Source organism: Zosterops lateralis (genome assembly GCF_965231275.1).
Source record: "Zosterops lateralis genome assembly, chromosome: 3".
Lineage (NCBI taxonomy): Eukaryota > Metazoa > Chordata > Aves > Passeriformes > Zosteropidae > Zosterops > Zosterops lateralis.
The window spans coordinates 90,451,743-90,740,100 of NC_139764.1; the positions used below are offsets into that span (position 1 = coordinate 90,451,743).

General features: G+C 37.0%; 3 protein-coding genes across 6 annotated transcripts; 1 reads left to right on the forward strand and 2 right to left on the reverse strand.

The window, feature by feature from the left end:
• Nucleotides 1–4,876: 4,876 nt before the first annotated feature.
• On the reverse strand, nucleotides 4,877–58,929 carry AGPAT5 (1-acylglycerol-3-phosphate O-acyltransferase 5). The gene is made up of 8 exons (XM_083857748.1): nucleotides 58,696–58,929; nucleotides 44,125–44,194; nucleotides 43,796–43,911; nucleotides 38,646–38,735; nucleotides 31,299–31,389; nucleotides 22,706–22,867; nucleotides 8,434–8,557; nucleotides 4,877–6,691 (listed from the first exon to the last, which is right to left on the reverse strand). Exons 1-8 carry the CDS (start codon nucleotides 58,912–58,914, stop codon nucleotides 6,466–6,468), a joined length of 1,098 nt encoding a protein of 365 aa, XP_083713874.1. The 5' UTR covers nucleotides 58,915–58,929; the 3' UTR covers nucleotides 4,877–6,465.
• A 17,893-nt stretch (nucleotides 58,930–76,822) lies between these two features.
• Nucleotides 76,823–209,858, reverse strand: MCPH1 (microcephalin 1). 3 transcript variants are annotated; one of them, XM_083856661.1, is made up of 15 exons: nucleotides 209,804–209,858; nucleotides 207,862–207,953; nucleotides 205,407–205,525; nucleotides 200,743–200,827; nucleotides 200,096–200,216; nucleotides 199,665–199,805; nucleotides 198,597–198,692; nucleotides 195,391–196,395; nucleotides 187,293–187,405; nucleotides 173,924–173,961; nucleotides 170,769–170,931; nucleotides 164,866–164,943; nucleotides 88,089–88,326; nucleotides 78,569–78,588; nucleotides 76,823–77,638 (listed from the first exon to the last, which is right to left on the reverse strand). In XM_083856661.1, exons 1-15 carry the CDS (start codon nucleotides 209,820–209,822, stop codon nucleotides 77,621–77,623), a joined length of 2,346 nt encoding a protein of 781 aa, XP_083712787.1. In that variant the 5' UTR covers nucleotides 209,823–209,858; the 3' UTR covers nucleotides 76,823–77,620. The 3 variants fall into 3 exon arrangements, with proteins under 3 accessions (XP_083712787.1, XP_083712786.1, XP_083712788.1); XM_083856660.1 differs by lacking the exons at nucleotides 76,823–77,638; nucleotides 78,569–78,588 and adding an exon at nucleotides 86,037–86,206; XM_083856662.1 differs by lacking the exons at nucleotides 76,823–77,638; nucleotides 78,569–78,588; nucleotides 205,407–205,525; nucleotides 209,804–209,858 and adding an exon at nucleotides 86,037–86,206 and having other exon boundaries at nucleotides 207,862–207,908.
• Nucleotides 120,506–163,660, forward strand: ANGPT2 (angiopoietin 2). Of its 2 annotated transcripts, XM_083856663.1 has the most exons (9): nucleotides 120,506–121,159; nucleotides 143,113–143,268; nucleotides 145,306–145,427; nucleotides 147,065–147,297; nucleotides 149,515–149,642; nucleotides 155,769–155,870; nucleotides 156,390–156,556; nucleotides 159,599–159,729; nucleotides 161,098–163,660. In XM_083856663.1, the coding sequence occupies exons 1-9, from the start codon at nucleotides 120,875–120,877 to the stop codon at nucleotides 161,256–161,258; spliced, it is 1,485 nt and encodes a 494-aa protein (XP_083712789.1). In that variant the 5' UTR covers nucleotides 120,506–120,874; the 3' UTR covers nucleotides 161,259–163,660. The 2 variants fall into 2 exon arrangements, with proteins under 2 accessions (XP_083712789.1, XP_083712790.1); XM_083856664.1 differs by lacking the exon at nucleotides 143,113–143,268.
• Nucleotides 209,859–288,358: the final 78,500 nt, after the last annotated feature.

Below are 288,358 nucleotides of genomic sequence, written 5' to 3' on the forward strand. Positions count from 1 at the left end.
TAATTGTTAGTTTTAAACTGGCTCTGAAAGCAGCAGCCAGCATTCCAAAGGGATACACAGGATGAGCCAGCGACAGCAGGCACTTGGCACTTCCAGCCCTGTGGAGCAAAAGGGGATGTGTTCTAAGCACTGAGACTTCTTGAATCTCTTGTGATTTTGTCAGGAATACAATTGACAGTATCAGGATACGTACGCACAATCTCTTATTACTGTTTAAACTTAGAAAACAATACTGTATCCTGTGCCAACAGTAGTACTATGGGTTATGAAGAGTTATTTTTCAGCTCTTTGGAATACCTTTCCTCTTCTGGACAGTAAAAACACCATTTCTCCAGCAACTTCTATTTCTCTGTCTTTAAACAGCTGTGTGAACCAGGTTATTCACCTATGACTACAACCAAGTCCTAGCTACAAGTGTGGGATTCTGGGAAGAAGTATTTCTGCATTTTGATTTATCTCCCCTGGCTATAAAAACTGTGTGTTTTTCAAGCCTTTTTAACAGTCCTCATTATGTGACCATACTATTGCAATCCTTTGTGATAAATAGGAATTTATTAAAGCATCCCGATGTCAAAACAACTTATTTTATACCTTGTGTGACAAAAAGTGAAGATTTTGTAGTTTATAGAAGCCAAAAAATACTCATAGATTATACAGATTAGAGGCAAAGTTTTATAGCCTGTTTACCATGCAAGGCTTTAAAAGGCTTGGGTGCAAACTTGCATAAAGGCAATGCCATTTTCTGGACCTATAGTGTTTCTGCCAGAAGTGCAATAGGACACTACAGGGGATGCAAATGCCTGCTAAAAACCGTGACAGCCTTAACCAGTGACTGTAATGCATACACCATGAGAAGTAATTTAACTTAATACCTCCAGTTCAGGTTTCAGCCTCGAGAAATCTGCATATTCTGTTTGTGCTTGATGTTGTACAGCATTTGATACTTTTTGGGATCATTACAGTGTCAACTCTCCCATCTTGGCCAACTTGAAATTAAATTCTGTTTCCCTTGTGGTCCCAATGGGATGAAGTAGTTGCAGAGCTAAATAAGGCCAGGGTCTGGTTATATCCAGAAATTCAAAACTGTTTTGGCAATTTCAGCCTTTGTGAGTGTCCCTGAAGAAGATGGGGAAGGAGGGTCTTGGTTCAGAGCGTGGGACACAACAACGGTAGTGGTGACAAGATCTGCTGGTGCCCATGGTGTGCTGGACTCACTCCTAACATGAAAAGGCACTTCAAAAATATGGCACTTCAAGGTGGAACCCTTCCCCTATTCCTCTCTCTGTAACCTGTGCCTGCAGACTGGTGTGAGCTGTGGCCATCTCTGGTTCCACCTTGCTCCTAGGGCAGTTTAGAAATGCCCCAGGACCAAAGCTGAATTGCAGACATCCACGTACCCAACCAATGCCTTTGGCATCAGATTGTCATGCTGGCACTATAGATCTTCAAATCTTTTCCAACCTAGCCTGGTGAAAAGCAGAAGTAGTGACTTCCTAAGGGCATGGAATGGTGGGAAAGTATCTCTTGTCTTTCTCAGGCCAGGAGTTGTTGAGACTGTATCTCCTACTTCTCCTCCCAGTGACTGGGCTTTGATGCCCTAAAGTAGGCATAACTCTGCAACTCATAGCTCATCCATGCTTCAAAGCACCGATGAAGCCCAGCCTACCCTATGGAGAGAACACCACACCCTGGATGCTTTGCAAACAAGCCAAGTGGGTTTGAGGACCTACCACTCTGAAACCGTCTGTACTGGCAGCCTATGGTGATGTCTCTCAGAGGCTGTGATGGTGGGACTGGGATTTGAGGGGCCTGTTTTCTGCAGAGGTTTTGTGGGGAGCCCAGCAGTTCTGACCAGCAGCTCTGTCACTGCACAGCCAGAAAACTGGCAGCAACTTCTGCCCCTGAACATCTGCATCCTCTGTAGGTTCTCTGGGCCTGTCAGGCAAACAGGTTGAAATGGTTCTGGTTCGAATTAGTCACACAGGGAATACAAACAAAGGCATCAAAATGTCCTTCAAAAACTGAGTTCCCACAGAAGATAAAAGGCTGTGGAATAGTTTGTACAAGCCTAACTAATGGAGCTTTCACATCACAAATATGACCCAGGAACAAGTCACTGTTTTTCAGGGGAGTGTTCTGGCATTTGCCTTTACTCAAAGCCATGCCAAGTGCCAGTCAGTGAAGGTGCAGGCTCTGGCACAGGCATGAGGGAGAGAGATCCATCTTGGATGTCCAATACAGACAATTCACAGAGTAGTTTGGTTGGAAGGGATCCTCAAGACTATCTAGTTCCAAGCCACTTGCTATGGGCAGGGACACGTTTCACTAGAGCAAGTAGCTCAGAGCTCAACATTCCCTCTTTCAACAGCAACACCTTCCAGCCCACCAGCAACAGATCCCTGCCTTTCCTCTGGCATCTGCCCACCAAATGCCAGTCCTGTAAAGAAGAACATATTAGAAGGAGGTGGGTGGCAGTGGTCTGTCAGCAGTTTATCAGGCTGAAAACAAATAGGGAAATTCTTCAGTTCCAGAAGAATGAAGTAAACCCAAGATCTGTATCAGTCTGAAAAGTGTTGAAGGATTCATTAGAAAAACAAGACTGCAGTAAGCTTAGGGTAAGGCTGCAAATCCGGGACTGAAACTGGGCAGGTGTCATTCACCATGCTGACAGGGCAACTGGTCATCACACAGAAAAGAAATTTACCCTGGAATCAGTCAGATGTGGTCATGTCTGACTGGAGCTGATGTTTCTAATTTTTGTTTTGGATTATTGTTGCTTTTCCTTCTCTGGACATACTGTGTTTTACTTGTGTGACTTTTGCCATCATACAAACAAAAGTAACAATTTCTTCTTTTGTCTTATGCTCAGCAAATTGCACAGCACACTTCACTGGGAGCACAGAGTTCCAAACTAATGAGACAGGCAAGAACATGAAAATGAGGACAAGAGAAACCTCATTGTGTTTGCTCCAAGCCCTGCCACCAGAGCCACTCTGCTAAAAAGTGACCTAGAATTGCAGGTTAGGACCAAACTCTGGTTTCCATATTTAGATCAGAAAAGCATTTATAAAGCAGGTGCCAAGACCTTGAACCTGGTAGCTGGTTTTCTACCACAGTTGAATTTTCTGTCATTAAATGCTTTTTATTTGGAGGTGGTGACAGGAAAAGTATCTTTTTTCACTTTTAACATTAAGCTGAAAATCCCAAACCTGCTCATGGTCCTCTGCATCATGCCCAACACAAAATAGCTACCTCTCCCTTGAAGTAAGAATATATGTTCTCTGCATGCTAAAATACCAAAACAATCAGAGGCCAACTTTTAAGTACTAAAAGAAGTTTTATAGGTATGCTACATTTGATTGAAAGGAGAAAAAACCCAAGTATTACAGTGAAATGCTTCAGAAGAGTTAGCAAAGGACTGCATCTGGTGGAGCCTCTTGTGTCCCCCTCAGTCATTTCTTTGCTCCAGTATCATGCAATGTTTTGTCACTTCACTTTTTGTGTTCTCCATCAAGGAAGTTAATGTTTGCTTAGCTGAATTCCTTCCCCAAAAGTAAACACAAGGATATCACTGTAGAACTAGCATTTAGTGGTGGTCTTGCAAGTTTTACACACAGCTTGTGCCTAGAGTGGTACTTGTGGGAGGGAAATAGCTCTTATCAGAGGCACTGATACAGCTGGCAAAGACAGTTTTTGAACATAAAGGTCCTTCTGAGATTTAACAAATCACTACAACTTTGATGGCATTGTCACCAAGATATGCTTCAGATATTTGTTTGCAGTACCTCTACCCTGCCCCTGGGTCTGTCCACACTCTGCCAGTGCTGTCAGAGGCCGATTCCTGGACAGAAGCTGGTCCTACACACTAATGAACATCATTAACAAGCAGCAAATTGTGTAGGTGCTCAAGGGTGAAAAGCTGTTGCAGTTTGACTGACCTGGTGCTGTGCTGCATCGGAACAAGGATAGATCAATTCCAACATATTTCTGGCTGCGTGGGAAAAAAAGACAAAGTTGTTTTCTTTCGGTTGACTGCTTCTCACACAAGTCCTTCCATTGGGGACATAAAACCACACTTGTAGCCTTTGTTTAAACAGTTCCAAATTACAAACATGAAAGTGCAGAAAAAAATTGAACAAGCACACAGGACAGAAAAGTTGAATGAGCATTGGCTCTTCTTATTTTAATGAAGAAATATTTCAAGTTAATATCAGTGCATATTTAGAAATAGCATGTGATACTCCCAATGCCAAATACATCAGCAAATTACAGTTTCAAAACTTTATAAATTAATGGCAAGGAAAAAAAAAGATTAACATAGAGAATAAGGTTCAAAATAAACATCCTGTTTGTTTGCTGCACTGTGTCAATTATATTCCTGGTACTTAAACAGCAAGAGAGATCCAATATTTCTCCAAAATAGCAGTTATTTTCCTACAAATGAATTAAGCAGTTTGCATTTATTTTTGATGTATAATTAAACGTTATTCTTAGCTGTTACAAAGAAATTTAGTCATGTCAGAGTGAAATTTCATTCTATGACTGAAAAAACTCACACTAACATAGGAACGTTGCCTTCTGGTTATACTCACTGGTAACAGTCAGCTGAGAATAGGAAGAACTACTTGTAAGCACATTTGGCTGTTACATAAAATGGCTTTTTTTTTTTTTTTTCACAGCCTCATAACAATACTGTTTTTCAACATTGTTCCCAGTCATTGTTTTTAAAATGGTTCATCAACATATCCTGAATCAATCACCGATATAAATAACTCCAGTGACAAAATCCATTATGGAAGGACACAGAACTGCAAACTGAAAGTTGTACTGAATGATTTTAAGGTGGAACTGGAATTCCTCTGTAACACTCTGTTAAAAAAAAAAAAAAAAAACAACCCACAAAAACAACCCCACACGGTAAAACCTTTAATTAACTGGCAATGGTGGAATCTGAAAAACTGAGATATAATTTCAAGAGATGTTTAACTCACAATGGACTCTAAAACAAGACAAATGGTACTGAAGCTAGAAAGAGATGCACGTTTAAAGCTTGCAAGTGTGATATAAAAATATTCTCTAGTTTTTTAATTTTGATATAGGGAGTCCAGTTCTCTAATGAAAGAAAATGAAATACATCTTCTTTCCTACCTCATTGCTATACATATAGACTGTTCCCTTGAATCAGGAAATGGCTTTCCCCAGCAAATATACCAGCCTTGGGAATTGCAGACTTTCAGAGGGTTTGTTGATTTTGCTTTTTAAAGTGTATTTTCAAGCAGGTGAAATACTGATAGAGTATGGACTTCAGTGACTATTATCTACTGTGCAAATCATGTACATCAAACCCACAACTTCAACCTAAGTGCAGTCTGCATGGCCTAGAATGACTCATAATCTAGTGGGATACTACAGCACAGAGATGATGGCCAGCCTATGAAACACCAGGCTAAATCAGGTTAGTGGGAAAGGCACATGCTCCAGATTTAGCAGGAACATTTGAAGGTTCCTCATTACCACTCCTGAAGCTACAATGATTCTGTGCACTTCCCAAACAACAAGGTTTGCTTCCAGAAAATCGTGAGGTAACAGGAAACTTCTGCTTATGGCACATACACATGGAAGAGTGTGAGCTCAGCTGAGCACTCATGATGCGAGGGGTAATGCAGACAACAAGGGAGGCTACGAGGGCTCTGGCCAGAAACGAAAACTCTACATTTCCTTACACTGAACACATTCCTTTTTTGCACAAATACCAGATGCGCAAAATAAGCTGTTTGTTCTGTACAATTTAATGTTTTGCATATGTAAAATAATCACCTAATACTGCAATATAATCAAAAATCATGCACTAGATAAACAGAGCTTCTTCCCCATGAACAGTAGTTCTCAGGAACATTTTATTCTGCTTCTGGTAACATCTCATGATTTGCCAGCTTACACAGTCCCTTTTAAAGAGCACAGTACTTAGTGAAAACTGAAGAGCTAAATTAAAAAACAAAAAAAAAAGGAGTTTTGATTTTAGTTGTGATACAGCTGGGATAGATGCAACTGAGCTGCTGTAATGCACCAAAGAGTAACAAAAATTCAACATGAATATCAGAAGAATAAATATATACCCTAAATTAATCTCTGTAAATACATTCACAGGTCCACATAAGACACCCTTATGCATAACTCATAGTTCTTCAAATCTTCAGAGAGATAGATGTTAGTTCATGGGGAAAGCAATTTATCATGTAACTTGGTTTATCTGTCATTATTCCAGCAAAAATCAGTAGCAAATTGAAAATCTACATTTATTTTCCCCAGACCAACCACACAGAGGCTTAAGTCACAAAATCTATTATTTCCAATATTCGATCAATAAGGCTTTATTTACACTTTTTTTCTATAAAGTCAGGAAAAAATTTGATGCAATGTGCAAGAAAAGACTGCACATTTCACTGATTGGAGACTAACATCTGCTTATGGTTTAATGCTAACCCACAGGCAGCCAATTAAAGTTCCATATATCCATGTTTTTACATAGAGTTTTCTTCCAGATTCTGTCAGAAGCATACTAGCAGTCAGGCCACCTAAAAAGAGCAATGATGGCAAAGTTTTCTTGAGGCTTAGTTTGGAATGAACACTTTTCCCAGGGAACTTATTTCTTCTTTTAGAATCCTTTGCATCATAAAATTCTATTAGTAACCTATAAGCAGAGAAAAAGAAGATAGTCAAAGTCAGACAGTAGCTTAAGACATTTTAAGCAACCTTACTTTCATCTAGTAACTGCTTCTAACCAAACATTTTTAACAAATGATCTCATAATACATAGCGACTCCTCTGTAACAAGTTCAAACAATGAGTCCACCTTACAAATATGATGGACATCAAAATACTCGACCTGAACCCTTGTAAGCATTAAGGCCATATTTTCCTTGTGGACCAACTGCAAAAGTGAATATAAAAGTTGACAAGAATTGTTTTTATTCAGCATTTAGCAGAAAAGTCCAAAGCACTGGACAATATTGTAGGACAAAACAATACACTGAGCACCAAAGGAGGTCCTCTAAAGAAGAAGTATCTTTATAGAATAAACTAATAAATAACAAAGGCTCACGAGACACTGAATATATTGGAAGCTAAACATGCAAGAGTAAGACGCTACATCACTGGCTTAGTAGTAACTTTTTTCCTCCTAGTTTTAAAAAAATGGGTCTGGAAATTCTAAGGTTTTAACTATCTCTAAATTTGCCTGACAGACTGCTTTACTCCTAGGAAAGATGTTCCAGTGAACAGGAGCTTACGATGACACATGGATGATTCAGCTTTGTTCATCTTTACTAGATAACAAAAGGAACAGACACTGGATAGCCTTTTATTTTATGTATCAGCTCTTTATCTATTTAAATTAAATTCAGACTTTCTATCTTTCAAAAGGAAAGAAAAGAAAAACTTTTTAGTGGTCCTAAGTGTCTTAGACACTTTAGTAACAGTGCCATGTTTACAGATAGTCATGTTCACTTCTATATGAATTCAAAGTTCTCAGGAGAAATGAATACATTTTTTACTTCCATGGAGTGTGAGACTGGCAGAACAATATTAAAGCAGAACAGAACTGAAGAACCAGGGAAATTTCTGTCTCACTCAAAGTATTCCAGGATTTAGAAAGTAAACTAATTCAGCTCCCTTAAGTAGGACTTCAGATCTGGCAAATTAAACCATTATCTCTCAAACAATACTTCAATCCTACATTGAGGCACAAAGTCTTTCTGGAGAACAAGGTCCCCCAGGATCTACTGCATATACTCACTAGGGACTTTATCTGGAGATGCTGGAGGAAGCCAGGCACTTTACTTCTGCCACAATTCAAAAATGAGCTAATGAAACTTCTACTTCACCTTGTTTCCCCAGTGAAGGTAGGAATTTTGGGGTTAACTGTGTTTTTATCCAGTTGCTGTCTGGATGAAAGATTCGTAAACAATTTTGGCAGAAGAGATTAGAACAAGACCTACTCCTCTATCACTCCAACTTAACACTGATTACAAGGGCAGAATCACACTGCTTTTTCTTGCTTGCCTACCACAGGCATCTTGCATTCCTGCCCAGGACTTAACTATGAGAAGATGAATGGAGAGTAATATGAGTCTTGCCTGGAACACAGACTCACACTTCTTCAATCTAAAGAAGGTCAAAACCTGAGGAATCCCAACCTCCTGAGCAAAAGGTTTAACCACAAGGTTATATTATACTGTAGTATATATTATATTATATTATATTATATTATATTATATTATATTATATTATATTAATAGGAGTACCAACATCACCCCTCTTCAGAGAGCCCTACAGCTGGCACTGCTGGTAACACAGAAATCATAGGTATATTTGTTAATATAAAATAAATAAGACAGACTCTTGAAACAGAAAGTTTCACATGTTTCTACTCACTTATCCTTTATTTCAAAGCGTTCATGAAGCCACCTTCTCATATACATCTGCTCTTCAGGAATGTCCTTCAGTTCAATCCGGTCAATGAAAATATGAACTCTTGGGCATTCCTTACAAAGAAACTCTAAGAAGAGAGCAAGACAACATGACTGAGTTAGAAAAACACTGTGTTACGAATACACACAAAAAAATCTGATTGTAAGTGTCTTAGAAACCTAACTTCAGTGCTCAAAAACCTTCCCTCCTTATGGTCAGATCCTGAGCACTTCACTGAACTTAGAAACCATGAAATAATTTACACATTTGAAATAGTGAACCTCTATTATTTACAACATGGAAGAACTGTCCTAAAATGCAGTAACTGTAAAAGCCTGCGCTTGAAAACATTACCCTCTACCTCAGCAGCAGTCTACTCATTCAAAGTGTTGGATACAGTAACTTCGATGTCATAAAGTTATCCATCCTGCAATTTTGTTTAAAGTTAGTAATCGTCTTTGCTTGCCCTTTTTAAAATCTAAATTTTGTTTGCTGCTGGATGACAAAATTGGAATTACAGTGATTTCCCAAAGCATCTCCAGGAGACAGGATGCTTAGTTTAAGCAATAACATATAATTAAAAAGTGTAATAGGGCGGAAGACTCAGAACAAAATGCTGCTTTCCATTTTGTATCCCTTCATTTTTCTTCTGTCTCACAGACCTAGAGAAAACCCTGTTGCAAACTGCCTTCCCCGTGTTCCCCCCACCAGCCCCCATTTCCTCAATTTGTCTCTACACAAACTTACCAAGCAAGCATTAATGACAAACAAAACTCCATTACTCAAATGGCCTTGTGGGATTTCTTACAACTGACAAGTGGTAAAAATATTGGGCATGATTATTGTAATATACTGCATGTTGTAAATGTGAAATCCTGTGCAGTGTGTATTGGTGACCATTTGCATTTATCAGTAGCAAGGGGTACTGCAATAACCACAGTATCCTTGGACAGAGATTTGCATGATGTGAGGACAGAAGTCCTCAGAAATTTGGATAGTTATCCTATTTTGAAAAGGGACCAGAAGTGCCTTCCTACAATACATACAGGCAACAAATGTAACACAGGCTGGGTGGTCCCTTTAGGTTGTTGACATTTTTTGGACAGCAGTGCAGATGCACGGAAGACTTTGACCCGTAACTGTAAGGGGTATCTGGAGGAATGAATGTGCAAATAAATTGTTACAGCATGTACATCTTTATTGTTTTCTGCCAAAGCAGATATCCCCCTATTGGTTTTTCATCTTTGCAGGATTATTGATTTGTAAGGACTCTGTTGTAAAAACAGTCCTTATCACATAATAGAAATTGCCTTAAGGAATTTTAAAAGCCTGTTCATGCAAATATGTGCGTGTGCTTACAGAGGGGGAGGGAAGGAGAAGAGATAAAGAGATCTCTAAGGCCTTGAGGTGCTTGGATGCAGAAATCTGTAAGGTGCTGTGTGTGGTTCTGTCTGGATGTTGTGCACAGAGCCCTTCACCAAAGCGCAGTAAAAGGAGCAACATGGCCACACACCATCAGCTGGAGAGCTGGATGAGGGCTCCATCCAGGCACAAGTCCATCTCCTGTCCATGAAGCAGCAAACATAGCTGTTGCTAAGAGGTTTTTGGTAAAACCTTCTTCTATCTACAGCTATTAGATGGCAGTTAAGTATATAAGATGGCAAGTTAAGGGCTCAGAGTCTGGAATGATGGTACATGTAGACATTTTCTTCAGGTTTATGTGCGATGCTTTTACCAACCACAAAGAAATCAGTGTAATCTAAAAGATTTTTTTTCTCTTGCCTTTAATGTGAAGAAAGGATTTTGCAGGGTTGCTTCTCTAAGGATACTATCCAGGCCACTGCATGAAGGTTACTGACTATATGAGCACCTAAAAGTGTACTATTAATATCTTTAAATGACAGATGTAATATCCAGTCTTAAATGCTTATAATGTTCATAATGTACAAATCCTCTTTTGAGTGGCATTACCTATTAAGTGAACATTCTAACAATATACAATATAGAAAACAAATGCCTGGAAGCCAGATGAACTGGTCTTTTTCTGTACTAGACTCCTATAAAAAGCACCTATGGTATGTGTATTCAGTTAGAGCTGAAGATCCAGCTTTAAGAGATACTTAAAACATTCTGTGCATTGTACAGTGTATGTTTCTTTTTCTTCATAGTACATGGGCTGTTCTGCATAGGAAAAAACAAGTCTTTACTGATGTTACTTATAAGTCAGTTATAAATTATTAAGCAAAACTATAGACCAATTAAAACTCAAGACAAGTATTTCAAAAGAAACATCTCCCCCCACCAAAGCTGAAGTGCAGCAATTCTACAATTCTACTTAGACAACAAAATTCCCTCCTCAAATGTCAGTGTTGCTGCTGGCTTTCCACCTTAAGCTCAAGTTCCAATGTAAGCTGATTCTTACCACTTCCCACTCTGGTCTTCTTCAAACACTCTAAATTGAATCCCCATATGTGAAAGTCCTAAACTTAGTCATTATTTCCCACCTTTGTGAATCCCAGTGCTTTCCCCACCAACCTCACCCTCCCTTTTGAGTTTGACTTAATTCAGCCTCACTCGGGGCTGTGTGATCTGCTACTTTAGGTGCTGTCCTGGGGAAGATCATGATTCCCACACATCAATTCAAAGTCCATTTATACAAAGCCTGGGTATTCAGGACATCTGCAGATGACACTGTAATGCATACAGTCAACCAAGTCAGGTAATCTTACTTGTATTTAATTATCCGATTCATGTCAGTGTTTAATGCAACTAACCCAACTTTTCTTTCCCTAATCCACAGTGTCACAACAATCACATAAGAACACCATTGGATAAGGACAAGATACTGGAGGTTGATTGTGAGAAGAAACAGCTGCATTTTATCACCATAACCTCCAAAGGTTTGTGGTGGTCCCATGACCCTTAATTTCACATTAGCTTAACTCCCCAAAGACTTATGTAATTAAGCTAAGAAACAAAATCTTATTGAAGCAATTTATTATGCACAAATTACATCCAACTTCAGGGACACTAGCCCTTAAGGCCAACATCTGACAGGCTTTTCAGATTCCTAAACTTGCCAGAATTTGTTATAATTAACAGCAGGGACAAGCAAGCTTGAACTTTCCTTCAAGAGACAAAACAGAAATGCGAATCACGCATTACAAGCAAACATTATGTTGGGGACAGCATCAGTCAAGAACCCTGTACAATTTGGGTTAAATGAACACTAACAACTTGTGTGGGAGCCAAATGGACTGACTTTCGTGTGGGAGATAATTTCCTAATAAAACTTTCTATCTAGCTAAATAACAGATACAAGCACAGAATGTTTATAATGCTTCCAGTGACCAACCATAGCAGAAGGAAGGAATTGAAAATAATAAAATGGATTGAGCATTTTTTTGTTCTTGAGCTGTGACACTGTACTCCTCCTTTGGTGGGACAGGATTCCCATTAACACAGGGCTTCAGAGGGGAAATAACTGCAGCACTGCAATTAACAAATGAGGTGCAACAGCCTCCAGGAAAGAAACTGAATCCATGGAGTTTTTAATTGCAAACCAATATTTAGGGCTCCTGCAAAATTCTACCAGTTCTCAAAACCTCACCTTCAAAAGCCAATTAATTCTCTTTGGAATTACCAGCATTACCAGAGAAATGGAGGGAGGAGAGAAGCTCTGAAACTCCAACATATCTGTAACTGAGAAGGGACAAACAATTGTCCTCTGACCACCTTCCCCTTCTGAACCATGTAAATTCATTCCACCACTCCCAATTATTTGCCTTGTCCCTTACCTTAAGAAAGTTGTGACAGCAGTGTTAAACAGATATTCCAGTTTTCAATTACTAATGAAGTCTATTTTTATATGCACTTTAAATATGACAGCAATAAAGTAGCTCAGATTTCAAGCTCCTACACTGGCTCTTCTACTGCAATGTAACTATTGCCAAAGTCCTTCAAAATTAAGAACGGACAAACTGAGACCTGACAGTTGTGTCCACTTAAAGAGGCCCCAAACCTCTCCTGTTTTAACAGATTACAGTAATGTTTGTGATAAATTAATAGTGACATCACAGGAAAATGAAATTGGAATAATGTGTATTTATTCTAAGTAACTAGCATTTCAAATGTGTAAAAATACTTCTCTTCAGTAAGAGAACATTGTGTGTTGTTGTTCGTGTAGTTTTACAGGCAAAACCATGACAGCAGAGACATTCCTCTGAACTGTAGATTCTTTCTTCACTTCTTAAACTTGCATTAGTCTAGACTTCAGTGTTCAACTACCAAAGTAGTTTGTAAACTATCTTCTCTTCAAAGAAAGAAATCCTGTCTCTCCACTTCCATTTACTTTGTACACCAACTTAACAATCAAACAGCAAAACAAACATAAATTTAAGTGCTGTGTTGTTTCTCAACTTCATGCTTTCCATCATCCCAAGCTGAGCTGACAGGAAACTATTTCACGACTTACTCTAACAAAATAAAGCAGCACTAGACAGGAAAGCAAACATCCTGGGCCAGTGGAGGTTGATGGCAGGAGTTGCCCCGGGCAGCAGTGGAGAAGCAGCACCAGTACCTGCAAGTACTGGGGATGTAAGGAAATGTGGAGGGGATGCTGTGCAATCCAGACTGGAGTTCGCAGCCAGGAAACAAGCTTGCGCTTCAGGAATAGAGCTCTTAGGAATACTGCCAATCCCTTGTGCAAGGACTTACATGCACACAGAGATCAGTGCTCCCATGCACGCACAAAGGGCACAGCACAAAGGGCACAGCGTAAATGAGGATACGGCTCAGGAGATGGGGGATGTTTTGAAGTGAGAAATGGGATGCACCTGGATCATTATTAGGCCAGGGTGCTAGCCACCAAAACTAAAACTGTTTCAACTGGCAGTTGGGCAAGACTGAAAGCCAGAAAAAGCAACTTGTTCAGATGGATGTAACATGAGGTGGATGTAGCTAAAATTCATTGAGGACAAAGATTCAGAAGTGCCTCTGTACCAATATGAGGAGCCTAAATAGGAAGACATTACAAGAATTACTGGCACCAAGAAATCACTCCTTCCTGTAACACAGGCATCCTTGTGGACTTGCATGAGTGGGCAATGTTACCAGACTACCAGAAATGAGAGAAGAAGATGTACAAGTGAGGGTAGGGTACTGTGCCGGAAAGATTATATAAAGTGTAATAGCTTTATATAATCAGACAAAAGCACAATAAAGTCCTTGTGGATGGAAAATCCAGACTCTGCTAGAATATATATATAAGATAAATAATTAAATTACTTCCAAGTAAGCTTAATAATAGTGAGCAGGAACTGTGAAGCCAGACTGAGACCTGCAAGTTCAAGACTGACGGCAGGAATATGAGATTCCAGCTACCTTTACTGAAGTGCATTGAGACTTCAGCAGGATGACCAGGGGAAAAAAAATTCTAAATAAACCCAAATCAAGATGACCCAACCAATTGGACAAAAACATCAGAGGGGAAAAAAAAATATTTTCTGGAAGAACTAGTAAGTAAGAAAACCCACAAGAAAATATGCTGTTCCTGGTGTGGTCTTGGTCTGCAACCACAATACAATTAATTCCAGTGTTGCAGAGAAAGAATCCAGTACAGAAATGCAGAATTCTTTGGAGTTGGCCTCTTCTCCGAGGCAACTAGTTACAAGGGAAATGGCCTCAAGTTACATCACAGGAAGTTCAGGCCGGATGGATATTAGGAGAAATTTCTTCACTGAATGAGTGGTCATGCTTTGGAACAGGCTTGCCCAGGGAAGTGGTGAAGTTGTAATCCCTGGAAGTGTTCAAAAAATAAGCAGAAGTGGCACTTTGTGATAAGGTTTAGTGGGTGTGGGTGGTGTTTGGTTAAGGTTGGACTTCATGATCTTAGAAGTCTTTTCCAACTTTAATGATTCTATGAATTCAAGGAAGTACACAATGGGAGGGAAGGCAAAGTGTCAAAACACCCTAAAATATACAGTCCAAAAGAAGGCAATCTAGAGGCTATTTAAAAACTCACCAAATATCAAACTCCAGAAAAACTTGTAATAGAAGCTTGCATAACACGTGTGGCACTGCAAAAGGAAAAATCTGTGTGGATCTGAAAAACATCTGTATGACTTTAATAGGAAAATCAAGGAAGCTACCAGGATACTCGTATCTTCTTCTCATCTTTGAAAAATGGAAAGCTTGTCCAAGTAAGGAAAAGCCACAAAACTGCTCATGCCAAATGTAAACGTAAACTTAAGAGGACTAAAAATGAACTGGAAAAATGGAAAGGGTGCTCTATTTTTAACTTTTTTCACTATATTAAAAGCAGTAAACTTGGTAAACCACTGGTAGGATTGCTGGATGACAAAAGTGTGAGGAGCAGTGTTCATGGTCAAATATAAACCCTTGTAAGAGAAGCTCATATATCTGCTTGCATCATTTCTTCTTGTTGAAAATGTTTGATTCCTACACCCACTGTGTTCTTTGTACCAGATCATTCTAAGGAACTAGATCAATAAGTAAACACACAGAAATTATTAGACTAAATATAAATAAACAAACCAGATGTCAGGAAGTCACCAAGACCAGACAGCATTCACCCAGAAGCCCTCAAATGTGGAATTTAAAAACAAGTATGCGTAACCTATCATCGCAAACAGCCATTGTGCCAGAAAAATGGGGAGTTTCCCTTCTACAAAGGAGGACTTCAGAAACGATGCAGAGAAATACAGAAATACAGACCAGAGTCTTACATCACTGGGTAAGACAACAGGCCTGTAATAAAATCACCGAGCACACAGATAATCACAGTCTGTTGAAAAAGATTTGGTGTGGATTCTGTAAAGGGAAATCCTGTCCCATCAACTTGCTGGATTTCTACAACAGTGTCAAGGACCAGGCGGATAAAGGGGATTCACTGAACATGATATTTTTGAATTTTCATAAAACCTCTGACAGGATTCCATGCTGAAGGCTATTAAAGAAATTAAGCTGCCACAGGATTAGAGGAAATGATGTTTTATAGACCAAAAGCTGCTTAAAGGACAGGAAGCAAATGGAAGGACTTAGGGATGGAAAAGACTTGGAGACTGGGGTGCTCTGAGGATTGATGCCAGGACTGCTTTTACTCTGTCTCATGATTGATGAGTTGAAGAAGGGAGCAAACTGAATGCTCCAGTTTTTCACATCTCTTACTGAAGACCCTGAGCTCTTTTGGGTAGTCAAACATTGGCTGAATTTCAAAAAGCCGTCAAAGCTGAACAAATGGCAAAAATGTGGCAGCCAAGCCTCAGTGTAAACAAACATGGGGGAAAAAAAAAACCAAACCAAAACAAAAAAAAACAATCACTAAACCCCTGATTACATGATGCTTAACTTGGTGGTTACAATCCAGGAGTTGCTGACCCTTCCCTAAAATCACCGTCTCAGCAGCAGCCCCAAATCCCTCAAATACTGGCCAGCTTGAGGAAGAACATCAAGAACAAGGCAAAGAGAGTCACTCTACAGATAAAGGTTATGAATCCACATTTTAAATACCATGTACACTTCTGGTCTCTGCATCTGAAGGAGGATATAGTGGAAGGCCACAGAAAAGACCAACTAAAATATTTAAGGACGATAAGTACCTCCATTACAAACAAGGAGACATTAAAAAGGCCAAATTTTCAGTTTGGAGAAAGGAAGAAGAAGGAAGGATATGAGAGCTTAAAAAAAAAAAAAATATCTATATCTATATCTAAATATAAAAAAGTCCTGAAGATGGCAGATAAGAACTACAGTGCCACAAATCCTGCAAATCCAAGGGTAAATAATCACTTGCCTGTATCTTCCTGAAGATGCTGAGATCTAAAGAATCTTTAAAAATTATTATTATTAGAAAATGGTACCTATAGTTCGCTATACTGACACTAGCAATGGAGAGCAGCATAGTGTCATTGTAAGTTGTTGTGCTGTTCCAAGATGGCCTCCGATGAAGACCCACAGTACTTGCACATTATAGCTCACTGAAACAATCTTTGAGTGGCTTTAATCTGTTAGAATAATAGATGCACTCTGATCTTTGTACTACTTCGTAACAATACATGAATATTGTACATTGGCTGAGTTAGCAGGAGGTTTCCTGCAAAGGTGCAACAGTTTTGATCAATAGGCTGCTAGGAACAGAACCTGGATGAGTTTAGGTCTGTGGATTACATCTAAAGGGTATCCCACCACTGGTAACTGAAAATGAGCAAATTCAGGAGATACCTGTGTCTTTCCTGGAACATTTTTAATGTTTCAGAAGTGAAAAAAAAAAAAAAATTCAAACTATTCAATTAAGAAAAAAAGGCAACAAAAGATACAAGGAATGCACCAGTTCAAAACTATGTTCTCTATAGCAAAAAACCAAGAACTGTTAGGAACTATGCCAGTACTGCTAGTATTGATGTTTTTGCCTTTCAGTCAGTCTGTTTTCATAAACAGAGAACAGCACCACAGAGTAGAAGAAAAGGATTGTGATGTACAAGAATGCCAAAAATAAACACAGACTCTCAAAGCAGCAACATATTTTTGGCCAAACCTGACACTGAGAAGAAGTTGAAGTTGTTTTTGCTATCCTCAGGGTTTAGATACACTTTTGCATAAAGATCAGGAGTTCCTTGAGCCTTTATAAATAAATGGCTGCTTGGGGAGTGGAATGCTTCTTCTCACATATGCATGAGGTCCAGGGTGTAGGGTAATTTTATGAATCTCCAGTGTACTTTCAAGACCCCCTTGTGTGCAGAGGTTTCCTGATGACCATGTGTTTTCAGATCACAAACTCCCAAAGGGAAGCTACAGATGCACTACAGATGCTTACCTTCAGTAAGAGCTGCTTGGGAATTACTAAGATACACAATAATCTGGTTTACAATCAGAGGAACACATGCCTGGGGCTCGCAAGGAGGTGTAGAGGGTCAGCACCCCCACCAAGGGGGTGTGAGCACACAGATACAGTGCCCACAGGTGTCTGTGATTTGCAAAATGTTAGACACATTTAGGGTTGCTTGAATCTTGCATTCTTCCTTAGGCATCCAAGATAGGCTGATGGTGGAGACAAGAAACTGAGCTACAGGAATTCCAAACACAGTTGACATCTTTGTGTCCTTGTTTTCAGATGGATGAAGAAGCAGAGGTGCTACTCATGCTCAGACTAACCTTCATTTTCTCTGATGAACTACATCAAGGCTCTCATACACTCTCATAAACTGATGCTGCTCTTCGGTGACATGCAGTTTTTGGCCAGATGTACAACGTTTAATTCTTGTGGTATGAATATACTTTGCGTTTACCCAGACTGTCCTTATCTGCAGAATATTGATACATATGCCCACATCTGTGTTAAAAGTACACGTAAGTCATCCCCAATTTAACAGACAGGTTTTCATGTTACTCAGACTACTTCTAATAGGGAATTACAGGAGGTCTAAAATGACAGCTCTAGTCCTATGGAGGACAAGTGAAAATACATTCAGTTAAAAGTGAATGATAGTTTATTTTTTGGTACCTGGTGAAATCCTGTCATTAAAAAAGTTTTATTTTAACATTTTGCATGAAATAAAACTAGGGTTTTCCTTGAAAAGAAAAATATCTTATAGAATATCACAGAATCACAGAATTCTTAGGGTTTGAAGGGTCCTCTGGCGATCATCTAGTCCAATACCCACAGAACTGTTGCTAGCTAGTGTTGTCATAAAAATTCCTCCAAACATCTCAATGTAAATTGTACATATTGAAAAACAAAAGGTAATTATTACTTAAACTCTGCTTGAACAGATGCACAATGACAAGTTTTTGATGTGAGGCTTACTGTACATGCTAAAAAGCCATCCTACACATGACAATAAATTTCACCAGTGCTAATGTCCAGCCCGGTCTAATCTACATCCTTTCTTTAGTTACTCTAAAATAAATGACATTTACTCTTCAATATTCTTTCATGCAATAGAAGATGACAGTTAGCAGAGATCTAAAGATATTATTAGTCATTTTCTAACTATAAAACTTACTTTGGACTGTTTTATATTTCTGTTAATGTTTATCAGCTTAATAATATAGCTTTTTAATTCTTTCAACACATCTGTAACCATGTGCTTGTTATCATTCTTTGGACCTTGAGAGATAATGAATGTGAACAAATTCGGGCCATAGTCCAGACAAAGACTGTTTTCTATTGCTCCAGTTTCTTTTCTATAGTCTTGTACTTCCCTGTCTAACTGCATCCTAACAAAAGTGCAAGCTTTTGGAAAAGTGTATTTTCCCTGAGGGAAGTTAGGCCAGTCTGACCTCCTCAAATTATACTGATCAAAGTGATGTACAGATTTTCAGAAATGCACACATACACAGGCTTTCAAAGTGTTTGTTCTGGAACTGATATACAGCAGAGTCAATAACTCTCAAGAATTCCTCTGACTTCTTTAAGACAGAGTCTATATGTACTTGCTATTTTTATTCAGTGTTTATCATTGTCACATGCTGCTATTTCACACACTCTTTCATCTACAATGGCCAGATAAATACCATCTGGTTATGCTAAAGCCTTCAGGCAGAATAATAAAGATGTAGATGTGTACATAATACTCTTTCAGGTGCAAGAATGATAACAGTTCCCACGTCCCACGAGACCTGCCCCTTAACACTAGACAAAACTGGATGTGAATGCTTAGCACATTTATTCAGATGAGGGAAAACTATATTCTCATCCTTTCTTCCCCAACTTATTTCTGCTTTTCACTTGATGACAGTGTAGTAGCAAAACAGTATGAACAAATTCAGCACAAGTTTCTCCTCCTTTTCCCTTCTAAATAGTTCTTCCAGACTTCAGTACCTGAGATGTTCTTCAGCTGTTCTGCAGTGCCCATATGATTATTTGCATCTTATTCTAATGACCACGAATAAATACTGCCTAGCAGCCTGGTCCTTCCCAAGCAGGATCGCGATGTTCTGTCATTAATGCTCTGGACAAGCCATCTTCAGGAATAGAGGGAGGGGAGAAACCTGTGGGCAATTGCTATTCTTTAGAAAGGCTGCCATGTGCCAGATAAATTTCCACTGGAAACATACCAAGATCCAAACTTGTAATAAAGGGAATGAAAAAATGGTAGAAAAAAATTTCCATCCATTGGTTACAAGTGAATGTGATGCAATAGCAGAAAGCAACATCCCTGTGTAAACCTAATCTAATTTTAGTCACTGTTGAAGACTCATCAAATCTGATGTCTTCTAAAACAAACTTACCACAGAAAAGTGCCAAAAAATATTAACATGCATAAGTAGTGACAAAAAGCTCAACACATTTGAAAGTATACACTACAATAATTTGTGTGCTCTAAAATAGCACCATGCTATATCAGGTATGTAAGGCATTCAATGCTCTTATGATGAAATGTCTATTTTCCAGCTGCTAGTATACTATGCTTTAATCCTGTGTTTTAATCCTATTGAGCAAGTCAACAGTATATTTAAGATCGCTGGACTTTAAAAAAATTCTAAAAAAAAAAGAGTTTTGCTAAGAAAGACTATTTAGACTAAAAGTTGCATACTACAAAATTTAATAACAATTCACTTTTTCTTCAGATTTTTTTTCCCATTTGCATTTTGCTAACACAAATGTTTCTCAGACAAAGTGTGCTAGTACTCCTCCCAGTCACTAAAATGTTCTTTTTAACCTGCTTTGTTTACTACTGAAGACAATAGCCAAGAGCTGATGATATCTCAGGTAAGTATGGGTTTTTCCTGAAATGGCACAGGCTCTTATGAGGAATTGAGATTTATAGAACTGAAAGCAAAATGCATTTCAAGAAACACTATATCTGTGTGCAATTCACATTTCATTCACACGGGAAATGTTTCCCATAGTATGGGAAATAAAGTCCTCAAGTAAAGTTGTGTTTATCAGAAGTTTGTTTTTCATGCAATAAATTTCAATCAGTGTTGCTAGATTGAAAAACACATGTCAACCTTATCTTTTAAAAATTACCAGGATTGCACTGCCATTTTATTCCGATGAGAATGAAAAACAAAATTCTCAACCAGCACTGACACAAATATGAAATGTTCATATGAAATAAGATGTCCTTTTCATGTGTGCATAACTCATTTTAGAACTGTGAAAGAGAAATAATGCTGAAAATTCTCAAATGCATAAGTACGCCTAATTCAATTCTTGTTATATTCCTGACAGATCAATTGCTAGACTTCCGCAAAACAAATGGTGAAATGATCTTGATCTATTAGAACAGAAATTGTTTGTCTGTCACTTTGTGTGTGGAGAGCCTAGAATGACAACTATGTTCCACACTGTAATTCAGAAAGTGTTCTTAATCTACATAATTTATATTATATGGAATACATGTGACTGCCACAATAGCATGGAATGCAATGTTGATCTATCATGTATATATCATTTATCTGCTTTGTAAGGGGTAACAGCTGGTTGGCTGCACTTCGTTCTGGATTACTGCCTCATTTTTACCCCAAGGCTTAGCCAGTAATTACCCCAGCCCTAACAGTAAGCCTGGCTGAAAGATATGCCTGGACTGCTGCCATGGAGGCTCCAAAAGGCTGGATGTGGAGCGGCCACCCCAAAGCCTCTGATTCCTGCTTGACACCAACACAAAAAACAGCCAACAGGGAAATTCAGCTTGTTTGTTCCCCTTCCATAATTATATCAAGCTTCACACAAACCATAAGGTTCAATAGGTGAGGAGGTCTTGTAAGGAATTTGAGCATTTGCCATCTTATCATTAAGTAATGACATTTTAATAGTTTAATTAACCATTAGGCAGTGAGAAGTTCAGCATGAGAATGGCTGAAACTGCCTAGTAATTAAGTCATGAAACAAGATATGCTGCAGGGAAGGAGAAAGAATACTATTTGTTTTGAAGGGGTTCTTAGAAAGGTTTGGGTGATGGGACAAGAAGGAGGCTGCCAGTTTCTGAAGGTACTGTAAAAGGGTCAGAAGGCACTTAAAAAAATAAAATAACTTTAAATTTAAAAAACAACTTTTGACATTAAAAATGCTCATTAAGAACAAAATGTACATAAAATAAAACCATCCTAAGATGTTACAGTACAATACAAGTGTTGAGTTAATATATACATTGTTGACAGTTTTGTTTCTCACCTATTCAAAAGAATTTTCAACAGAGTGAAAATGTAAAAATAGACAATTCTAGAACTTCTAATCAACTAGCACCTGGGAAGCAGTGCATGTGACTCAAGGAGTTACACCTGCTAATGAAGTGACATGGAAACCGCTGCACTATAAACTATTTTTAGCAGCAGAACGAACAAGTTCCAATGACACTGGGTGAGCTGAGGAGCAGAGAGTTAGATAAGTTCTCTGCAGGTCCCTCAGTCGACATTGATCCCTTGCCCAAAATTTTGGAGAGCTCTGTGGAACTACTGTAGCTGTTTTTTCCCACTTGGTATTGACAGTGCAAAAGCCTCAAAAGTGCCGCTTTGAGCCAACCAGCAACAGACAGGCACAGACATCTGAGTAATACAGCAACTACAAATGGAAAGAAAGATGATATCTGGCACTCCAGTAACAGAGCAGGCAAATTATTTACTTAAGAATAAATTATCAGTCCACCACCAAGCATAATAAACACCAAATCCTGCAGCTCTCTGTCCCTGAGTTTTCCCCAGCAGAAACTCCAGAACATATTTTCTGGTTAGATTACGAATCTATCTGATTTTCTTAAGGTCCTGTAGGATACTAAAGCAAGTGAAGCCCACTTGCATAAAATGCTGTTGTGTTTGTAAGATTACTGGCTGTGTGCAGCAATTTGAAAAATTGTTAGTAAAATACTACTGCTATGCATTTTCCTTTTAAAATACATGCACTTCAGCAATTAGATGTACATGTGTACATGTATACATATGTAGCACAGCAGAAGAAGAGAGAGAGAATTTAAGATGATGCAAAATACCAGCGCTAGAAGAAACATGAAGGTAAATGGAATCTGCTGCCTATGGCTCCAAGTTCCCTTTGACTGCAAAGGGCACTTGTATTTAGAATTGGAATAGGGAAGCAGGGGGCAGGAGTGTCACAGGTAACTCCTGTAAAGCCCAGTGATTAGAACAATGTCCTACCAGGGAGCTGTAGGATGGCTGAAGTTCTGTGGAGATTATCTTCAGAGCATTTCAAAGCACCTGAAGTTGGTTCTGTGTACAAACAAGCATATGGCTACAGAATGTCTCATAGGCCTCAACTCACCTGTCATAGATGGTGCCAGTTTTCTTTGCCCTTTGTGGTCCACAGTACCTTCATAAGCCACAGTCACATCGTACACTGCATCCAGATAGTTTTTCATTGTGTCAATGGCTACATGAGTTGCCTTCACCCGTGGAGTCAGCACATGCTTTAATATAGCAAGTCCTAGAGGGGAAAAAATCAAAAAGAATTACAGTGTTTGAAAGTAAACTGGACTACACTCACAAAAGGAACATCACGCCAAGGAATGTCAGCATCTCCATTCAAAATCACAAGAGGTTTATTTCCAATCTCAGTTCTCAGTTGAGAGAGGGTGCATGTGTACTCACTGCTTATGCTCTACTGAACACATGTAGAAGATGAAATAGAAATCCTAAAGGACATTAACAATAGGAAGACTGTTCAGTAAGAGGGCCTTTTTTACAATTCCTCGCTACAAGCAGTGATGGTTTTAACATGGCTCATGAGTGATGAAACAGTACTTCTTTTACTGTTTATGTGTGTCCAACTGAGGTTAAAAAAAAGAGCAAATTATCTGAGAAATACTAAACACGCATAGCACCACCTCCTGAAATTCTGTTTCAGAAACAGATTTGACAGATAATCACAGAGAATTTTAAGCTCACCTAATGCTCATCCAGCATTTTACTTCCCAAAGACAAACCAATTTAGTGAGCATACTGAACCCTAACCTACTCACTATCCCAGCAGAAAACTGAGCAGCAATGGGGGAAAATACAGCACTGAGAACCAAAACCAAGGAGGAAATCTTCTGTGCTTCCCTCCAAACAACCTGTTACAATTGACTTGGCTACTGACAAACTCACAGTGACAGAAATCAACTTTTGTCTTTAACATTTCCAGGCCAAGCCACAGAGACTGGTATGTCATGGACACAAGAACATCAGGTTTGACATCACTCCACACATTCTAACAACAGTATTTCATATCCATGTTTACTTCACTTGACCACTTCTACTTAGAGCATACTTAAGAACATAAAAACACACTGGTCTCAGAAGAATAAACCTGGTTCTCTTTCTAGAATTTTAATATACAGTGACTTTCAGAATTAAAATAAGCAAACAAGTAAGCCCAAAACTTTTTCTTGACCTGAACACAGCTCTTCCACATTTGCTTGAAAGGGCTTCTGGGGAGAAAAAAAAAAAAAAAAAAAAAAAAAAAAAAAAAAAAGCATGCTATGTTAAATTTTTCATTATTTTTCTATATGTATCTTTCTCACAGAGAAGTATCAGAATAAAATTGTGGTTTTTCATTTCTAGCCTATTTTTCATTGGCTTACTCTTCAATCCATTTTTAAAGAACCATCCCTTAGTGAATCCACTGGTTCCTGGTGGGTGAACAGGAAATTTTTCTAAACAAAGTATTGTGGTATTGCTTTTGATACCTTTCTGCTTGTAAAATCAATTCAAAAGATTATATGTTATGTCCTGATGTCCCTTGCTGGGTAAAACATACTTTGATCTAAAATTATGAAAATACCGAGTGAACACTGTAAGATAACACTAGCTTCTACACCACTCTAGCATTCTTACGAGTTGAAAATTTCAATATAAATCACTATCTTGATTTCTTAATATTTGCTACAAATCTCCTTGTCTGAATGCAAAGATGAAAGGCTGTTTATCAGCACTCCTTCTGAAGCAATTGTTCCATGCCTTACTGGCAATAGTGATAACTGTCTATGCAAAATGTTATATGGATCATGTAAATATTTTGAAGCATAACATAGTGGTAGTGTTTTCTTAGCTTGTGAACTGTTACATCAAACAGCTAATTATGTTATGTTTCAAAATGTTTACTTTGTAAATGAAGCACTGAATATTCTTGTGCTGTGTCAGCAATGATATTAGTGTGGACATGACACTCAACACAGCTCTTGCTGAGCCAAATTCCCAAATATATTCTAAAAACACTGTCAATTCCTTTCCTGCCCAACTCATCTTCCCCTTCACTAGACTATTACTGTCAGGAAGAAAAAGGGAAAATTGAGTGAGAATAGAATCATCCGGACAAATTATTATGATTTTTTTTTTAATCCATGGCCAGTTCTGGTGATGACAATGGTCAGTGACAATCTGCAAAGTGCAAATGTAGAATAAACCAGTCCTATTTCACATTCTGTCAGTGAACTCTTAAGAGTTTAGGTACAATATGAGTATGTATCTAAATCAATAAAGTCCATAATCCATTATTCAGAAACACTACAGTGCATGATAAACATGCACCAACACCAGTTCAGCACATCCTTTTAAAGAATGTGTTTTATAAAAACATTACCACATATTCTTGCAATTACTTATGATCTTTGCTAAAATCAACATAACGGAATTTAAATCCAAGTAGTTACAGTATAGTTACCTTGGCAAGCTGCCTGCATCCAATTCACAAAACACACTGTGCTTAAACTGTTTTTAATGTTGTGCAATACAGTTAGGACCCTCTGTCAAAGTATTTAAGGTCATGAGATTTTATTTTCAATGCCAAAGAAAATGAACTAGATACTACTAATATTGTAATGTTCTACCTTAAAAAGCTACAGCTTTGCTCTTCTATCTTTTGAATGATAGATATAAAAAGAAAGAAAATCTGAAGAAATATGATGAGCAATGATACTTCAAATATCATCCATTTACTACATTATTGTAAGATGTAGAATTACTTCAGAAAGTCTGCAAGAAAACTGAATGAAATAAAATAAGTATTTTGGCCAGTACAAAGGTCCAAATCATTAACATCTATAGAACTGAATTTTTCATCTAAACACAAAATAACAAAAAGACACTAAACAAAACATCATTTATCTAACTTCATCAGGGTGAAGTAACATATAAGAGCAGCTAAGTACAACTGTGTAGAAGATTTCCATCCTCCTCTCTTCATCCAGACCAAAAACTCAAAGACCTGTTCAGTACAGGCACGCCATCCACATTTTCAGAGTTGGACTTTGTTAGTTGTATTTCTACCCCTGATGTGTACACACAACATTTTAAAAAGAAAATAGTAAAAATTCTCAGCTCTAATTTAAGAATACTCTATGTGTATTACATTAGCATTACCACACTTCATCAACAAAAGTTAATTGCTCACTGAAAGTGGATGCCAGAATTAGTTTGAGGTCTCCACCTCTCTCTTCCCCATGAAACCATGTACTTGAAACTCAACTTTCAAGTACACAAAAACTGAAACCAGGGTGAAAACCAATGAATTGATTTCAAGACGAATTTGATCTTTCCTTTTTCATGTGAATGTGTGTGAATATATCAGAAAGCTCTGCAGTTACGTGCAGTGTCCTGAGTACTCACCCAACTCTTGAGTTCCCACCAGCTTTCTGGAATGCCTCCAGTGATTCAAAGCTTATATATTGAAACCAGAGTCCATAGCTAGACTTAAAAAATAACAAATGATGGGAGAGCTCATTCATTTGTATGCTAGTATTCCACCGACTTACAAAAAAAGGACTCAGCTGCATGCACTAATAAAAAGTGTTTTTCTGTTATCATGGACTAAAGTATACAGGAAATGCAACTAATCTCCTCAAGAGTATGACCAGCTCACAGCAAGACATGGGGGACACCACACATTGGTACACTTTCTTCCATCATGGGTATTTACAGAAATACAGCATAGCTTTTTGTTTTCCTAACTAAATTTCCTAAGGATAACTTTTAATATCACAGACCCTTACTTCACTCTAATGATTGGTCTCAAATGCTACTCAAGGTCCATAACCTACTCTTTTTTAAAAACTATATTCTTTGTCCACATCTCACCGAGCACTGTTAGACCAAGCCTGCTTTCATGAAAGTGTAGAATAAATACCACCAAAAGCTATTTTCTTTAGAGACAATTCAAAATTACTTTTATGGATATTGAATACTTTAAATTGCTTTAGAATACAATCGAAAACTGATGCCAAGATCTAGAAGGGAAACATTTTCAATTAGCTCCATTGAAACACCTTTTTTTTTACATGACCTGTAAAACAATTTTGAGATAAGCATATCCTGCATACACAAACATCTTAGCAGAAAGCATATTTGTCAAGATAAACTTAGCATTAAAAAATATTTACATTAGCAACTTTTCTGTATAAAATCAAAGAAGATAATAAATGCATACCTTAAATGTTTGCTTGATGAAATGACCTTTGTTAGAAATCAAACATTAATACCAAATTCCAAAAACTCCTTTCACCAGGGAAGATTGTTTTGTCTTCATTCAGCAAAAACAAGCCAAGTTAAATTTAAGAAGTTTCTCATCCCTTCAACTTTTACTTTTTAGAGTTAGTAATAGTAGGAGGGCTTTGGATTATTTCTATTTATTTTCAAATTCTTAAAATGCCATTTGTTAACATTTTGATAAAATTCATATTCTAGCAAACAAAAAAAAAATTGTGGTGTTTGGGGTATCCTGCACAGGGCCACAATTCAGCCCCAGTGATCCTGATGGGTCTGTTCCAACACAGCCTATTCTATGATTCTATGAGTGACTACTACAAAATTATAAGAAATCTACACATAGATATTTTGGCTACATACAAATGAAATAAATTTTATACCAGAAGCTGGCACAAAAAATAACCATCATGTATTTTGCAGGGTTTATAGACATTTTTCTCTATAGTCCAATACCACTAAAAAGACCCAGACTTACAAGATTTACAGTCCAAATTAAACAGATCCAATAAAAATTACCACTTCTATTATTATGACAAGCTTAATTAAATCCCTACGAAAATATGAGTGCCACCTACATACTAAGACTGGACTCAGCAACTAGAGCTCACTGACTAGTGGGGAAAAAATCCTGCACTTTTAAGCTGCCTAAACCCATGGAACAAAGCCTGAAAGGTATCACTGAATGACTGCATCAGACTTTGAAGACAGGAACCATGTTTCCACACAATGGAAAACAAAAGCAAACTTGACTAGTGACTATATACTTAAATACTGGAATTTTGGAATGCAAAAGTTCACAAGACAAGGGGCAAACCCATGCCATCATATTCTTAGTTCTTTGAGAGAGCAGAGGAAGAAATTTTGATCATGGAAATGGTGCAAGATGTACCATTAGAAACATGGGAGTCACTAACCATACTGAAACATGGAGGGAGAGCCCATCCTAGTAACAATTGCTGGAGTCATCTCATCCAGGCACCTACTTTGTGCCAGGAGAGGACACCGAGGTGTATCAGGCTCAAATCCAGGTACATGGCACACAGGCCCCTTAGCTTGGAAGCCTCCACCAGAAATGAAAAAACCTAACACACATCTACATCTGATATTATGGCAACACGTGGCTTATGTAATTTGTTGTAGCTGTAAAATTCCAGCAAATATTGTTATTTTGGCCAAAAAATATAAATACTGCAATAATTTTCTTAACTCCACAAAATTTCACTTGTTCTATGATTAACTCGTGCATTAATCCTACTACAAATAACCAAACAGCTTAGTTTTAGAGACATCATTTTTGCTTTCATTTTTAAATGTCAACAAGTTTCTTTCCCAATACAATCAATCAAACATATTTTGAGTTTACCTTCTATCCCAGGTAAGAAGTTGATCTGAGGGGAATCTTCTGGCACTCATAAAAGGTGAGAGTAATCCTTCAGTTTTTGGAGGTACTAGCATTGCCCTTAGATGACAACATTCTCAGTTCATCACCACAAAATCAGCATTCCTGGGAGTAACCAACTTTCTGTTGCTAATTCTCACTGAATACAATTCAGTGGACAGAACTTACAACACATCCACCCTATGCGTTTGACTTGCTTGTTTCATAAAGATGAAAATCATCTGTTCTTGCTAGAAATCAAGATTTTGTCTAGAACCCAAGCCCTATGGCAAAACAAATTGTAGCGTGAATTATTATTGGTATTTTTAAATTTCCTCTCCTTCAAGGGCTACCTCAAGCTTAAATTTTTTGCTGCTTGATATCTTTCCATCCTATTCATAGAAAGTTAAGATTTATTTAAATATGCATATCAGTGAGTGAAGACATAATAGTTGAAATCAGCAATGTCACAGTACTTCTTTGTATATCAATATCAATTTTTTAAAATTTCATTTTAAATTTCTTTTTGTTGAACTGGTCCTAGGACCAACTGTAAAGAGCCAGTAACTATGCAAACTTGGAAAGAACATAAAGATATGAGATGCAGCTCATCAACTGGTCCCACTAAGAGCAGGTAATTAAGTTCAGCCCAAGATTTCTGCCTAAACCAATTAATCTTGTCTAGAAGAGCATGCAGCTCACAAAGAGTAAAAGTAAAATCCCACAAAAATCCCTTTTTTTACTTCCTCTCTGCAAAACTACTAAAACATATACACACACTAATGTCAAAACCAGTATTTCAGATAGCATAATGAACATTGACTTATACCTGTGCTCTGTTATCTTTGGGAGTAACAGCTCTGGTTCTAACATGGGTTTCTAGTTTTGTTCTTCCTAATTAAACCACTTTTCCCAATATTACACTTGTAGCATTTTCTCAACATAAAATTGAGCAAAAATGTAGGGAAAAAATTAATTTCAAGGTAAAAAACAAATTCCCCTACATGTTGGTAAGGCCCATGCTGAAGCGCCGTGCTCTGTAACAAATATTCTAATATGACAAATCTAAATTATTAGACTTCATTATATCCCCAAAAAAGAATGAAGTGCAGTTTTGTTTAAATCCTAAGTAACAGTATGTCCTCCTCATTCTTATGGCTAGCAGAACTACTGTGTATTACTAGCCTTCCTAAAACGGTAGGAAGTAAGAAGTCTCCCAGATTTTCTGGACAAGCATAGCAAGGTGTGTTTTTGCTGGAGCTCAGCAGTGTCCCGCAGCAGCGCTCCCACGCTGCAGCCCCAGCACCCAGCGGCACCGCGGGGACACGGGGTTACCAAGGGCAAGCCACAAAACAGGGCCAGCAACACTGCACAGCAGCAGGGTGGGACCCTGGGGAGCTGTAATCACATCCTGCCAGCAGCCATGTGGAACTCCCCATCGCCAGAGCTCCTGGCGTACCGGGATGTGTCCTGGACTGGTACGTGCTCGAGGCTCAGCCTTTAGAGCAGAATGGCTCTGCTCTCAGTGTTGGCCCCTGTCTCTCAACACACTTGCATGAGGGATGCTCCAGTTCCCATGAGTATTTGTTTCTGTGTGGACATGCAGGGGAACAGGACCCCAGGGGAGCACAGACTGCTTCCCATTTGCCCCACATAAAAAGTGGGGCAGAGGCCAACAACAAAAGAATTTAGCAGTGGGGAGAAGGAGATCAAGAGGATTCTGTCACAGAATTGGAGATGCTTCTTGTTTAATAATTATTTGTCGTGAGAGTTTTTAAAAGGAGTAATTGTTGCAAAATAAAAACAGAGCAGGACTGGAGAAAAAAACAGTTTCAGAACAGGCGCCTTGAAAGCACAAAAGCAATGTTTTGCTGTTTTACAGGCTGCAGAGATATAACTAAAAGGTGAAATTAAACAATAGTAAAACAATGAGAGCCTTTTCCCTGAAAAAGAAGGTGAGGACAAAAAATCCTATTAAACAGCTCCCTCCCTCTGAACTCTCAAAGAACCACCAACCTAAATGAAACATTTGACTTTCATTTCCGACAGGAAACTGAAGCGATGAGCAAATACATTATGACTGCAGCTCTCCTGCTCATACACGCAAACAAATTCCATTCTTCCCAAGGAGAAGAAAAGCATATATCCTTTTGGACAAGAGTTAACAATACTTAATAGCTTGATTATATCAACAGGCTGATCCACAGACTTGTGAATTCATTTCAGTGTGTCACAGAGATGGATTTACCAGACCTATTTGTTATTCTTTTTTTATGTTTAGAGTGAATTATTTCACTTTTGGTCAACAGGAAAAAACAAAATCAGGAAATATATTCACTGAACTGTTGGATTTAAAAGGTTACGTGCATACAATGTGAGAATATACAAAAAAATCTTGGGACTCTTGGATTTTTTGCAGGCCTTTCCAAAGATGAAGTAATTCCATCTGTGGTTAAAGAAACAATCCCACAGTGCCAACAATCAAAACAGCTCTAGAATGAAGGTCAACCAAGGAACAGTGAGACTGGAAGGTGAGAGAGGAACAAAACCAAAATGCCATAGGAGTACTAACACTAGAAGTGAAATGATTGAAGACTTTAAGGCACAACAAGCTCTATACAAAACACTCTTTATATTGACTAACAACTGTAATTGGAGCTGCAATATCAACTCAGATGGACTGGTGCCCTGATTCAGTGTAGGCAACTCTTACAATTTTAAGAAGCAAGAAAATAAGTAATACACATCTTAATACACAAGGTAGAAACTACAGCGAGCCTTCTGGAGGACTGTTATTATTGTACATTGTGAAATGCATGAAATGTCTGTATATGAACTACTATAATCTACTCTGTAAGAGAAACAGTAGTTTATACTATTCTAAACCTTTAAACACCAATCATGCAGGTTTAAAAGTCCACTTAAGGTGAGATGATTTTCACATTATATAAAAATTTTATATAATATATGTTAGCACCATAACAAAAGAATTTTTTAATTTATTTTTTTTACCTACCTTCCTTTTCAGCAAATGATTGACTATCCGCTATGACTTTCGGTATTTCTGGATTGTAACGAGTCCCCTCTGGAAAAATCACTAAATACATCTGTGGAATCAAAAAAGAAACAAAACAGACAAATTATTATAATGAATGTAAACTGACTGCTTTTACACTAGATAGGCCCATATTGTATTTAGCTCACACCATTGACTATTGTAAGAATCAAATAAAATCAGAATACGTCAGCTAAAATTTCTTAGCTTTAAGAAACTTACTGTTCGAGGTTCAAAATAATTTCCTTTGAAAATACACCTTAGAAAATACTCCATGTGATTTAGGAACAGAGATAGCATGTGCCAACAAAAGTCAGCAAGTCAAGAGCAGCTGATAACAAAAAGAGTATCAGTTTTAAGAGATTTTGAAAAGACAGACAAATACATCACAAAGTGACCATTTTTTTTTTTTTAATAGTGATCTTGACTCTAGTCTTTCCTTATACTGAAATATACAGTAATTCATTATTCTTAGAAATACTATTAATTGAAATTATGATAAATCTTAAAATGCCTTTATGTCTCTCACTGAATTGGATATTAAATATATTAGGAATTCAAACTCACAGTTTAGTGTAATTTGAACTTTAAAGTCAGATTCCTTTAAGCATGTGTGTCTGCAAGGTTAGATTTCAAAAGTAAATTCATTTGCTTACCTGTTCATCATCAAATTATCTATGGGTTCTCAAATCGCTACACAGGTAAAGGTTGTCTAAGTATCTGCATATCTGACTGTAAAACTGTGTACCCAAATAGAAGCAGTCAAATTTTACAATTTTCCATTTTCTTTTGAAACAGGACAGAGGGGTTTCAGGGTTTTTTTTTTGTGTGTGTGCATCTTGCATAATCTCCTACACACAAAGCTGATCAAAGCTACAAAACATCACTTTAACAGTGAAAATGTCATACTGGGGGCTCATCTGCAGAAGCAACTATGGCCACAAATGATAACTGCTATGGAGTTGAACATGACACATTCATAGTAAAATGCCTACTGTAAATACTTAATTTATTAACTTCGCAGAAAGCAGTCTCAAGAAACATTTGAAAGAAAATGAGTTAATGGATTTACAAAACAGTCCAAGGAATATTATCAGTGATTAGATAGAGACTCTGATAACTGGGAGTGCATATCACATAAAGATGCAAAATTAAAAAATTAAAAATCAAAAAGAGACACACAGGAATGCAACTTTGTGCTTCTGGCCCACAAAACATCAGAGTGTGCTGGTATTTGCTCTTAATGATTGCAGAACAGCTACAGAAAGGCCTGAATGCCAAAAGACAGACCCCAGCAAACGACCTTTCCAGAATCACCCCACAGTGAGGAAGGTTGAAAGATGCACTAAAATGCAGAGGTAGACAGAAATCTAGGAAAGGTGCCAACCAGAGAAGCCAGCTGGACATCAAGAAAAAGGAGAACTGAGTACATAGCCTCGAACCTGACAGGGGGAAAAAACATAAAATAAACATTAAAAATAGGAAAACCAGTGTCAGTAGAGTAAAGAGAGCTAGGAGAAAGACTGTGCTTGTCACAGTATGTTTGGGGGAATCTTGCTGACTGCAGAGGCAGGTGAAGTCCAAGAATGTTCAAGGACTAACAGATATCCAAGATGCATATAGGTTTGGTGGTGAGGGAACAAAAGAAAATGAGTTTAAGAGTCGAGGTGCATACTTTTTTATATATAACAGTAGCAAAAGTACAGGGACAAGTACAGGAATTCTTAGACCCAGATGTAGTCCACAGTTCCCCCAGTCATCTATACATTTCATCTATGAAGTATAATGTTGAGATACCTAAGTGACTAAGTAAAACTTTTGGTAGCTGGAAAGAACATAATATTCAAATCCAGACGCTTTTTTTTTTTTTTTTTTTTTCTTTTCATAAATGTGCTTAGGTTCAAATCTTGTAATTTGGATGCTTAAAATGGCACTTCAAGATGAGGTACTTCAGTTCCACCCATGCTCCAGTTCCACCTCTCCATCACCATTAAAGACTGCATTGCTCAGCTCCAAAGGACAATACAGTGACTGTAACAGGACTTAGAGCAAAGGAAGTGAAGCACACAGGACAGAAACACCATTCTGGGTACATAGCTCAGCACTTACAAGCCGACAATGTTGTTACTGGTCTTCAAAGCAGATAATCACCTCGAAAAGCTGATTACACAACAGGGAACAGTATCTACTTACTCCAGTCCTATGTATGTAATAAAAACCAGGGACTAAAGTTATATTTTACACATTCTAGTAAACCTCTAAAACAAAAGCAGCCAAACATGTTCTGTTTGTTTGTTTTCTCTGAGTTGAAAGCATAAGACAGAGAAGTGGTCTTTGTTTTAAATTCAGAATGTAATAACCTACTATATAGCTCATTAGGACTGTTTTAACAGTAAGATTCATGAATGTAAATAGATGATCTACTTATACTCACATACAGTCCTGCACAAAACAAAGATATCCTGCCAGCACACTTCAGCCTACCCACCCCACCTGTATGACTGGCTTTCTCCCACCACAGGCACTATTAAATCCTTAAGCACTATTTCCAAAGACTGTAAGAAGTACAAATCTCTAAGATTTTAATAACTAAATAAGCTCCCCTGAACTTGGAATAAGAACTTGTAGAAATATTTTAATTGCCTAGAAACACCAGCTGCAGTTTAGGCCATTTTTTATACAGATTTTTCAATTAGGGTAGTTAGCTACATAAAAGTTACACACTTTATTGCTCCAAATTACAGTGCTCATGTTCAAAATGGCAGAGCCAGTTTTGGATTACCACAGTCCCTGATTCATTGAGACACCAGTTTTAACCCAAGCAATAGGTCCCTATGCTCAGGTATGTGGTACTTTCATTCCTTCTGTGGAATGGGTGGGTGTCAATAAACTTGGTGTCTCTCATCAATTTGAAAGCTTCAAGGAGTGGATCAGGATTCATTTAGTAGAACCCTACTGATTCTTGTTGGAGCCAGAAAATCAAAAAAGATGCAAATCTTTCTCATTTTGCCAATCAGAGGCTACCTGAAGAGTCCCTAGTGCAATGTTAATGCACTTGCCACAACCTACAAATGAAATGAATGGAAGATGGTAATTGCATTCTCCCAAACAGCAATGCTTCATTTTCCCAGCACTATCAAAGTTTTACAGGCAAAAAGAAACAGCAATGGCACCAACAAGGGGCCACGCTTCCAGAGAGAGGATAGAGCAGCTGAAGAAGTCCCTGAGATAGATCAGAGTGCCACAAATTGAGTATGGGTAGAGTAGAGGAACAGAAAAGTGACACATGAATCCCTGGAATACAGAACAACCATAAACATAGAGCAAGAAAAAAGGTGGCCAAGGGCTTTGGAGAACACCCCGGAGTGAGTAGATGCTACTCTGTAGAAGAACATAGTGCATCAAGAAGTGGTAACTACTGACTAAAGGTATCTTGCATTTACTGTGCTCTTCTTATGTGAAGAGAAAAAAAATTAATTTATGAAATTCAAAATTGTCTTAAACAATGCACTTGACTAATTTTATTATTATTATTACTACTATTGTATCCTGACAGCTAGACAGATAAATATCTGCATCCACTTAGACCACTGCCTAGAAAGCATGCTTCTAGTGAACTGGATGAGAAACATTATCACTCAGATCAATAACTGAAAAGGATATGGTATGAGAAAGCTTATCTAGTATAACTGGAACAAAATACAAAAGGTGATGTGGGAACAGCAGGCAAGGACATCTGTGACTTACAATTTTCAGGGATTTGCAAATTAGTAACTATATCACAAAATTATTACATTAAACCTCATAGCAGTTGTATCGATGTATCTGTACCCTCTATGTCTTTATTGTTTGATTGGCATTTCTTCATTCAGTCACAGAATAAATCATTGTCATGTGAATAACAAAACCAAAACACACAGTAATCAGCTAAATATTGGCTGTACAGGGTTAAATCCCACATCTCAGAATGCAGATTTTCTACTCTTGATGCATGATAAAAAAATTAGAAGTGACATTTTCAGTTTTCAGATTGAATAGTTTGCTGTTCAGAAGAGTTAACTTTCTTTATAAGTCAAGTAGATTAAGCACATCAAGTAACAGCTGGATACACATTCATTGGGCTTACATTCATCTATGGCTTATATTGAAACAACATTAACACAAAAGTGTCCTTTAAACACTGTGACAATTTCTGCTCTCACAACAAGACATAAGATTGCAATTTGCTAGCAATCAGTCAAATTTTATGGAATTTTCAACCAAATCACATCATCTCGAGTGAATTTTATCAACAAAAGTCTCAACATTGCACCATTTAAGTGTATAATTCAATGAGAGTTTGAAAAGCAAAGTGACTTCCAGAAATAAGTAAGAAAATATATTCAAGATCCCCACTAAGAAAACACAGGTGCAACAGTGTTTCAGTCTGCTATCAGTTTTGTGCCTGTCTGACAGTGCTGTGCTACATCTGGGAACAAGTGTGGACCAGCTGCGGACTCTGAGGGCAGGAAAAGGGGCTGTTTATAGCAGACAGGTGGGGGAAGTCGTAAGACAAGGTGAGCAAGGAGAATCACACAGTCCACTGTTGTCCATACAAAAGGAGACATACCAGAGCACTAATCAAGTTATACTGTGCATGTAAGAGGCCAAGAGGCAGTCTTACTTTGCCTGTCAGTTTTAACTCCAATTTACTTGTCATAATTTAGGGGGAAAAAAAGAAAAAAAGTCCACAGTGAAGCAGTAAAGAGCTTGCTATGCTAAAGAGAACAAAAGACTGATTCTGTCTTCCTACACATCTTCAATTTCTTAATGAGAAAAGGGATGGCTCCAGACAGACTGAACATTCATCATCTGGATTCTTTTGTTTAACTTGTATGTGGAGAGAAACTGTAAATAACAACGTGACCCTTAACACAGATTGCCGTCCATCTCTTCTTTATTGGTACATTAATCTTTCCTGAGCAGCTGAAAGGCCAGCTCATCTCTTGCACCACATTAAAGAAAGAACTCTACCACGTACACACAGAATGACTAAGCTACACCAGCTGCACTGAGGGAAGTCCATCCTGAGCTGTAGCATGCAGTGCATGAAAATTCCAGAGTCATAGATTAGTTATTTCTGCATGAAGCTGATGAGTTCAGGGCATACTTGATCCAACTGTCTTAATTTTAAAAGCAATATGGTTACTTGTAAATGTCATGCAAAGTTGCAGAACTGCATGAATAATGCAATAAGGACACAGGTTATCATGTTCTTCTCACAGTAGTAACTGCAGGTTAAAGGCCACTTAATAGCATCTACATTTAAATTCTCAGATAAAGTGGGCTATAAGAAGTTTAGTCTGCCCTCAAATGACAGCTCAATGGTCTGTGTCTTTTATCGCTGCAGATGCAAACATTTGCCTCAGTAAATAGGCTTTTGATGACTTTGGTTTGGTACATTTAAGTGTCACTCCCTATATGGTTTGACTGAGAGATTTTTAAACAATTAATTTCTGCAGCAGTTACACTTATTTTTCTTCTAAACTGCAACACCTCATAATATGAGGCAAATGGCAACAACTGCCTGGTATGCATGTCCAGGTTCTGTGCTCATTTCCAACACCACCAAACTCCCACAGAGCTAAGCTACAGCAAAAAACAAGTGGTCCTATATTTATTAGGCATAAGCTTTGATTAGGTAGAGGCTTTCAATCTACACACAACTCAAGAGAGAGAAGAAAGATGATTCCACAAAGAAAGACTTCTGGATTTATTTCACTTACTAACCATATGGAAAGCAGAACCTACATCAGTTGTACCTTTACAGAATAGCTTTATGTTTAAACCTCTCCTCAGATTCCAACTGTGCTAAAATGACACACTGCAGCAAGGCTGAACACCATTTGCAGGTTTCCAAGGACATAATCAGATGAGTTTCTAAGCACGTCTTTCTTCCCACGATTGTATTAAAAGAAAGATACACATTTTTAATAAAAGAGATTAATTTAACACAGGTGTCAAATTAAGACTCTTATCACAATGAAAACTTCATAATAACAACAAACCCCTTCTTTTTATGGGGTGCAGAGGGAAGACAGAAAGCCACATTCAAGCAGAACCTGTCTCTTTAGCCAGCAAGAAATCCATGGTCCCCTGCAAGAAAACACCTTGTTGGCTTATTTCATCCAGACTAACTAAAATGACCTTAACCAACACTCTGCAGGGGGAAGAATTGCTTAGGGGAATGACTACAAGTATGTTTAATACATCCTGCAAGCAGCCTTTGCTTAATTCATTACAAGTTTTACAGCAATTAGAATCTTTACCACTGACATATGGCAAATAATGAGGCAACACAACCTCTTTATATCCCAGGACCCTCTCTGGAAATGAGGATACAGGTTGCCATCACTGAACGTGTCTCCAAAGAGGGACACTTTACCCATTTAAGCCTCTCAGTAAGCACAAGGTCAAAACTCACTATCTCCAAATAAGAAAAAAAAAAATACTATTATGAATGTCAAAACAACACATGAACTCTTTTTACCCAACACTCAGTTTATAAAAGTTTTGACAATATGGGGAATCTAAGTCCTAATAACACAATTTTAAATAAAATAGAAGTTTAACTGTTCTATATCAAGGCTTGCTTAGTTGTTTTTTTTTTAGCTTGGCCAAAAAGGAAGAAAAAAATATAATGCACAGCAAGTGATGGAAGCATAGCATAGTGATTCTAACCACTGAGCCACAAACCATACAGGGAGTCATGAGAAAAGTCACTTGGCAGTAACAGTCATTCTTCAAATAGAAAATTATCAAGAGTTTGTTTTGGGTTTTTTTCCCTCCTCCAGGCACAGCAGACAAAGTTATTCAGTTCTAAGATGTCATTGCCATTAAAAATGATTGATCATTGTGATGACTAATTAACATTTGGTAGGAAAGGTTCTTGACTTTTAGAAGCCCAGCATATCAGTCTCTGACAAGCACCCAGTAGTCAAAATGTTGCCTTTTGAAACAGAGGGTTTCTCTTTTGAAATAGTGGTTTCCCAAGGAAGATACTATAGTTCATGTTCTATGTCTGGATTCCCCTTGTCCTCTACACAGAGGATCACAAAGTTCCTGTCAGTCATAAAGAACAAGTTAAATGTTCCTCAGTTTAATCAGAAGTATCACCGTAATCACAGAAAGTAATTGTAAAAACACAGAAAGAAAACAAATCCATGATTACCATCTTAGTAGTTTGTGGATATCGGGCATGGCTCTTTTCTCCAACAAGCCTTTGCCATTAAAAAAGTCAAAGAAATGAGAAGGAAGGTATAAGCTTACTGGAGTCTCAGCTTTCATCTGGGCCCGGAACTTCTCTCTCATTTCTTTCTCATTGAATTTGGCACTTCTTTTTACATAGACTCCTCCATGCTATGAGAGAGAAAAAATGGGGAAAGCATTAAATATTTAAGTAGTTTAATGCTGAATAGCTGATAGAAGAACAAACAAGAGACAATGACAAGTCACCTTTATGACTCATGCTGCAAATTGCCTACAAGACATTTCCTCCTATCACAAAAACACGTGAAACTAATTTTACATTTGCACATACTTTAGTTCACAAAATTTGTTTAAATAAAAATCAGATATAAAAAACCTCCAATGCATAAGACATTTGAAGTGTTTTGTTTAAAGGTGTTAAATAATTAATAGAAGATGGCCTTAGAAGTGACCCCCGGGTATTTATTCCCGACAACGTTGACATTCAGCTTCCTTTTTTTATGAAGGGAAAATCACAGAACTGAAGTTATTCACATACAAGTACTTACAGGTTAGTGCTTTCAATTCTATGTGCCCGCTCTCAAATAGTAACTAATGCAAATACTGGGAATGCAAGTATCAGACTTCTACATACAAAATTTATGAACAGCACAAAAGTAACTAGTGTAGGTCTTGAAACCCTCCTGCAGTCCACTACAGAACCAAACTTTTAATAAAGAAGTTATATACCAAGATAATAATTGAATAAGTAAACCAAAATCTTCACAAGGCAAAGAATTCTATAGAAGTATTTTTACTGAAAAATATTATTAAAAGTTAAACTATGTCCTGGAAGAGATTAATTTTATAACTTGTTGACAGAATTTATCACAAAACTTCAGTAAAAGTACACACAAAGAGAAATTTGCCCTACCATTTCCCTCTTCCACCATGTTGTTTTATCTCAGAGAAAGAAAATGTAAACAAACATGCACCAACTATGAACTACTGATACAATGAAGTCTGAAAAAAACAAAATTAGCTTCCAAATAACAGAATTTCAGGTTTAAGGTACATTGTTTTCATGGATTTTCTAACTGACTCCGTAACTTGGTACTAGTCTTTTCTGTTCACTGTGACAACTGGCATTAGGATTTGTCAGACAACTTCCATCCATTTATGGTTTTACATGTTCTTAACATAAAGGTGACAGTAAGATTAAAACTACTAAGAGCTGAAATTCATTCAAATATCTGATCTCATTAAAAGATACAGTACATTGTAGAAACAGAGGTGGCGACTGTGTGCAGAGCTGTGTCCATGGCATGGACAGAAAAATTTGAGGGGATAGGAGGAGATGGGTAGAAGAGGTGGTCATGCTAAGTGCTTTCAGCCTTTGCTTTTCATGGTGTGGAGAGATGGCTGCTTAGCTAATGATGTTTAATGTGATTTTTGAGTTGTTCTTCAAAAGCTGTAGTGAAAGGGAACAGAAAGCCAATGATGCATTAACTGCATACTAAATATTCTGTCTTAACTTTATCGTCTGTGGTTCCCTCCCAAGGTGAAGTAGCCAGCTCTAACACTCAGCTCTGCTGCTGTGACTGGCAGGGGACCAAAACTATGAACAGAATTCCCCAGCTCACTGAGCTTGGCTGTGGCATGGTATTGGGACCATCTCACAAGCAGTTTAACAGTTCCAGACAGAAAGCAGCATTAACAGAAAAAAATTTCTTCATCTATGTAGTAAACAGAAAGCCTCATGTTATCTCCACACTCCACATGTAAGACCGTTTTCAAGATCTGGCACTACTAAAGGGAAACAGAAGCCTTAAGCAGACTTAAGTACAGTTATATTCTGACACTCAACACAACCAGCCCTTCCAGGAAGGGCAAACTCAGTTTGGTATGAGAAAAAATTAATCTACTATACAAGACTTCCATTTAATGGGTAAGTCATCATTGTCTGTGAGCCCAGCTAGGTCAAGCTTTGATAAATGAGAGAAACCTGGAATTGAGGTATTCCCTTATCATAAAATTACTAATCAGATGCAGTAAAATGGAAAAATACTGAACCAGCTTTTCCTTGTTTGATTTGTCGGCTTGGACAAATGAAGTTACTATTGGACTGTTTGGTCAGGGACACATGCCATGACACCAAAGATAGATCTGGTGTTGCACGTCAGACATTTTAATTCTCAGAAATAGATCTGCACTTCCCAAGCAAGTGAGCACAGAGTCACGTAACATAAGAACAGACAAAGTATCACAAGATCAGCATTTGCCACATTCACCCCAACTGCACCACTACGGCAGGTCCCTGTAGCTCAGGGGTACAAAGCTAAAGAGAGGCAGGATATGTGGCTAAAACTCAGGAACAACCAAAAGGGTGCACAAGCTGATGCTGGATAACAGAGAAGATAAAGACATACTTCCTCTGTTAAAAAGTCAAGCAAACTGTGGGGTTTAAAAAACACTTTTCAAAATTACATCCCAGCCACATCAGGGGTATAAGATAAATAGGAGCGAATTGGATGGTATAAGTGAATAGAAATGGGATGAATTGGTAGCAAATGATAGGGGCAAAAAAAATTCAGATCCACCCGAAAATAATACAGTTTTATGAAAAGAAATCTGTTCTACCTAATAAATCAGACTTGGAACATAATAGGTTAATTTAAGTGTTTATTTTCTTTCCTTGCTATTAGACAGCTGCCTCAAAGAAGAATGCTAGTTATGTGATTGTATATAGCTTGAATTCCCCAATTTGTATTGCATTTCCTTTTCAGTAAGAGATCAAATATATGAACGCTCTTCAAAACAGATTTCTGGAAGTACTGTTTTTGAGGTTATAATTTTTTTTCCGCTGTACTTTAAAAGCCCCTCTCTCAGTCAACAATGGATTGTGTTTACAAATATACTTCCTTTGTGCCTGAATTTTGCTCTCCTGGACATCCAGACCACGTTTATTTCCAAACAGGATGTTTACCTGAGGAAGGGAATATGAATTCCGTAAGCATGGCGTAACTGTGTGGCTCTGGAAACTTTTAGTGGAGTGTAAGTGACATCACTAATAGAACATCAACAGGAAGGGCAGGAAGTGGTTTATGTTTTTGCACTGTTTGGTGTGATAAAAACAATAAAAATACCTATTAGCTTGCACTGCAGGCCTTCTGCATCCCGTCTCAGTCATTTAAGCATATATGCATCACCGCTGCCTGTCACTTGTGTCACTGATTTAAATACATATATATAAATATATATAATCCCGCCCCACTAAATCTTGCAGAAGTTTTATTTTTTGAGGAGTTCAAATCTGAATAGATTTTATTTAATATATACATGTTTTGATTAAAAGCAGGTGACATTCAGATTAATTTCCACAGGAACCTCTTTTTAACAGTCAATATACTGCTCAGGAAACTGAGCACCGGATATTCCACATAGCAAAAGTAATTTTCCAAAATCTTGAAAAAAAAAAATTCTGGACACTTAGTGGGTGGAATATATATCCTGTTTGTATTTTAATTAAAGCAGACTTAAATCACCACCATTGTAATGACTAAAGGCAAGGACAAAGAGCAAAATATTTCCATGCAGCAGATCAGTCACTTTGGTGGACAAAAAAATGTAGAGAAGCATTAAGGGAAAGCATTAGACAACTGAGAATTCCATTTTCTTCTAATGCATACCCTTAGTGAGGTATGACAGGGTCTGACAGGTTGTAGTTATTTAGGGGACTGGAATAACAGACAATAAAAGAAATTGTGAAACAGTTTTCTCATTCTCTCTGCAGCATACACTGCTCTAAACATACCAATTTTAGCAGAATCGATGGCAACCACCTATGCTCCAGCCTAGATCTATAGCCTACCCACTAAGGTACTCATCCAGAAGACAACAAAGATTTTCAACCATCAAGCTGAAGACACTGGATGTGCTGCAAAGATGAAGGAAAGAGTAAATCCTCCTATTTGGACATACACCTGCAGTTGCCCACTCTTCATACACTTCTTTACAAATTAATATATAGTTTCAATCATACCCAGCATAATGTTGTTGCTTTTTTTTTTTTTTTTTTTTTTCTTCTTTTTTTTTTTTTTTCTTTTTTTTTTTTTTTTTTTTTTTTTTTTTTTTTCTTTTCTTTTCTTTTCTTTTCTTTTCTTTTCTTTGCCTGGGCAAGGGTGGTGAGGGACAGCAAGCAGATTAATACTCAGAGAACACATTAAGATCAAACAGAGAAGATAAAGGAGAGAAGTCTTATTGAATAAGCACTTTGGAACCACTACCCAAAACCCTATCCATTTCTACTCTAATAACTAAGCACCCATCTAAACCCTGAGATAAGTACCATGAAGCTTTTTCTGCTCACCTAGCAAAAGGCCAGAACTTCCAAAACCATCCATCTCTACATTCTATTTTGTTTCATCTAGAAATAGTTCTGCTTTCAGAAAAAGCAAAGAATAGACATGACAAATTCACAGAGGAGAGAAGTAAGAGAAGTAAGCCACCATGCTCTCCACCATTTTACACTGAAGATCATACCCACTCAGTATATTGGCTGTTCAGTGAGCATGGCCCACTGTTTCTCGGTAATTATATAAATTTGAGTCACATCAGGTTTAGCTCTCAGACTAAAAGGAACAAAAGGAATATTATGCAGAATGAGGAGAAATAAAAAGGTGGGAATACTGTTAGACTCAGGTTTTTGCTTAACTGAAGTCCAAAATAACCATCAACATTTTCATGGAGGTGGGATTTGCCTTTCCTCCACAATATAAGATGCAGTTTTTCTCTTTTATATTGTGCTAAAACCAAAACAACTGAAAAACAAAGAAGTTCATCAAACAGTAATGCCAATTTACTCCCAATTTGTAGTGTGATACACAGGAAAACAAGTCTGTTTACACCTTCTGCTAACCTTCTGAGAGCATGACGACAAACTGGAGTTTTGGATTGTAAAAAGAACAAAGTTTTAGAATATTCTGACAGACTCTACAGTTTTAATTCTATCCATAATAAGTATTCATTTAGAAAAGTAAACTGAATCTTTAGTAACTGTCTCTCAACTAAGATACACATCTAACTACAGCAAGTGAAACCAGTTGTTGTCATGTTCAAATAATTGCACGCCAGCTCAGAACTACATCTTCACAGCATGCATGGAAAACAGGGGGAAAGTACATCTTACATATTTGGCTCACAAACAGCAAGGACCGAGTGAAGTGGCTCACCTGTGAAAAGTACCACCCGTACAGTGGAAGCCATTTTAGGCCATCCTTCAAGACATAGCGGACGTGCCCGAGCGCGTTCTGCCTGATTGCCAGCATGTCCGCGATAATCCAATCAACTGCAACGACAAAAGCCCACAGGAACCAGTTAAATTACCTCTTAATTGCCACTGATGAAACAAAAAGTACAGGTTGTATGAATAAATGTCATTAAAGGTTTTTGAACTAGAAGTTCTTGCTTGTTAGGGCAAGCCTGGAAAGAGACACAGTAAACAGACAAGCAGATTTTTTAAATCTATAGAAGTGTTAAGACAGGCAAAAAAAATACAAACCTGTACACTGATGATTTGATAAATATATTACATTTTCTTTATTTTTTGGCAAATCCCCGTAGATAATTACCTAAAAAAAAATTAAAAAATATGCAGTATTACTTTATAATTTATTTTCATTGCATTAGGCAGTGATGATCTAATGCAGTAATTGGCTTTTTACTAGGAAAACTGTCAGCAAGTTAATATCATTAACAGACAAACACCCTATCACTACATCAGTATCCACCACACAGACAACTGACTTATCAACAAATGTGTAAATATTCATTAATGAAGGCTTAAGAAACTTATTCTGTTCTTGTGCCATAGTCCTAGAACTGGATCCATGGAAGGTAACCTTCAGCAACAAGCTCCATACATTAATATAATTGAAGTTAATGTACAAAATGACCACTTAATTTATACATCTAATGAATAAGACATGCTTTAGCCAGAACACTTGCTATCATTCAATCTAAAATGGTAAATTTTCCTGGATTAGATCAAGAACAAAATCTCAACCATTTGCCATGATATTAACCATCAAGAGTGAACAAAAAATGTATGAGGTGAAGGAGTGTCTTTAAATTTGCCTGTGGCTTCCAAACAGCAGATTTTTAATTTTTTTTTTCTCTGTTACATTAAAGACACACTTTAACCTTGTAGTTTCTCACCCCTGAAAGGTACTGGTCCACTAGTGAAACAACCTTCTGAGAGCATGACTACAAAACAAGATGCTGATGCTAGAATCTTGGTCACCTTTTTAAAATGGATTCATTCAATTATTTCCAAATAAAAAATGAGAAATGAATTAATTTTAATTCTGAACCAAAGAACCAGTGCAGTTGTTCAATTACCTTTAATAAACATTTTCATCACTTAATGAACCCTAGTTTTTCTAACCAGTACACTCTAGGTAGGCTTTCACCATTGTTCTGCCAATGGACATACCCCTTGTTTCTAGAAGATGGCTGTATCAGACATACACACTACTTTGAAACTATTCAATTTACTGAAAAAGCAAAGTGCTATATGGAAAGTTTACTCACTTATTACCAGCACTTCCCTAGTCTGAGCAATACTGGAATTCCATCAGGAAGAATTAATATTCATATTTAATTGGTATCATTTACTATGCCAAGTCTCATATTGATCCTTATAGAAGGTCTCTACCAGCATCTCTGAAAACTCTGTCCATCTCTCAGGTAACCTGTGATACTGGATGGCTAATGCCTCATATTAACTCTAGACAAAAACTCCATAAAAACACTGTCTGTTTTACATTCATGCTGTTTCTTCTTTGAAAATACAGCCACACTGTTGATCAAGTTTTGTTTTCAAGACTAAAACCAGATACTGGCAAATGGAGACAGTCATATGTGAACAAGAGACCACTCAGCATAGAATAAAAGAGGATATAACTTATTTTTTTCAAAAAACAAAAAAAGAAAAGGCATGCAGAATAAATTCTAACTGAACAATATTTGTAACAAGTCAGTTGACAAGTATATTCTCAACAGTATATGAGAAACTTGAACAAGATTCTGCTATAGGAATAGTCTTCTCATTGAAGTACCAGGATTTACAACCTTACTGCTGACGCTAGGTACTACACACAGTTTAGAGCAAGGTAGCAGTCTGAGGTTTGACCTTACAGTTCAGGTGCACAAATTCCTCTGAAATAAATCCTCCTACTCTCACTTATAGATTTAAAACTTAATTTTAAAAAAGTAGACTTTCCCAGCACCGTTACACACAATGTCCATAAATACTGTTTTCTTTAATTTCAAGTTAAGACTCCATTATGCGGTTTGGCAAAAAGAATTTTAGAGTAAGAGAGAAGGCCCAATACAACAAATCATTAAACCAGAAGGTCCTGAATGTTATTTGAGCTTTTCTAAAATACAGAAAAAAAATAAGAACAAGAGGAAAACAAAACCTGCCCTTGACCCAAGAGCCGCCCCATACAAGAAACAGAGTTTGAAATATAAAATTTATAACTTCAACTTGTAAATATTTTCACTTTAATGCACCAAGTAGAAATCTCAGTGCAGTCAGACCCACAATTTAAAGCACTCACTTTGGATTATTGCATGGGTAAAACAAATATAAAGGATCATTGCCATTAAAAATGTATGCTGATGTCTGCCAAATGTAACAGTTCATCTGTGTAAATTTTATTTCAGTAAGATTGGATCTAGTTCACTTTTTAACCCCAGAGGAACACCCACTCACTGTTCCTGTAAACAACTTCTATGCACAACATCATGGCTCACCCTAAGGGTTAGATGTGTTTATATGTAATGGACCAAAATCTTCTACTCATGATAAAACACACAGCCAAACTGTTGTACAGAACTAAAAAAAGAAAAAAAAAAATCTTATTTATATTAGTTCTCATTAAACATACAAAACCTGGATGTTTTATTTCAAACCAAAGGTAAGAACAAGAAAATCTGGAAGCTCTATTTTGTTTGCTCAGATGGCTCAGCCTAAGAGGATGCATGAGCTTTATCTGCATCATCATCCACTTCAGCACTGCCTATTTCACTGATCTCAAGATAGGCTTATACAGTTCATCAAAGGCCAGCAAATAGCTATTCACCTTAGACACTCTCAGTTAAAGAACTGAGCTACAAACTTTAAACTGTTACTACAAGTACCTAAGAATGGCAACTTCCAGCCTGAAGTGCCAGGAGACACCTACTCTGTGGGCACCCACGCAGCTCTCCTTCTGAGACCAAAGCATTCTTGCTTTATTTGGCTTCTGAAAATACTCACCATACACAACAGAGGGGTAACAGTTAAGAGCTTTGAATCCTGCAGAAATGTCCTTTTCCCTTTGAGATGGTGCCTGAAGAATTAACCTGCTTGTGGATAAGCAGGAGAAGAGTCTGGTCAGGACAAGGCTCCAATTTCTGGCCATCTGATGTGTTTAGGCAAACCAGAGTACCTAACATATATTGTAGCTCCAGAAGGAAATAATACAGTACTCTTCTTCATGGACTCCAGAAAACCTCTGGCTCCTTACTGTTTTTCTCAGCTAACTTTACAGAATTCCTTGCTGCAGCGGCTGTGACTCCTCATTTTGCTGGGGCAGATGTTTAGGGGCCACAGTGAATTACAGAATCACAGGATATTCTGAGTTAGAAGGGACATACATGGATCCTCAAGTCCACCTCTTAAGTGAATGCCTATATGGGGATCAAACCCATGAGCTTGGTGCTTCTAGCACTGTGCTGTAAGGCAGCACTGGAGTGACTCATCGGGGACAGCAGTGCAGAAACAAGAGTCCACAGCACCTACCTGTATTCAAGCCCCTTTGGAAGCAATCTGAAGACACCAGAGTGGCTTAAAGACTCTCAGGCCTCCTCAAAGGAGCAGAGCTGCTCCCAGCGTGTACAGAGCATAGGCAAGGGTGGTCTTGCCCTGTGCAGCCAGTGCTGGGGAAGCAGCACAGGACATGCAGGACATGCCTTAGAGGCAATTTGAATTTCAGCATTGTGTTTCACATATTTCATGTATGGCTCTCCAGACTTTACAGTATACATATATTCTACCTATCTATCAGCTTAATGAACTGGTAAGTGCCTTGTCAGCCACAATGAAGCAAGTGAGGAACATGTTCATTTGGAATAGAATCTGCCCTTAAAAGAAAAAAAAAAGGCACAATGAAGTCAAGCAAAGAAAACAAGTTAAAAGGAAGAGCAACACAGCAAGCCAAAGTAAGCAGAGATTTGCAGGAAAATATTTAAAATGCAGATTTATAGTCTAACACTGCAAACATTACTTGTGCGCACAACACTGTAAGTGTGCTTTTAGCCATGTTTTGGTTGCTTTACAGCCCAGTTCACAGTAATGCATAATACAGTTAGTGTTAATGTGGGTCTTCCACATCTGTTTATATAGCAGCACTGTCAAACTCAATACAGTGATGTCTCAAATAAAGGAAACTGGCTGCTATCAGATCCCTTCCGTGCAGAGGCTGGTACCCAGCTTCCATGGATGCCATACACCAAGCTGTTCACAGGCCCAGCAGCCACAAGTCACACCGCAGAGCGTCCTGTCCAGGTGAAGCTCTGATGAATTAGCAGGAAGTTGAAAGTAGTTCTGCTGTGAGAACGTACTAATTCAGTGACAGGCTGATGTAGGCATGCAAATGGAAGCTAGTGGGTGATGTGGTGACACCAGTGTCAGCTTCCCCATCAGACTGCTTTTTCCAGTGCAACATATTCAGCTGTGGCTGTGCTAATGTGGTAGGTCACGTAGCAATGCAGAACAATCCTGCACGGCAGCCACACCCAAATAACCCATAATTTGCACAGGTTTTCACTGAAACAAGGCAGACACTCCTAAGTTAGAGTTAAGAATTTTATTTCTTGCTTACAAAATCTTTACACTCCAAAGAAAATTAAATAAAACATTTAATCATGTCCTAGCAATATCAGCTTAGTAAACACTGCCATGGCAAAAATAACTGTAGGTAAAAGTAATCATACCGTCAGAAGATCTGCTTGTAGGTCAACTGGTGATCACATCAAACTCCTAGCAAAGAGATTACCTTAATGTTGTAATTGGATGTGATAATGGGAGCAGTTAGAAGCTGATCTGCAAGCAGATCTGATACTGTGATTTCTGCTTCAGCACCATTAAAGCAACTGGTTATTGCTGGTACAAACTTGGCCATCTCATCTGAGGTCTATCAGTCTACCAGCACACTCGGTCTTCTTGGTTCCTCAGACTTCTTAACCCTCTTGCCTTCTCTGTTCAAAGAAACCAGGTGTGAATTGAAGAATGATGTTCCCACCTTTGCTGTTACTTCAACAAAACTTATGTTCACTGGAGTACTTTGTGAAAGCAGAGTGTTGTGTTCAGGAAAAACATCAGCTTCAAGCACAGGCAATAGCAACTGGAAAGAGGGATAAAAGCAGGATAACCGGGGGAGAACATTCCTTCCCTCTTCTGAAGAAGGAGTCAAGACATCAACACTTAAGGACCACACAGATTTCCTACTCAGCTGTACTATCCTCACAAAATGCACCTTTCTCCACTATTTCTCCACGATTAATAATTGGGACTGTGTGCTCTTTGGGACAAGAGCATCTCTGTTGGCTGAGCACTACTACAACAGGTCTACTAAAATAAATAGTATCCTAGGACCTATTTCTCATCTGCTTGTTACAAACTCTGGATACAATTTTCTGGTGAAAGGGTGGAGCTTGCATGAACAAACCACCTAAACAACTACCACGTAGCAGCTTCTGAAGTCAACATGTACCCTGTGCAAGCTGATCTCTGCAGCACTGCTGCAGGCATCTTCAGTGAAGTTATTTAAATTCTCTAAGACTAAAAACCTGCCTCATGTCACAAGTCCCTTGAGCTTCCAGAGAAAGTACCTCAGACCATAGAATATATTTACCCTGTTTGACTACAAGCAGGCTCAAGACAGGATACAGATAGGGAATCTGTACTTGGAGCTGACAGATTTCTCAGGTTTTCAGATATCTTACTATAGGAATTTTAAATGTTTATTTTTTATTCACAGAAAACAAAAAAGCACTTTTATTCACATTTAACAGATACAGGTTTCGCTTGCCTACAGTGGAAGGAATATGAATAGAACAGAAGAGGAAGGACTTCGATGTTATTAGTTGCATTTTCTCTAGATCTGAAAAAAAGTTTATAAATTCTTTAAAAATACCTTTAGGAGACACAGCTTTAAGGTAACAATCATACTACTGCTACACGTCGTTACCTCTTTAGGGACTATCGGCTCAACACAGAATTGCACAAGTCTGAAGTCTGCTGCTCAGACAGCTCTAGCAAGCTCAGCAGCAAACCAAAAGATCCCATACAAAAAAACCATACAAAGCAATCCATTTTATTGAAGCAGAGTTCAAACATTTTGCAGTTATGTATTTTACTGGGGTTCAGTGAAAAAAAAAAACATTGCTAAGAGATTAAGCTCTGGAGAATATTGGAAAGATTCCTGTATGTAATGTAACTTAGGTTGTTTTTTCAATATATTTTTTACTTGATTCAACCAGAGAGCACAGAACTTATGAAAATACTTACTGGCATTTAGTTTCCTTTTTGTAAGAAAACTATAGTAGCAACCTATTTAGATTAAGTAGGACTAAATCATACCATCAGATGTTAAATATGAAACCTGTACATTCTTACTTTCATACTAGCTTTTAGCCTTATGGTCTAAATTGCCAAACTTTTACAAGTGGTTATACTTTGTTCCATGTACTAGATACATGTATAGAAGTAATTTTGTTCTGATGCTGACTGTAAAGGCTTCACAGTTTCTGAATTGAATTAAAGATAATTGTCCCCTGTACACCTTAGCTCTCTGATGAATCCTTAACAAAATTTAAAAAAAGGCATCTGTATATCTTAAATGTTCCAGTCTTGATAACACGAAAAACTCTCAAGATTTATCACAATTTTAAGTTTCTGATACCTAAAGTCTGAAAAAAAATCTTATTTTCCTAATTTACAGATCTTTCTCCAAATTACGCGCTTTTGATTACAGTGCAGTTCAATGGCACAAACCCACCATTACAATCAGTGACCACCTGGGAAAAATCAAAATGAGAGCACCTAACTTTCATCATAAATCACCAGTAATGAAATTTTTTTAATAATAACTGCACATACCTCAGACATATATGAAAGCTCATTATTTGTATGATGAGATTTTAACAGGAGTGTTTTTCTGAACATTTGGCATCTTGGTATTACATAAAACCTGAACATGTCTTCTAGTACAAGAGTGGAAGTAAGTATTCCACCTGTTTCAATAGGGGAAAGTCTCCTTTATAAGCCTTTTGCATGTCTGGTGACTTCTTTATGCGCATTTTTGTAATTTCCTTAAAAGAAGGGCAAAAGCAACCCACACTTAATGTAGCCATTGTTTACTTTATTACCCTTCTGTACTGGAAAATATGTAATGTCCATTTAAGCTCACTCTGGAAATACCTTTGCCCACCACACATGAGCAGGAGAGTTGTGGCAGTTTGCAGCGCTTCCTCCAGCCAGAACTCTGTAACAGGAACTTTGCTTTTAAATGCCTCGGGCTCCACAGAGAAGCTGCCTGCATCTTTATTTGTAATATTGTTACAAGTGTTTGTATCAAGTACAGACTGAAAGCTGCTCTGAAGCTATCAGTGGGTTGACCTGAATGAGGATGATCATGAAACATCTCTAGTCTCTGCATCTGATTGTGGAATAGGATTTTTGAAAACTTCTCCACACATTGTCAATAAGTATTTGGACTTTAAGCACTCTACGTTTTCACAGTGAGACAAAGGAAACACTGCACAGCATAAGAGCACGTAGGGAGGTATTTGCCACAATTCTGGCTCCAGAATTGAACACAGTAAACTGATTGACCTCAAAAATTGCCACATTAAAACCACTCTCATCTGGTCACCAGCGCAGCATGTGAATGAGCCAGTTCACCTGCAGCTTGCTCAGAACTATGCACTATGTTTGCTTACTCAAAAAGAAACATGCATGCCCTCAGCTTCCCAAATAGCTTTAGGAAATGGAACAAAGTAAGTCTTCAAATCAACCCATAAGTTCGCCAGGTAAAATTATTTCAACTACCACAATACAGTTCAAGGCAATCCAAACTAATATTTTTTTTATATCTAGTCATGAGGTAAAATACAAATCTGACCAAGTTGTGTAGTTTATTTTACATTTAAAAATCAAACTAGCATAAATGCTATTTCCTGCTTCCATAGAGGATCTAGTTGTAACAGAGAAGATGACAAGTAGTATATGACAGAAATGAAATGAACAAAAGAAAATAATTTCCCTGGCTTTTTATACCAAATCCCTTCGTAGGATAAATTCAATCTGACAGAAGATAGATTAAAGAGTATTTTTCCCCTGAGAAGATATGCTTCTTCATAATTGTAATGTCAAAATCCCTGACATCTGAGCCTACTTTATCTAACACAACTAAAACTGAGAAAAAAAGGATACCCCGCCTGCAAGTCTAAGGCAAAAAGTTTGAAATTACTGCACTCAAATGTTTAACTATGAACAGAATCATGTCTTAGCAAGAACAGTGTCTGATGGTAGAGTACCAGGAGAAAAAAACATCTAAATTAACAATCATCCTTACATAAAGTATCCGTACATATTATGTAAGCAGAAGAAAGGGCATGGAAGAGCACTGTAAAACTCCATGGCCCAGCATCTACCAGAACACAGCTAAACACATAAAGAGTAAAGGGTATAAAACTGGTGCAGGTTAAAAAAAAAAGTGATAAATAAAACTTTTGTGATCAAATGTAACAAATTACGCTAAGTCAGGACAAATTCTATTGAAAAATCCATATACCAAAAATCTTAAGATATTAAAATAAAGTATATTTAAATAGAAATTTTTAAAATCAAACTATGAGATTGCCAAACTTACTGGTCAAATGCTTGGAATCAGAATTTTTAAGTGCATTCAAAATTGCCCTTTGACTCCTCAGCTTTTCCTACCTGACACATACTTTCTAATACTTTCCCAAGTACATACAGCTAACTTAAAAATGTCAACTGCAACAGATAAGGCTGATAAAAAATTCAGGTTCAGTTGTGACTTGCCATTTAGGAAACATATGCTAGGCAAATCTCCACACAAAACTGGTAATTTATGAACCCAATCAGCAGTTTTGGTTCAGGTAGCGGATACTTGATTTCTAAAAATGCCAACAAGACCTCAGTTTTTACTTATTTATTTTATTTTTCATATGTCTGGCAGTAAGTGGTGGATGATCAGGATCAGCACCGAATGCAGAATCTCTCCATTCTTTCCAGATTGCCCTAAAGCCAGGCCTGCAGTAGATGGAACTCTAGATGGTATACTGTTGAACAAGTCATGAAGGGCATCACTTTCACCTTCAAATCTACAATCAAAGGCACAGCATAAAAAATAAGATATATGCAAATATCTGGTTTGCAATATCTAAAACAGAAAGAAAACAAATGTATGTAATCTGTTTTTGCTGCTTCATATCACAGTTGAATGTAAGTTTAAAATCAGGCATACATCTCAACTTGAAAGCTACATCCCTCAGGCTTAGTAGGCATCACGTAATTTCTGTTCTAATAACACAAAGAACTTAGTTCTAGACTACAAAAGACATATATGCCTGGAGACAGCTGTACACTGAAATCTCAAATGAAATGAAGCAGGGTAAACTCCTTTAAATGGAGCAAAAAAAATTTCATCACACCAGAAAAATTCCACTGGGCTTCTTTCAAAAGTTTACCACACAAACGTGATACACTTCACTATCTTCTCCTAGTTTCTTTTCAGTCTTTGCATTGCATCAGTCCTCAAATTTCTATCACTCTCCCAAGACCTTTACTTCATTATTTCTACCATCTCAATTAAATTACAATTATTTTAACCTCAACACACCTCACAACAGCTAAGCCTTTTTCAAAAAGCAGCAACATAAGCAGGTACTAACTGGGATTACTGCCACAAGCTACATGAATGAGGAAAGCTCAAGCCCTCAGAAGTCTCTTGAGCTTTGAGGTTTGCCTTGATGGCAGCTCTGCACCCTCCTGCTCAGCTCCCACACCATTCCAGGATCCTCCCACTCCTGAGCTGCCACACAAGGAGGAGAGCTCAGGAAACCTAAGCTCAAGGTGAATGAAAGTGCAGGTTCGTACACCAACGCTCATTCCAAAATGCAATTGCACTTTCCCCAAACACAACTGAAGAAGGGTGAAAAGTTATTCTGGTTACATCATTTGCCTGGGAAATGGGTCCTCATCTAAAGAGAAGCCAAACCCTGTCATTTACATCTAATGACAGGAAGCAGTCAGAAGCCAAACCTTCACCCTGCCATAATGGTTATGTTGCCTCTCTCAATACTGAGAGGGAAGAACCAAGTTCCTAAGAGACCACAAACCACCCCACCAGCAGCAACCAGAAGCACCTCCTTGTATGCTGCAACTTGGCTGTCAAACCTGTGCTGCCTCTTGCCTTCCACCTTGGGCCCTCAAGAATTACCTGTTGGACAGCTCAACAGCTTCAAAAGGAAAAGCAAGAAGTAAGTAAAGATAATCTTGTCTGGGAAGGTTGCTGTCCTGGGAACAGAGATGGGCACAGACACTCATTTTCATTGCAAATTGGCCAACAGTTCCAAGACTAATATCCATCCTGAACTCAGACACCAGGCTCTCCTCACACATTTCCTAAAAAGCCAAGATATGAAAAAATCCCAGGCTCTACTCCACTGGAAAGTATTGTCAAGAGCCCAGGAGCACATTTGCTGCTGAAAAAGTTTTAGTTTGCTGTAAACCCAAGTAGTTTTCAACCCTATTGAGACACAGTAACTCCATCTTCAATATCAATCCAGGAAGCACACTGCACTGCTTAACAAGCATCTCTTGTATTTTATAAAATAATTGCTTAGCTCTACTAAACAACTCTGAGGTATTATCTGATTCTTACAGCCTTTCCAGAGTCCTGTAAAGATAACAAAAACCAGAATTTTGTAATGTCTTTAATAAAAACACCGCTTCCAAAAAAATCTATTCATCAGGAAGTGGGGGTAGGGAACACAACTGACACGAGTACTGAACAAAATCCATGTGCATTAATTCAATTATGGATTTCATTCAATTGTCAAAACCCTTCAGATGAAAATCATCCTTTGGAAGCAGCCTGAGTGATGATTTCTTTATTATTTCTTCACCAGCATTCAGTACATAATATCAAACAGAATTACAACAAAAAAGGTGAAGAACATTTAGTCCTCATATGATCTGAGACATATGCACAAACACCCTGACAGCAACTGGGATAAGATGCTCAGGGTCAGAGAGAGATGAGAGCATTCATCATATTGAATTACTAGTCCTTTCAGCCCTTCAACCATTCTAATCACACACATATTTGCAGCCATCCTGGTTTTCACATCCTCTGGTAAGATTCAACTTTTTATAGTCTGTTAGAAATGCAAGAGACCAGACTTCCCTAATGCAGTAAAGAGAAAAGCAGAACCACAGTTCATAAGCTACTTGATGATTCAGAAACCTGGGGCCAAACCAACTATTAGAACCCACAAATGCAAGTCCTCTAAAGCACATGAATTGCACCTGTTTGTACCAGGGACTGATTTAGCTCATCACTGATAAAATTAACATCCTTTACTCTCCGAGACTCTCTTTACACAGAATTCTTCTGACTTCATACAATGTTCCAGTACCATGTATATTTTCCTCCTAGAAAAGAGTACTGTTGAGTACCTGCATCTTACAGCAGGACAGGTGCGAAGCAACACAGGGCCAAAGCAGGGACGTTCTCTCTGTGCCACTTTCCAATACCACATCTACACATTTTCATTACTCTGCGTATATAATCCTAGAGATTATTGAGGAGCACTGTCACAATGCCACAAATTAATTAATTTCATACATTTATAGCTCCTTAATAGAATCCATGGATGCCTGCTAAACTGTAATTGCACTGACAAATTCACGCAGCATTACAGGATTTCACTTTATAGTCATACTGGCTTTGTCAAGTTTACCTCACAGCACTGGGATGTTGTCGTTGCTTTCTGTACTCTCAACACTGGTTCTTCATTGTTCTATTGCCAACTCTTGCATGACAGTCAGCAAAAGAACTATTTTTGGCAATTCATTAATGAATTCTAATATTATTGGAAAACCTAAACTGATGCCAAGTGAGCTTGATTTCTCTTAGGCTTTGTAAAACAAAATCGTTTCAGTGGAAAAAAACTAAGTCTCATCCAAAATTTAAAAAAAGGAAGTATTTACAAGTAAATACTTTTTTACTTACCAAGTAAAAAACTTCTACAGTTACTTCATGAGCCACTCTCTAGGACCTAAATATCCAGAGCTCACAGCAATTATAGCTCTGCAATTATTTTATCTCTCAAGTCAAATACTTAGGAGAAAGGGAAAGACTAGTATTTCTAGATTTTCTATCATGCAGATCAGGTTACTTAGTTACATTTCAAAACAGAAGAGTTTGCTACAATGATACAAAGCCTTCCTAGCATGAGCTACAGTTTTTGTTTTTAAAGAATTGGCTAAGAACATCCAAGTCAAGAAGAACAAAAAAAGGAAGAAAAATACAATTGTGCATGCAATTGCGAGGGGGAGACAGATTGAGATACTTAATGGATTAACAGCAAATGATAGAGAGAAACATCTATTTCTATTATTGACAGATAAATACATAGAAAACAAATACCACAATACACTAGTATCTGAGTCAAAAAGATGGCCATCCATGTTTATGATTGTAAAGAACTCCACCTTATTAATACCCACTCACATTACCAGCAATTTTGGCAAATTATTTTAAAATCAGACACCTCAGATATCCACAACTGGTTCAGAGTGTTCTTGTATTGAAAAGCCACAAATATCTTAAGTGTAAAACCAAAGAATGCTAAACAGTACATAACATTAAAGATTTCTTAAATACAGTAAGACAGCCACTGTCATAGTAAAAAGTCACTGGAGCATCTGTAGAATCCTAATAGCTTGAGTGAGACTACAAGTTCCAGTATTCTGATGGATGAAGTGGTTGTCTCCTATTTACCCAGTTACAAAAATAAATACCCACACACACTTTAATCAATTGAATAAATTAATAGACTTGAAATAGCCCTGCAAAATCCCTCCCTCCCATGGCTCTTATGGTGACTTAATGCTTGTAGAGTCCTACAGCTGCCTTTATGAAACTAATATTTTGCTGGTTTATTGGAATTAAGTTTAATGATGCTACACTTCTGCATCTAATTACATGCCTTAAGACAGCCCATCGATAGTAGCTCTCATGTTACCATCCCAATCTCACACACTCAGGCACATGGTTAACTTTCCACTGTGAGTTTCAAGTTAAAACACGTGCACCATTCACAAGAGTAGGTCTAAAAGGACATCCTGTTTCTCTCCCTGACACAAATGGGGACTATTTTCCAGCTAAATGACACATGGATTTTAAGGGTTATAGCTCTTATCTCTCTATACGCCTTGTATGTCTTGCATTTTCCCAGCTTTTATTAACTTCCCAGTCACTATTTTATTTATCCTATGACATATGCCTCCTCTTCCACCATTTCATATCATTATTTGTTGCTTACTGTGACAAAGCACCTCTATTTTAACATTATCCTAATCAATCCCCTGTTAGTGGCCTGTCACTGAGCATCACCAGTTTTGTGTTTGTATGAAGTTTATCAATGCAATGAAACAGAGGTCAACAGATGATGGCTGCCTTGTTGTTTCTCTTGATTAGCATTTTCCTTTCTTTAATGTCACAGGCATTTTTCGGTTAAAAGTTCTTTATAAAAATTCTAAGTGTTTGCTACTGTCTGCACACCAGTCATAGGCAGCTTGAGTAGCTTTTCCATTACAATTAATACATTCATTTTTGGCTCTCATTCTCAGAATAGGTTAAGTTAAACTTTTATGCTGCTACTTTAAGCAATTAATGACCAAGATGGGTTACTACACATCAAGGTATCTGCACTAGAGACACTACATAAAACAAAAGGCAGTCAAAACTAAAGGTACCTGTGAACTACTGCTCCTTCTTCCTTTATTTTTTAAAAAAAATATATCAAGCACAGCACAAGTTACCTTATTTGGACAAGACCTAAAGCAAGGTTACATAAATTACAAGCTGAATAAAAAACTGCCCCTAAAAGAAGATCTTGTTTCAGTTTTGTATCTGCTCTATTTTACTCTGATGGCAAACTGTGCAACTCCTGTACCTTTAGTTGACCCAAGAGTCAATCTGAAAGCAAGGCCTACAAACGCACTCAAGAGTGGAAACCAGGGGAGATCCAGCCTGATTCTGAAATAAATGCTTCATTAGAGAGGGGAAAAAGGCCATAGCTGTAAGAGACCTTATTTGTGTGAGCTCTGTCATCTGTCAATGACAATTGGTATTCTTTGCTCTCAAGCACCTAAAGCTGACACTGACTTCAAACAGCCTTCTGTATATTCAAAAATTTTTGAAGGTCATGTTGAGGCACAGGAAGCACCTGTCATTTATTATTTTTTACATGCAAAATTAAAAGTCTCCTTGCCTACTTTCCAAATTACAGACAAATACAAAACCTCTCAAGCACTGTCAGGTATTATCTGTCACCTGAATGCAAATACCCCTCTGATCATACAGGAGAGGCCTCCAATTCCAACTTATTAGCCTGAGAAACTGAGATCCTAAATAATCACAACCCATGGCTGATCCGAAATTTAAGGGCCAAAGAGTGACATGAGGCAGACTGCTCGAAAACTGTAAATCTGTAACGATTGAGAGATTAAGTCATCTATTTATTACAAACTTGTACATATGTTCTGTACAACTGCAGCTGATGACAGCACAGACCACAGGGTTCAGAGCGTGCCCAGGCGGCTCCATTGGGCTGCTGACAGAGCCCGGCCGCTGTCGCATCCCTTCCCTTTCCCCGCCTGCGAAAGGCACCCGGCACCGGCACTGCCGGCCGCATCCCCCGAGGGGCAGCCCGGGCCCCGCCGGTGCCGGGCACAGGCCAGGCCGCCCCGCCCGCCGCTCACCTGCACGCCCGTGTAGTTCTCGAAGAAGAAGAGCACCATGCTCTGGTAGATGGTGTACAGCCGGTCGTCCACCTCGCGGTAGAAGCGGGTGGGCAGCAGGGCGGAGAGCAGGCGCCAGGCGCCCCAGGCCAGCACGTAGGTGGGCGCCGTGCCCATCATGACGGCGGCGGGCAGCACGTAGCGCATGGAGTAGGTGTGCAGCACCAGCGACAGCAGCATCTTCCCGCTGCCTCCGGCCTCACCGGGACACCCACATGGGCGGCGCGCTCACTCCCGGCCCCGCGGCCCCGCCGCCCGCATCGCCCGCCGCGCCGGGCACTCCCTCAGGCGGCAGCAGCGGCCCCGACCGCGGCCGGAGGGACGGGAGAGCGGCGGGATCGGGATCGGGATCGGGCTCACGGCTGCCCCGGCGCCGCCACCATCTTGCCCGCGGAGGCGGAGCCGCGCCGCAGGAAGGCGGCCCCGGGCCCGCGGCGCTTCCGGGGGGCGGGAGGGGCCGCGCCGGCTCCGGGCCCGGCCCGGCCCGGGGTGGGCACCCGCCCTGGCCCCGGCCCCGTCCCCGTCCCCGTCCCCATCCCCGGCCTCATCCCCGGCCCCGGCCCCGGCCCCATCCCCATCCCCGGCCTCATCCCCATCCCCGGCCCCATCCCCATCCCCATCACTCCTCAGCCAGGAGCGGCTGCAGCGGGGCCGGGCTGTTCGGCTCAGTGCAAAACGAGGCACACGCATTTATTACTGATGAGTTTAGTTCGCATTATATCCTAGCGTAGGTTAGAAGGAAATTGGCTCCTTTTTCCCGGCCCTCGCCCGCCCCCCCCCAGCCCCGCACTGTGGGCCCATGAGCCCGAAGCGGAGCACTGAACCCGCAGCTCCCCACGCCAGCCGCAGGCCCGGCGCTGCCCGGGGTTTGGGGGCATTTCCCGTGCCCGGCCCGGCCCGTTCCCGCTCCAGCGGTGTCCCTTCTCTCCTCTGACCCCGGGCCTGCCCACAGTGACCCGGCGGCGGCAGAGGGCAGGGGCACCGTCTGCTTTTCAAGAAAATGCAAGAGGTCTTGCAGAAAACAGTCTAATAACCCTCCCAGAAGAGAATCGTTATTAAGCTCTAGGCTGGAGTGAAGTATTTATTCCTTGTCTTAAAAAAATAAGTTCTATCCTGAAGCTTGTGGAGATCTCATTGTTTTGAAAGAAGTGGGTACCTTCTGTAAGATTTGTTTCCTTTGCCAGGTTTTAACTGGAACAAGCTTTGGGCTTTGCTCTTGTTGACCTCATGCTAGCTGGTTTTTAGTGTGTGTTCAACATGGCATCCTTCAGTTCATTAGTCTTAGGTATAAAAAGATGTGTCTTTACCAGTTTTAGAATGTTGCATTTTTATTCCTTTAAATGTTTTCCCCCCATATTACAAAGACTGCCTGCATTTTATTTGCTGTATTTTACATTACATGTTTTCCTTTTTTGTAACTGTTTGAATTTTATTTTTTTCCTTCCAGTTTATGCTTTTTCAGCATTCTTTATCTTTTACCATCCCATACCACACACATATGCCCATGCTCACACACTTTGTTTCTGCTTTTTGTAATTGAATATTTTGTACAGGTTCTTTTAATGTATTTCCTCTCTTTGTGAAGTATGTTATCCAACATATAGATATCATTTTAGTTACATAAAGTACAGAGTCCATGTACTTGGGGCTTAGTTTACTAGTATATCAGTATGATGTCGTAATGTGGGGTTGTAATATCTGCAACTCAATGAAACTCAGACTTTTCCATTCAAGAAACAAATATACCAAAGTGATGAGATCTGGGATGCTGCCACCAAGTCCTTGCCTTTCTAGATTCATAGATGCTTTTTATTGTAGATCCCTCTGAACTGTGCCACAGGAATTTGAATACTGGTCTTCCACATTATAGATGACAGGGACAAAATAAGACAAATGTTCTGATATTTGCTACAATTTGTCATTTCTAGTCTTATGAAAGCATAGGCCCCAATTACATCCCCTTTAGCCAAATTGCTTCCTGGGTATTTTACTTTCAGCTGAAAGAAGAAAAATCACCCAATTTAGGATGATTAGTACTCCAATTCTAATATTAAGTCTTCAAACCTGGTTTTATTTTCTTCTGTAGACCAACCTTGATATTTAAAAGAATAATCAAACCTGAAATTTTAGGGGAAAAGCATTGGTGAGCCATTTGTAAGGTGCTCAGTCTGTTTTGTGTGAACAGACTTTTGTGTGAACAGACTGTAATTATTTGGTATGAACCTGATTATTCTAGTGTTAGTTCATTTTGCTGGTGGTTGCCACACCTAAAGTGGCCAAGCTCACCAAGGTCTGGAAAAAAATCAGATGTTAATCTGATAATGGAAAATACCTGTAATTGCCTCTAGAAAGAACCACAAACTGTGTTGCTAAGTGCCAACTCTGAACATTAAGGGAGTTTCCCATTCTGCTACTCACAAAATCGTGTTTCACAATTCCATCACCTACTCACTGCATTGTCAATTGACTAAGCAAAGCCAGATAACATAACAAATCAATCTCCCTTGAGCTTTAAAATTTAAAATTCTACAGATGGTCTTATCTTCAACAATATCCTGGAAGATGATTGATTGGTGTCAGTTTGATTATTAAATGTTGAGAAATGAGACACAGATATAAAGGCCAAAGATATAGATCTAAATAAGGATTTAAGTACCTGAATTCCTAGAGTCAAGGACTTTGATTTGGAGCTTAGGCTTGCTCTGAAGTGCATGTCATGTGAAGACCTAAGCAGTGCATCATAGGATCCATGGCCATCAGCAGTTTGTGCAGGAAGTTGATTACAGTTAACAGACTCAATATGCACTTGTGTAGGGTCTGATAGGCTGAAACATTGAGGACAGCGTTGTGGCCTAAGTATGGTCTTACAGGTTTTCTTTCTGTATTTCAGAAGCATGTGGCCACTTGAGACCCACAACCCACAGATCTCTCTTGAAGTTTGGTAACACAGTTTTTAAAATGTGGCTAGAGAACATACCAACAGACTTCAGAGGACTGGATTAGACATGGATTCTGTTTGTTGAGGTTTGCTGATAAAACTCATACCTTCCATCACTGAGGTAGGTGACCTGCAGGGTAAGAGTAATGAACATCTCTCATGTTGAAGGTGCATTTTTGTACTAATTGTTTAATATAACATAAAAAAAGAATTAACCTAGATTACAGTTAGACTAGTTTAGACAAATAGATTTCTTTAGATTACAGGTCCTCTAGATGTGTGCCTTTTTCCCAACAATGGCTATATATCTTCTGTATCTGTCTGCATTTGCTCAAGGAAATGAAGGCATCCTTGAATCCTGCAATCCTCTCTAACCTCAGGTGATAAACGTAGTAGTTCCTCTCCATCCCTGACTCTGTCCTTGCAGGGCTCCTTCTTCCTCTGCCCCACTGGACTTCTTGGCCACCCTCATAGAGAACATAAGGCTGCACAACATCTGACTGATCCATGTGTCTACATGCCTGTGCTCCGCTCGTTCCATTTCTTACCTTCAGAACCTGCCCAGAAAGGATGTCTCTTACCACCAGAAAAGGAGGAATCACATTGAGCCAGTTTGTATTCTGAGCTAGTTCTTGAGGATTTTTTCTGGGTGGCAATGGGCATAGTTGTGTTTGTGGTGTGATTTACACAATGTTCTACATCATGCCCTTGCAGAGATAAGGAAACTCAGGTTAAGCTGTACACTAATTGAGGCTGGTTTCAGTTCTTTGCCTCTCAGGAGATTCCTTCTTATGGATTTGGTTATACTTTTTCCCTCTACAAATCAGTAAGAATGGCAGATGCAGAAGAAGTGAGGATGGGGCAAACTTCTCCCAAGCTCTCGCAGTCTTCTCCAAACCACCCTTTGTGATTCAAGGTCTGGAGCCAGGTCTTATTCACCAACAGATTTATTCTACATATGTCTAACCATTTTTCCCTTTACCTGTATTTGTTTATAGCCCAACAGGAGTCTGTGGCAAGCAGTAGAATCTCCTTTTGTTTTGAACCTGCTTCAATGTAATTTTACTTTATGTATCTTAGAGCTTGTATTGAAAGACACAGAAACCCCCTTTCCACTATGTTTTTAAAGAGATGTTTCCATCATGATTTTTAAAGATCTCCATAGCATCCCCTTTATGTGATCTATTTTCATACTGAATTTTACTTAGTTTTGCCCCATATGAAAGCTGTTGTTGCAAGCCTCTCTCTTGTAAGCATAGGCAGGATAAGTAATGGCATTTGCTAACTTTTAAAGTTTCATTTTGCAAGTCATTCTTCTTTTACAAAAATAAATCTCCAAACTTCATGTGAGGTATTATGTTCACTCATAAGATTTATCCATAAAAATATCTTGCAGAATCTCTGAAACATGTCTACTATAGTATGTCATCATTTAATAAACCAAGCTAGTAAATGAGAAGAAGCACATTTTTTCCAATGGTTCTAAAACATATCTGCTGACACCAGAGATATGGTGATTCTCAAGACTCTGCAGGTTGTGGAGGAAACAGTTTTAAAGAACACTGGCTCTTTTGCATTAAGCTGGATCACTATCATCTTTCATCTCCATCCAAGTTTTCTCTTTCCTCTGTTTCCAGTCTTCACCCATCAAACTCTCAGTCTCCCTTCCAAAATACATCCTTTGGTTCTCAGCTCTGTCTCTACTACATATTTTTTTTCCAATCTCCTTCCCAGGCAAGCCCAGCTAATTCTACTCCCATGACTCTGTGCATCCCATTCACATTTCTCACACAATGTCCATCTCTTTTTTTTTTTTTTTTTTCCTAGTGAATCCTGGTTTGCTCTTAATTTCCCCTGAGAGCTCCTAATCCTGTTATCCACTCTTCTTTATGTCAAATTCTCTTTGCCAGAGCAATTCTAATTTTTACTTCCTGCCTACTTGGTCACAGTCCAGTCTTTCCTCAACAATTCTCAGCCACAGCTTCACCCTGGATCAGCAGTTCTGGCTTGGCCTTTTCCCCCTCATTTGGTCAAGCTCTCAGTCCCTTTGTATGTAACTTGGGTGGCCTCTGCCTCTGTGGCACTTGAGTGCAGGCAGGGACAGCACTGAGAGAATGGCAGAAATAAGGTACTGTGGCCTCCATCTGGTCCTTGGATGGCCTGAAGGTGTCAAAGCATGCTGTCTCTCAGGAAGGACAGCATCTGTACAGCCTGTTCAGTGAGCCAGGATTTGTGCATTTTAGCTGGTAAACTTGGGTTGTGTGTCACGCGGTTACAAACAGATTTATCAGAGGTTTGTGGCTTTGCCAATTTTGAACCAATTTTCACAGTAGGAGGAGAAGTCATGTCCATAGCTCAAATGCTACTCATGACCTTATCAAACAAATCCATGCTCTAAGGCCAAACGTAGTAAAAATTAAAAGGATTATGAGCAGCATAGCAGAATAGCAGATTTTCTATAGCTATATTCCCTAAAAAAAATGCAGTTTAGGAAATTTCAACCCTAAGTTTTAAAATAAGCAGGGGCAAAACAACAAAGACAAGCTCTTTGAAATTTGAAATGAAAATCTACTAATAAAAATGGACTTTGATACCAGATAATGCTACAGTTCTTTCCTGCAATTAGGGCTGTATTCACAGTGGAAACCCAGCGGAAGGACGAGTTAATAATTATATAGAAAAACCTGAGAAACTTGGGATCGTGAAAGGCCTGGGAAGAGAATTAATGTGGTGTGCCTAGACACAGATATAGCTGCTTGTGTTTAGCTTGTATTGAAAGACACAGAAACCCCCTTTCCACTATGTTTTTAAAGAGATGTTTCCACTCATGATTTAAAAAGATCTCCATAACATCCCCTTTACGTGATCTATTTTCATACTGAATTTTACTTAGTTTTGCCCCATATGAAAGCTGTTGTTGCAAGCCTCTCTCTTGCAAACATAGGCAGGATTCCCTAAGTACTCATATATACAGTTCAACTGAGGAAACCAGTTGAACTGTATATATGAGTACTTAGGGAAGAATTAGTTGCCTCCTTCTGTCTAAAGTTTTAGTTCCGTACTACCTACAGCCACCTACGAGGGTTTTAGTAATAGTAAACCAACATTTTTGCATGGACAGTATGGCTTCAGTATAAGAAGACTGTGGCATGGGACTATTTTGCTGTAGGAATTTATACCATTGTTGCAAGGTTGTTGGAGTCTGACTGTATCTTATCTGTGTACCTTGTCCACAGAAACAGGTAGGCTTGCTACTCAAGTTCTGCAGCTTTAGGAACACTGGGAGGCTTCCCATCTGCTGTTGAACAAGTTATTTTCATTTCCCATTTATAAAGTTAAAGTAATACTTATCTCACAAGGTCATTGTAATTGCAAATTAAGTTCAGACTAAAGAGACTCTTGTGATCAAGGGATGACATGAAATCTAAGTTTGCCTCTGGACTGCAGACCTGACATTATATCTCTGTGCCTCAGTCCTCTTGATGTAAAATAAGGATAACATTTCCTCTCCACACCCTTTATTTGTTTAGATTGTCAGTAGAGCTGGTTAGAAAAATTCTGACATGTTTTTAATTGAACATTTGCTGACTCATCAAAATCTAGCGTTTCAATGAGAACCCTACTCAGCTTCCTGACAGCTTGCTGACCTGGTTCCTTGGCAGAGATCTGGGAAGTGCTGGGAGCTGTGGCTCTCAGGGCTTCCAGGCTCATTCTTCCTTGATAGCTGGAGCTCTCAGTGTCCACAGCTGTGGGACAGCCTGCTGCTCAGGGGCTCCCATTGCTCACAGCTCTGGGGCAGTCCACCTCCAGTTCCCTGGAGCTGCACTTTCACACCTTTTTTTTCTAAATAGGGTATTGTTCCCAATAGAAGGGCATTATATTATGAAGTAACATATTTTTTTTGCAAAATAAAGTTATCCTTCTCTATTGAATCAGAGCAGGATTGTTTAGTTTTAATGCTGGTACATTGCACAAGACAAAGAGAAGTACAGCCCTCTGCTTAAAAGGCAATAAACTATATAGAAAGAAGAATGACACAGCAATTAGCTAGTCCTTTTGCTGCCTCCCACAATAATTTTGTCACAGTTTCCAGTCTCAGAACAATGGAGGCAGAGCTCAAACCCCTTGCCTACGGATGAGACACTGGTGTAAGGTCACAGCTAGAAGTAGTTTGCTGATCTTCACTCTACCTACTCCTTCTTCCTGCAAAGAGTAGGTGATGTCCTTACCTGACATTGTAACACCAAGGAAAAAGGGTAATAATGTTTGAATAATATATCCAGCATCAGCAAAAGTAGTCCCTGTTCACCTCCAAAGGAATAATCTGAGACATAAAGCAGTCAGTGGCTTTGCAGAAGATACACACATGCAAAGTCACAATTCTATGTATGTTCATCTGTAATTTGTGGATGAATGGATGTAACACGATAGAGGGTTGCCCACTCCTTGGCTATAAGCTGTTTCTGTCCCTGTATCCTGCAAAGAGCTACTAGGGGAAATAAAATTAAAATATGTAGCTATATTAATGAAACAATCATCTCAATGTCCGAAGACACTGATGGTGAAATTGCCAGGCCTAAAATTCCTGTTGGTGATTTTGGCAATGACTTTTTGTCTAGAGACAGAACCACAGAAATGCAAAATGACATGTCTCAAGAAATTATCAACTTCAGGCCCCTTGAATTAAGAAAAGTTCGGATATCTGGTGTGCATCAGGAATCAAGTTGAGGGAGGTGATTGTCCCACTCTGCACTGGTGTGGCCTCGCCTCTGAGTCCTGTGTACAGTTTTAGGCATCACAATATAAGAAGGGTGTTAAGCTGTTTGAAAGCATCCAAAGAAGGGTAACAAAGATGGGGAAGGCCTTGAAGGGAAGCTGTATGAGGAGCAGCTGAGGACACTTGGTCTGTTCAGCCTGGAGGAGACTGAGAGGAGACCTCACTGCAGTTACAGCTTCTTGTGAGGGGAAGAGGAGGGGCAGACTCTGATCTCTCCTCTGTGGTGACCAGTGACAGGACTTGATGGAATGGCCTGAAGTTGTGCCAGGGGAGGTTTAAGTTGGATATCAGAAAAAGGTTCTTCACCCAGAGGGTAGTTGTGCACTGGAACAGGCTCCCCAGGGAAGTGGTCACAGCACCAGCCTGACAGAGTTCAAAAAGCATTTGGACAATGCTCTGAGGCACATGGTGTATCTCTTGGGGATGGTCCCATGCAGGGACAGGAGTTGGACTTTGAGGAACCTTTAGAACTCAAGATATTCTATGACTCATACCTAGCTGGGCTTCTACATCTTTCACAAAGTTTATTATGATACTCCTACTCCTCTTTTCAGTCTTCTTTATCCAGGAGCAAGTAAACCTAAAATTTCTTCAATCTCTTATTTCTATGCCACAATTTCTAAATCTCTTCTCATATTACTTGTTTTTTTGACTCTCCCTGTTCTCTAAGCTTCTTGTAAAGCTCAAGTTTTAAAAGCTTCCCTAAGCAGAACTGAACAGAATAATTATTTCATGTTTTACAAATGTTTTTGCTTAGAGAGATAAGAACCAAGTAGCCATAAAGGGAGAAAGAAAATGATAAACCAGGTGTGAACACCCCAAAACCACTGGATCAAAGCAATAAACTCAGCACCACTAGTCTTCTACCTGATTAGACTTTTTGAAAGGAATATTACGTAAAAAAAAAGAAAAGAAAGAGCAAGATTGTTGTCTCAAAGGTGGCTGCAGTATCTTAAGGAAGGACAATCTCCCATATACCCTTTGGACTGTAAAAGTGAGTACATAATATGCTGTAGATTCACTCCTTGTGAGATAGATCTAGCTCCTCCCTGCGAACAGAATAACTCTGTTCAGAGTTCTGGAGAAGTTAGAAACAGAGCTGCAAATCAACATCACAGGCTGCAGAAATGATGTTCTTCCTCCAAAGGGGCCTGCAGGGAGATGTCACACTGGTACAACACGGATTGCTAATATAATCCAGAGTAAATGCAAATTATTCAGCTCTACCTTGGGCAATACAAAATGTATTCATTTCACTTTAACCTACTTGAAATGCCTGAATGGAGGAACTTATTGACTTTTTAAATTATTGCTCATCTACCAGGAGTGCTTTCATGGTCTACTGAGAATAGGCAGAATGTGCTGTGTGCATGAAGAAAACAGATAACATTGATTCTTCAGCTTGCAAGGTTTCAATTATATCAATGCATGCTATATTTAGGAAGAGTATTCTAGACAGTCTTTCAGTCTGACTTCACGCGACTTAAAAATCTATTTTTTTATGGAAAAAATTACCATGAGACTAAAATTGCTGTAAAAGAGGATAAAATGAAATTTGCATTTTCTTTAGTAAGATAACTGAAATATTCCAATAAGAGTTATCATCTTCTCTAGAGGACTCAATACAGTGCCAAATGAAAAATTAGTAATTAAGATGGAGAACCTGAAGATCAGCATTAGAACTGTAGGCAAGGTGAGGAACTGGCCAAAGAGAAATGAGAACTAGTGTGAAATCAGAGTTCTTCAAATACTGGTCTTGAGCCTGATACTCTTAAATGGTTTCTTTAAAGACTTTGCAGAAAAAAAGTAGATGTGTGCTATTGTTCTTTCTCAGTGGCACAAAGCTGGGTAGCTGGTGAGGACAGAGGAGGTAGAAACATCTGATAGTAATGGCCCATCAGACTAGTGCCTGGGGTGTGCTGGTTCATGTGTAGACACAGTGAAATTATTATCAAAGCTCCACGCTTACTTATAGAGAAATGAAGTCATCATTCCTGTTCAGTTGCTTGTCTTGCCCATTTTGACATGGCTGACAGTTAAGCTGGAGGCAGAGTTTCCAGAAACACAGTTGAAATAAGAAAATTAGCCTTACTTATGTTTTTATCTTGTTGTCTGCTTTGCCAGTTCCTTTTCTAAGTATTTCATAACCATACTGATTCTTATATTAATATACTAAGTTATAATTATTTTTAATATAGTGGAATGTTTTTTGGCTACACAATAACATTTGTGAAAATTACCCTCAATATTCCTTTCAACAATCCTGTGGTGATGTATTATATGGATTTAACATTGCACTTCACTTCTAGCAGAAGACATTGGCACTCTCGTTTATGGAATGTGTACATATTTTTTTTTCTTTCTTAGCTAACAATCAAGGTCACTCTAACCTTGCTAGGAAAGTAGAGCATTTTCTGTTTATCGTCAGAACAATAATGCAGTTCTTGTGTATAAAATAAATGCCTTAACATTACATCCTTCCCCATGCAGCTCTGTAAAGGCAAAGCACTGAAGGTTAACAGGGTAGATGAAAACTGGAGAAATGGAAGTGGGATTAAATGTAATTGTGCAAAATGCAAGTCAATGCACTAGAAGGTTAATACTAGGTAATTCTGTCAGCAGAAGCTTATCACTTGGGAATGAGATCTTCCTAACAGGTGCAGGGAGGCAACAAAGCCTAAGTAGTTTTAAGATGGAGCTTGATAACTTTATAAAAGGATTATGACATGGTCCTGAGATAGCAGACAGCTGGGATTTGATGACCCAGATAGTTCTTTCCTAGTCTGTGTTTCCTTTTTGCTGGTGCTGCTGGGAAGAGTCAGTTGTCTCTGGTAGGATGGAGAGGTGCATATAAGGAGCTGTCAATCAGGTTTCACTTGTTTTTTTAAAGGTCTGGGAACTACTCAAAACCCCAAGGTAATAAAGTTTTCAGACATATGTGAAAATAAAGGTTTCTGGTGCCATACAATAAGTCTGTCTCATCCTTGTGATCCATGTTAAGGAGTGGCTTTTGATACCTAGGCCAGACCATCTGGGAAACCAAATTAGGGATACCTGGTAAGAGCACCTGGTGTGGTGTCTGGTGTGGAGCAGGAAAGCTGAGTAAGTAGTGGGAGAAGGGTGTTCTGCATCTGTGCGGGGTGGTGGTGTGTACCCGAAAAGGTTTGGATCAAAATGTCTCAGTCACAGGGATAGGATTTGTATGCAGCACATACTTAAGCTCTTAAAAACCTGAAAACTTGATCTCCCAATTACATGGGGCAAATAAAGGAGACAGAAGTAATGAATAATTTTCAGAGTTAGTGAAAAATCCTTAGATTATACAGACAGAGCAGTAGGATTAAGATTTGTTTCCAAAGTGTAACTACCAATTATCCAAATTTATCCTAGGACATTTGCTAGTGGGTTATAAGTAGCCATTTACAGTATCAACAAAAATATACACATAACATTTCCTGTTTTGTAACATGTTTTTGGTAAAAAAAAAAATTAGGAGCAGTATTACATTAATAGATACTTGAAGCCATGCATTTATTTCCATATAAATTAATTTTATTTTAGTCAAGCAATTATTTAAATAACTTCTCTATCCTTTAAAAGTAAGAATCAAAATATTCTACCCCAAAATGAGGAATACCAGTACTCCCATTACTCTCATATTTGAAAGTGAATAATATTATACCTCTGTTTTACAGACAGAACTTTTAGGAGAATATGTTGCCTAACATTCACAAATGTAAGACATTTAAATGAAGAAAGGAATGAATGGAATTCCTTTCACACAATTATAGCACTATAATTAAAGACAGAATATATATTAATCATTTCCTTTAAAACCAAAAAGGAACTTTGAAATCCCACAGGTCATTAAGTTGGCAACTCATTAAAAACAAGACATTTCCCATGCAGCAGCACAAATGTACTCCTTAGTTTCACAGAATCTCATCCTGTAAAATTAAAGTTAGATTCATAAGAAAAAAAAAAGTCAATGAAAGTCATGAATGCAGTTAAATTTCCATCCTTCTGTTGTAATAAGCATATAGGTGTATGAACAGATAATTTCCAAAATGTCTCGTCAGTAAGTGCCAGCAGAGAAGGTAGATAACCTTAATCTGACTTGGCTTTGAAAATATAAAGAAATGAGTATCAGCAAATCACGTAATATCTCATTTGCAGCTGAAGGGATCCATTTCCAATATTACGTTGTGATTTTTAATTTTCTGTCACTGCAAGAGATATTGTAATCTTATTCTGGCCTGAGAAATTTACCAGAAACCCTACCCAGAAACTCTTTTCTCATGGGAATTTATGTAGGGAATCTCCAAAGTCCTCATTATTTCAATACAGTCAGCCTTTGTGGTTACACTACCTACAAGAAAATTACAAAGGTTTTTTAGTGTATTGTTGGCCAAATCCCAGGTGCAGTCAGGAAGACATTTCTGCTTGTTCATATGATTGCAGGAATTTATGTCAGTGATGGCCTTTTCTCGGATATGTTTGGCATTGGTTACAGACAACAATGGTGAATTGAATTACATGGTAACTGAGTTATTCTGGGGGTTTTTCCTTGCAGGCAATTCTACAGAGGCAATAATTTTAAGTAGGATTTAATTAGAAATACTGTGACATGTTTTGATTGTATTCACACTGGGTGAGGAATGTCCCTTTTCCCCCCGTTGGGTTGAAGCTCTGAGTGCCTGGCTCAGCAGGGAAGGGGCTGTGGGAAGTGATGACATTTGCTGTAGTTGGGTTATTATTAGTACTACCCTGCCAGGGACACTGAGTTGGCTGGCAATGATATAGTGGCCAGAGTAAACCCACTGGAAAAGTGAGGTCACAGCAACCCTTCCAGGGGCTTTGTGGAATCAGAAAGATCTTGTTAGCTGCCTTCTCCCCTCAGGGCTTACCTCATCTCCCTGCCCTGTCTACCCCATCTAGCAGGTTCAAAGGACTTTGCATCTCCAGGGCGGCACACATCCCTCCTCCACAATCTGTCATGGAGACTTTGTCACTGCCAGGGTGAGGATAAATGCACTCTGAAGTAATATAAACCTCAAAAAAATTGTATTGATTTTCCCTGCCTAATTTTCAGTGGCAGGCTTGCCATTTAGGAAAATGGATGCTCATTCATATCATTAATTGCACTGTGTAGAGACTCTCATCTTTGTCCCTCACAGTCTAATGCTAGGGTTTCTGATCATGCTTTTCTTATGGGGCAATTTCACAATATAAGCTGGGTAAGTATAAAGTTATATTTCACAATATAAGCAGGCCTGCTTTCCACAGCCCTGTGCTCACACACTGCTTCCCTGAGCTGGGATTTAGATGTGACCACAAGTCAATCAAGCAGATGATTCCACAGAAGATGAACCCGTTGAAACAAGAAACAAAGGCTAATCATTCTCCCAAATCAGCAAGCTAATCTATCTCCATGTGCCCATACTGGATTGGGTCCCCTGCAGAGGGGGTGGTGGGGCCAACCGTTTTTGGCAACAATCAGCCATCACACCGACTTAGTGTGATCTCGCTTCTCTGGCTAATGGTTTCCTTTGAAGAGGCAAAAAGTTCAGGTTCCTTCCCCCTTGCTGAGGATTTTCCAGGGAGGCTGGTGTCCACGTTCCCATTTTACTGAAATTATCATCAAGAGCTCCGTTGCTGCGAGCAGGAGACCATCTGAGTTCTCAGACAGCATTCTTGTAACAAAGATGGCTATGGAAGAAGCAACTGACCTTCATCCCTCAGAGTCTGAAATAGAGGAGAGTGAGATCCAGCAGAAGCAACTACAAATTAAACTCAGTTTTAAAAGTAGCCTATGAAATTGCTGGGATTTCACCTTGACTATATTATATGATGAGATTTTTGACAGTCACCCTGCTGAAATTCATGGAGAGTCTCTTTTTATTGAGAGAGGTTTGTATTCTGCCAGTTTGTGATCACCCAGATAAATTTTCTTTGCTCCATTTTGCCAATTTTAGTTTCCTTTTTGCATTCAAACAAAGATTTCTTTCTCTCTAAACATTGCTTTTACTGCCTTAGGAGCATTGCCAAGCTTGTGCCCTTTTTAATTCTTTGCAGCTAGGCTGGAGCTTTTAATTCATGATATTTAAATAACATTTCAGCTTGATCATTTAACTCTTTCCTATCTCAGTTAACTTTCACATTCGGCTATGTAGTAAATCTTACCTAGAATAGTGTTAAGACTTGAACCTTGAACCAAGCCCTTGTAGCATACTGCTTCTATTTAGAAAACATGCATTTGGCTTTTGGGTTCTGTAAGAACTCACTCTATGCCAAATGGGAGCATTGTTTCAAGTTTAATCCATTAGAGTGAATTGCATTATATCCTACAGAGATAGGGACATGCAGAAGAAAAACACTGCACAGAAGGGAGAGGAATGAAATTGCTAGTTCAGAGGCTGTGGCTCATACTGTGACTATTCAAATGAATGCTTACTAGTAAAGGAGCTCCACTTGAAAAACAAGATTGGAAAGAGAAGAAACTGGGCCAAGGAGCACAAGTGCTCACAGAGTACTTTGTGACAATAAGACAGAAGCTGTAAAAATTCTTTTTTTTTTCTTTTGACTTCACAGAAACTCCTGGGATTATCCTGCATAACTTCAAGTGCACATTGTTTGCTGTTTTCTTAGTGCTCTTTCTAAGGAGGAAGGCATATTGTGTGTCAAAGCTGTGGTTATTTCTTTACCTTTGTTTGGGCTTATGTTCCTACTGTCATAACAGCAGAATCATTTTACTGGTCTGCTGGTACAGGCATCTCAAGTCTCATTCAAAAATACCCTGAAAAAGAGCACATGTTGGCCACTACATCGAGAGATTAGGCTTGTCTTTATATAGAGGTAATCTGTGATGTGTGGAGCATTTCTAAGTAACTATAGAGCACTCAGTGATTGCCTGAGTTGGTTTTTTTTGGTGTATCAGCTGTGATACAAAGGTTTGTTATATTCCCACATTCTGTCTGCAATGGGTTTGAGAAAAAGAAATATCCAGTCCCCTCCACAATCTTTGAAGACTTTGGCAACTACCAAAGTCTTCAAAGATGTTGTGAGAGGTAGCTGTGCAGAGAGTTCTCTTTTCCTGTGCACAGTCAGATCTTCTATGTGATGAGGAATTTTCCATTATCTCAACAGCCTCTTTATCTGGACCAACTAAAACTGAGTCAATGTAAAAAGGAGGTATTTTTGAAGTGAGCCATACTTGGTTCAGTGTATAAGCATTTAAGTGGGTGTAGAGTTTGCATACCATGTAACAAATCTGTGAATAGGCTGTGATAGTAATACTTGTGGAAATGTTGCCTTTTTAAAAGAAATCAGCATTTTGGTATTGCATATATCAGAGACAATTTGCATTCATATTGTATACAAATTTGCTGCTGCATAGATACAAATTAAAAGCTATTTTGATTTAAAGTGTCAAAAGAGAGCAAATATGAATTCCTGCAAGCATCTCATCTTGTTTTGATGTGTGCTAAACCATTTCACTGTGCTCTTAGTATTAGGAATCACACACTTTACACCTTATACTGTGGAGGTTCTCTGAGTTGATGGAGTCCTATGGGGTTAGGACTTTCTCTTCTCATGCTCCTTGTTTACAGAAAGTCATTGCCATCTAATATTAGGAACTCAACATCCCTGCCAGTTCCTGGGCCGAATTTAAAAATGTTTGTTTTGAAACTGGTCTTTCATTACTGCTCATCTAATTTTCTGTAGACATGAAGCCATGCATAAAATCATCTCATCAAACTGCTGTGTACTTTTAAAAGATATAATGGCGTAATGTGATTTTCTGTTTTCATGTTTTTCACATGAACATTTTTCTGGGCCATGTAGAATAAATGGCCTGGGTCTGTCAACTGAGCTGTTCTGCTTCCTGTGCTTCCTAAATTCCCTGTAGCTGCATCTTGCAAATGCCTGTTCATTAGGAGGTACATGATCTGGTGTCTCTGAGTAAATAATTTATCATCTTCTGTAGAGAGGCATTCCAGTCTTTTCTGATAATCAGCTTCAAATACATTTACATCACGGGTAAAATAGATATCGGATGTTTTAGAGCTTTTAAAGTGAAAACAGTGTGGTGGCTTAAGGTGAAATCAAAAAGGCAAGATGGAGGAAATGAAGGACATAATTTAGGTCAGTCTTCCCTCCCACTTCTTGTCATCAGCTTTCCGGTACCGAGCTCGTTTCAGAGCGAGCTTTCTCCGGACCAAAGCGGGAATTCCCGTTCGCTGCTGCCGCCGCCTCCTTGCGCTGAGCCGGGCGGCAGGGGGCGCCACTCTCTGCCCGGCCATCCGACCCCCGGCCCCGCCATCCCCGGCCCCCTCCCGCCGGCCCCGGGCCATGGGCGGTTCGGGTCGGGGCCGGTGGGGCCCGTGTGTGACCGCGAGCCTCGGGCCGTGTCGTGCTCCGGTGTTAGAACAACCCCGCCGAGCGCGCACGTCCCGCACGCCAGCGCGGCCGAGCCGGAGCGGAGCGGGAGCGGAGCGGGATCAGCGCTGCAGCGGGAACAGCCGCCCCCCCTTCCCGCTGGGCTGGGCGGGCACGGGCGGACCGGGCACCGCGGCGGCATCGCGGACATCAACTCCTGGCGAAGGACGCCTGACCCTTTCCTGACGCGAAATTAGCCCGAGCTAATTTCCTGACGCGAAATTAGCTGCCGTAGCTCCGTCTTGCTAAACTCTCCTAATATACACATTTTCTGAGCTGTGATCTTGCATTATTCCCAGGGGTTCTCCAAGAAAGGAAGTGGAGAATGTTCTTTTCAAAAGCATGAAGTGGGAAAATGTTTAGAACTATTTATAGCTGCACTCAGGCTGTGGAAATCCCAGACATTATAAACTATTTATAGTTGTTCTCTGGGTTAAAAGGGTAAAGTCAGAAATCTTATTGAAAAAGTTGCATATGCTTCTTATCCATCAGTTAGATTAAATGAGTCTTCTGAGCGCAGGATGGGGCTGGCTGAGATTGATGAAAACTAGGAGGAATCAAAGATGAGGTGGAAACACCAATTCAGAGAAACACCCATCCCACGTTGTGGAAACAGCAGGGGCTCTGTGGCACCTGCGGGCTGAGCCCAGGGCCAAAGGGTGCTAGGGACATGCAGAGTCACTCCTTAGCTGTGGCTGCTGACAGCAAGTTCGAGCCTTCCACTGTCACAGGCTTCTCCATCCTGGCTGTTCGGGGATCCCGTGCTGGCTGCCAGTGTGTTAGAGCTGCTGTCTCTGCCTGCCTTGGTGCGTCAAATCTCTTTATGCTTTAAATCCTTGGGATCTGTGCATGAGCCTTTTCTTCAGTGAGCTCACTCAGACATTGGGAGGCAGCAGGTATCATCAGGGGCATTATTTTGTATGTTCTGGCCGTGCTGCCTCAGCAGCTCCAGCAGCTGGGATCACCTCCATGCAGATGGCGGTGGGCTGGGCTGCCGGGATGGTTCCTGGGGCTGGATGGGGCTTCCCGTCCTCACAGCACCTGGTGACTGACTACATTTCAAAAATAAATCATCTCTAAAGCTTTTTCTGCTTTTGTCAGAATTGTCTGGACCAAGCCTGAACTTGCTGTAAGTAATTAAAGAATTCCGTAGAAATATCTCTACTGACATTTGAACACAACCAGCAGATGCAATCTGACCAAAAATGTCCTGTATAACATGAGAAAAATGCCGAAGTGCAGCTCATTAGAACAGAAATATCTTATCAACCCTGTTATGTAACTAATTTAAGGGGAAGCTTTTCTTACTGTAACCTGCATCATTTCAGACATGAAATCTCAATGATGTTTGCTTCTTACTGCTGTGCTTCTCTGAAGTGTGTGATGAAGTGTGCAAAACCAGCACTCTTTAAAACTCCCAAAACCAAACATAAAGAATTATTATTATTATTATTATTTAAAAAAACCTCCTATCATCCAACATGTTTTGCTCTGCTTGACTAGAGTATCTTTCCATTAGTATCACTGATAAATGGATTATTTCAAGTCTTGAAAGTAGTATCTTAGTATCTTCAGAAAAAACTCACTTTTCTTTGAAAAGTGGATTTAAGTGTTTCATTTCAAAGAAGAGAAATTATTATTTTTGCTCTAAGCCATGCTTCTCTTTGCCACTGCTGAAATTTGTGCCAGTGTCTTTAAAGCTTGTATCGTTTGATGTTTACCATGATTTTAGGGTCAGCAAAGAGCTGCGGTGTGGTGATTACACTAATCAGGTAGGCAGTAACTTCTTACTTAAAATGGATTTTTGTCTGCTAGTGCTTTTGTTGGTCCTTCCAGCCTTTTGGACAAGCATGTGTGGGTGTCTAGATTGCCCTACCTTCTGCCTGCAGTCTCTGTGAATAGAAACATGGGGTGTTCAAACAAACATGTACAAACTACCTGCTTGTTCTTCTGTTATCTTACTCTGCTTTCCCCAGCTTAGCTTGGTTTCTGTAGTGACCCACAATGGATCATACAAAAAGGTTTCTTGGAGTAAAAATAACCTTGGAAGTAAGGTATCCTTTTTTCTCCTCACATCCCTCTTCAGGTATAAGAGGTTTCATAGATGACACTGCACATGCTGATAAGCACAGAATAACTCCCCTAGATCACACCACAGCCTTCACTGTTGAAAGAAGAAAGCCCTAGAGCCCAGCTTTGTGCACTCATACCTTTACTCTCCTTCATGGTATGAAGGGCCGATGACCAAATCTGAGATAAAGTTGGTTTGACAAAGCCAAACTCCAGTTTAGGAATGAGTTGAGTTTAGGATCTAATTTGTCACAACTAGCATTTTGATAACTCCATAAATAATTTTATTAACCCTGCCATGATTCTCTCAATTGTTCAGCAACATCGAACATCAAAAAAGAAAAAAAAAAAAAAAAAAAAAAGAAAAACAAACAAACAAACAAACAAAAAAAACCCAACCAAAAACCAAACAAAAAAACCCACCCACCAAAAAACCCCAACAAATCAAACCTCCAGACTTATAAGGTTGCAGCTAAACTTCTGTTTTAATAGGCAGACTTACCAGATGGCATCTTTTACTGGCAGTAATGCAGCCATTTACAGCCTTGTTAGCAGCCACATGTATGTTACTCAAGAGTTTTCTATGACAATCCTGGATGTTTCTACAGGATATCTTATTGCACTGTGCCTCCCTTCTTCAGAATCACAAATTCATCAAGAGTTCAGGTCATTTTCTTTCCCTAAAAGACAGAAAAATGTTTTACAGCACAGTATTTTAAAAAACCCAAACCAAAACAGGATGTAAAATAAATAGCATCATTTGTCCATAAACCACCAGATTGTTCTGCAGGAGCAGTGGATAGACAGGGCGTGTGCTGATTCAATTCTAAGGTAGCCCTTTCTCCTTATTAAGGAGACCACAGGCCAACAATGAAGAACCTCTGACCCTCTGTGGTGCAGCAGAAATAAAGTATAAAGGAAATAAAGCTTCTCTCTGAATTTTCTAACTTGCAAAATGTAGCTATCAGTTTTCAGGTATTCAGTTAGCTGAATCATGGCCAATAATGGAACAGAAATCACTTGTGAAGAGGCAGATGCTAATACTTTCCTTGCGCAGGTCATGCAAAAGAGCACAGCTCTGCAAGTTAAAAACAAACATTATTTCTAGGTACCCATATTGATATTCTGCAGACAAAATTTATTAAGTCTGTAAATATAGCTGGATTCAGTGGCTCATTGTACAGATTATCTTGATATCAAACCCACAGCAAAGCAGTGTTTTACGTCACTGACTACCAGTAATAGCAATGCAGAAGCAGAGGTGTTGAGTTTAAATGTCAGCCATGACCTGAAGCTCTCAGCATTTTCCCACACTCAATTTGAAACATCCAGTTTTCCTGAGAGACCCCTGTATTTGTACTTTCCTTGTATAACTTGGGATTGGACATTTGTACACCATTTTTTTCTTTGTGTTGGGAGCTGGAAGTCTAGCTTAAGAATAGCCTTACTAGGGACTAAAGTAGCAATTTTCTTAATGAATTGCTGATTATACGCAGGCCAGCTACTGAGAGAAATGAAAAAAAGCAAGACCACTGATATGAGTAAATTGTATTAGTTACAACACAACAGAGCACTTGTTCCTACTTTGAAAAAAGCAAAGATTTTCTTACCTCAGTAACTGAAGTTAGTTCTGTCAAAAACACAAAAGCAAAAAGTTACCAAGTTGAGATCAAGTATGGCTGTGGTTATTTATGGATAAATTCAAACTCTGAAACTGTTCTTTAATTCATAGGAGAGAATTCTGTTATTATTTTAGATATAAACAGTAGTAGAATACAAGACACAGAGAGGGTTGGAAACTGTACTGGGAGTCCTTGTAAGTGAGCAAGCTCTCCCACACACTGCATGCCACAAATAAATGGCATCTGTGCCAGGAAAGTAGGCAGAACTGACCACTTTTCTACTCACTTCCTATGGCTATATACTCATTTCATAGTCTGGTCCATGAAAAGAGACAGGTTTGTACTGTTGCTACTGGAAGCATAGTCTTTCAGCAGTATAGGGAGAACATCAAAAGAAGGTGGAGTAGTGGTGGGGCCACAAAGTTGGATTGCTAAGATTATTTGGATGCAGACTTCTGCCTCCAGGGTTGGAAAAATGATGGTTAATTAGGATGGGTATTCTTAAGATTCAACCTACACTATTTCAGGTTGTGACTATGACAGTCACAACTGAAGCTATAGCAGACTCAGGTGTCATTAGTTTCCTTGAAATGTTGCAGCCATAGATGCAACACACACCTCTGCTGCCCTGACCAGATGTAGTGGGCCATCATCAGGAGGTTGTCTCTCTGCAGTATTGCAAACCACTGTAGATCATCAAACCTATCACTTCCAGGTAGTTTTGGAAGGTGCATAGTGTCTTGTACTATTGCCTGGCAGCAAAAAGGCCAGGAAACTCTGGGAACTGGTGCCATCAAGATTGAGGGACTCACCATGCCATTCAGCAAGATTGTCCAGCTTCCAACAATTCCTACCTCAGTTGTTTTTAAATCCATATAAATTTTTAACATCCACTAAGTTCCACAGCTTGATTCTATGTGGTGTGAAGAGTAACACTGCCCTCTCAGCCATCACTTTTGAAGGCAGGGGATTCCCCAGTTATTGCATTCATTTCTCATAGAGAGGACACTTTTAAAGTTTGACTTTGCTGCCCCTCTCTGAACCCTCTCAAATGTCCTGTATCTGTCTAGACACAAGAGAGAACAGAACTGAATACCTATGTGCTGGGAAATGCAAAGGAAGATGCTCTAGGTGGCAGGAAGTAAAGAACCTTTCTTGAATTTAATGGGCAGTCACCTTTTGGATTACTTAGGCCTTTAGCTCTCTAACTTAGGTATGAGACAAAGCTTCCCAGGATACAAACCTCTCTTCATTAATGATATAATCTCCTGGAAAACTTCAGTTGGATATTCAGACAATCTTTATTAGGAGTCTTTGTGCTTCTGCTGTCTTTGTGCCTACCTACACTTAACTCAGATGCTCTAAATAGCATAGATAGCAAATTTAGTCATATGAGTTACCCTCATAAAGGTATACAGAGAACTGAAGACCTGGATACAAGGCCCTTGTCAGCCTGGGCAGATCCGAGCTCAGATCTCCCATGAGAGCTGTAGCTTAATAGCTTGTGTGTAGCTTAGTGCTGGTGGTCTAGGTATGCAAAAGATTCCAATTGGGAAGGCAGAAGAGGAGATCTGATTCTGTAACAGAGGGACTGCGATACTGTGCAAGAGTACTGCTTAGAGACTATGGGTTTCTGTCTCTCATACAACACTCTTAAAACACAATATATATATGAAATATCCCTACTAACATCAAGGAAAAAGAGAAGACAAGAAAGCACAGAAGGAGAAGAGGCTGGATAAAATCAAGGCAAAGTGAATCTCAAGTTCTATAATTTCAAATTCTTTTATTTGCAGCCCTTTAGTAGCTTCTATATTGGTCATCAAAATATGTTCAACATCCCTGCACTTAAGGACATTCTTCTCTTCATCAAGTGGGAGACTGAGAGTAGCTGGGAATAAAATAACAGTGTTGATTCCCAGACTAGAGAACTCTGCTTTTAGCGTCAATTTTTTATTCAAGCCTGTGTTGCCTGGGCAATGTCAGGGAAAATATAAATTCTCTTCTGTAGGAGGAAATGCTCTTCCTCTAACTTCTAAAATGCTTATCTTTGTGTACAGCTGAAGTATGATGAAGCATATGTCCAAAAAAGTGTATTCCCAAGTCAGCATTTCAAGTGGGTGTGAATTTCAAGTTATTCAGAAATATTCAGTCATTGGTGGGGGTGAGGAGGAGCACCAGATTTCTTTAAGTGTACATTAAAAGTGGCAAAGGGACCAGCCAGGCTCTTCACAGAGGTCAAGTATCTGCAAGCTTATAGCAGGGTTCCCAAGTGTCTTGATTGTCATATGAATTGACACATTGGGCCGTAATCAGAGCAGGTCCATATTTGTTCATTTATTGAACTGAAACTTTTGCCCTTCCCACAAATGTTAAGATCAAAAATCCTGGGTTTGCTCAGTTTAATATTTAAAAAGTATAATGTGGAATTTTGGGTGTTGTTTTAGTTTTTTCCACAATATGTTGCACTGAACGTTTAACGTCATGACAATTTCCATACTGCATGCATAAAAATCATCTTGGATTTAGGCTTATTTCTAGATCCATGGGACTACTTACTTGACAAAACTTCCCCTGAACAAATTTCAGTTTGAGTGAATGAGCTGGAATGTTTCACTCCAGGGGAGAAAATCTGGAAAATGTTTTTTCTTTACCCCATACTTGCATCCCAGTCAACAACTAAAAATGTAATTTAGAGATGAGATCATCTCCCTAACAGTTCTCAATAATGAAGCTATCTCCTCCTGTGATTTTTAAAGTGTATTTCTTTAATTATTAAACGTTTTGAAAAAGTAAGGTCTTAAAAGAGATCTATGTACTGCAAAAAGAAACCACTTGCAGAAGAGTTTCCAAGTTTCAGCTTCAGCTGCCATGACTGTCACATACACATGTCACATCAATAATATTGTGAAACTGTTTCCCTTTGCACACTCCTTCCTAAAGATCTGGTTCTCTCTCTTAAAAGCCCTGAGTGTATAGCTCCATAAAATCTGTGATGAAGAAGGAAAACACAAACTCCAAGCAAACCTTAAACCTGTCTGGACTGGTAGTACCAATCCTTTCACCAACTCACATGTAGCTGCACCTTTTTTTTTTTTTTTTTTTCCTTTTCTTTTAAATATATCTCTAAGACAATGTGAAGGATATTTATGGGCATTGATAAATCCTCTTGGAAAATAAACACTCCATGGCAATTCTGTCTCTAGTGATAGCTCAGGTGCTTTCCAGACAACAGAAGCTACAAGGCAAACAACACGAGCTGGCACGGAAGAGGTCACAGGAAGGTTCAGCCAGTGTGAGCTGGAGATTCCCAGGGGCGAGGAAGGTGAGGACGTGTTGGCAGGCTGGGAGGGCTGTGTCTCCAGCACTGTGCCACAAATCACTCTGTGAAGGATGTTGGCTCTGGCAGTCAGGGGAACGTGCAGTCCTGCATCACACCTGGCTGCTACTTAACACCTCGGTCCTGCACAGGAGCCTGAGCCACCCCCGGGTGATTAGAGGTTGTTTCACATCTGTATCAACAGAAGGAACACCCTGCTTTGCCAGGTCCCAGCAAAAACTTTCAGCAGACACCTGTGCTGATTACAGTGGTTATTTTTTTACCACTGTCAGTTTTCAACCACCCTGTTATCAGCTGCTGCCTGACGCTGTAGTACAGGTGATACTCTTCCAGACCCTGTAGTTTGGTCCTGTCATGCAAAGAGCTAATTGTGAAATACAGCAATAAAAGGAGATCAGAAATAAGACCCTGATTATTGCAATAGGACCACAGCCATTTGGTTTTATTTTATAAGAGCTGTCTTTAAAGATGACTGCTGGCACAGACACAGGCTTGTTAATACTTTTCAGTTTTCAATGAGCAAATATTTTTTTTTTTGTTGTCTGTTTCTTTGGAGGAAAAAAAAAGTTTAATCCATTTTCTAGACATTGTTCCTGGTATACCTCAACTTTAAGGTTTATAAATGTTAGAAACACTGCTCCACACAGCCACAGTTCTTGCTCAGAAAAACTAATTTAGAGCACCTTTGCTTCACAGTCCCTAAGGTTTCACCAAAAAAAAGTGTGTGTGTGCTGGCAGCTTCCTAGCACTGAATGTGCTGATAGCACTTCAGCACATAATGCAGTTGTGCCTAAATTACATTCTACACAGATCAATTAATATAACACAAGTTTTTTTTTAGTGGAACTATGAACTGATGATCAAGTGATGCAATAGTTTTTATTAGTTATTTTTATTTTAAAAGGAACAATCTCCAAAAGGTTGACTATGGTTGAGTCAGGAAAATATCCAGAAATATAAAACCAGCTCAACAAATCTGTAGTTTGTAAGTCAATACCAGATGCTTCATATACTGGGATCACTGTGAATATTTAGAGACTTCTTACTCAATTGATATACATACCACAAATGCAGTTGCAATCTAAAACTGATTACAAAAACAGAAAGGGAGAAAAGAGACCTAAGATCCACCTACCTGACTGGCAATCTTTCTTTCAAACACTTCCTTAGCCAATCTTACATTATTAGTCACTGAAACAAAGAATTATTTTTAGATTCTAAACTATTTTTTATGGATATACGGCTTGAATAGGACACAAATTTTGCTGCCATTCTGACACAGCTTAAGCTTTCAAGGCCATGCCTGTGTTTGTCCTCAGTATTTGTGTATTTGCCAATGTGAGTCCCCACTAAATTATGCAAAATGTGGTAAAAGCTCTTCTTATCTCTGGAAGAGGAAGGATGGGAGGGATGTTGGTGGTGCACCCAATTGGTACCACCTATAGCGCTGATGAAAGTAAAATGAATTAAAATGTGCTGGGAGTTAAATTACATTTACAAATTAGCTCAGCTAATGTGAATCTCACAGAGGAATAATACTTCTTTTGACTTTTCACTATATTTTAATTTAAACAGGTTCCTAATCAACTTAAGCTATCTTAGAAAGACCTTTAATGGTACTAATGAGATTGGGCTAGAGAGCCTTTGGCAGGGGAGCAGAATCTCTCTGAGGAGACACACCAGCTATGCTGAGTAATTTTCACTCATGAATGGCAAAAGTATTCTTGCAGGATGAAAAAGGTAAGGCAGGATGAAAAAGGTAAGGAAGGTTAAGACAACTTCTGGAAAAAAAAAAAAGGCAATAAAGGAAATCAGTAAAAGTTAAGTAGATCTTCCTAGTAAGGAGAGCCCAGTACCTGTTTGCAGAGGAGAGAGAACATAGCTGTGCTGTGGCAGAATGTTTACTGACCACTGCATGTTGCAAGATCTCAGAACTTGAAACTACCCATGAATCACTGATGCTTCTTGGTGCTGGGTGTACTCTTAGAAAGCAAGTCAGTCAGGGTGGACAGCAGTTCTATTGCCCAGAATGTGAGATCAGAATTTGGAATTCAATTTCCTGCTGGCTATATATGCCTGTCTACTACAAATTCTCTAAGAAGAGCCAATAGATAGGGATTTCTATCAACCATATAATTTAAGGTGGAATTATCTACATTGGCAGATTGTTTTATTGGAAACATTTTAGTTTTTTTAAAAAGGATATTAGACTTTTCACTGTCAAATCTGTTACATGTGTGACTAATAAAGACCAACAAGATGATCCAAGAATTTACAATTTAAATAGCTGAGACTAATCTTAAGAAGATTTATGAGAAAGCTGATTTGGAGTGCTATATTCTATAAATTAATAGTGTCAGATTTTTTATAGGTACACTTAAGAAGTTACTACAAAATAAACCCAGGAGGTTGTTATAGTCAAAGTTAAGCAGTATAATTCAATCAAATGATTCTGTTATTTACTGGCATCCATATGTTCACATGCCACAACCTATATAAGTATTTTTATTTTACTATATAATACTTGGCAACTACCTTCTTAATAAGGGGGCTCATAAAGTCAAGGCTGAAGAATGATAACATGTTACCAGTGCTCTGCACTGAATAGGTAAATAGTTTTGATGATAAACTATATAATTTGTAGACAGACATGATTGCCTAATTTTGTATCAAACATACCAGTTTTTATATCAAACATAGATTTCCTAGATAAGACACTGTTAAAAATTTGTATATCAGAAAACTAAGCAAGGAAAATTCCTCAGTAAATTTGACTTTGTAGTTTATATACCAAATCCAGATATGTAACACTTGAAAATGAGGTCTTAACCTTTGGAGTTACAGGTGCTTAGCATTTCAGAAAATAAAATCAGTTTAATTTTCCATAAAAAATCCTAATGTGGAGCTTTTCCATTTTAAGTATATTTAACATTTTTCAGAGCAACGATACAAATGCAATTTGTACCTGAAACTGCCTGTCACCCACAGATACTGCTGAACTTGTTTTGAAGAAAGAGGCTGTATAATCCTTGTTTACAGAACTTTTGTATTCAAATCTCTTTAAAAGCCCAAGAAGTTAGAACAATGCAACAGAATGGCAATGTAAAAATAACATAAAAATGAACCCTTATACTTCAATTTTTCCAAAATATTAACTCAAAATAATAATTTTCTGTACAGAGTTTTGATTTTCTTATGCTATGGGAACTCTAAGAGGAACACTGAGTTTGGAGGGTGTGAGTTATGAGCTGCCTTTAAATTACTTGATAACATTACTCTCTGTAATGATACCTCATTTTGATGGTACTTTATCTATTTTATACATAAATAGGTGCTATGCAACATACTTTACATACAAACCTCACTTTGTACCTGCTAAAAACAGATCTACGGATTAAAGAAGAATTTAATATGTAAGACATTTTTATACATTTTGCAAGCATACCTAAAGGATTTCATAGTATGTTCCCTTTTCAAAAGATTTTAGCATTTGAATGATGTGCTGTCTTAGTGCATTTAACTGAAAGTCAGTAACTGTGGTTTCAGCCTAGGTGTAAGGTAGACACATTTTGAGATTCAATTAAAGACTTTGAAATTAAACAATACCTTAACAACACATCCGAGCATAATTACTGAGTTTCACTTAGTTTTGAAAACTCAGTTTAGAAGTGCAAGTTTACATCAGCAGGTGTGAGTTGAGCACCATGGGCAATCTTATCCTTTCACTAAAGAAATGTATTTAGCAATGATCATGAAGATGTGGCATCATGGCCCTTCTGGTGTGTGAAGAGGCACTTGGACTTGAGGAGCCAACAGGATTCCTGCATCTGCCCTGGCAGCACAGCTCCTGCTGACTGCACCAGCCCCAGCTCAGGCACACCCACCCATGCTGAGTGCACATCTCTCAACTGCACTGCAACAAGTCTTCACTTGAAGACTAGAAATTCCACTCCCTCCCAGTGAATAGTGACTCCTTCAGCTTTTAATTCCAAAAGTCTTCAACAAATAAACAAAAGGAAGATGACTTCTATTAAGGAAATACTTTATTTCAAACCCTAAAGATTTCACAAGATGAACACTTGCACAAATATTAAAAATATAGAAATTGTTCCTCTGTATTTATAAGTATGTAACTTGCATTTTCTTGGGAATTCCCTTCACAGCTTATTTTTTTGTCGAATCCAAGCTGTGCGCGTTTCCTTACAATCATATGGAAGCTCTTGAGTTAGCTCACGTCTGAAAAATGTAGTTTTCCATAGGACATATTGTATATTGAGTGATTGAATCTAAAATACATAAATAAAAAAACCCCCAGGATTATTTAAAATAAAATGCAAAAGAAACAGATGATAAAGCAACAATGTTCTTCAGAGCAGTTTCTGGTATAAAGCAGTTTGGTGGAGCTGAGAACTCAGAGAGAGAAAAGAAATGCCAACAGTCAAATGATAATAGTGCAAGCACTTACCATTTACTTAAGTTTTAAAAAGGTGGTGCATTATTGACCTATGTGCTTTTTGTTCTGGTCAACCTTGAGTTGCCAATTGGCAGCTTGGGTTAATAGCAGAAAGCAGATAGCCACAAACCAACTGGATTGCAACAGTGAAGTGTGAAAGATAAGGAATGCCTTCAGATCTGATTTATTTGATTAAGACAGCAATTTATAGGTGACACTGTTATGTTCATACTATTATGCACACAGTCGCTGAGAAAGGGGCAGAGCTTCAAAGCTCTGTATCATTCCTTTAAAGCATCATATAGGAATACTTTTTTCAGAGATTTGATGATTCATCAAAATGAATTAAAACCCATTTACTGAAATGTGACCTTGCCTTGAAAGCAGGACATAGTAATTAGAAATCAGACTGCAAAAATGAACCGAGGAATCTATAAAAGGCACAAAAAAAATCAGTCTTTGTTTGTTAGCAGCTGGATATGCAATTCCTTCAGTCCACTGATGAGCTGAAGGTGGCCTGTCCAGCTGCAGGGAGCTCATGAGATCCTTGGCCTGGGATAAGGCAGAACTCCATGAGACCAGTAGATGAGTGGGACACACGAATCACACACTGCTTTAGATCATTACATTTGTCCATCTGGTGCACTACTACTGGAAACTTTTGTGTTTAATTTACTCTTATTTTTAGTCCTGCACAAATCTCTGGTTTCATCATCTGCTTACGTTTTTTTTTTTTTTTTGCACACTTGCTCTCTAAGTCTTCTTGGAAGCTGGAGAAAGGTACAAAAAACAATGCCACCTTCTTACACCTCTCTTGTCAGTCTTCACAACTTTATCTTATACTTTAAGTATGAAATAAAATGTACATTTAGATGAGTATTTTTTCCCTTATGGGTCACTTTTCCTTTCTTCTTTAGTGGTGTTTTCATTCAGGTTTTAAGACGTGATCTGACAGCATTAGAGGTCAAAAGATTAGGACTTGCTTGGCTACTCTCATATAACATCAACTCCTGTAGTACATTTATTGCTAGGGTATGAGCGACACACTTTCTGGAGAAGTTTGAGAGAGCATATGACATGAATGAAATCTTATTTTTTCTAAATAAGGTCCCTTTTTGGAAAATACCCTTGCTGAAAATAGTCTGTCCGAATGTGTTGCAAATGAGTTAGAAAAATGATAGACTAAGAACTCAGAAACATAACAGCAGGTGTTAAAAAGAAAGATTTTCCAAGTGAAATGGAGATTGCAAAAATTGTCTTTCAAATGTACAATACGGCATTCAGGAAAATTTCAGAGGGTGCCAGTCACCATACTTCAGTATTACTATGCCAATTTATACCAATTAAAACTACATTTAAAGTTGAGATGTATGCTGCTTTAGAAAACAATTGTCATATAGGCATTTTCCCATAATTTAATTTGCTCTAAATGAAACCATCATACAAAAGATAAAATTGAAAATATTTGGAATATATTTTTTTGAGGAAAAACTTAAATGGTGAATACCAGAGGTCAGGAACATAAACCAGAACCATCATAAAGCCCTCTTAGCTGTAAGAGAAAGATCTCACCATAGAGACAACTTTCCTGAAAATCTAGCTGTAGCAGTTGGTTCCATTTTCTTTCCTTCATTACCTCAGTTTAGTGGAATACTTTTGATATTTTTAATACATATTTTACAATATTTTATAGAAGTTGAAATTTGGTGTCTTACCTAATACCCATTTTTCTGATAAAGATATTATTTCCTGGTACTTCTTTCCTGGTTTTTTTCCTATACAGATTTTTGCTTGACGTAAGGCTTTACATATTTTCCCTCCTGCCAGCTGTATAAGTTCAATTAGCTTTTTGCATGGTGGCTGACTGGTAGGAGATACAAACATGATAGGCTGGTTTGAAAAGAGATTTTGCTGGTATTTTCCTGTTGATAGATGACGCTGAAGCCGGCAGATCTGTATTTGAGGAAACAAAAAAATTAATTAACCAATGAGTTACATTTTTACTCAAAGTAAGGCTAATCCTTGTTTTTCATAATTCAGAAAAAATATATATATATTAGTATGAAGTTATTTTTTCAGGTGTATCAGAAATTCTTGGTTAAATATACAAAGCATTTGCTATACTTGATCAACACAATTCCCAAACCAGAGTTTGAGATTATTTCATTATAGGTGAGATATTTTACCTATAAGACTTCTTGAAGCACTTGACAATATTCTTTTTCACCATAGTCTTACATTCTTACATTTATAACACTGACCATCACACAGAAATCTTAAAGGATGTTATAAATATAGTCCTGCAGCACAAATACAAACTGTGATAGCCTTTATAACATATAATGCTTGCCAGTTTGTATTGGGGAGTTTACAAACATATCTAACTCAGAGTTTAAACTACTTTAGGACCTCTTTTCCCCTCCTGTGCTCCACAGATACAAACTATATTTTTGCTCAGATGTATGAAGTAACATAAATGTATCAGGACTCAGAGCATAACATTTACTGTAAACCATTTTGTGTCCATAAAACCAAAAGAAATTTCTCTATGAATGCTGTGCAGCTTGTAACATTTAATAATTATAAAAAACCCCTGCTTATATATATCTATATAAGGCAAATTTTCTTCTCAGTATGTAACTGGAAGAACAGTGTTCCAGAAGTTAAAGCCATTTTCTTTAGTTATAATATGCATAAAAGCATACACCATGGTATGCAAAATAAAGTTTTCATACCAAAATGAAAAAAAAAAAAGGGTTGTATTTCTTAGTGTGAGGCAGCTATTTACCTGCCAGAGCAATGCAGGTAACAGCTCTGATTTGGTATCGCTTGTCAAAGATTGGAAAATTTATAATGAGACTGGAGGTAATTGCAAGATGAGAACAAAAAGAAATGTTTCATACTATGTAATGCTTGGAATTTTTATAGAGATGACAACATGAGCATGGAGGAAAGGTCACTTTGCATATATCTGGTTTATATGAAACATCTAAATATGAAACTGTAGTATGTGAGAAGGTGTAACTGGAGCAGTGGAAAAAATTAGCTGTTGAGTGGATTCCTTCCACTCAACACATAAACATGCTGTATGAAACTATAGGCACTTAAGAATCTAATGTGATAATGTATGTGCTTGGCAGATGTGCAGCCAAAGTAAGAATCTCCACCTGATTTGCAGGGGTTTATAAAGCCAAATGGTTCCATGGCATGTTCACAGATAAAAGTCCAAATGAATTGCCTTAGCACTTCTAATCAATGAGTAGAGGAAAATCCTGCAAAGTCTGAAACCCATGGTAACATGAGGCTTCAGGTCAGGGGCTCTGTGTCACTGGCCTCTGCTGTTCTGGGACATGTCAATCCATGTCAATCTGAATTTTGAGATCTCCTCCGTTAATAAATAATTCAGCTTTCTCAGATTGTTAATTCCTTGATTGCTCTCCTGAGAATAAAATTAGGTTGATTTTTTGCTTTCTGAATTCAATAAGTTATAAAGACAGTGACTGCTATGGATGCAGCAGACCAAGAAGACTCAATCACAACCAAAGAAATACCCTGTATTTTCTATTCTTTTGTTAAGTTTAGTTTAGGAATGGCATAGCACACCTAATCCTGTCTCATAGCTGCTAAATAATTCTATTGATCACAGTATCATTGCAGAGTTATATTGCAGACTTTGGAGGACCCAAACTTACTGAATATATCTGATGGCTTTTCCTCCACCTGATGCCTTGCATGTGCAGATCTGGATTTGGACTCAGTGGAGTATTGCCTACCTCCATCTGAGCAGAATGCTGTTCTAGGAGTGCCTTTCTGTTAGGCATCTTGGTGTCAACAAAACCAGAAAATTAATAATTTTACTGTTTTAATACATGGTATCAGATTTGAAATTCTCTAGGGGTACCATTTGTAATGGGTTTTGTGAGGCTTAGAGGCCATATCACTATCTTAAAAGGAGACTAGGTCAGGAACATAAAACCATTTGTAACCTGTGATGTACAGAGCAGTGCGAGTTTGGTATTATTAGGATGCAATCATTAATCTTAATTTAAAATCTGTGCAGTTTTAAAACTATGAAAGTGCTTGTTGTAAGCACTTTCAACAAATTAAAGTATCACTATACTGAAAAATAACAATCTCTTTGTATCAACCTCGTAGCACCCTTGTGACAAATGCAATGCCATCTTAGTTCATTTGACACAGCTCTTTCAAATTGTTTATTGGCACAAATCAGATACAACTGACAGAAAAAAAAGGACAATTCCAAAGAGGTGGGAAGTAGCACTATAGTGCTAGTTCCTCTACAATAGATTAGATTTAACTTTAAAAGTCAAAAGTCACACTGGTTTTGTCAACCTGAAACTCTAACATTTTAAAGATAAAAATTATTAGAATTGATAAGTTTTTATCTTAAGAAGGCAGTAGGACTTGTTTTATATAGAAGACATCAAATATAAATTGTTGCAATCTGCTATTTCACATATTTTAGGGAATACTATTTAAAAGGGCTAATTGTATTTTTGCTTCCTACAAAAATTCCCCTGAAAGGATTTATTTGCTGCCATTGTAATGAAAACTCATTTATATGATACATCTTCCTGTAGAAACAGCTGTTGGATGAAATTAATATAAAAGCAAATGTGTATATAGCTAATCATAAAATCAGGAAACCCAAATTTTAAGGACCTAAGAGCACTCAGCTCATGTCCACAATTAGTATGCTTTATTTATCATTCAGTACATAGTAGGAGCACCCAGAGAAGGGAAATGCTGCTGTGCTATAGAGTAGGTTTTCTTAAACTGCGTTTACAATTCCATATGGGTTTCGTACCAGTGCATTTGAGAGGAGGACAGGGCAGGAACACAGCACATCCCGGTGGCAGCAAAGGAAAGGCTCAACGTGGACTGTTATCTGTGCATTTCCTTTGTCTGGATCACCAGCACCACTTTCCCAATCAGCTGTGCCTGGATTTGCTCAAGCACATCGGATCCACTCACAGAAAGGCAAAAATCACAGCGTTTACATTCAGAGCTCAGAGAGGAATCTGGAAGGTTAACTTTGCTTTCTGGCCCACTGGCCTGAGAGTTACACTGCTGGCCAGCTGCTGAAGGGCAGCCGGCTGACCACACAGGATTTGCTGGGGGGATGAGAGGGCACCATTGAGCCCTTACCTCTGAATTGACTCAGCTGCCTTTGCAACATCAAAGCCTTTGCGGCACTCCAGGGGTGCTCCCAGTCCTTTGAAACCATACCCATTTCACACAAACTTTTACAAATAAATCAGTAATTCCTTAGCAGAGACCAAGCCTGGGAAAATATCAGATCCCAAAAGCAACTATTTCCACAAACTGTGGATCTATAACTCAGTAGTTATGGTTACAATTATGTTAGTGCCTATTATTTTCTAGGCACTAACTTTCATTTTCATTTCCAATTATATTCTTTAGCAGATGAACACTAAACCAAAGTGTTACTGACCCATCTATTTAATCTTTTTGGTAAGACTCTAACCATGAACTTCATCCTTTCACTAGCAGGATGAATGGTAGAAAAGACCTTTTACATGCATACACTTCTCATAAATGTACCATTAATGTAGTTTGTTTGAACTTAAGTTTTAAATAGAAAAAAAATTACTGCTGACAGAAGTAAAACTTAAGGAGAAGGTATAACAAATAAATAAAGCCTTTCTAAAAGCTATAAAATAAAAAATTCACCAACTTGTCCCTCCTGTGACTCATTTTCAATCCCCTCGAGCCAAAAAAGCATGCAGTATAAAAACCTCTAAACTTTGTAGTTTTGTCTAGGACTGTATGAAAATACCTCCTGCTGGGCAAGGTGCCAGAACAAACACAAAACCTCATAACCTCCATAGGAGACAGCTATCAAGTGCCACAAAGGTATTATCTCTGCATAATACCTGAATTCTTGTAATACGTAAGAAAATAAATATTTTGGATGTACTTGGAAATTTTTAAGCACTGAAACTGCTAATTTCCTATATACAGCACTCAATTTTCAATGTCCAACTTCCAGAAAATGGCACATGAAGAAATGTACAGTCTAAATTGCTATTAGAATAATGATACTTCACAAAAATGAAATTAAGAGCATGGTTATGATTTATTACAATTAATAGAAATTGTATTTGTAGCCAAGAATTGATAATGTGAAGTACTAGGTTCAATAATATATATAATGTAGCCATCTTTAATGATTACATTTGTCTGAAAATTTGTGCATGCACAATCAATCTATACATTATTAGTCTTCATTCTTAATTTCAAGTATTCACTAGAGATAAATAAATCTACAAACACCCAATTTGATTTATTTTATAATTAATATTTAAGCATTTAATATAGCAATTATGAAAGCATGGAAAGCTGTAATGTCTTATTTAGTATTACTTGCAAAAATAATTAATATATTCTATTAAATGCAAACAGCAGAATATTAAATTGCAGACACAACTTTTAAGAGAAAAGATTGTGTATTTTATGGTTTATATCTATCCAAAGATTGAGTATTATCCCATTTGAAATTGATGAGAAATTGCTCATTTTCAGTAAAAAGAAAACTGACTGTTGAAGTGTTAAGGATTATACTTTGCAAATATTAAATGACAAAATCCCCACAAAACTGATGAACACCAAACCTCACAGGCTTTATGCTTTGATAATAAACAAATTTTACAATAAAAGACATATAAAATAGCATAATAATTTAATATAGTTAGTGGTGTTGCTGGGGAAATATTAAGCTCTAAGATTTTAATATTCAAATTATTTCAGTATGGATCAATATACTGTCTAAGTAATGTTTATATTTTCAGTTGCTATTATTCTTTATGAAGTCCTTGTGAGGAATGAAATCAAAATTATATCTGTTAGGAATCATTACACTTGCACAGTGATATGCATATTTGGACAGTCTGTAATTTAGTAAAAATTTAGAAGAAAAACATATGTGGAGCCCCATTTATATGTAGAGATCAAGGGCTTACATCTACACAAGTGAACCATCAGCCTGCTTCTGATAAAAAGGAGAGTATTGCAGTGTGCAGAGTTCTGAAAGTACAGTTATCCTGCAGTGAGGAATTTGCAGAATCTGCAGGACCCTACAGGGATCAAGGAGGTTTGTTTTAATGATGCAGTATTGCTGCAAGACAAAGAAGAAATGCTTTCCTTTTCATCTTTCTAAATATCAGGTTTAATAGGATAGAAGAAACAATCGAGTAGCAACTTTATTTTTGTAGGAAAGACATGGGCCATATATTTTCAACTTAAATTAAAAGTTCATCATTTTAGGTGTGGTTTTTCTTTTTTTTTTTTTTTTTTTTTTTTTTAGCACTTGACTGAGTTTTTTTTAACATATTGGGAATACTAAAATTGAAATAGTATTCACTAAAAGTTTTAAAAATTATATTGAAATGCTGCACTTGATAAATAAATTGGTGCTCTCTGGCATGAAAAGAGCATATTAAGAGCTGGAAACAACTTTCTTCAGCAAGCAGTTTCACAAAAAAATTGATCCTCAGCTTTGAAGAACGTTGTCATAGTAAATGGAACACCACACTGATGTAGGACACCAACTGGTTCCAGAGGTACTATCCTATTATCCAGATGTGCCATCCTGTTATCTCAGCAACACCCAGAACCTTATTCCACTCCTCAGCACAACATGCATTTGTTATTGCTAGTGACGTTTTTCATTCTCAGAGCAAAACTCAATTTGCATCATTCATGCAACATAAATTAATTACAAATATTGCATCTTTATCTCTGACTATTTATTGAAACAATGCTTTCTCACTGGTTATTGATAGCCTTTGGCTGAAACAGAAGCTCCCTGTCTGTGAAGACTTCAGACAGCCAGAAGTGAGAACATTTTCAATGCTTGATAAAGCTACATCAGCACCCCAGCACAGGCACATACGTGGAGACTGTGTACAGGCAAACAGGCCATAGGTTTCTGCAGTAGAAACCTGGTGCTCTGAGTCAGGAGCCAGAAGTGGAAGAGGATAGAGTAAAAAATTTGGTCCAGAAAAAAAACAAAACAAACTTCAATGTCTGGTTTTGAAAAATAAAAAAGGAAAGCAAAAGGAGAAATGTCATACAGTTAAGACTGTATTATCTGAAAAGTTATTCAAAACAGTTTCTTCCTCTCCTCTGATACTCCTTCATATAAGAGTTTCCTGGCCAAGGCGAGGGCGAAAGCAAGAACACTCCAATCCAGACAATTTAGCTGATATTGTTTCTTTCTACTGCGTTTTGGCAGACAACTGTGCTTCTCTCAAATCCCACAGACTGATAAGAAAAGTTAATTTCACCAATCTATTCTCTGAAAGACTGAGTCCCAATGGGAATACTGTATGAAAATGTTTGGCAAATAAATCTACTGTTTGGCGGATATTCAAAATTGTACTGGAAGATGTCTGAACCATTTTTTTTCCAGCATAGCAAATTTTTGCAGGAAAAAAAACCCAAATTCACTTATTTTTAGTTTAATTTCCTTGTTTTCCAGAGATAGAACTATTTTTAAAAACTACATAATTGAATGTAATCAACTATAGATTAATAAAAACCAAATCAGGGTAAAGCAATGTCTTTTCCCTTTTGAGAATAGCTATAACTTGCACACCAAGGAGCTGTATTTCCAACATATATACAATTTAAAAACACTCTGATAATATTGTAAGATATGGTCACTTTACTATAACTATTCATTTAGAACTTTGAAATTATTCTGTTATAAATATATTTGCCATTGATTTCAACACAAACTAAGTATTTTTGAAATTCAAAAGTCCTTTAATTACAAATAAGCTAACTAAGAAAGGATTTTTCAGGACCAGAAATTAAAACCTTTTTTCCAAAATACCTCAAAACTCAAAACTTCTCTTTCTTTCGTTTTGTCTTATTTCAAGGGAACTCAAGTGATTACCAAGTAGTGATAGAAATGCAAATTTATATCAAAATTCTGCAAATTTAATTGGGAAGGGTTTTCCTCAACAGATTATCATAAAGTAGCCCTGTTCCATGCCTCAGGCCAAAGTGGTGTGTGAGTGTGGCACATGCACCTCTGAGCCCTGCACCACTGGCACACCATGAGAGTTACATGTACTACATGCGACAAGTCCCCAAGAATCCCAGTAAAATTCAAAGACAGAAATCTTCCACCTTCAAACACAATTTGGTCCATTACTTATCTTCTCTCACAGTTAGAAAGCTTTCCTTAATGATATAACCTGAATTGCCTCTGATGCATTTTCAGCCCATTATTTCTTGTCCTAGTGCCAAGGGACATGGAGAACAATTTCTTCTTTTCCTCTTTGCAACAACCTTTAAATATTTGAAGACAGTTATCATGTCTCCACTCAGTTGTCTCTAGACTAAACAAACACAGTTCTTTCACTCTTTGCACTGGGGTCATATTTTGTAGACCTCTGATGATTTTGTTACTCTCCCCTCGATTTTGCCAATGGATCTCACATCTTTCCTGGAGTGTAGTGCCCAAAATTAGACACAGTATTCCAGCTCAGGCCCTACCACTACTCTCTGCACACTGCAAACAATTAATTTGTCTTATGCTTAGCATTCTTGTTAACATATCCTTGTATGCCAGCTTCTTTTGTCGGAGTATGACAGAGGTTACATATATTGGTTCAGATCCTCTAAAATACTGAATTGTTCTTCAGGCAGAAATACTGCATTGTCACTCTGCAGGTGATTATTTCTCTGCCTTTGAACTTTTCTTTACTGAACTCCATCATACTTATTTCTGACCATTCCTTCTATCTCTCAAGGTTATTTTAATTCCAGTTTGTTGTAGGTTAGCCCTGGTGGCAGCTAAGCACCCCAGAGCTGTTTACTTCCCCACTCTCCGAGAGGTTGGGAGGGAGGAAATTCACAAGGGTGAAAGTGAGAAAACTCATGAGGTGAGATGAAGACAGTTTAGTAATTAAAGAACTGATAGAGTGAATCTCCAGTTCTACTACCTTTAGGTCATGATTAATCAGATTTTACAGCCTGCTAGCTTAGCAAAAGCCTAGATAACAAATATGGTGTATGGGTGGAGTAGTTGTACTTTTTATGCCAATGGTTCCTACATGTGCTGGTGTAGTGGCCTCAGTATTTTTATGACAAAGAGTTCATGTGAGCATATATGGATCTTCTGTGCAAGAGTTCTAAGTGAGCAATGTTGAATCTACCATTTGATGTCTGGCATTATCGGTAGGACTCTCCAACTAGCACAGTTTGTAAATGCATGCAAGTTCATATGTCTTAAAAACACAAAGCAAGCAAAATAAGAACAGAAAGTTTCTTCCCTTAATTCAGCTGACAGTTGAACATAGGCATTTGAGACCACATACAAACCAAAAAATTCTCAGCCTCCAAATAATTTGATTTAGACAACCAGCCATGACTTTAAAAGGTATGTAATATATACATGGACTTGTTTTTCCTCACAGCTGACAAAGATCTATCCTTGACGGATCAATCCTCACAGGACCTTTGGCAAAATGATACTTATGTTTCTACTGCTCTAATTTAATGCAATTTTGAAACCATTCTGTTAGTCCTTCCCACTGAGTGTACTTCTAGTTTTCACTGTGGAGCAGCCATTGGGGCACAGACTGTACTCTGTTTGGATGAAATACACTCATAAGGTGGACTCAGTTCAGGGGAGGGGGCTGGATTGAGCCCAGAGCCTGAAGCCTGTGTGGTGCTCTCAGCACTCACTCACACACTCTGCAGATCCCTTCCCAGTTGCCTGGATTACTGACTCCAAGACGCGGGCACCAGGGAGCATGGAGTCACTTCTGAGAGATGTAATGGGGTAGTGATACAGGTATGGGATGCTTCCTTCAAATGGAATTATTAACTGCACAAAAATAATGACCTCAACTGAATGTATGTTATCTTTTAACAGTTGCAACTTGCCCATATTATCTCATAGTTCATTCTCATACAGCAATAACAAGGAGGAAGATTAGTTGCATTTTGGCATTTATTCCCTCATATTGCAACCACTTACCTATATTTCATATAAGGTATCCTCTAGGCCTACCAAACTCTCCCAACCCACATAAGGCTTATTGCTTGCTGGGTTTTTGTTTTAAGCAGACCAGTGCCTATTGCATGAGACCAGTATGTTATTAATTTCAGCAGAGTAGCTTAAGGAATGAAGTATTAATGTTAATGAAGTAAATAGCAATGTTTAATCATATGGGAGTAAACACATCTACATTTTCACAGACTGAAATAATACATTTCCAGATAACTATATTTCAGTGATGAAAGACCACACTGAAACAGAAATTCCATGAGCTAATAACATTCTGCACTTAATGGAAAAACAACTTGATACTCCCCATGGTTAAATACTACAAATAATGAAGACACAAGGCATGGAAGCCTAGTATTTGCAATAAAGAAAAAAATTCAAAATTATAAGCTCATTTCAACTACCTTAGGCTTTTCAGATATTGAATCATTTTGGACAGTCCAACTTTTTTTTTTTTTTTTTTTTTTTTTTTTTTTTTTTTTTTTTTTTTTTTAATCAACACAGGATATTGTGCAGTGATTTTCAAGAATGATATTTTTTTTGCTGGCTTAGGGAAGTGGGGAATCCTTCCATTTGCCTTTAACAGTAAATGATAAATCCAGTGCTGTCAACAGATTTGCTATACCTGGCAATGTGCAGATGAATAATACTTTGATAAATAAAAGAGTTTTCTATTCCAGTAATAACAAAGTGAGTGATCTTGTTGAAAGGAAAAGCCTGGCAAATGTGAAGGGTTACACAGATGCTCCCAAATGGCTCATTCCCCAAACAGTTGTATTAACCCATAATAAATGCAATCTTAACATCAAAAATAATTGCTAGTTTTATCTTTAAAATATGAAAATGTGAGTCCTTTCACTGTGTCTCAGCAGACTTAATTGTTTTACATGAAGGCAGAATACATTCTTCTTTCTACTCTTCAGTTTTAGCTGAATGCCATTGCAATGTCCAGCAGTGACTCAGTGTGTGCCAAACATGAATATTTTTAAGCGTCATTTAAGTTTTAGAGGCTAAAGTAAGTGATGGGAACACAATCGTCTTGGGAATCTACAAATAACTTTTAAAAAGCTCATAAATCTGGCTTTCATGTTTAGGTTTTCAACAGCTTTATGAAATATGTCAAAGCTTGAACACAGTGAGTTCGTTTTCCTTCAAATTTCTGAGGATTGACTTTTCTCAATCTTTTTTGATATGCTGCAGAAAAACAAATAAAAAGGACTTGGCTTTAAAAAATCAGGCATCAGCAAATTAGTTTTTTTAAAAAATTGCTTTCTTATTTTAGTTTTTTTTGGTATCAACAGAGGAAAAACTAAGTAGGGCAGCCTAAAGTATTCCCTCATCAAAACAACCACAAAATGTTTCTGTTTAGCCCACAATATATTACAATATACCAAATCAAATATTAACAAAACTGTGATGTATAATAAAAAGATTTTTTCCTTAAATTGTTTAAAAAAAAGATGCATGGTAATGACTAAGCACAACAGAAACCTGGAGAGCTGCATTCAGAAGTCCCATGCAAACTCTCTACTTAGAGGGAAGCACATACACTACAATGATAATTGGTAGGGAATGCTTCATTTTTAACATATGAACTAAAGGGTCAGTTGAAATTACATCAAAGTTCAACAGCAAAAATCTTTAAAATTGTCTGAGAATCACAAAAATGACCCCACTCAAAGAGATTACCTGGCATCACACACAGTGTCATTGCTGTGGAATGCTGCCCACTGCAAAACTAGACCCGATTTGGGTTGCTTTCAGAAACTCCCAAAAGAACTGCTATTGTGATTACCTCTGGTCTATAACTTCCCTGAGTAGTACTCTTTGGCAGGAATCTTCTTTATGTGTAATAACATCTCCTCTTCACTTAATCTATGTCACAAATTGGAAGATCCCATAGGAAGACTGATAAACAGAGACATTTAATCCTCCAGCACTAAAAGTAGCAAAGGTGCCAGCACACACAGAGCAAAAAAACGCCCTAGGTGTTCAAATATTTGACCAGGTGCTTTTTATCAATTATGTTCTAAAATTACCATTACTCAAGAAAAGTTTTTTGGAGAGAACCACTTTCTTCATAGGTGCTAAACAAAAGACATGACTAATGATTTCTATTTGAAGATTATTTTCATAATCTATACTTTTTAGCATGACAGTAATATAAGAACTTTGACTATACTGTGATAGAAAGCTAGGACTGTCTTTTTTATTGCTTATTTCTGATTTAACTATTTTAGTGACAAAGATAATGAAACAATATTAATTTCACTTATTTGATATTTGCATTTGGTCGTGCAGGAACTGTCTTAATGAAGATAAAATAAAATTATGACTCTAAAGGTGAAGCTATTGAAGTGCTAATCTGAAGTGGCCATCTAAATTAATTCACAAGGAAGTGTACTTCTGTTCACTGAAAATCTAATGGTGATCTTCTAAAAGCCTTAAAAAAAAAATAAAAAAAAAAAATTCCTGTAAATTCTATATGGAATTTGGGTTTGTTTTAAATTTGAACTTGCCAGCTATGACGCAGTTAAATACAGAGAACTAGGCAGACTTACGGTAGTGGACTTTCAGTGACTTCTCATGCTAGCTGGGTAAAGTTTGTAGGGTCAAACTCCTGACCCTGCTCTCCTTTCTGAGTTCCTTTCCTATATTTCTGCTGTTCTTATCTAAGAATGGTGCAGGATTGAATGTCTACTACTTTCTAGTCTATCTGGATTTCACTTGAAGTGCTTTAGCTTTAGTGAAAGCAGAAAGCGTTTTCAAGAAGCTGTCATTGTATGTGTAAGCAGTTCCAAGCTGAAAACCAAAGGATACTCAGCAAGTACTGTACATAAAATATGAGCAACTGGGATTTGAGCTTAAATGCAGGATAAATACTCTGAAGCACAGAAAGTCATAGTCTTCAAGCAAAACTACTAGTTATTTTTTAGTCACACATCTGGACATCTTAGATAAAATACAAATTCTCTATAACTTCTCTCCTGCAAACTAGTTTTCTAGTAAATGTATATAAATAAATATTTATCATATTTGGCTCTGCCCCAATCCAGAATTCCCACAAAAATCCATGGGAATAAGGTAGGTGTATCAGGAATACAGCTTTAGTCTTATAACAATGAAAACTCTCATGATGTAACAGAAAGTACTGTTTCTTTGCACACATACTATATTAAAGTATTTACAGTATTCAGAGAATGAGGAAAAAGAGTATAATCTAGCTAGTCCTGCATAAGGGAAAAAGTTTAAATATGTCCTGCATACTCACTGGCTCATGTATGTATTTTCATTTTAAAATTCTATTAGGTATAAAATTGAGGAGCTAACATGGTAGTTCTAATGCTACCCATGGAACTTTTCCTCAAAATGACATTACTGATTAAAGTGTAACACATTTGTCCTTCTGCTATGGACTGATACTGGGAGAGCTATAAAGCCATCATTGCTCAGACTGTTAATGGAGACAAGAACTCACTGCAAAACACTGGAATACTCCTGGGGTTAAACAGAGAAGCAATAATGATGTGATTTGGAGGGAATTCAATAAATCCTTCTTACTAAAGTGAAGCCAGTGTCATATGGACTTTGAACGAAGGGGAAAGCAAAGTCTTCTCCTAAGAAGAAACGCACATAAACTCCAAAGTGGTTTTTAATGATTTCACAGCTAAACAAAACTACACGGCATTGTCATGCTTTTCTCTGCTATGCAACAGAGCTCTTATTACAAACAAATATGACAGTTAAAAATTAAATAATCCCATACTAAACTTAAACCAGTAGTTTTATCAACTACAACCTTCTCACAGCTGATTACTTCTCCAGTTTGAAGTAAAGCTGAAATAAGGCATGAGATGACTAGAAAAGGAAAAATCCAAACACTTTAACTAGGCAAGTTTTATATTATTTCATAAATAAAAGGAACGCATCAGATTTTTTATGTTCATTAAAGCTGAATATATTCACTGTGACAAACTTTGGTAGCACCAGCATGATACAGTCACAAAGCATGAACATCAGGGTGACAGCTAAAAAGCTTTGCGCATAATCTAAAACTAAATCTGTATGTAATTTCCTTCCCTTTGTTAATTGAAGATTAAAACTAAATCAAGGGGAAGCCTTCTATGAGGCTACTTCCAACAACAGATGACTCAACTAGCACCTGAGAATTTGTTGTGCTTGTGTGTACTGAGGTTCTGAACTTCCTGTTTCAATAAAATACCAAACAAGTTGTGTTTCCTTTACAAATAAGCTATTACATCAAACCCTGTTCCTATAATTTCAATTTTTGTCCTCATTCCAACATTTTCTTTGGCAAATGTAGAAACATTCTAATTAAAGAGAAGAGAAAAACAAGCATAATTCATCATGGTAAGAATGAATGCTCGAGAGAACATCCTTACTGGTTACTTGTTCATTCAGTTTAATTTGGCTTTTTAAGTGCACTTAATTATGGCATGCAGTTCTCTGAAAACATGGGTAGCAGAGTTTCCACTAATAGTGTATTGTGAAAGCTATTAAAAGTAATAATTCCTCTAATGCTATACAAATGTAATACCACCTGTGTAAAGTAATTAAAAGTATTTTTAGAACACCATAATACTTGAAATACACTATTATTTAATATATCATTTGAACTTCTTTTAAGTGGAAATGTTCCTGTGTTTTCCTCAGCATGATCTATAAGAGCAATAAAACGCTTTCCAAGGTCCTCTTTCCTAAATTTTCACTTTTTTTTGTTAATGTTAGATTCCAGATGAAAGACCTCTGCCTACTTCATTTGGAATTAACCATGAGAAAGACAAATTCCCATGAAAAGGTAAATACCAGACCTGCAAACACAGCATAATATAATTGTCTGCTTAAGTACAATACAGCCTATATGTATTACAACATAAGTGGTTTCTTTCCTAAATTTATTTAACCACAGAACTGGAAGTGCTGATTCACCCAAGCAGAAGCTCTAACTTAAAATGACACTATAATAGGTTATACTTAATCAGACAAATGTAATTTTGGATAAATCTGTGTCAACATTGTATCTTTGTGGGGAGCACTGCTTCTTTGTCTTATAAACCATAGGCTTCCAGCAAATGAAGTTTAAAACCCAGTCAGCTGCTCAGGGTTCTGTTCTAGGCAAACCTAGAATGCAGTAGAAAAAACATCCACTGTAAATGGTTAAAGCCAGTAGAGGATACTGAAAACTTCTGATAAAAGAAATAAACACTACGATGTCTGCAACACCCTCCAAAGGCAGCATGAAAATAGAGATAGTGCAGTTAATCCTGGAAAAACCCTAAGTTTGAGAAATGATCTCATCAAAAAGGAGAATGACTTGGCAGTGTTGGTGAGAAGAAGCCAGCAGCCCTAGAGCAGTGGTGAGATGCTCTTTGGAGAGCACACAACGGGAGATTGGATGGCAGTGTGTGCTCACAGCCCAGAGAGCCAAACATATGCTGGGCTGCATCAGAAGCAGCAGGACAACAAAGAGGATTCTGCCCCTCTGCTCTGCCCTCTTGAGACCCAACCTGGACAGCTGCATTCAGCTCTGGAGTTCTCAGCATAAGAAGGGCATGGAACTCTTGGAGCAAGTCCAGAAAAGGTCACAAAGGTGACCAGAGGGCTGGAGCACCTCTCCTATGAAGACAGGCTGAGAGATTGGGATTTTTCAGCCTGGAAGAAGAGAAGGATCCTGGGAGACCTTAGAACAGCCTTCCAGTACTTTAAGAGGGCTATGAGAGAGCTGGAGAGAGTTTTTAAAGGACAAGCAGAATGACAATGCTTAGGATGAAGGAGGGTAATTTTAGATTAGATATTAGGAAGAAATTCTTTACTGTGAGGGTGGTGAGGCATTGGAACAGGTTGCCTGAAGCTGGAGGTGTCCAAGGCCAGACTGGATGGGACTTTGAGCAGCCTGGTCTAGTGGAAGGTTTCCTTCCACTAGGAGCGGGTTGCAGCCTGATGATCTTTAGGGCCTTTTCCAGTGCAAACAATTTTATGATTCTATGAACCCCCAGAAAAAAACCCAAAACTAACCAAACAAATCCCAAACAAAAAACCAAAACCAACGAACAAACCCAAAGCAAGAAACTCAAGAAAAAAACGTTGTCTACTTTTAATATCAGCTGAACCATTATGTTTCCTTCAGAATCTCCAACATGAGTTAGCAGCAACCAGCCCAATCCACATCACACATGGAATAATAATGATGGGATCACACTATGGTATTGCTTCAAGAGGCATCTTCAGTTTCGTAAGTATGAGCTTAGCCAGACCAAAAATCCAATGGGATGGGACAAACGGATCTTTCAATTATTTATGCCATTCCTATTTCATAGTTTTTCTTCTAAGCCACAATTGACTCAACTGTATAGTTCCACATAAAGCTTTGTACAAAATTTTTTAATTTGTGCCATCTACCTCCTTTTTAATCTACCTCCTTCATGTTAGACTAAATCCAGAACCTCAACAGTAGTCCTCGATAAATCTGTAGAGTTTGGCCTTGCTTTCTGTTGAAACTGCCGCTATTTCAAGGCACTTACAATGTACCTTGATTCAGGCAGGAATCTCTGAGGCTAGGCAAAACTTTGGTAGATCAAAGTTTTGAGACACATGATAGTGAGGACCCCTTTAAACTAATTCTTAAATGTGTATTTCCTTTGATTTTAGAAAGTTAGTATTAAACAGAATTTTTATACTTTTCTCCTGGATTGTTCTAATATGCTCAAAACGTATTAGTTTAAAAGATAGATACTAATTATTAGTTACTGTTAAAACAGCCAACAAAATTCCACCCCATTCAGACTACCCATAAAATTCCTGTCCTTCAGGCAAACCTTCTGCTGTTAGACTTCTCTCTCTATAATAGATTTAAAAGTAGGCATGACATGCAGCAAAGACAAAGATGAGCAGAATCAGGCTGCCTCATCTCCACAGGTAAAAGTCTCTCATGTGAACCACTGCCAGAATTTTCTGTTTGAAATGCATTTGATAAAGCCTCAAGGCCACAAATAAATCTGGTAGAATGAAATATGGGCAAAGCATGACCTTTCAGTCAGACTGGGAAAAAAGAAAAGACAGAAATATTCTTCTGAAAATCAAAAGGTCCCTGATGCAGACACTATCCTTTGTTTTGGATTTAAACAATACATTTAGATGCAAAGCCTGCTTTTATGTTCAATGGAAAATAATGAAAAAATACTACCTCTGTAATAGTAATATACTGACTAGCAAAGTGAGGCTCTTTTTTGATTGCAGCCTCTGGGACGAACTTCAGGCAAATATTAAATAATACTTAAAAAATATATTAATTTAGACCATCTTTCAAATATTTCAATAAACAACTTCAATACACAAGACATAAATCATTGTAAGAAAAACATGACAATGGAACTTCTTGTCTTTGAAAAAGCCTCCAAGGTTTACAACAGAACCTCATCAACACATAATAAATCACAAACAGAAAGTACAAGTACAGAAGCATATATAAAAACATATACTCACAAACACAGTAAGTCAAAATCATTGCAAAGTAAATCAACTGAAGATGGAATTTAGTTTGACAACTATCTTAGGAATACATTTTAAAAATTAATTTTTTGGTGTTTGTGTGGTTGGAGCAAAGGTATGGGAGTTAGGAATTACAGGAGCCTATTAAAAGGCTTATATCAGGGAAACTAAGACTGCAGGACAAAATCTGGCACATATTCATAGAGTATTTTCTTCATATTAGCTGTGAATTACTTCAGCCTCAATTATGGTGGACAGAAATCTGAAGTTAAGAATGTACCTTAGACACACTTATAAACGCACCTGAGAAGATGAGCTATATCAGCTAAAATGTATATTCTAAAGCTCTCAGGAGATGTAACTGAGAAATATATTCAGAAAAATATCAGGTCTATAGGCCATGATCCTACACTGTAGAGACATTGTCATGGACTTCAGTATCATATTCTCTTCCAAGAGCATGAACAGAGATGCAGTACATTGCTTATGACTAAATGAAGAAACAGCAAGGAATTTATTAAAAACAAGGGAATTTTCATTAAATAAATAAGATTCATTTTTGCTGGAACTATTGCATGACACTGTGTTGTTTTGAGGGAGTCAAATTTGTAAGAAATTTTATTGTCTGGATATAGTTTACTACAATTATAAAAAACAAAAGCCAACAAGAGCATCTCAAAGCTCCACTAAAACTGCCAGACCAGAAATTTTCCCTTCTCAACATATCGTCTCCACAAAGTTCCATATATTTTTGCTTCTTCTGCTATTCCATACAAAACCACTGTTCAATAAGTGATAATATAATGATAAGAGCCCATAATTCAACACATTTTTTCTCTTATAAAATAACATTTCCTCTATGCTACATAGAAGTAGTTCTTTACAATTTCACCTTTTAAATAAATGGAATGTATTTTGGACTGAGCATTTTAACTATTACAGATAAACACTGCATATAAGCCTGATTTATTGTTATGCAATAAAATATACATAAACAAATAAAAATATATAAACAGTTTCCTTCTACCATAACAAGTGAGAGGATCAAGTTAGACAAAGCAGGATTTCTGAAGCTTTAGCTGTATAACCCCTGTGGGGCTCCAATGGCTTAACCAACACAAAATCATTATATGCAGGAGCCAGGAGGTTTTCTAGCACATCCTGGTCTCATGAAACTCTCATTCTTCCATTTTTTTCGTATATGGAAGACAGAACTCTAATTGTGCTGTCACTACCATCCATACATGCAGTAGGTTTCACTCATAAAATACTGAACGTGTACAGAGAAACCTCTTTTACTGAAAGATAAAGGTATTTAGCTGGCAGTGACTAAAACGACCATGAATTTTTAGGCATTATGATAATATACATTATTTACCATAGGAAAAGAATATTAAAGCTAAAAGCTGATTATTAGCATCAAGCACTTCTGCAAAGTGTACGTGACCATCTGCCAGTGAGCTTGTAGTGAATCATACAAACACAATCACAGTGCAACATCACCAGAAGAGAAAACACAAAGGCACTTAACTATGTTTTTTTCTACTGTGGAAAAAAGATCAAAGTAAAACTTTGATTATGTTTTTAAATGAGAACACATTTTCCCCAAGTGCTGATTTTCTAGAAGTGCAAGATTACAGTTCAGATGATAATGTAAAAGCATGTGTAATGCACGTGTAATGTGCTACAATTGCAGCAAAGTAGAAATTTACCAAATCTACATGAACAGAACATTATAAACATCTTCCTTGCAATTTATATTGGCTACAAAGACGACTGGGCTCGGGTCTGTTCTTATTACCTGTATACTAGTTTCAGTTTCTTTACTGCAGTCTTTGCTTGCTCTTCTGGCACTTTGTTGTCACAGTATTTAGACACATCCCAGTGGTTTTTTTTTTTTTTTATTTAAGAATCATGTCCTTTCAAGAAACTCAGAAAACAACCACAAAGCAAACAAAAAAAGCTGAAGTTTTGGTTTATGGAATGTAGTCTATGTTTATGTGCAGAGAAAATTCTGGGCTGGAACAAGTTGTCCTGTCAACACTTAAGACATTCCTTTAGCAAAAAAATTTACATTTACTCATTTTTCATTTCCATGTTAGTCCAAACTAGTCAAATGCAGAGAGCAAACTGGGGGCATATATCACAATTACAAGCAAAATAACCAGTGAAAAGTTTTTGTGACCAAAGTGTATCAAGGCAGCAAGATTCTGTTAGTCAGATATATGAGGCCATTTTACTGTAAGCAAGGACCACAGAGTGATATAAAGGAATTACAGAACTGATTTTTATCCTGGAAAATCAGCTATGTAAATAAAACAGAGCACTTTTTAGGAGCTAATTGGGGTATTAAAGTTATTTGTAAATCATTGCAGAACATAATCATGTGCTCATAGATTATAGTCATATGCATAGATTAAGCGCATCAGCCTGAGAAGCCACAGAAGTAGGTGGGTGTTCTTCCCAGGATGGGCTCCTGAACAAAAATCAGATGCACCCATAAAGTTCAACAGGTTTCTAGAACTGTTTCTTCTTGGCTATTTTGTCATGTATGTATATCTAAGTAGACTACATTTTCAAAAACAATTTTTGAATAAAATTGGCCTTTTGACTCAGCAGGTCTTTGTGAACTAACACTTAAAGGACATATTCCACAAAAAATGATGCTATGTCTTCCTCCTTCCAGTTTGAGCCAATTTCCCTGGTATGGAAGCAGGATGTACTTCAAGTTCTCATGTCTTCACTGGTAATAAAGGATAAAATTAGTGCCAGGCTCAACAATCTATCTTTATTAAATAAAAATAGTAATTTACGTACGCATCCTGAATATATAAAATTTCCTTTCTTTCTTGTCTGTTAGCAATGTATTGAATACAAGGATTATTCTGAGTTTCACAGATGTAACAAACAGCAGTGGTGGACTAGAATATTAGAAAAGCAGCATATAACTTGCAGAAAGTAAATTACCTGGTAGTACCTGTTTTAACCTAGGATGTAAAGTGAGATGCCAACTAGATGATTTATGCTCTCTTTTGTAATATAGTTAACACTAAAATTGAAAGCATGATAAATGAAGGTAAATATTCTCAGGGCTCTTTCTGTTAGACTGGGAGTTGAAGTGCTTAAAAATCCTCCACATGCATTAACCTGAATAGTATAGAAGTTCTACCTGCAGCCACAGTAAGTTTTAGCAAGTTAAACCTGCATGTGACAGTGGATTGTATTGTAGACAGGAACCCCATTCCAATTTAATTTGAAGTTTTCTACAGCATCCAAGGTATTGAGAGGACTTGCTTCTTATTAGGTACAATAAACACATACATGCCAATAAAAAGAAGTTGAACAGTGTAAGATTTATAAATAGGTACAAGAAAACAACATCTTGAAAGCAATGCCAAATATGTAGATGTTATCAGTATTTACTTTCACATTCTGGAAATGTGAAAGGAAGGTCTTACAAAGGGACTTTAGAATTTATATTTCTGGGACTGCTAACTGAACTATTCAGAATCCAGGATTGTGGCTTTCAAAATCATGCAAAAAAAAAAAAAAAAAAAAAAAAAAAAAAAAAAAAAAAAGGTTTTTATTTACCTGCTGCCTTCTATTGCCATTTTGCAGAGGAACATTTTCATGCTTCTGTAACCATGAGGAATAGAATTACTTCTCCTAAATTTAAGCTATCGTTTCTTTCCTTATCTAATTAGTTCACAATCTAGGACATAACACACCAAAAGGACAGAGTAACATAATCCCTGGCAACACCCAAAAACAAGGCAAGATTTATCTTTTACCCCAAAATTCTTGAGAAAATTTGTAACAGCTGCAGTTTACATTGCAAATACAACCTAAACTACTCATGCACAAAACATATTAAAGGGCTCTTAGGCTTTTCCAAGCTCATAGATCAGACATACATTCTTACTTAAAGATGCAAAGGGAGACATACTAGGATTTTTGGAAGTCTCTAAACCTGCACTGAAAACCTCTGAAAATCTGTCATTCATTTATGAACATTAAACATTTTAAAGTTTTAACCCCAAAGCATTTTAAAGTACAAAATACATGGCTATTCCAGTTCAGAGCCATTGTTAAAAGTTGACTCGAACAGCAGAGACCAGAGCAGAATATAAAAATTAGAAACAGAATAAGAATTTAGTAATCACTTATTCTTCTGGTTTTATTCTCTTGCCTGTAACTTTTATTTCTGCTGAACTTGGCAGATGTCCCACAGAATGGGGGATGTCCAGTATTACACAGTCAAGTCTTATGTCCCATATGAAAAGCATATGGAGTATGGCTTTTCACATATTTTCATCGAAACCAGGATGATTTTCAGATGCCTAGTAAACTGGAAAAATGACACAATGCATATATGGATAAAACCTTCATGTACAGCAGATGCACTCCCAACTACAGTACATTTGATGTCCATGTGGAGAGCTTTTACACAGTCCCAAACTGTCCTGATTTTCAAGAATTAGTATTTAGGATTCACAACACTATAGAAGAATAATAACTAGAAAAAAAGAAGCAGAAAAAGAAATTACAAGATAAGAAATCCTCTCTCCCTTATTTCTAATTCTGAATGCTTTAATTTCTGTCTGCCTTCTCTTCATTAAAATTACTTCATTCCACCAGCTGTGATATGGTGCAGTATTTACTAAGCCATCTGCCAGTTCATTTTTTTGGAAACAGGTGCCTCCTTCTGACATGGAAGAGCCACAAAAGAGATGGAGGAATTTAAGTTTAATGAACTTAGGAACATGCAGAAATCAATGAAGGAACTAAGTTTCACTTAGCGTAAAGCCTGATTTGGACCAGCCACAAAAGCCAATATTTTAACTAATGGTAACACGTCTTGAAAACGCTTTGAATTGTTTAACTAGTCCACAGACTGTTTGGTGAGAAATCTGTATCTTTAAAAAAAATTCTCACTGTGTAAAGCTAATGCAAATGGCAACTGTGAGGATTCACACGTTCTGGTTTCTTTTAAAAATACACTTGTATTTCAAATAAAGACAGTTCTTGGCTACTGTTCATGTCATTAACAGTTATAAAAGCCTCGGGCCATTCTCTGCAAGCAGGCACAGGGCATCTGCAAATTTCAATAATGCAGAACAGACCCATGTTTTGTTTACTTCAGCAGCTTCTGATCATTTTCCATGACAGATGTATCACAAAAAGGTTCTGACTGATACTAGAAAAGTCTTCTAAATGAGAAGCCCCCAGCTCACCTTTAAAGCATCACTTTTTTTCTTAGTCCTTGAGGCTATGAGTTTATTGAAATAACTCTTTTAAAAGCGTGTGTTATTTTTCTTTATTGGGTGTATTGTAGTCTAAAACTGTGGGCCAGCAGAGTTAGGTCAGAGGTAAGTGAGTGCAGATTTTCTGCCCCCATTGCAGAAGCAGCAAGGTAAAAAACATATGAATACAAAGGAGCCCAGTTCACATCAAATGAATGCTCAAAAATAGAGGTTTTAAAAGTAGAGAAATTAATCTATCAGAAGTTAATGAAGAGCAATCTGATTTTGATGTAAAATTCGTGGCTTTTTCAGTTCATGATGTCCATTTACAAATGAAATGCATTAAAAAAATTATTCACTGCAAATATGTTTAAATAAGGTGTTTTTTATTTTTATTTTTATTTATTTATTTATTTATTTATTTTTTTAAATTCTGAAAACAAAACTAGTAATTAAGCCATTGATAATTAAGAATATTTTGTCTGGTTGAAAACTTCTCAGCCAAGAAGGTTTTTGGGCAATAACAGTCTATGAAGCACAGTCTCACTCTGATGCTTTTAGCAATTGGAATAACTGTATTCTTTTGCACGTCATTGATGGAATTAATAATATAGAATTAAGTTGTCGCAATATTGCAAAGAATTATGAAACCATAACAATTTCCAATATTAAACCCATGGCTGCATTACATTGGAATAACTGTGTTTAACAGTTTGCAAGCATTAATATTAGCTTCTAACTGATAGGTCTAATTTAATGTCTGTGAGAAAATGCAAGAATTGTTGAAACTATATTAATTATATTTTTATCATCTGAAGAGGGATATTTTTTCCTATAACCATGTTTCACATGGAGGTCCAACATAAACTTTTTTTTTTTCTTTCATCAAAGTGATGAGGTTTGATGAGAAAAATTAAAGATGCAAAAGCTTATTAAATCACTTAATTCATACTGCTGCCAGCACAGAATTTTCCTTTACATTTTTCAGTGTTTTGCCATCTGTATTACTCATACAATGGTGATTCCACTGCTTCTCATGAGAGCCTTTTCTACAGTCTCATAGATCTTAGCTTCAGAAGACATATCTTTATACTCTGTAAAAATAAAACAAATTTTAGGCCATGACTCCCTACAGTTTCCCTGCCTGCTCTAGTCCTGCCTGGAATACATTCCATCTGGCTGAAAACCTGGACCATTGCTAGTCCATCCCTCCTCACCATGGGCTGCACTGGGGTTCCAAAACAGTCCCTGCCTAAACATTTCAACTGACATTTACCAAAGGTACAGTGTTCTTAGCCTTGCAAAATGAACCTACAGTGTAAAAGAATTATGTTTCCAGGGTGAACAATCTATTTAGACCTAATTTCTTATTGGCCTGTTTCTTTCAATCAATTCACAATCCAAGTGAATCCATTGCCAAAAGAGAAGAGCAGCAAAACAATGAAGTTTGGATACAATAATTTGAAAATTGTAATAAAATGACATTAACAGCATCACTTAAAGATGAGACAATGAAACACATATGAAATCTTGAATAACTATCACTTACTTCCATAAGTTTCATGACATTCATTTAATCTAAATTCTGGTGCTGTCATCTGAACTTGTTACCCAAGAATGTCCTTTGGATCAACAGAGAGAAATTTCTCTGACTCCACAAGGAAATCTTGGTTGACCTGATATATATACACTTAATCAAAAAAGGACATCTTAACACTCTACACCAGGATACAATCTTCACTAATGCAAAAATAAAATATTCTAAGCTGGCTGAGTTAGGAGACATTGTCATTTCATGATATCATATAGTAAATATTTGAACATACGGATTTTGCTTCCTAAAAATGATACTCAGATGGATGCAGGCAAAGGAAAGCAGAAATTAATAAAAGAACATCAGCTGATCACTAATTTGATGAACTAGAAATAAAGTTATTTATTCAAGAAAAATGCTATTCACTGGACATTGCTATTAAGGCTGAGGCCACAATGCTGAAGCAGTACCAAATCAAGAATGTATCATTTAAAAGCAAAGGTGAAGCTTTCTTAGTTATTTATAATAGAATTTGATCACGGATTTGACTGAAAATATTGACATAAAAATCAAGTAAGAGCATAAAAATACAAGTAAGATGTTCTATAATCAAACTTAACCTCAAGCTAATAATCTAAGATAGAACTATTTGATTTGTTAATAAAAGTCACGTGGGCTGTGGCTAGCCTGAATGCAGGTGCATATTTAAACAATGTAGACATCACCAATATCATCTCCAGATTTCCTGTATATCTATTTCTAGTGAGACAGAATAAAGATTTTTAAAGATTTGAATTTTCTGTGTAGGGAAATTACTCAAGTAATAATTCAGATTTAGATAAAAGTCCACTAAAAGGACTTTCTAATTGGTTTGTGGGAAGAAAATATACCACTTTAATGATGGGATACTTATAAGGGATTTGATCTAGTCTACATATTCTACTGGAGATGGAGGGTTATCTTTCCAGCAAAGGATTTATTTGGAGAGATAAAGAACAGAATGTTACTCAGCCAGTGAGGTACTTACATTAATATTTACAGAGCAATAAGTTGTATGGAGGCAAGGAGTCCAAATTCAAAGAACCCCTAATCTTGTTATCTGTATGCAGCTAATCTTTGTGCTGTCCCATCACAGGTTCTGATGCCTCACTAACCAGGGAGAAAAAACCCCATTTTAATTCCTTCCTTTGCTTGTACAGCAGTAAGACCAACAACAAAAAGAATGCCCAGTTTTTGTGGCAGAATCAGCAAGAGGGTGGGCAATGTTTTTGAGAGCTCTTACCAAACTATGTTTATTAGTACTGAAAAAAAGAAAATATTTATCTTAACGGAGTGCAAAAATAGTTTGCAGTTGCTCTGTCCTCTTCAAATTACACATCCATAATACAGTTCAAAAAATATGAATATATGAAAACATGCTGCAAATATTTTTCTTGCACTCTCCATAAAAAGGTTAGTGCATGTACTGTATTTTTTTCTTGAGGGAAACAGATGTCAGGAACTAGGTACCTTACTGTTGCCGTAAATGTCCTCTCCCTCTCTGAAAGTGTTGTTTATTCCTCTTACACAGTTTTTCACTTCCTTTTCATTCCCTCTTTGACACCAGTTTATCTTTGAATTCAGATCTTAACTTGAACATGCTCTTCGGAAGTGTGACACACTGTTATTATCAAGCAAGTGTGCTATTACCAGATGAGAGAACCTTCCGCTAACCTGACTGACTGCTTATAAGAGGAAGGATTTAAATCACAGTGACTGGGGTGACTGGTAAGGCTATCTTGCTGTCAGCTGCTTAGAGGTTTTAAAAATACATTCCTTTAAACAAACGGCATATGCATTTTTCTTTAGGATGTCAGTAAGGCAGATTTCTCATTTTCCAAAAGCCTTCTGGATTCTTTCAGAGTCTGCTGCCTTTTCACATCAACATAATACAGCATTCACATAATACAACAAAAGTCAAAACCTTCTATAAAGATTTTAGGTTTAAATTGTCCAAAGGCACAAAACTGTAATTTAAAAGACATTTTTCAAAGCATAGAAACAGTATATAAGCATACAGAGTAAGAACATCTGTTAAGTTTTTTAACTTATAATTCAACAGCAAAGAGTAAATACATTAGTGCTATGGGAACAATTTTTTAAAACAGGTTTTAAAGGCTTTACTACACATTAGCACACAAGTAATTTTGTTCAGTTTCAACCAATGATAACCTGCTTAAACAAATGCTTTATTATGCTTTTCCCAGTATGGGAGATAGGGCACAGCACTTAACACTGTCAGATATTCAGCAGTGCAATTGTAAGATCCTTAACATTAGCTGTAATTTTCATATTGGTTTTGAACTCATTCTATTTGAGTTTAAGATGTAATTACACTTGTTACCGGATAAATTTTGCTGTCATCACATAACTCTGAAGAGAATAAGCACAGCCTTTGGGCACTATAGCCAAATTATATAAAAATGTTAAGGAGGAAGAACATGTAGCAACCAATCCTCATAATCTTGGGACTCACTTCCTACTTTGTATGTAGATGACTCATCTTTCAAAGATTGAAATAACATTCATTATTAGAAAATGGTCACAGTGAAAGACACTACCATCTGTCCTACAAACAGGAACTTCATTAATGCACAGTGAGAGTCTTCTTCAATATGTGCCTACATTATTTGTATAGACAAGAGCTTGGTAGACACTTGTGAATTCTACCTCAGATATCACTTGAAAATTTGGACTGAAAAAGGAAATCAATATAAAAGTAATGAAGCAGCAGAAATTAAAGAAGCATTTTGTATTTAACAAGGTTTTGGAATGTGTAAGTGATAATGACAGGAATTAAAAAAAATTCCTTTTATTGTTATTACTCAGGATGTGATACCATAAAGTCCAAATCTAAATTAACATGACCAATTATATTTTAGGTACAGTGGCATCAACAACATATTAAGCACACACATATATACACTTATAAGTATGTATATATTAAATATATAATGTCTTTTAATGTTAGTACAATGTTACATTAAAAAAAGTGGGACACCAAAGTAAGTCTATAATTTGAAAATATGATCACATTAAATATCTGATTATCTGAGAAAAGGTATCCCAAGTTTAACCCAAGAGAGTCCAGGAAAGCCAATCCAGCCAGGGGCTAGAAAGAAAGCAATGAACTTGACATATTGGTAGGAGAGGTGCTGAATTTAGACCTTCCAAATTCAAAGCAGTAAGTATATAATCTACTTGTGTGAAGCTCTGATGGTTGTCTAACCATCCTTATGATAGCAAAGTTGAATGCAATTTACTAATATAATAAGCTTAATAAGAAAGTAACGTTTCAAATATTGTGGAGGAGCCAGAGAGATTATGTTACAAAATTCAGTATGTTGATGATAAGGACTAAGATAGGGATTTTAGACACATTAATGAAAGCATGGCATCAAAAATGGGAGAGAATAAAACATGAAAAAAATAAAGGAAACATAACTTGCAGATTACAGTTTTAAATGCATTGAAGGATGGTGGCAATGCCAATAGTTAAAGAGAAAAAGGTAGCATGGAAGAATTTCCAAGGAAATACACAAAATCTGGTTTTGGCTGCATTATGCTTCTACTATTGCTGTGACATCTAGGAAAAATACTGTGTACTGAAATGATGGATTGGATGCTACAAGGCAAAATGGGAAAAAACCAGACTGAGTCACCAAGACAGAGTGATAACTGAAATTTTCAGTGGATCAGATTATTGACCTCTTGTCCCTTCAGCAGAAATACAATATGAGAACTACTGGGCAAATGCCCTCCCTTGTAAGGAAGGGCACTCAAAGGAGACGTGATGGAACGTTAGAGATGGAACATAAAGATTATTATGAATTCACAAGATGTTACACCAGATGTTCTGAGTGAATAGAAATAAGCTGCAGCTGAGAAAGTGAGTGGAATCCTGGGACTTTGTTAAAGAAGTCATGAGAGACTGATGCAGAAGCTCAGATGGAATAAAACAGACAACAAGCAAATGGTGGGGAAAGTAGGAATGATGGGTAAGGTATTATCATTAAAGTGCTAAAAAGCTGAACTATGGGTCTGGATGAAAAGAAATTGTTTGGCTTGTAGGAAAACATGGTAACTTATCACTCCTCTCTTTGAAAAAGAGTGTGAGATCTAAAAACAGACAAGATTTGCAGCAGCCTAAAAATCCTATAGGGTCCTAGATCCTGTTCCCTGTTTTTTTAAGTTACAAGTTCATGAGTCTTGTCCTTGTTGACATTTGTTCCTGAGAAAAATGCTAAACTACTTACAGAGAAGGAAAACATTTTGAAGACAGCAAGCAGAACTATCATAAACTAATATTAAAGTACCAGGAACTAAAGGTGGGAACTTAACATTGAATGTCAAAATGTGAGGAATGTAAATGCCAAGAATATATAAAATACTTTATTAATTTATTCCATGTTTCAAATGACTTTTCATCTCAGATTTGATTTTGAAGTTACATTACAGCATTTTCATTTATATATGTAGATCAAATAAGAAAGCAGCACCAAAACTTGCTTGTTTACATGGTTTTGCCTTTAGTTTGCACATACTTTATGATGTAGTTTTCCCTTCCTAAAATGAGTAAACTCCTGAAATGAGAACTTATCTACTAAATCAACATCTTGAAAGTTTTAGGTGGCAAAGTTAGCAGATAGACTAAAGCCAAATCAGCATTTTCTTCTATTACTTAAGTTTATATACTTCCTTTTCTATCAGAGATCTCACAAGATCTCTGTATCTGCCTGTCAAACAGAAGCTGTGCAGCTGTAAGTAAAATGATAATTGGAAAGATAACATTAGTAGAATTCAGACATCTGTCTCAAAGCAGCCTAGTCATATGAAAGAGCTGTATGGAAGAAACCCACGATTGGCTGAGTAAGGGAATTGACTGTTTCCCAGGAAAGGAAATTGCCTGCACATCTGGCAAAATGTTCTAAATGTTTAGTTTTGAAAAAATACACATTTCAGCTCTGCTTATAAGGTGAGTTCTGTAGAGTGGGTATCTTCTTTCTAAAAAGGGAAAGATCTAATTTGTACTTTAAATATACCAATCCACTATTTGGTATTTTATGGCATATACTGTATACACTTGGCTCTAAAGCAAGCAGGAACTCACAGGCTAAAAGCTGTATTTTAGTTTACAGGAAAAATGTATCATTAATGTAAATACAACACTCCATATTGACAGCAGAAATGAGAACAAACTTGAAAAAAATACTGAGAGGATATGACTAGTCTGGATTATAATTTTTACTCAGTTTCTGACATTTATGAGACTCCATGCCAAATTATTTAAATTCCTCGCTACATGTCTAACAAAGAAATTGTCATTCTCATAACTGACAGGGGACAGATCTTCTCAGTCATTCAGTTTTCAGAATAAGCCCTCCCTTTCAAGTAGACTTGTTAAAAAGCCTCTAAGTCTCAGTAAAAAGGCTGTATTCAGGCATCTTCCTTCCTCTTCCTCAGATTTCAAGGACAAAAATGGATTTAACTTGCCTTACTTTTCACACCAGTTTTCTAAATTTAGCTGTTACTACTTTCTTTCCCCCTGAACTCTGACTGGCTTTGACTCTCTGGAGATGCAGAGAAGACCACTTCCTCCTCCACAGCTGGGAAAGCTGCTCCCAAAGGGATAGAAAGGGTGAAGGATCACAATCAACTGCTCCAAAAGATGCACCAAATACGGCACTAAGCTGCAGCAAAGGGTTAAAGGAATGTATATTTATTTTCCTGGCAAGGTGAACAATCACTAACTTTCCTGGACAGTGGGAAAGAGCACCTCATTAAAGCAATATGAGTCCATTGGACCCAGATGGGGAAACAGCAAAACCCTCTCTCAGTTATGTGTGTGTGTGGGGGTTGTACTTCACTTACTGCCCCTACAGCCTCGGATTATCAATGAAAGGTTGGGGAAAACATCACCATGGTGCACCTCAGGGTGTTACTCCAAGACCTAGATGAGAAACACAGTGAGTAGAAGCTAACTGGTGGTGCCTACTGTGCTGGTAAGTCTTCCATTAGGAGTTTGTTGTCACTTCTCAAAATAATATCTGTGCTTTCCATACCTTTTCCCCACACTGCAGATAGTCATAGCAATTGGCCATTTATTCATTCATTCATTCACAACAACAAAAAAAACCCCCAAGACAAAAAACCCAAGCCCAGCTTAAAACACAGTAAAAGGTGAACTTGTTTCTCTTTCCAGTATTTCTACAACCACAGTTCTCCCTAGTGGAGGCCCAGGATACAGCAAGGCTTCCTAGGCAGTCTCCAAATTCAGTTTTGCTCCTGGCCTCATTACAGCACCAGGGCCTCCCAGGGTCATGCTTCAGCCTCTCATAAAGGAAAACAGACTCCAGTTCAAATCTTTAGAGACACTCATCTCTCCTCCAAAACCCAGTGAAACTGAGCTGCCAGATTACAGCAGTGATGTGACTTACTAGGGTGGCATACGGATAGCAAGCTTTATAGTCATTCAAAAACTACTGATTTAATCAAGCTGCTTATGAAGATCCTATCTAATGAATTCTCAGCAGATTCTCCCTCAAATCTTGTCTTTTATATGTGTTCAGTCCCTTGAGTAGAGCTCTAACAATTAAAAAGAAAACTTCTAGAAGACCACACTGCTCAGTCTCATATTTTCATATAATATCTAATGAAAGAATAATAAAAAAAAAATCCATGAACATATAATCAGAAAAATAAAGGATATCCTCCAGTTCTTCCTCATTAAGAGACAGATATTTCAGGGCTGGGGCAATCTAATTTTCAGCACTACTCTATTGAGTATACACATGTGGTGGTGAAAGGAAGGATGACTAGTAAGATATGGCCCTTTATTTTTTTTGGGTTAGCTGTGCAAGGAAAACAGGGAACAGACCAATTTAAGGACAAGTTGCAATGGGAAATTCTCATTTAAGTTAACAAATAAATTAAACCCCAAAACCAGAAAATACTGGATTGGAATTTCTGGTTAGATAGAAATATTTCACATAGTCTAGTGCATTAATTTGATGCTATATTCTGTTTTCATTGGGTAATAGTAGGTTGGTCAAGTGTCTTGGAAAGACTGTTATTCACATGGAATTAAACATTCTTTCAAAAACTTCACTGAAAATTAGAAACCATTACACAACAAGTTTGAAACTTTGTTATCAACGCAAGTAGCTGTCACATTTATCTGCTTGGCTATTGCAATACAAAATCAAAGGGATGGAGAATCCATACTTCATATACCAAACCCTCCAAATACATACATTTTGTCACAAATAATCTTAACTGTTCCAAACATATTCCTCTGTTTCCTCTGGTTAGAAGGTTAGAAGTGGCATACGAATACTCCATAGGAAAAAAACTGTTTCACTCATCACAGTCCAAATATAATCAGAATCTTTCTGGAATTTGCCAGAATTAAATTCTAGAGATTTTCCTTTCCAAAGGTAAAGGAAATGTATGTAAAGAAATATCAGCAGCTTCGAACAATCTAAGACATGAATTTTAGCTGCTACAACTATTTTTGACAACCCCTGAACACAAGTTCCATGATATAAAAAAATAAAGCCACACTAATACACTATATGTGATAAAACAAGTTATGTAAGTCTGTCTTAAGAGATCCTGAGACATGCTGGGATTTTCCTTGAATATGAGAAACTTTGGTCAGTAATTCACGTTAGTTTGACTTGCACAAGTTTATTTTAATTAAGAAAAATCTATAGTTTCCAGATCTAGACGTAGCCAAAATCTCAGGCAGTTTGTCTTCAGGAGTCAGTATCCTATCATGCTGGTTTCACAAAGACAATTTCCCCTCACAGAGAGGTAAAATTTTCCAAAATTTCAGTGGATTGGACTCTTTCCAAGGCTTTGGTAAGTTTGCTAGTAATTTTCCGCTTTTTCAAGATAACCGATCATCACAGAGACTCTGGGAGTTGGGAAGTAGTCCTTTTTACTCTTACATATAAATTTCAAATACTTTATTAGAATGTCCCTCCCCTTTTATGGGTATTTCCCACTCCCAAGGGCACAGAATTGGGCTAGGGAGAACTAACAGGGTAATTCCTATTCAGCCATGCCACTTCCTGAGCCATGCTTTACTGCCACTGCCTCTGGATGGATTTTCCTCTTTCAGTCCCAGATGACTTGTGATTTCGAACTCTTTTATTAACATTAGAACTTCCAAAGTTAGCCATATCATACAGAAAAAAAAAAAAAAAAAAAAAAAAAAAAAAAAAAAAAGCGCCTTTAAAATAATAAATAAAAAGCTTGGAAATGCTTAACTCTTGAAAGACATGCTTAAAAATGAGTGTTCATCTCAGAGATTCAGTAAAATACAAATTCTGCGTTCAACAGAAAACCTCTAATTTACTGCTCCTCGTGTTCTCTTTGCAAAGACCTACCCAAGCCTGCTTTTGCATGCATGGGACAGTGTCTTTCTCTGTAATTCCACAATGTATTGAGCAAACTACATCTTGGTTCAGCACATTTTAAAGAAAATTTTAAAGAAAATAAATTAAGAACAAACAAGCCCAGGGACTCGTGTGTGTGTTTGTGTTTAGCGGGGGGTGGTCGAAGCTTAAAAATGATTACCATCGCAAATAATTTACTAGCATAGTTGGAGGCTATCGGAACTGATTGCTCTGTCTAGGAAACTCTTAATTAGAGCCGTGCTGCAGGAATTCGCAGGGGTCCTGCCGCTGCCGGCTCCTCCCTGGGGTTTCCTCTCGCCGCCCCGCTCCCGCCGTGCGCTGCCCCCGGCCCCGGCGAGCCCGGGAGGGAGGGGCGGCTCGGCTCCACGCGTGTGCCGGCTCTCACCGACCCGCTATAAGGGCAGGAGCGAGCGGCTCGGGTGCGCGGCGGGGGCTCGGCGCAGGAAGGGAGCGCGCCAGGCGGGGCGGCCGCAGCTGCTTCCCGCGCCTGACAGCTGCGGGCACGGCACGGCGGGAGCGGCCGCACCTCCCCTCCCCGGCCCGCCCGGGACAGCCCAGCCCAGCCCAGCCCTCGCCCGGCGGCACATGGCAGAGGAGCGCTCGGCTGCGCCGCAGGTTCGCTAGGGCCGGGCTCTGGCCAGCGCATCAGGCTCTCTAGGTCCGCCGAGTTACTGCAGGGATTAAAATGCAGCTGGCCGCCTGCTTCTTTTTGGGCTGCGGCATATTATTAGCTTCAGGATACAACTCCTTCAGTAAGAGCATGGAGACGATAGGCAAGAAGCAGTACCAGGTTCAGCACGGGTCGTGCAGCTACACCTTCCTTCTGCCGGAGGCGGACAACTGCCGCTCCTCCGCTCCCTACGTGTCCAACGCGGTGCAAAGGGATGCACCTCTGGACTATGATGATTCAGTGCAAAGACTGCAGCTACTTGAGAACATCATGGAAAACAACACTCAGTGGCTAATGAAGGTAGGGTAATATCATTCCTATCCCAGAAACTTAACATCCTGCTATCTCTTTCAGTGTGATTTCTTTTTTTCTTGAACAGTGCCTAAATTCACAGAGTGCATTGTCTAAGCTAAATTTCTGAATTACCTTTCAGTCAAAAAGTTGTTTTGAAGTCTGGGAACATACTATTAACTAGAAAGGAACAGTGAACTGTACAGTTCTGCAGAGATTGTGCTTTAAAGTTTGTCGTTACATTTGTGTTGCTAGGACAAATTACATACACAGATGGACTGTGGGCATGTCTGAAGTTTCTGACATGAGAGAAACAGCTAATAATTTATGATTAACTGGCAAGGGCTATTTTAGATCTTTTTAAAGAATATAGAATGTACCTTTATCCAGGGCATGCCTGAAAAATGTTATCTGAAATGTGATTTCAAAACTTGAATGCAGAAATTAACCTGTTAAACCCCACTGATAAAGAACTGTAGTTCCAGCCAAGTCAGGCTTGCAGTGAAATTAGCCTTGTGAAGCGACAGAATTTCAAGAAAATTCTTTAGGAATCTTTAGAAATCCTTTGCATCCTGTAGCATTTTCAGTGGAACATACTAGATTCAAGGGAAAAATAGTCTGGAAAAGGTGTTACAGATACCACAGAACTTCCTTTAATGCAACTCCATTGGAACTAAGAGAAAATGACATGCTTACTGCCAAAGTGGCAACATTTGTACCTGAAAGAGCAAGAGAAAAAAAATTTGCAGCATATATTTTTATCATTACTGGAGAATAAACCTGATCACTGCTTCACTTTTTATGGAAATTAATTTGATTCAAAATCCTGTGCAGTTCAACAGATTTTGACTTAAAAACCCTTTATTTCAATACTACGTGGAAAAATGTGATAGTATAGTCTAATTGCTATTTATTATTATTTACTATTATATCATAGTTAATTTGTGAACATTTATGTTTTGTACCAAGATGCCTGTCTTCTAAGCAATAAATATTTTAAGGACTTGGACTGTATTTCCAAATAAGTATTCCAGTGATGCCATAATGGTTTCTTCATAGCGAAAGAAATCTGTGTTGTGAATGGAGAGAATTCAGTTTTTTACAGAGACTAGCCATTTCATACATAGTTATAAAATAATTTTGCATTAGGGCTCACGACTCTCACCAGTCACAAAGTTACAGAACTCCTGTGATACAACTAGTGAAACCTGGTGGTGAATTTTTGAATGTTAAAATTCACATTCCAAAACAAACAGCACGCGGTTTTCATCAAACTGAAAATGAGCCTTGAAGCTTAAATCCAAAATGCATACACTTGAAGGCTCCAATGTGGAATTCTAAATCTCTTTATAGGTTTAGGATGCTTAATTTAGAGACACAAATAATGTCAATTGAGTAGTTTGGGTTTTTTTTAACAGGCAAACTTACTTTCCTCTACTTACTTATCTTTCTACTTAGTAATTTACAATGCTCAATATTGTATTGCTAAGACCAAAATTAACAGATGTGCACTGTAGGATGAAAACCACACCAAGAAGAATAGTCTAATCTACCCAGCTGCTAAGCTATTTCCTAACATAAATAGTAAATCACACAACACTTCAGTCCTAAATGCCACTTAAGCAGACAAACACAGTATCATAAGTGGCATCAGGTAAACAGAAACCAGTAAGCATCCTTATTTAGTAAAAGCTCTGCTTTTTCCTGTCAGTCCTTGGGAGCTCAGTGCCAAGAGGAATAGGATAAGTATTGCTAACGCATTCTTTGGGGGATCAAAAGATAGATTCTGATTTACAAGACAGTAACGTTTCTTGTATTTGAGCAAAGGCTTCTAAATAAGATGCTTTAGAACAGCCTGTTTTCTTTTTTCCTAGCTCTTCCACAGCTAAACATCCTGTAAAATATCTGTTGTTTGCCTTTTCCACTATTTTAACACCTGCTCTCTATGTCATCTGTTTTGTTCACAAAGAGCCTCCAACAAAAAGTAGCTTTTCCTCAGATTTACTTTGCTAGAGACACCTGGTCTGCAAGTGAAGATAACAATAACCCTTAAGGTTGCTTACAGAGATTACTTGCTGGTTTTTTAAGGTCACTAATACACATTCCTAGGTTCATATTTCAACCTCCCAAAATATAGTGGAAGGTCAGTCAAGGTGGGGTGAAAAAATTGTATGTGCTTTATTTTTTTAGTGTATTGAAAGTGTAATACAAGATTGCTTTAAAAAATAATCTGACAGCTCAGCAATTGCACAAAAACCTTAATCAGATCTTTCTCTTTAAAAGTTATTTTTGTTCATTTAAGAGGCAGAACCTGGTTTGTTTTGAAGTTGTTAAAATATACATTACAAACTTCTAGTGTGAATTAATCTTTAAACATTGTTCCTGAAATATTGTACATCCCCAAACATTTTTACACACCTCCCCCTCTCCTGCCTTTAATCCATCAACTAAAGGAAATGTTCTGTTTCTGAATGAACACTGGGCTGTATGAATGGAACAGCATGGGAAGTGTGTGCTTCATCTGCTTAATGGACAAACACAATGGGAAGAAAATGAGTTAGATATGTCCAGGTTCTTTTCTGATCTGCTCCTGCATAGGAAGCAAATGACTTTTTTCTACAGTTACTACAAATTGCTTCTTCATGAAAACACATTTTTTTCAATCTGAGCTTTAATAATGCATTATGCCACTACTGTATGTGCCATACATAAAAATGGAGAATGTCTTTTGAAAAGCAGATTATGTTTAAGCATTCAGATGACAAGCTAGAACAAACCAGTACTCCACCTAATCCATGGTTTAGCAATAAGCCAGTAAGTGATACTTTGAAGCAAAGGCCAAAACCCTAGATCAGCTGTGCTGCAATATAACTGAAATGAACTTTCCTCTTTGACTTTTCCTATCTTCGGATCAATTTGTATACTGAAGTGTAGAATTATTTTTCTAATGTGTGTGTGAGCAGGGAGAATAAAGCTCTCAATAATAAAATTGTCAATTAACTTGAGACGATAACAGTTTGGTGTGCAGCTGAGATAGGAGACTGGAAAATTTAAATGTATCTATATATGTTGGCTATTATACTTTGGAACTTTTAATATAAAACACCAGGTTTTCAGATATTCCTAAAAGACAGTCAGTCCCTTAGATTCAACAATTTAACCATTTCTATCTGAATAAATGGCACCTTTAACATTTGGATCACAGCACTTGTACTCAAGGAACTGCATTTTCTTTTCAGATATTAGGACATTGAAATAACTGAATGCCAACTTGAATTTGCTTCTTAATATATTGACTGGATCCTATGACTCAGGAGTTATGACCGTCCACAGCAACAGTGTAAAGGAAACAGGTCATATTTTTTTAGTATTTCCTGTTACAAAGAGCTGAAAACAATGCATGATCAAATTGTTGATGGCATCTGGAATATAGGTAATTTATTTGTAGTGTATCAGCAGATCAAAAGACTAGCCAATACAAGTCTGTGTCAAGAGTCAACATTTAAACCCAAGACCAGAGCTTCATCCTGAAACATCCCAGCAGACTAGGAGGGGAATGCACTGCTGATAGAAATGCAGTATCTTTGGATATGCTTAACCAAGATTAATTTTCCTTTGTCTTGATACCCTGAAAGGGTATAATTATTGCTGTACTGAATGTCATTCATCAGTTACAAAAAGATACTTTGACATGCTGCCATCCAAAGCCATCTGCACACAATGGATAAGGACAAATATATTGAACAGTGTTGGATTTTGAAGTACACAAGAGATGATTCTGACTCTGAATCCTACATTCCTTTCTTGAGTAATGCATCTGTTTTTACTTAATGTCTTATTGTGAAAAGTGCTTGTTTCTGTCTATCAATGATTATTTGCTAAGAAAAAAACAACTGGCAAGACTCAAAAGAAAATACTTTCCTACTTTCAGATTAGTATGTTACCAGATAAAGTTTCCATGCCAGTCTGGATGATATAATTATGCAGTTTATTGTTATATTTCCTGTAGATAAATTTCAGTGAAAGGATTTGAAATGATGCTACTGCATATGTTTAAAACCTATGTTGTAGAAACCATTTCTTCATCATTCCACAAATACCAAATTGGTGATACAGGTCTGAAATTGTACAAAATCAACAAAGAAGATAAGATTTTCTTGTACAGATCTACAAGATAAAATTGAAATAGAGAATTCACCACAGAAGTTATCAGTAAAAAATGGCATAAATAGAGGATTGTTTTACAGAACCAGTCTCTTGCTAACATTCAAGATATATTTTCCTATGCTTTGTTTGTTATTAACATGACCATAAACTTGTCATCTTTGACTGGTCCACACAGCAAAATGGGAGATTCTCTCCATCAGTTACTGACAGCAAGTGCTTAATTTTTTTTTTCATTTTCTTTCTTCAAGTGTACCTATAGGAAATGAGCTTGAAGATTCTTGAATTGCCAGTTTCCAGTTCTTTTTATTTGCATACTCACTTAATATATAAAAATTAACAGCATAACCTTTAGAATATTTTTGATACTTTGTGGGAGAGACTGAAGTTGAGGATAATGTTTCTTTTACAGACAATTATTGTTACTGCTCCTTTTTTCTTGTTAATTATGAAAAAAAACCCCAACAATTAGCATCTCACCTCAAATTTACCAAGTAAAAAAATATAATTTGCTTGATTCCTAAGCTATCATGTATGTATTGCTTAGAATGGAAGTTACCCTAGAGCACACAGAAATGGGTTAGACACATTTCTAACCTTCAAAATATGACAACTAGTAGTCACTTTAGTGACTGTTTAATACTATTCTTTACATACTACAGTATTTGCTTTTGAAAATGTACCATATTCTTCAATTTATAATACTAAGCAGCTTAGTTAACCACTATTTCTTTATAACTTTTAACATACTTTAATGCAAGAACCTCCCGCTGCATCTGTCATTTCATGGGCTTCAACATAGCTTTGGCTGAAAGCCGGGATGGGGACAAAGTAAGATAGTCTTCCCCCACTGTTAGTATTGTTTCAGGGCTAGACAGACAAAAATGTTGGCAACTGACTTAGAAGACACAGTCTTATATCTTACATTAGTGTCTGCAAAAGAGAGGGGCCGCTCTTGCATCTTTGCAACTTTGCAAACCTAGAGTTTCATCAGGTGCCTCAGTCTATATTAATTAGCCACCTACAGTAAGTTCAATCAGCCCCTTCAGCCTGAAGGAGACAAATAGAAGAATGGAAAACTTAACAGAAATCCCCGTTGAAGAGGCAGATTTGTCAGCATTCCTGAAGAACTTAGAAAAGCTAGCATGCTGCATGGCTCTCATCCTGACATACTACTTTAGCATTGAAGTTCATCGGCCTGAAAATCCAGAGACAGCAGGTAAAGGTACAACTGTGGATTAGACTGCAAATATTATGTGGATATGTAGATAAATATCATGCTTCCCACTTGTTAAAAACCAGCTTGAGGACAAGAGTGAAATCAGGATGGATGGCTTTTTCATAAGACTTTGGTGTCTTCGTATATGCACATCCTGACAAAAGCACAGAATCACAGACTTGGTTTGGCTTGGAAGGGATCTTCAGAGATCATCAAGTTCCAACCCCTCTATTGTGGGCAGGGCCATCTTCCAGATCAAGTTGCTCAAAGCCCTATCCAGCCAAACCTTGAACACATCCAGGGATGGGGCATCCACAACTTCTCAAGGCAGCCTGTTCCAGTGTGTTACCACTCTTACCATAAAAAAAAAACAACCAAAAAAAACATTAACCAAAACAAGAAAAACCTCAATAAAACAAACTAACCAAAAACACCCAAATCAAAAAACCAAAACAAACAAACAAAAAACTAACAACAAAACCCCCCAAACTTCCTGGAACAGGAGATGCAAATTCTACTTCAGAGAAAAATGGTTCTTGCATCTAGTTAACATGTTAAGATACTAATGGAAGCCTTAAGGATACTTGTACAGACTGCATAAGGGAAAATGGGAGAAGATGGCTCTTGAAAACAAAAAAATCATGTACCTGAAACAAGGATATCATACAGAGAAACAATTTTGGTGCTCCAAGTGCACCCTAGGAAATATCTCACTGTTAATAACAGTGAAAACAGTATGTCAGTGGACTGTAAGAAAAGGAGAGTTTCTATAGCACTGAATAAGAAGTTTCAGAAATAAGCACTGACAATTTTTATCTGCCATTTTATTATTTGAATTTCTCAGACTAGCCAAATATAAACTAGAGGTGGGAAAATAATAGGAACTTCAAATAATTTAAAAAGGCAAAGCATTTGGGGAGAAAAAAGTATAGCACAATAATTTAATACCTGGAAATGCCTTAAAGATATGGCACATTACACAGCATTAAATCAAATAACCTAAAGCACACAATAAGTTAAAAAGTGATTTGCAACTGAAAATACTGTGTTGATTTAATTTCCTTGACCAGACATACTTCTAGGAAATGGGGCAGAGGAAAAGAGAATTTTATTTATTCTCTAGTGAGAATAAGAAAAATACTTTTTGGTGAACCTGATGTCTATTACAAGTAAACCAGGCTCAGAAGAGATGTTAAAGAATTCTTCAAGTTACAAGATCCAGATCTATGTTTTGTATTAAAAACCCCCCACACCTAGCTAGGTCTGCAAACACTCACTGTGTCAGTTCTTAAGCTGCCTAGGAAAAGACATTACTACTCCTTAAAAGCTTTTCTTAAAAAAAAAACAACTTATGGTGTTCCAACTAATTACTGAAAATGCTGTCAGTTTTTATCTGTTTGTGGAACAGGTTAACCCTAAAATAAAGAAATTGTTTACAAAGCTCAGCAAATGTATCCTGCAATTTGTATGTTTAAATGATATCCATCTATTTTCTTTCCAACTTCCAGCACATTATGGCTTAGTCTGAAGAGAGCAGGAAGCTACAGGAACTTTTGTGCTGTCTTTTTACTGCCCTTATGAAGCTTTATCAGTTTAGCTAACGATCTTCCAGAAGTCTATTAAGGTCATAAAAAGGTCTTACTACTAAAAAGAGAAAGCTGATAAAATATGCAACCCTCCCTCTCTTAACTTCCCTCTCTGTTAATAAAAGTATGGATGGGAATCTAATATTCTTCACATAATTCACTATTCACAGAAGTTGTAAGGAAACATTTTCCTGTCTAGATGAGCAAATACTTCAGAATTCTTAGACGACAGCAACTTTTTTTCCAGTTCAGCTGTCTCTGGAGATTTCTTGTTAAAACCAAGCAGCATCTAAGTGTCATAGCTTCACTCCAACTCCCTTTAATTATGTAGGGGAAAAATTATCTTTTTAGTTTTGTACTTGTATTCAGATCTCAAGCAGCATGATAGAGTTTTAAAATAAAAACCACAACTATACAGAGTTCCTTTACCCTCTAGGGAACAACATATCAAATTTGTATCATTGATTTTGCTCAGGTATTAAAATCAGTGTGTTGTGGTAACACAACTGAGAGCTTATTATTTCCAGAAGGGGGAAAAAATGCTTGATTCATTACTTCTCTTTCAATATTAGAAGCTGAAATTCTTCTAATAGGCATTCAAGTGTTAGATTGTGTAATACCTTTTAGTAATATAATTATCAAGAGATTGAAACTAGCTGTGTGCATTTCAAAATCTGTACGAAAGCATTGATGAGGACCAGAGTAGTTCAGTATAAAATCAAAACTATCATATTAGAGCATTTCAGTGTGGAACAGCATAATCACTCACACAACTGCCATAATTTGTGTACTTCAGAAGCAAAGTTTTAGTATCTTTTTTGAATAAACTATTTGTCAAAACCACAGGAAAACACACTGAGCAAACATTTGATCTTTATCACTCCACTTAAAATAACTTTTTGACAGGGAGAAAACCTAAAACCTCTCATCTTTGGAGAAAATAATTCTATCTATTTAAAAATAGTAGGATCTTCTGAAAATCTCTAGTATAAAAAGGACTGAGCAGTGTCTTAAGCCCTGTCCAAACAACAGCTCTGCCAATCTGTTCATTCTCATGCTGCAGGCACTAAGAGTCATTCACCTTCTGCACTCACGGTATCAGCTTCATCGCTATGCTTGCTTTTTGGTTCAGGCCTGCACCTGATGTGCGTGATCCTGGAAGGAAAAAGCCTCTTTGTTCCATTCTGTCAGGGTGTGGGAATGGGGAGACACCCAGCTAAGTGGAAAGGACATTTCCTGGGCAATAGCCATAGCCCCCATAGCAGCTCCCCTACACGTGATGTGACATCCGTGTGCCACAGGGCAGCTGCTCTTCATGTGACCTGATGTACAGACTTACATGGAGGTACCTGAGTAAGCTGAGAGGTTTAATTTTGATCCCTGCCACCTAAAAGTCTTTTTAGTTTTGTCTTTCTTGACAGAACTTGTAGATATCATGTTATAACACTTTATATACTTGCTTTAGGTCTTTTCCCATGAACTACATTATGTTCTATGCAACAATTTTCCTCATTTTCCATTTACAAGGTGTAAATGGAAAATGTACCTGCAAGATACTATTTCAAACCCACAGTTTCAGAATTAAATATAAACCAGCACCTTAAGGAGAATATGCCATTCAGTCAAGAAGCAATTGCCTCATTTTTCCGGGCTATCAGCTGTCAACTGACCATCTCAGCTCAGCAAAGTTTTAACATTCAAACATGAAAAAGCTGCATATCAAGACTAAAATACACATAGTAATGGAAAATACACTTGCCATACTTTAGTTTGCATTAACAGATACCCTGAAATTCCCCAATGAAGATCTAATGAAAAAATTCCATATTTTTGCTTTTCAGAATGATTTTTTACAAACAGCGTAATACCACTATTCAAATGAAACACTAGTTTCCAGTTTCTTAGCACAACTTAAAAAAATTGATAAAGTAGGCAAAAGAAAGCTTAAATGAATAAGTAAAAAATACAAAAATGTTTTGGTTTACTCCTTCTAAGGAACTGACTTAAAAAACCCCTAAGCTTCCTTGCATGAAATCTGAACTTTGACCATATTAACTATTCCTGTGTTTTCACTTATGTTAAACTGTCATTCTGATGCCAGATTTTCTGTCAGATACAATGTCTGCCTATAAAGCAATAGTAAATTAAAAAAACCTATTGTAACTGCTACTGGAGCCTTACTGGGAATGTTTTCTGAAAACTACTCTGACATGATGAAACAAACTTCAAATAACTAGAAAGTAAGCCCCTTGACTAATAACCTAGCCCTTCAAAAGAGTATAAACTGCAACAAATATAAACAATCTGACCCTGTTGAAATCTTAGCACATACAAGCAAGGATACTGACAACTACAGTTTACCAGCTAGGCAAGAAAGTTTAAATATATAGTCAAAAATACCCTATTTTTTTTCCCCTGACATGTAAGTTTATTTGAGTTGAATCTAGAAAAAACTTAGCTATGTTTTGAGTTCAGCTTCTTTGTTATGGTAAACTTTATTATTTTAAAAAGGCTCTGAGGACAGCATACAAAATCCTAGCTCTGCTCCAAACAAGTAGAAAAATTCCCACTGACTTCTTAGTGAAACTAAAAATACTCAGTTTCACTAATTAAGTATTAATAAAACAATATTGAAAAAGTATTTGAAGTTGATAATGGAGTAGACCAGTAAATCAGACATGTGCTTTAAGGCTTAATTCATGTGGACTACCTCTAAGTAACTAAGGATGCTACTGGAATAGAAAAAAAAGTAATAATTTAGTAATAATTTTCATCACAAGGAAATAAGCATTTTCCTTTTCTTGTCCCTCTCTTGTCCATGTGGGAGTAACCTCTCCCAAGAGTCTCATTCAGTCAAATCCTTTACACTCACCATTTTCTTCAGTGAATTTTCTTCCAACTGCACAATGTTTTTTGAACTTCAAGCAAACTAGAGAATTCATTCCCTCAGCTGGCTTAAAGATCAGCCTTCCAGTCCCCTTTTGCAGCTGTCATTAAGAATTCCTATCCCTATTCCTATCCACATCCACTTTTAAAATTCTGCTCACCCAGATTCATTTCCTTTATTTCTTTCCTTCTATTATAGTTATGCAGCTTCCTGGCAGTCCCTTTCCTCTACACTCTTCTCATTCAGAATTCTCACTTCTGGATTCTCCTTATTGCTAAATTTGTTTTTAACCTTCTGTGCATACTTTCCTGAGTATTCACAGAATCACAGAATGCTTTGAGTTGGAAGGGACCTATAAGGTTACGTAGTTTCAACTGGTCTGCTGTAGCCAGGGACACCTTCCACTAGACCAGGTTTCTCAGAGCTCCATGCAGCCTGGGGTTGAACACTTCCAGGTATGGGGTGTCCACAACTTCTCTGGGCAACCTGTGCCACTGCCTCACCACCCTCACTGTTAAAGAATTTCTTCCTAATATCTAACCTAAACCTACCCTCCAGTTTATGGCCATTCCCTCTTGTCCTGTCACTATGTGCCTTTCACTATGTGAAAAAGTCCCTTTCCAGCTTTCTTGTAAGTCCCCTTTAGGTGCTGGAAAGCTGCTCTATGGTCTCCTCTTGTCTAAACTGAAAACCTTCTCTTCTCTAGACTGAAAAATCCCAACTTTCTCAACCTGTCTTCATAGAAGAGGTGCTTCATCCACCAATCATCTTTGTGGCCTTCTTCTGGACCCATTCAAATCCCTTCTAATGCTGTGGGACCCAGAGCTGGATGCAGCAGTATTCCAGCTGGGGTCTTACCAGAGCAGAGTAGAGGGGCAGAATCTCTCCCTTGCCCTGCTGACCACGCTGCTTTGGATGCAGCCCAGGATACCAGTTGCTTTCTGGGCTGGCAACATATATTGCTGGGGAATGTTCACTCTCATCCACCAGCACACCCAGGTCTTTCTTAGTAGGGCTGCTCTAAATCCCTTCACCTCCCAGCCTGTGCTTATGTGCTTATGCTTGGGATTTCTTGGATCCAGTTCAGGACCTTGCACTTGGCCTTACTGAAATTTATGATGTTTGCACAGGCCCACCTCTCAAATCTACAACAGCTTTTTTTTTCTGGCTAGGTGCATATAGTATCGATATAATTCTACTTTCTCCACTGCTAATGTGCTTACTTGTCTTGACAGCAGAGTTCTACATCCAAGAAAGTCTCTGGAAAGCATATTTAAAAATCTTCATCTTCAGTGGCCCTTCTTGTCAGATCTTGACAGAGAACAGTGTCCTCTCATAAAATACCCATCCTATAATGTATAGCTTTGGTTCTCCGATGTTTTTTTCTGAGAGTTTCTCCTCTTCTTAATGCTCAATAGAATCATTTGTTTTGAGAGGATCTGGCTTTTGGTCTTTCTAGAAGGGGACCAACTGGCAGCTGCCTGGTGTCCAGCTTTCAGGAGCACTGACTGGAACTCAGTGAAGAGGTGACTTTCCATCACCACCTGAGTGCTCAGGGGGTACCAGAGACAAAGAGGAAATTTTGGAGGTCATGGATGGAAAGACCTGTCTTCCTGTTTCTGTTCCAAAACCCTAAGCTGTCTGCTTTTAGATGGATAATTCCAGCTATTGAGAAAAAAAAAAAGTCTTTTTAATCAGGATTACATAATTTAATTTTTTTTTTTTTGCATCACACACTACATTTTGCTTCTGCAATATGCTGCCTATATGTTCTGATCTTGCTTCCAAATATTTGTGTTTGTCCACTTTTAACACAGTAGCTTCCTGTTTTATCTTTGAAGTATGGAATTCCTCAGAAGCTTTTGCACTAAAGACTCTTAACTGAGCTAATGGAACAGTACAGAGAAATTAATAAGTAGCATTTGACAAGAACATATAAGGATGCTATTTTTTTTAACCAAGCAGAGGTGAGGACATGAGCTTCTCCTTTTTTTAAGACAGCCTTTACTGCTTTCTCTAGTCATGCTAAGGGTTGTTTGGTTTTTGGGTCCTGCTTCCCCCAATCAGTGTTTTGGAAACCTTCAGGAAGTTCTCTGACAAGTTTGGTCCAGCAAGTGAGGAATTTTCAAGAGGTGATGTAAATGTAGCAGTTCTCCAGATACGCCACCTCCCCAGTCCATCTAGCATTATCAATTGAAACAGTAGTGAGAAAGATGCAGCTCATCTTAAAAAATGAGCTACAGTACTTGAGCACAAATTTCTTTTCCCCCTCCAAAATCAGTGAATGGGTTCTTAGTAATGAAATTCAGTCCCTCAAAACTGAAATCAATATCCGACATGTCCTTCCCCAAAGTCTCGAGCATTCAAAATTTGTCAGGCCTTCAGCAAAAATGACTGGTTGTCACTTGGTAGCATCATTGAGGCTTATTCTACAATTGAGGCTTTATTCTGTCATAAAAGCTCAATAAACTATAATTAGATGCCAGTATGTTGCAAAGCTTAAGAACTACTAAAAATGCTTTCAGTTTCCTTAACCTGTGAATTTTAAAAAGAATTTAATTTTTGTCATGCTGAAAGATGCTTTGTGAATACAGCTTTGAAACTGGAGACACCCAGTTTTATTAGCCTTACAAAAGGGGCTAATTGTGTACCATAGCTTCCTAACTAGTTTGATCCTTGAACTCCAAATCATTCTTCCTTCTGGTTGGAAATGGAATGCAAGATGACTGCTTCCCTAGAAAGCAATGCTGAGAATGAACTGCAAATGTCTAGCTTTTTCACTTCCCCAGTAACATGTTTTGAGAAGCAGAATTTGCTTCATATTTGTCAAAACTTGAACTCTGATTTGCTTTACCACATCATGAGCTATTCTCTAAAATAGGTTGTCCTGTTGAAAGAGGAGTTCATAAAAAAACTTGATATTGTAAGTTGAGATAAAAAAGATAAATGGTTTTAACTGTGACTGATACATTTGCTAAATATTTTGTAAAGTTTATGAGGCTACATAGACAATGTTTTTCATTAAAAATGTCACCAGCATATCTGATAGTAAGTTAATTTCAGCTGCCTATTACTCAATGGAGTGGAAAAAATACACAAATGAGAAAGGATTATTGAGATCTGGGATAGCAAGTGTTTTTTCAGATGTTATCTTTGTAGGGCAGAATCTCATCCTTACACAGATCTGGTGAAGTCCTGATTCCCTGGTGGTAGCATGCAAGTCCAAAATTGGATTGAAAGCATGTAGCCTTGTCTTCAAAAAGTTTGAATATTCAATTTGTGAAATTATAGCCCAATGCCATAACCTAGTATTTTAAATTTAAATATTGATTAGCAGTATTTCCTACACTGTTTATAAGTATGGAGTCCTAATTTTGAGTATTGGTGGCTTGTTGCACATAACAAAAAATATTTATATGTATTTCAGTGAATGGCAGAAGCATCACTGGCTTCTTGTCTTTCTGGCTTCAGTGCTACTGAAATTTGGCAAAATGCCATTCATGACTCACACTATTTATTTATTTATTCTTTATTTTTAGACTAATGGGAACTTTATGAATTCCTTCCCTGATTTTTAAGAGAAATACCACTTAGCTATGATCCACAAAAATGGTGATTCAGAATCTTAAATTATTGCCTTAATGAATAGCCTGAACTCTTAACAAGTATGGGTAATCACCAAATAATTGATTTTAATTTAACAAGATAACTATATATAAATTCAAAGCAGTTTGTCAGGTTGACTATTTAGTTTTCCATTAACAGCGTTTTTTGAAAATAGTATTTTTCATTTGCAATTTAATGTACAGCTTCCCAGAAATGCACCAAATGCACCATAGAAAGTATGTACATCATATATAGTACAAAGAACCCATGTCATCCTCCAGAAGACAAAACACAGGTGTAGGTAGGAAGGCAGTAGTGTAGTATCACATGTACAAAATAAGCTCAGTGTCTGGAATGGTGGGAGCTCAACTCTATGACAGTCTTTGGGGTGTTTCAGCTGTCAAAGTCTCTTCCCCTTTCCTATGTGCTCCTTTGCCTTTTCTACATCATCACTTGAATTGTAACATTCATAGTTAGTTCAAAACATACAGTAGAAGGTACAATCATGCCGTAATAACTTTTAGAATTAGGTACAAAATACTTCCATTCAAGAACACAGATTGAAAGTCATTCTTTATAAAAATTTGTATAGAAAATGAAGACATTCCATACATTTTGTTTAATGTTATATTAATGAAAATTTAGTTTTTGTTTAAGTAGAGTAAAGGAGGGAGGGAATATTTTTCTTCTGCTAGCAAGTGTAAATTATAAAAGTGTAACAGTTTCCTCTAAATGTAATGTAATCAAACAGGAGAATTAGCTGGTAAGATTTCATTTAGTGCACAAGTGTCCCTATCAGAACCATCTGCATATCATTTATTTTAAAGTTGGTGTTTACTATTTTAAGAGTTAGCATTTAAACCTTTTGTATTTTATTACACAATTATAGCTTGAATATTTTCCAGTAAATCACAGCTCACTTCCAAATAGTATTCATTTATGATGTTACTTTCACCTTTTGTTTGCTGACAGGAGAATGAGATAAGAGAGAAATCTTAGCTGGAGGTCTGGACAGGCAGACATGTTTGATGGGGCATGTAAGAATCTAATAGCGTAGAGACATCTCAAGCATTCCCATATACATTCCCAAAAGATTTTTTTCCCTCTCTTGGGAAACAACTCATAGGCCATTGGGACTTCCTGCTCTAGGGAAAAAAAAAAAAAAAAAGAAAAAGAAAAAAGACAATTTTAAATGTCTCTTTTTTCAGACATGATTGCATTTTATTTCTGCAGTGTACTAATTTTTTCCAAAAGTTACAAGTTCCTAAAATTGTTAGCTTGCTTCCAGAAAACATGGAGAAATAAATTATTTTATTAAAAGCTGATTTAAAATAGCTTAAGGTCTGAGTGATGGGGATTGATGCAATGCCATTAAAAATGGGTTCCCTTAGGTCTGTCAAGATAAATGACTCTTGGAAAGGGTAGTGATTCTTCTATTTCCATTCTGACTTTAAGCAGTAGCAACATGGACAGACTGACAATAAGTATGAAAAGCTATTTTAAAGAGAACAAAAGTGTCTGCAAAATTGAAATTTGGACAGAATTTTGTCTTCATAACACCAATGCATTAATGTGATGTGGTAATACAAATACAATCACACGTGGAGTGCCTGTCAATATGGTTACATACATACACATTAAGAAGCATATATATGTTGGTAAAATACTACATACTGCCTACATAAACTGCTGTGCTGAAATTGAGGCAGTGTTTTCTTCTTTTTTAAAGAGGACATTACATTTCACTGTTATCCATGTCCAGCAGGATCCAAGGTGTCTCACCAAGAAAACCCTCCTAATGTACAGACTTCAATTATACTACAAATAAACAATTTAAATATTTAGTATTTTAATTGAAAATTCTGTCTGTTAAAATAGTTTTAAAAAAGACTATGTTTTTGTATTTATATAAAAAAATGTATCTGTGAATGAGAAATTTAAGGATTTTGTGGCATATAAGGATAATCTTTTACAATCAGAAAACTGGACATTGGCACAGCATTTACAAAAAACTCAAATTATCGGATAAATTCTACTTCAGATGACTCATAAAGAAATCAGAAGTGGCCACAATCCAAAGAACACTGCCACTCTGAAAAAAGAGCAGAGCAACTAAGACCAAGCATTACTAGGTTAAAGATACCTCAAGACATGTAGAGTATAAGAAGCAGGAAGGTCTCATTTATACTCTGAAAAAGTATTTCCAAAGGAACTAAAGAGACTCAACAGTTTTCTTATTTTGCCCTTTTACTAAAACTAAGCAAATCTGATTATAGATGCTTAAATACATTTTCCATCTTGCTCACTTTTTTGTGCATATAATGAATATCTTGGTGAATAAAGCATCTTGGATGATGACCACAGGTATTGGAAGACCTGATTAAACTCAAGTTTAATTGCAAAGATAAGTTTTGAATAAAGCACATGACATTTTTCGTAGGGATGTGAGAACCATAACTTAAAGCTTTTGACACCTTAATATATGTGTCATATGCCACCCCTTTGTGGAAGGGGGCACCCAAAATTCCTCAATGCCTTTGGTAAAAGTACAGTGGCAATAGCCGAAAGGGTCCAAAAGAAAAATCCTCACAAAGTTTTATTAACAGATGACACACTTGGCATGGAAATATGTTTGCCCCTATAAAGAGAAATGAGATAGGAGAGGAAAGGGGATCAACAATTCTGGGTCCAGCACTGATCCAGCCAACAAGGTGTCCAAGGTCCTGGTGGTGCCACCCAAGCTTTGTAGGGGTACTGTTTTAGAGATAAATTTCCCTCCCCTGGGATTAGGTTTCTCACTCTTCATGTAAATAAGTGAGTAGGTGCACTCCATTCTTCTGGACCTTTCTGGAAATGGGTTGAGGGTCTTTGAGGGTCTTTTGATGGTCTTGATCCCCTCTCTACTGGACTGACCCTCAATTGACAGTTCATGCCTTATTCTTGACCCCACTTCTGTCCATCTGCTGTCCTTTATGTCACCATGGACCAGAACAGAGAAGTGGGTTCCAGAAAGGTGCTGCCCTACTTTCCAACAGCCCCTCTTTCTAGCCACATCCTGTTCTTACTTGCCCACTGGAATAACCATCAGCATTTGAGGCATAACAACACATTAACTCCTTACTGCCCAGGCTTCTACAATATGCCAAACTCTGTAGCTTCAATGCATATTTAAAAGGTACCTAAGCTGTAAACATATTTTTTGTTGCTAGGTTTTCTACTGGGTCTACTCCACTAAATCCAAAACAAAAGTTAGAGATAAATCACTACATATGTGTCATTAGCCCTGCAGTTTTCTCTGTATCTACGTTAGATGACTAAGCATGTAATATGCATTGTAACACAATCTATTCACACAGGACACAGCACTGTCTAGAAACTCTTGATTAACATTACGTCTTGCTGAAAATAATTGTTAGTTGACAGAATCAGTCTATAAACATTAAGAAAATCACCAAACTTTATTTGGGAAGCCTGCTCCAATAACTGACAAATTCTATAAAATAGAAAAGGACTCCAATACTATTTGTACTATTTATATGGCATAGCATTTGGCAAAGGAGGCATCTATATATTCATGGAGCATAAATGCTGCTGGGAACATGACTGTTTAATTAGTATAGATAAAACATTTGTCAACAAAGAACAAATACAAGACATAACTTAGAATGAAAAAAAAAAGGTAAGTCAAATGTCTGTAAAATACACAAATAAGTTGCTGATTCTTTGAAAAATTCTATAATATGGACAAACTATACAATCAGGAAGGCTTTTCATTTGACTGAGTATTGATAGCCCTTCATAATGGGTTAATACTATCTCTACCAATGGTCAGAAAACATACTTCTGTTAGTGCATACTCCACATGTTGTCTTTTCTTTCTTGCCAATTTAAAGCTTGTTTAAAAAAAAAAAAGCCTTGGCTATAAAAGCAATGTGTTGGAATGTACTCCAATATTATGACCTGTCCTTGTTTTTTTGGCAACCTAGCCAAATTTTTGCCAAATTTTATGATTTTATGTGATTTGAAGTAATAAAGCATGATGCAGCCCCAAAGTGATGGCCTTAGAGAATTTTTTCTCTCTAAAAATGCATCACTATAATCTATAACAAATCTTAACTTTGAAAGTATTTCAATTTTCCCAGCTGTTTTTGCAATTTAAGCATATTTTGAGATGTTTTTTTCCCATCTGTGCTTTCATTTTTATACTTTGTTCAAGAATACATGCCAGTCAAATTCTTACACAAAAGATAAAATGTTTAATAAAAAAATTCCAAGAAGAATCACTGAAATGCTTTCAAATATTCCCTCTCCCTTGCATTATCTTTAAGATAGGATTCATTGATTGGCTTACTCCCTTAAAATCAAAATTTCTGAGAGAAGATGCATAACTAATAGTCAGCTATTAGGTTTTAACATTTATTTTGTTGAAAATAACAATAATGTAATCATAGTTAACACAATTCTTAAAATATTCAAATATTATTTGAATTAAAAAGAGATTAAACCATAGCTAGCGCCGTGGCAAGGGAGAAGAAATCTGGCAAATAATCCCTGTTTCACCTTCCAGATTTGAGCAAAATATTGAAGAAGACAGACATGCTGTTCAAACTACCAAGCCTCCTGACTGATGGATGGGGACTGAGACATTCATTCTTGTGTCCTTCCCTATTTTAAACCTCTTTTTTACCCAAGCTATTCTTCCCCTTTCAGAAACTCTGAGTGTGCTGCTGCTCACAAAGAAAGGAGGCTCCTTGGCAGGAGCTGATGAATAGTTCTCTACAAAGAAATGTGCCACAAAGAACTGCAGTCCTGCAAAATGGCTGCTAATCCTCAGTGTTGTCAATATAGCTCAGTGGCTGTGGGAACTGGAGCTCGTGTTAAAAAAGTTCCTCCACCACTGTCTCAGCGAAACTCGAGGGCCTTGCTTGCCGGGTGTATGCAGTGGGAACATGTTCTGCTGTCACCAAGGTCAGTGGGAGATAGTGGGGCATCTGGATGAAAGTCATTCTTCTATTCCTCTTTGAAGAAAAGTCAAAAGTAAGCACTTGCTACTAAGAAAAAGTTAGGACGTTGTAGTGGTAAAAAGTGCTACTTTCTACAGTTTTGTATTGTGTGATGAAGAGAGAAGGGAAATAAACAGAGAGGGATCAGTGTGCATCTTGGTGCAGGTCAGAAAAAGAGATTTTATGATGTCTACATGCAGAGAATGTAAAAAAGTGGGAGAGGATTAGTGAATATGAAGGAAAAAAACAGAAGGGTTTTATGTAATCATGCTTTTTAGGGAAAAAAAACCACAAGAAGCTCCAAAGCCACTTAATAGGTCATTATAATTTTGATGCTTCATGTTGCTCCAAATTAGAATAAATGAGTCAGATAATGTAACTGGCTTTAAATCTTAAATCCCTTTTGGTTCATTTCATGCTTTCAAGTAAGCACAGATATCATATTCCCTAAATTACGTATTTAATATTATTTAAGTTGAAAAACAGATGTGAAGACAAACTTAAAACTGGAGTCAAGAGAATACTTCAGTGATTTGGAAATCCCCACATAAATGAGAAATTATTTAAAAGAAATCAGATACTTGGAGATATGCTTACACTTACAGATATTCAAATAAGATAAATTATGAAAATACAGATCTGTGTGTCCAAGCACAACTGCTTTCCAAGGTTACAAGTACAGCCACAAGGGGTATAGAAATCTACAAACCAGAACCACCAGATGCCTTAAATTGTAATTGTGAGTTTTGCATAGTGTATTCAGAGAAACCTTACGTCTGTGTGTTTGAACTGGGTAATTTCCTAAGCTTACCATAAAATATTTACCTTACCTTTAAGCCCAGAATTAACTCATTTTCTAGTAGCCTGTTTTGGAATAACTCAGTGATAACAATTTCAAAGAAGTCATGCAGTTCTGTAATCCTATATGCAGAGATGACTTTGCTCAGGTTCTCATTCTACTCTCTCTGGTGAACAAATAACCTTGAAGAATGAGGTTAAATATCCACAATTATTTAATGAAAGAATCAAAGCTCATAAACAATCTTTCTCCGTTGATCTATTTATTACTGTCTTCCTTTATATTTTGGGCCTTTTTTCCTAAATTAAAGATGATGCAATATTTTCAATGCATTAAGTCTGTGAGGTAAAGCCATATCCTTGATCTTGATAAAGGTGTTTCTGTACTTAACTGCGATACTGAGGCAAATAAAATGCATTCTGGAGATCTCACTTCATAGTATTTTAGCAGAGCTGCATTTGAGCAAAGTTTTTTTCAATGTTATCTATAACGATGTGCAGTCTTCCAGATTCAGTTGCTAAAGTTAATTTGGACTCATAAATCATTTAATTCCCTTTTCAGAGAGACACATATAAGTTGTTGCTCTCAGTCTTCATCTCACTTTAGTGAAAAATTACTTATTTTTATCTATATAAAAGTCTTCAGGTTTTTGCAGACATCCTTTGACTATGGTGCACCACATACCAATTTGCATTGCTTTTTAAAATAAATTATCACTACACTCTGACATCTCATAGTCTGTTGATCAAGGACCAAAGATACCTTACTATTACTACTCAATTAAAAAGCACTAATTGTTGTGCAACATGAAAGAAGAAGCTGACCTAAAAGATGTCACCAAAGAATTAAAAAATTCCAACATGTTTGGTCAAATTAGATTTGTCTCTGGGTGGAGAAGCTTTTGAAAATGAGGAATAGCCTGAAGCAAAAGGTAACACTTAAGAATCATCCCTGTGAATAGTGAACAACTCTAATTACCATAATGGCAATTGAAGATACCCATGCTAAATGATCATGGCAAAATGCAGTTGATTGTATGCTTACTTTTAGTATTCAAAAAGATCATTATGCAAAGAGCATGTAAAGGCTGCCTAAAGACTGGTTTTAAATCTTTGTGGTACACTTGAGAAATAAGTATGTTTATGGAGCAGAACAGTAGATGTGGGTCAAAGCTTATGCCAGGTCAGAAATCTCCCTGTTGTGCATTGCAGTTCACCAGCTGCATGGGGAAAGTGGAGTGAACAAATACTGCTTTGACAGTTTGGTCACACAGGGCATCAAGAAATAGTGGTCATTTCAAACCTAAGAATATACTACCAGTTTTAGAGGTTTTGATTTCTTAATATACCCTGTTTTCTTCATTTGCCACCTTTAAAAAACAGGTGTGAAGTAAGAAAACTTAACCCAATCCTTGCTCAAGTAATATTTAAGGGGGAAATCTTAAATATTCAAAGCTGATAGATCTGTCCATTGATCTTTAGCTAGTTAGAAGTTAATGGTTATATATATTAAATCACAAAATACTTTTCCTTCACTGATAGGGAGAGTAGCCATAAATGAAGTTCAAAGTGTCTCCTTATTACAAGCAATCATTCATACATACCAAGATAAGACTATGAAAATATTATTTTTTAAAAAATCAAGATATCAACCTGTTTAACCATTTCACTTAGATAAGGAATTGGTGATGTATTACCATTTGTGCTTAATGACAATAGCTATTTTTCTTTAGCTAGTATTCTCTTTGTAGGTAGAGCATGAAGCTCAAAATTTATTCTGGTTCTCTTGATAGAACAGTGTTGGAGTGAAGTAGAAGTTTGATTCTAGAAATTTCCTCAGCCAATGGAAAAAATGAAGTCTTGTGGCCCAGATTTTTATGAATTCAAACATGAGCAATGACACATTACAGAAATATGAAATACTTGCAATTACTGACAAGAAATAAAGAAGTGTGAAGAAAAATCAGTCTGCTTTTTCATAATCCAGACAGGTAGAAAGAAAGATTTATGCAAAAGGCTACTTAAATTTTCTCCTTGCTACTTATTTTCTCCTCACTTTCCTTGAAAGCAGGGTACTCTGTTATAAAATGACCACTAAAGAAGCCTTATTAGTTTAGACAGAAATTACTTCAGAGTCAAGTATTTTAAACAACTTTTGCATTCCTTAATATGAAGCATTTAAAGTATTTATAGGTTTTTCTACTGTTTTGTGTCTTTATTTGAAATTCTCTCTGATAAAAATGCACACATAACAGTGTTAAATGACATCTGACCTCTTCTCTTGACTTCTAGTCATGTGATGAAAAATGCTTTTAAAATAGTTAAGTGTAAATACAGGAAGATGACTAAACTCCTAAACTTTTATCTTCTAAAAAATTCCCACCACTGCCAAAGCTGGTGAAGCTCCTCTGATGGTTACAATGGTGGGAGCACTAGGGCAGAAAGGCTTCCAAGTGCTCACAAGCACTTTCATCACTGTACCTACTACCTAATTGCTGCAAATCTCTGTTCCTGCCTTCAGAAAATGAGTGGCCACACATTCCTTGACACATTTGGTCTTCCTCTCACAGAGCTAAATACATAACAGACAAGGACAAGGAACAAATTTGTTTAGCAAGGCTGCCAGCAGGCTTACTGTACCACCCCCTTTCCAACATTTAAAGAATGCAACTATCTTCTTTCTTTCCTTTCCCATGTAGCTTGAGAATTACATCCAAGACAGTATGAAGAAAGAAATGGTAGAGATCCAGCAAACTGCAGTGCAGAACCAGACTGCAGTAATGATTGAAATAGGCACAAACTTGCTAAATCAAACAGCTGAACAGACCCGCAAATTAACAGATGTTGAAGCACAAGTAAGTAATGAATTTCAACCTCAAAATGCTTCTGCTTCCCAAATACGACAGCTATACATTTAACACTGTTTAGTGTTACATGCTTCTGTTCAACAATTAAAAGTCAATTGTTGTGACCCACAGTGCTACCCAACTTAAGGAAACATTAGTATTTGGTAATAAATAGTTCCATCTCAAGCCCAGTGTTGACACTTGAGTGATTTTCATTACAGTAGTATTTTAACTAAGTCTAGAAAGACAGTTGGTAAATTAATCTTTAAAGAGAATGTATTTAAAAATACTATACTATATCCAGGCATCAGTTGGGTCCTAGTGTGCTTTATATGGCCCTCTTATTACTAATCTTAGCTAAATGAGTCTCTTTAAACTGTCTTTGTTCCATTTACCAGCTTAATTGCTTTTTTAGACTGAGTCTTTTTTATTTTTTTTTTTAACTTATCAAGAGAACTATGTCTTTTTAATTGATGTTTTCACAGATAACTCTAAGTGGGATAACAGTTAATTTCCAGCACAATGCACTGTATTATGGTTAACAAAGGGATACATAAACAAATCTGAGATTAATCAAGGAAAAAGAAATTAGGAGGCTGCTAGAAGTGTATTCACACAGAATTAAACCTGTCTAACCAGTCTTTGTTAACTTTAAACAAAAACAATTGGGTTTTAATTGAAAAGCATTAAGTACAATAAAACGTTCTGTTAAACAGAATGCAGATATTAGTGGACGGACAAGTCCAGTCCATGTGGAGTGGTATGTATTTGTAGTTTCACGGGCGTGGTAGGAAGATGCAGATCTAATTGCCAAAACAAATAATGGATCTATCATGCAGCACATAATATTTTGTATAATATTAAAAATATGTAAAGTCTAAAATCCTTGTTAGACATTTTACTACCAGTAGAATGCATCCAATGAATTAAATTATATTTTTTAACCTAAATCGTGAGTTTGTGAACTCTTTGATAAACTGATAATTCATGGCACATAGGCATACTGAGTTCAACTTTCATTGTATTATTCAGGAGCCTAATATTCTGCAAATGTTGAGAGAATGTATTTATTAATTCACATTAATGTCTTTATGGAAATTACTCAATTATTTTCTGCTTAGAGGAAGAAAATCATCACTGTAACTTTCCTTCTCTGCTTGAAATTACTGGTGACTGGTTAAGGGCTTAATTAGCAACATAAGGAAATTAACCAAACAATTGCTCTTTCAAGGACACTTACTTTTGGCAATAGCTTTCAATTACTTTTAAGTGTGAAATCATGTCCTGAATGACTGTTTAACATGAAGGACATGAGTAATCAATTCTTCCTGTCAAGGAAAGCCAAATTCTGTTGAATTATAAAAAGCTATTCTAAAACAATGGGAAAATATTTCTAGAAAATTTGCCTCAAAGTAATGCAATACAAACCGTTGAGTATCCTACATGTTTTCTAGTATCTGCATTCCTTCATTTAAAGATGCAAATACATTGTAAACAATGCACAGAGAAAAGGTAATATTAAAATTGAAAGAATGAATCGACTTAAGTGTGGTTCACACAATAAACTCTTCAAAATACAATTTGGGATTGAGTAAAATAGCTAGGAGAGAACTACCAAGTGATTTCAGCACTGTGCCAAGATTTCAGTGAGTGAGAGACTTACTTTTAACACCAGATGAGGAAAACAACTCATTCTTTGAGCCATAACCATAATAGTTCCAGTAATGAAATAAAGAATTATTGTAACAGAGGGGAAGGTATATCAACGAAGCTAAAGTACACAGTAACTCTCATCAGAAACATAGCATACTGCTGAAATATTCCCAGTGATATACGGTAGTGTAATAACAAAATTGGTGCAACTCTTGTGTATTCCTCTTCATTCTGATTCTGAAAACGTCTGTGCCTAAATTAAGTGTTGAAAAATATTTTTTTAATCATAGGTGTATGTAGAGATTGGCATGATTTCACAACATAACAAAATCACAATTTATTTAAAAGAAGTATCTTTTAAGAGAAGTATTTATTTTGTAAATCTTTTTTTAGGTATTAAACCAGACAACCCGACTTGAACTTCAGCTTTTGGAACACTCTCTTTCAACAAACAAGTTAGAAAGACAGATTTCAGATCAGACCAATGAGATAACTAAATTACAAGAAAAAAACAGGTAAGTTTGCACAGCCCCAAAAAAATGCTACTCCATGAAGTGCCCTTCTAATAGTTTTAGAAACAAATGTACTCAAGTAGGAAAATAAGGGTTTGTACACAAGCTCTCCAAACTGATTACAAAATGTTACCTCCACTCATTACAGAAGTCATATATTACTTAAAGCTTAGGAGATTCATGAAGATTTATTCTTGTATTCTGCTTATATTTTGTTCTTCACTAGCTAAAGTTCTCCTTTATATGAGGAACTTAAGGCTAAAACTGAAACAGTACTTCAGTTGTACCCAGTTTATATTCTTCTTTAGACTTAGCCAGATGAATTTGATCTAACCTGATTCAAATTAATTCAGTGTAACCACACCTCCAGTATTTTATTTCCATCCTAATATCCTAATGGTATCATAATGATTAACCAGGCCATTGCTACCATTTTTATCTAATGTAGTGAGAAAAATAAAGCACTAATCATATTCAGTGTTCCTTAAGAGTCAATATTTTGAAATGGACCAATATCCAGCTATTACTCCTGTCCTTTTCAGTACTCGGCTATGGTCCAAAGGCTCATACCTTTTTCAGCTAGTTTCGTTTCTGTATCACCACGGTCTTATTTTACTCTTGGCAATAAATAGTTTACAGAGCAATCTAAAAGCAGCAATAACAGTAAGTTTTGTCCTTCAAAGCAATGTTTTTCAATGAAAACCATATGTGCAAAGTGCTTTTTCTTTGAAAGAATTAGCTTAAGAAACCCAGGAGACATGTTTTGACATTTTTGTTCACTACTCTACTACATTTATATATGTTCCCTAAAGGTTTTATCTACAAACTTAAGAAAAACAAGCATCCTTATCAAATGGAAAGCAAAGGAAATACTGATTTTTAAAAGGTCATGTTTTTTGGTGTTGAACTCAGCAGACTTTAGACTACCCTTGTAACATCCACATAAAACACAAAAGTACTGTTTCTCACCTAACAAAATACAATCTGCACTGAACTAATCTGCTTAAAACATATATAAGGTTTGGAATATTTTTTTCAGTAAAAGCAATGGATTTTAGGTGAACTTCTCTCTTCTGGCTATGCACCTTTTAACATCAGCTTTCTCAGAGTCTATATCAGAACAATTAGCAGTGAGATAATACTCCCAGCCAGTTCCCTAATAATACCAGCTCCAAAACTGGAGAAGGGTAAGCCATCTTCAAGTAACTATTTGCACATTTCCCTGTCTTAATGCCATAACATTTATGTTAAGCATGTATTTTATTATAGGATGTTTGAAATGTTCATAGTTACATAGTTAAATAAGTTTCATCTTTTAATAGGGTAAACCCATGAAAGTCACTTTAGTGACTTTTAATCACTTTATTTTTCAATACTGTTGAATTATCAAACACCCAATTATTACACTTTTAAAGCCTGCAATACACACTGTAGTAGATAATGTTGTTTATTAGTGCACTTTTATAATATATTAAAGCATATGCATCAAACTAAACTTTCATTTAGTTGTCTACTGCTTGCATAGCATCAGAGAATGAAGTTGAGTGTTTATGAAGAAAGAAACTTACACAACATGCTTGATTCTCTTGACATCAGCTCAAAATTGTTTCTGGAGAGCCTAATTGTAATCTTTTATTTAGCTTTTTAGAAAAAAGAGTTCTTGAGATGGAAGACAAGCACATGCTTCAGTTGAAGTCAATAAAAGATGAAAAAGATCAGCTTCAAGTCCTAGTAGCCAGGCAGAACTCTATTATAGAAGAACTAGAAAAACAGTTAGTTACAGCTACAGTAAACAACTCAGTTCTGCAAAAACAGCAACATGATCTGATGGAGACAGTTCACAGCTTGCTTACTATGATATCGACACCAAACTGTAAGTTAAAGCAGATATGCTTATTTCATTTCAGGGCTATTTCCTAATTTATGTACATTGGTACCTATAGTCTTAAAACTAGTTCTGACACACTTCTGCTTCTCAAAAAGTCTGTATTTTTTGCCTTAAATTCTGCATCTGAGTTAATTAACTTACTTTTTAGGGGTGGGAGAAGCAAACACATTTATGTGATTTCTTTTCAACATTTTGTTTATCTTCTCTGGTTTGTTTATCTTCTTAACCAATTCTCCAGTCATTCAACAAAATGCAGAGATGCCAAGTATCATTCCTCTCATATGGCATTCACATGTGTGGCAGTATACTTGACCATATATCTAGATGAGACTGCATATTGTAGGCCTGCAGCTTTTCTTCCTGGCTCACAGAGATTGTTTCTGCCACCTCTCATTGCTTCATGCACATGAAGTTTGTCAAAAAAAGGACAAATTGTAGTGGCTACCAAAGGCAAAGGAATAAGCACAGGCATAGTTTTTAACCCCCCAAACCAGAAAGCACCAGACCAGGGCAGCAGGTACTCCCACAAGTTCTTCACCAAGGTATCCTTGTTCATCCTAAAAATCTCTCAGCCTAGCAAACTTCATAGGCAATAATCTCACCCCTAAATGCCTGACAACCCTGCAACAAATCATAACTACCAAGTGTAGCTTCCAGATTTATGCAGATACATGTGCTCCATAAAAACCCCACACAAACTTTAAACTGAAAGTTATGGCTATACAGGATTTAAACATTCCCTGCTTTGAACTTCATGTCTGATATGGAACTCGGACAGATTAAGAAGCTGTTCTAAAAGACTGTAGAATCTGGTACAGTTGCCTGTAAAGTTCTCAGGCTGAAAATACACAAGGATACAGAACCCCGAAAGAAAGAATTTAAAATTAAATACTGGGAAAAATGTTAAAAGTTATCATTAGAACTTAAAAAACAGTACAGGTGGTCTATGATACATTACTGTAAGGTGGATCACAGAAAAGGAAAAGGGTATTTGGAAGTCCTCACTTTTATTATTGTCCTATATGTTATTATTATAACATAGGTTGTAAGTTTTTCTAAACAAAGTAAATACCAAGTTTTTTTGTCTTAATAACTGACGCTATTCCCTTAAATACCAAGGCTGTACATGTTCCTGCTGATGTTATCTTCTATGCTAGTGCACAAATAAGTAAACAAGTCAAAGTCATGTTGGCTACAGCACCATTAAACCCAGAGTGGAAAAAATAATGAGTGTTTGCCAAAAAGACAAAATTAGCAGGGAAAGCTTCTAAGACAGTATGCAAACAATAGAGTGTGGAAAAGCAATTAAAACACTTAATGTGTTATTTTTCTATTTAAGGCAAAGCACTTAAACAGGTAAATAATGAATAAGCAAGCTAAAAAGAACATAATAAGCAACTGTAATATAAGCACGTATTTATATGGCACCTAAATGTTTGTAGTAACTGACTGTGATTGTTAGATTAAATTAAAAGGGAAAATACACAGAACCAACCCCAAAAGGGTCAAATATGAAATATCAGTCAGTAGGCGAAATGCCAGGAAATTCCAACCTCCATAGTTAATAAAGAACTGAACAAAAAGATGAGCTTTAGATTGTTCTGTTGGATAAGAAGACTTAGACATTTGAAAATGCATTTTTTACACAAATGAATTCCAGAAGATATGTCTTCTTAACTAGTTGGGCTGAGGTACCAAGCTTCAGCATGGTACATACAAAGTTGCTCCTGCTCAGCACAGGGGCAAAAAAAAAAAAGCTTAAAACTTCTTAAGTATAGCTCCACCAGTCTGCTGCATTATAAAAGATTTCATAACTCATTTCACAATATAAGCGTAGTGCCCAAAAATCATTATTAACATAATCATTAGCTACTTAGGTATGTAATGCATATAGGAGTCCAGCCAGGGCAATGAGTGGAAGCAGAAACTGTTCAACTCAATGAGATTCAATATCTTGAGTTTTCTCATTAACCATATCAATAAGTGTTGGCACTTTTCAACCTATCAAACAACCACAGTCTTATCAGAGTAATGTCTCTTAATGAAACAAAGCAACAACACATATAAGTACCTTAATCTGACATTTCTTTCAGGACCAGATATATTTTTTGGAACTGCTTTAAGCCAATTACACCATAAATTGATTCTTAGTAACTTTTATTCATCTCTTAATGCCTTCAATTTCTATTGTATTTTTAACAGCTAAGAACAACTTCATAGCCAAAGAGGAGCAAATCAGCTTCAAAGACTGTGCTGAAGCTTTCAAATCTGGACTGACAACAAGTGGAATCTACACTTTAATGGGTTCAAACACTGCACAAGAGAAGAAGGTAAGGATAACTGTAAAGAGCTACCTGGGCATACTGCATGTTAAAGGTTATTTGAGCTGGCAAATGCGCTATTTTAAAGGCTAGTTAATAATGAAGTTTACTACTTACCAGGTTTTTTTACAAGCATTTCATCACTCCTAGATCTGAGTGTCTCACAGGAAGAAAAAAGTCCTTCAGGTGAAATCTTGGCTCAGTTGAAATTAATAACATTTTGCTGTTTGCTTCATCATGCCAGAATTTCATTATTTTTCCACATAATTAATGTAATTAAACCAATAAAGTACTGTCATTTCTTTATAAAATCTGTAACTCCAACAGAGTTGCTCTGCATGATCAGCAGACTCCTGTCTCCTTAAGTTCTTAGTTCCTTCATGCGCTCAAGGCTCTTCAGGTGGCAAAAGGAGGTGAAGTCGGGACATGGAAGATTGATTACTCATGGATTTATACTAATGAAAGCAGTCTAGTAGTACTGGACTCATGTATTCGTTTCAGTTCTTTGTATCACAGAGTTTTAAGGACATTTGTGTAACAATTACATTACACTGTCTAACAGAGAGGACTTTTCTAGAAAATACTGCTCTGAAAAATACTACTACTGAATCGTATAAAAGGTGAGTTTGCAGGGGTTCCATTAGATCAGTTTAAATTCCTCTATGGATATTTTTTCCCCTATGTGTTGAACTGGAATGAACTTCAATGTCAAGTTAAGTTAAAGCAGTATGCCATACCTCTGTAGAAGAGACCTTGAGCTGAAAATGGCATTCAGTGGATGATACACTGGATGCCTGACAGAAATACTCCATCTACTGAAGTAAATAAAATGATAAAGCTTCAGACAGTATAATTCAGTTGAAACAATCAATAGAATCTGAAAGAGAGTAAAGTCCCAGGTGGATTCTGAGGATAAAGAATCAAAAACCAGGAGCAAGCATTCAGAGGAGTGGGGCTCACATGATGAAGGCATGAGGAGGCTAAGTGACATATGAATATAAAAAAAAATGCTTAATATATTTCTTGGACAAACACTAAATAATTTTATGATGTTTTAATTTTCTAATTTCTACTGTAGCTATTTCCTTTACACACATAAATGAAATATTTTAGAGAATTTCTAAGAGTCAACTTTATTACATCAGAAAAATTAACAGAAAATGTAAAAAAGCACTGGAAAAAGAGGTGCAATGTGGAAAAGCAATTGGTAAAACTCTGACAGAGAAAACATTTTTTTCCCAAGCAAAGGTTTAGAAATGAAGTTCACCAGTAACTAGCCTCTGAAGTGCCAGAACTTCATTTAGCCCAAGCCAGACTCTGATCTTTACACTCACAAAGCTCTTAGCTAAAGGAAATAAGCAATCTGTTTGGGTGAGATCTATAAAATACAGTAGATAAAACCTATAATTTTTGTAGATACAATCTAGAGAAATCATTTGCAGTTTGCTTCTCTTGGGGAAAAAAAAAGAAGCTGGTTTTCCTTTGGAATAATCTAGTCTAAATGCATCCATTTCACAAGAAAATTAGTTACATAAGATGCAATGAAGTGTTTTATTATGGATGAAGCTGAATGGCATTTCAATAGCAAAGATATCTACAATCACAATTTTAAAAGCAAAAGGAGATGAAAGCTTCTGCATCTCTAAAGTAATAGAATGCAGCAGTCTTTGTTAGACAACTCAGAAAGCTTTACATTCCTTGGATCTCTTACTACAACTTGTCTCAAGCTTTTATCTTTCATTTTAATTTTACTGTCAAATGCAGTATACAGAGCATGCATATTTTCTAAAAGCAGACACAAGAGCATGATGTATTACAGAATAAATATTTGTCATAAACTTTAACACTGCATTTTCAAAAGTACAAAAGTAGAAATTTCCTAGACTAAATTATTTAATGCTTTACATTTGAACATGAAGGCTTAAAATCCTTAATGTGAATACCCATTCTGGTAATTTACTAGGTTAAAAAAGTAGTAAAAATGTTATAATTTCACTTAGTATTAGATCAGTCATTTAATAATAATGAAGAATTAAAATCTTATTCTGTCCCTTGCAGATAAAAAAAGACATGGAAGGTTTTACTTACCGTATGACATTGAAAATAAGAGACTAAAAAGTTTTAACCTGATACTGATTTTTTTATACACATATAAATACATAAGAGGAGTTGTCAAAGGAAGTGAAGGTTAGGGACAATCAGCATGTTACACCATTTTCAACTGTTTATGATGTGGATAGTTACTAAGACCAGGAAACAGAGTGACCTTTTTTATTTGCCAAAAGTGCTGCACTGCTGTTTATGTTTTTGTCTTTTCCTCTTGTAACACCTTCTGACCTCCCAAAAGGCTTATAAACAACTTCTGTGTGATCTGTAACTGATCCCATGTTACTAATTTGTCTCCCATCATAACCCAAAACTAAGGAATTGCATATGACAATTGAGAGGAAAACAATTATTTAATTCCATTAATATTTTCAAACTTTCCTGTTCTGCACCAGGACAAAAGCTAAGTCCTTTTAAAAACACTGAGGAAAACAGCAGAAGACTGCTGACACAAGGAAAAACAGCAGAGGCAAAACTAAGAAAAGTCAATAGTTTTATGCTTACAGCAACCTCACAATTAGACTGTAGTTCTTATCTAGTCACATCTCTAGGAGATAGAGATAGCAGAATACACACATCACTGGATATAATGACTCAAAAGTGTTCAGACAACAGCCAAAAGTCATTCAAAGGGTCACTGCAAAGATGTGATGACTGTACTTGCTTTGCTTTAAAACTGCAGTGGCTCTTCATCCTGATAACTCCTGAGCCCTACCATTCACAAAGCAGATCTGAAAACACTTAGACCCCAAATACCCCCTTACAGCACTACAGCTGCTAGAAATGTAAGTACTGAAGCAGTTCACAACATACATCAAATACTCCCTGTTGCAATTTGTTGTAACTTGAGAGGCTAATCTCTTTATTCTTTTTGGCATCTGTTTGAAGACTCCTGCTGCCTGCCTAATCTTGGTATCTATTTTTACTAGTTTTATTAAATCTTTATTTTGAATATAAAACCTAGAATAGGTTGAAAGGTCAGAAAAAATCTGTTCTAGAAATGGGTGTTAAGAGAAAGACTTAGAGGTGATTGACATGAAATTTTTTTGGTGTGGAAAAATTATACTCCCAAATTAATGTAAACATTAAAAAATTGTTACTGGTAAGGAAAATCTGCCTGAGGTTTCTATGGTCATCTCTTCTTCAATTTCTCATTATGTTTTTCAGTTCCCAATGAGTTGCTTTTTCCTTTGGGAACTAATTTGCAGTACCCCAGCATTATCTCAAAGAATCTATAGCGTCTCTTAAAGCTAGTTGTTTTACTACTCACTTAAAAAATGGATACTGCATGTAACAGGAATATTTTATGATAGACATTCACAGTCCTTCACTATTTATATTTTAATCCCATTAGAACAAAATAAAGTGCTATTTAAAGGCATTGATTTTTTCCAAGTATTGATTCCAACTAAATTGAAATTTAGATGATAGGCGTAAAGGAAATTGCACATAACATTCAAAAGCCTCAATTAACATCTACAATAGGAATATCAGACTGAACCCATGACTCAAATAAATTAATACATGGGCTCCCACAATACATAGTTAAAAACTACATATTTCAGAGACAGGTGAAACGGTTCTATTTTCCATCTGGCTGCTTATACTGTTCTTTTAAGTGGAGTGAAGCTTCAGAGTCAACAACTTTATCTACAACCATTGATATTTTATTATTGTTAAATCAGCTTTTTAACTTGTATTGATACTTAAAAAAACTATTTTCATGTGCTTTAGCCCATTACTAGTATCCGTCTTCATAGCCCTCTGTGGAAATTAGTGTTCACATATACATTACACATCATGAGTTAGGCTTCTGAAACAGATTGATCTTCTCTTACAATACCTTATCTTCTCTCTTTCCTTTGAAGGCAATTTTTATTTTACTAAATTAATTTATACACTATTATCAAACTTTTACCAGTCATTAAATACAGATGTTAGTAAAGCCAAACAAAAAACAGACTTTGAGGTGTAAGGAATTGCATACATCAGTATAAATTGAAGTTGCTGCTTTCAATAAATTCCATTCACAAGACATACTTTAAAAAGAAATCCCTTATCCAACTCTTTTTCCTTATTTATTTTATCTTTCCTAAAAATCTCCAACTGAGTGTCTTGTGGTTTTCTGATGCTGAACAGAATCTACTCAAGCTTAAAGTACAGTATCGGCTTTGGATTTCCAATGTGCAACAGCCTGTTGAAACACTAATATATTTGATATTTGCAGCTGTAAGGATTTTTTTTCCTTTCAAAGGTCTGATGCCTCTCAACAGTATATATGACACTGCTTGAACTGTAAATACTCTGATTTATATAACTATATAGATGTGAGTGTATAACATACATATAATACACATACCCTGAAAGAGCCAACTATATTGAAAATTTAGTAAGGAGCACACTTTACATCCCAAAATGACACACATAACAGTACCACAGCACAGAAGGAAATTGGCTTCTCTGAAGTCATACTTTTTCAATGGATTTCCAAGATGCCTAACAGTTCAAAGATCTGAAATCTGCTAACACTAACACTGAAGACAGTCTCCCATAGAAGAGGATGAAAAAGACATTACAGCTTCAGTGTCACCCAGCCATGATTTGGGGCACTTATAGGCATATTGACAAGCAGCTGTTAGGCAAGAAGTAAGACTACTGAGAAAACTGTTAAACAAAGAAGGAAACATCCAAATTCATAATGAAATCCTTGCCTAGTTTATTTTTAAATTATTTATTTAATTACTCTACAGCTGAAATATCCTATCAAAGTGTAATAAGTCAGACCTTGCTATACTACTATAGATGGGAAGACACAACTTCACTTATTGGATGAAAGATCTAGAATACAGATTAGAAGTTAATGTAGTTTAATATTCAAATTAGAATTAAAAAATTTTCAAAGCTGTGAAATGATTTTGAAGAAGGCTCTGAACTTCAGTACCTTGGCAGTAAGTGGCCAAAAAACATAAACTTCCAAATGAGAAAACATTAACTGAGGATTCTCAAAACAGAATACTTGTACAAGAAATTTAATATCTTTTAAAAGACATTATTGGTACCAACATGTAATTTAAAGAGATACTGACTTCAGTTTTTCCTTTCATTGTACTGTCTTTACACCAGCTTAGCTCCACTGACTTCACCCATCTAGTTAAAAGTTCTGTTAGTTTTGGAAAAGCAGAATTAGATGCAAGGATTTGAAATCCTTCCTCAGGAAAAATTGTACTAGATGTTCTCATTTCCACAAAATTTTATTGTTAATTTATTCCTTACTTCTCCCAAACATCACTCCAAAATTCCAAATAATTTTCAAAAGACTTTTTTCCCCATCAGCATCTCCCCATTGGCACCTTCATCTCTGACACCAAAGTGATTTAATCTGGGAGACTGATTGAACAAGTCACCTATAAACTTGAATTTTGCTGGGCCAGGGATGCACTTATTGGGTATTCTAAAACTGGGTTCAGTGAACTGCTTATTACATGTCAGTATTTTCAAACTTTTAGCAATAGTTTGGTAAATTCAAAGGTGATTTATGAATATTTGGAAACATAGTTATTACTTTTTGTTCAAGCATAGAAGATGTTCATTGCAGTCTGTATAATAACATGGCTTTAAGACACAACTTTCAGATAATACACGTAGATTTAACTTTGGGGTCAGACCATTTGCAAAGGCACTGAATGATGACTGTGATAATAAAAATATATTTCAGTTTGTTCATTGCCTGAATTTAACAGTATTATACTCTGACAAGTCATACGAATGGATCTCTCACAAAAAAGATGGAGAAGTGAAAGGTGTCATTTGTTAAGGTATTCTGTTAAGTGTGATATATACTGAGGAATCACATTTATTTGTGGACAACCACAACTGATTTGTATGAAAGCTATGAAAACTTGCATTTTTAGGTTAACATATATTTTGCACACGACTTGCCACTACATAGAATGATGCAAATTACATGATTTCTGGTTTTGTTTTGCTGTGACTGCATGCACTTAGGCTGTTACATGCTTACTCTGGTAGGCCTACTGTGACATGGAAACTTCTGGAGGAGGTTGGACAGTTATTCAGAAACGAGAAGATGGCAGTGTGGACTTCCACCGGACGTGGAAGGAGTACAAGATGGTAAACAATGTTCTCTGAAGCCTTAATATCAGCTGTTATTATTATTTGAAATATAATATGCTAAAGTTACATTAATAGCATCCTTAGAATGTAAGCAACTTTAAAAAGTTGTCCTTGTCCTCAGATGCTCATTTTGAAAATGTCAGAGTAGTGTAAGTTGTTTGCCTAAGCAGACTTGCAAGTGTGATGTTTGTTTTTAAAGAGAAGCCTTACCTTTTTTTTAATCAACTGTTCTATCATATGTCTACATGTTTATATTTGTGTTTCTAGTGGCAACAGTAGGAACTGCTCCAACTCTACTAAGTAATATTGATTCACTCTTTCAGATTCCTGAGCTTTTCCTTGCTGAAAGCAACTTTTGAAACATTTCAGATCAATAATCCCCATGGACACAGTAAAATTCTTAGTTGACAGGCTGAAAAGGATTAAACTTAAAAACTGATAAACTGATCATTTTAAACTCAAAGGAAAAAAATCCCATCCAAACCAAGCTATTTAAATATACAACTTGAATTACAGGGATTTGGTGATCCTGCTGGGGAGTACTGGCTGGGAAATGAGTTCGTTTCTCAACTGACTAATCAGAAGCGTTATGTTCTTAAAATACAACTGAAAGACTGGGAAGGAAATGAGGCATATTCATTGTATGACCACTTCTCTCTAGCAAGTGAAGAACAAAAATACAGGTAAGCATAAAAATCAGATCTAATTAAAAAAAATGTTCTGTTAGTAATCTTTTTAAACTCTGTAGATGCATGGCCTTATTTAATACAAATCATGACTATTGTGCAGTTCACTCAGAAAATAATGTTTTCTCCATTTTTCATCTTTTGCCTACAAAATTTTTTTTTCCAGAGGAGAAAATGTGTATTCTACTAGTGCATCCTGAGTGAGTATAACACACAAAATGCAAAGATGTCAAGATAGTATGGAATAAGATAAGATTCATGTGCCAGTATAGTGGGTGACAGTGCACAATCATTAGGACAATAGGAACCTGTCTGCAGTTGCTATCAAATCCCGATTCCCTGCAATAAATACATTTCTGGAAGGTGGATGACTAAGATGAATTATACTGCAAGGATTTTCCTTGTCAGTGGCTTCTAGGAACTGTTCTGTTGTCATAAAGAGTACACTGAGGTGATGTGACCTTATCCTTCCATGAGCCACTGGTTTAGATTCTCAAAAACTCTCCCATCTGTGAAAATGGAGTAAATGTGCCTTTTAGCCATCACTAACTTGTCAATTTAAACACCAAATTTTAATGGACCTATGATTTATGCTCTAATCCTGTAAAATGTAAAGATTCACAACTTCTTCTTAATTCTTGGTTAAAATAAGAAATAATACAAATTTTAAGTAAGTATTTAATATAAATATTATCAAAGTATTATACACTTTAAATAGTATCATAGTATTACACATTTTGAAATAGTATCAGCCACAGTTGAAATATATGGGCAGTTCACATTTCATTTACCAGGCTCTCTGTAAATGCAATAAATAGTTTAATTTATTATAGAAGTATAACAGATGCTTTCCTACTACATGGTCCATGAAATGTTTCTTTGTAAGATTCTTACAGATTCAGGGAGCTTTGGGTGACTGGACAGAAAAATTGTCTACACGTAGATGAATTTTTCCAAGATCTCTAGCAACTATTTGTTGTAAATAAAGTCAACCTGACACATGAGAGAACTGATGCTCTTATTTCATCTCAGGGCTTATGTGCAAACAAAGCAATTCAAAAATATCAGCATCTGCCCTCCACAAAATGTTAGATCTTAATGCCTTGGTAGTATTTAGTTGTCTCAACTCCAAAGTAAATATTTTTTCATCTGGAAACAGTCAGAATCTACATCAAATTTTTTTTTAAAGTAATGCTTTAAAATACTCAGAAAGACAACTTTTGCAAAATGGGTGATTACCCTTGTCCATTTACAATATTAAAAGATGATTACTGAAAACTAAGATGGTAAAAGCAATTTTATTACAATATGCAACCAAACAAGGAATTCATCATAAAATTGAGTGGCATAAAGAATATATTTAACATGATGAAAAAGAAAAAATCTCAACGAAAGTATTCAGTTAAGAACATCTTCCATGCCCCATCCCTGGCAATGCTCAAGGCCAGGCTGAATGGGGTTTCAAGCAACCTGATCTAGTGGAAGGTGTGCCTGCCCATGGCAATGGGGTTGGTTCTAGATCATCTTTAGGGTTCCTTCCAACTCAAACAATTCTATGATTCTGTGATCCATTACATTAAAAAGACACATTCTGAATGCTGGACTTTGTTTGAAAGAAACTTCCTGATCTCAAAGTTATGAAGTCAAACCAGGTTGCTCAGGGTTTTTCCTTTGGGTCTAGATAAGCTCCAAAGGTGGAGATGGCACAACTTTCTTGTCTTTCCTCATGGTAAAAAGTGTGTCTGATACCCAGTCAGAACATCTCATTTCAATTTACATCCACTGTCTCTCATCTTCTGTTATACTAAACTGTACCTTTTAAAATTTATTATTAATAATAAGTAAATAATAGCATGCTTATATTAGACTTCAGATGATATTTGAAGAGCCAGCCTAGGCTCATATATTATATTTGGAACCTTTAATAACATTTATGTTAGAAATTGGCTTACATAATCTTGAACTCATCTTAAAAAAAACCAGTGATTTTTTAAAAAACAATTAGAAGAAAATCTGTAATGAACTGATCTTTTGAAACCTAAATGAATATAAATAAATTAATTGACTATATTTTAAAATAGGGAATATGAAATGGGTTAAAATAATCTGTTAAACGACCAAAGACAATTTCTATCATAAGCAGAGAATTAAATGCAAGACCAAGATTGATTGGAGCACTAGTTAATTCTCCTCAGAGAGTAAGCTCTCCTCTTTAAACAAATAGAATATCTCTGACAAGCATGAGCTATTTGATGCAGAAATGCAATCACCAAAAAGATGCTGTGGGATCAGAGGGTTCAAGTCCTTTCAATTCAAGTTAACACAGGAATAGCTGTGTAATTATCCTGCCCAGTTCAATGCTCTGTGTCTCTCCCCAATGAGACTGCATTGGCACCCGTGCAAGCAGATCCCAACAGCAGCAGCCTCACTGGAAGCTTACCTTGCCAGGGAATTGAAGCAAACTGAAATACTTGTGATAAGCTAATACTAAAACTTAGGAATGATATGAAAAGGATGAGTAATTAGGACAGTGGGAAGGGATATACTGAGAAACTTCTAAAATACCATTTACTAGCTCATAATTAATACTCCTGGTAAGGCTGTTATCTCATATATGTGGGGCTGTAATGCTAAGTTGCTGTGTTGAACTAACAGCAAAATAGGAATCAAAAAAGTTTTGGTTTAAACTTCTGAATGTAATAAAAATAATTGCATGTACTGCTGCGTTGAAGTACAAAAAGGCACTTTCAGTATTAATAAATATGTGATCTGTATGGAAAATCCTAGAAGTTACTATCTACTTGCTCTCATTTTCTTCTAATGTGACATGAACAAACACATGCTCAGTAGAACATTGTGCTGACTGTTTCTGTTCTTCTGAAAACTTTGTGCTGAAGAAAAGCTTACAGCAGTACATTGGCCAGAAGAGAATTAAACATTTGAACAGGACATTTATTGCAAATTATTCCATCATTATTTTGCAGATAACTACCATCAACTTCCACATAATAATTGTTTTTCCATTTTTCACTTCTACAGGATTTACCTTAAAGGACTTACTGGGACAGCAGGCAAAATAAGTAGTATAAGCCAACCAGGAAATGATTTTAGCACAAAGGATGCAGACAATGACAAATGTATTTGCAAATGTTCACAAATGCTAACAGGAGGTACGAATGTTTTTATGTTTCTCAGTCTTCCTATTTTTATTGGCACTGAAATTGTCTACGAGATAAATAGTGGTAATTTTGACTTAGTAAATTTTGATTATTAAAAAAGTTCAAAACTCATGGATAGAAATACTAATATGGTGACACCAGATGAAGTATTTTACCATTTGACAAAAATTAGTTAAAATAAAATAAGAGAAGTTAAAATTGGAGGGAAAATAAGTCCCTGAAGTTGGGATACAAGAAAGTCTATAATTGTGGAACTAATCAGAGACACAGCAGATTCCTCTTCTGAGGAATGAGGTACACTCAGAGATCAAAACCCAGCTCCCTGCAAAAAAACTCTTTCAGAGATTCAGCTTATCAGTGAAATGGCTCCTGATTCTTTAGGCATAAGCCCTCTCCCTAACTACCCAAGAAGAAAAAACACCAAGAGCTGCTGTATGCTGCAAGTCCCACAGAAGGGTACAAGGATTTAATTCCTTATTTCAATATAGTTATGAAATGGTAAAGATATACCACAGATATATATACATTTTTCTAATCATTGTTCACTAGTTATATTTGAGTTCTAGGTGGTATTTTTATCTTCAGCTACACAAGAAATTCTATATAATTTCTAAATCTAGAATTCCACATTCTGAAATGTAAACAAGTGCTTTGTAAATTTGGCTTCCCTTCCTCTTATCTCTTAAGCAACTGTTCATTTTCCTATAGTATAAGCTGCAAGGAAAAAAGACAGCTTCAGTTTATCCAGAAGGATGCTGGAATACTGCTCTGCAAAAGAGAACACGTACACGCTATTGTCACCATAACAGAAATATAAAAATATTATTTTATTAATAAAAACAATTATTTCTTATGACCGACTACCAAGTCAGGACTATACGGCTACAAAGTACATTTGGGCTATTTTTTTCTCTTTTTCCTCCTTACGAAGTTCCAGGAGGTTTTGAACTGACCTGCCCAGAGAACTGAATAATTCCTCTTGAAAGGATTAAGAAAGGAGTTTAAATCTGTGAAGAACAGGTGTTGACCAAAGAGTAGATAAAACCAAAGGCAACTCAATATCATTAAAGTTCAAGTTGTGTTCTGCCGTCAGACTATCAGAAACGTTTGATGTTGATATTGAACTGATCGAACACTTTCCCTTCTCAATTTTAAAATACAATGTATTGCATAAGATTCAAGAATATGTAGTTGATACATAAATACATTTCTTTCCTGAGTTTGGGGCAAGTATTTTATACTGACACTTCCAAATCCAAAAAACTGGGTTTAGATTTCTTTCTCATTTCCAGACAACAAAGTGACCTTAAATACTATTTTGAGAATTACTTCTGCTGATGTTTGTCTTCTGCCTTGCAGGATGGTGGTTTGACGCATGTGGTCCTTCTAACCTCAATGGAATGTATTATCCATTACGGCAGAACAACAACAAGTTTAACGGGATCAAGTGGTACTACTGGAAGGGCTCGGGATACTCACTCAAAGCTACAACTATGATGATTCGACCAGCAGATTTCTAAATGCTTTGTCATTATGTGAATTATGTATTGTATAGTCTTCAGAGACTTAATTTCAAGCCCAGAAACATGCACTAGTGTTCTGAAGGGGTCAGTTCAGTACAGTTCCTGAATTGCAATTGCCTTGATCAGCTAAAGCTCATATTATTCAACCAGACACAAAGTCTAAAGCATCAACCTGATATAACTGATTTGGCCAAATGACTCAATAAAAAGAACATCCAAGAAACCGTCACACAACTTAAGGACTCTGTTTTACTGATCATTTATGTTATGTATGTGTTAGTAAATAACTGGAACTGTGAAAAAAAACCTAAAATACTTTTAGGAATATGCATTTCACCTCACCTCTGAACTTTAAACATTAATATAAAACACTTAGCTAGATCTAGAACTATTTATCTTTCTGTGTCATGTGTGCCCTTTATGTACATAAAAAAACCCCCTGTTCTGTAATTAGCTCAGTCCTAGTTAGGGAATACATTCTTTTCCCTCATAGTCTCCTAAACAACTTCTTACACTTACTTGAGGATTTTTCCAGTAGCCTGTATGACTATGTTTAGTAGAGGACAAATAGCATTTAAATAGTTTGCATTTATTCTTGGGAAATACCATTTACAAAAATCGTCATTTTTTCAGTCTATTTCAGTCACTGTCTTTAAATTACAGAAAATCCCTATGACTTACAATATAGCATGTATTCCTATACGTTTTTATGAAGATTGCACTTTTTTTCTTCCCCTGTCATTTACCTGTAAAATACCTGACCAGTATTTTATAAACTGAGACAACGGCATTAACACCAGACATCCAGTTGTCTATGACAATCATTTATCACCTGGTGCTGTAATATATCTATATGTTTTGTAAAAATAACCTAACTGAAAAAACATATGCATGTTCTTTGATACAATTAAATTTATGCTTATGACTTAAGACACAAATTACTACATTTTAAGAACAGGAAGAAAAATAATCTGAAAATTATCTAAGGTCACACTATGGGTTTTTTTCAGTAAGGTTAGGACTTCTCCCTAAAAATTCTCTGTAGGTAGGCCCTCAATGTATGCCACAATGTGAATAAATTACTCTACTGGGTGATCTTTGCTTTTTTTTTTCCCCTTCATTTTATTACTGTATGCTTTAAAATTGTGTACTAAACATGTAAATCAGATTCAGAAGATATTTCTTCATATATTACAATAATTTAGTAGAGGTTTTCTCCAAATTAAGTTTAGCTTTTCATTTTCATGCTTATTCTTTGCTTAATATTTTTGTAAGACTTTGATTTCAGCAGATGACTGAATTGGTTACAATGCAAGAACTTAACCCAAAACAAAACCCCAGACATATTTCCGGAAGCTAACTGAACAAAAGGTATTGCAAGGGCAACAAAGGATCTAGAAGGATCTAGAAAAATATTGTATGAGGAGGGGGTGAGGGATCTGGGGTTGTTTAGATGGAGAAGAGAAGGCTTAGGGGGGACCTCATCGCTCCCTACAATCACCTGAGAGGAGGCTGCAGTAAGGCGGGGTCTGGTCTCTCTTCTACTGTGCTGGCAGTGACAGGCCCAGAAGAAATGGCCTTAAGCCAGGGAGACAGGGGAGATTCAGATTAGATAGTAGAAAAAAAATTTCAGTGGTCAGGCATTGGAACTGAATTGGAATTTCAGTGGTCATGGCAAAAATAATTTAATATTGCATAGCTAGTTTTGATTTGTTGAAAAGAAGTTTCTAGAATTTGAGGCTTTCTGATGACAGTTCTGGGAAAGTGATCAAAAATACTGATGTATTCATTGAATGGATCAATTGTTTAATGAGATTTCATTTTGGGGGAAAAAGAATCAATTTATCAACACAACACAACAAAATATAAAATTTTAGAGGGAATATGTCTTTAAATGACGTTTTATCTAAAGAAGATTGCATGGCTTGAACGCCAAACACCAAAATGAAGCAACAGGAGGACATGTCAGAAGGAAGGCGATAATAGGAAACAGAAGGCTGCAAAAACTGCTTTGGACTAGGTACAAAAAACTGAAACATAACAGCAAGGTAAAACCCCTACTTTTAATTCCTTCCTGTAATCAAATAAACAATATGTAAATCTAGAATGTACTTCCATTTTCTCTAAGTACTTTTTAGGAAGCAGGAAAGAAACAAGCAAAAAAAAGCAAATAAAAACAGCATTCATGTGATAATAATCGTATCTTAAAAAATAAGGTATCTGTTACAGTAGGAAATGAGAGTGACTAAATAAGGGAATGATTAGAATGGTAATGGAAATATTGCCTTGGACTCCAGCTCCCTTTGCAAAAACAGCACATTGCAAAAAGAAGTGATTCGTGTTCTTAGCACAACCCTAATCTCCCTCAATTTTACATTCTCACCATCTCTCAGTTTCTCCTGCTTCAGGAATAAAACCTCTAAATGGAATCTCAAAAACAACTCCAAGAAGAATCACTTCTCAAGAATGCTATGTACATTGTTACTGATCGTATACTTTACTAATCACGGTGGTCTGAAAAGAAACAGAAAACTCAAAGCAACACAACATGAAATTCAGTGTAGATTTTTTCACAGAAATACAGAATAATGGGAAAAAAGAACATGCTTCTTATTTATTTTTCACATTAAGTTTTACCATTCTCACTGTACTTGCTATATAAAACAATCTACTTTTTCATTTTATGAAAAAATATGAAATTTTAATGGAGAGTTAATTTCTTTAGGGTTATTTGAGCATAACTGCTACAGTTTCCCTAAACTTTGAAAGCATACAACTTAGAAACATGAAATAAAGCTTCATGTTGAATATGTAAATTTACATAAGTCATAGATTTAGAAAGAATGCTAAACAGAAGTTCTTAACAGTTAATAAAATTACAGTAAAAATAAATCTCATACCCCATTTAACTGTACTTTCTTCAAAGCCTGTATGAAACTTTGAGAAATAAATTGCAGACACTAATTTAGTGGAGAGAAAATTATTGGAATGATTGGCTAGTAACCAGCTTGAATTCTACTTGTTTTAAAACAGAAATAAAATTTCTGTTTAATAAATTACAATACATGAAGCTCCCTGAGGTCTACACAGATACATCATGCCCCCACATACCCACGTTTGCACTAGTTCCCAATTCTGTACTTGAGAATGATTATTAGAGGCAGAAAAAATGCTTCATTTTTTCCTGCTTAGCAGTTCTAGAAGACCATGGTAATTTTCCATTACCCAAAAAAATGGAAAAAAAATGGCCAAAAAAATTGAGCAAAATATTGACCTGCAAATCTTTCCATTTGGCAGTAACATGCCTCTCCAGTTTGTATACAGGTACAGATAGAAATAAAATTAAAGTACATTTCTACCTCAGTAAGATGCTGGTTTATTCAGGTGCTAATTGTGAACCAGTATTTTGTATTTTCCACATGTACCAAAGTTTTTGCACACACTTCAAAAAGTAGTGGATGAAGAAGAAAATAACTCCTTACAGTATCTCCTTTAAAAATATTTTTCTAGTAGGCTTTCTTATTCACAAAACCTATTTAGAGAGCAAATCATTTCCCAGATAAACAAAAGAAGGTTCATAAGCTTAAAGGACCATTAAACTTACAGGAGCTGCAGGGAAGCTGGATGAAAGCTCATATGGTTCCTCTGAGATCCAATGGCCTAATTCCAAAGACCACAGAACCTAAAATAAAATAAGTGGTAAGTAGAATCTTAAAATTTCTAAAATAAACTTTTTGAATGTGTAATTAGAAGTGGCAGTGCTATTATAATAGCGGGTTCGCTATTTCATTTACTCAAACCAAATGATTTGCTAAAGAATCAAATCAGAAAGATACAAATTTTACAACTGAAACAAACCATTGAAATATCAGTCATACTTCTATGTGTAGCTACATTAAATTTTAAAACATTGTGAGGATATTAGAAAAGTAAGCTATTTTTAACCACAATACATAGAGCAAAAATTTGAAAAGGGAAGTCATAATATATGAGTTTTGTTCTCTCAGTTCAGTAATCATTGAATTTCATGAGGTTCCTGTTGGCTCATTTCTCCAGCTTGTCAAAGTCCATCTGAACAGAAACACCCATCTGGTCTATCAAACACTTCTCACAGTTTTCTAACATCTGCAAATTTGCTGAGGGTGCATTCTTCCCCATCATCCAGATCATAAATGAAGATGTCAAACAATACTGGACCCCTACTACTACAAGGATTATGCAACTATTGCATAGAGTCCACATTACATATATAAATCATCCTGCAAAGAAGAATAACTCAATTTCTTTCTCTGTGGTATCCTCCTTTGTCAATGTCATACTCTAGAGTACATAAAAAGACTGCAGAACACTGATTCTCTAGAAAATACATAATTTGTGTTCAACTGAGCTCCAAAACACTGGATGAACATGATCTTTAGAGTCTAGTAATCCTAAAACTGTGGATCACTTGCAGACTTCTGCTCCTATCAGGACCAGTACCAAATGGTTAATAGAAAAAAACTACTTAAAATGGTTGTATTTCCAATTTCTGAAATACAGTATTTTCAATTTTTTTTTTAAATTTTCCCCAAACTACTCCATCCAGCATTTTTTATGGATTGATTTTCCAAACATTCTTCGGAACAATTTATCATACTTGCAGTTGGTTGTCTATAATAATAAAAGTTCCATAGGAGAGTATTCAAATACTATCCCTCAATTGGTAAAAGCATTGTCTTAATGAGAAAATGGAAAAAGATGAAGTTCCTACATTGGCTCTGCCCTTGAGTCATATAAAGGACATTCTACTCCTAATTTGTAGGCAGTCTAAATTCTGAAGCCATTCTGATGGAAGATGAGATTCTTTTCCTTATTGGTTTTATAAGTGGTGAGTCATGAAGATTCTCACAGAGGTAAAACACTGGTACCTTCTTTGCCAAGCTTGTCCACTGTGACTCAATTCAACAACTTTTCCCTTTTACAGGTATTTGAGCTTCATGTCTCTTTTGTAGTTGCCATCTTAAGTAGTTACCATCTTAAGGCTCCCCTTAAGTTCTAAAAAAGCAATGTTACCAACCAGTGAGACATCTTATTGCTCCTAGAGTAAGTGAAGGTAACTGAGCAAGAAGCATACATATATCCCCAAAATGGGATATATGGAATTTATCAGAAAGCAAATCCCTGTTTTAGGATAATTCTACATCTCTCATATTTTCCCTAAATGGCTCTCTCGCCATTTCAAATAGATGAAGTTGTTAGCAAAGCCATGCACTATTAAATAGTTGTCATTATTCATCTTTGAACAAGCTGAATTTCATCAGTGTCTGAAATTATTTCCATGCTTGATTCACAAAAACTAAAATACTCTGCCATACAAATGCATATATTAATAGTTTTAATTTAAATTATAAAATGTTCCTTCTTAAAATAAACTGGCATTATATATACTGAGCATGGCAAAGTTATCCTTTACAATGTTAGAGTTCACTAATGGAAAATTCCAAGCTCAACAAATTGATCATAATCTAGCAATGTAAACCTTATAAAATGGCCTAATTACATGTAAGAAAGTAAGTTTCTGTAAAGGGCTCTTTTGCCCCAAATCTGTTGCTACAAGTAATGAATTAAAAATTCAGTTTCCATAACAAAATTATTTTCTCAGTAAGTTCTGTAGTTTTCAGTCCAAAATATCTTACACCTGATGATTTCCAGGGAAACCAACCATCTGTAATTGAACTTCTACAAAAGCTGCTGGCTTGTGTGATGTGACAAACTGATGTTTGACTTGTGAAGACAGGTGTCCAATTTAGCAGGCTATTGGAAATGAAGAGTGATTTTTTTGCTGACAATAAAAAGCAGCATGCCCTTAGACTTATTGCTAAACTTGATTACAAAACATCCAAAGAATATTATGTTTACTTTTAGAAAAAGAACAATCAAATATTTGAAAATGCAACAGCTGCGCAAAATCAGAAAATAATTTCTAGTCATTATATCATACCAAACATAAAAGTAAGATTTAAGCACATTAATAAATCAATGACCTTTAAAAAAATATTCAAAACCTTATAATGCATTGCAGTGTTCAGCTAAGAAAAGTATTGTAACTTCTTAAAAAAATACAGTTAAGACTGCAACTTAGGATTGTAAGTTACAAATTTTAGAGTGGCACCTGTGTATAGTTTTTACAATTACTTTAACAATTTACAATAAGAATATCAAAGCTTCTTAGCTTTGTACTTATAGTTACATATATTTATTGAACACAAAAGAAACTTGATAATGCAATTTCTCCTTTAATCACAATATAAATCAACTTTAGCTGAACCAAGAAAATTATAACTTTGAATAAAATTCATAGAGACATACTACATTAAAAGAAATTCTTCATAAATAAACTTGAGCTGGAACAGATGTACTGTGCTGTATTACATATACAGCATGTCTTTATAGTACCAAAATTATGTTTGTATCAAAAGTAGCTGGAAAACAACTGAAATAGATTAAAATATAAACCCAAAAGATTAGTTATGATTAAGTAATCCTATTTCATTTTCCAGGCCAATTCTACAGCAATGACCTTTATCAGCCCTTGTAGTATTTACAGAATTTTGTTTAGAAATGAAATTTGTTTGTCTTAACAAAAGATGGATTAATGCTTGTCTATCATGATTCTGGAATTGAGTACAAAGGCATCATATCTACTTTCCTAGATAAAAAGAAAATTGGATAGTGAGTTCATGAACAGGTCCTGCAGTAAATAATTAGGTCACCACTCACTAAAACATAAAGTTTTCTTGAAAACAAAGACAAGAGCTTTCCATTCCAAGTCACTGAAAGTTTGCTTCTGACTTTGGAAAATTTTCAACCAGTTATATTTTCATAGAAACACCAAAAAATGCTTCAGATTCATGTAGTTCAAAAATTTATGATTTGCAATGTTATTCTTAGCTGAAATACTCCAGAATGTGTGTTTCTATTGAGAAGAAAGAGCTATCTAGAAGTTTTCAAAAGTGCAGTTACCAAAGAGTTAGCTCAAAGGGTCTGAAAACATGCTATTTGATTAGTTATTATTTAAGGTCTCTCACTTATCCAGCTAGCACACTAAATGATCATATGGTATTTGTACTAGAATAATTCATCTTGAAAATGTAAATGGAGAGCTATGAAGATTAAAAGTCGGATGGTAAATTTGGTATTTCTACAACATCCATCTTTAAAAGTAACATTTAAAGTTTTTCTTGGAAGAAAAAAAAACCACTTCACCCTAAATTATGTCCACATTACAAGTCAAAAGGCAGAGGTAAATAGCTTCTTGAAATGCTGATGAACATATCCCAAAAGAAAATCATCACTGCTCAAAAGTAATACCATGTTTAAAGGTACTACTGATTTTTGCAGATCAATTGACTATTTTAATTATCCAATTTGAACTATTTCATCAGTGAAAATACTAATGGTATCATTGATTACATTTAAAGGATTTAGTTGCATCAATAAAAGGAGAAGATTATTTTCTTAGATGAAATTTTCCTTACTAATTTCCTACTGAATTCCTCATTCTGGCTAGGTAAAGCTTCTGTTTTCTCTTCTCTAGTTAATCATTTGGGTAAAAAGATGGCAAAACTATGCCATTGACACAACATGAAATAATACATGATATGATTCAATGATTTAACCAGGTGAAGAAGTATTTTTTTAAAAAAGTTCAAAGCACTGTTTTATTTCAGTCAAATAAATAAATAAATAAATATAGGGAATACACATTTATGGGCAAAGTTGGACCCAGTCTCTGTGAAAGAGATAAGCACAGTTCTAAAAATATTTAAAATAGCAATTTTCCAGGTAAGCAGATACTATAAAATCAAACAATTTTTATATTTGGAGATCTAAAGTTCATCCTTAGTTCTTTCTCACTTGTCTCTCCTAGTAACTTTAGGACTTTGTCTAAATAGAAGCTCAATAAAATGAGTGAAAACAGCATCAGGATTTGATCCAATAACATCTACAGGGACAAACTAATCCTTGGAACAATTTCATTCAACTTATTGGTATTATATGAGGGATATAGATGATCCCATGATGAGTCTACAAGGTAGACCATAAGACAGGAGAACATAATTTCCAATCAATACTGGTCTATGAAGAGCATAGGTAGATATTTTCACCATGCATTTGTTCACAGAATTGCAGGGTGTAAAATGGACAATAAAATTCTAGGACAACACTTGTTGGAATACTGATTATCTAATACTGCCTAATCTACATAGACAGGAAACTATTTTGTAATATTTATCGTTATCTCTAGCCATCTTAGTAGTTATTTGAAGCTTTTTCTCAAGGAAAAATGCAGCTTTCATGTTTGAGCACTCAGTTATGAAAAAGTAACTTGTGACAATTAGGTTGTGACTTGTTTAATGCTCCATACAAAGCTAAGTGTGGGCCAGATAATTCAGTGTATTTTATTAATAGATGCAAGGAATCATATTCACAGACTCATTCATCTCCACAGGCTCATTCAACCTACTGGCTGGAATGAGTCTGTGGAGATGTTCTTCTCCAAACCCACTCAAATATGTTCCTCTTAATGCAGCCAAGGATGCTATTAGTTTTCTTTTATCACAAAGGCACATTACTGGATTCTTAAGGTGATCAAAGATGCAAACCCTCTATTCCAAGGGAAATTAATCACCGGAACTTCTGAAAAACCTGAATTTCAGATAACTGCATATGTAACATAGAAGACAAACTTCATACTGGTAAGTACCAGACATCTTGAAAACAAAAAGGCAGCAGTTTATTTTCCACTCAACAATGAAATTTTAAAGTATTTATAAGAAAGAGGAAACCAAGAAATTCAGTTATTCAACAAACCCTTTTCTGTATAAGATGAAGAGCTATTTCCATATAAATTTTAACACCTATGTTTTATAGCTCTGGAAACATGAGGAAAGCTGAGAAACTGTCATCTACAATGTCAAATTGAGTGGTTAATCTCTATTATTACAGTGAGTAGTTGAGACGGTTTAAGCCTGGGCTGACAGATAAGTTCCCCACCCAGTCATTACTATTTCTATTTTACATTTTTTCCCACTTGCAGTGAAATACCTAAGAGTTTCCCTTAATTTTTACCAATGCTGAACACAATACATATTTCAGAACATAACAGAAACATATCATATCAGGGCATAAAAGTTCAATCTGAATATGAGTTGGCTAATGTTGTGCAGAAATTAATCTGTCCAAAAATAATGCATGGGACATGATTAATGAGATAAGGACCTTGGACCTTTCTAAAATAGATAATGAGGTACAATACAGGAATATTTTGGTTAAATTAGGCACTGAAAAACTGTAACTAACTAACAGATCTTCACACAGACAGATTTCATCTAATTGACCTAACTGTAATTAAGCCTGAAAAAATTGGCACCATTGCATGTAACATGGACACAAACATGGTTGGTATTTCAGCTATACAAACTAAATTTAATTTATTGTGTAGTAAAGTTAAAAAGCATTTCTTACCCATTCATAAGAAACAATCCAACACCCACGAGCAATTCCCAGCATAACATTCAAGGTACGACGAGGACTCCCAGTAACTACATGACTTGTTGTTTCACACACTTCATTTGAGAACAAAAAGTCTCCAAGTTTTTTTACAACTTGAATTACTATATTTTGCTTCCTAAAAGGAAGAAAAGGTAAAAAAGCCCATGCTTTTTTACATTGTATGGAGGAAGGCAGAATTATAAAAGCATATACACAAATTAATTTAAATTTACCTCATATTTTTCCCCATTAAACAATTTTTATCCTTTTCTCACTAAGACTCCCACCCAGTTGCTAGCCCTCAATTCATTAGCTTTTTCACAGTCCTACCAGACCCTTGTCCCTTATCACATAATCACATGTATTTGCACATCAAAGCCCTTTAGTTCCCCACATCTATCTTGTCTGTTTAAACAAAAGCTTTTGAGTGCAGAATTATCTGTTATGTTGTTTGTGTGCAATGCCCAACACAACAGAGCCTAATCCTCGGTTTCTTTTGTAGTACCATAAAAAATATTACCAAGAAATGTAAACATTTAGACACAGCACACTTAACAGTTTTTCATTAGGAAGCACCAGATTTTCAGCATCTGAATAATGCTGTGTCTAAATTTAGAGAGAAGTCCTAAAGTTCTATCTGGCATGCTACCCACACATCTGTGCCAATGTTTCAGTTAAAAATTCACTTACCCTTAAATACAATTATAATGAAATATATAAAATTAGATCTAAATTCTAGAATGGCCATCTGTAACTGGAATTCTAATTTGACCTCTCTACATAGCTGCACAGGAGCACATAAATATATATATATAATTATGAAAATAGGAAGACCTTGATATCACTAGATAAAAGCTTTTGCATTATAACAATTTACTGGTTTAATTAATTATTATTTTTACAATTATTTTATATGATCCTTAAAGATCTCTAAATTCTAGTGGTCTCTCTGATTGCCAAACTAACTTAGAAATGTTCATGCAACACAAGACAAAGCAATTAGGCACAACCTTGAACACAGTCACATCTATCACAGTGTTGATCCTTTAAGGCAAAACTTGTGAGTTAATCATAGACACAATGCAAGTGGACTCAAAGCATCTCCAGAAGCCTCTGGGGTTGCTTCATTCTCACTACATTTAACTCCACAGAAGGGAAGTCTGTTAAAACTCCCAAAATATCCCAACTAAAACAAATACTACTTAGCAGAATCCCAACAAAACCGCAAAAAAATTCTTCATAAAAATTGGAGCAATCTATTTTTCAGGAAGTTTAAACCAAAAAATTGAATAGTGAAAACAGTGCAGCAAATTAATCTCACAATTAAAAGGAGATATTGTATGTTGAGATACTTTAAAAAAATCCTATGACTAACTCTCTCTCCAGTATGAATTCTGACCTTGGCTATAGAGCTTTGATTGTTACTAGAATTCTTAGTATTTCCTTTTAATTTTCTGAGCTTTAGCTTGATATAGGCTACAAATGAATATTCTTGCAACACTGCAACCCATAGGGGCTGGCCCTGCCCAGACTGCACGCTCCATGCTTTACCTGAACCTTTTCTAAGTTCTTCCTGTGTCTACAGAAAATTTCTTACAAGAAGAAGAAATATTTGTGTTGTACAGGTCTTGAATCAAAGACGTCTTAGAAACTGCAGAGAAAACTCACCAGTTTATACTTGAGACAGCTGCAAAAACTGGTGGATGAAAATTTACAGCAAAATTTCACTGAATTTTAAATCAGAAAATTAGCTGTGTGGCTGTGAATCAGTGAGCAGCATTTAATATAATCTCAAAACCCAATGCCATGAAACCCCTGAACTCATGCATCTTAAAATGTAAATCCTAATGAACCACTTTTGAGGCTATAGCTACTGGCTTTTGAGCAGTGGACTGTGTTTTGGGGGGACTATTTTCTGTTCTTTAGTTGTTTCAGAAGCAATCTTTTTCCCTTCACCCACATACGAGCTGATGAATGCCTAGAATTGTAGTCAGCCAAAAGCAGTCTTGTTGAAAAGGTTCTGAAGAAAAGCAATCGTTATCCCCAGACAATTTAATTTAATGAAATAGTAATTGGGTAGTGGGAAAAGTCAACATATAAGAATATGAAAGCAATAATATATTTATGACTTCTTTAAACAAAAATAAATTTCCCCAGCTCAGCCAATATTTGTTCTCTTTCAGGCAGACCACAGCCTCTGTTCTCCCCTACTATCCACACTGTAGTGATGATCTTTACCTCCTCCACAGTGATTCTGCACTGCATGACTTGTGAGGCTCATTTTATAGTCCTGGTGTTACTAGCATCCAGTCACACTAAATATAAGAAAAATATTAATTCTGTTTTATGTTTCTGACATATATAAATATACTTGTTAATAACTATTGACAACTTTTTACAAAAAACTTCTGAAAGCATAGCCACAAAGTGCTGTTTCTGAGTATCTATTTCCATGTAACTGTCAACATTTAGTTACATCAAACCTGAAACAGATTTTTGGGTAGTATAAATATCTTGAGTTTTGAAAAAGAATTCAAAAACTGTAAGCAAGTGTAGTATAAAATATGGAATCATGTTTTTGTTGGATGTTCCTTATGCTTTAAGACTTTTAAGAGAATGATAAGAGCATGCCAGAAAATTATTAACTCTCCCCCAAAGTATGCAGTGGCAGCTGCTTCTAATGTTTTGAAACTAAGTTGCTAAAAAGCCTACAACTGGTATTTATTCTGCAACTATTCAGACGAAAGAAAGCATTTTAAACTGATGTTTCAGAGTATAACTTTTAAAATAGAAATAATTAAAATGTATGGTGAAAAGGCTGTATTGGACTGAAGTATTTACTGCATACTACTACTATTCACATTTCCCTCAGAAAAATTCATAACTTGCTTAAGATTTTAGTTTTATTGCTCTGAAACCCTGTTGAACACACCTGTGGAACTACTTCAGTCACTACCACAGCAACAAAAACATACATTTACAGTGCAAATAACAACAATATATCAAGTTTCTAGCTAAAAAAGTGCAGAGCCCAAAGACAAATTTCATTTTCCATAGGCATAAAAAACTTATCAACATTCAAATTTAACTAGTGGGCTGAATAAAGAGTCAAAATGGTTAATACTTACTCAGAAGACATACTTGTCATAACTAGTGTCCTTGTTGGCTAGAGACAGAAAGAAACAAGAAAACATAAAAAATCTGAAAAAAAACCCCAATCTTTCAAAAACCCCTTAAATTAGAAAATGTTATGTTAAAAGGTGCAAACTACTTCATAACTATAATATCATCTGGGGAAGATTAACAAATTAACACATATACTAGAAATACTAAACTTTGAGGACATGGAAGGAAGGAAAACTCTTCAATCATGTTTTATGTCAAAGCATATCATATAACAGAAGACAGGAATGTAAGCTTTTTTAGTAAAAGCAAAATGTAAAGGATTTCCAGTCTGAGATGCCACAGAAATAAGGACAGTATTGGACTACTGAATTTTCATCAGATGGAAAGGAAAAGGCAGTTTGACCACAATGAAGAAAACCTGTAATTTAAAATTCCAGTTTCTTCCAAAAGAAAGGTAGAAACGCTTCAGAAACAAGAAATTTTAATGATTTTGTTTTTATTTTGATAGTGTATTTAGGGGGGGGGGGGGTTGGCATGACATCAGTATTTTATGTCAACATTAAGGAAACATTCTTTCACTCTTCAGTATTTTCTAGTGAATAAAAGTTGTCCAAGTAATATCACACACAAGGTATATTCAAAGAATACAGCAATCCCCAAATCAGCAATTCTGAGGCACCTTAAAAAGCACCCTTCCCTTCTGAAATACTCCCCATAGCTTATGTGAGAAGCAGGAATGTTTGCCCCATACAGACTTTAAATAAGCTTGGGAAGAATTATTATTACAGAGGTCAGAAGAGGAGGAAGTTCATCACCAGTGACCATGAAAGCCTCCAGTATACACAAAGGCAGGAACGAACATGAATTTTAGCAGTATCAGAGAAATACATAACTACATAGAACACAGTGATCAAAAAACATATGTAAGAAGAGGTTTTGATCATCTTAGCTAAGAATTACTTGTAGCTACATAAACATGCACAAATATATACATACAAACATTTTAATTTTGTAGAAAAAGGAGACTGACTGAATTTTATACAATGATTTCAAAAAACTCCTTCTAATTTTCAAAATCAGAAAATGAATTTAAATTATTTCTCCATATAGCTACTGCTCCATATGAAATAATAACTCCTACTTCTGTGCCCTAATATATTACCACAACCACAAGTGGTAAGCTCCCAAAGTCTCTGCTAAAATTCAGTTTCTTTTGAGTAATGTACTGAGGTAAGAGTACACAAATATTTCGAATGGGGAGCACAGGGAAAAAAAAAAAATTCAGGGCAACTCATTTTACCCACTAATGAATCAAAGAACAGAAGAGAGAAATCTGATGCAATTCCATCTGACCTCTGTTATCAGTACAGAATGGTTCTCTGTTGAACAACCAAGTAATCTGTCACATTTAAGAAAAGAGTTGGAATTACCCATGTAGACTATTAGACTAACAGAATGTAGAATAATAATGTGAACCATGACTGTTCATTATATGAATGCTCTTTGCATAAATAGAACACAATTTAGATACCATTGACAAGGTGGATTAAAGACAACACAAGTTGTAGTCATTTCAACATACATATGGTAATTTCATTCTGTGTACATTTAAAAACCACAAAATTTAGATACTATTTAAGATTTCAGAAGTAACACAATGCAGCATATTTAATAATTTTTAAAATCCATGATAAACATGCACTCAGACCACACTATGTAGGCTCTACAATACTTCAAACTGATTATGTATACAATGTGAAAATATAAACCCAAATATCAATAAAACAGAATAAAACTTCAAAAGAAAAAATGACAAAATTTTGCATTGAAATATTTGAAAGAAATTCTATGCAGTATTTTTGAAAATACAAGTTTCCAAATTCTAACTTGTTGCCAGCAATACTTACTGATGATGTCTTACTCTACTGCTAGCCTGACAGCTAAGAAGAATATGCACTTATCTTGATCAAATTTGGTTCTATTCTTAGCCAAAAGAATTTCTACTGCATTACTTCCAACTCTAAACAAGCAGTCACATTTAATTGCTCTTGGAAGTTCCAAGTCAGTTATACACTGGAGTTTTATATGTAAAAAATTTGAGCAAAAATAATGAAAATGCAACAATATACATTAAATATATCTATCATAACATGAATATATTAGTATTAAGTTACATACACTCAAAATGTGAGAAGAAACACTCCAAAAAGACACCTAATAACACACTGAGTTAATCTAGTAAGACACTGAGTAACACACTGTGGTAAAAGGACTGCAAATTACTGCACAGGTTAGGTCAGGTGATTAAAATCAGATGTGAGGTCACATTGTTATGAGTATATGCCTCATACTGTCTTAATACAGATTGTAGGATCTCCATAAACTCATGAGCATTAAAGGATTCTGGGTTGTAACAGCCTGGGAAGGCAAAAAACAGGGCTTAAAAACAAGGTTTTGCTTTGCTCTGTCCAGTCTTTCTGGGTGGAAAAACTCATCTACATCAAATGTGTATGTTTCAGCATGGTCATGACATTCTCCTACACTCCCTGAAGCCAGGCCTCATTGCCATCACCGTCAAGGTCCTTGTCTAAAAGTCTGCAGTTAAATCCACACAGAGCAATTGTACTAGGTTCTTGAGAGTGTTTGTCTAGTATTAGCTCTAAAGTAGATCCTGATGTGTCAGTTCAGAATGTGCAGAAAAATATCCTTCCTCGCAATTTTTTATAAATGTTATGGAAGTATTACTAATCATACCACTATTTTTGCCAAACATGGGTTAAAAAGAAGCAATACTATAAACCAAGGCCAGGGCAGCATGACATCCTACAGCTGCTTCTTCAGCTTCAGAGCAGAAATGTTTGTTAGCAATTTCTTAATACGTTGTCTATAGGTAAGTAAAAATACTGGAAATCTACAGCCTGTCCTGACCATAACCTGCAAGGTCAACTTTTGGATTGCAGCTTTTATATTACAACACATAATGTATAAGATGATGCAGTGAGTATTCTGAAAAAGTGTCTTGTCAGTACACATAGAAGTGGTTCAAAGACTGAAGAATGCAAAAGGGTGCACACAAAATGTAGAAATTGGAAATAAATATATTTTTTCCAAGCTATTATTTCATTTACATTCAGAACTGCATATTTTTGCAAGTTAAAGGTCATTTGCTAAGCAGACAATATTTTGTTTTATCGCTGCAGTAAGACAAGCAGTTCTCTTTAATTACAGTTACCAAGTGGAAAACTTAGCCAAACTATGTTCTAATTTTTAGTTCTACATTTTTCAAGTTAATTGCTTTCTCCCCCAGCCCCTACCATGCAATTTTTCTTCTGTGCTTTTTTTGTCTGTTTTATTTTACATGTTGCTTTTATTGAAAAAAAAAAAAAAAAAAAAGAGCATTTACTTCTCTGACCAGCAAAAAGACATCTGGTGAGCATCATTATGAGTTCTAATGCATGTTTGTAACAGGATTATTATTAATAAAACACTGGAGAAGGTGGTATTAAGTTAACTGGTCCTTTTATTTACCATTAATCTCTGAATCCTGAAGAGCTGCATATCCGTACTCTGAATCAGAGCACACACTTCTTTCTGAATTATTTTTGAGGTCTGGAATACAGACTTCATTATAAATGACAGCTTCAGCTTTCCTTTATATAATTCTTAGAAGCACTAAATACTTTCCTGTCTGCCAACAACAAGATTTTTCTAAATCATCTGTAATATAGAACATTCATTTCAGTAGCTAGAAGGAAACAGTATTTGTGAATCTCCCCAGTACTTAAAAGTGATACTTCTATATGGTTAACTGACCTACACCACAAAAGAGATATCCAACATTAAAATGTATTCTTTCTCTCTTCTAAATTTAAGCTGGTGTTTCTTGGAGCTGAAGGACAAGAAGAAAAAAAGTCCTGTTTTGTACAACCTGCTTTTCAAGAAGGTGAAATCAAACTTTGCTTCAATAAGCATGTCATGAATTCTTTTTTGTAAGCAACAAATGAATGAAAATGAGACCATAAAATGTTTTTCCTTCTCAAGAATAAAGTGCAAAGAATTAATTTGATAGGAGTAGGTTTGGATTTGTCACTGGTTAAATTCCAGCCTATGTATATTAGATCTCATTTGTCTTTGTATCAAAAACCCAGGTCTCAAATATTTTTCAAGAAAATATTTCAACTATAGCACTTTTAAATTGTATATTACTTAGTCCAAGGGCTCCTCTTGTGCCTTAGAGTTGACTGAAGTTCTGAAAGAAATAAGCGTCAGAGTAGTCTCAAACTCAGATACATGTTTTAGTGGAGTGAAAAGATCTTCAACTTCAGGACTCAACAAGATATCCTAGGTGGTTTGGCCAATATACAAGGGATAAAGAACTTTTGGAGGGTGGGAGGCAGGCAGGAAAAAACCAGTGCATGTGTCAGCAAAGAAAGTTTAAGGGTAGTATCTCATATTATCTGTTTTATGATCTTCAAATCCTTTTCTTCTCTGGCTAATCCAGGTCCATCAGATGGTTTTGAAATTTGTTTAGTACCCTTATACTCAATTTTGATCTTTACAACTGCATTTCAGAAGTAATAATCTTCAGTCTTATTAGTGTATGAACCAAAAGACAGAGCTGTATGTAGCATAGGAATATTAAAAAAAATCAGGCAGTTTCACTCTGCTTGTATTTAAGAATGAGGACCCAAAAATTTAGGGCTGTTTTTAGAAACAATTTATAAGTACTACTACATTAATTTATTCAAGTAATTGTGGTTCATAGCTGAAAATAATGAATGAATGATTACTATTCAGTATTTTTAAACAGCAATTATTCAAAGCTGTAATTTACTTTCTGGCTGGCCTTTCTCTTATCAGTCCTTTGATAATGATATTTTTCAAGTTTTCTCTGGCTGCAAAAGTCAGTTTCAACTGTTTATTTCCTCATCAAACATGGTACCTCTGCTTTGGTCCTAGAAAGATGAGAAAAAACAAGCCCATCCTAACCAAATCCAGTATTGCCACGTGGAAAGATGAAAAATAAAGTAGTCTATTAGAAGACAGAAAAATTAGATTATGTGACAGGTGCCTGGGCATCATTTCTCCTTCACTGCCAAATACAAGAAAATAATGGGAAATCCTGTAGCTGAAGACACAAGAACCCCTAGAACTTCTGTTGCAAGATAAAAGAGAATGAATAGCTTTGGACTTCAGGCTAGCAGTGTCAGAGTTCACAACTTTCTGGCATTTTCAGCTTTCCACATGCAACCAATCATAGCTAACCACTATATTTAAGAAAAATAAAAAAATCTAACCATAGGGATGCAAACTGCAGCAAGGGATCGCTCTCCCAGCATTCTGCAGCTTTGAAGGACAGGTTTGCCTGTCTGTGATCATTGGCAAAATGGAAGATGGACTTTTTTTATTATGATAGTCAAGAATAAAGGGGAGAGAAAATGTTCCTTCCCAGTCATTTAACTGCAACGAAAAAAACGTTTCCATCAATCAGCATGACGTTATTATTATCATTTCTACAAGCACAGGCAGTAGTGATTCTCATTCCAATGGAAAGCCCAAGCCTTTCCAACAGATACAAATTAGGAATTGACTTCCTGGTCAGCATCACTCAGGAAAAGCAGCAGTCCAGTTCTTTACTGTATTTTACTAGGAAAGTTTCATGTCTTTACCTTATTATGTGAAATTTGAGGAAATCACAAAACCATAGAATACCCTTGGCTGGAAGGCATCCACAAGGATCATCAAAGTCCAACTCCTGGCCCTGCAGAGGACACCCTAAGAGTCACACTGTGTACTCAAGTGCTCGAACACTTCTCAAACTTCTTGGTGCTGTGACCACTGCCCTGGGGAGCCTGTTCTAATACCTGACCATCTTCTGCGTAAAGAACCTTTTTCTAGATCAGAAAGAAACAGCAGGATTACCAGTGTGATAGAAGTGAACCTCAAGAAGTGGAATGCTAAGGGGAGGAGAAAGCTACTTTATAGTTTAAATTCTAACATGATTAGATTCTAAAATGAAAACTCAGGTGAAGGAATGGTAGTTGTTCACCTCAAAAAAATCACAAGATAGGAAAAAGAGGAACTAGGGCTATCATGGGGTAACACTATGTTACAGAGAAAACTTGTATAGGCAAGCAGAAACCTTTCAAAGACAATACTAATGCACAAATTATTCTGTCATTAGTACCAAATAATGTTGAACGTATACTCACTTCCCAAATGATCTGTGAAAAAGTCACGCACAGTTAACCTTTTTCTGATGAAATTTTAGGCTATATGAACCTCTCCCCCCCAAACCCAGCCTCACCAAGATTAAGAAAAATAATTTGTACCCTTCTACAAATAATTCCAACAAAAAATCAAGTATGATATATAATGAATCTGTTTCATCTTGTTCAAACAAAAATATTGATTATGCTTTCATAATGATCCAGTGAAGTGAACAATGCCTCCAGACAGCTGACTTACGACCAATTAAAAGCACTTTATAAATTGAGTTACCCTATGGCCTTACTTTGAGATAAAAAAAAGAAGCCACAAGGGTAGTGGGAAAGAGTAGAGTAGCTTCAGTGAAATGAGTTGCTTGGTATTTAAGACCTCGTCAGCATTCAAGTTTTGGTCATGATCATTTCCACCCTTCATGGAAGGTTCATTAGAAATTAATGTTTGCCTCAGCTACTTAATTGGAGACATCAGTGGCTCATTAACTCTACTCACAATGGAGCCATTGAGCAGAAGAAATGAGGCACTGAGACATATTTTCATTGTGCAGGCTGTAGGTATGGAACCATTTTAAGAGGGAAAGATTCTGCTTCACCTCAACTGTTACATGGGGTGGGTTTGCACAATTGTTAGCAGTGTGAGGTTAATTTGGATAGTTGAAGTCTTCTGGAGACTGACAACTATGCAACAATGAGGGGGATTTGAGGTGAAGATGCTTGCAGCCCAAAAGACTCAAGCCAGGATTTATGTTAACTCTGTGTTAAGACACAAGATTTTAAACTTCAGTAAATACTTTGCTGACAAGATTTTAACCCACTTGTTGATGATAATCAACAACCCGACTTAAAGCTTTACAGCCTTCTAGACCATATGGTAAACAACTGGACAATATTTACTTCATGCTTTAAAGTACAACAGCAATATTAGGAATTTTTTAAAAACCCACCCCAATTTTTTTTAGTATCTCAAAGGATTATGAATTAATCAGACTTGCAGACAAATCTTTGAAACACAAAGGATTTATGTAACGCATATGTAATGTGCTGCAAGATTTTTTCCTATTTGACTAATTGCATATTTATATTTCTGTTCTGCACAGATTTGTTTGTAAGCTCATAATTCAATTCTACAAAGATCACACCAATAACCTATCAAATGTTTAATTTCAATGAAAAAAAGGATGGAGATATTTGTTAGAATATTTAAAAAATCTTAATGAAGACATGTCAAAGCCGATGGAAAAGGAGTTTAGGAAGTCTTCTGTTCAGATTGATTTTCAGCAATTTTCAAGAGCTGGAAGACTATAATTTAGAAAGGAGACCCATTAACAAAAAGATTTCCAGCCTGTAGAGTCATGCCAGATACCAACAGGTTTGTGTAGGGTGCTCATTTTCCCAAAAGCTAAATTAAAAAAAAAAAAAAAAACCAAAAAAACCAAAAAAACCACAAAAGAGGATCTAAGGAGCAGTTGCTTTTCCTCCTCACAGTTGCTAATTCCAAGAGGGAAAACAGTTTTATTTTTACACTTATTCTCTGCCAAGCCAGCTGCAGTCCAGTGGATTATGTAGTTTTCTGGCATGATGGTTGTGAACACAGTGCACCTCAAAATGGAAAAGAACAGCATACATACATATCTTCAGCAAGGAGGTCTGCTTCAAGCATGGAGTCTATGAAATAACTTCTTGTACAATATTTCTGTACTGTTCCTCTCATGCTCTGAATCAGAAAGCTGCATTTGCTTTTTGTACCTAAGTCTTCCTTCCACCATTACATCCAAGAATGCCACAGATTTTTATTTAAAAGGATGGAGATGACATAAATTTACTTCAAATAACTTGAGATTCTAGGATATTATTCTTGGTGCTTATCCTTATCTACCATTCACCATAGACAGATCTTGAGTAATTTCCTACTTGCCTAAAAGTAGTAGTAAAAAATATGATCTGAATTTACTTGAAGCTGCATAAATAGTCTCTTAATCAAAAATCACCAAACCTACCAATCTTCTGGGGTAAAAAAAAAAAAGGAATAGTGAAGTGGGTTTTTTTTTCCTTAATTCTTTGAAGACAAAAAAAAAAAAATCAAAATTCTTCACCTACTTAAGCCTCTATGTCTTCTTTTAGAAGAAGGTTCTAAGAAATAACCACTATGCTAATTTGTTGAGCAAGCAGAAATTTAGTGACAATTTTATATAAAAAGTTGGGCAAATTTAGTTCCTGGATGTTTACTATCCTGCCTGCTAAGATGACAAGCTACAGTCAACCACCTCAGGTTTCACTGTTACAGCACATTTCTAGTGTTACAAACAGCAACACATACAAGAGTATGAACACCAGCTGCAAGTGTCCCTGGAACAACAGGAAACAGCTTGAGCTGAGAGGAGCATGTGCCTTTTGCCCCAGAAAGGTACCGATTTTAAAAGACACTTTTTAAAAATTAAGAAATAGACCACAGCACTTCAGTAGGTAGTCCCAAATAGCTAATATGAAACGTATCATAAAGAGAATGATGTCTAGGAACTCAAGGTCATAAATCAACCCATTAGGTTTGTGTACAGGAGATAATTCTGTCAGGAATAGTAGCATCCCTAAGGGGTGATAACAAAGCTGTTGACATTAGGATATGGCCCAAAGCATGCAATGTAAGGTACAGCAGCAGATGCCAAGGCTTCTGCCCTGGAAGCCCTCCACTTGATGTGGGAGAAGTATGGGGGACAAATTCACTAGCTTCAGTGAATTCAGAACCAGAATTCACTAGCTTTGGTGAATTCAGAACGAGAATTGCCTTGGAAAGTTTGAATGAAAATAGTCATGGGATTAATCATATGAGAAGTATTTTTTTAAAACTGTCCAAACCATGGGATTCATAGGGATCCTTCACAGTGCTATCTTCTGACCACTCCCATTACATCAAGCATTTTCCCCAAACCATAAAGGTAGGTAGTTCCAGTTTTTTCTTTGTTAACTGTAACAGAGCTTGCATGCTTCCACCTTGTCTAATTCACTGTCATACTCCTTTGTGTCTTGAAGTCAATAACATTTTAAGTATCAGTATTTAAAATATGTACCTATTCAAAGCAAAGAAAAATCAAAACTAGAATGAAAACATAAAACAATGTTTTCCCCTAAACCAATAAAATCTAAAACAAGTCTGTGAATGCATATATAAAATTCAGTCATAAAGTCACTTTCCTGAATGTCTAGCAAGATGCTTAATGTTTTATAGTTACAGATTTCTCAGGATATTAAAATCTGTTTTGCCATGAATAGAGTAATTAAATAAAGGATTGTGATAACAGGATCTAACAATGGCCTGCTTCACACTATTTGTTCCACCGCGTGAGCTTAGATTGCTTGTAAAAATCTTCTCTCAAAAAAGCTCTTAAGTTCACTGTTGATGTCCCTTCACCCAAATCCAAGAGCTACAGAAACACGAGCCAAGATGAATCTGTTTAAAAACAAAACTGAAGGAATTCAGTTAAGTCCATACTGTCTTCTTTGTAAAAATATTTTTCTAATCATCTCTCATGACACTCATCTGGTTTTCTCACATGGTTAAAGAGTTTCTTCTTTTCTCTCAGAAAAAGTATTTTAAAGGTTATTTTTAACTTTACGATTTATTCCAATTGCATTTCTGGTGATGTGAGACTCTTAGATGCTTTAAAAAAATCCATCACCTCATATCCCTCTAAAATTAAGAGAGATTTTTATTTGGAAAAAATGGCAGTTAACTGGTTAATGAGTCTCTGATCTTTTTAAAGTACAAAATATTTAATTTCTGACATATAGCAGGTGCTGTGATAAATGTAAACTTTTTTGTGACAATAAGCAATGAAATGAGCACTCAACAGTTCATCACTACTGTAAGTAACTTGTTTGAGTACACTTTTGGCTTTAAGATGAATTCTACTTATTTCACTTTGCCCTCCCTATGCAAAGCAACAAAGAACTATCTATCCAATTTCATAGAATAATTGAGAAACACATCACAATGCATAAAGGGTTTATTTTACCCCTGCAATCCAATATAGTCAACTTAGATTTCTAAACCAGGGAAGCCACCTGCTGACATTCACAAGCTTTAATTGACAGTGTTTATCCTCACCAATTCTGTCTCAAAACTAAGAGTCAATTTTATAAATTTGTCTGTATACATTGCCTCTGAACACACCAAAAGTCCTGGTTTTGGGGTGGTGGTGATATTGTTTTAAATCCAAAAATCTTTTTTCTGAAGCCATTAAAGATTCCTGAAAATCTTACTTATTTTCCCAAACATGCATGCAGCTGCCATTATGAACTATTCTGTCTTCATGGCTTTTGTTTGTTGACAGTACAATTCTACTATAATTTAATATATTTGATTAGACAACTTCTACATCAGGAGTAGAATAAGCATGTCTATATAAAGAGTATAGATAAAGAAACTATTAGTACTTTAATCTAAAATTGCGATATACACGTATCTGAAGTCATTCTTAGTTTTGACTTCAGCTAAAACAAAATACAAGAAACTCAACCTGCATGAGTTTTTGAAGAAAACAAAAGCATAACACAACAGCACAGCAGAGATATACAGAACCTTTGCTTTGCTTTCTATTAAAGAAACTACATATGAAAAATTGAAAGACGCATAGAAGTAAATAATGTTAACACTTAGACACAGTCATGTTTCCTAAATATGTTTTTCCATGGCTTTTTTAATATTTTCCATCACACATTGAACTCCAAAGGCCTACTCACATGCATCCACTGTACTGAATGATTTAGAATTGTAGTGTTCACTGCAGCATACAATGCAGTGAATGAGCTGTAACTAAAGTACACTAATTACCTGGGAATTACATTCAGCAAGTATCCAAAATATTTTTAAGGAGGCATTACATTTCAAACTCTTTTTCTGTAAAAAAGATAGCTGCAATTTACATAGCTGTCTCCTATTTTGGGAAGCAAAGTAATGAATTTAATAGATCACACAACAGATTCCCAGCAATACGGTCTGTCTGAAAAGTAACAGTCACATTTGTGGAAATGTTTGTACATGAAAGTATCTAGGAAATGGCATTTCTTTTGCAGTTGTATTTTTAGATAGAATTACTTTTAAGATTTTAAATAAATGTTATGAAATTCTTCTTCATAACATGATTTGATAAAATAATATTTCTAAAAATATTTGTGCCATTTCTCTCCCATTTTTTTTCTTTAGGCAAAGGAAACTGACTAATATTTTCTAATTTAACTTTCACATTGCCGAAAGCTAGCAGAAAGTTGCAATGTTTAAGCTGTAGCCACCGGGGAAAAAAGTATTGAATAAAAACGGTATATAATGTTTGGTTGCTTCTATAAAGTTTCAAGAACATATTTTGATTGGTATGAGAGAGGTTTTGCAATGTAATTATTTACATACATTTACACAGTCTGATTTTGTTTAAAACAATATTCTTTTAAAATTTAAAGTTTTAAGTGCAACAGTCTCATTGCCAGACATAGTACCTTTTTGTGATTTTTGGGTTTTTTAACTTTTCAGTTAAATCCCTGTCCTTCCCCAAAATTCTCTCCATATGAATCTGCATAGTCAAGCTGACAATGAAAACCTTTGAAGTAAGTTTTCAAAAGCATTCATGCCATGAATGAAATTATGCACTGCTATTTTAATTTGAGTGAAATGGTATTATCACCAAGCTGAAATGGGTGGATAAAAGAAGCCATCTCTAAACACTGAATAGGAATTTTCTTAAGCACCTACTTAGCTTTGCTACTATTAAACACCTCACAGAGCATGCTTTGCAAGCAGACACCATGTACAACCATTTAAAGATATCTCTGACTGCAAGGTCACATCTAAAAAAGGGGAACAATAAAAAAGAATTTCATATTTCATTGTTTCTCTTCAGTATATAATCGTTATGTTGAGATCTTAAGGGAAAGGAGTCAAAATTAGCACTGATGTATAATGTGCTTGTTGAGTAATTTCACTGGAAAAGGAATCAGTACCAATAAAACTGACAAATCTCCAAGTACCCTTTCTTGCAAATAGCCTTAGAAAGAGCCACTGAGTGTGGTTTGTGGATTTACATATAGCAGCTTTAGTCAGATTTCTGTGCCAGGAAATTAAACTATTCTGGAGAGATACTTTAGCCTAAAGAGTACATTATCTTAAATGCTTCCATAGGACATGCATCTAGAGTGATCTATACATTCTAGTTATATATATTATATATAATATATATTATGTATATAATATATTTAGAGAAATAAAGGGAATAAATATTTTTAAAAAGTAAAAATTAGTAAGATGCAGACAAGTCAAATAATCATTTTAATCCAGAGATCACTGGTCCATAGAGATTAATATCCCATTTTCAGGATGTTTAAAATGTTAAACAACGTAGTAATTGCACCTGCACAAAATCTTTAAATAAAGAAAGTTTCAAAATCTGTAATCAGTCTCTTTGAAACTCTACCAGTATCTACAAGTAAGACACCCAATGTATTTCATATAGTTAACAACAGCCAACGTCCTTTAGTGCTTCAGGACTTCCCATTCTCAAAAGAACTTAGCACTCATTTCAATTGTGACTCACTACTTACTGATTAAAAGAACAAATATTTATTTTCCTAATCAATTTTATATTTACTTAAAAGATTTTACAAAGCAAAAATACTTAAAAAAGATTCAGTACTGACTCAATTCTCTCTCCCTTTTTTACAGCCAAATCGAGCTCAACTACTAAATTAAGAAATTTACTTTCACCAGAACCTAAAAGAAAATCTTGCATAAATCCTTATTCTGCAGAAACATCCACTGGCAATGATCCAGTATAAAACAAATAAAAACCCTGCTGCATTTAGTAACTCCTCCAAAAGGGACAGGCATCTTTTCAGGCAACTTCAGCGGCATTGCAGCTTTCCTCAGTTTGAGCCGGCTTACCAACCTCCTTTATCATGTCAGCTTGGCAAGGACTCAGCCACCACGAGTTACCAGAGAGCAGTTTTATGGTTATACACCAAGACCATTAGCATAATATTTCAAGTGAGATTCAGGAAAGGTTCAAAATTGATACTGCATAGAGAATTTAATTTTTGTACATACAAGGCACTCAATGATCCTCCAAGAGCGAGCTTAACGAAGCAGATCTCCAGTGAAACTGACCTTTTGGAGTCTTCCAGCTTTTCTTAAGCCCCCAGTGTTCTTATTCTTTTGTTCATTAAAATTTTTGCAAGAGCCATCAGTAACAAGACAGCCTGAGATTTCATTTTCACCACCTAGAAACCAAATTTAGAAACTTAAAATTAAAAATGCCATCTTATGAAATGAGACTGCAACCTATTATTTTATCATAGCACAGTGCTATGCATCCTTAAGATACTTCTTAATAATTTGTACCAATTATTTTTTCACTGTATTTCAGTTAGGGAAAAGGAATGACACTCAAGCATCTGACTTCATCTTTGAGTATCTGTTCTTATAAATAAACCAGCTGTAAAACTCCCAATTTCCTGTATTTTGAAAACCACATATTAACTACAATAGAGAATCTACTAAACTGATATTTATTATGAAATGTGCATTTTCTCTGCATAGAGATATTTGGGTATGAAGCTTCACTGGCTAGATTTTTTTTTCTCATTGACACATCAATGATTTCAGTATACACTTTGTTTATGTAAAGTGACATGAAGGTCTGAAACCTGTTTTCAAACAGTTTGCACACAAATCTAGCAAACTGTTAGCAGGCAAGGATTCTGTGCACATAAAGGCATAACAGACCTATTATATATGAAAAGGCACCATCCATAAGAATGCACTCCGTCAAAAATCAGTATTTTTCATTATGTATTTTATGAATTAATACATATTTAATTCTTCAACTCCATCAGGATGACTTTCCTAAGAACTAAATAATAAACTTCTGAATCATTTGAGAAATTAGCTTGCCTGCCTAAAATGAAAAATTTCGATCTTTTAAACAATTAAGCTTTAATTATTCTAAATTGAGAGAATTTTTCACAAATGTCATTCAATAAAGTCTACTTTAGAGCATTTGTTCATTTTTCATTTCAAAGAAGTGGATGAGATCAGTTAAATAAAGTTTAATTAGTGATTAAAGCGGCCTAAATTTAGCTCCTGCTAACTAAGTTTCTTTGATTAGTTTTGGAAAATACTAAAGAGTACTATCCCTATTTAGTATGCATAAATAACTAAGAATCATTTGTTTTTCCTCTGTCAGCTACTTAAACTCAATCCTTGAGGTGACAGTACATCAAATTACAATCCATTAGGATTACTCATTTTAAAATTATCTTTAAACTAGTCAAAATTTATTGCACTAATTTTGGTCCAATAAATGCAAATCTGGTGTTCAGGTAGAATTGTTAATTTAAATTCAATATTTAGGTATATAGTGTCATGTAATAAAGAGAGGACAAATTGCTTATTGCACTGAGGCCCATCATTTTCAATCACTGAGGAAGACTGACGGCAAGTAGTAGAAAACATCTTGCCACACAATAAAGAAAAAAATTACCTCTTTTTCCATAAAAAATCAGAACTTTTAAAGATGTATTTCGAATCTTAAAAAAACCCTGATTACATGACTGCATATAAGGGGATCATGTACTCCAGTGCTCTACCCCCAGCAGTCTCTGTTAATTTCTGTTAGGTTATTTCAGGTTTTTTAGAGTTTTTTGAGGGGTAGCTTGGGTTGGGGGTTAACAGTGAAAGTGCTGTAATATTCATTTTACTACTCTTGGCCTGAATGCTCATATTCCACAGCCACTTGGGCTTAAAGTCTTAAAACTTGTATTCTTGGACTTCTTCCCAGTTAGGGTTCACTCCTAACTGGTGGGTTCTTCATATTTACAGGAAAGCAGGAAGAGAGGATAATGTCCCTTATCTCTGATTATCAGCTCATGGATCTTAGGCACTACATTAATAAGGGCTATTCTTTGCTATTCCGTTCCTGTCTATCAGCACTTCTCAAGCACCTTCCTACTTTTTCATCCTATAGTCTCAAGCTTCACTGTTTTCTGTTTTTTTCCTGATTACTTCTTTTTAAAGCAGTCACTCAGAAAACTCTCAAATAATGAATTTTCACCTTTAGTAGCTTTTCCTAGAGGGCTTCAAAGTTGACAGAACTTTTTGAAGCAATTTCATCCAGTGTTAGTTGTCCCTATATGAAGTTCAAATATGCAGGTAGCTCCTGCCACTGTGGTCCATTAGATCCCCTAAACACTCTTCCAAAACACTGTTCAATGACTGGCACAAAAATCAACAACTGAGCCCTCTGAAGCATTGTCACAAATTAGAGGGACTTTACTTTGCAATTTAAGCTTCTACTCATGCATATTAATTTTAACATCTATGAGAAGAAGTTTTGAACCAGAATATTATCTCCAAAATTCCATTTGATATTTCCATTCAATTGATAAGCAATGATTAGGCAAAATGAGCTAGTTCTGCTTGATCAAATAAACCATGTCTATCTAATAAATTTTTTTTCTATAGTATACTTCTCTACTTTAAAAATATTGTTATGAAGTGTCACTTAAATTAAGCTATGTTGTATCTCCTCTTTTGTATTTATCCATACAAGTATTTACCCCAACTATGAAGGAATTAAGTCCAAATTTGTCATCATTAGTAATCCTTCAGGTACACATGCACAGAATATTTAATACCTTGTGATATTATTATTATTGTAGATACTAATGAAGCATGGGCAAACACCAAGTTTTTATTATACAGAACATAATTTCTCCAAGTCTTCTGAAAATGTATGTGTCCCCTCCAGATCCTCAGAGACACCCTGCTAATGGTTCACAAAAAATTTATGTAGTTTGTTATGTGTTCTAGGACAAGTGTCATCAGGCTTTGGCAAATTTGACTACATCAAAATAATCCTCAACCTCTTCCTCTACTCAAAAATACTTGTTCTCTTTTGTTTTAGTAATTAGTTACAATTCAAATTTTTGGGAAGATAAAGAAAACAAGGAATCAAGGAAGAAAATTTTCTTCTTCATGCTTCATTTGTTTTTTTACAGTGACATAATAAAAGGTCAATAGAGGACATTAGAAAATATTTTTAGTGAGCCTATCTTCTTCCAAAGCTGAAAAAAACCTAAAAGGCACCTCAAATTTAAAGATGTTTTCACGTGTGCTTTTAAAGACATAAACAGTATTTAGCAGCATTAAGCCCCATAGGACGTAGAATCTCAGGTAAAACTCATTAAATTAAACACAATGATTTCTTGCAACAAATAACAGAATGATATTCCAGATTTTCTGAACTACATTGATTACAGTACAATGGGTCTTAGTTTAAGTCTTTTTCCCAATTAAGATATTTGCCTTTCACATTACCATAAATATATAAAATTCACTCAGATAAGCCTTGTTTATTTTTAAGACTGGAAGTAATGCTAAGTCAGAGTTCAAATTTCTAAATGATGTTAGCATGATAAAAGCTTAAGAGAGTATACTCTTGCATTCCTTGTCCATTATCATTTATTGTTGTAGCTGTCAGATGAAGAGTCACATGACCTGAAGTAAGATGAAAATAAGTAGCAGTATTTATTTCAGCAGAAGAACTGGGCAGCCTCCAATGTGCCCTACAAAGGAACCTGAAGCTTGCTACCACATAAGCACTAGGCCTTGAAAATTTGGTTTCAGATCAGCCTGCATATTACACTTCTACTTTAAAATGAAATGTGACAAGTAGTCTATGGAAAGAAAGCTTATTAAATCTTCCTGTCATTAAGTATACTGGATAAAAGTGCCACTAACATAAAATCACAACAAAAGATTGGGCAAGAAAAATGTTTGATATTTAAAACATTTACAGATATAACATTTTATATGGCTATTTGATTACTCCTAACCATATATGATGAATGAAGAGAATTCATTAGTTTTTAATATACTGGATTTACCAGCTTTCAAATAATGTACAATATACAGAAAAAAAGCCCAAATTACTATTTACTTACTAATATGGACAAGAAATGACTTACATTTAATTTAAAAAAGAAAATACTTAACCCATAATTCATACGAATCAATTATTCTATCATAGAGAACCACAGGAGTAAGTGTAGTGCAAGATTTTCATTTTCTTCCACAAAACTTGCATTATTAGGGAAAACATAGCTTCTCTTACATTATTAATTCCTTGACTTTTTAAGTGAGCTCATTCAAGCTGTCAAATTTGAGGTGCTACTTAACTACATAAAAGATGCACAAAGCTGAATACACCGTACTTGAGAAAATGGCCATCACTGATAAAACACAAATTCTATTAAGATCACTAAAAATACAAATTGAGACCTACAGACATTCCTAACAAAAAGTATTAAAAGTATAAACATTGGATAACTTATGTTTGCTGAATCCTATTCTGTAGTGGTGGGTTTTGGGGTTTTACCTGTTTTCTATATGCATCTGTTTGTTTTATACGGTTTCCCAGTGGTTTTTCCCATGTACCCCATGTTTTACCCCATTATGGTTTACCCCAGTTACTGTTATTAATCCATCGTTGTTTATATGACACCCGGGTCCTGTCTGTCACTTCAAGGCCTCACCCTGAAGTCTAGAAAATTCTGGTGAGGAATCCCAGTGATTGGCAGGGTCCTGGTTCTCCTTCCCTCTTTGTTCCTTGACTTGTTCTATGGGTTGTCACTTTGGTTTGGGATCACTCCCTTCTCATTCTGGATTGGTTCCAAGCTGTAACCTCCCTACTCCCCCACCCCCATATTTAAGTTGAAACCCCTTGAGTTCAGCAGTCTTTTGCAGGCTGACTCCTGGGTGACAAGAGATATAATAAAACCCAGTTGAAGTCCCTCACCAGAGTCTCATTCCTTTCTCTCATTGTTCATGCTGCTGCTGAGACAAGAACCCACAGGATTGGAACTGTATTCCAAAATACAGAACTGGACCTGCTTGCGGTGCCGGTGTCAGAGCTAGCCAGGAAGTGCGGGCAAAAGCCCTGAGAGAAGCACTGCACCACCACACTATTCCTTTTTTTTTGTCCTCTAAAATCTATTCTTTTAAACACATTATTCAGCATGAAAATAAAAGTGTGACATGCTAGAGCTGTGATCATAATTTAGTTACTAGAATTTAAAAGTTATAATTAAATTTAAAATTAACTGCAATAACTAAATTTAAAAAAAAGTAAATAAGCCTGATAGAGTTCAAGTAGAATTTGGGCAATGTTCTCAGGCACATGGTGTGATTCTTGGGGCTGTCCTGTGCAAGGCCAGGAGCTGGACTTTGGTGATCTTTGTGGGTCCCTTCCTTCCAGCTCAGAATACTCTGATTTTTCTCCTTTCCTATTTGTTTCCATGACTGTATAACAAAAACCAGACTCTTCTTTGACATTAGGAACTATACAATTTAAGAATCATCTTCTAGTACATTGACAAATGGCAAAAAACCACATACAGTGGGTTCATATATTAATTACATAGAATTATTGAAAGGTTTGGGTTGGAAGGGACCTTAAAGATCATCTAGTTCCAACTCCATTGCAATAGACTTAGATATTTTCCACTAGACCACGTTACTCAGAGCTCCATCCAACCTCCCCTTGAATAATTCCAAGGATTCAGGGGGTCCACAACTTCCCTGGGCTACCTGTTCTAGTGCCTCAGCACAGTCAGAGCAAAGAATATTTTCCTAATATCTAACCTAAGCCTACTCATTTTCATTTTAAGACCATTTCCCTTGTTCCATCACTGCACACTCCCACGAGAAGTCCCTCTCCAGCTTTCTTGTATGCCTCCTATAGATACTGGAAGGCTGCTTTTAGGTCTCCTCAAAGCCTTCTCTTCTCCAGGCTGAGCATTCCAAGTTTCTGTCTTCACAGGAGAGGTGTTCCAGTCCTTTGATCATCCTTGTGGCCTGCTCTGGGCTTGTTCCAACAGGTCAACTTTCTTGTGCTTGGGGCTTCAGAGCTAGAGGTCTCAAACCTAGACTTCTTCTACAGCAGGCAGTCCTTTATTCCCCTAATCCCTGCTTTTACCTGCTGCAACATGTGTGGTGTGGCTGAAGCACTTGTTGGTGAAGCCTGGGGCAAAGAACCACGGTGAGTGTGTCAGCCTTTGCCACATCCTAGGTAACTAGTTCTACCATTCCTCGGAGGACCCATATTTTCCCCAGTCTTTCTTTTGTTGCTGATGCACCTAAAGCTTTTGTTGTTGTTGTTGTTTACCCTTCATATCTTTGGCCAGATCTACTTCTGATAGTGCTTTTGATGCCTTGGGAAGGCTGACCTGGAACAGAGACTGGAGAGAGCTAAGAAAATGAAACAAATATTTACTAAAAGGCCTTCAAGGATACACCTTGAGCAATACAAGAGCCTGACCAGGGCTACACCCAAGGTGAACCCAAAATGGTCACAAATGGACAACTGGTCACAAAGTCTCACACTTTTATAAGTTTTGGTCCATTTGCATATTGGGTCTAATTGTCCAATTACAGCTTCAGATTATGAAGTCCTATCCTTCTTGTTTTCTCTCTTCAGTCCTCTGTTGTTTATGCTTTTGGGCCTGAAAGCTTGTAACATAGTCTTTGGTCTCCATCTGGGAAAGGATTTGTTTTGTCTACCTACTCTGTGAAGAGAGATTACTAACACCTAATATGAGGTTCAGAACTACACACCTAGGCAGCACAGAATCTGAAAAACATGAAAAACACGAAAGCTAAATCTTAGGGCATCACTTTAGCCTTCCTAATCAGATCTGTGGCTGTTCAATTTCTCTGTGTTCCTCCCAGGCTACCTTTCCCTGCTTCTGCTCTTTAAAAACTACCTGTTTGTGTTTAAGATTGTCCAGGAGCTCCATGGTCATCCATACAGGCCCTCCTGCTATTCTTCCATGATCTCTTTTTTGTAGAGATGCATTGTTGTTCAGCCTGGAGGAGACAATCCTTGAATGTCATCCCTTGGGTACCTCTTCCCATGGTATTCTACCAAGCAAATCCCTGGTGAAGCCTGCTCTCCTGAAGTCCAGGGCAGTAAGCTTGCTGTATGCCCTTCTCGCTGCCCCAAGACCTTGAACTCCAACATTTCATGATCACTGCAGCCAAGGCTGTCCTTGAGCTTCACATTCTTCATGAGCACCTCCTTCTTGGTGGGAGCAAGATCCAACATAGCACCTCTACTTTATGGCTCACCTATCACTTGGAGCAGACAGTTGTCATTTATGGGTGTACATTTATACCTGTATAAAATATACCTGCATCCACTGTTTTTTAAACTGTGCAAGAAATTATGCACTCCAGATATTAAAATACAGGTGTAATGAACTCAAAATAGCAGCTCACAGTTCAGCAGCTTATTACTCACATGTATAGGCACAGTCATGGTTCAACATCTCCACTGGATTTCATAAGTCTGATAGCAAGTTTGTTGAGCCTTTTAAGTTAATAGCTAGTTTTATATAATTAACTGATGCACTACTACAGAATTTTCTAGGGAAGATAAATTACTAAATACACAATTATAGTTACAAATATTCAAACACATGTAAAGCTTGACAAAGCTCAAAATATCAAAATCTGAAAAGGATTCCAATGAAGTTAGGAGCATTTTCCAGGGAAGTTCCTGAGATTCAATATTTTAGTATACATTTACATTAAAATACTTTATACTAAACCAACTTGAAAATGCTTAAATACAAAAAATACTCTGAAAATTATTATTAAAATTAAGATCAGTTCCATATTCAAAAGTCATGGTTGAAAAAGATGCTTACATTGCAACCCTTGCAGGTCTTATTTCATCTTCATCACAGCACGAGTTAGAAATTGCTAACTCAAATATTTTTTCCATCAAGATTTTATGATCCTAACTGCAATTTTGATAATAAGTTTCACCTGTGAAATAAAAATAGTTTGAACACGGGAATATATGATGAGACCTTGGTTTCTTAAACAGATTATGAATAGCAACAGAAAGCTAGGAGATTAGAAGAAAAGAAGGCTCAACATTACTTTGTTGTGTATAGTGAGCAGTTTCCTTATCTCTTATGACTTTGTAAGGTATGAGAAAACCAACAGATGTTCTTTTGAATTCTATGCATTAATTTATCTTACTCAGTAAAAATGTCAGTACCACAGTATTTTCTTCTTTTGGTGTATTTCTGAAGTATTTTTCCTTTTGGATTGGCAGTTCATTTTGCAATTTAGTTGCATCAGTATATCTCATGCAGTATGATACCTTTTTATTTTCCAGTCCTATGTAGTAACTTACCAGTAGTATAAGCACAGTCATTTACACTGTTGTAGGATTTTTCATGAGCATACTGCGGCAGCCTCTTGACATCATCAGCATCTAGAGCTTCTCCAGTGTCATCTTTTTCACCACCTGATATATTTAATGGTATGCTTTCCGGATGTTTAGCTGGTTTGATTTTTTTCTTTACTAGAAAATCATTCACTGAAATAGAAGTCTCACTACTTTTCTTAGTAGCATTATGTGGCTCACAGAAACTCACATCATGTAGGTCCACGCTCATAAAAGAGGCTTTGCAACAAACTTCAGGAGGATTCTGTGATTCCTTTGGTACTTGTTTCTGTACTTCATTTTCATTTGAATTAGATGATGAAAAAAAGTCTTCATAAGAAGCCTCTTCAGTGCAGTAAGATTTGCTATATGTAGTAAGTGCTTGCAAGAACCCCATAGAGCCTGATGCACCCAGTTCTGAGGTAGCCAGCTTCAAACTTGGTAATGTTTGTAGTTTCTTCCTCTTCTTGTCTTTCACAACACAATCATTTCTGTCAGCAGGGAAGCTTTTATCCAGTGAACATGTATTTAAGTCTTCACTATTCATAGGTGAATTAGAGAGACTGTCAGTCAAAGCAGAAACAGTATTTAACTGGACTATTTTTTTGGAAGGAGTAATATGACAAAAGCCCTCAAGAAGAGAACTTTCATTTGCAATTGAAGTAGTCTTGCTCTTCTCGTTCTTCTGATTTTCCCTTGGAAATTTTAACTGTTTCTTTCCTAAAGACAATCTGTCATCCAAAGTGTGTTGTGTAATCTGTTTCTTTGTTAAACTTCTGGAATGTCGTTTCGGTGTTAAGCTCTTCTGCTCATTGCCATGTGATGGAGAATTCACTGATGTGCTCATGGATACATGAATATCAGTCCAAGTATCAGAGGCATGTTCTGCTACCTCTGTTCTCTGTCTCTTTAACTTCTCAGTTTCCCAAAGATAATCACAACTTGAGTTCAAGCAGTCTTCCATTCCTTCTTCTGCAAAACAAACAAACAAAAAGAAGGTAATATAAATGTATTGAACAAAACAGAAAGAGTATCAATTTCTTAGTGAAATATATATGGAATTCCTGAACTGAAAAAAACCAAAGATTTAGCCACTTCTCTGGATATTATATAGCAAGTCAACAAAAACTAAACAGAAAATGGATTAGAAACAAAGGATATTCTATGTAGACAAGAACCTACAACAGTTTTAGCTACTGTATCCCCTTACCTGGTCCATAAGCACCCACAAGTCCTATTCTGCTTTCTTGAAATTAGAAGAGCAGCAGAGGAACTCATTATTCCTCTTGCATTTGTAGAGAAAGCAAGATTATATGTTGATAAAGTTAGCTTTAGTAACAGTGGAAACTCAATAATCATTTTTGCTACCACAGCATTAGTGCCACCTTGAAGATTTTGCAGTTAAGAGGGAATTAAATAAACATACTATCATATCACATACATCAATACAACATATTAAAAATAATTAGAATATGGATAAAGATTTTTTTCTTGTAGCTATTCATATTAAATTAATTTTTGTTAGGTGTTACACAGAATCTATTCATAACAATGAATTCCTCTGAACCAAGCTAGTATTTCTGATTAATCAACATACATTTTTTAAAATCCTGTTGTTCTACAATAAGATGATTGCAACAGATGCTTTTGCTTAAATAGATGACGAGTGCAACATCACAGCAATACTCCTTCTGTAAGTTCTCCTGTAGGTTTAAGGGGAAGTCTTGATGCTATTTACTTACTAAATATAGATAATATTTTTAAACATATGGTGTAGCTAACTATTAAGCAAAATAAAACATATAGAGAGAAATTTCACATGATATGATCAGTCTCTCATACTGACAACTGATGAAGTCAGCTTCAGTCCTCAAATTAACCTGGCTTCTTGAACTTTCTAAACCGCTATTAACCAGTCTCATATATCTCTTAGGCACAAACACAGGGCCCACTGTCACAGAGCACTGGAGATTGCAGCTACACTGAACGTTGTCATGGGAATTGGTGGTCTGTTCTTAATGTAAAATTACACTGTGCAGTTGCAAAGCTGAAGAGACATATGCAAGGCAAAGCTCTCAAAGCACATTCTTTAACCTCATTAGCACGTAACTAACCTACCAAAGTAAAACAGTTTGCTGGCACAGCTATGCTACTTCCAGTATTCAACTATCATTTCTCACTAACATTGCATGAAGACATAAAAAGCTGTCACAGGCTGCAAGATACTCATCATGTTCTTAGGTAAGCCAACATGACAGAACTCCTGTAAGATGTCAATGAAATACAACACCTCAAAACAGTATGTGTTGAGGGAGAACGGACAGCAGGCAAACTGCTCTAGTGGCCCTCATTACTAATTCTAAAGCCTCCCTTTTCCTCACCTTTCTACTGAGATTGAGGCCAGCATCTGACTTGAGCTTTTCGCCCCTGTGACTGACATGAGGTCTGAAGCACAAACCCATTGCATACATAATCAATACTATTAAGATGTTCACTGATACAGCTTAACAGAACTCACCATCTTCTCTTACGCCCAGCTAATACATCAAAAGACAGGAGCAAGCTCTAACTTTACAAGAATAATTTTATGAGGTTCTTACCTTGCTAACAAATTATTTTAATCCATCTTAAACCATAAAACATTTAAAAAGCCGATTTATTTTTACTCTTGTTATTTCTTCAAACTTGACTACTTAAGCTGAAAAACACATTAGTCTATCTTTCAAATTCAAGTTTTTCAACTGAAAATCCGGAAGACATTTCACTTCTTTGAGGTCTTACTCTCAAAGAATTCAGATCTCTTTTAAGCTTCCCACGTCACACTTGTTAGTGTGCACTCTGTGTTCTATATTTGATAACTATTAAGAGAAGATGGATACCATGGAGGATGAAGTTATTAATAGGGAATGGTATGAGTAGAGAGGAGGAAGTGAGGCAAGAAATACAGCAATAAGGCAGAGGATTTATCCAGTGGTATTCCTCATACTCCATTTTTCTTGACTTCTTAGTACAACATACATCCTTTAGGAAGGAAAAACTAAGATAATTCAGCTTTAAACATAAAAGAGAAAATAGGTAAAGTTCTCATTTCAGTATATTGTACTCTCCAAAGTAAGATATAAAGCTCATGTATTATTTTTAATTTCTGTAATATATTAAGCTGTGTTAGTTACCAGGTAGCAGCACATCTTCTGAATTAGTTAAGATACAAGTAGAAAGTGGGCAGTCTCCTGGTGAGCTCCTGGGAAGTGTTTGAGTCATTTGTGAACCTAGGAATACAAAAAAGCTATTAGATATTTGTAAGCATTTTTCTAGGTAACTCGGCAGCATATTTTTCTGAAACTGAAGAATAATGTCAAACTATTTAGAAATTATTACTGATATTTCTAAGGCCTGTTGAGCCATTTTACTGAAGAATCTGTGAAATCTTGCAATTGGCAAGATATTGTTTTAATATAGCAGATATGCTTTTAATGTTTGAAGGTTTACCTTAAAACTTGGAGACAAAATAAATACAAGTCTCACTAAAATACACTGAGATTTAATTTTTCATCCGTGTATTACAGTTTCTTTACTTTCACAACTATTTTCAAAATTAGAAATTGACAATCTAGCCGACATGCATGTCTAAAACCTTAAAATGCAACAGATTCCGCCTCAAAAGATGTTCCACATTCAACATTTTTAATAGTTACTGGCAAAGCCTCATGACTTAGACCTTAATATTTTCTCAGTAAGGTAATGGAAACACTAAAAAAAATAATCTGAAAACTACCATCTAAATTTCATTCATCAGAATATACATTTTAAAATTAACTATTTAATTATTCAAATTTATTTCTTTTTTAAGTCCTGCTCTTCAGTACCTGGACAGATATCTCAACAGTTTTGGGCTCCTTTTTAAACTGTTGATGTGGGACATTACAACATTACAGTCTTTGTCATGCACAGCATCCATCCCAAAATTTAACATGAAGTAAGATTTAGAGTCTCACTGTAAAGCTTAATCACAAGTGATTATATCAAGGTGACAGACTTACATGGCTAGAAAGTCTAGCATAAACCTTAGTCCTCTTGAGCAGTCTAGTGATCAAAAAATTATCTTGCAACCACTGTGTTCCAGACATGCAATCAAGATATGAAAAAAATAGGCAAGAGCACGACAAGCGCACAAGAAAGTCAGCAATCAAACCAGCAGCCATTTGTGCATGTTCATAAGTAAGTAAAATTCAATTTCTTACTAGTAGGAGAAAGATTCTCTCTTTTTTCCTTCATATCCTTTATTCGTCTCTCCATTTCGTTGCACTGATCTTTTATCTTATTAGCAGGGCTGTATATAAGTGAACCATTGTCTTCAAATAATAAAACTGGTACATCTGTCTCTACACAAAGAAATTGTATTTATATATTAACATTTAAATGCTGTAACAGCTTCAAATTAAGGGATTTTTTAAAAAAAAACTTCGCAAAAAGCAATAGTTTTCTTAGATAAGATTATTACAGATGCCTTAACACAACAGAACTGCAAAGAACTCTAAAAATTTCATCGATTTCATTTCTAATGGCAAGATGCAAAAGACTCAAAAACCACTCAACCAACAAACACTAAAACCCCATTAAGTGCTTTAAAAAAAAATCAGATATTTGAATCTTAGTAAAAAATAGCTCTTACCAGCATTAACTGCTGTCTTTTGTAGAGCTAATTCTTTAGCCATTTGGTTCAGTCTTCTCTGAAGCTTTCTATTATTTTCTGGAGTTTTTTCAACATAGTCTTTTGGCTGCATACATTTGTGCTACAAGACAGACAAAACTCTTAATTATACGTATAAAGCTGCCAAAATAATGACACCTCCTATTTTGCTTACCACTTTGTCACAGTATTTATTATTGGTATTTATGCTGCTTACCACCTCCTTGAGAGTCACAAGTAATTGCAAAAAGTAGCATTTCGCAAAGTAAACTTTAATATTAAACAAGAAAGAACCTAACAAACCTTTTTTTTTTTGTTTGCAGCAAAGTTAAAGATTTAAAGGTAGTTTTTTTAAATACTAGTATTTGTCGCAACTCTGTTTAAATCCTAATTTTTTTTTAATCACAACTACGAAAACCTGATTAGTAGTATACTTTTCTCAGGTAACAAGAAAGTATACTACAAATCAGGTCACATGATCATAGAAACAGACTCTTTAAACTCTTACTCAGATGGACAGGTAAAGTTTACAGAATATTCTGAATATAGCCCAAATGCTTCACGTCAAAAAGTCAAGTTCAAACTTTAAAGTTTTTTATACTAGGCCCATTTAAAAAAAAACCACATACTTTTTTGGTTGGTAGTAGAAATCCTTCATTAGTGTCTACTGCAGGAAATAGGGTTTCATCAACATGGACTCCAGTTTCTCGACATCTGAAGAGTAAATTAGAGAAGGTTTGGTGAGTTTTTATTCTCTTGGTTTTGTTTAAAGAATGATAATTTTTATTGCAAGAAGTTGTCTGACCCCTGCAATAATGAAACACCAGCCCTTGCTAAGTGTGTAACTTTAAGGTAGGTACTGTAATATTAATCCCTCCCGCCCCTACCCTTCCAGTCTATCTACATGCAAAATATGTGATCCAAATTTTTGTGCCAATAATGCCCTCCAAATTGCTGTTCTGGAAGGGCAAGATTCCCACCTATGTAATTTTCCACACTGTTCCAAGCTGCTGGACGGCGATCACAGCAGCCACTTGCGTGGCTCTGGTGACACCTAGCGGTGGAACCGCTACACTGTGCGGGCCTCTAGTTACGGCCTTAACCTTACTCGGGTCGGAACGGATGAGAAAGACAAACCACTGCAGGTATTGGTCAAACCCACTGAATTTAGAGTTCTCAGGAGCATCAAAGAGACAGATTCACCAGGTGGACCTTCAGTGACTGTTATTAAATTTTGGATAATAACCAGCACAGATGTAGACTACATGAAAAGTTACATTAATTCACAGATGTCATGGACTCAGAGAACCTAAACAGATGAAAATTTTAGCATTAAATCTATAAATCTTTTCCTTTGCAGACAAATCTGAATGTAAATGATTTATATAACTTATTTGTGGGATGAATTATCCTGCTAAGAAAACACAGGTAGAGCTTCATTCACAATTACACATTTGGTGTGGAAGTATTAAATCTTCCTAATTTGGGCAGATTATAGCTATTCCATTTTACATGGGGCTCTTTTTGTTCCTGAGTTTTGATTTTTTTTGGGGATTCACTGAAGTATTTGTGTTGAAGAAAAAGTAAAAAACTTTTTCCCAGTGATCCCAAAGTTGTCACTCATTTTGCGTTACGCTTTAAATTTTTTTACATGATAACAAGTCCATGACTTTTGTTTGCTATTTTTAAAGTTAGACATATCTATCATTCTTAGAAAGAAAAGAATTAAAATTAATAAATAAATAAAGCAATAATTTTAAAATTTAAAATAACTTTATTCTGCAGTTATAAATCTTTCTGATTTTCAATTTTCATCTTAAGGAGTTGTCTTCTCAAATTACTTCCTAAACTGTAGAACTACATACAGTTTAGGGTAAAATAGATGCTCATGCTATAGAGCAGAAGCATCTAACAAAAGTTTGAGGCAAATCACCCAGGAAGAATTCAACAAGGTAATGCACACTAATTACTGCACAAACCCTTAGAAATCTAAGGATTGCAGCACTTTTCGGCTCATAGGGCATATTCCTCTGAGAGGCTCAAGCATTGCCCAGGGAAAGGCAACACTGGGGTGTAAGTCTAACAGGTTGAAAGTGGGGGTTCACTAGCTGTTAAATGTGAGAGTATTTTCCACAAAGCAGAAGAATGAGGAAATGCTGACTAATTGTATATTACTTGCTTCCTTGTCTGGTATTTTCAGAGCTCAAACATCAAAAAGTAGCATCCAGATTAAATATCACATACCGCTGCATCCAGCAGTAACCTCCAATATCAAAATTCCCAAGAGCATGGAAAAACATAAAAACAAAACCAAACATTCCCAGTTTACTGTGATGCAAAGATTTCTGGTCATCAGATGGTTAGATGCAATATTATATTTGAGTTTTGATAAAATGAAGTGTTTAATTAAAAGTGCTTCAGCAATTTTTTAAACCCATGTAAATCTTTGCTCACTATGATTCTGCAACAAGGAGTTCTACGGCCTAACGCTATGTTAATAAAACCCATCATTTACTGTTTTCTCTGAATCTGTCTCCAGGTGTGTTGATGTAACGCTTTCCTATTTTCTACTGGAAAGGAAAATATACATTCATTTCCCATTCAGCCTCTCTACACAAGTCTTTGTGTTCGCAGTACTCTGTCTCCACTCCTTTTCCAGACAGAAGCATTCTTGTCTCTTCAATCACATGTTGTAAGAAAACTATTTTATAACTTCAGTCAAGCTCACTGCCATCTTCTGGCAACATTCCAAATATAACCATGATAAAATGCTGTCATTCCACTATATGGAGTTTTGTGTTCTATTTAATTTGATTTTTGACTACTATTGAGGTAACAATGCTATGAAAATATCTACTGTAAGTACCAAAATGCAATGATCACCTTTCTGATATGCTTAAGAGGACTGCTTTAAACAGTCTTCTTGACACCAGCAGAATTTTATTCCCTTCACTTTAGGTTCTTAACAGAACTTCTTTCATTTTAAGTAGACTGCTTTTTAAATTTAGGCACTGTTATAGAATTTCTTGAGTTTGGTGTTCCAGTATGAACACTTACACTGTAGAGATACTTACAAAAAGGTTCTCTGACATAGTTTGAACAGCAATCCACAAACCAGTTAAGACCAAGCAATAACCAACATACTTGGTTTTGCATTACATTCCCACAGGACTCACCAATGCCTAGTCTACACCAGAAAGCTGACGTACTATTACCTTGCTGAGATAACATCTCACAGCTTCTCTGACAATTCTGAGAATGTTCCACTTGCTTCTGAATGAAGCAGTTGGTTAATCAAGCCATCTTTTTTAGCAACACTAAATTTCAACTCATAGGAACTCTGCATGATTTGGTTACACAGTTACCATGTTCAAACTAAGTTTCCATTCCAACAGGACTACAATTTTACGGTACATATTATTCAGTCTTTCCCATTTTACATTGTATTGTTACAGGGTTCAGTAGACTGTCTTCTGCCTACTAGTGTTTGAGACATGGATAAACTAGAGATGTAATGTAGCCAGGCACTCTGGTTCCCTCATCTTATTACAAAAACCAAAAATTAGTATGTACACTAGCACAGACTCATTTTAATTTTGTACTGTCTGTGCCTCATTTGAATCCCCATGACCAGTAAGGATATTTATTACTATCTCTTATACAGGCTTTAGTGCTCCTGACCTATACCAGGAAGATGCTAGACTTCTCTTTCCTACCAAACAGCCTAAGTTTTCCCTCTAGATGTTTTCTCTTGTCTTTTCTTCCTGTTACGCAGCAAAAGTTAAAGTTTTTTGAGGCTTTTACACCTGGATTTCAAAGCTCCATGCTGTCCCCTACAGTATTGCATGTCCAGTTGTTTCTATGCCTCAGCTTTTTACAGTGTTCATCCACTCAATGCCTTTCAGCAGTGCAGAGGAGACTCTTGTGGTGGTGGAACTGCTATCACAGAAAGAACATTTCTGTATGACATGTCCTAGACTCTCCCCTGTAAGGCACTCTCATTCTTCCATTGCTGATGGTACTCACCCGGACTTTTATGAAATCCTTTTTACTATAGCACATCCAAATCCTCAACAGTTTATAGTTCACATGACTAAGATTTTAAATTCTGTATTTATACACTTAGCCACCTGAAAACCATATTTAATTTTACAACAGTATTGAAATCATCATCATTGTCACACATTCAAATGGCATCAGGTCCCCAAATGATATATTCACATAAATAAAATTTTGCATCACCCTCATTTTTGAGAACTTAAGGTATTTCTTCCTTGGTGTTAAAGCTGGCTGGGTTGTGTGGCTGTAACTTCTATATCTGACATACTTAAAAAAGAAAAAGAAAAATCCTGCTTCTGCAGATCTGCATGAGTTTCTTTTTTGGCTAATGGACTTGCATCACAAGTTTCCAGGCTGTACTGGCCTACATTTAGGTGCCTGTAGCCTCAGATTTGCCCTCCCTCCTTGTGCCCCACTTTTTTTTAAAAAAACAAGCTAAAAATGTTTGCACTTAGACCACTACCTCTCCATGCATATGACAACTGGTGTCCATAAGGTCCTCTTTACCTGATTTATATTCTAATTTTCATCATACATTGATTTTTACATTTTTAAATAAGACTGTTTATCACATGCATATTCATAAACTGTGTTTTTACCCTTCATCTGAAATCTTAGTTAGGCCACACAAGCACTTTGCAAATTCAGAGAAGCAGCTATGGACTAACAAATTCTAAAGAACTGGTTGCAGAGATGAAAATTTTCTTTAATTTTTTTAAAAATAAATTTAACTTTTTCCATATGATGGAAGAGAATCTTCATGCAGTTTTGTTCTGAACTTACCAAATATTTTAAAAACCAAAATATATATGGATCTTTTTCTTTCTTCCTAGGATATATTCTGTTTACAGGATTTAAGTACAGAAACAGTACAATGCCCTTGATGAAATGTGCTTTTATACATAAAAGTGGAAGAATTGTATTCAGTGTAAGTATGGCCTTCATTGTCTGCACATGCCATCTAACAGCACAGAAGTAGAACACTGTTAATAAATATACTATGAAACTACTTCATCACATTAATTTTTTAAGAGTTAACATTTTACCCTTTTGTGCAAGTCACATGCTTTATAATAGGAATAATGTCATGGAAAAGTTACCATTTACTCACAGATTTATCATTATTTCAAGTACATTATTAAAAAGGTTTCTGTATTTAAGTTTTTCAATTAAAAAATACTAGAATATATTATCTCTGAAATAGGCCACACGCATTATAACCATGAGTACTCACTCTTCCACCCAGAGTACAGAAACTATTTTTACACCCATCTCCCGTGCTTTTCTCCACGTAGTCAAACGTCCATCTTTGAAGACTACATGGGTCACGTGCTTATTCAAAGTTTTTGAAACCTGTAGAAATACACAGAGAGCTCATATTTAAGTCTGATAATAGGAAAATGCTAATGAAATCAGCTAGTGTAGCCCATTTTTTTGTGTATAAACCATTAGCGTAAAAATTTATTCTAAACATTATGACAAGGACCCTTTTGATTTTCCCCAACTTCACAAGAAGCCTCAAACAATCAAAACTCCAGTCTCATTAGTCAGCTAATGCAGGCTAAAGGAACAGCTCTTTTTTTTCAGTCTTCTCTAGGTTACCATTTTCAGCACCCTATTTTAGGTGTATCACTGATTTTGCAACATTTTTATTTACATAGTGCAACATAATTTCTTATGCAACAGCCAGGACAGAAAGCAGAGGCCACTATGCAAAGAAATAACAAAATATATTTTAGGCAAAAAACTCAGGTTCAAAGACTACGGCTAACCTGTAGCTGTAAAACCTCACTTTTTAAACTAATTGTCATCAATAAACGTCACTTTTAGTTTTGAGGGAAAGACCTAAGCTACTACAAACAAAAAATTATATGGAAATACTTTAAAAATGAGAAATACAGAAAACTAAAGTCAGCACAGATGATCAAATTTTCAGCTATCAGCCTCCATTGGCAAGTGATGTTTTCAGTTCCAGACACTCCCATTTTTCACAAACAAGGCTTCTTTTGTGGAGACTAAGCACCCTACACAGAACTGCTTGATCAGTTGTGATTGTTGATGTGCTGACATAAATTGAACTCATTTTTTACTGCAGCATCTCCCCAGCCAAATGGAAATAGCACTGTAGCTTTCTGTTTTGCCCTCAGCTGCATCATTATACTCTGCTTACAGCATTCTGGGTCTGTATTTAGCTTTAAGAAAACTATTTAGCTTCTCCAAACATTGCTGGTGGCAAGCTGATTATGACTTCTTAGAAGACAAAATACCCTGTTATTTAAGTATCTAGGTATAAAATGATCCATTAGTCTCTTACTGAATAAATGATTACTCCAGACGCAATTGCTTACTCACTTTTGTCAGTATTTGGCTCACAGCCCATGTCCTAAGGATGCTTAATGTAGCTTTGCCTCCAAATTATGGAGGAGCACCATCTTACACCTCCCTCTCACCTTTCCTACCCCCTCTCCTTACCCTGCACATCTTCTACTGCTCAGCTGAACTTTGAGATGTCTGACTCAACAATCTAGCAAAAAAATAATTTAGAATTTCATTTCCTGACACAGTGAACCATGTCAGCTTGGTACCATGTGCTCAGCCAAAACCAGGGAAGTGTCTGGAATAGGGAAGGGGCATGACCATCCTTATTCAGTCATAGGGATATGTTAAATATGCTCATCTCTATCATCTGTCTGCACCATATTTGGTTATTTTGACGCCTTAGTTTCTGCCATATTATCTGCGAGAAAAAAGTCTTACATCATCAGAATAGAATTACCCAGGTCTGACAGTATAGCATATTTCTTGTTCTTTTCACTCTTTCTTTAATATTACTTTTTCTTTCTACTTTTTAGTTATTTATTGAGAGTTGTGTTTGTTTTAATTAAAAAAAAAACAGTTAACTGTTCTGGACACTCACTCAGCTTACTTCATACAGAAAGACAGGATTTGGGGAGGGAGATCAGCAAGATTTCCTAAATTACGGTAAGAGACATCTACACTTGTCCATTTTAAAGAGCACTGGGAGCCCACACAAGTATTTTTTGGAACTTGATGTGGGCTGTAAAAATCTCTATTAACCAGTGATAATGTGCAAGAAGGGAAGATATCAGTTCAACTTTGGCTTTGGTCTCTGGTTGAAATGTTACAGATGGCAATTAATTTTTGCACCTACAAGTCAACTATATCTGTTTCAGAAAAAAATCATTGAGACATATATTGAAACTCTGAAGATGTATTTCTACTAGCACTTTCAGGAATTGATACAAATTTGTGGGAGAATGAATGAATGCAAGAATGAAATGTCATGGTACTTGGGTTAGAAAACATTGTACTAACAACAGAGCAGCTGCTTACAAGTTGACGAAAACAAAACAATATAAGGTACTTACTTGTAAACCACAGATTTTCAACACTTAGATTTGCTTTGGCCAGTCTGTGGCAAGCCCAATACTTCCCAAGAAGAGCATGCTATCACATTAATATGCAAAGAGGTCCGTAGAAGTAGAAAGGCTTTAAATGCATTTCCCATCTGTCAGTGGCAAGAATTTTACAGCACACTGGTCTATTTTCTCCCTTCCTGCCCTTTAAAAACTCATACTAAAAAGAAATATATGTGACAAGCAGAACAAGCAAGCTAATTTATAATTAAGATCTTTTCTATTCCATTTATTTCAAAATAGTCTCCTTACTTTTGCTCCCATATCAAGAAGCTGCTGTTCGAAGGTTTTTGAGTAATTTTCTGTTCTGTTAGATGACCAAACTTCTACAAAGGCAGAAACACCTGGATCAGAAGAGAGAAAACAACTAATGAAGTACATACCATGGTAAAACTGGTTAAACTGCCTTTCCAATAAAAGGTTTTTTTATACATGTTGCATTCAGTTGAAAATACTACTTTCGGTAAACTGAGTGTCAGATTTCAGCGGCAGATTTTTTTTTTAATCTATGTCCCCTAAATTAATTGTAATGGAAATAACTTACAAGTCTGACACTAGTTAACTTTTCACTTCATCTATTTAAAACAAACTACTAGCTTAACAAACAATACATTATATTTACATGACTGCCCGCCCTTACCATTATTTAATCCCTTTTAATCTTCAGATTAATTAAAAATTTGAAAACCAGTGTTCTGTAAGTTGTGTTTGATATAACACAACTTACAGAACAAAATGACATCACTACAATAGAAATGTTGCTTGCCCAAACTCCCAGAAAATTTTGCAGAAATATTACTTAACAGTTTCCAATTTACTTCAATTTTCACTTTATTTTTATTGAAACACCTCAAATTAAGTAAATATAACAGGGGCTAATAAAATTTCACATCAGTTGTCTTACGCAACTTTATATATTCAGATTTAATTAGCTTGCTTCATTAAGCAGATTAATAAACTCTTCAAGGAATCAAGTCAGCTTTTGCTGAGAATACCTTCAACTAACCAACCAAAGACAGAAGTACTGTCAAGGAGGAACAAATGAAACTCATAACAATCCCTCCATTAATTTTACATAGGACAGGCACCAAACTGACCTACAGTTCCACTGGCCATGCCAGTTTCCCATTTTGAATGGCAAATCCCAAAAATACCAAAAACTGGAGAAATGGCAGTTCATCAAAAACGACTTCACGCAAAGGCCAAACAACTCTAAGAACTCATGAATAAAACTGAATGTTTAATTTTTAAAGGCTCATCCTTAGCAAATATTGCTTAATTATTTTAGCTACTAAGATAATTAAGCATGTCCTTCTGATTAATTATTATGTAGTCTCATCTGTCTTCTTTCTAAATGAAAACCAGAATAATGCTCCAATTATTCATAAGAATAGAAGGACTTTTATAAAGACTAAAATATTTTTACAATTACTTTCATAGCTAAAATTCTCCTAGAAAAACAGATCGGAACATGTCAGTAAAGATCTAACTAGGAACTTAAAGAGATGCTACTTCAAAGCTCCATCCACCTGCAGTAGGATCAAAGGTGTATTTTACAATAATTAGTCAATTTTGGCTAATCAAGTATATTCCAGAAAAAGGCAAGGCTTTTTGCAGTTTTTGTACACGTGATGGAAAGGAAAATGAGGAGGTGCTTGGCGCTTTTTTGAACTAGAAGAGCTCTGAGTGGAGATCGGCTCTTGTAAACGCCAGCCTTAAAAGTTCTCAGAGAAGGCAGTGATCGTAGAGGAAAAGGGCCGTGAGAGGGCAACTTGGCGAGGCAGAAATTTTGAGAAGCATAAGAAAGGCACGACTGATGGAGGTGGGAAGAACAGAGGCGTGGCCGGGCAGTGCCCCCGGGACGGACCCTACGGCGGCACAGAACGGGGGGAGGCGGCCGGGCCTGCCCGCCCTGGCGGCCGACAGCGGGGCCGGGCCCGCGGCCGGGCACACCGCGCTCCCCCGGGCCCAGCAGGCCCCGCCGCCGGGATCGGGCGGGTCCGCGGCCAGTCAGAGCAGCCCGCGGGGGAGTCCCGACCGCACAGCGGCCCGTCACCGCCCTGCCGGAAAGAGCCGCAGCAAGGGCCGCAAGGAGACAGGGGGCAGGGGCAGCGCGGAACCCGCGCCATCGCCATGCCGGCGGCTCCTGTCGGCCGCGCAGGGAGAAGCCGCCGCACGGCGGGCGAGCCGGTACCTTTCAGGACGGGCTCCATTGGCGGCACAGCCCGGGACTCGCAGCGCCCGCCACGGTTCAAACCCGCCCCCGCGCGGGGCCCGCCGCGCCTGCGCACAAGGGGCGGGCGGCGGCCGCGCAGCTCCGGGCGCTGAGGGGCCGGGGCGCCCCGCGGAAATGGGCTGTGCTCGGCCCGGCTCCGGCCTTTTCCGGCACCGGGGGAGGCTTGGCACAGCCGAATGCTGGTGGAGACACTGTGGCAGAATTAGGTTGGAAAGTAGTCCTGAAATCATAGAGTCCAACCTGTGACCCAACACCACTTTGTGAATTAGACCATGTCACCATGTGCCCCACCCAGTCTTCCCATAAACATCTCCAGGGACAGTGATTCCACCACTTTCCTGGGCAGCCCATTCCAATATCTTATAATCCTTCTTGTTAAAGAATTCTTACTAATATCCAGCCTAAACTGTCTTCAACACAGGCGCAGACTGTGTTCTGTTATCCTATCACTAGTTCCTGGGACGAGAGACCAATCCTCAGGCGGCTACAACCTCCTTTCATGTAGCTGTAGAGAGCAATAAAGTCCCTCCCGAGCCTCCTCCAGGCTGAACACCCCCAGCTCCTGCAGCTGCTCCTCACAGGACTTGTGCTCCAGACCCTTCACCAGCCCCACTGCCCTTCCCGGAACTCGATCCCGCCCATCAATCTCCTTTCTGATTTGAGCGACCCAGAACTGGACCCAGCTCTCCGGGTGTGGCCTCAGCAGTGCTGAGCACAGGGGGACAATCCCTGCCCTGCTCCTGCTGGCAGCACTAGTGCTGACACAGACCAGGATGCCATGACGTTTTGACATAACCAAACACTGAGTGAATTTTCTGTGTCACGGTTCGCCATAAGGAGTCCTAAAGAGGCATTCCTGAAGAATTTTAGTTTGTACGAAAATCCAGCATCAGAGAATTGCTGATGTCTCAACTCTCTGGTGGCCCAAACTGCAGTGTCTGAAGTGAGAAAACAAAGAACAAAAAAATGCAGCACAATAAGGGTTAGCAAAGAGCATTGTTTACCAAAGCATGTAAAACTGCTTGAGAGGAACTGTGCCATTAACTATAGTTAGGGAGCCCTAACAGGAGCTGGCTTTGGTGTTCAAAGGCTAGAGTGTAGTAAATGCAATACCAGAGGGAAGTTAGAGAAAAACTCATGGTTTCCTCAGGGAAAAAATGATGAAATATATAATAAAATAAGGGAATTAGTGAGTGTAAGGAGATTTATTGTGAGAAAGAAGGAGCACATCAAGGAAAATGATGCTGCACAGCTTTATTAGGCAACCCACAAACCTCAGGAATTACTATATAGTTGTACAGATTGGTGCTGTTCTGAAATTTTCAATATGTAATGCCAATTTCATCATCTGAAAAATAATAAAACTGATATGAAGAAACAACAGAGATGCAACACAACACTAAGCAATTTCCATATGAGAAATAGCTATTCATACAAGGACTTGACATCTTGGAGAAGAAATGGTGGAAGGGGGATGTACTAGAGGTCCTTAAAATCATGTGTGTGCGCAGAATGTAAACATGGAGCTGTGTGTTCCCAACAACAGCTAGAGAGCACCAAAAGTGACTACCAGATGGGGTCTTCTCAGAAGACGTGTCCACGTTGTGCCTCATGAGGCTGTGGAAGTGTTCAGAGTGCTGGCAAACCATACCGTTTCAGAAGCAAATCCAGAAAATTTGTGAAAGCCAATTTACGACTATCAAAAATGTACAGAATCACCTTTACTTTAAAGCCCTGAACTGTATATTGCTGGACTCTTGAGAAGGTACAGGGAACATTTCAGGTTTGTTTTTTTTCTGTTTGTTGGGGTTTTTTTGTTTTGTTTTTCAGTAATTTTTCACTGGAGAGACAGTGCTGACCTAAAAAGATTTTGGTGTGATCCATTATGCCCATTCTTACTTTCATGGAGAGACTCAGACCTTGACTCCTAGGAGTCTACCAAATAGATGGCTATACTAATGCTTTTTAAGATATGTTAATCTAGTATATAACATTTTGGCACTTATGCAGTTTGTTTCATTTCCAGGGCATTGGTATGGCACTAGATCTGTGGCAAGTGTTGAGCATATGTTATTGGATGTTTCCTCTGCTGAATGTGTGACAGACTTCCTTTCACTTATGCATTCACTATGTGTATAAGGTAACCTGTCAATCTACATATATATGTTTGTTTCTATTTACCTATGCTTTGTACTTCTGTCAGTATGCTACACAATTCTTTGCTAGGCAGTAATAAAATATTTTTACCAAGGTTTTCAACTGTGCCTCAAGGAAAAGGGAGTCTTGTCTGATGCAGGATCTATGATCTGAAGGCAAGTCCAGAAGTGGAGGTAGTGCAGATTTAAATGTACATTGAAAACCCTCAGTAAAAAAACCCCACAGGCTGTGTGGGATTTGAGCCTTTAGCTGTAAGGTAGTAGCAGGCTTTATAGACGCTGAAGGCAAATGTTCTGAAATGTGCAATTATACCTGTATGCTCCGACTCTACACTGGTAGAGACAATGAAAAGTAGTAATTGCAAGAAGATGTAATTCATTATCAGAGCAGACTAGGACTACTCATGAGAATACTGGGTTTGGGATGCCCACCTTTTTTATCACAGAAATGAATACACAGAATACTGAAACTGTCCCACAAATTTAGTTTAGTCTTAAATGGTTGGAGTTTTGACCTCAGAGTTACTTAAAGATTTAATTTAAGAACTTAATAATTTGATTAACGAATTAATTCTCAGATGGTGACTAAACTTCAGAATTCCACTGGAAGTTAATAGTTGTCTCTTCTTGTGCCAGTATTTTCTTGCTGTCAGATACTCCTCGGCATTTATCATCCTCTAGTACTTACAGAATGAAGCACTATATTTTTACAGCTGCTATTTTGCCAGTTTGAATACATCAGGGTGTTTTAGCTTTCATGCCACAATGAACTTCTGAAAATGAAAATGGCGCTTATTTACATTAAGTAAATATAATGTAAATGCTCTCTAAATAGGCTTGTTATTTGGCTTGATGATATGTAATGTCATGGTGTGTATAAAGCTAGGAATATAGCATTAACTGTTATATTGACATGATTTCTCTACTGTCAGTATTTACTAGGACATACAGCTTATAGAATGCTGCACTAAGAAGAAAGAGTTTTACAGGTTAATTATATTGAGAGAGGAAGGAACTGTGAAAGTTACATTTCAGTTGATCTCCTAATCAAAAAGAAGTAATAGTTCCAAAAAAGTAAAATCTCTATAAACACCTAAATGTTTCTCAGCCATCCAAAAAGTCTTGAAAAACTAAAAAAAAAAAATAATTTCCATCAATGCAGTAATTTTCCAGATTTAGGTAAAATACAAAAAAGAGTTGTATTCTCAAGTGTTGCTTTGGTATTTTAAAGACTCCTTCTTTTTAAAGACTCCTTCTCATCCAGCCCTTTATTTATTGCTATAAATTGGATGCGAACTTCGGGATGGTATTTTGTAAGGCTATATCACAGAGATAAGTTCTCAAACAGAGTTCAGATGGTGGGCTATATATTATTCCCTGGGACTTGACATTAGGCATGTGAAAGATTCCAAGAACAAATAAGGAGGTTTGCTATTATTAAGTAAAATCTGATTTTGTATATGGATTATTGGGTAGTGTTTGTTTGTTTGGTTAGTTGGTTGGTTGGCTGAATTTATGACCCTGTTTCCAGTTTGTGCAAACAATAGCTTTAACCTTTTGTATTTATTTTTTTTAATCTTAAAATTCCAAGTGCGCATTATGTCCCAGATGAACAACTGCTTCCTCCAAAGTTGTTAATCCCAGTCTATCAGTTTGTGTATTTAAGACCTGAACACTTGTATAAAAACTGGAGTTATCATCTCTACAATGCTGCTTGACCATTATAGATGCAGACGTGGGAAGAAGTGCTTGGAGCAGGTACAAACTTGCATGCTGCTTTTATGGAGAAGGCTCCAGTAATCAGCTCTGATTCCCCACATCAGCTGTCATTGTCTCCTCTGACAAGGTAGACACCTTGTTTTCTCAGTAAACCTAACAGACCTTGTCTATGCCTGTTTCAGTTTGAATGTTGATCTTAAAAGTCACATAAAAAACTGTGGAGTGTTTTGGCAGCCATGTTCTATGCCATTAATACTGGACTTATGGATATACTTTACATACGCTACCCTGGGATGCTTTCCTCAGGATATACATAACTATTCTGTGATGAACTAATATTTCCAGCTCATGAGCTCCAGGATTGTAACTGTTTGTTTATTAGTTTCCAATTAGTAAAGGATACCCTTTCCCATCTGTCCCCATGGCTGCACCAGCCGTTAACCACGCCCAGCTCGCCCCACAGCGCCCTCTGCAGCCGCGGGGGCATCATCGCACCTGCCCTGCCTGGCTGCGGAGGCACCAGCGCCCCTGGCGGCCGTGACTGCAACTGCACCGGCGGGGGAAGTGCCTGCGGCCTAGAGAGGGCTGTCCCTGGGGCTGGTTCTGTTTGTTGTTGCTGCTGTTAGTCTTGTTTGTTTGTCTTGTTATATATGTATTCTAGTAAAGAACTGTTATTCCTTTGCCCATATTTTTGCCTGAAAGCCCTGTAATTTCAAAATTATAATGATTTGGAGGGAAGGGGGTCACATTTTCCATTCCAGTAAAGTTCCTGCCTACCTTGGCAGACACCTGTCTTTTACATCAGGTCAATATGGTAGAGGAGGCACAACTCAGTAGCCTCAGAGGCATTCTAGTCTCTTTGCTTCTCCACAAGGATAATGTCTCCTGAGATTGCCGACAGTGGGCTTTTCTGTTTTCCTCCTTTGGCTGATGCTTAGAAAGGTGTTTTAACTTTAAGGTTTTAACTATCCACTTATGTTTCATGGAATAGTTCATTCTAAACAGACAAGAAGAATTTCCTATCTCATAATTTTCCGATTTATTTTAGTATGTATTATGTAGACTGTTAATACATATTAGTTAAAAAAACCCAAAACAACAAAAAAACCCAGAAAAAAACCCCGATTTTTAATAGCCATTGAGTGCAATATTGGGAAAAAAATGTTGCATATGCTTGTGAGATGTATGTATATTTGTCATTGTCAGAAAAACATTACTGCTACTCTCAGTCCTTATTTGTGTTTCACAGAACATGGCAAAAATTATGAGGGACATTTATTTCCTGCCCTAAAGAAAGTGGAACATTATGGATTGCATAGTCTTTCAAAATTGTTGAATGCTTTCAGTGAGATGATTTTGTTCATTTTCCAATGTGAAGTTCATGATTAAAAAAATGACATGAAGTAAGTATGAGACCTTTTCCAGGAAATGAAAAAGCGTTTAATGCTTTTTACTTTCAGCTGAGGCAGTGACCAATTTTATTTTCTTTTTCTACCCTGTAATTAAGAAATCACTGTTTTTATATCCACAGCTAATGTGCTGACACAGTACCAGTTTTATTTTTCTGTGATAATAGGATAGAGATCTATCCTTGTTAAGTTTTAGTTTGCCCAGTAAGACAATGATTTTGACACACTGTGAACCCATAGGCCTGTCATGGAAGAAAAAGACAGCAACATGCTGAAAAATAACAGCCCATCATGTAATTGAGAGTATGACTCAACAACTTGCTAATAAGCAGGTGTCTGTGTTGTTCATGATTGAATGGAAGACATGCATTTCCCATCTGAGCAGTTTTCATTGCCTGCAGTTCAGGCTGAGACTGCAGCTATGAAGGGGTTGAAAAGCCAGTTTATCTGACCTCAGTACTAAAATTCTGTTGTGAAGGTTTGTGATTTTCCCAAGCCATGTAGAACTGTGCTACTGAACACAGGCTTCTTGCTTTTCATACATCTTTGTGGAGATGCAGCTTTGGACTATGAAAGACAGCATTAACAATGAATATCCCCAATGCTTTATGATCCTACTCTCACTTGGCAAAGCCACCCAAAAGATAATGTTAAAATACAGAGTCCTCTTTTGTGCGTTCAGGCAGGTGTTTCTTGAACATGTGAGAGCAATTTAAGGTGTCCATCTCCTACTGTGAGCTCCACAGCTTACGTGAGTGTCAGAAAAAGTGATGGCAGGGTAAATTTGGAGTTAAGGCTGTGAACTGAAGCAGGACTCATCCAGAAGCAGTGGACACAACAAAGAGAACCATGGTGTGAACTTATATCTCCCTGACATGAATGACCAAAGCTCATTTGAAAGCATCTGAAGTGCTTTACTTGCTGGCTAGAATGTCAAACTTTTATAAAGGATGATATGGTATACACAGGAAAGGAGCTTTCTGTTACTGTCTCTGGGAATAGGCAGCAAAACAAGGAATATTACTATACTTATAACTGTAGCTTGCCTACATCCTGTCAGCAGAGCTTGCCTCCCAAGTTAAGTAGGATATAGTAGGGGTCAGGCTTAAAGAAGGGTGACTGATGTGAGCAGAAATATGTGATAGATTCTGTATGGTTTAGTGGGCCTCAATATTGTCTGGAAAACAGCTAAGTGAGGGTGGCTGTGTAAATAGGGGTGTACAGACTGATGAGTCTGTACCTGGAGAGGGATGCTGGGGAAGGCTGTTTGCTCTCTTTTCCCAATAAAGTAGAAGTCAGTAGAAGTCATATTCATAACAAAAAGAAAATGTATTTGTTTCAATACAAGAGGAACTTAAACTGTAGAACTAGCAGCTTGGTGTTGTGGCTGGCCAAAGTGGTCAGAGAATTCAGGTGGGTTACTAAGTATTTCACAGTTATACCTAATTCAGGAAATCCTGAAACCATAAATAGATTGAAACTCTAGATTGAAACTCTGAGACAGGTTACTGGGTTAGATAAACTCTGACTGAGAATACATATTTTTATGTTTCTAAAGTTTCAGGTTGTGAGAGCCTTGATGCTGCAAGAAAGGAATCCATTAAGTTTGTGACTCCAACTGAGGAGTCACACTCCTGAGTATAAGAGTGCCATTCAGAGAGACCTGAATGGGCTGATGGGAACCTTGTTAAATTCAACAAATACCCAGAATCCTGGACAATAAGAACTTATGGCAATAATAAAGTGTGGTTTGGGTTCTTTCTGTACGAGGAAGACATGGAGAAACTGCAGTAAGTTCAGTGAAGGGCCATCAGGATTACTGGAACTTTTGTCCTTTGAGGAGAGATTGAGGTAACTAGGCCAAGAAATGGAGCAGGTTTCCCAGAGGGGTTGTGGAATATCTGTTCTTAGAAGTGTTCAAGAACACAGTGCACAAAGACCCAAGCGAATATTGTCTGACTTCAGTGTTGTACCTGACTAGACAAATTCCTAAGATCCCTTTGAACTGGATTTATCCTTTAATTCTAGGAATTTTCAGTTAGATCACCTCCATGATTTAAGTCAATGCATGACTTCTGAGCAGCAGTGCCTGTGCAAAGCAGGGACAGGGTCACATTATCGAAGAAGGAGTGGAAACTCATCTGACCAATTGGACCAGTGTAAGGTGTTGTGGAACTGGTCCATGCCATTTTTCACCTTGTGCTGTAGACCAGGACAGTGTTCTGAATGTGGAACAAAACACTTGGAACAAAACCACCTGCAACCTGATCTTGTAGAGAAGAACAGGCCTTCTGCCTTCCTGGGACCTGAGTTAAAGATATAATGAGAAAACTTCACACTCTGGTATGACTCAGAATATTATTTGTTACAGATTTTTCATGTAGGCAATGGTGAAGTTGCAACAAGGAACCTGAGGGCAATCAGGAGAGACTTCAGGACCTTGGGACAACACGTTAAGGGATCAGGAGCAGAAGCAGTGTTCATTATTCTTCCAGTTGCCGGAAGTGATGAGGAAGAGTGATGAGGAAGAACCAGAAAATCAGTACCTAGCTGTGAGCCTGGTGTCACTGGCAGAATTTTGGGTTTTTTGATCATGGGTTGATCTCCATGACACTGAGCCTGCTGGCAGCAGATGGGATACACCTGTCTCAAAGGGGAAAAGGATCTTTGCATAGCAGTTAGCAGAGCTCACTGAATGAGCTTTAAACTAGATTTAAAATGGGAAGGGGATAAAACCAGGCTCCTTAGAGATAAGCATGGGGGTGGCATGCCAAGTTTTGAAGGATCATGTGCTAGTGAGGTCCATGATGTGCTCATTACATGGAGTACATTTGAAATGTCCTTATAAAAAATGTGCACAGCATGAGGAAGAAAAAAGAAGAACTAGAGGCTTTGGCTCTGTCCCATATCTATGATATCATTGGCATAAGACAAAAAGGATGGGATCAGTCCAATGCTGGGATACTGTAATGAGAAGTTATAGACTTTTCAGGACAGATAGGCAGGGCAGGCAATTCCAAAATGTCAGAAGTCAAGTGGCACAGAAGACTGGCCTGGCTGAGCAGCATCTTTTAGATCTTAGAAAGAGGAGGAAAATGTATGGACATTGGAGACAAGGACAGACAACATGGGAGGAGTACAGAGATGCTGGTCATCACTGTAGGGATAAAATTCTTGTTGCCAAAACTTAATTAGAGTTCGGAAGAACAACAATAAAGCCTTTTAAAAATATGTTAATAGCAAAAGGAGAATTGGAAATAATATTGGTCTGTTGCTGTTGGGGTCAGTCATCCTCTAAGTAGGGACATAGACAAAGCAGACACATTTAATGACATTTTTGCCTGTTTTCAACACTGATGATGGCAAATTGAATATGAGTCAGCAGTGTCCTGGCAGCCAAAAGGGTGAACCATGTCCTGGAGTGTATCAGGAACAGCATTACCAGCCAGTCAAGGGAGGAGATTGTCCTTCTCAACACCTCACTGCTGTAGCCTCCACACTATTGTATGCAGTTTTGCCTGTCACAATATAAGAAGGGCATCAAAGTATTAGAGAGTCTCCAGGCCAAGGTGACCAGCATGCTGAAAGTTCTTGAGGGCAAGGCTTAGAAGAAGCAGTTGAGATCACTTGCCTTGTTCAGCCTGGAGCAGAGAAAGCTGAGAGGTGATCTCATGGCAATCTAAACCTTTCTCCAGGCTGGCAGCAGAGGGGGAAAGGCTTATCGCTGGTGACCAGTGAAATGTCACAAGGAAACAGAATTAAGCTGTGTCAAGGGAAGTCCAAACTGGAATTAGGAAAAGGGTCTTCACTGAGAGGATGGCTGGTTACTGGAACAGGCTCCTGAGGGAAGTGGTCACAGCACTAAGCTTGCAGCGTTCAAGGAGCACTTCATCAATGCTCTTAGTCATGTGGTTAATTTTAGTCCTGTGGGGGGCAGGGAGTTGAACACAATGATCTTTATGGGTCTCTTCCAAATTGATATATTCTAGAATTCTGTGAATAGTTTACTCTTGGGAATGCTGTCTTCCAGAATGTTACAAAGCACTTAGGTTTTAGTGCAGCATTTATTAAAGTTACCAATAGTGTCAACTGAAATTGTCATCATTTAATGACTTTTTGTGTTGTACATTCTAATAAAATGATTGATCCTAAAAATTGATTTGTTTGGATTCTGTTTGTCCATTTCCCTCCTCTTTTTCAAATATGTTTAACAGCATCTAGACTAAGAACTGCAAAAAGGTTTTGCATGCTTCCAGGTCTGCTTAGCTAACCTGTTATCACAGTAAATGGGTGGATGAAGTGCAGCAGAACAAAGTGTACCGTCCATTTATGTTCAAGTAGAGCAAACCCATTTTGATTGTTTCCATTGCTCATCATATGTTTTTTGGTCATGAGGGACTAAACTAATATTTTATGCAATTCTAGTAAAGCTAATGATTATGGGCTAGCTAATATTAAATGGAAAAAAAATCAGGAATGGATTATAAGGAACAAGGTAAATGGCAGATGGGAGACTTGGGAGCACTAAATACTAACCCATTTGCTTTTCAGCAGTTTGAAGTTGGAATCTAATTTCTCTTTCATCAAGCCAGAGATAAAATATATTTGTATCATCAGAATACAATGAAACCTATGAGAAGAGTCAACAACTTTGTCAGACTGTTCAAAACGTAGCAAAAGAAGATATAAGGGTACTCTGCAGTTAAGAGTGAGCTACAGATATATAGATCACTTAGTAGGGATTTGCAATATGAACAGTATTTGTTATGCAGTAACCCAGTGGATGAAGATTTAGGGACACAAAGATTCCGAAACCCAGAGACAGGAAACAAAACTGTTATTTGCCTTTTGTATGGCATCTCAAAGTTTTAGATCAAAGATTGCTTTGTACAAAGTCTGAGGTAATTTTGAAGCGGTTATCTAACTACTTAAATTTCTGCATTCTTTCACCTAATACAATTTTGATACAGTGTAACACAAAGCTACACATCATGTGAACTAAGAGATTACCTTGTTCTTTCTGCCTTGTGTTAATTTGCCACATGCATGTTACATTTCCATATGCCTATTGAAAAGCTTAAAAATCTATTCTTTCATGAAAGCCAGCACCACTGCATAACATTTCTAAAGCTTATTTCTGTTCATCTAGCTGAAGTTTCCACATCAGTTTTTGTTGGCTGGAAATTAAGGCCCGAGACTCATGAAGATATGGCTCGCCATAAAAGCACTGGGCATGAGCACTCAGCTTCAGACCCATGACTAGACTTTTTCTGATAATTTTGGGTGCCTATCTTTCAGGGTGGCAAATACAGAGTGTTTTTGTTGCTAAGGTATGGACCTACAGAGATGTCACAATGGAATTCATCTGTTAATTTGTAGCATAGCAGATTGTTCAATAGCTGCCAAAAACTCTGTTCTTACCTAGAAACAAGTGAATGATTGATTACCCTTTCTTACTGACTCTTGAAAAAATTATTTACAAGAGGCAAAGTATGCACATGAATTGTTACAGTTGAATGGCAAATTCATTGCCTGTTCATGGCCTATGTTAACTTCTTTTATCGTGATAAGTTGCTTGTAGTCTTAGAAAATACCCTCTGCCTTCCTCTGAAACAAGACATGGAGAGAGGTTTGGGTTGAACATCTCAAACTGATTTGGAAAATGAGGCCTAAACCCAAAATTTTCAAAAATGGCGGAACATCAGGGCAAAGAAATAGCTCATGGCATTCTCCTGTAGGACTTGCAGATAGCAGCAAAAAGGTGTCAGGCAATAGGGGAGTAAATATATTACTAGGAAAAAAGTTGCATCACTAGACTTGCTCGAATAAAAAATACTATATAGAGTCTCAAATGGGATTGTAAAAGTATTCATGCTCTAGGAATATACTCAGTGATTTGGAATTCATCTGCTCTGCCTTCTAGTTGGAACAAGGAGTTCTTACTGGCAGCATATTGGGCTGTAAAAGTATTTTAATGTCTCTTAAGGCTGAGGAAGAGACAAAGTGTTCTTACAGAAAGAAACTTCAGTAGCAGCAAAGCTTGGGAGAAACAATGGAATGAGTGAGGTCTGTGTCTTTTGGAGCAAGGTCTATGTCCTTTCTATTTACTTTAAGGGAAGCACTTTGGATGTAGAATATGGATGTCTTATTGGAAGCCTAGAGAAAATATTACTGGAGTGGTGTATGCTTTACAACAGTTTGATGAGTCTACTACAAATGAGACTAATCATAATAGTGTAGTAAATGTCAAGGGCATTTTGAATTTTACAATTACACCAAGGATAACATTTGTCTCCTCTTGTTTTAAATGCAGAGACTTAAGTAGTTGGACACACAACTTTCATACAGTATATCCATGATAAAATATCTTTGAAAGTGAAACAGGATTAAGAAATTATCTCTTTCACACACACAGCAGTAATACTGTTGTAATTTGCTGTCCCCTCTTAGTGGCAGTAAGCTGTTAGATGTTCAGGATGCCTAATCTGTGTACAGGTTAAAAGTAACATTTTTTTCCTCCAAGACCCATTTCTTTGAACAATGTTACTTCATTTTAGTGATCTGATTTAGAAAAAAAGTTGGGGGAAGGGCGGGTGGAGGAAGGGGGGAGCAGAGGCAGAGGGAACTCTTCAGGATGAGAAACTTAAGTGTCCTTCATTATTAAAGACAGCATATCATCAACTACAGCCTCATTTTTGACAGTAGTGTTATGGATGGCCTCTCTGCTCTGCATTATTCAGTGGTGATCCTTGTTTTTTCCAGACTTGACCCTATGTTGTATGAGAAATGAATTCAGGAATTTATTAATATCTGGCCTCAGAGAGAAAAAGGAAAACCATGTCATAGTGCCAGACCTGTCTGTGATCATAACATCAGGATCACTGCACCCCGATTATGAAGCTAGGCTCTGGCACATATTGCTGCAAAAGTTATGTTTGATTGCTGAACACAGGAAATGCACATATTTGGGGGGTAGGGGCTGGGGTGGAACAAGAATGAAGAAAAAACTTCTGCTATTAAACAAACACGTTGTGTGTAAGAAAAGTAGGCTATATCCTTCACATCACAAGAAAGAAGCATACCAGAGGACGATCTTTGCATAAATCAAAGCTCATCAATGCGTCTGGTTACAAAGAAAAAATCAAGACCATGATTAAACTTAAAATGCTGTGGGGAAAGCAGTTCCTTAATTTTTAAAAACAATTCTTACATCACTTTTCAATATCACCCGAGTTTCAGAAGTCACCTAGAAACTAAAAGGAAAATAGCTAGCAATTTTGGCAATAGCTTTATTTTACATCATAGGAACATTGCTCTTGCTCTCCTGATCAGAAAGTAGGTGATCTGACCAACAGAGATAAAGACATTATTTATTAATTTCAAGGGTAGCCAAAGTGATTCATAGATAAAGACCAAAGGATTTAGTTTCTGGATATGAACAGGTACCAACAAAGTAGCATAGGGGAGCACATGTAAACATTTTTACTTTTAAATGTGAGAAACCTGCGATGATATATCTTCAACATGTCAGGAGAGGCATCTGTTTTCTTAGTCTGATCTAATCCTTCCTACTACCCTGAAGCAAAGGAATGCTATCAGAATTAATTAGTTGCCGATTGTTCATCATTTTTTTCCTAGGTGCCTTTATGTCCTGTTAAACTCAGCAGAAACATTTCAACTCAAGTTTCATGTTTCAAAAGGCTGTAATTAATTGTGATAAAATGATACAGCTCTGCTGTTTTGACCAGAGCATGGAGTAAACATAATGGAATTTTACATATTCTTCAAGGAAAGAGCTTTACTTTCTCATTAACTGTATTTGCAACCAAAAGGAAACAGAGTGAGCAAAACAGTTTCAGGGAAATGAGAGTAACAGAGAAGGAACATGGCTGAGGTCCAGGTAAGATTGTCAGGAAGGAAGCAGGCCTTTGGCAATAAATGTTGGCTACTACACTTCTTCACAAACATAAGAAAGAAAAACCTTTAGGGAAAAAAAGTAATGAGAATCATCAGCCATGTAGTTCACTTATTGAATTGGTCAACTGCTTTTACAAACCAAAACCACTGCTCAATGACTATGAATTCTTACAGAATCATAGAATGTTTTGGTTTGGAAGGAACTTACAGATCCTGCAATTCCAAACCCCCTGCTGTGGGCAGGGACGTCTTTCTCTAGACCAGGTTGCTCAGAGCTCCATGCAGCCTGGCCTAAATTCCTATTACACAAGGGAGAGAAAATATGCTTTCCTTAGTACTGGAAATGAAATGTGTGAAATTGCATGTGCTAATATTGCCTGGCACCAACAATGATATCCTTGATGCTTCTTGCCTGCCAGCAATCCCACCTTTCTCCCACCTGAAAACAGGTCAGTCTCTGATCCCTGGTCAGTCTCAGTGTATACTTGAGGTCTAAACTGAATCTGTTCTTAAACAAATATTGAAGCAGTAAGCCATAAGTAAATAAGTAAACATGGCTTTGTACAAACCCCCACACACTCAGAAATCAACCAAAATTTTAGTGTTAGTTCCTAAGAGAGAGGACTAATCCCTGCTGCCAGAATGCTGAATGTACTTTCCTTTGACACATGGTCGTAACACCTGCCTTGCTGCTCTTTTGACCTTGCATTGTCCAGCCTTTTCTCTCTTGAAAAACAAATGGAAAAAAACCAACCCAAAACCCAAACAAACTTAATTTGGGACCAGGAACAACAGCTGCAGAAATACCAGAATCTGCAGATACCTGCCTCTTGGTGCTTGGTCAGCAGCTGACTGCAGCATTCAGAGAGGAAGATGTGTGAGTGAGAAGGTCAGTTCTGCAGTATTCATTCTTCTTACCCAGGCTACTTCTCTGGATCCAAGAGAAGACTGCAGCTTGCAGGAGTCCACATCATGTGAATCAAAAGTGAGACACTTGTGATGAGTGTGCCCATAGCTCAGGTAGAAAAAATGTAGCCTCAGGCATAGCTCTGGAGTCCTGTTCTCTCATAGCTCATCTGGAGTGACAGCTCTCCTCAAAATAAATACAGCCCTGCTGCCAAGGTGTGAAACTGCTGCTCACAGAGTGGACTTGAATGTTTTTCAAATATCTGTGGCATTTTTGAGTGGTTGAAATGTCTGTACTGTAGTCTTTTCTTGTCTGCAAGAAGGTTGATTTTCATTCCTTACCTTGGCCATGGGAAGTGGACTGAACACGCCATTGGAGGTACATGGGACAATTCAAACTTTCCACTGTGAATAGGGACTGGGAGTAGAATAAAATGGGACATTACCATGCTGGATTTTGCTTCTCTCTAGATAGAGCTCTCGTGGGGCTCAGACTATGTCTCCACTTTCCCCAGTCTCACAAATCACCTCTTTTTTTCACATACTGACACAATGTGATCAATGTGGTTGGTGGAAGGCAGGAGCACCTGGGACAGTAACGTAAATCAACTTATTTGTGAGGTATAGACAAAAAGGAGTTGAAAAAGCATTAGGAAGGCCTTTGGCATTTTACAGATATCTGTGAAAGAGATTGCTTGTACAAGCACACCCAATTCTGTGGTTTTAGATTGGATGTTCAAAGGACTTGCCTCATGGATGCAGAAAACATGTAGTGATCTGGAGCACCATGACTGGGCTGATCATTAGGAACCAAGCTAAGTATTGGCTGAGATTATAGATCTTCCAAAGAAGCAGAGAATCATTGCCATTTTTTGGTTTTATTTAGATGGTCTCTGTTCATGCAGAGATTGTTATGATGTATGACTTTGCTGGGAATGTTACAGCTGTTATCTTGGAGATGGTGACTCCAGTGACTTTGTTCTAATATTCTGATACACTTTTCCACTTCCAGTGTGAGTAGCAGACCGACAGAGATATTAAAGTATTTCTTCTGTTTATTTTTCTGGCTCTTTTTAACTAATTCAGAGTTATCATACTTCAATTTAAAGAAGCATAGTAGTTGTTGGTTGGCATAATGGTCCTAATATTGGTCTATAGGATGTGTTTGGTATCTTCACTTTTTAAAATGTGATATTACCAGCTCTTCTATATTTGTGTTTATTTTTACTTGGTTTTTTAATTTTTTTTTTACATTGTATTTATCTGACAGATCAGGATAATTTTCAGGATCCAGATTATGAAAGTTCAATAGAGTTCCAGGATCTGAATAGAATATGAGGTACCATCTACAGTTTTAAAGTATTTTTTTTTTCTGTCTCTGAAATTTCTCTAGCTTACTGGTTCCTGGAGAAACAAAGGCAAAGAAGCACTATCATTGAAGCACTACCAGCACAATGTCATAAAAATACATTTTGATGATTTAAAGTTTAAGTGTTCTTTTACAATATTAGAATGCTTTAGCTTATTTCATATTAAATCTGACTTCATGGAAAGTAATGGAAAGCTGCTTCTAACAGTTCTTTCAATTGAAGAATTGAATTCGTAGCAGCCATATGACCAGCCTACCAACTAATAAAAGTGAATTATATAACGGGGTAAAACAAACTTCTACCCTTAAGGAGTTAAAAGACTGTTTGTCCACCTTGTTAGTCCCTTGTTTTTTTTTCTTGCTGTTCCATAGCATAACTTCCTTGTTAAGTCTATAGACCTGCACACAATTCTTCAAATTTGGTTTACTCATATTCTGTTCTCTCTAAAAATAGGTAATTTCATTCATCCCAGTCCAATGATTGAACTTGTTTAGATTGTAGCTTGGAGATTTTTTTTAACAGACCAAAGCAAAGAAATAGGCATATTTCAGGAAAGGTCTTCTGTGTGTGACTGTCTTTCCAGATTTATTAAATTAATGTCTAGAATATAGTGTAGATCTCCAGGTACCTTTGAATATGCAGCCTTAAGTTTTAAAGCACAAAGATAATTTTCATTTGGGAAACTATAAAAATGATACAATGACCTTCTTAGGTCTCCTGCCAGACTTTTTTACAGGCAGGCTTACACAGGTCTCTCTAGGTATTAAATTTTTGCCAAATATTTCTTTTCTTCTGGTCCTAGTATATATACTGCATGGAAGCATGCTGACAAACTAAAGAATTCATACATAAAATTGCCCATTTAAAATTTTAGTGGATAGTTTGCAGTATTAGTCTGCAGGTGAGCTGATTACAACAAAGATCCCAACTCTGCATTTTCTTGCAGTCTGCATGAAATGTTTCTGCTGTATTCAACAAGGAGAGTGCTGCTGAAATTGAGACTCAAAATCCTGATTGTGTTCCCCAAACACCAAAAAAAATTTACAGTTAAAAAAGAGAAAGTGAAATCCACATGACTGATAGGTTGTGGAGGCCCCTGCCTCTGAAGAGGACATTGAAAGGGTCATGCACCCTGCACTCCCTTGGAGAGCAGACAGTGCATGAGCACCCCCCAGCTATGGATTGGCTACCCCAGTTCTGTTCCCTGGTTGGTCAGTTCTGTATCCTTCCCCTGATTGGTCCAAGTTTCGATCCCCTAATTTGTTTATTAATGTTCTCCCTGATTGGTCCATTTCCTCAGTTTCTAACCCCATTGGTTGTTGGTAAACCCCCCCCCCCCCCCTCGTTTGGTAGGTGCATAAAACCCTGACAGCCGAGCCCTTCAGAGTCTTTGGCTCCTCGGCGGAGATGAAGTAAAGAAGCCTCACGGAGACCATCCCTGGCTCCTGTGTTTCCTTCTGCGCCGCTTAGGATCGCCCCCTCGGGAAGAGCAGCCTCCAACAGCTAGAGCCTTGTCCGGACTGACAGTCTTGGACTTCACAAAAGAGCTGAAATCTGCCGAGGCGCCCTGCGCCACCTGGGCTGAGGCTGCCTTACTCAAGGCAACTCGCTAAGGAAGGTCGCTGCCCTCAGAAGAGCTAGCCGGAGGCAGAGGCGGGTGGTGATAATAAGTGTTTGCTTTAGGAAAGGCTGAAGAGCCGTGGTTGTGTATCCTACATTAGGAAACTGTATCTCATAGATCTGCTGCTTTCCCCTTTCCTAAGGACTTCGACAGAGCCTCATTGTGCTAGCAGGTCTCACTCACATCTCTGAGAAGAGTGCAAAGGAATTCCCGAGATCATTCCTGCTGATACATGATGCTGAGATGTCCTCTGTCTAGCCACAAATCCTACCGGCAAACACACACAATAGAGCCAAGCAAGTCAAATCTGCTAAGTTCTTGGTTATTAGAATGTCTTCTTGCATTCATCTAGCAATTAATACTGAACAAAACAAAGGAAGTTCATACTTAAATATATCTAAACCAATTATGATTATTTAACATCTTATTGTTTATGAAAATAATACTATCAAAACTGGTACATACTTTTAAAGAAAGGGACAGCAGCTTTGATATAGAAACAACTAGATGGTGCTCATCTGCTTTTGAATTTTGTCAGGGCTGCAACACAGGTGATTTAGAGCAGGTAGATATGATCTCTAGGAAAAATAGTAATCAGAATCATCCTCTTCATAATGTTTGTTAAAGATGGCTAGAAACATTTGCTGACCTACAATTAAGGTTGTAATTTAGCAAAGATAGAAAAATTGCTTTGCAAAACATTACAGCCTTTTCTTACAGTAAATCAAGTGCTTAGAAGGGTAGTTATCCAAACACATTTTGTAACATAAGTATAATACATAGAATATATACAATAGCATTTCTTTTAAATACAATACAATAGCATTAATCTTAAAAATAAAATTTAAAAAATTTAAATTTTTTATTCTTAAGGGATTTTAGCAAATTAATTATATTACCTTTTAAAAGCAATCCTAGTTGCAATGACATCCACAAAGAGGGAACAAATCTTAAAACAATGACAATATCTGAATATTTGAAGCCCAAAAGTTAAGTATCTTAAGTGAAATATGACATTCAAAGTGATGCAATTGACTTCACAATTATAACTGCAATTTGAAATTATGTATCTCCTAAAGTACTAGGATATCCTAAGATGAGAGAATAGGTTTGTTCTATTTTCTGATAATTTAGTATGTACTTCTGATTATGTGCTATGTATAGTCCACGTTATGACTTGGGAGGTTGTGCATGCTTTCTCAGATTTTGCTGATACTTGGTGACAAGATTAACAGTCAAGATGAAAACTTGTGGGCCAGGGTATTAAAACAGACTGATGAAAGGCAGTAGAAAGGGACAGAGATTCATGTTATTGTCTTAGTAATAAACAACTGCCCATTTCTTTTTTTACATAGTACAAAGATAATAGTGTCTTTTGAAAGGAAAACTTAAAGAGAAATTTGCAAAGCAGTTTTCAGCTGTTTTTTTCAGAAAGCTAAATATTTTGAACAAGTGAATGAAAGTTACTATGTCAGTGTAGATATCTTAGGGCATGTAAAAAGTCATGGTAATGTGTTTGATGTGTGAGGCATTGCCTCTTCTCCTCTCAGTCATATCTAAGAAAATAATTTAGTTTGTAGAAATTTTATAGCACTGAAAATTGCCTTATCTTCCTCATATTTTAGCACTTATTTACATACCAATAATAAAATTTAAAGGTCCCGAAAATACTTTGAACTATCATACATTTTATCTACTTATATTCTTGTAATATGTGCATTGCCACTTTTATGCTTTGGCATCATTTCATATGCACAGTTCCGTAGAACTTGTTATTTGTCATGCTGAAAGATAAATACATCCCCCATATAAAAAAGGAAAATGACAAAATGCTACTGTATCACTGCATGTGCTTAAGAAGTGTGTTATTTTCCAAGAGAAAATGTTAGTTCTGTATAATTTTACTAAAAGCAGAAGATGGTGAATTTTTCAAGCTGGTACTGAGGCAGTTTCCTGTTTTTACTGATGACCGTGTCGAATAATTATGTTCATAAACCAATCAAACTCAAATTAATATCATCTTTTCTTTAGTGACCCCAGAGTAATGGCTTATAGCAGTATGTGATTAAGAAGTACATTAAATTTTTCTAGCCATACTGGTCATTTGTCACTGCCAAATGTAGAGAATAAGGTGAACTTCAGTCTTGTAGACCCTCTCTTGATACTGGGAGCCAGCATTTTTTTACAAATTAAGAAGCTTAGAGCTTTGAAAATAGCACATAAACAATGGGCATTCCTTCTCTGGACACTTGACTGTATTATCTGCTGATTCCTTCTTTATTAACTAATTTATTGAATTATCAGAAGACTCTTTGATGAGGTAGGCTTTATGCAAAACACCAGGGCACCAGGGCATTATCTAGCTACTCCCCTCAGTCCAGAATTCTGCCACACTTGTAATCTTCTGGTGCAGTCTTTTCCACCTCTTTTTTTTTGCTTAGTCCCAGTCTGCTTCTCCATCAGTGTTCCTGTTCTCCCTGTGTCTGCATTCCTGCAGCCATGGCACAGTACGTCGCTTGCCCCAGTTTCCCCAAGTGGCGGAGCTCCTCCTGGGGTTGATACCACTCCCTCACCACTTGTCCTTTCCAGATCCCTTCCCAGTCTCAATGTCCTAATGCCTTCACAGCTAATTTTACCAACTAACCCCTTTAGTTCTTTCTACTAGTACACTATTTCCTGACTCTTGGTTTTTTTTTCCTTATCTTGCTGTGTTTTCTAACCTGGTTGTGGTTTCCTTGTCTAGTTTCTACTGTTGTGTGATTGTTATTATGTACAGCACTTCTAGTTCCATTTTTGAACTGCTCTCCCTCAGGTGGGCTATTTTTTCTTAGTCCTAATTTGCTCTCTCATGCCCATTTAAGTTCATCTTGTTTCTTTTCCCATTTTGAATGTATGCAGTTCCTCAGTCCTCAGCGAATACAGAGGAGAGTGCTTATGCTGTATGTACAGATGAACAGAATTTGCTCCTGGACTCCTCATGGTCCACAGTCATCAGAAAGTGCTGTACTGCCTGAAGCTGCCTCACCCAGCAAAGGCAACATCTACACCACCCCAAAGCTGTTAAGATCAAAAGTTTGTGCAGAGCATGTGTAAATGGCAACATTCCAGTTTTCCAGCTGGGACAATTTTAGATATATTTGTGTGAAGTTGGATGAGGCACATTTTAGAAATATGTCTTAAGTCAAAGCATTTAAGTACCAGATCTTCACAGAACAAATAGCCCTCAAAATAATTTTTCCTTAAGTTTATAATATAACTTACCCCTAGGAGAAGCTGATTAACTAGACAAAGATGTTCCCAAATAATTTATTCTCTGAATTAAAAAGTTTCAGTAGAGACTGATAATATTTTTCAAGATTATATGCAGCTAAGTGCAGAGTACTAGGAAAATGTCAATCAAAGTGAATAATTAACAGACCCACTATTCTTATCTATAAAAATGCAAGAAATTGCCTGATGTAGATGAGTAATTTAGCATACATGTATATTCCTTTAGTGCTTGATCCCACACACTAATGTTACCTGTCTTCCTTGTGTTTAAAATGTGAAAATGCTAACCACTATCTTGGACAGTCTGACAGCGCCTCAGGGTTCAGTCATAATACTAATATAGGAGAATAATGATAAATCTGTAAATCACTTGGGACATCATAAGAAATACATTGCCTAGTCCTTATTTTGAAGTTCAGGATTAGAAGATGTGTGAGCAACCATTTATTTTCCATTCTACTGTAATCCATTTCAATATAACCTTAGGGATTTTTTTTCTCTCCTCTCTCCTTTAGACCTAATGATAATTAATTTAAAGTTTTGAACCCTAAGGTGTAATAACCATTCAGCAGCCACAGTTCCAATTTTGCACTGACAGAGTTGGGTGTTCTTAGCACTTATGTTTCCCAGGTTTCCCTCAGTTTTCGTAATAGCTAATTGAAAGACTTCTTTTATGGATGGTTCAGAGTTGTACCCTAATTAAACCGTTGTGATTTTTTTCACTGAAGAACTTTATTTTCTCCATTGATTTTAGAAAGAATCCATAGACATTTTTCTCACAAAGCTTTTTAACTCACCTCTTACATGAATAAGTAATCTTCTCTTTGATGCTGAGTGAATTCCATGTCATAATATGGTGATTATCATAATACGGAATATTCAAAATTATTTCAAATAGTAATCAAATACTGGTAAATGAGTTTTTTACAATTTTGATTTAATTAATTGCTGTCTTACTCCAGTGATAAATTCTTGAATGTTTACAGCACTGTAATTGTCTTAAAGCATTCATAATATGCAAAATACCCTTTTCTATACTATAAACTGCATGGAATTCTGTACCATTGCTCACTAAAAATGTATCCCCAAATCTTTATGGGTTTGAAATCTGCATTGTCATACTTCCTAAAGACAAAGGCACAGCTTTTGAAGGATTATTCAATATTGAACCAATTTCTAGCCTTAAATATTAACAATATTTTAATTTCAGTGTACCAATACTAATAAGGGTGGCATTTCAACATTTTTTCCCTTTCTATTTTGAATACAAAGATATTCCTGTCACATGGATGCTAGTTATTATGTTGCTTTACCTTTGTAAAAATCGTTCTGCCTATCAAACTGGAATAGATATGCAAAAGTCCACGCAGAACTGAAGAAAGAAAGTGTCTTTACTAAAATATCTTTTCAGTTTTAACCAGAATTTTTTTACTTAGAAAGAATAAACCCACTACTTGCTACTGATTTTGTCTTTGTAGCTTCTTTGTACTGCATGAAAGGTCTTATGCAGAGTCATAAGTTAATTGTTATTTGTATGTTATTTTGATTTGCCATCTGTTTGTTCAGTCTTATCTCACTTGCATTTATTTATTTATTTATGCTCAAATTAAGTATTATGGGATTGTTTTTAACTTTCTTTTGATCATGCCTTATCCAGGTCTTTTTCTCTTTTGATCATGATGAGAAATATAAAACAATCTATTTGTGAAATCCTTTCAAATAAAGATAAAACAGATACATATCCAAAATACCTTTCTGAGTTTGGAAAGCACTGAGGGAATGCATCACTTCTTTCAAAGTTAACCTTGTACATATTCAAGGAATGTAAATAGGAAAAAACTCAAGAGAGTAAGCAAAAAATTGTCTTCAAACTGTTGCCTAAAGGACCTTCAAGGTGATATAAAGTGTTTTAGACTGGTGGTGTGACGTGCTTAGGATGCTCATACATAAATCTATATTTTTATTATAGTGCTGTGTAAACAAGTTTCATTAGACATTTGGCTAACTTATCTTACATCCAGCAGATTTTTTTTTTTCTGCTTTAAATTCTGACTTAGAAAGAATCTGGTCCTGCAATTTGCATCTGAGCAAATTTTAAATGTTTATTTCTTTCCTTCAGAAGTATCCTAGAATGGGTTCATCCTAGATGTTCCTTGCAGAATGGAATAATTAAATGGTAAATAAAGGTCAGAAAAAATACTCTACTTCTTTTAAAGTAAAAAAAATGTTAATATTTAAATATTAGCATTAGTGCTTTTTCATTTATTCATTAGTTTAGGATTCCAGCTAATGGTCAAAGAGAGAGAAATGGAGGAAGAATAAATTTATATTCTGCTTTTATCTTTGTCTTCTCAACTACAAGCATTCTTTCTGATTCATTATAATGTCATCATGCATCTCTTGAAGTTCAAAATTCAAACTTACATCAAAGAAACCTTCCTTCTCTGCCCAAATACCTTTGCCATATTTTTATGATAGTCCAATTATTTGATCTACTTTTATATAAACTCATAGTATCAAGCAGGACATCAGGGGGTATTTACAATGACTAGCTCCTAGACACAGGAGGCTAATTTCTTTAGACTTTCTCAGTATTTAATAGAAATCCATTTATGAAATATTTCAGAGTAGGAGCCTAGTTTAATTTGTTCTGACATGCCTTCTAGAGAAAATGTTCTCTGTTTAAAGTCTTCTGGCTCCTGTGTAGCCTGTCCTACCTTCTGTCTGTACTTGGTAATTTGAGGTTATGTTTCCAAATCTGTACTTTACAGTGGATAGACTTCCAAAAATTTTGAAAGCCCCAAATTCATTTTGATGAACATCTGCAGGTGTTATGTTTTCTTAATAGACTTCTTACCTTGGTATACATGGTCGTATATGTAGTTAGGGCCCAATTATGACACATGAATTCTTAAAAAAATCATCATACAAATATTAGATGTTCATTATAAATAGTATATGCATTATATCATCCATACTGTCTATATTGCTCATATTGCGTATCTTATGCAAGTGCTAACCACCACTTAGTCTTCATATTTAGACTGTAGCCCAGTCCTCTAATTTTAGGTCACATTTTTGAAGAGCTGGGTGTATAGTGATTAATGATCCTTTCTCTTCTCTCTATTATTACTTTAGTGGAAGTATGAACATTAAATAGTAGAAGTTGCATGAACTTGTAATTATTTTAAAAAGTAAGTATGTGCTTCCTCAAGTTTTCCATTTTTGTTTGAAAATGTGCCTCATTGGACCCTGCAGATTCATGACAAGAAGGTTCATGACAAGCTGAAATTTGGTTTTCTTAGGTATAAGGTTGTGATTCTATTTGTCTTGCTCACTTTTTATCTGAATTTTAAACTCCACAATCTTAGAGACACTGCAGCCAAGGCTGCCCTTTGACCTTCACATCCATGGCTGGTTCTTAGCTTTGTGAGAGTACTAGGTCCAGCAGAGCATGTCTCCAGTTAGTTGATCCCCTTCATTAGGAGCAACTCAACTTTTTGACAACACACCCCAGAAATCTCACAGATTGTTTACACTAAGCTGTATGTTTTCCCAGCAGACAGCAGAGTGGCTGAAGTCCCCATGCTACCAGACCACATCAAAGTGTTGTGTCTGAAGAAGCTTTTCTCTTGGTATTTCAGATCAGGTGATATGTAACAGATACATGTCACAATGTCACTTGTGTTGATCTGTGCTCTTATGTAAAAAACTTGCACAAAAAGCTATTGCAACGCTTAATCATGAGAGCTGTTCCATCACATTTCTCTATCTGATATAATTTCTCTACAGATACACAAGAACTGGTAATTTCCCTTGATGTTTCTCACACTTGCATCCATTGTGTAGAAGCACTTGTTACAGGACCCCATTTGTGATACCCACAGCAGCAGAGTACAAGAATCTCCCCCTTCATGTTTTCTTCTGGACACATTCTTTTCTTCTCCCTGACTTTTACTTCTCTTCATATTATAATAACTCTAGTTATGTCCTTAGTCATGGCCAGAAGGGGAAAATGTTCTTTAGATGAAAGCAGTTAAGAGAGAATTAAAATAGCACATTTGTGCTCCTATGAAGTAAGCAAGCATATGGACCCTGATGGAGCAACAGTTATATATTCCTGTAAAAAATATTTTATACACATATTCTTGTAAAGGGTTTAACAATATGATGCAGGGTATCTAAACATACTTAAAATACTAGAAAATCCACAGGAAGAAATACAATCTCTTCTCAGGAGAGAGATTTGTAAACCATGCTATCACTGTTCATGTTTCTGCAAATATAGTCTTGTATCTATCCTTGGCAAAGTCCAAGGTTTTGACTAAGATGATAAGGGATGTTTTCCTTTTTAAAGTATGAAATTCTGAAAATATGTATAGTTCAGGATTAACCTTCTAAAGTGTGAAAAATACTTGGATAAATTCTTGATATACCAAGGTGCTTTGAATTCAGTGTTTAATTGTGACATATCCCTGGCACAGTATTATTACCTGGCATGCTATGAAACATGTTATTGCACTTGCACTCTGTTCAGGAGAACTAGAGTGTCGCCCTGATTCTTTAGCCTTCTGATGATCTTGTTTACGTACCTTTCATGCATGCACCATAAACAAAGTAGATTGTTTTCATTCCTCTCTGCAATGGACTTCTGAATTTACCACTGGAGTCAGAGAGGTGTTCCCCCTGTCCTCCAATCCTTGATCAAATTCCAAATCCTATTTAAACCCCAAATCATAATAAACTTCTCTTCTTTCCTCACTTCAACCTAACAGTGAGTGTGTGGTTCTTTTGTGTCCCTAACAGTGGCACTAGAGTAACTGCACTTTTAGAATAGACCTCAAAAGAGAATATTCACCAAATTTAAGTATCCATTCAAATCTCACTTCATCTATTGAAACACGTTTTAAATGAATAAAGGTCAGACAGGAGAGTTTTTTTATTCTGTGTACAGAGTTTGTTTTCATTCTATGCATGCTTATAGGTATATTGCTGAGTCGTCTGTGTATCTGGTCTGTTTCCATCTTTTTTAATTACATCAAGAGAGAAAAAAAGCTTACAATGACATAAAATTCTAGACCAGTTCTTACTTACCTCACCCTGGTCCAAATCAGCAAGTCAGAGAAACAATTCAGTCTTCATAATTCTGAAGACAAATTCCTGTTTGTTATGCAACTATTAAAGCCGCAAGGGGAAAAAAAGTGACCTAAGGACCTCAACCTTTCCCTTCCACAAAGTCAGAATACCCTTCTTCAAGCACCTGTGCCAACTGTCCTCGTAGGAATAGCATAGCATGGAAGAGGTGAAGGTAGTCCCTGACAGATTGTTGGCTGCCATGACATTTGGCAGAAGCCAAAATAAATTACTCAATCTCTAATCAGGGGAAATTAGGTTGCCTAGGAAAAGATCAGCAGAGGGTAGAAAGGCAGTTTTATCTTCAACTGAACGAAACACAAATTCAGAATATTCTTCTCCTTTTTCTCAGTTTACATACAAAACTAGAAATAAGTTTTCCAGTGTACCATATTGGAAGACATTGTTTTCCACAAGGGTACTGCACTTGGCTGAGGGTACTGTGGGAGAAAAAGACTTGTGAACATGGCTCAAAGGAATCTCCCGTGTCAATTTCCTCTCTTCGAGTCTATTTTCTTTCTTTCCTGTGTTTTCCCAAGGTGTGTTTTTTTTCTTTATTTATGTATGATGACATTCTTCTGTCCTCTTCCCTACTCTACCTATGCAGCATTTTCATTTTTATGTTTTAATCTTTCACTTCTCAAGCCCTTCACCTCCTCCAAATGTAGGTGAAGACAGAAGAGCACAACCACAGGGGAAAAAGAAAGCAGTTACTTCTTCAATGAACTAGACTGCAGCCTCACTCCCAAACCTGGGTAAATATTTCTGGGTATGAAAGAAGTAATAAGAAAGGCTGGTGAGATTTTCTGGGCTGTTGCATTGTCAAGGCAGAAAACTCATAGGAGAAAAGAGAGGAGTTACCAAGGAAAGACCAGGCATAGCCTGGACCAGTCATGGCAATGTGGTACTGTGAAAGGATCCTTTTGGAACTGAGAATTTTGTAAACCAAGACACTTATTTAGTTCTCTGTTTTCTATTTTTAAATGTTGATGTAAATAAACAAGATTGCATTATCAGCATCTCCTCACACAAACAACCTGCAAATTCCAAAGTCTGGCTTAGATCAAAAAAGAGGTAACAGTAGATATTTATGCAGAGTGAATAATACATGAATCTCTTGCTCTTCAAGTGTAATATTGTGTTCTTTAGAATGTCATTCATTTATCTATATGGCACAAGCAGTGAGAGCAGGTCAATATGTATGAAGATAATCAGGAATTGATTAGCACATGAGAAGCCAAATGAAGAGACACATTTTCCCCAATGACTGAAATTGTTGAATAGACTAGACATAGATGCAATTTCCTTGAATAGTGGTAGCATGCACCAGCTGTTTATGCTTGCTTGGTAGTCTACTGTGATTCTTACATGTTTCTTAGTCACTAATTTTCAGGATACAATCTGTCATACTTGTGGATTTTACCTCTACTTTTGGTTTCTGCCAAAATAGAACTTCATATTTTGCATTAGTAAATTCTACACTGTTTAAATAGAAGCCAAACTTAGCTAGTGAGAGAGACTGTTCTGCATGATTCCTTTTCCTCATAATTATTTATTACTCTGCTTACTATATGGTCATGTAATAATTTTTAACTAGCTCACTTATGAAAATTTTGAATAGAACCAAGCTTTGAACCAGTGACTTTGGGACAGCCAGGAAAAAACTCCCATTCAATGGAAAACTCTTCAGTGAGAAGAGTTCTTGAAGGTATTTCAGTAAGGTAGAATCCAATACTGAGTCTTAACCACATGGCCATTGCATCCAAGTTCTTAGTCTTCCTTGTCTGTCAGTCTTTTAGCATGACCACAGGAATGGTCTATCCCCTTTTCAGAGACTCTCTTGAATTTCCAGGATGAATCTGACTTTGCTTGCTTAATAAGTTAATACATTTTCTAAAGGTATTTCAAGTTCACTTGCATTGGCAAGCTTTGCATGTTAAAAATTTCCAAATAAGAATGATTCCTGGAATTTTCTCACACTAAGTCATCTTTCTTCATCTCTCTGATTCCACTTCATGAAATATAAAACCAAAAGCAAAAGCAAAAGCAAAACAGCAAACCAAACAACAACAACAACAACAAAACACACACAAACAAAGGCTAGCCCATAACCTGGGTGGCTTTGCTAGGTGGTAAACTATATATTATGGACTAGAGAGAATAGTGCACATCCTTTTAGATGATTCCAGGAGTCGGTTTAGGATTCAAAGTATATACTGTCCTTGGTAACTTTTCAGCTATATACCACATGCTTCATTGATAGCATATGATGCTCATTTATTAATTACAGTGTAATTCAGTACATGTAAAATAATTTTTAGGTTTATATATTTAAGGGTATATAATTCTATTCATCAGTTGTATGAAAGAATAAAATCACTTTTGTTTGAAAAGGCCTGTTTCCTATAAAATTGAAATTCTGACATTATTTGTATTCCTGTCTTAAGTTTTTGTGTTTCGCCAAAATTTTTCTTGGTTATGATGACAACCTAGCTATTTGTGTGCTAAAACTTTTATTTCTTTAGAGATGTTTCCTTAGCTGATCACATATCTATTCTGAATTTTTTCTACTTTCTATTGTTTTTAATATGAATGTAAATCATACCAGCTTTGTCAACTAATCATTTTAAGACTCCTAACTATGAGACATGCCAATGCCTCTTTATCAGTCTCAGATGATATGAAGAGTAATGGAAATTCATTCACTCTATCTGAACTTCATCTGAGCATTCAGTACATGACCATTTGGGAAGATACTAGTTAAAATGAAGAACAGCAAAATAGATAAAAAATACAGGAGAACTGGCTAAAGACAATTTGACAACACATTGGTTGAAAGAATAATTGTGATTAAAAAAAGGTTGTCTGTAGATTTCCTCAAGGATGATCTCATATAATAGTTTAATTAAGGATCTTGGCAGAAGTAGTAGGACTGTGGTAATGAAATTTGCATATGACAAAGTTTGGGAAGTATTGTCAATACGAAAAAGAAATTGGATAACCTAGAAGACTGCAGTAATAGAATAGTATTATGTTTAATAATTAAAAGTGCCAGGTAATGCATTTAGGGACTAATAATAAGAATTTCTTTCAGAAGCTAGGGACTGATCAGTTAGAAATGACAGCAAAGGACAATGATCTGGGACAGCCGGAGTATGGCAATAGGACAAGCATGTGGAAAGGAAACTTAGCACAAGGATGTACCTGGTAACTATTTTCAGTAGAGAAAGCAAAGTATTAGTACCACTGTACACTACACTGGTGAGACCTCTCTTTGGAATCCTCTTAAACAGCTCTATCCGTGTTCAAATTTTCCTGAGCTTTGTAAAGTTAGCCTTTCTGAAGCACTGGATATACTGCACTGGATATACTATATCAGTTTATCTATCTTGTGTTTTCCTGTTGCTAAGCAACTTGTTGTTCCCAGTGTAAGGTTTAACTTGCCTGGAACCATCATGAGGTGATACCCTCTTGAATGATGGGCTTTTCTGTCTTTGGGGCCTATGTACACTTCTATATGCAATTTTGCTGCATGGAATTAAGTATATTATTTATATATAGATAGGTTCTTGCCTGTAAAATCTTTATTTTTGCACAATCATGACTGATAACCACATCCCTAGAGGAGTATAGAGGGGTACTGATGGCAACTAAAGGACAGTTAAGGAGAATCATAATCCTTTATTGGATTTGAACTGGAACTTAATGGAAAATATGAGGAAAAAGATGAGATACTTCATGTCTTTTTTCCCCCTGGTATTCAGTAATAAGACCAGTTCTTCTCCAGGTACCAGCTCCCTGGGCTGGAAGACAGGGATGGGGAGCAGAATGAAGTCCCCATATTCCAAGGGAAAATCATCAGCCATGTGCTATATCTGGTACATCTCTTAGACACACACAGGTTTATGGGGATAGATGAGTTCATACATGGGTACTAAGGGAACCAGCAGAAGTGCTCATGAAGCCCTTTTCAATTAGTCTTTGCTAATTGGTCCCAGGTGACTAGAGGTTAGCAAAGTGATGCCCATTTGCAGGAAGGGCTGGATGAAAATTCCATGGAACTCCAGACCTGTCAGCCTGACCTCAGTGCCAGGGAAGGTCATGGAGCAGATCATCTTGAATTCCATCATGCAGCACTTGCAGGACAACCAGGGGATGAGACCAGCCAGTATGGGTTTAGGAAAAGCCTGTGCTGCCTGCCCCTTTCTATAACAAGGTGACCCTTTTAGTGGATGAGGAAAAGGCTGTGGATTTTGTTTACCTGGACTTTAACAACATTTTCCAGGGCATTCTCCTACAGAAACTGTGTGCTTATGGCTTGGAGGGTGCACACTGTTTGCTGGGTAAAAAACTAGCCGTATGGCCAGGCCCAGGGAGTGGTGGTAAATGCAATTACATACTGCTGGTGGCTGCTCACTAGTAAGGTTCCTCAAGGCTCACTTTTAGGGCCAGCCCTGTTTAATATCTTTATTGATGACCTGGATGAGGAGATTGAGTGCATCCTTAGTCAGTTTGCAGATGGCACTAAGTTGAGTGGGAATGTTGATCTACTGGAGTGTAGGAAGTCTCTGCAGAGGGATCTGAAGAGCTTGGATCAATGGGATGAGGCCAATTGTGTGAGGTTCAACAAGGCCAAGTGCCTGGTCCTTTACTTGGGTCACAACATCAACATGCAGAGCTACAGGCTGGGGACAGGGTGGCTGAAACCTTGCCCATTGTAAAAGGACTTGGGCATGCTGGTCAACAGCAGCTGAAGGTAAGCCAGCATGTGCCCAGGTGGTCAAGAGGCCAATGGCATCCTGACATGCATCAGAAACAGTGTGGACTAGTGATCTACTCAGCACTGGTGAGGCCATACCTTGAGTTCTTTATCCAGTTTTGGGCCCTTCACTACAAGAAAGTTATTGAGGTGCTGGAGCAAGGCCAGAGAAGGGCAGTGGAGCTGAAGAAGTCTTTAGAGGGTAAGTGTTGTGAGGGGTGGCTGAGAGAGCTGGGCTTGTTTAGCCTGGAGAAAAGGAGGCTTGGGAGAGACCTTATCACTCTCTGCAACTGCCTGAAAGGAAGCTGTAGCCAGTTGGGGGGTCAGCCTTTTCTCCCCAAATAATAGCTGACAGGACAAGAGGACATGATGTCAAGTTTCCCCAGGAAAGGTTTAGGTGGGATAGTAGGAAAAATTCTTCACAGAAATGGTTGTCAAGCAATGGATCAGGTTGTCCAGGGAAGTGGTGGAGTAACCATCCCTGAAAGTACTTGAAAAATGTGCAGATATGACATTTAGGGACATGATTTAGTGGTGGACTTGACCGTGCTAAAGCAAGAGTTGGAATCAATGATCTTAAAGGTCTTTTACAACCTTATTCACACTATGATTCTATGACTTTATGTCTCTTGTCCTTTGGTTTAAAGGAGAACATAGTGAGGATAACTTTTAGTACTTTAGAAATCAAGAAGCACGTTAGGCCCTCACATTCACTCCATTGAAATCACTAAAAGGCAATATATAGTAAGCAATCTTTTTTGCAAGAGCTTATCAACATCTAAATCTTCAGAAACTGATCAAAGCATAATAGATAATAAAAGGTTGCAAGAGTCTCAGAAGAGTAGTGGTCAGGTATATTGTTTGTAGGCTCTGCCAACCTTGTTCCCAGCTTGAAGCACACTGTCACCTTGGTTTCAGCCCAACAAAATGATTTGTTAGACATGCTGGAGTGGTGAAAAATCATTTTTACAGTTGTTTTCAGAGAGGACAGCTTGGGAAGCCCCTTTCAAACTAAGACATCCTGTTCTAATTATTTGGACTCTGTAGACACTGAAAAGTTTGGCTTAGACAATTCCATTGAGTTTCTCTAGGTTCACAAATTCCCTCCAGGAGGTGTGGAAGTCTTGAGTCCCTACTCATGAGTTCTGTGCTGTGAACTGCCACTCACCAACTTCAGAAGCCTTGCTGTGATACAAATGCATTGTCACAATCTCTGACCCCAGTCCAGTATACATAATGAGGTCTTCTGCAGTTCCAGGCCTGGAAACAGTAGAATCTCCAGTTTTCATAACCATATTGCTAGCCTCTTAAAATCATTAAACTTGTGACTCAAGGTCAAAGTTGAGGTTAGCTAGGAAAAGAATAGATATCAGAGACAGGTGTTCCTCTGTTCCAAAGCCTGCCTATGTTTGTGGTGTGCATTTATGAAACCAGAATGCTTATAAAAATATTTTTATTTCAGTGGATCAGCATTTTTTGACAAAATCCTTGCTTTGTGTTTGGAATTTTTTATATGTTGAAACTTCTGCAGGATTGGGCTTTAGGTTTATAAGGACAGAGGGAACAAACATGGTGTCAGGGTTCCTGATATCATCATGTTTCAAAGGAAGATTGCCATGCAGTTTCGAACCACCATTACATATCCAATAAAGAGTGATGAGACACTGATGAAATGTTGCAACACAACATGGACATTTTGCTTTATGTCATAAAACGCCACAGGTAGCAATCATAACCCTATTCACGTTGTTCTTAAGGGAGGAAAACAAAAGCTTCCTACATGCCTTTACAGCTGAGCTGGCAGGTAGCTTTATCACTTGCTCACAGCTGTATATTGGTTTTTTTAGCCACAGGATTTAATCCATCTCTGTACTGGAATACAGGTTTGTGTGTGTGTGTGATTGTGGATAGAAGGATGGATCAAGTATCATATCTTTAGAAAAACAAAATAAAATACTAGTAGGGCTGTGTGGTTTTACATGTTTTCTGGCATCCATTCAGAAGCTTCACAACTCCAGAGGAAGATTTTAATTTTCTGCTTTCAAAAACAATTGTTCAGATGCAGTATGTCTAATACTTATCACTGAGCTTCTGGCTCTCCACTCCTAGTATGAGCCAAAGAGAAATAGATGTGCCAGATATATGCCTTTGTCTGATCCCCAACACTTTTCATTGTAAATTCATGAAGCATGGGGAAATGAAGGGCAAATGAAAGCAATAGCTAATGCAGTTTTTGTGGAAATGGTCACAACAGATATTTGAAACTTGATAGTGAAATGGTCTTAGAGGAAAAGGAGCAAGGCAAGAGAGACAATGGTAATTCTGAATTATATATCTTTGCAATCTGTAAAACTCCACAGTTATTTTTGTTAGTAGCTACAAAAGATGTAAATCAGGGATGAGAAGTAATACAAAAGAGGAAGCAGTATTTTCACAATTGGTTTAAGAAACTATTCACAAAATTGTTTGATATAGATAGATCAGTTGAGGAATATGCATTTGAAGTGAAACATCAGTTCACTAACTGATGTATTCATAGAGTGCTCAGGTTGGATTCAGCTTGAATTCACAGAGAAGCAAATGAAGAAATCAGAGCTTTGATTCACCCAAAAGGTTAACTTTTCCACTGTTGTCTACACAGTTCTTAGAGGCTTTCTTCCAGCTTCACTGACTGAATAATTTTGTCAAAGTGTGCAGTTGTAAGTGTTCCAGCCATTTTGCCTCTCTTTATCCATGTGTAAAAGGGGGAGCCATTGGAGATGGCTATCTGAGGATGAAGAGGTGTCTGCTGTGCCGGCATCTTCCTCCTCCTCCTGTCTTGGACTATGGCACCTAAGGGAGAACACTGAATACACACTGGAGACATTCTCAACTAAACCTGAAGCGCTCAGCATAGAACTCAGGATGTGCCAGAGCAGATTCATAAGGCAAAATTTTGCTCTTTCTGGGAACCCAGAGAAGTACCCTGCTATGAACACTTCTACCCCAGCTTCACTTGGGTTTCACAGTAGGGAGAAAGGTGCATGAGAGATATTCACACTTTTTTTAGTGGAATGAAGCCAGTAAAGAGTGTGCCACAACCTGTTTGCTGATTCCTTTGGATTCATCCCAGGTGTTGTTGGGAATGTATTAGCAAGTGTCATTACCAGCTCCCAAGGCAGAGTCTTGATCAAAACAACTATATATAAATTTTTAATCTTTTGTACAGCCAAATAATCCCACAGAGTAGGAAGCAAGAAATTGCCTTATTTGAGTACTGTATATCAGAGCTAATCACACTTTAACACTGGTTTTGTTTTTCACTTATTCTCCTATCTTGCTTAAATTGCAAATTAATTTGTCTGACCAGCAAAAGAAAAATAACAAATACCTCTGAAAAAGTTTAAAACAACCCTCACTGACATTTGCAATAGAATGTTATGCAAATAGTTATGCAAGTTCCTTTGCTAGGAAGGGAAAGGGAAATGAACCAAGATAAGGTGACAAGGGAGACAAGCAGCAAGAATGGAAGATTTACCTTTTGCAAACTTGGCTACCTGACTGGTTGAATTGACCAGGAAAATAATTACCAATCTCCTAACTCATAAGGAGAAGGTATTGCAGCAACATGCATTGCAAAAGCTGCTTTTGGAAAGAAGTATTTGAGAAGCAACAACATCTGACTATTGCAACTCCTATGATTTTTAAGCAGCCTTGCATTCTTTTTTTATCATTAATACTCTTCACCACAATTACTTATGTCTTCCCTTAATTAGTGAGTAGGCAAGTGGACAGATTTTGCATAGTTAAATATTGTCCTACTCATAATGCTTTTAGCATCATCATTAAAATAATGTGTAATATCACAAATACAGGTTTTTAATTTTACCTAATCACAAATCAGAGATGAACCTAATAACTGTGCACAGGTTAGTATGCTGAGTGTGGGTATAAAGTGATAAACCTGTCTTACATACATTTATGGTGGATGTTTATATCTATATCTTGAATTTCTGATTCACTGCAGAGGATTATGGTTTCAATGTTTTGCTGTGCCAAATTCCAGAAACTATTTTATTGATGCTAAGTTATTTACTGAAGCTAATGTCAGGTACTCTTGGTGGCCAGACAGAAAATAATCTTTATACAGATGAGGAAAAGAAGGTACTTGGTACTTAAGATAGAGCAGTATTTGCTATCAGGGTATTGCAAGCATGAAGAAAAGCTCAACAAAATGCAAAGTGGAATATCTATTTATTGAGAAGCAATTAAAATAATTTTTGCATGCTTTCTGAGATAGTTAAGCAGAGAATATTGTTTTCCTGGAATCACTCAGGCACAGAACAGGCAAAGTTGCAAGCTCCAAGAAGACCTTTTAGCAGATGTCTTAGCAAACAGAATTCCTGATGACACTTTTGGAGGATGTTTTCAGTCCAACACAATGACTAATTTGCTTCTTGTGTTTACATTCTTCTTCTCCTAAAATTTTCTGCACATTCCAGGCTTTGTTGTACTTAAGAATTTTGATGTCCATAGATAACAATACATTGAAGCCGGTGCCACACCACTATTTTTTCAATAGTTTTGCTATATCATCATAAAGTCAAAGGTCTACCACAGCTAGAATTCTTCTAATATCATCTTCTAAAAATGTACCCTAATGTTTTGAACATATCAGAGATTTTCAGGATTTTTATGACTTTTAATGATGTAAAATGGTTCAGATAGCTTATAGAAACAAATCTATGTGCTTTCTTGATGTTCTGTCCCAATTTTAGGAAGCAAATTTCTTTCATCTTTATCTTGTTATGCAAAAAATATTATGAATTACCTAAGAGAGATGCTTTTATCTAAAGCTTTTGTAAGTGCTTGTACACCTAAAGAGACCTTTCCTATTATAACTTGAATAAAGCAAAAAAAATTGCACTTGACTGCAAAGTGCATGTGTGCTTTGCATTCTGAGTGAGTACAAAGCTCAGTGTACCTGAGTGTTATAAAATCAGGATCAAGCTATGATGAAGTTCAGGTTATAGGAACAGCAATGTTTTCCCTGTTTATTAATTTTTTAAAAATATTCTTGCACAGTTCCAAACATACTGGATTTCTGATCCAAGTGTAAGGTCCCCAGATACTACCATAATAAATAAAAGAAAAAAACAAGTGTTATTTTTCTCATTGATTCTTCCTCTCTTATGCTGTCCTTAAATATTATTTTTGTTTTGTTGTTTGTAAAGAATGCTTGATTTTCTGAATGTTTCATTCAGGAAAAAAACCCCAACCAATCAAGGACTCTATTATTTCATTTCTGTAGAACAATCTATATAACATATATGTAAACTAGGTTTCATGGCATGTAGGGATTATGGCACATCTGCTTCTTGTAAGAGACCACTATATATCTAATGGAAATGAATGTTAAAAAATATATTGCTCTGATAAGCTCCATAATTATTTAATTATAATATATTCTTCAGTGTAACTATAGTATATTCTTCAGTGTAAGTTGAGGCAGGTAAATATTCTAAGTAGTTACACACATAATTTTTTTCACCTCCCCCCCCCCATTTTATGATCAATTTTCTTTTATGTAGGTATGACACTGTTTTCAGGGAAGAATATTTAGCATGAATCTCAGCAAGTGGGCTTATACAGTGAGAGTATGAATTTTTAAACATTGTAAACAAAAATGCCTGTATTAAATGAGCTTTTTATATTCCGAGTAATTTGGTATAAAGGTAGAGTAACAATTGTGGAGGAATTGAACTTCTTATGGGAAAATTGTATGTTAGATACAAAAAAGAATTTCTTTTATAAACTCCTCCACCCCTTTGTTTCTTCTGCTTGTTGTCTTGAACTTTCCTTCCCCTTATATTTTGTAGGTTTACCTGACTTGAGTTGAATGATTACCATAAAAAACTCCAGGATGCTTTTAGTGATTCATCTGTATTACCCAGCTTAGTAGACGGCATTCTCCTGTTTGGGTTGATACCGATCAAAAGCCTCAGTGGTGCATTGTGAAGTACTGCTTGTCTTTTACCAATGCTTCTCATCTTGATGTTCCTCACAAAATTTACTATTTTTTATCCTACATTATCTTTCTACTTGCTCACAGAAGTGCTAGTCATAGCCTGTGTCTCAGGTAGTATATACTTCCTAAGCAGTTCACAGCCTATGCACAGGAGAAGAGAACTGTTTCTTAAAATGGGTGAGCATGATGATAATGGTTAGCATGGCTGTCAGTGGTCTTAGCTATGAATCAAAGTTTCAGTAAGCAACTTGAAGGCAGAGAAAGAAATTCTGCAACACTTAGAAAGTAGTCTATGAGTTTGCATTGCACAAGGTGAAAATGTTAGAAAATTAAGTAAATAGACAGTGAGTCTGACCTTATGGAACAGATGGAGGTGAAAGTCACCCCAGCCTGAATGAGGGCTCCTAGGTCAGGAGTGGGGTGGAGCCTGAAATGGAAGCATATCCTATGCTTGAGTTATTACCAAAACACAGGAATGAAAATTTTAATTGGTTATCAGTGTCACACAGGGAGTTCTCAAGACATAATTGATCTGACTTTTTCTTTTGTTTGCAGACAACACTACAAACTGCTGTAGGGTGAGACAACACACAGTTTCAGCTGTATTCTCAATGGCTTGTATGTCTGGAGGTTTTGCAAACACTACAGAAACCACTTAAAGCAAAGATGTTTCCAGAAACAGACTGCTGGTAGTATTTCTGGGGAAAAGTACCTGTCCTGGGAGTAAATACTTTAAATAAATCTTTATGTTTATTTGAAAACATTTCTATGGGACTTCATTCTGTCATCTGCAGATTAATATATGAAAGCTTGGACCAGATCTATACCAACATTTTGATATAGCTGCTGTTATGTTGGGCATAAAAGTGGACATAAACCACATATTTAATTTTCTGCAAATGGATATATTAAAAAATCCCAGTGCTAGGTACTGTTGAAGATCTGCAGCTTACTGCTGGAGAAATATTTTAATCAGAAAAATGCCATTTTAGTTTACTCTGTGACTGTGACATTACAAACAGAAAGAATGTGTAACAAATTCCAACTTTTAACCATGAAAATTTGAGGGGACCATATTGTGACACATACCCCTGACCAGGTTCAAAGAAAGTCACCAGTATCTGCACTGCACTGTATAGGGCTCATGGATGGTTTCAAGTCTATTTTTCAGGTGTACTGGCAAGCTGTACCTCTGAGTGCTCAGGAGAATGCTAAAGCATTGATCTGACTCTTCTGTCCTGCTCTCTTTGTTTTTCTCTCTTCCCTCCATGTTCATTTTTTGACAAATAAGGCTTTTGTGTTCAATTTAGATTTCTTAACTGTTCTTCAGTAAAGGCTGCTACTGCAGCCAGTGAGACCAAATATCATAATTCCAAGAGATCAACTAGACATGACTGTATCAATAGGTACTTTTTTTTCCCCAGCAATAAGGTTTTCTTTGAGCTTCACACACTGTGAAGCAAATGTGATTTCTGCCCTCAGAAAGGACCATAGGTATATGTATTTTGAACAAGTCTTTTCTGCATGATAATATTTTAAACAAGGTTCTCTGGCAGAGAATGAATTCTGGATTATTTATTATTGGAAGGGCACAGTTTGCCTAATCATGACTTATCCATTGTACATGCCAGTGGTTTGAAACATGATTCTTAATATTTCGCTATGGTCAAAGAGCATTAAGATCAGTTTGTGTACACCTAGAATAGTATCTTCTTCCTTTAGGAATTCATAAACACAATCTCATACACAGGCTGTGACTCTTCAGGCAAAACCTATCCTACAGTTTTCAATTAATTCTGAAGCCTAAAAGCAGTCTCCACTATCACTTAAGACAATTATTGTTATGGAACCAAACTAAAACATATAAATGCTATGCATTCAGAAAGGGCTTTTTGTGGGAATTTGTATGGATGAAGCTTTTCTTACTCAAATGTCCAAAAAAAGGAGTTGTGAACACAATGTGAACCTTGTGAAGCAGAATTTAATTTTTAAGTAGCATAATTTTTCTGTATTTTGAATATAAATTCTACAATTTTGCATACATAAGAGGGAGGCAGAACACCCAGGATAGGTTCTTCCTGGAACCTGTATCTCCATTGGGAGAAAGAACTCTGTATGAATAATACAGCCCCGGAGTAAGCTTCCTTTTAACTGATATAGTAGGATGACTTGCAAAATGAACTACTTGCTGATGCACTGGAATGACAAGGCATATTAATGATTTTATATCAGCAATGCAAAATTCATTGTGTTAATTGATTACTAAAGGTAATGCTATTATTGCCATGATTAAATTATGACTGTGCATCATGTCTGGGTTTTCATAACAATATATTAAAAAGGTACCTGTACTTATGGTCTTACCAGTAGGTTTTCATGTTCATGTATTAGGTGACTTTAGTCAGTAAATTTACTGACTAAAAAGAACATTATTTTTTTTCCCATATGAATAAATGAACTTTTTGTGCCTTCTCTTGCATCTTGAACTTTTACATAGTGAAAAGTATTACAGGACCAGATGAAGACTCAGCAGGGATAAGTCTGGTTGTATCAGTGAGAATGCTTTTTATTAAAAAGGAAACTTTTAAGTCATGGCTCAAGACCATAAGCAGAGCTTTAAATGTCTCTGTTCCCTGATTTGTCTAGTCATTAGGGGTCCAGACCTAGCCTGGCCCACCTTCTGACTCTTTGCTGCTTTTGGCAGATCAGTTTTGAAGGCAGGTGGCATACCTTGCCCCTCACAGTAACTGAAAGCCATATGGTTAATCCCACATCTCCTGGGATGAGCTCTATTTTCCAACCATTATGTGAGATCTCTAAGAGCTAGCCATTATACAAATGGTGTACAACCTACTATCACAGTAGACTAAATTAGTTGTGCTGTTGACTGCGACAGATTTTTCAGGCTTACCACAGCATGGGCAGAGATTTGGTTTCCCACATGCTAAACCTGGTTAGCAGTAGCCCATTAGGGAAGAGAGAGGTTAATATATTTCTGGAAAAGGCACTCTGCACATGTATTAGTGACTTGAATGGAGCATCTGGGAAATCAGGGAAGCAGAGACAGGTATTCAGTAAAGAAAGACTAGTATGCTTTTGGGGACTTTGTATTTGGGTCTTGGAAATGGGTATTAAGCCATTACGTCAGAACTTAAACAAGACTGAATAAGCATTCTTGTGTGCAACATTAAGACTATTTATCTATGCCTGAGAGTTATTTGAGTATATATGAAAGGTAGCTGGGTAATAAGAATAATTTGAGAGCTCTTATAGAAGTACTAGCAGACATTGGATAACAACAGTTTTGCTGAATATAGATGTCACTACTACATACTGAAATTCTAAGGAGCTGTCTTTCACATGATCAAGATTCATGACAGCTGAAATGACAATGCATGTTCCTGCTAGTGGTGAGAGAGAATTCAAACAAAAGGAATATACCATCTTAACTATCAGAGCAATGTCAGGACTACTTGAAAGAAATTTTTGTGAGGAACCGAATCTTTGCACTTTAGATTCAGATAAAGGATTTGGACTCATATCTTTAGGTGAGTACTCTTGTTCAACAGGCTCCAAAGTAGGGTGTGTGTGCGCGTGTCAGGATGCTCAAAGCAATCCATTTGAGTATAGGAAAAAATAAAAACTTCAGAAGTGGGCCCCTGAGAACCTTATGCAGTTCAACAAGTTCAAGTGCAAGATGTTACACCTGAGTTGGGGCAGTCCCATGACCACATGATCACAGACTGGGAGATGAATTAATTGAGAGCAGCTCTGCTGATAAGGCCTTGGGGCTCATGGGTGAAAACCTGGGCATGAGCCAACATGAGCCATGTGTGCTTGTGACCCAGAAATCCAACAGTAAGTACTCTGGGCTGCATCAAAAGCAGTGTGGCTAGCAGGGTAAGAGAGAGGTTTCTGTTCCTCTACCCTGCTCTGGTGAGAACCCACCTGCAGTGCTGCATCCAGATCTGGGGCTCCACTGCAGGAAAGACATGGACCTGTTAGAGCAGGTCAATAGGAGGCCACAAAGATGATCCCAGGGCTGGAGCACCTCTTCTACTAAGACAGGCTGAGAGAGCTGGGCTCGTTCAGGCTGGAGAAGAGAAGACGTCAGGGACACCTCATTGTGGCCTTTGAGTACCTTAAGAGGGCCCATTAAAAAGAAGAAGAGGAGTCTTTATAATAGGCAGATGGTGACAGAACAAAAGGCAATGATTTTAAACTGAAAGATGGCAGGTCTAAGTTAGATTTTAGGAAGAAGTTCTTTATTCAGAGCATGGTGAAGCACTTCTGATGCTGCCCAGGGACTTTGTGGTTGCCCTATCCCTGGAAGTGTACACGGCCAGTTTGGATGGGGCCCTGAGCAACTGATCTAGTGGGTGGTATTCCTGCCCAAGGCAGAAGGGTTGAGGCTAGATCGTCTTTAATGTCCCTTCCAACCCCAATCATTGTATGATTCTATGATTTTTGTACCATTAATAAATAAAATAAATTTTAAAATAGTTGTTTATCTCATATGTTTTATGTATGTTTTAAAATACATGTAATATATTAGTACGGGAGTAAACATATAAATTTTATAAATAAATTAAAAAATACTGGATATGTGTTCAGATGTTTTTAGTTGATGGAGTGAACAATCAAACCAGTCTGGAGACCACCCCTCTAGTGTCTGTGTGACTGTTTTCATGTCTCTCTGGATTAATAAATAGTTGCAGATATAAGAAAAGTATCATGAGAAGGAGGCATTGAAAGATGTCCTGCAATTGTCAGAGCTTCTGTTGCCTGCATTGCTTTCTGTATTTCTAGTATGTTCGTATTAGAGATCAGAAACATTTCCCAGTAAGTGTCATTCATACTAATTCCACGAAAACCTTTCATAGTCTCTCCAAAACAATGGAAGTTTCACTGAAAAATTCTAACAAGCCTGAAGTTCCTTGCTTTATTTTATTTTAAAATATTTATTTACTTAGAAGTCATTACAATGAATTACATTACATAAAAATGCTGGGCACTGTGCTAGTGAATATAAATAGTGAGGGATACATTTATCATTCTTGTGTACATATGAGCTTACTCTTGTACTCTCAAAGCTTTGTCCAAGAATATGACTGGATGACTTCTGAAATTAATGACATAGCTTAAAGGATCATATACATACCTTTAGAGACTTTGTGTTCTCTAGTAGTAATGTCCAACAAGTACAAATTTTATGCATAGAGTGGTTGATGCTGTATTTTACACAATGTTAATAAATTCAGAACATAAAGATATAGCATTAAGTGTCAGCAGCTCTTCTTGTCTATGGCATGACAAATATATCTATCACTTTACAAGAGTGATGCAAATGCGAGAATCTTGTTTGGGACATGCAGTCTCATGTTTAGAAGAAATACTTCATTCTGATTTGTCTTTGATGTTACTTGTAGACCAGGGTTATGAAACAGACTTTTTCCAGTACAAGCATGTTGGCTTTGAATATGAGCATGAAAAATGTCAGCTTTTGAATGATCAGAGACTAATGCAATGGACATTATGTCATTTGAAGAGGAAGTCACTTTATACCAGCAGGAAAACTCCTTCTTTATTTACGGACAATATGGACATAGTGTTCAGGAGTGAATGTTTGAAATTAATTTCCTGACATCCGCCACTTGCTTCCTTCGATTTATACTGTGGAGTGGCCTTAGTACACATGAATTGGATTTTAGATTAAATAAAATCTGGAAGCTGAAGTCCACCTGCAAATGAACATTTGGGCAATGAGACTAGATTAAAGCAAGTAAAATACATAAAAAAGCCATGGATATTTGCTCTCTAACACTGACTGTTTCACTCTACCAACCCTCCATTTGTCTTAAAATCTTGCTTATTTGGACAAAATTTTTGTATCTTCCTTGGAAGGGGATTAGTTTCTAGTGCTGTTGTGCCAGAATAACTGTAATGGTACAGAATCTGTGAAATGGAGCAGCTTTCATTAAGGAAAAAAACCAATCAGCCTTAAATGTGATCTGGAGGCACTGCAGCTGTAAAAAGAAGCTTTTTATCACACATTACAGGTCAAGGAGCGAGCCACATAACGGGCCCTTCAGTAGAATCAGCAGCCAGAGAGGACTGCTATTCTACTTGCTCTTGCTCTAGTGAAGCAATGGTTGAAGACCTTTTCATAAGCTCAGGTCATATTTCTAGTAAATGCAGGTGAAGCCAGTGGACACTTCATGCTTAAATGAACATAGTCTGTTTCTCACTGCTTTGTGGCCTGGTAGTGGCAGTTTTAGCCATTTCTGAAAGTAACCTGATTTCTGATAAGATTGATCCTGCTGAAGTAGTCTAACAAATAAGATATTTATCAGAATGTTTTATAGGGTTCCAGTTAATTATATTTTCCCTGTATCATAGAGAACATTAGCTTTCTGAGTGGGTCATTTTGAAAATGCTCTTTGTGATAACACTAGGACAATATAGATTGCTTTCTGTGACTTCGGTTGCTTTGTGTGCTCCATTTAGAAAGGAAAAACTATATTTTATAGCCTCATATCTGGTTTGTAGCCTTTGGATAGGGGCAGGACCTGCACACAGGACATGCTACTACTAAATAGTATTCTGGGACCTCTTTCTTTAAGCAGACAAGTTTTAGAGTTGCTTATAGATTTAACACTTACTTAAAGCAACATAAGATCTGACAATACCATGCCTTTTCTCTTGCTATCATTAGGACCTTTGGAAGAAGAAATCACTATTAATTATATTACATAAAGTGTGTGCATTACATCTGAGGAGATGGGAGTAACAAAGTCCAATATGGGTTTTATCTTTCAAGTTTTTCTCTTGACTAATGTTTCACTGATCATTAAACTTTGTGTGTCACTTCCAGTGACGGAGAAAAACTATTAAGTGCCTATAAATTCTGATTAGTTTTTGTTTTCCCCTCCCACTGCCCTCCCCTTCCCCCCCCCCCCCCCCAAAAAAAAAAAAAAAAAAAAGGTGGATTTGATTATTGGAAGGAGAAAGAAGACCATTGAAAAGATATATTTTTTGTTCTTTATTATTACCTTTTATTGCTAGCATATTAAAGTGATTTCTTGGTGATGGGTAATGGCTGTCATCTCCAGGGCACATATGATCCCTACTCTGCTTTAATTTAAAGGCACAGAACCTCAGGCTGTGCACCAGTTGTGCACTTCAAAGTATAGGTGACTTTGCATGTAACCAGTGTGTTACTGAAATGTAATAACAAACCACACATGTAACCATATGAATGCACCTTGAATAAGGAAAAAAACCAGTCTGCAGAATCTGCACTCTTACCATTGTTAGATGTCGCAGCGCCAAGTAAGATGTGATGGCATTCATTCTGTCACTGTCTCTCTCACTGGTTTTACAGAGCACCAGAAAAGATTCAGGACCACAAGTGTTTTGGTTTCCAATGCTCTTAATTATTTTTAAATAGTAAAATTTCTATTTATTTTTAAAAATAGTAATAAAATACACCTCCACCAAACACCAGTGATTGATGGAAACTGTTTCTGAACCTGAGTATTTTTGGTCACAATCAGTTTTCTATAAAGAAATACATAAGATAAAACAAATGAAACCATATTTCTTTCAGACTTGCTTTATAAAACTACTTGGGCCAAACTATTGGACTTCCAATAATGGTCAAGGTAGTTTTATGTCACTATTATAGTCAGTGATAGAGGCAGGGGCTCTGTCTTACAAGTCAAAGTATTATTTCTGCCCTCAGGATCCTACCTGGAACAGGTGATCAAGTATATCAGGAGCTAATAGTCTGCTCTAACCAGAGCAGATCTAATTCTCTTTTTCCCTTCAACTAAGGGAGAAGGAGAGAGAACAACTGAAGACAGTGTTTATGTTCTTCTGCACATTCAGTCAAGTGCTTGGGGTTTCAGTGTCTGAGCTGTGCATCTCTGAATAGGTATTAATAGCAAAAATGATACCATGGTAAGCTCCAGAAAATCTGAAAAAATTTGTACTTTAGATCTTTTCTCTCACCCTGTCTTATATCAAAAGAATGCCTATTTTAGCTGCCACTTTTAACTTCAACTTTAAAAATTCTGGAGTGAAATATAAAGTTATCCTTGATACAAAACTCATATTAGCTTCTATTTGAAACTTCCTGCATCTTCTTTTTTCAGGTCTAATTTTTCCCCATAGTATAAATAGAGCTGTTAATAAAGCTTCACACCTCTGTCACTGAAAAGGTGTAGTACTTTTTCATTATAAGCCTACCTTCCATGTTTTATCCTAAGAAACCCTTAGAAAGTGCTCTTGCTGCTTTAAAATTTGCATGCAAGGTTGATGGCCAAGGGTTAGAATTTGACCAATTTTGATAACATTTAAGTCAGTCTTCTAATTCAGTTTTTAATAAAAGGTGATAGTGAAAGGTGACATAATGATGGATGCCTGCACTATGGTGTGTCAGGGCTTCTCAGCTGCCTGTCTTTCTGCCAGCAATTGGACATGCTGTGATCATAAGTGCCAAGCAGCTACAACAAAATGACATTTCTATTTCCTAGTGCTGCCAAAACTGAAGTTTGGATGCTTATAAAACACAGATGATCAGTCTTCCTTAATACCTGATTTATTTCAGAATTAGCTTCTGATATATTTTAAGATATTTGACAATGAAGGAAAATAAAGCCCCATAAACTTATAGAAATGAAAAAACAATTCTACTTTCCTACTGTAGGCTTTAGAAAGAAAACATGGTATTGTTTTACAGCAGAAGGTGCTGATATCTTATGATCCCAGAATAAAAGGCACTCAGTCTGTCCACTGTTATTTAAAACCCCAGGTTTTTTCCCTGTATTAACACTATAAAGAAAAGAGGATGGTGTAGATAATTTTATGTACCTTCAGATGCTGGGAAACCCTAGATGCACTGCATGAAACAGGTCTCCAACCAGGCCACAATATACCGTGTGGCTCCTCCTCATGGGAAGTACATCCCTTTTTGATCATCTGAGATCTTACACATTGTTCTCAAAAGAAAACAATCGTATGAGTTTCTACTGTCAGAAAAAAAGGGTGTTCACACGAGATCATCTTGCTGCACTTTGTAAAGGCAAGGTCACAGAGGTGATGTAAATGCTGTGCTGTGTGGGAGCTGCACGCAGGCTCTGCTGTGACAGTGAGGTCACCCTGCAGCCACGGGCTATGTGCAGCTCAGCAGCCTGAAGGCCAAGCTCTACAGGCATGAGAGCAGAGCACAGACCTGCACCCACTCAGGTTAAATGTTGTTTGGATCAATAATTCTGTGAGTTACAATGCTCCTCAAGGCAAGATCACCTCAGGGATGCACTTGTAACCTCAAACAACAAGGGCTCCAAAAGTCTGGTTGGTCACTCTGTGCTGGTTTTTGTAACTAGGACATAGAATCATAGATTCATAGAATGGTTGGGTTGGAAGGAACCTTACAAATAATCTAGTCCCCAGCACAGTGAATTCCTGTTTGGAAGTGTTATGCTCTCTTGCCTTTTACATGTCTTCCCATGCTGCTGAATCACAGCAGCACACAGAATTGAAAGCTTTTAGGAATTTGTCTATTATGTACTGCTGGAGAACCAGCTTTTCTTCAGCAGCTCAATTACCGCTTTTATTGCTCCAGCAATTTAATATTGCTCCTAGTATGTGAGTGAAGTGATCTTAAAACCTGTATTTGGGATCACATCCTCATTTGGGCAGAATTAGGACTATATGTTGGTCTGCAATGCTAAATAGAGCTGGGAACAGAACACAGGAATATGAAATGCCTGACAGTTGGGGCAAGAGGAGGTAAAAAAACAAACTTACATGGGACTGAAGAGCAAAGGAATGAGAGACTGTTGGTAATGTTATTAATGAACTCCTGGTTAGGAAATAATGATAGGCAAAAAAATTTCTTCAGTGGGTGGAGTAGTTCAAAGATACTAAAGTTAAACTCATTCACTATAAAATGCTTTGGAATTTGTAACTTCTCTCAGGCACCAAGGAAAAAGTGACAAGAGATCTCTATGTTACATATATCATTGTGGGGTTTGATTTCCAGTAACTGACAGTGGGATGCTCCAATACAGAGGAAGATACTTACATTCAGCTATGGCCAATGCCAGTCTTTAAGCTCTAGTTTAATTTGATCGTCTCTGATGCATGATTTTGGGTAATAAATCCCAAAGTATTATTTCTAAAATTTATTCTCTCTTAACAACATTTAAAATTTGAAACTCTTTCCTTATATTTTATTTGTTCATGAATCTCTAAAGATCATGGGGTTACATCTGTATGAACTGTGAGTAGAAAAGATAAAATATGACTTCTAATGAAGTCAATGAAGAATTTTCCAGTGAGAGCACTTCACACTTAAAGTCTGTAAAGTCCTCTTCAGTATAAAAGTGTTTAATACCTGTTCAGTTATCCTGAGACATTTGTCACACTTGGCAATGGTACTTGAATTTCACTCATGTTCTCTAACAATTCATTTATGTGAGGTGAAATGTAACATAGAGGGTTTGATTTATGCTGTTGACAGAGAGCTTACACTTGAAATTATTCCTTGGATTAAGAATGCAGTATCTGTAAGGCTTGAGATGTATGCAGTTATAGTTATTGTCAGGAAAATTATCTTTAAACAACAACAACAATTAAAACATTTTTTAAATTTGAGTGTTAGAGAAGGAAGAAATAAAGATGAAAATCGTAATTTATTTGTAGCTCTCTGCTCTTGCATCACTGAGTCTCAGTGCCATGACAGAAATAGGAAATACTGGGAATTTCAGGCTGGGGAGAATGGAAACCTGCTTTGAAACACATTAAGACTCAAAGGCTTGGAAATGGTGGTGTCTCATCTGGAAATCTGGTCTGATCAAAAACTGATCGAAGAACCTTAGATTAAGACAGGGCAACAGCCTATTTTGTTACGGAGGAAGAAGAACACGTAGATGTATCATATTTCCAGGTATATATACTGCTGCATAGAAAGTATGAAGGGTATGCTCCTTTTCTATTTCTGCTAAGCTCTCAAAATAGCAGCCATATTGACTTATATAATGCACAAATCTTCTGCTGGGCAGGTGGTTTTGCTAAATGTATCCAGAAATGAAGCACAAAAATGGTGCAGCTGCAACTCAGATTTCTTTTAAAATATGAGTAAATAGTGATGGGATTAGTTAAAAATATTTAGTTAGTTCTAACCACTATTCTTTCCATTGAAGCTTACAAATACAAAACATGAATAGGAAGATAATAATATTGCTAACGTGGAGAAGTTTTGCTTTGTACATTAAACTAGGAGGAATGTCATTTGTGCTCAATGAATTCAGCTTCAGTTACTGTTAAACAAGCAGAAAATGTGTAGATTAGTTATAATATCCCAGTTATATCAGTTAATTGATAAACATCTGGAAAAAAGAGGTACTGTTTTTCAGACAAATTGCATAGTTGCTTGATATCATTGTGCTGAATTCCAATGTGACTGAACTAATGGCATAAATATATGGAAAGCATATGAAACAACAGTGTGACAGCTTCAACATGTGGCTCATATTCTGCTTCAGTATGAAGCAAATGGCGCTTTTATAACATTTTTTAAGGCTTGACTGATCAAGGGTAAGGCATTCTCAGGAATATACCAGTGGAGCATCTTGTAAATATGAATATTCAGAGTTCATCCCAAGGAAGCCTGGTTACAGATGCATAGCTTCCCTTTGACTGGAAAGGATTTTCATTGTAGTGTGTACACAGGACAAAGCACAAGCTCTCAATAAAATAAAACAGAGCTTTGTGTTTCAGTACATTGAGAGAAGTTAATTTTGCCAGTCCTCTGTCTCCAGGACCTTTGGGCTGTACCAGCATTCTATCTTCCTTTGGGAACCTGTGCACTACCTGTGTGACAAGAGCCTTGATGCTGAAATAAATCCATGGTGAAGATCACAGGTATGACATGTAAGCACTAAGTGACCTATTCCTGAGAAAGTCACTTGTCTTCAATACCTTTGTTCCAGTACCCCACATGACGATATGTTGTATGATAAAGGTGCTAACACGATGATGCCATGGTCTCTCCTGGGTAAGCCATATTAAATTAAGTCAGTTGGAATCTCATAGGAATAACGTATTTGCCAGGCTTGGAGAGTACATTTCTTCAAATAATTGATGGTGATTTTTTCCCCAATTTATCTCTTAGAAACAGAGATACTGATGTTGATACTCTTGGACTTAATTTTTTTACTGTATATAATTTACTGGTGTATAATTTAAACCCTACTTTTGCCTCAGATCCAGTCAAGGTTAATTTGTATTTGTAAATTTTAATGCAACAAAGAAAGTGTATCTGTCCATCTGTGAAATGGCCATTATGTATTTTCTTCTTAACTCTAGCAACAGAAACACTTAGCTTTCTGGATAGTCTTACTCCAAATGGAATGTCTTTGTGATAATATTGTGCATCACAGCTGTAGGTTACCTAAATAGGCAATCTATCCACTACTATTATTTTGCATTGTTCAATACAGCTATTATGTTTCATAAAAAATAGGAAAACATGGATATTATAAGTAACAAGAAAACCAGCAGGTTGATAATTGCTCTATGCTCACTAATGTGAATTACTAAATGGCTCATCTATAATTGTAATTAACACCCCCTGCTTCAGCTTTGCAATTAACTGATGTTGCTGCAAATTTTTGTTATATATTTAATCGTTATGTTGTTTCTCTGGCCTGCTTCTGTATTAAATTTATCATTAAACTTACAAGCTATACATTGAGCTGCCATGGCATCTACTCATTAGTAACATGAGGCCCTTGTACAAAGGCTGACTGCATCTCCAGGGAGTTCACAGTCAACACACTCCATTCTGCTTTAGTAAATGTACCTGCTGCGTATCCTTTCACATTTGCTGTATCTGTTTTAACTTAATTTGAATTCAGGCTGTGTTTGAGTTTTCTACGCTTATTGTCGCTTCATGAACTTTTCTTCTAGATGCCATGGTTTTGGAAAGTCACAGAGTGGGTAAGAAATTCTGGGGCAAAACCACTTTCCACCAGAAAGGTTTTGAGGGGAGAAATCCCAACAGGCCTGTCTAGGCAGAGCAAGGTGCATCCTGTCACCATGCCAGCCTGGCTGTTTCCCAGCTGCCAGGCTCAGGGGCTGCCCAACTCCATGGCAACCCCCAGAGTGGGTGGGCGGCCGGCGAGTGTCTCTCTCTGCTTCCCGCTCCTTAGCCCGGGGCTCCGGGAGCTCAGCGCTGCCCTGTTCCCACAGCCTGCCGGCTGCCTGCGTCCCCTGCTCCTGGGGAGCTGCCAGGTGCCCAGCCTTGGCAGTCGGGCAGCTCTTCTGCCTCGGCAGGCAGGCAGGTGCCTTGGCTCCAGGGCTACCCAGCTCTCCTGCTCCTGTGCCCTGCAGCCTTTCCTGCCAGATGGACAGACAGAAGGCAGGCTCCATGCGGCGCCGCCTCCCTGGGCAATCTGGGAACCTGGGATCTTGGGGAGAATATCTGGGTTTTAAAAGAATGTGTACATGGGCAAATTAACATGTGGAGAGTGGGAAGGTGAATTTTCAGGCTGTTGCTGGAGGTGTTGGCTCTCTGGTGTGCAGGCAGTGTCTCTGGTGTGCAGGCAGTGTCTCTATAGTGTGCAGGCAGTGTCTCTCTGGTGTGCAGGCAGTGTCTCTGTAGTATGCAGGCAGTGTCTCTCTGGTGTGCAGGCAGTGTCTCTATAGTGTGCAGGCAGTGTCTCTATAGGGTGCAGGCAGTGTCTCTATAGGGTGCAGGCAGTGTCTCTGTAGTGTGAAGGCAGTGTTTCTCTGGTGTGCAGGCAGTGTCTCTATAGTATGCAGGCAGTGTCTCTGTAGGGTGCAGGCAGTGTCTCTATAGTGTGCAGGCAGTGTCTCTATAGGGTGCAGGCAGTGTCTCTATAGTATGCAGGCAGTGTCTCTCTGGTGTGCAGGCAGTGTCTCTATAGTATGCAGGCAGTGTCTCTATAGTATGCAGGCAGTGTTTCTCTGGTGTGCAGGCAGTGTCTCTATAGTGTGCAGGCAGTGTCTCTATAGTATGCAGGCAGTGTTTCTCTGGTGTGCTGTTAGTGTCTCTCTGTTGTGCAGGCAGTGTCTCTCTTAGTGAATTCTCTGATTCCACTCTGGGGATTCCCACAAAGGCAAAGCAGTGCCCAGAGTGCACCACCATAGCCTTGCTCACTATAGCTTTTCTCTCACTTCCAGTGCAGAGAAGCCCTATAGCATTTCTTCTGCTTCACACTGTGGACAAAATTACCCATACTTAAAATTGTGTGTAATCTAGGGGAATTTTTGTCTGCTGTCAGAAAAACCCGAGCTCCATCTTTTGCTCAAAAAAATGGCTCAAAATTCTGTTTCCATAAAGCAAACAAAAGTATGAAAGACTCTTCCTTGGGCTCAATATCATGAAAAATGCCTTCTGGGCATCTTTCCTGTATGGTTTGATTGTTCTGAATGGAGGAAATAAAGGAGCATAGACGGATTTCAAGCCAGTTCTTTTCAGCTCAGAGATAAGAGTTTTTGACACTAGGTGGTACTACAGACAAAGGCCAGTATTTGCAAACTTTGACAGTAAGGAATTGGCAGCTCTAAACCTGGCATCTAATTTGATGGCCTGATTATTGACTTCCACATCTTATATTAATCTGGAGATAAATATATTTTATTGGATCTTATTTTGGAGTGTTGTGCTTTTAGCTCCCTGCAAAATTTGTTATCAATCAGGTAATCTTTCAAAAACTTGTGAAATTATTTGATATAGTTTTATGATAAATCTAATACTGGATATCACTTGCCAATGCAAAAAAGTATGTATAATATTTTGAGCCTTCTGTGTTCAATTCTGAAAATATATTTCTCAAAAGCAACCCTGGGAATATATTGCTATTTCAACTGCCTCCTCAACACTTTTCCCTGCATAATATGTATTATGGCTTTATTTAGAGCATGGGGATCCATGTGTCAAGGGCCTTTCTGAAGATACTTTCCTTACATCTAACATTAACTTCCACTCTCAGGTGAATGAGCCTGTTATTTCCTTGAATTTTTACTTCTGTTTCTGAATTTCTGCCTTTTTTCCCCCCTTTCTATTTCTCTGCATCTACATCTGCCTCAGTCACTGCTAGATCAAGACTCTTTACTCCTTCTTGTAGGTGCTGGTGTTTGTTTAGAAATTCATAGTCTTTCATTTGTTACCCAGGACTCTGGACTCCATTAAATGTGATTTTTGCTAACAGGCAAAAGAGGATTGAAACTTCTTTGGATGGTGAAATACAGTTGATGCCAGAAGCAAGGAACTCTAGCCTAAAAAAAAAAAAAATCTATAACTAGTTTTTAAACTTTATTTTATATCTTTTTTTTTCTGTAGTATCCTGGCTTTTAACAAGCTGGTTTTTCACTGTGTTTATTACTGCAGAAGTTAAAATCAATGTGTGTTAGCTGTCTTTTCACAGGCATTTCAATGAACTGCCTGCTGGTCCTATGTGATTCAAATCACCCTTAAAAATACTTTATGTATAAGACAACGCAAAAGTGGTTACAACAATACAACATGGCTGGGTTTTTTTAAAAATTATATAAGCTGCTCTAAAATTACACTATTACATGTACAGAATCTGTCATCTACAGTGGCTGTGATGGTGAAAAGATTGATTTTTAAATAAATAAAAGTATTTAAAAGTAACTGAAGCACACTTTAGTGCACTGTTGGTAAATAAATACAAACAAGAGAACTGTGTTGTTCAAATAATTTCAAAAAATAGGAAAAACCAGTAAGAATTATGCTTTTCAGATTTAGCTTTGCTTATTTTTATATACATAAACATATACACTCATTTAAGAGTTACCTTATACTGAGTTAATCTGGAAATGAATGCAGTTGGATTATTTTTAATTGTCTTTGTATTATATAAATATTTTCAACTGTACATACAAGAAAAGCCTAAATAGAAGTGGACATGAAATACTAAATACTGCAATGAATTACTAAAAATATTATTTCAGTGCAGAATTATGTGCTGCACCATGAATTGTTTAGACTAGAGAATGGAAATCCTCAATAGTATATGTAAATTAGAAAATATTTAGTCCTGCTTTTAAAAGTGAAAAGGGAAATGGGCCTAGCTGAGGTTATACTTTATACAATTTGACTCAAGGTTTGAATTCTTTCCTGCCCAGTTTCTAAGCACAAAAGGCTGGAAGATGAGATATAGCTTGAGCAGGTGAGGTTTGTATGGCGAATCCCAAGCATATGACTGGTCTTAGGCTGAAATTACTAATGATAAGACTAACCCATTAAGGTTCATTTGACTCATCATCTTCAGAATAAACCTAAGCTCACAAATTCTTAGCAATAAATTGTAACTTTACAACTTTTCCAGGTTGCTATGCACTGTGTGAAGAGAAGCTCATGTGGCAGCGGATGGGAGCGTTGTCCAAAATCAAATGCAATGTCCCTGAAGGGAAGAACAGAGCAGCGACAGCTGCCACAACCCTTCACAGGCAGCACCATGGTCCATGAGCTGACAAGGTAGGGCAGGTGGAACCAGAACTGCACTCCTTGCTCGGGATGTCCAAGCTTTTCTGCTGGTTTTGAGTCCTCTGGGTTTTATTTGCTGAGAGCATAAACTATGTTCATTTTTGCCCAGACACTAGGATCTGGGGAACAGAAATGAACCACACATAACCATGCAGAAAACCCTTGATTGCTGAGGTAATCTCAATTGTACCTTGATTAGGTTTACTGCATAAATGTTAAATGTCTGCTTTTATATGTATTCAAAATTCTCTTTTCCTTTTATTTAAAATGAGATTAAATGTCTCATAAAACACATGTATTAATAAAAAGTAGTATCTGGAGAAAGACTCAAGAGAGATATTAAAACAATTTACCTAACCAGCAGATTATAAATCAAGTCAATATTGCAGGACAGTAGTCTAATTGCATTTTAATTGCATGACAAAATGCCTATCCCAAATTAATAAAAAATTATAGTACTAAATTCTGCTTTTATGTAGAGAAAACACACTGCAAACCCATAACATCAGCTGTCTTTTCTTTGAGCTTCCTGTTCTTGAACAGGTTCTGCACAAGAACGTGGCTGAGGAGGGCTCTGCCAGGGCAAGGCCACTGCTATTGATGCTGCAGTGTGGGGCACACCGGTTAATTAGAGACAATCCAACTAACACACAAATTGTTCCTCTAAGACTTGGCACAGGTATGACATGGATTATTATGATTTCCTAACAAAAGAATTGGTAAAATAGTCTGAGTAATAATGACCTTGCTGTAGGCAGTACTGCTGGAGTCACCAATACCTGGAGGGTGATCATTCCTTTTCCCCTGTTTGAGAGATGTGGGGAAGAACTTACACTACTGAGAGTGTGGAGGAAGCAGGTGGAGGAGGTTGGTCTTAAGCAAATTTCTGAACAAGATTGGTCCACCTGCCAAATAGATAGTTAGAGACTGTATTTTGGAGAGACTTTGAACTTCTCCATATCTTGGCTACTGTGCTGATGTGACCTCTTCTTTTTCTCCACTGATGACTTTGCAAAGTGCTTAAGAAATCATGGAAGATGAGGGACTCAGATCTGTGATCGTCACTGAAGACCTTATCAGGCGCTTCAAATGGCAGAAGAATATTTTTGGTTAATTTTTGTCTTCTGCCAAATGGTAGGCAAATTTCATATGCTTATTCCCTTCTGGGCAATGCGCTGTGTCTGCTGATACCCAGTTCTGGTATTACCTAGGAAGAAATGCTGTAGGGATGCATTTTTTCAAAGTAATGCTGAAATTTTAAAAGTAGCATACTATTTACATGTGAAATAACTGGAATGCATCTGTATTGCTTTTATAAGGAGCACAAACACACCTGGATTGATAAATAAAATTTCCATTGTTATCTTCCAATGTTAATTTTATTTCCTTTACTCCATTCTATTTTCCTTGAACACTGCAAAATTGAGATATCTCTGCTACAAATGGCACACATTAAAAATTAATTGTCTGGGCTTATTACTAAAGGCCTTTTCCCCTCTTAATGTATTGTTTCCTTGGCAGTTATAAATATGTTGCAGAAGACAGCAGACATGCAAATCCATCAGTATATCCTTCAGTTACTCTGAACATTTACACTGGAGTCAGGCATCACGGCACTGCACTTTGCAAAGTGAAAACTCTTGAGTTTCAAATGCATTTGGGGAGCTGACTACATTGATTTCAAGTACTGAAATATTTTAGAGACACTGAGTTTTAGGAAACTAACTTTCATTGACTTTTCAATGAGGATCTTCAGAGTTAAATCTTGCAAAATGCTGAGTATTCCTAAAATTCAGTGAGTAGCCACAGCTTTCCCTAAAAAACAATTGGGTTCAAGGCTGTCCAACACTTTAGAAAACTGCTCAGCACTTTTCCAGGTCAAGCTTTTAAAAATGTTTCTGTCAGGTTGCTATAATCAGTTTGAAAATTCATGACCACTTTTGGAAATGCTTGCAGGTCCTGAGTATGCAGCTTCAGTATGAGATATTAAAAGTGGTTCACTAACAGGAAGATTTTATAATAGAAAACCAGATGTGATTACTTTATTATGAGGCTTTCCTAACAGCTCAGAGAAAGCTCTGTTGTTCTCTAACCATTTATTAATATTTAAAAAGTGATCATTCTTTTAAAGTCTCCTTTAAAGAACTAATGTCTTCTACATAAATAGTGCTTTGACTGCTACAGGGTATTGACTTCACATACCATAATACAGCATTATGTCACATTTTGGTGTGATAAAGATCATTATGAAATCTTTTGCATCTACATGTAAAAACCCCAGTTATGGCTTCTTCTGGAGCTGTTACCACTGGCCAGCTCTGCTCTTCATAGAACCATAAAACTGTGTTATTTGTGGGTCCAAACCTCAGACTGAAACGTGACAGCGGCTGGAAGAAGGAGGGCTCACACTTGAGAAGGAAAGAGCTTTATTCTGGGCTCCTGCCCACCTGTCCAGACAGCTCCTGGGCTCCTGGCTTCCCCTTTTTCCTGGGGGTGTCCCCCAGGAGGGGAGAACTCAGGGCCAATAGCAGGGGCAGGGGTTGTGACCTATAACAGGAGGGCCATCTATGGGAAAAGAGGGGAGTGGGAGAACCTGATGCCTGGCTGAGCCACTTGGCCTTCATCAGAAAGCTCAGGCCTTAGGGTGTGGCAGTGGGTGTATTATCAGGGGAGGATTACAATGAACTGAGAGTGGGGGGTGTAGGGATAAACTATTACAGAAATTTAATAACAAAACATACAGAACTTTAGGGAGTCCAAAATGCACCGCAACACCCAGTGACTCAAATTAAAAATTTGTTTAATCCTACAGGGAATATTTTCTCTTTTGGCAGGCAAATGATCTCATTTGAAAACAGAAAGAACTCAGTCGGTGGGTTCTGAAGGGCCTGACTTTTAGCCTGCTCTCTGAAGTGGACGCAAGAGTTGTGTGAATATAAGCATATAAATGCTTCCTTGTCAGTCTTGAGTGTTGCACCAGGCAGCTCCTAAGACTGAATGAAATGCCAAAGATGATGTCCACGAAAAGTAATTTGGGAAACTGTTAATTCAAATGCAAGCTGCATTGACAATTTCTTTAGAATTTTGCAATTTCATGATTGTGCATCCTCCACAAGGTTTTCAGAACCGCACCTTGCATTTCTCTTTATTTTAGACAATTCAGCTTCTCTCAAAACATGCCAGCAGCATCAGACTGCATTAAACAATCATAGCAGAGAAGTTTAAAGTTTGCTTAAGCAATGAAAAATTTTAAAAGTAAAATTAAGATGGTTTTATTACCAAATATTAAAAAATATATTTTTAAGTCATAGTCTGTCCTGGTTGAGGGCAAATTTGGGAGGAAACCTCTGAATGGGGCTCCTCAGGAGGGCAAACCCAAATGGCCCCTCCCCCCCCAGCTGGTCTGGGAAAAGAACTTCCTTGGAGAAAAGTGGAAAAAACTATTTATTTAACAAACAAACTGCCCACAAGCATAAGAAATGAATACTATGAAACAATAAAACCTCTCACTGCTCTGGAGAGAGATGGCAGAACTGAGAGAAGTCCTTGCCGTGAGTTGGCTCAGCTCTCTCAGCTCTATCAGTCCCACTCCCTTCGGTGCTGGAAAATGCCGAGGTCCAGCCCCAGGTGGGCCACAGGTGCAGCTCCTGGTGCTCCTCTGGGTTTTTCAGTCCAGAGCAGGTTTAAACAGTCCCAAGAAAAAAAAGGAGAAAAACAGTCTAGGAAGCTTTTTTTGCCCCAGCTAGCTAGACTAACTTAAAGGAAAAAAAAACTCTGGCCGCTGTCCGTGCGTTCGATGAACACACAGTCCAAGGACAAAGAAGAAGTGCAGAGGAGTGAATTGTTTTTCAAAACAAACTGCGCGCTTCTTCTTTCTCTGCTTGCTTTCAGAACCAGTCTTAAAGGTACAGAACACACAGAACAGATGATTGGGGATACATGCATCATAGTCACCCTAGGACATGGTCTAAAGACATTTTTTAAACATTGAAAATTCAGCCCATTGTAGATTTCCAAATTGCTCTATCATTCTTGTCAGCTCACCTTTATTGATTAAGAAGACATTTCAAGGTGGCTTTATCCCAAAATATTGCCTTCATGTGGATTTACACAGAGGAAACCAGTGTAACTAGAATGGAAACTGCTTTTTTGATGCAAATACACCATTAAACCAAACTCTGAAGCATTTTGTTGAGTTTTCAAAAATCTTAAGGAATACAAAATGTATTCCCAGCTTCTGTTTCCAGTTTCAGCCTAGAGCTTTGGTTTACTGTTGGCTTTCATAGACAAAAATGATAATCAATGTAATTAATTTCAGTTCTTCTTTCTGGTTTCCAGTGACTACAATGTTTAAATTGCAAATCCTAGCAATTTTTAATGTTTTTGATTATACCTTGAAAAACTGCAATGTACTTTAATTCCTTCTGGATTAGTTCATGATTGATTTTTGTATGGTAATCAGTCTGAATTCTTGGAATAAGAATTAAAGAAATTTTAACAGGCAGACTTAGCTTTTGGCCATGAATAACTGGAGTAAGTTCAGGTAATTTCTGGAACTCTAGAGATTATTCTAAATATTATAGTTAAGGCAAGTTTGTTTCAGTAATGAACAGTAATTGCATGGTAATGGAATAGTAATATATATAGAGAGGTCAAATATATTTCAGACGATCTTACAAATATCACTTTAAAATGGTATTACTCTGTGAGGTACTACCTTAGTATCAGGTGCCTTTTAATAACAGTCTAGTTCAGCTTTTCTATCCCTACTGGGAATCAAACAAGTCCTTTTCTTGTGAATTAGTGTTAATAAGTCTTCAATAGGCTTAGCTATGGGATAATGAATGACTTGTTCTTGCCAGAAGAGTTCAAGTGGGCTTCTTGCAACATGCTGAGCTATTATTCCCTTGTAGGGTCATGCATCTTGTCAGCCACTTCACAGCAGTGGCTGCAAGACACATTTGTGCATTGTATAATCAGAATAACCAAAACTTTTAGAACTTGCTTGTAAGGATTTCAGTCTTCTGCAGGGGAATAACTGAAAGACACATCACAATGTACTTACAGTGATAAACATACGTGTAAATTGGCTTCTAAGTTATCCAAGTTCACCTTCCTTTTCTGCAAAATGCAGTGATTTATGACATAATCATGCAAGTAACTTTCTTGTATTTATAGTCACTTTATGAGTGTTTACACATATGGAGTACGTACATCACTGTGCTAATTCCTACCCAACAGGTGGAACAGGTGAGAAAACCCTTCTGCTATTGCAATAACATTAATTTTATTCTGGTGTGATTTTCATGGACCAGGAAGGAGCTGTAAGAGGAGACAGTAAAACAGGTCACATTTAGTCCTTTTATGTTAGGGTGTCCTTGGGTGGAGAGTATGCATGGTCATCTAGTTCCTCCTTCTCTCCTTCCATTCAGTTGTTTACTGCATTTGATACTTGTAGGAAGCACTGGTATCATGTTAATATCAAGGCCTCTCTGTGAGATGTTATATGCACAAAATAAAACATGGTCGCTGTCTGTAGACTGCGTTAACAAGTACGCCTTCAATGGGAGTTTTTGGAAGGGTGGTAGTGGTATACCCTGGAGACTGATTCACTTGACACCACTTGTATTTCTTTCCACAATGTATTCCTTCTCTATTCATTGAACCCTTCCTTCAAGAAAATCTCTTATTGACACCTGACATATACCCCCTTAGAGAGTTTGTACAAGTTCTGTCCTATCCCTCTACTTTGCTGGGCTGCTATTCCCTTTTCTAAGACTGTTTTTGTCTTTTGGGCTTTTCCTTCTCTGATGTTACTCCTAATTGCTACTTTTCTTCTGACTCTTCTCATCCTCTCCATCTCTCTTTGGCCAACAACCGTTTCTACACAGCCCTTGTATTTCTTTTCTGTTAGCTATCCCTTAGATTTTAGCTGTTTGTGGTCTCATTCTTTGGACCTAGCTGGGATTTCTTTTAGGGAATGAGATAATTTCATACAAGCCTGTGCTTTAATTCTTTACAGATACTATTTTAACGACATGTGAAGCAAGAGTGTTTTTATAAAGATCAGGTACAAACATGCACAGAAGTAGCTTTAAGTTTTAGATCTCTTTTATTATCCATTTCTGGCAATATTTTACTTTTCTACATTTTAGGAAAAGCTTTTCTGTCCCCATCTTCTCTCCTTTCTTATGCTGAATTTCTTTGAGACCCAAGAAAAAGAAAGGAAGAAGACTGCATATTTGACAGTGTAAATCTGTTTATGACCCACCTAAGCCAAAGTTTATCACATATCAATAATATGTTATCCCCAAAGACTTTCTTGGGGACTCACTGATTCTCTCTATTTGTTCTCTTACACATCTTTTGAGCTGAACAGAAGGCTACACTTGGTGCGGTGAATTCTTCTTGATCAGTTGTTGGCAAGCAGTAGGTTCCATGCACACAGGCTGCACTTACACCTGTTTAGGACAATGGGCTGCATTTACACCCATTTAGGTCTATGACTGAAAATATTTAAATAGCTGTTCAGATTGCTCACTGTCTTAGGTACGGTGAGAAATACAAAAACGGTGTCCATTTACTGAACTGCTCTGTAACAAAGCTCACAGAATGAGTCTGCCAGCTGACGAGCAATTTAACTGGGAGTCTGCTGCCAGCTACATCAAATACATGCTTTTCTTTTAAACTGCTGAGATCAATAATTGTACATCTGATGGCAGAATGAAATCAGTGTCCTGAGCTGAGCCTGTACTGTTCATTTTATCTCACTGAACCTCATCTCTGACTCATCAGCAGAGCTTGACTTCCCTTGTTGGATTTCTAGTTTGGCAATTTTTTAGCATATGTATTGTAATCAGTAGCCACAAAAGGTTAGGGTGACCTATCAAACACAATTTATTTAAACAAAGGTTTGAATGAAAGTCTTAGATGGAAAAACTGTCTTGTGTTAAAATGGTTGTCTACACAAATTTTTCAGTGTAAACCATTTACAAACCAGCATGTGATCACTAACTGCTCACCTCTCAGGGCAGAATATCTGAAATAACCCCTTTTGAGAGGTACACTTGAGACTATCAGTTGCCTCATGTATCACAGTCTTACATTTCCTTTACACCTGGAGATACTGTGCAATTGTTGATGTATTTTATTTTGGTAATATCATTGTGATTATGCTTCTGTAAAACATAACACATGGTGAAACAGAATAAATGCATCCTTCATTCCTGTTATGAATCTTCCCTCTCTCTCTCTTCAAGTGCTATCAGTCTAAACCAGACATCTCTTAGCTCTCTCTCTGCTCTTTTCCTCTGTGTTCATCATGCAGTGCTATAGTAACTAATGGACAGGCCATTTAGATTAGATAGTAGAAAGGAAGTCACTTGAATCGTATGGTATCATAATACCCACTTATATGCTCAGTAGATATAAAAGTGATTGAAAGCACAGAGGCACAGGCAATTACTGGGTATCCTTTATACTCAGTGAAAAGAAAGGCTGCTTCTAGTATGTCATTTGACCTAGATATAGACACATGAAATAATTAATAAGCAATATCTTCTGAAGTGTTTACTTGTTTACTTCTTCCTGTTGCCTATAAAAAGACCTTAATAAAACAGTCCAGACCTAAATAATACTTAGCTAATGCTAATATTGATACTAATAAATATGTTTCAAAATGGAATTCTGTTGCCTGACTTAGGTGTTGAATGTCTTCTCGAGTTCAAGAAATCCCCGTTCCCATCTTTCTTGCAAAGAAAGATACACATTCCTAAATAGGCTCTGTGTCATTCCTTCTAATTTCATGTAGGTGGCTTAGATATCCAGGAACATCTCAAATAGATGTATACACCAATGTATAGACACCTGGATTACTTTTCAGACAAAAATGAATTTGGGATGAATTATACCCACAATATCAAAATTATCTTTGGAGGTTAAACTGGTTGCTTCAGAAAGATTTTTTAGATCAGTGGAATTTGTCTCTGAGATTTAACTAATGGGCCACCATTATTACATAGTGAATGAAGCTGTTTAGAGGCTGATTTTTTTCACACTGAAAAATATCAATGTCTAATACCATTGAAGTTTAACTACAGTAATAGAGGCTAGAATTAAGGCAGAATCAGATCCCAGAGAATATTCCCAAATTCAGTGATAAAATGCAAATTCTTTCAATGATAAAATGCAAATTTCTTTCTTTGAGGTTACAGAAGTTTATGACTTACTATTTGTGAGTACAGAGCAATGGCCCATAAAATTGTATACATTTAAAAAACCCCCCAAACTCAATACTCTTACTACTGTTCTCTTAAAACCCCCTAATTGATCAAGTGTGTTTAAAGAGGTACTTTGATTTCACTGCTGTCATTCCATATCATTATTTACATTAAATAATCAAGTTTTAATACAAGAAAATAATGTTTTGTTTTATTAAGTATAGACTGCTAAATTAAATATAGACAAGTGTGTTACAGATTGTCTATGTATAAAATCCAGAGCTGTTATGAAAGATGTTGTTCTACCAAAATGAAGTTACTGCAGATTTTAGTGTAATGACTAATTAATTAATTAATTAAATGTAAGATTTGTGGTTTACATCTTTTTTTTAAAGACTTCAGATGGCTAACTAGCCTGAGCTCAAGATTTTACTTTTAAAGTAAGTAGCACTTAAATACAGGAATATAAACCGGATATAGATTTTTCTTCACATATTTCTGAACTGTCCTTTTAGAAAAATGAAAAAAAAAAATTACCTAAAAGAAGTAAGTAGAAAAGAAAAGAAATACACCTAATCAGGACAATTTTTACAAAATTTTGGTAGTTCTGATAGAAGTAGCTATAATGAAATAGTTTCATGAAGACCATCTCTCTCTATCTGAAAAAGAACAGAAATCGATTACTCACAGTTTGTAAGTAGTTGTAACAAGGCTTAGTTTTTTTACTTTGTGTGTGCATGCATTAAAAACATGTTTATACATTTTTTTAGTTTTGTTTAGGCAATATCACCTTCAGTGTTAGGCAGAAGGAGAAATAAAGATATCAGAGAGAGCTCTTATATTCAGTTATCCATAGGTGTTACATATTTGCCCCTATTTCATTTAGAAGATTTGTACTATGCATTGTTCCTTGAAAATCAGAGTTCTATCCTGATTAATATTAGTGAATACTTAAAAGTAATCAATAATTAATGATAATTGATTTTAATATATGTGCATATTTGAAAGACTCACATGCACACAGAATCATTTAGGTTGGAAGGGACTGTGGAAATTCATTTAGTCCCATCAGGTCTTGAAAGCAGGGATAGCACATCTCTTCTGGTTCATTCCCCTGACAGCTTAGCTGTCCTCAAAGGTTCTCCTTCCTCACCAGCTGGTGGAAGTCCCACCCCCATCAGAGGGATAAGTCCTGGCCCGCAGGAACTCAGGCACTGCCTGCCTCTTACCAGGTATGTGTGTACCATTTGAATCAAGGCAAGCATTTATTTACATTGTCCTGGAGTACTTCAGTAAAATTCATTTATTTTTGAATGTTTTGGGGACTGGTTATGCTGGCCTAACAGAGTTGAGAAATTCAAAGGAATGAATTTTATAAGCCTTAACAATGTAAAAACCTTTCTCTTCAGTTTTCAAATAGAATTCAAGAAGCAAGTGTCCCTTCCCACTCTGGTATATGGTCTTTGTTTCTCATACCTGGTTGTGCTTATTCCAGACCCTCCTCATGGATTGTGTCTTTCCATTCCACATTTTCTGCATGCATTTTACCAGATTGTAGCTGTGTAAGCTAATAAACTCTGTTTTAAATTTGATTTTTGGTAATATAATGAGACATGGTTCAGAACTTACAGGAGATGTGATTACAGGAGAACTTAAAGGAGATGTAATTTCTTAGCAACAGATTCTGGAAATTTAAATTATTTTTCTGACCTGCTTCTTCAATATGTTCTTTTTATCATGCATAATTCTGTTTGCCTTAAGATACATCACATTGCTTTTGAAGAACAAATTTAGAGTGGGTTTCCTCTGAACAAATGTAGATACCTATAGTACTTTGTGAATTAGTCACCTGAAGTTCCCTTTATAGTCATTGAAGAGAAATAGACATCCCCAGGGTGTGATGTGTATTAGCCTACACTATACAGAGGAAACAGATCAACTGAATGACTCCCTGGACATGTCTGTTGCTCTACATCAGTTATATGGGAAGGACAGAGGGAGAAGCTCAGATGTAAATGTCCATACTGTAGCTTTTGAACTTATGAAAAATAAATTCTACCCAAAGATCAGCTGCAAAGTTTATTGTTTGTGTTTTCACACAAAAGACATTTTTAATACAATTTAAATTTTTAAAATTTTTTATTTATGCCTCTATATAAAATAAACTGAATTTTTCACATATTAATAAATCCTTCTCTAACTCTGAAGTGAAGGTTAGTGTTTTGAGTCAGATTGAACACTCACAGAATGTGCATTACTCATGCTTCATATGATATCAACATATGCATGTATTAGTCCTGTTTTTCCAAGCAATGATTTAGGACAGAATCGTATAAATATTTTGAGACAAGATTTTCCATTCCCTTTTCTGAATAAGTAATATGAATGATAACAATAATAAAAATATAATAATATTAATTTTTATTAATTATAATGAGATATGAATATTTGTGTTTTCAAATAAACATTGACTAGGCTAAAACCTGTTCTATTTTATTCTGTAGAAAAAGATCTGATTCTAGAATCCGTTCTCACTTTTACGTGCTGAAAAGAACAGAATAAATTTTGGTTAGATGACCTTCAAGTTCTTCTGACAAGATGTATGTATATACTTTTGACAGCTTATAAAATCCTACACTTCCATTTGCTAACAGTAACCGTATCTGTAGGAACATGGAAGTAATTTATTTCAAGAGACAACTGACTCCATTTGAGTTCTGATGCTTGTTGCTCTGGATGTTAAAGTGCAGACATTTTTTGACCCAGGCAAAATCACTTTCATTATGTTTCTTTTTCTGAACTGGAGAACACATTCCCTCTAAATTCTATATTATTTTGTGAGCCCTGCAATGTATGATTTATGAAAGCAGGCGTCTCACTCTTTGGGATCAGTAATTTGTGAAATCATCGGCTTTGTTTTATAGATATTTATATAATTTATACTTATGTAATATGTATTTATATAATTTATATTTGTTTCTAGGAGTTTTTTAAGAGAAGACACTAATTTGCTTGGTGATTTTATTTCATTTCACTCCAGGCTCAAAATTTTCTGTATATGACTGTTTTTTATGAAGGACTAATGTTAATTTTTATGTGGCAATTTATAGGAAAACAAAGAAAATAAACTGGCTGATGACTTGCTTAGTGCTGGATTAACTCAGGGAGTGTTATTATGCATTTGCAATTTTTTTGTTCTTCTTGTAAGATATGGATCCTACTAAGTTTTCTATGCATTGCGTGTTCTGTCTTAATTTTTCATTCTTCGTACCTGTAATTCTTTAGGCACTGACTGCTCATCTGAGCATGTGTAGCACAGTGTGCACTGTGCTGAGCAGATCAGCGCCTACCTCAGGACTAAGTGTGATTAGGATCCAGAGTCAGGTTGAACAGATTGCAGAACAGGCTCAATGGGCCTGGGTTGATAGGCATTTTTAAAGCCTTTGTACCATGCACTCTCAGTGCATGGGTAGCAGTGATTTTACGGTTAGTGTGCCATCCTGCTAACCTGAAAATTAATTTTCTATTGCTTTAAAGATAGCACTAACTCCATGTCCTACATCCTGGCAGAACCTTTTCTTATTGAATTTTCATCATCAGATGCTTATGACAGGATTTTTTTCTAGTTGTTATTGGGAAAGACAAATTATGAACAAACAAAAACAAACTCAACCACCACCAACAGAATACTCCAAACCCAAAAAGCCCAAACTAAAACCCAGAAAAAAAATGTGCTAAGTGAAAGGAAAAAACCTCCATCTTCTAGTTCATTCCCTAGGGAACAGAGTCTCTCTCTCCCTTGTACCATTCCCTACAGTGATACGGTACACAGTTGTTTTACTTTTTCTTCCCTTTGATTGGACTCCCTTCAGAGATTGGAGAAGCATGTACATGCAAAAAAGAATTTTGAAAGACAGTAGGACAGCCAGATAAGGAAGACACTGAATTTAGGGTTCCCTGCCCCAGAGGAGCACGCCAGCCTTAGGGCAGTTATATTATGTGAAATGTGGAGCCACCAATACTCCTCTGATAAATGCATCCTGCTCAGTGTGGGCTGCATGGGCAGAGTGTCATTCTGTAGCTCTGGGTTCTGTTCTCAGCACAGATGTGTGTGATATTTAACTGGCCTTACTACAAGTCCTTTGTTGCATCTGAATATAATATCGTTCAAGGACTTCATAGCTCTCCATCTCCTAGTCAAGAGGAGGCACTTATCCTTCAGTTGCTGATGAGATGATTTTTTGTCTTGGTAGCAGGTATTTGCTAGTATTTTATTACCAAGTGCTTTGCAAGCATTTTAAAATTTATTTGCAAAATAAAGCAAAATGCAGAATTTGGAAAAGTGCTTGTCAAACCATCTCTCCTGCATTATGCACAAGTGAAAATTTTGCAGTCAACAAATGTACTGAATTCCTCCTACTGCTTTTGTCCAAGTGCTTCATTCTCCATTCACACATGGTGCCTGCAAGAGTGAAAAATGTGCTCAATTTCCCATGTTACAGGTTCACAGAATCATTTAATATTTTGGGTTGGAAGGTACCTTAAAGATCATCTCATTCCAGCTCTCCTACCACTGGCAAGGACACCTTCCACTGGATCAAGGTGCCCAGGGCTCCATCCAACCTGGCCTTCAACTCTTCCAGGGATGGGGCATTCACAGCTTCTCTAGGAAACCTGTGCCAGTGCCTTGCCACCATCACAGCAAAGAATTTTTTCCTAGTATCTAATTATTCCTATTATCTAATCTACCCTCTTTCAGTTTAAAGCCATTTCTCCTTGTCCTAGCACTACATGCCCTTGTAAAAAGTCCCTTTCCAGCTCTTCATTTTATCTGTCTGTTTAATCTTTATTCTTTTCTAATGCTGCCTGTAAGTATAAACAGGTGGTAAAATACAGATTCACTCTATTGACTTTGGGCTATTTTCTTGTGACCATTAGGAATTTGTTTGTGTCAACATAGCTGGTATACCAATGGGTACTGAGCAGTAACAAGCTTTACCTGCTGCCACCTTAGGCTAGCTTTTGTAATGTTACATGCTGTCTGTCTTCCTTGTTTTGTATTCCATTCTGTATCTGTTAATTCAAGAGATCATTTCCATGGCAGTAAAAAAAGAAAACCACTGTTTTTCTCATTTTTTGGTAATTGCTGAGACATTGTTTATACTTTTCTACAGGTCTTCTCTTCTTTCTCATTATATTTACTTATCTGTCGTGGCATGTGCATCTCTATTTTAAACCAGACTTTCTATTCAGTGCCATAATTAATATTCTGTGCTGCTGAACTATATTTTTCTGCCACTTTGGCAACTGTTTGTACCTTATCAAGGCTATGTTAAAATCTTTGAGATCATCATTAGATTGTTGACCAAATTCTTCCCTCCTCTTCCTTTGTATCTAGCTTGTTGTGGAATGGCTCCGTCCCAGGGCTCTGCAGAACAACAATTATATTTTTTTCTCTTTATATGCTGTCTCCTACTTCAATTTTTCACAATCACGATATAATGTTCTTTTGCTTTGCTGATGGGTCCCAGCTCCCTCTCTCTGTTTCCTGATCCTTCAGCTGCAGCCTATGTTTTGTCGCAGTGTTTGGCAGAAATTCAGAACTGAACACCTTATTTTTAAAGTGAATTTGAACAAGATGGAAGTAAAACTAATTATCTCATGGCAAAAGATTGCAACAGCCCCTTCTGCAACCATGTAATTTAATATTCCAGTGTTCTCTCTGCACTTAAGATTTCAATATTGTTTTCAGATCAATGTTTTTAAAATAAAGACCAAGTAATGTATATATTCTGACAAGAGATGGGTTTATCACTTAAAGAAATCTGCTGGAGAGAAGCCATTTATATTCTGTTGCCAAAGTGATGATGTTTTAGTCATTGACAATGTTAATCCTGTATTACTCAAAGAATGTGCTTGTGCTGATGCTAGGAGTATACTTAGTCCAAATGCTTCTGCACAATTTATTAAGTTATTCCAAATTGCTAAGCCAAACTGTTTTTACTAGATTATTCAATGTTTTCTTTTTAAATTTAATTTTAATTATGAAACTTATTGTTGACTTATTTCTTAAGCTAAATGGAGACCTTTTTAGTGACCTTGCCAGTGCAGTTTTTCTCTCAAGGAGAGCAGGATATCACATTTTTCCTTATGCAATTTGTCAGTCCTCAATGTTTTTCTTGATGATTTTGGCTGCAAGTTTATTATTACTTGTGTGAACTAGTATTTGACCCTCTGATATTAAAATTACAGTTGAAACCTTGCATAATTTATTGTATTACCAGGAAATACTTGTGATATAGCAAACTCAAAAATGCAAAGGAAAGAGTCAGTTAGGAAAATATTGATTGTCTACTAGTTATTGCAGTAACATTTTTCCTTAAAAAAGTTCAAACTTCTGCTGAAGCCCTGCTTTTCTTGACTCTGTATTTTCTATCATCTTGTTGCAATAACAGTTCTCATGCTCCAAACACTTCTGTGTGGGTTTGATTTAATTCTGATGAATAATTGCTTTGATCACAGTTGGGCTATTCAAATTGATGGGGCCTAAATGCATACAGGGCTTTATACTGTGTTTGCTTCAGAAGGAACCTGGGACATTTGCAAAGGTTGTGTTTCTCTCACCTCCCTCCTATTCCATCTTCTCTCCTCCTTTCATGTATCTTTAGCTTAGATTCTTAACTTTCCCCCCTATTCCCTCATGGTCAAATAAACCTTTTGTTTGAGAGATGAATCCTTTATCTCTTTATTAGTCAGATTTTGAAATTTATCTGGGGACCTAGTTTCTGCCCTACCAGATTAAACAGTTTATGTTGCTTAAACAAGAAAACCTGTGCTGAAGTTATTAGTCCTTGAAAACTTATTAAGTAACATTTTTTTTATTATTTTGCTGAAGAGGGAATAGAAAGCACTGATGAGCTAAGTGAGTTTGTTGACAAAGTAAGAGAAGCTGACTAAATAATAATTCAGTAGCGCTTGAAGAGAAAAAAGTGCAGAAAGGGAGAGGAAGCAGCCTGACAGATCCCCATATATAGAATCTGCTTTTTGCCTGCCATTGTAATTGTTTCCATTCATGTTCTTTGCCTGCCTTTATTTCCCATGTTTAAATGAATTTAAATTGTGAAGAGTATAATGACTGTATTGTCATTGCTTCTTATCAGCAAATAGACCCCTGAAGGTATTTAAATGCGCTGTGTCCAGTGTCCACGACCGATAAAGTGCCTGGGTAAAATGACTGTTTCAGATTTAGAATTAAGGAAAATAAAAATTCTTTTTTTCACATTAATGAGCAAAAAATAAAGATTATTTGCTTTTCTATTTTGGATATTTTTCATGATAGTGTCTATGGTTAGGGAATCAATCAAGTAAAAGACTGAAGGGCATCAGCAATCAGAGACTATTATGCCTTCCTGAAAGGAATCTGCACACCAGAGGATGTCTGTCTCCAAGTAGGCTTCTGTCTCCAAGTGAGTGCACAGGGAGTACTAAGCCATGGGTGGCAGCCCCCTGAAGTCCTACCCAAACACGTCAGTGTCTCCCTAAAGCACTGGTGCCTCCCTAAAGCTCTCACTGGTGTCCTTTTTAGCATTCAAGAAAATAACAAATTGTTTTCTCTGTTTCAGTTCTCAGCTGCAGTACCTTGTTGATTGATATCTGACATTAGTCTTTTAAAGAGATTTGTGGGGCAGTGGGGGTGTTATTTGTTTGGTTTTTGTTTTTAATTGATCGTAGTATCACCTTATGTATTATTTATAGTGATTACTGAAACCAGAGCCCTGAACAGAAAAGCCTCTTTACTCAGTCCTAGGGAAGATCTTTGAACCTTGATTCCGTGCGGATGGTGTTGTCTTCTGAAGCCCTGACCCTCCAGCCTGACATTGGGAGAAATACTTGCCCATCTACATTTTCTATGCCTCAGAACTAGACAGGTATCTTGGGGCTCTGGGAGAATTCCAGATATCATGCAGACAACGAGAAAACCCAGGTAAACTTCTAGGAGTAGGGAATAGGGAAAGAGGAAAATGGAAACACAGCATATTGCTGCAGACCAACTCATGCAGAGCACTTATTAGTGCATGAATCAGTAATTGTCAGTGAATAGATGAGTAAGTCATACCTATACGACTTTAGCAAAGGCCAGTCTCCTTGATTTGCTTATCAGTGCCCATGCAAAATCTTCACAGGCCTGCCTGGCAGAAACAGAATATCCTGAGGCATCCTTGTCTATACCTATTGAAAAACAGTATGATTCCTCTGGGCATTAGGATAAAAGAGGAACATGAGAAGTTGAATTGTGCAACACTTCTCATGCCTGCTTAATGAAATTTGTAACATGAGCAACCCATACCAGAGGTAGGCTAATGCCAAATACTAACCAAGTACGCTGGCAGAAGCAGTTTATGCACCTCTATATATGTTGTCTTTGGCCTTCAGAAAATAGCAAGAGAACATAATGTTTGGAAAAAAAAGGGCTACTCAGTGTCCCAAACATTAAAGTCATTAGGTACATTGAAAAGGCCATTGGTTGCAAAAGTACTGGTGTCTTGTTTAAAGTTAATATAATGCACATTTTAATGTATACACTATATATTTTTATATGCACTGTAAGATTGGGATCAGGTACTCAATCTACCTTGAACACATATTCTATTTGGATTCTATTCAGTATTACTAAAATGAGTTACCCCTGGAAGAACTTGCTGTGTGCTCTAGTCAATGTCCTCACACTTACCTTCACTATGTGCAAGAGTCTGAAATCAGTTAAAGAAATAGGAGCTAAGTTTAAATTATAACCTGTAAGTCAACGGGGGCAGCATTAGTCTGACCTAATGGAAGTTATTCCCTTTGTGAGAAAGTTGCAGACAATTCATTTTCTATATGTATTTCACTGCAGGCAACTTGATTTTAAGAAATGTCTTCCATATATTTTGTCAACCACAAAAGGATATTGTTGCTTAGGTAAAACATGATATATATTTTTCCATTTCATACTTTAGTCTTTTGAAAAGAAAATTAAACAAATGTGCTTATCCGGTTTTTATGGTTTTAGGCTACCTTTAGTAAGCTACCATTTACCAAAGCATACCTCAAGGTACTGTCAAAAACAGTACTAAAATTTTGCTCTAAGTGAAATACATTGCATATTGATAAATTTTGCTGTAGTGCTGTGATTGCTGAGAATTTACTGTGGTGGCATACATAAATGGGTTTGTTCTTGGAAGATACTGAGATGCCATTAATGCCTCTTTCTACACAGTATGGGGTGACCTTGCTCATTTTTTTTTCCTATAGAAACAACTGCTTGTTCTGTATGTGTGTCTCGTTTCCTTGGGAGAACTCATTCAGGACAAAAGTGAAAAGCAAAGTTAATGCAGGTTAGTGCAATATACAGTGTAGAAAGCTGCTGAAATACTGCATGACAAACTCGGCTAAACCTTTTAGGTATGCTTTGCTCAGTCATGTATATCCCTTTGAGTTTTAAATTACCTTATTCATATGCTTTCAGATAGTTTTGCTTTTGCAAAGTCCTTCTCATTCTCAGTGCTGAGACTCTGCTCTCATCAGGGTGAGTTTCCTACTATTTATTTGTTTGTGGAATCAGCATCTCTAATTTTGAGAGAGATCAAAATACTCCAGTCTCCTCTACAATCCCAAAGGTTTTTTGGATATATATTTTCTGTACCTAGTGTTTTCTTAAGCTTACATCTTAATTAAGATGTGTTTAATTAATGTACACATTTTGACACATCATGACCTATCTTCTACTTTCTTGTTGGTTGCCTTCACAGAACTTTGATTTCTGCTCTCTGGCCAGAACAGCTTCCTTCCTGAGCACTACTTTGGGTTTAGAGCTTTTTTTGTCTTTCTGTTCTTCTTTTATAAAGGGTTGTGCTTACCTCCTGAGACTGCTATGCAGCACTTCAGAAAGTCACTGTAGAGTATTAGGCCTTTTAATTTCCTTTGTTTTGACTGTACCATGTTCTGATTCTGGTTTTCTGTCCCCAAGCACTTAGAGACTCCTTCTGATTTGAAGTGCATCTATGCTAACTGTGCATGCCTTTATTCCTAGAATTTGCATGCTTGTTTGATCTTGTTGCCACTGGAACATCAGTGCAGCAACTGGAATTGTTTGCAAGTTTTCTTTAACTTTCTGCACTTTCTAGTCAACTTGCTCCTACTCACACAAGTAAACTGAAGGATATGCAGAAGTGTGTGGATTGTTTTTTTTTTTAGTCTGAAGGACTAAAACTTTCAAAATTAATTCTCTTTGTCTCCTGAATATTCCCTATCGTGATGCTGATTACTTGCTGCTGAAGCCACTTGTTTTTACTATTTCATGCTAGCTTGCCTCTGATTCCTTTGACATTACCTGTTTACAAAGATCCTGTGGCTCCTAATTACAGGATTTTGATGTTCCTATCCCTGTAGTTTAATTGTGGCCCAAACTTCTTAAAACTACTGTCTAATGAGAGAAAATTTATGAAAGCTAACTCAATAAATAATTTCCATTGTATCAAAGTTTGAGGGCAGTAATTTTGTTTGGTGATCTGCTTCATGAAGGGAGAAGTTTAAACACAGAAAAACATTTAAAAAACACTTTTCCTTTATAAGCTTTGGAGAGTAAAACAAAAAACAGCAGGAAGGATAAAACCCAACAATGCAAAGCCAGTAAAAATATGTGTCCTTTCATATTGCAGTGCAATTTGGTTTTACTGGTCATCAATCTTAGTGATCACTTAAGTTAGAAAAAACAAAATGCATTGCAAAAACCATCGTCTACATGTACTGATGGCTTGACCTTAATTTAAATATGGTTTTAATTTGTAAAGGAGAGTTTAAAAGTGATACTTCTTCTTTAGAGTCTGTACCAAATAAGGTCAGGATTCTGCACCTTTCACAATGTTAATTTAACCATGGAAAAGGTAATTATGGTCAGTTGCATCCTCACTGGAGCTAAAATGCATAGTAGGAAGGTTTTTTTTCCTATAGATTTTGCCTCTTTTTATCACTGTCGGAAGCTCAAAATTTAATCTTGTGTAATAAAGTGTCCAACTTCTTTCTAAAATGACTGCTTTATTATATTACTGTTACTCTGATCTTACTGCTCTTAAGTGTTAGGAAAAGAAATTACCTGGCTGGTCCCTGGAATAGCTTAATAATTCAGATATTTTTTTCATAGTGCCTTTGAAATGTTTACCAGCAGGATGCTTATTGAGAATCTTTATTTTCCCTTCTTGGCAGTTTTCTAACTACCCTCTTACAAAAGTAAATCAACATATGCATATAGTAAACATTCTGGCAAGCTAATATAGTCACAACTAGGCAATATAGAGTATTCATAAATTATTGCAGATCAGCCACATATTCTTCACACTGTATCTCAGCTGCTTCTTAAAGCTGACATGTAATATTCCCTCCTCTTCCCCACAGCAACTATTTACGTAAAGCAATTAGTAATTTGAACTTTAATATTTTTAAGATACATGTCTCCATTAGGATGTGTATTACATTGCCAGACATGATATATTGAGAGGAATTAACTCATTTTTATGAAAGAAAATTATCGATTGAAAGAATCAATCCTGACTTTGAATCAAATCCAGACAAAACATTCTCAAGGTTCAGAAAAGTTTATACTTGGCTATTTAATCTGCTTCAGTACTTTGAGGATGGAAAGCAAAAGAAAAAAAGTACATACAGATAAAGAATTTCTGCAAAGGTATGCTTTTCATAATACTTCCTTAGTAATCCAATTTGGAAAGCTTAAGAAATGATGGAAAAACAGTCTAAATGCTGATCATAAAATGGAGAATCAATCCAATGACTTTTGGATATCTATCCTTCATCAGTACCAGTGACAAAGGTTCGAGTACTGAATTAATCTATGCCAGCTTTAAAGAGAAATCAGATACTTGTTTGTTTTGTTCAAATAAGACTTTGATGTATCTGGTGATTCTATATACTCTTAAAAAGTATTTAGGATTTTTTTTGGAAATTCTCAACCTTCATGAAATGACTAGCTTAACTCTTTCTATACCAAGTGATCTTTATGTTGAGTAATTTATATTCCTACACTGCTATGTATAAATAACATGTTATTCTGAGCCCAAAGATGTGTTAGTCACAATTTTAAACAATACATAATTACACAGTGGAAAATAGTTAATACTAGTCTGGTTATTTTTTACCTAGTCTTTATCAGAGTTAATTTTGTGTGGAAGGGATAGAAGTTAATTTTCCTGTTATTTGGCATTGTTAAGCATTTAGAATTAGCAAGGATGTCTCCAAGGTGAATGACAAATTTGATCCATGATTTTAGGTACCATGATGATGGATGTAAGATAATAATGTATATTATCTAGCTCTTCTATTAAATAAAGGACGTCAACAATGGATCCTTGAAATCTGGATTGAAATTTGAAAGATACATTAAAATCTCTCAGTTGATGGGCTTCAATTACTTGCAACTGATATATAGTTTGAAAGACGAGTTGGCAGCACTAGCAACACAGTGCATCAGTCTCTTCACTTATGAGATCTTTATTTCTCTCACATCATATAGAGAGTTATTTCAAGCTGAGTAACCATTAAAATGTTCTTCCTGAAAAACAGAGAAGCTAACTAAAAGCCACAATTTTTAAATTATAATTTGGGGAAGATATTTTCATGTTTCTTTTAAGTAATCAATGAAATCATAAATTTTCTTTTTTGGAGTCAGATGTTATTTTAAAGTAGTTGTGTTTCCATTACTTATAAAAATGACACTGTAGCTGTTGAACTTTGTGCATATTCATCACTGTTGCAATGACCTATCAAAAGCTGAATGTAGAATGATCTGTGAGCAGAGAGAAACTGGAGATCAGAGGAACATATATGATGTGTAACATAATGATAGAGTAGGAAAAAAAAGATGAGCAAGCAGGCTTAAAAATGTCACTATTCTGTAGTGACAGCCATTTCTCTCTTTGGTCTGAAAACAGAAGGTTTTGGTCAAATCCTGTCAACAGTGACTCCTCTTGAGGTGGATCAAAATGTCTAAAGCTTCATCTTGCTCCTTTATGTTAATATTTATAATGTGCAGCAGAGAGCAGAAAATCCCCAGAAGAAGTAAGGAAGACAAGGCAAATCTCAGCTGCTGACTCTCTGCAGCTGCTTCAGGCTGACATTTCCTAATAAAAGTTGTCTAGTTTGACGGGAATACAAAACGCAAATAGCATGACTGTCAGAAGAAAATAATAATTGTAAAATCAGCTTGGTTTTACTAATCTGTCTGTAATTGTTCTTCATAGCAGGAGTAATGAATTTTTAACCTGGAAATAACTTAAGTATAGTAATTCACAGCATCATTACAGGATATTTATAGACAGGATGCAGTTTTATGTCTACAAGTTCCATACTTATGAATTTTAATTCTGTGCTGGATATCATTCATTCTTTCATTATCCAGCTGTGAGAGCAGTGCAGAGCATATAGGGTAAGTATAACGCTTCTACAGTGTTACTTACACAAAATGAAAATTTTGTGGTAAATAAGAAATTAGTGACATTCTGAAGGCTTGCAGAAGAAACAAAATGATCAATTTCTTCATACAAGTGAAGAGCATCTGTGGAATGAGATGGAGGGGAAGCGTAAGTGTTCCACTTAAAATAGGAGCTGGTTTCACATCACTAACTGACAAATCTGAAATGGTGATTCACTGGCTACAGAACTGGCATTCTAAACCTACTATTAACCTTCTGTAGAGAGCAATTGAGAAAAAAAATAATGACAGTCAGAGACAATTCAAGTGCTAGCAGCAGTACCATCTTCAGAACAAATCAGAAAACTGTACATCAGCTCAAGTCACTGCTCACCAGACCATAAAGGCATTGCCTCTTGCTCCTCTTAATTATGGTGCTGCAGCATTTATTCATGGGCATAAACTGTGATTTGTATCTGTTTGGGAATATGACACCTCACTAGTTGATTATAGTGGTAAAATTGCTATTTTTCTACACAGGGAAAACGTGACATGTCAGACTGAAAACCTATTCTTGATGAAATGCTAGTAAGGCTCTTGTCATTCAGATTTTAAAATATATGTTAGGTCTGTTTCTGCCCAAGAGTCAATGCATTTAAGAGCAGACTGTGGTTCCCCGATAAAATTTTTATTTTATAAAATAATTCCATGCAATGAAATACAGACAGTAGCAACTGAAATACAGAGCTCATATAATCTTAAAGAAGAACTTTTCAGAAAACATGGGAGATCTTACAAAAATCATCATTATCCATTTATGACTTCAGTTGCACCTCTGAGATCCTTCTGCTCCAGTATTCCTGCTGGTTACTTCAGAGAAACAAAGCCTCTGATATAATTAGAGAGCAACTATTGCCTTTCAAAAGTTTAATAAACCTTTATGGATTTTTAGGAGATACCAAACTGATTGACAGGGTCATGTTACTCATCTTGCTGAATGATTTAGAAGTCCAGGAATTTCACCCAGAGGAAAACTGCAGGGTTTTATGAAGTAGTACCGAGCTATATCAAGTTCCATATCACCAATAAAAACTTCACATTAGTCAAAGTCAAACAGATTTTTTGTCCAGGAAACCTCATACAAGATATTTTTTTTGAAATGCCCTCCAGGAATGAGAGTTACCTTCAGATTAAAACATCTGCATTTATTTGTCTGCAATGCAGGTGTCTGCATACAGGCATGGTAATGGTATGAGTTCCCTTGGGAATCACTGAAGACCTCATCAGCATGGGCAGGGATAGGCAGCCAGGCTCGTTTCACCATCCCAGCTGGGACCAGAGCAGCCAGGGACACCAAACAGCACCAGCCCCAGATACTGGACACTTCCCTGGGAATGAGGCTGGGCAGAGGCTGGGCCCAGCTTAGCCTGGCCCATAGCCCATGGCTGGGCAGGGCTGGGCTGAGAAGCTGGAGACCAGCCCCACAGTGGCATCCTGGGGACAGGGGCTGATGGCACCGAGGGATGGGTGTGGCGTTCTGTGCTGTGGGCAGGATGAAGGGAAGATCTCTGCAAAGCTGGGCTGACATACCTAGGATCCTGGACTGTTTCAAACTTATGAGCATTTAAACTACATTTTGGTTTTTGCAGCTCAGCCCAAAGCACTCACAAAGACAGAGGCACAATTACTAACTCAATAATCACTCACACTACTAAAAGGAGAACGGACATGTGAGCTACCTGCATAGATTCAAGACAACCTTCTTTTAGTAGAAAATTATTAGGTGCTTTCACCACTTTCTTTTCTGCTTTCCCATCTCTCTTAACTTTCCCTGCTGACAGAAAGCATCAGCAAAAAATGGCAGAGCAGAGCTTTCCTGAGGATGAGGAATCCTGTCACGGGGATAGGGGAGTTGGTGCTTGTGGCAGGGGCTGGGGCTGTCTCTGGGATCTGCAAGCTTCCTCAGTGACAAGCACCCCCAGTGGGACCAGCCATGCAGAAAGAGGTTTTGAAATGGAGAAGAGAGAGAGGATTTCCTCCCTATCACAGGTCACCAAAACCCCAGGGTCCCTCCAGAATATTTAATATTATTATAATGCTTGGTGGTGTTATGGTAATCACCAGTTTAAGAAATATTTCTGATAAATAAAATTTTCTTTTTTCCTTTTATTTGTTTCACTGTTTTCTTCACTAAAGAGGCAAGAATGACTCTTCATTCTGCTTCCGTCTAAGCAAAACATTAGGACAAAGATAATTATTGATCAAGCCCTAAGACTTGCCAACAGAATAGCTTGTTCCAGAGTTGTGAACAAGAGCCAAGAAAACATTGAACTTTTTTTTGGGACTGAGAATACATTTTATATTTGGCCTGGCTGAAGTTATTTTTCCTGTACTTTGAGGTTCAAATTAAAGAAATGGAAATTGGAGACTGAACCCTGAAAATATACTTATCGACTTCACTTTTTAGTAAAACAGGAGATGGGATTAACTATTTTTCTGTCTCTTTTCCTTAGGGAATCTCATAAGCCTTTTCTCTCTCTCTCTCTCTCTCTCTCTCTCTCTTTTCTTTTTTTCTTTTCCTTTTTTTCCACCTCACAAAAGAGAGTGCAGTTTTCCCAGAATTTTAGCCATCAGAGTCAGTAAATTGAACATAACTATGTTACGCTGAAGTGGGATGCTGAAATTATGAATAGAGAAATAATTCCAGTACAATATGATGTGATTCAATACAGATTTACATTCTGCATGAGGAGATAACTGGATGACTATTCTCTAGACTGAATACTGCTCTTCCCAGCCTTCTCTTCAACACCTCACCCTTGGAGGCCCTTTAGCAGTCTCATCAAATCATAGAATCATAGAATGATTTGGGTTAGAAGGGACATTTATAGGTTAGCTAGTCCAACATCCCCAGCAATGAGCAGGGACATCTTCAACTAGATCACATTGCTTGAAGCTCCATCCAGGCCTGACCTTGAATATTTCCAGGGATGGGACATCCCATCTCCCAGTGGACAACCTGTTCTAGTGTTTCACCATCCTTATAACTGCTTGTCCTTTTACAACAGGTTCTGCTAAAATGTCTGTCCCCACCTTTCTTATAATCCCCCTCTAAGGCTGCCATATGGTCTCCCCAGAGCCTTCTCGTATCCAAACTGAACATCTCCATGTCTCAGACTCCCTGCATAGGGGAGGTGTTCCAGCCCTCTGCTTATCATCACGACCCTCCTCTGGAACCATTCCAGCATGTTCCATGTCTTTATTGTGCTGAGAACTGTGGAGATGGTTGCAATACTCCAGTTGAGGTCTCATAAGGGAAGAGCAGAGGGGCAGGATCACTTTCCTTGATTTTCTGGTCACACTGCTTTTGATGCAGCCTAGGATGCTGCTGACCTTCTGGGCTGTGAATGCACACTCTTGCTTATCTACCAGCACCCCAGGCCTTTCTTCACAGGACTGCTCTCGATCTGTTCATCCTCCAGATTGTACTGATACTGGGCATTTCCCTGAAATAAATGGTGAACCCTGCACCTTGGGTCTCATTGGGTTCCCATGGGCCCTCCTCTTGAGCTTGTCCAGACCCTTCTGTATGGCATCCAATCCCTCAGGTGTGTTAACTGTACCACTCAGCTTGGTGTTGTCTGTAAACTTGCTGAGGCTGCATTGGGTCCCACTGTCCATGGTATTGATAAAGATATCAAACAGTACTTACCCCCATATGGACCTGTGATGGACACCATTTGTCCCTGATGCCCATCTGGACTGTCCAACTAATTCCTCCTTCACCAAATGGTCAGTCCTTTAAACCTGTCTCTCTTCAATTGAGAGAAAAGTATGTTGGGAGGGACCATGTTAAAGGACTTATTTTTGTCTTTCCTAAGAGTCCCACAAATGGACTAAGACTAGTAAGCTAAAAGTTGATTACACAGGTTTCACAGAAATATCTTTCCAGGCAGCTGCTCATGATTTTTACCCAAGAAGTTTATTTCTGGCAGCAGATTACCTTTCAGTGGAGTTATTTA

Excerpts from the sequence above, each read along its gene's own strand:
- AGPAT5 (XM_083857748.1), bottom strand. The coding sequence starts at position 58,914 with ATGCTGCTGTCGCTGGTGCTGCACACCTACTCCATGCGCTACGTGCTG. Across the intron at positions 38,736-43,795 it reads ACGGGTGGTACTTTTCACAG|CATGGAGGAGTCTATGTAAA; the intron begins GTGAGCCACTTC and ends TCTCTCTCATAG. Across the intron at positions 8,558-22,705 it reads ACTGGCACCATCTATGACAG|AGTTTCTTTGTAAGGAATGC; the intron begins GTGAGTTGAGGC and ends CTCTCTTCTTAG.
- ANGPT2 (XM_083856663.1), top strand. The coding sequence starts at position 120,875 with ATGCAGCTGGCCGCCTGCTTCTTTTTGGGCTGCGGCATATTATTAGCT. Across the intron at positions 155,871-156,389 it reads CGTGGAAGGAGTACAAGATG|GGATTTGGTGATCCTGCTGG; the intron begins GTAAACAATGTT and ends CTTGAATTACAG. Across the intron at positions 156,557-159,598 it reads AGTGAAGAACAAAAATACAG|GATTTACCTTAAAGGACTTA; the intron begins GTAAGCATAAAA and ends TCACTTCTACAG.
- MCPH1 (XM_083856660.1), bottom strand. Across the intron at positions 199,806-200,095 it reads AAAGACAGCAGTTAATGCTG|AGACAGATGTACCAGTTTTA; the intron begins GTAAGAGCTATT and ends TTCTTTGTGTAG. Across the intron at positions 88,327-164,865 it reads CCAGCTTCCCTGCAGCTCCT|ATCTGCCGGCTTCAGCGTCA; the intron begins GTAAGTTTAATG and ends CCTCAAATACAG.